At 42.8% G+C, this 288,358-nt stretch overlaps 4 protein-coding genes across 10 annotated transcripts; 1 reads left to right on the plus strand and 3 right to left on the minus strand.

Annotated features, from left to right (window-relative positions):
* Positions 1-19,550: 19,550 nt before the first annotated feature.
* KCNJ8 (potassium inwardly rectifying channel subfamily J member 8) lies at positions 19,551-28,230 on the minus strand. Of its 2 annotated transcripts, none has more exons than XM_030541315.1 (3): positions 28,022-28,230; positions 26,411-26,859; positions 19,551-21,091 (listed from the first exon to the last, which is right to left on the minus strand). In XM_030541315.1, the coding sequence occupies exons 2-3, from the start codon at positions 26,773-26,775 to the stop codon at positions 20,191-20,193; spliced, it is 1,266 nt and encodes a 421-aa protein (XP_030397175.1). In that variant the 5' UTR covers positions 26,776-26,859; positions 28,022-28,230; the 3' UTR covers positions 19,551-20,190. The 2 variants fall into 2 exon arrangements, with proteins under 2 accessions (XP_030397175.1, XP_030397185.1); XM_030541325.1 differs by lacking the exon at positions 28,022-28,230 and adding an exon at positions 27,821-27,896.
* A 41,900-nt stretch (positions 28,231-70,130) lies between these two features.
* On the minus strand, positions 70,131-182,404 carry ABCC9 (ATP binding cassette subfamily C member 9). Of its 6 annotated transcripts, none has more exons than XM_030541355.1 (41): positions 182,305-182,404; positions 179,413-179,639; positions 170,772-170,944; positions 166,819-166,960; positions 164,940-165,061; positions 162,240-162,406; positions 161,184-161,426; positions 146,367-146,564; positions 140,599-140,757; positions 139,585-139,740; positions 134,995-135,129; positions 132,907-133,069; positions 132,136-132,176; positions 131,346-131,488; positions 129,172-129,280; positions 127,966-128,076; positions 126,957-127,029; positions 125,399-125,504; positions 117,416-117,454; positions 115,710-115,808; positions 113,487-113,571; positions 112,211-112,291; positions 109,726-109,863; positions 109,014-109,139; positions 107,888-107,984; positions 105,126-105,373; positions 103,913-104,061; positions 102,995-103,064; positions 100,901-101,058; positions 97,532-97,624; positions 91,125-91,227; positions 88,672-88,773; positions 82,081-82,201; positions 81,227-81,357; positions 79,768-79,846; positions 76,527-76,635; positions 76,179-76,282; positions 75,180-75,313; positions 74,770-74,832; positions 72,260-72,435; positions 70,394-70,481 (listed from the first exon to the last, which is right to left on the minus strand). In XM_030541355.1, exons 3-40 carry the CDS (start codon positions 170,914-170,916, stop codon positions 72,298-72,300), a joined length of 4,680 nt encoding a protein of 1,559 aa, XP_030397215.1. In that variant the 5' UTR covers positions 170,917-170,944; positions 179,413-179,639; positions 182,305-182,404; the 3' UTR covers positions 70,394-70,481; positions 72,260-72,297. The 6 variants fall into 6 exon arrangements, with proteins under 6 accessions (XP_030397206.1, XP_030397215.1, XP_030397199.1 ...); XM_030541339.1 differs by having other exon boundaries at positions 115,710-115,811; XM_030541346.1 differs by lacking the exon at positions 72,260-72,435 and having other exon boundaries at positions 70,131-70,481; positions 115,710-115,811; positions 182,305-182,403.
* Positions 182,405-213,356: 30,952 nt separating this feature from the next.
* Positions 213,357-231,179, plus strand: CMAS (cytidine monophosphate N-acetylneuraminic acid synthetase). Its single transcript, XM_030541393.1, has 8 exons — positions 213,357-213,560; positions 215,731-215,873; positions 216,185-216,340; positions 221,930-222,063; positions 224,242-224,336; positions 225,168-225,327; positions 227,157-227,307; positions 227,865-231,179. The coding sequence occupies exons 1-8, from the start codon at positions 213,367-213,369 to the stop codon at positions 228,062-228,064; spliced, it is 1,233 nt and encodes a 410-aa protein (XP_030397253.1). The 5' UTR covers positions 213,357-213,366; the 3' UTR covers positions 228,065-231,179.
* Positions 231,180-266,443: 35,264 nt separating this feature from the next.
* On the minus strand, positions 266,444-278,295 carry LOC115646942 (sulfotransferase 6B1-like). Its single transcript, XM_030553420.1, has 6 exons — positions 278,151-278,295; positions 277,106-277,290; positions 274,488-274,614; positions 270,385-270,479; positions 268,946-269,132; positions 266,444-266,562 (listed from the first exon to the last, which is right to left on the minus strand). The coding sequence occupies exons 1-6, from the start codon at positions 278,293-278,295 to the stop codon at positions 266,444-266,446; spliced, it is 858 nt and encodes a 285-aa protein (XP_030409280.1).
* Positions 278,296-288,358: the final 10,063 nt, after the last annotated feature.

A 288,358-nucleotide genomic window follows, 5' to 3' on the forward strand; every position in this document is an offset into this window, starting at 1 on the left:
GAGAACACATATATGTAGCAATGATATGTCTGTGCTTAGGGGTCAAGAACTTGTGGCTAATAAGTAGCAGATAGGAAAGCCTATGCAATAAATAAAATATATTTGTCCCCATTTGTGCAGAAATGGTCTTCCATAGTCTACAGGGACAGCTGAGAACTTGGAAAGAATAACTCTACTGTGAAAATAGCTCATTCCTTTGTGTTACTCAGACTTAGAATCTCACTTCAGAAGAAGAAAAAAGACATTAAGCATTTGTTGTGTCCCAAACCTGCACTTACAACATTGTAAAACATTGTCTGATGTGGATAGCATCAGACCAAAGAGTAGTGGTGGAAACATGGCTGGTAGTTTCAAGGAGAATGAAATGCACTGATGCAAGAGACGAGAGATGATAATGCAGGTATAGGAAGTGGCAATAAAAGAAAAGAATCCAAAGCAAAGAGCGTTACAATGATTATATATGTTTATCTAGATGCTTACACTGGTGTCCGTCATTGTTGTGTCAGAGTGCCTGAGGAGATGGAGGTGTGGGTGAAGATTTCAGGTGGAGTTAAAGCACTGGTATTCACAGTCTCCATTAAAGAGGGGATGAGTGACAGTTTTAAATGTAACCCTTCTGCCCCTCTGAGTTGGCAGCAACAAGGGCTGGGTTCAGTATCCAGGGGTTCCATTTCAGTAACACAATGCATAACCGGCTCGAGCCCCCACCCAGTGACCTGGGACACTCACATATCACACACCCCTGGGCGCCTCTAGGAGGCAATACTTCGCCTCTCACAAGCACGGAGTCTGAGTGTGGCAAAATCTTTTTAATAAAGGAAGGAATCAATGCGGCATCCCATTGGAGAAACACCACAAACAGGGTTATAACACAAACCATAAACAAAACCCACCTCCAAGTACGTTTGGCACTGTCCTTTTTCCCCTTAGGGTTTTAAGTCCAATCACCCCAAAGTCCAACAACCCAAAAGTCTCCTGTCAATGCCACCCCAGAGTTCGAGAGTTTATCTGTAGAGTTCCCCCCCCCCCAGCCTGGGTAGAAAGGGGCACCTTAAGTGGTCCAGGGCCAACTACCCTGCCTCTCCGTGGGTTCTGCTTCCGCCTTCTCCACGAACTGCTCCGCTTCACCAGCTGCTCCACTCTGCTCCTCCAGCCATCCTCAGAAACTGCTCCGCTCCACGAGCTGCTCCAGTTATCCCTGCAAACTGCTCGGCTCCGCTCACTCTGTGGGCCACTCCACCCGTCCCACAGCTACTCCGCTCTGCCAGCCGCTCCGCTGCCATCCGCTCCAGCCGTCCCCACAACTGCTCCACTCCACCAGCCGCTCTGTTCCACAGCATATCTTCTGGCTCCCCCAATAGTTAGCACAGTACTCAGTGCTCTCAGCTCAGTAATTTCAGCTCTTTAGTGATTTCAACTCTTAGTGATCTCAGCTCTTAGTAGGGGAGCCCTAGTGCTAGTGCACCATTAGCCCAAAGTGAATTCAGCTCAGTAACCTGTATTTAGATTCTTGAGGGAATTAAAAAAATCAACTCTGACATTCCACAGTGGAGAGAGAAGGGGGTGGAACTGGTGCTTCTGGCTCCACAAGGAGACTGCACCACCAGGCACAGATACCTGCCCCCAACCTCTCTCTCAATTCACTGGGTTTGGAACCCATGTCCCTTGTCTAGCAAGTACCACCCAACTGAGGGTGAGTCATTTGTCACCGAGCAGTCCCACAGCTCAGCAGTCTGGGATAGGGTAGGTGTGCCTATGCAAATACTCTCTCTGAAATTCTTTCCACCAGATGTCAGGGCAGAGCTTATCCTGACTCTGCTTACATAAAGACAGGAGATGTGAAAGAGAAGAGAAGTTCGGGACCAATATTTCTGGAAGCAAATATGAGCTGTGAGTCAAAAAAGGAAACAGAGTGTTTGAGGATTGTCCTCTTTCCTAAGAGAAGAGAGAATTTGCTGAAGGAATTTGAAATGGATATAGCTTGCTTGGCCATGATAAGAGGAGGGTAGGTCAAGTAGGGTCCAAGGAATAATAAAATAAAACTTATCTACTCTAATGCTCACAGTGCTGATAAGAGATTCAATTAATGAGTGTTTGTAATGTGAAACTCAAATGAGATGTGTTATATAGGTGCAAAGCATCTGATTTTTTACCATCAAGGTAAGTAGCAGATGAGAATCAATCCGATTTCTTTCCTTTGTTGAGATCCTTGCCAAAAGTCAAGGAGCCAAATTCTCAACTGATGTCAATGAAACAACACCCATTTACTTCAGATGAGGGCTTGTGGGAACTGCTCAAACTCTCCTAAACTTTAGGGTTAAAGATGCTCCAAGTAATCTGTTTCTTGCCAGCTATAATTGTAAAAATCCTGGATAAGAAGTTGAAGTGTAGGTTACAAGGAAGTGGTTCTGTAAAATGGCATCATGTAGTTTGTCTCTCAGTGTTAAAGATGCTCAAAGGATGCTGTTCTTTAATAATTGCCATCTATGCAAACTTAGCCTGGACTCTCAGAATGAAGCTGCATTCTTTACAGCTCACCTATGGGAAGAGAAAAATGGTGGAAAAAATTAAATATTTGTTATTAATTTGTGGGGTCAAAAATTTCAATGTTTAAAGAAATTTCAGGCAGCTGTGTCACCTTTGTTTTCCCCTCTGTCACCTTCCCTAGGTTTGGGAGGAATAAGATGACTGCTCTCTCTCTCTCTCTCTCTCTCTCTCTCTCTCTCTCTCTCTCTCTCTCTCTCTCCATCAGGGCTTTCAGGGGTCTACCTGGGAGGATCTATGTTGCCTTCCCCCATCCTTAGTGCCTTCTAGAGTCCTGAATCCTTACAGGGTCTTCTAGGTGCAGGAAATTCCAGAAACCCCCAATGGTGCAACAGGAATGCTTGATGGCACTGGTGAAGTATGACCAAGAAAAGTACCTGAAGTGCCTGCGATGTGCCGGAGGTCAAACTAGGTGATTATGATGGTCCCTTCTGGCCTTTAAGTCTATACATTTATGAGAATCCTTAAAGAGCTGTAAGTGTTCCATACCAAAATTGCACTAGGGAGAGATGTCTCCTCATTCCAGGTGATTTATGGTCCCCACTCTAAGGATTATAGGCTTCTTTCAGTCCTAGCTTAATAGAACCAATTGGTGGAAGAAACAGGAATATTTTCCAGTTTTCTGCTCCATGACTGAGGGGGCCAGCACATTTTGAAATCAGAATACCCTTTAAAAACTGGAGGAGGCAGGGTCCATACCAGGTGGCTTCCTGAAGACTCTATTGGGAGGCAGGAATCCAGCACCTCCAGAGAAACTAAAGTAGACAGGAAATGGGGCCAAATGGCCTCATGAGGGAGTGGGAGGGAGGAAGACAATTAGGCCTTCCACAAAGATATGTGAGATAACAGAGAGGTCCCAAGCCATGCTGGAGGAAATGGGTGCTGTTGAGAGACTGAGGGCAGCCAGCTAATAGAAACTGGTTGTTTTTTGGGTTTGCAGCTGTGCAATCTCAGACTATCTTCACAGACTTTCATAAGCCTGGTCTGAGGTTCTAGGATATATCAAATGTTTCATCCAAGGCGTAGTTCACCTGGGTTTGAGAACTAGTACAAAGCATTAAACTAGAATGAATTTAATTTTAATGTCACAGTCTGCATGCTATGTAAGGTCAGATCCTCAGTGGGTGTAAACTGGCATTGCCCATTGACTTAAGTGGACCTACACCATTTTATACCAGCTGAGGATCTAGCCCTTGATACATAGAGATAAAGTCTGGTATCATTGCACTTTTGGATTACTTTTCCTGGGCGCCCACTTTAAAACTGTGCTACTTCTTCTGCATTGGTTAAAAAAATAATGTCAGTTATGAAGCAGAACAGGATTTTATTGTTCATAATGACAGTGATAGAGCCTTTTCTCCCACCTTTGTGAGGAATGGAATGAGGATGAGAAGAATGAACATAATTCCCCATTAGCAGTGCTAGGAGTTACCTTTATAAATCTTATTGTGCTGCATGGGAGAATAAACTGCACTGTGTTGATTATCTTGAGTACAGGAAATGGATGGTTAGAAAGTTAGTGAGATGGATTCTCCTCTCAGTTATGCTCGTATAAATCTCGAGCAACTCTGTAAACTTTACTGGAGTTATTCAGGATACACGCTAATGTGATTGAGTCCAGAATTTGTTATCCTATTTAAAAAAAAAATTAAACAGGAGAATAGAAAATTTAAACATAAATATCCTGAGAAATCCATTTTCCAAAAGTCTTAACTTTGTCTTTGTTGGTGACCCCTTTATTTATTTATTTACTTTTTTTTAGACTGGGGTTTTCATGGTCATTGACATAAATTTTCCAACTTTTCTAATACAGAACATCTGTGTCCACTGTGCAGAGTCCCCATATAGGTCATGGGAAAGCTTTATCTTCCTAATATACTCCAACCCTCTATATATTCTAATCCAATTGACAGAGGCCAAGTGTGTTTATAAATAAATATTGTCTTATAATGACCATTTCCATTTGCCCCAGAGGAATGAATATTTAGTCCTTACAAGCTGGCAGATTGCCTCTTTTGTAGCAGGGAGAACAGTTTTACCATGTCTGCTTGACATTTGATTTGTGTGAAAATGAACTCTCCAAAATGACAGGCTAGTGATACTGAAAAATAAAACGCTTCAAACCACACCAGTTTGTTCATTCATCCCTCATTTTCTGAGAAAAGGAAGGAGCATGTTTAGTAAATATACATAATGTACCTGGTGATATGGATTTGTCACAGACCAAAGCAGAGATGAAGAGAGTTAATAAAGCATGTGAGTCTAATTTAAACCTGTCAACTAATATTTCAGTCAGAGTACCTTACATTACTGGGTTAGAGGATGCTAAACTGAATGAGAAATTCAGGACCAGTGTTGCATTGATGACTTAAGCAGAAGTCCTGGCCACATGTTTTTTGAATGAAATATCCTACAGCTGGTGGAATGTCTGGGAGGGAGCACTTGGCTTTTCTTTTGATCTGAGGCAGCAAGAGCTCTCCATTAGCTGGTTCTAATCACTTAGGGTTGACACACCCTTTAGCGGACATGCTCTGCATCGGAGAAATGTGGCCAGCGTAAGAAAGAGAACATGCTCTGCTCCTGGCATAACTTTTGATGACTTCTGTTCTCTCAGTGCAGCAGAGGACAGGACCCATCCTTGAAACAGTGCACATTCTGAAAGAAATTAATTGCGAACTTTAAAGTGTTAACACTCAGTCCAGGTCTAATGTGATATATTTTATCTATCTGTCTAAATTAAATTTTTTCTATCACATATTCTTTCTCCCAAACTGCATGCGTAGCAATATGTATGCAGCATTATTGTATTGTATTGTTGGTCCCAGGATATTAGAGAGACAAGGTGAGTGTGATAATATCTTTTATTGGACCAGCTTCTGTTGATGAGAGAGACAAGCTATTGAGCTTACACAGAGCTGACACCTGAAGAAGAGCTCTGTGTGAGCTCAAAAGCTTGTCTCACCAACAGAAGTTGATCCAACAAAAGATATTACCTCACCCACCTTGTCTGTCTATGTAACAATATAAAATTCTTATTTTTGTCCTCTGTTCATCAAAAATTATGTAATTTGGGCCAAAAGGAACCTGTGTGTCTTTTCATGACTTGATTTCTTGTAAAACCAGCTCTGATAAATATCCTCTGGTCCTGACCACTAATAGCAATGGAGCTCTACTTTTGGATGTATTCACTTTGCAGCACATCTATCAGACTCCCAGCTGGACTGCACAAGTGATGGACCAACTGCTTCAGATATCATGAGAACCATCTCAAATTTTCAACTAAGACTCAACCAAAGATAGCATTTCATTCACCACCTGTTCATTATGTCTTCAACCTCATCTCTAGTCACATGCTTGCCTTGGGATCATATATAGAACAAGCTGATGCATGAAATTTTTTCCTTTTTGATACTGAACAAGGTTCTATGTTAAAGTTATAAGACAAGCCCGTCTTGTTTTAAAAGACAAATGGAAAAACATGACATCTGGGAAACAGCATCAAAATACATTTTATTATTATTTTTCTTTTAAGGCTTGTGAACTAGATAACAAGGGGGAAAAAACATCCACACACAGAAAGTCCTCATTCATCTATTATTTTTGGGCTCAGTTCAGTTTTCTGTTATGTAAAATGTGTGATGTCCTTGCTTTCTGCTGCTGGGAATTTGTCTGAAGAGAAATGTGTCTCTTTCTTCCTTTGGGAATTGTCAGAGCTCTGGAGCCAATTTTCATCAGAAGCTCTGCTTCTCAAACGACACTTTTGATTCTTAGATACACACTGTGGGTGGACCAACTTCTGTTGAGTGAGAGAGACAAGCTTTTGAGCTTACACAGAGCTCTTCTTTGTGTCATTTGATTCCTGTCTACTCTCTTGTGTCATGCAAATTGTGTTTTGTCTTTCACATTTTGTGGTCTATGTAGGTACATAACTACAAAGCTCTTTCCTCCATCCTTTAGGATAAATTGGGGAGACAGCTAATCTGCTTCCTTTGTTTGATACTGTAGCAGCACCTCCTGCTGGTTGTCTAGGAATTAGCTCTCGTGCAGCTGCGGAGTGTCTTTTGCTGGCCGGTGTCTCGCTTGTCTCAGGCCTCATGTCCCTCCCGCTGCCACTTTACCTCAGGGTTCAGCCCAAGCAGTATCCCTACACTCTGGGTCTCCCTTCCCAGAGGAACCCCCCAACCCTCTACACTCACCTTGCCTCAGTGTCTACTGCCAGACATCATCTACCCACTTTTCATTGGGGAAAACTACAGTCTGTCATGGCCGCTCATCACTGACAAGGGGGTTGGACCAGCTGCCTCTGCCTATTCCCATGCTGCACCTCCCAGCCCCAGTACCCGTGTAGGCCCTTATTAAGGCCTTAGCCTGGGGAGTTGCTAGGCTGAAGATCCCCAGCTCCTCTTGCCCTTTCCCAGCACTGCTCTGTCCAAGGTACCCTTTGCTCCTTCAGGCAGCTAGGTCTCTTTCTCTCCAAAGCCAGAGAGAGATTCCTCTGTCTCCTGGCCCCACAGCCCTGTTATCCTGGCCAGCTGTGGCCTAATTAAGCCAGTTACACCTGGGTACAACTACCTCACCAGCCTTCCTCAGCTGCTCATAATCCCTTTTACCTTGGAGTGGGGCAGACGCCCTACTACAGATACCAAGATGGGTTCTTACAGAGTAAGAAGTATGATCATCTACAGCTTGAGGTAGCTCTGGAGTTAGGAGGCTTTACCTCATGGATTGCACACATTGAGGGAGTCACACACACTGTGCTCTTGTAATTGACTGGTGGTGTTATGTCTCCCTCAATGTGTGCAATCCACAGAGGTTGTGAGTCTGGTAAAGCCTCCTAACTCCAGAGCTACCCCAAGCTGTAGATGATCATACTTCTTACTCTGGGAATACTCCATGTTTCAATCTCTGGTGCATCCTCCAAGATGGTGACCATCATGTATGTGATGGCTGGCCTGAGATTAGAATTGCTATGGGCCTTAGAATCTTGGAGTAAGCATCCTCCATCCAGACGAATTATGTAACCCACTGGCGAGTGTGTGTTTTGTGTCCCCCTCTGTGCCCAATCCACAGCTGATGTATGTTTGTTACAGCTCTCCTCTCAAGAGCTTGAATCTTCAGCTCACACTATGGGATAGACTCATTTTTAGCTTTGGAGGTCCCCAGTTCAGTCCTGGGTATGGGCCACTTGGCAGCTGTCACACTTTCTCCTGGAGAGTCTGGCCCTGATCCTCAGCTCGTCCAAGCCAGGGTAGCAAAGCCAACATCAGTGGAGCTAAGCTGATTTACACCTGAAGGTCTGGCCCTATTTGTTATTTCTTTGAATCTGAAATAAAAGTTATCAGGGCTGAAAATACATGTCTGTTGCTTATCTATGGAAAACATAACATCTTTTCAGTGAATTAGGCAAATTATAGGTGTCAGAACTGTGGCTTTGCAGGCTACACAGAGGGACAAATTGTGCCAGTTTGGGTTGAGGAACTCTGGATTCAAAAAAAGGGTGAGGTTAGGTCAGGGTTAGCTCACACATTTTAGCTAACATGGATCTCTTTCCTAATCTAGACAAACCTACCTTCTCCTCTGTGTTAGATGTGAAAAATTGCTTCTCAAGAGGAACTGCCTGCACTCACTGAGCTAGAAGGAGGCACATAGGAAGGTCACAGAGAAGTCAGACTCTGAAAAGACAGACACTCCAAATAGTAGATACAAATGCACTTTCATTGCACTTAGCAAGCTGTAGGAATAGGCCCCATGTAAGAAATGGCTGCAGGCTAGTAATTGTAAAGTCTAACTCAGTATCGAGTCACTGGTATGATTTTCCAATAAGCCAAGCATTAAAGTAACACAGATGTAGCATTAGAAGGGATCTTAAAAACCAACAACTTCTCAGTAAATGTAAACTTTTCCATGACTAGTTCATCAATAGTGTAATCTTACAGAAAGGGAGTAATTTAAAATACATTTTTAATGGTGCTGTTTTAGAAATCTCTTTTACCTTTTTAACCTGCTGGCAATTTTTCCTTCTCCTTGACAGGATTCTTTTAAATATTATTAAATGGAATTATACATTCCCCTTTTAATTTACTTAGATTCCTTCCAAGTCATTAATAATTCTCCTTCTTTTATTTTTTAAAGGAAGCAGAGGCTTTTGTTAAAAGGTATCCAGCTGTATCAGTGGAGTAGCACATCCATTATGTTATTTCAAACTGTTCCAACCTGTCCTGCAGTGGCCAAAGCACTGTCATTAGCAGATGGGAGACTTAATGGCATGATTTCAAAACCAGCATTGAATCTGGATGTAAAAGGTAGGGAAAAAAAGCACATTTACTTGATTACTCAAAAACTTTCTAATGTTGATTTTGCTCCCACTTCTAAATGAGTTTCCTACCTTTTTTCATAGCCTAACTTCAGTGGAGGGGGGGAAAATTCCACAGTTTCAAACGACATGGTACTTTCAAATTTGGTAATGATTTGCTTGGAAGTTTTGTATGAGATGTTCTCATTTTTTATTGAATACTTTTTTCTTTTGTCAGCATCTGGGTTGTTTTTCTAGATAAGTCCTAAATCTCACAATGAAGTTCGCAGAAAATTTTTTTTCCTAAATAGGGCAAGATTTTACAAACACTCCGAGACTGAACCAAAGCCCATTGAAATCAACGGGAATTCTCCCAATCACTTCAGTGAGCTTTGGATCAAGCTTCTGGTGCTTACTACCACAAATATTTATAACAAATACACAAGAGAGCAGAGGGCCTTTCCTGGACACAAGCATTCCATTGACTTGAAAGGAAACAGCTCAGGTTCTGTGTCTACTCCACATTCCATATAGAATTGAGGGCACCGGCGTATAATAAATATTAGGTAATATAACTGCTAAAGATGTTCTTGCAGTTAAAGCACTGAAGCTAAGGAAATTTCAGTTTAGTTTTCAGCTCTGCCACACCCTTCCTTGAAAAAAAAATTTAATCCTCAATTTTTTAAAATTCCAATCAAAGAATGCTCATCAGGCTGCCCTTGACATACATCTAAAAATACACGCTACAAAGAATTACAATCAAAAATAAATCTCAAAAGCAGCATTTCTCATGTGACCCCCAACCTCCCATCACACTAATCATTGGTAGGTTGGCCTAATGAGTATTAAAAGGCACCCTTCATAGCATGTTTCTCCAACCAAAAATCCCACCTTCCAATTCATTAGCCTCCTCCAATGTCCACTGGAACACATGGGCATTGTAGCCTTCCTAGAAGGTCAACCAGTTTGGGCTGTTTCAGACCAAAGGTGGGAGAGCCCTCCAAAGGGATGGGTAGTTAAAATGGGTATATTTCCCTCTCTAAAGGAATTGAGAAGCTTGATGGGACAAGACAGTTCTCGTTACGTTTATTTTTTCTGACAATACACGGAAACTTATTTGTGGTTGGAGATCAGAACGTTCCCTCAAGCTTTTAATGGAATCTATTGGCCACAGACCCAAAATGAAGTATAAACTGGAGAATCCCTACCAGCAAATCTTGCAGTGCAGTGACTTATCTCTTTTATTTACAGAAATGTGAAATCATATCAGCTTTTCCTCATTGATTTGAAAATATACACAAGGGTTAGTTAAGAGTAAGGAATTTACTGCAGTATTAGTAGTCCTCTGCTGAAAGTGGAATAGGAAAGAATACAATAATATATACAACTATATTATGTTTGAAAGAACCATAGAGAACTATTGCTAGCTTGTAGCTGTGTGATTTTTGGTGAAGTGAAACCAGTTTGTTGGGCACATCTAATCACTTAATGTGCAGAAAATAATAAATAAAAAAAGATTGCATTCACTATGTCTAAGTAAATAGAAACATAGAGGTTGACCTTAGAAATGGGGAAGATCTGTTAAATCACCTAGCCCATCTTCCTACCAAATCAGGATTATTGATATCTCTTGTACCTTTACAATGCTTTGCCCAGTCTAATCTTCAACATCCCCAGCAATGAGGGTTTTTTTTACCAGTCCCACTTTGAAGATTATTCTACAGTTCAGTAGATCTCACTGCCAGAAAATGTTGATGATATTCATCCCAACTTTGCCCTATCTTAGTTTCATCCATTACTTCTAGGAACTGATAATTCTGAATAACATTAATCATGGACCTGATTCAAAGCCCACTGAAGTCAATAGGGAGCAGAACATTTGGTTGTGAACATATACCATTTCAATCTGCTGTTTTCAGTTCTGTAAAACTTTGACAAGGTTAAATTTGAGGGGGGAGATATAATTTTGCTATGCTTTATGTATGACTGAGGTTACACGTTTTGAAAGCCTAATCTAAAGGGGCTCAGTCATTTTCATGAATGAGGACAATAAGAAATCACTGAACACCATCCATACTAGTCCGAATGAGAGATAGTCCTGGAGGAAAAATAATATATGCCTGGGTAATTAAAGATTCTATCAAAATGCATTCATACAAGAGGGTAGCCTTAATTCTGGCATCTGCTTTGCAACTTTAATAATGTTCTTCTTACTATGTTTTTGGATAGATATATAATTTTAATGTACCACATAATTAGTTTTTCTCTATCAACTTTGCATTCATAATTTAGGCCCTGATTCAGCCAAGCACTTAAGCACGGCTTAAAGTCCCATGAGACTTAAATCTTTTCTACACACACCATTTAGCTAAACAAGTGTACGAATGGCCTCACAAGGGTATTGCACTGCTTTAACTAAATTGGGGTGAATTGACTTCAGTGGGTTTCACCCTTGGTTTCTAAACTGATTTAGTTAAACTGTTGCAACTTTTTGTTTGCAGACAGGACCTTAAGCCTAGCCTTGAAATTAAGCACATTCTTAAACACTTTGTAAAGAGGGATTGGATTACTCACATGCTTAAAGTTAAGCGTGTGCTTAAGCATTTTGCTGAATCAGAGCCTCAGTAATGAAAAGTGGCCCTGGCCACCAGTGCAGATGTTTGGGGCCACCGGTCACTACCAATCAGTCACAGGCATTTGATGATCTAATTTATCTATGGAGAATGGACATTATGGAAAAAAAATGACCATAGGAATGCTGTGTATTACAAAACTCCAAAGAACCATGGTGCTATTTCACAAGCAATGGCACTGTCATCATGTAATTCTTGAAAATGTAAACTCTTTCTTCATTTATTGCTTTTCTGTATTATCTTTAATCACAATATCTGAATTGATATTTGAGCAGACTTGTGGTATTATTCTCATGAGAAAAAATGACTGCCAATGAAATATTTAGAACCACACTTAAAAACATAAATGCTCAGAAAAAAAAAGCTGTCATTTGAAAGCTGCTGAGCTTAAAACTTTTTGGTGGTATTTTTGCAGCCATGTTGGTCCAAGGATATGAGAGAGACAAGGTAAGTGAGGTAATATCTTTTATTGGACCAACTTTTGCTGGTGGCAGGTACAAGCTTTCAAGCTACACAGAGCTTAAAACTAATTTTAGTGGCCAAACATTTTCAAAAGGCAGGTTCAGTTTTATATTACTTTTTTCTTGGTGTGCAAATGATGAAAAGTAGCTGGAGTGCAGGAAGGATCTGTCTCAGAGATCTTATTACTTCTTTTCTCTTTCATTGCTTCCATTCATCTAAAATAAAAATAATTTACACTGAGAGAATATGGTTACTCTTTGTGTATGGAAAAAAATAATACTTACAATAAACAATTTAATTTGATCTGCCATGACTACTCTCTGTTTATAACATCTAGAAACACTGGCTAAGACAGAGCATAGAATGTCTCTTCTTATAAAATATAATTCTGGAAATACTATGAAATCTAAAACTGGCCACCCAGACAACTAGCAATTATCAAATGCTCTCAGTACAAATCAAAAAAGTGTCATTTATTAAGATGATATAGCAGACCCTGAGTTTTACTTGGAGTTCTGGAGTTGAATGTTCCTAAAAACTCAAAGAATGAGTTGATGGAAATAGACATATTTTCCAGGTTTTTGGAAACCAAACTTCTAAAACCAATGAGATCACCCCCAAAATCATGCACTGAACAAGAATTACTTAAGGTTTGGTGAAAGAGGGCCAAGTTTGGGGTTTCTAATGAATGTTCATTATTATTACAGGTTAATGTAATGATAGCAATGATACTTAAGGAGAGTGACCATATTTCCCTAAACTGAAAATAAGACACTGTCCGGCGTCACCTCTTGCTTGAGCCCTACCTCGTGGGGCTGGCCAAAGCCCCACCAGCTCCTGGGGCTGGCCTGAGACCTGCCAAGCTCAGGGCGGCCCAAGTCGCCTGGCGTTGCTGATTGCCTGAGCTGGCGTCTCGGACGTCATAATGTTTTTGGCAAAACTGGGCATTTATCCTGTTCATTCTTGCTCAAAGGGATGTGGCGGAATATTCAGGCAAACGGGACAAATACCCAGGTTTGCCAAAAAAGTTGTGCTGTCCGGAATAGAGCTTAAAAGCGATACTATCCTGGCCATAATGGGACATATGGTCACCTTATATTTAAGGAGAGAGATGCAGTCTCTTAGGTAGCTAGGATTCTAGGACCTAAACTGTGACAGGACTTTATAAATCAATTCAGTGTCATTTCTTGCTTACAGTCTGCACAGGATAGTAATAATACAGTTCAAGTACTGTCAAATTATAAACATAGACATAGTACAGTGGCACCTCACTTATCCCTCACTTTGCTGATCCCTATAAAACTTGAATCTCTCTCCCACACGGCTAAGCAAAGATTTCATAGGAGAGGCTGGAGGGAGTTCCCATATTGCTAAGATGTCCTTATTTTTATAAACTATACTACGTGATGTTTAAAAGTACATTATGAAGTATCTGTAATTAATACTGCAGTAAATGTATCAAAATAAATCAACAACTTGTTGATGCATAATCCTGGGGTTATTTTAATTGTGTTTATTGAGTTAGCAATTCAGTAAGAGCCTGATCCAAAACTCATTAAAGTCACTGGGAGTCTTTCCATTGGATAAGGATCAAAAGTCATCAATTCACAATGAGTCTCTCTATAGATAGATTTTAAGGCCAGAAGGAGTCATTAGATCATCTAGTCTGACCTCTTGTATAATACAGGCCATATAATTTCACCTTGTTACCCTTTTATTGAATCCAGTAATCTGTTTGCCTAAAGCATAGCATCTCATCTTGATTTGAAGACTCAAAAGACATAGACTCTACTATTTCCTTTGGTCATTTATTCCAATGGCTAATCACCCTTCCTGTTAAAACTATTATTAGTGTGAATTAAACTGTAGGGGTGGGGGGAGGTTGTTACAAAACCTATTAATGTGATTTTTCTCTTCCCTTAACTCTTATTATGGTCCCCAATTATTTGATCATAATTTCCTCCACTATTAACTGGCAATTCTTCAGTGCTTTAAAAAGGCTCTTCCTCATTAGGAAACTGCTTGAAGATCTCACAAGTTTAAAGCTTTCAAAAGCCGAGGAATAAAGTTTATCAGTCAGAGAGAGGCTCCACCCAGGCATGTTTTAACTACATGTGCCTAAATCTCTATGGTTATTTCTCAAGAGCAGCATTAATCTTACATCTGTAGAGTTAAGTTCTCTGAGTAGGTGGACAAAGGAATATGGAAATTCATCTGATGTTTACAGTGGTCACCTGAAGAGTTGTCATGTAAGAGATCTTCCTCTTCAAGCTTAAAGAAGACTTAAAGGGAAGTGGGAAAACAGTATTTTCTAAAGACAGTTTAAAGACATAGATAGGAGACAGATCATAAGCAGGTTGGGATGGTGGAGAGACTATTGCCTGTCACACTGATTAGTATGGGAGTGGCATGAATATATCTCCTTGTTAAAACCATGCACATCTGAAGTGAGGGCAAATTGGGAAGAAAAAGGGTTTAGCCTCTATTCTGGCTATGCAAACACTATTGATAAAAGGAGACCACCTTTACATACAGGACCATTTTACTCTGGCAGTCGATTCAGCCTTTACACAGAACACACATTTCTAGTAACTGCTATGTAGGATTAATGACAAATTATCAAGATAGGAACTTACTAGACTTCAGATATAAATCCTTCCCAATTCACTTGCTGAAACAATATTTACACTACACTCTCACAAGGTTCCTGGTAATATTGTTAATTACAGGTTCTGGGCTGACACATCAGTCACCCAAGTCTCCAGCTAAATTGCCCTGGCACTGGTTCCTCCCATTCTCCCCAGGAACTCAGAGACACCCCAATCTGCTTGCAGCTCTTCTTAGGTGAACCTTAGTGCAGCCTGGCCTTCCTGGGCCCTTTTGGGACCATTTGTGGTCCTGTATGTCTTCTCCTTATTGGGTGACCCTGGTCTGTTCTAGCTTGTCTCACTTAGAACAACTTTGGTCTAGATTTGGCCAAGAATACATAGCAAGTCAGTAACCAAGTCAGGATTAAAATTTAGAGGCTTCTGACTCTCAGTTTCTCGGTTTCAGATAAAGCATGTGAGCCTTTTTGGAGTTGGTTCATCCTTACCACAGTACTGCTCTTCAAAATGCTGGAAATGGCCATGTCACTGTTATGAAACTGGTATACAGCGATAGCCCAGAACAAAATCAGAACCTAATTGGATAGGATTTATTGCTTGAACTTTCCTTCTAAACCCGCTTCAACTCTGGAAACACCAGACACTCCTCAGAGAATAGCAGAGAACATAATTTGTCAGAAATAATGAAAGTTTTGTTCCTTTTGTCATTTATTAAAAAGTTTTGGTCCAGCCAAAGCTCCACTCTGGTCTCACGCCAACAGCTTTTTCAGTAATCGTTTGCTAATAATAATCACTTAAGAATTTGGAAGCTGGTTTCACAAAATGTCTTATTTTCTCGAGGAAGAAAAGATATCCAAAATTGGTGTTCCAGTCAGCAGTGAATAGTTTGTGAATACCACTGTCCTGATTAAAACACAAAGAAAAACATAATGTTCTGCATGAATCAGCTACACTAATAGAATGAAAGGATTGTGTTCCTCTGAAGTAAGTTAAGAAAGGTGTGAGGTGCATGCTGTCCTATGTCTTGGAAAGGATTCAACTGATGATTCTATGATTCTATGATATATTAAGATTTTGTGTTAAAGTAAAGGCTTATTGAACAAATCAAATGTTGCCTGGAACCAAATATAATTTGTGTCCTAAGATGCATTAGGTGTCATATAAAACCCAGAATGGATTGTTCTGGGTTGGAGTGGGGCCACTACACCAGAGACAGTGATCTGCTCTAGAATAAGGGGCTGGTGCATTGAATGTACGTCCCCACTCCCCACCCCCCAGACCTGTGCATTCAGAGCAGTACTAAGAAGATTAGCTCATAAATACAAAGCTATTTAGGCACCTACATATGCAGATAGGTGCCAAACCTGCTTAGGTACTTTTGAAAACCGCATTAAGGGCCTGTCTGCATCTTCAGGTACCTAAATAGCTTTGTAAATCTGGCCCCTTCTCTCTGCCTGAGGCACAATCTCCATGTTGCTATTATTGAAGAGATTCGGCTCCACCACCATTCTCTGCTCAGGGCAGTGGCACCAAAGCTACCACCTAGCCCTTAGGGTTTTACTTGTAAATATATGCCACCTTAAATGATAATGCCTCTCTCTCAAAATCCACCTGGAGTTCAAAGTGTTCTTTTAACTGCCTTGTTGAGCCTATGGTAACCATTACACTACTTAGGCATTGTTCCTTCATAGTCCAGACAGTCACTGTTGTTGATATTTGAAGAAAATATTCAAGGCAGGAGAAGAGGTGAAGGCAGTAGAAGAGTAGACATATTTCCAAAACATTTGTATTTGATCAGACATTTCTACCAGAGGAGGATCATAGAATTTGCCAGACTGGCAGAGACGCAAGGTCCATCTAGTGTAGTATCTTGTCTCCAACAGTGGCCAGAACCAAATGGTTGAGAGGAAAGTGCAAGAAACCCTGCAGCATGCAGTTATGGAATAACCAGCCATCAGGAAAAATTTTCTCTTGACCGTATTACTCAGAGATTGGTTTATGCCCTGAAGCATGAGGCTTTGGAGCCCTTCCAAACACTTTGGTCTTCTTTTTTTTTTTAAATCCTTGCTTTTGTAACCTTGGATGTTTTTGTTTTCCATGCAGATGACAGACATTGTTCCTTTACATTTCTATTAAAAGAGACGGAGTCAACTTGTAATCCAGTCTATTTTATTGGAGAGAAAAAGTTTAAAGATACTACATCTGCCATTGAATCCCCTGGTTAGTTTTTTTGGATTTGCAATCATATTTCCGTCTCCTAAAATATTTTTCTCTCCCACTGCTTGCTGTGTAAAAGACTTAAAAAAAAATAAAACAGGGAAATTTGACTGACCATTCAGAGTGCACTAGATTTTATTACACACAAAAAGCTGTCAAATGCATAAAATAAATGAGCTGGGAAAGGGAGAGAAATATAGTATTCCTTTAATGTCTTTCACTTATAATAACCTTAGGTATTATGGGTAATAATACTAGGCACAAAAAATTCAGTGAGATAGGTAACTCTATCAGTGGCCAGACTTTCAAAAGCACTGATTTCACTGGGAGCTGCTGGTTGCCCCAAAGTCAGGCTGCTTACTTAGGTCCCTACACGGAATTGGAAGCTAACTTTAAGCAGCCATATTTGAAAAATGTGTCTCTGATTTTTAATTGATGGTGTCCTTTGAACGTGTGTAACCTCAAACTTGATACAGGGCCAAACATCCCCTCTCAGTTGCAAAACCTATGGCAGGAAGAAAAAGAGCTTCAGAAACTCTGGTATATAGAGTGGCCAACTCAATCCCCCTCAGCATCTTGTGGTTTGTAAGGCAGTGCTTCAATCTGTGTGGAGCCCTATGTTCTGTGAGGAATGCTGATCTCTGGTGATGTCACGAACACTGTGTGTGCTATGTCAGCATCTCCACAATGCTCCCTCACCCAAGACTGCATTGCTCACTCAGAAACAGTGCTGTCATCAGTTCACCCTGCTGTGCTGATGGCTCAGTTCACCTGGATTTAGATGGTGACACCCGCAAAGTCACCAGCTGTCACCAACTCACTCTCCCAAATATAGTCTCCATCTACACATGGAGGGGAAGCTGGACCTGGCTGTGGTTCTCATTCCAGAGAGGGCAGAGCCCCCAAGGGGACTGGGTGCTAGAAGTGCAGTGAGAAGAGAATCTGGACGGGATTAAAATGGGACAGTTTTTTTGTTCTGCATGTGTACAATGCCTTGTACAAGGGGGTCCTGGTCCCTGACTGGGGCTCTTTGGTGCTACCACAATACAAAAAATAAATAACAATAAGAAATGATAGTGGTAGAATGATTGGAACTGATGGGAAAGTAGAAGGAGCGAGAATGTACTGGTGTTGAGATTGAGAGAGACCAAATTGGGGGATAGAACTAGACAGCGCGTTATGAAGAAGAAAAAATCTCAGCAGAAATATTTAGAGAGTGAAATAATATGGAAACATTAAACTAAGTGGCCCTGGAAAAGGCTGAAGAAAGGAAGAATCAAGACAAACAGTGAAGAGTTGAGAATAGAATGAGACAAGGGCAAGAAGGGTGGGAAAAAAACCCACAAAGGAGGCAGAGTAAGTCATTATTGCTATTTTTTTTTTTTATTTTATGGAAAATTTGGTTTTATACAACAGCTGATGGAATGGTGCTTTGCCTGTTTCAAACAAATGGGCAAACAAACATCTCTGAACAATTTGATAGCCGTGGCCGTGGATGGAAGGTGGTGAGATACAGATCCCCAGATCTATTTTAAATAGTATTGATCACCCTACTAACAAATGGACAGGCTCATTATCTACACCAGCTCACTAGCCACCAGACATTTTGCCGCCCCAAGCACGGAAGGTCCGCTGGTCCCTCCACAGGCAAGCCGCCAAAGGCACCCTGCCTGCTGCCCTAGCGGTGACTGGCAGAGCGCCTCCCGTGGCTTGCCGCCCCAGGCACATGCTTGGAGCACTGGTGCCTGGAGCTGCCCCTGCTAGCCACACTCCAAGAGAGTTAGCAGGCAGGGGTGGAAGCACTGGCACCAATTAGAGGGTGTAGGGGTGGCAAACATCATCCCTCACCCCCAGGTTTTGGCACTTGCTCAAAGTTCCACAGGCCACAGAGCTGGTGGATTGGGGTCATGGCACGACCACTTTTAAGCTGTGGTCCTGTGATCAATCAGTACTGATGTTTCCAACAGTGGTGCTAAAGAGTGCAGTTTTCATTTCTTTAGCTAGTCTGGCCTTCTGTTGCTAATGACTTTTTCAGAAACCAGTGGAACCAAGTTTTTAAAAACTGCGAGTGAAATCCTGGCCCCATTGAAATCGGGATGGGGTTTGCCATTGACTTTTGTGGAGCCAGGATATTACTCCCCCAAAACAGACTTTATAATGTGCAAACAGAATAAAGTCCAAATTAGTTATCTTTATTCACACACACACACACACACACACACACACACACACACACACACACACACACACACACACACACACACACGGTGCTTTAAAAGGGCCAATTTCACAAAGCTGAAAACAATTCTGAGGCAAATCAGCTGGGACGAAGAATTTAATCAGAATAAATTGAAAGATAATGGGAAATTGTTTATGAACACTTTACTTCCAAAAAACAATGCTGTGAATAACAGGGTTAATGTGATCCTTGGATGCATAAACAGGGAATCTTGATTAGGAGTAGAGAGGTTATTTTATCTCTGTATTTGGCATTGCTGTGACTGCCCCTGCAATACTGTGTCCAGTTCTGGTGCTCACAATTTAAGGAGGATGTTGATAAATTGGTTCAGAGAAGAGCCACAAGAATGATTAAAGGATTAGAAAGCATATCTCATGGTGATAGACTCAAGGAGCTCAATCTATTTAGCTTATCAAGGAGAAGGTTAAGGGGTGATTTGATTAAAGTTTATAATTACCTACAAGGGGAACAAATATATGATAATGGGCTCTTCAGTTTAGCAGACAAAGGTATAACAAGATCCAATGGCTGGAGGTTGAACCTAGACAAATTCAGACGGAAAATAAGGAATATTTTTTTAACAGTCAGGGTAATTAATCATTGGGACAATTTATCAAAGGTCATGGTAGATCCTCCAGGAGTGGCAATTTTTAAATCAAGATCTGATGCGCACTAGGAAATATTTTGGAGAAGTTCTATGGTCTATGATATATAGGAGGACAGACTAGATGATCAGAGAAGTCCTTTCTAGCCTTTGAAATCAATGAATCTACTAACCGTAAATCCATACATCCCACATAAATACTTGGAAGCTACTAGGTGCACAGTGCTATTGAAAATCAGCCCACTGTCTGACAGTGCGTAATCCAGAAATAAAAAGTAAAACACATTTTATGACAGTCTGTAGAAAAGCATCAGATAGATTTCCTTGATAGGAAAAAAATCTAACATGCCACTAAAACACATATTAATACAAAATACATTACATGAGTGAATCATGCTTCCTTTACTCTGAGTGTCATTATTCATTAATTAATATGCCTAGTGCTATAGTGTTTCCTACTGCTGTTATGTGATGCTTTCATTAAGTAAAAGAATAAATAGCTCCAGTACAGTTCTATTTTGCATCTGTTTCTTTAAAAACATTTTTGGCCTCTCAACCTTTATCAGAGACTCTGCCTCATGTGAGGTTGTATATCATGTTTCACACACACTCTGATTCCCCTCGGGCGTTATAAACTGTACTTTGGGCACAATGAGGGAAGAGTTGTTCCTCCTCATGGAGTTGTTCCGCCTCATGGAATTATTCCTCCTCATGGAGTTGCGTTTCCGCAGAGAGTTTTGATGAGACAGCTCACTCTTCTGAAGAGTCTGGATGAGAATGGAAGGCTTTTCATCCAGCTCCCTAGCGCTGCACCGCGGAGCTGCTACCTTGATTGTGTTGCCAAACTTGGAATAATCAACCGCGTACACGCCTTCCTCTTCTGTTACGATGGGCACAAAGCGGTGGCCCCACAGGATCTCCTCTGCTATGTAAGATGTTCTTGCTTGTGTGGTGATGCCAGTGGTTTCTACTACTCCTTCAAGTACCACTATAAGTTCTAAATCTTGGTTGACAAGGTCACTAGCAGAGATATCATAGAGAGGACTCCGTTTGTCTATGACATGGCAAATGATCAAAGGAGCCACCAGGAAAATGTTATTGCTTTCAATAGGGTTATCCACAGGGATGTCTTGCTGATGTATAGGGATGATCTCCCCTTCAGGCGTAGTTGTCTTCTTCACTACCTGTATTCTCACCGAGGCACTGATGATCATGCTTTTCCTCAGGTCTCCCACTCTGAACATGAAGCAAAGTCTGCCATTCCGAACGGCAATCACCGCATGCCGGCTGAAAATCAAGGTCTCTGCCCTTCTGTGAGCCTGGGCAGTTTTCATAAATATGCAGCCCAGCATGACGGCATTGATAATCAAACCTACAATGTTCTGCAAAATCAGGACAGTGATGGCCATAGGACATTCCTCTGTCATCATTCTGCCCCCAAAACCAATGGTCACTTGAACTTCAATGGAGAAGAGGAAAGCAGAAGTGAAAGACCTACGGAGAAAATTGCATACAATTAGTTATCTAAATACCTCAAGGAGAAAAGTTAACAGTGTACACTGAATAGGAAGCAATGAAAGAGTTCATTCTTGCACTTGTTGCATACTTAAAACTCCCATTAACTTCAGTGGCAGTTTTGCATGCTCAACATTTGCAGGAGCAAGAGCCATTGTTTAATGGTCAAAGGACAGACCTGAGAGCCTGGAAATCCTGAATACTGGCATTGACTCTCTCTCTGGCCTTGGACAATTCTCCTAACCTCCCTGCCTAATGTTCTTCTCCATGTTAGCAGGCGGAGAGCTCTAACTCTTGGAGTGTTCTTTTCTTTCCCTCCACTCAATGAAACCTCTGAGTCAGGAGCACACCACCTTCCACTTCTACAGAGCTGGCAGGGCTGTGGAGACAGGAGTGTGGATGAGATGGTTGACTTTTCTAGATTCTCCCACTCTCCAAACCAGAGAGGGGAAGCTGTGCAGTGAGTACAGCCTGAGTTAACTTAGGCCTGGTCTACACTGGAGGGTGTGGGGGGGTTCAGCCTAAGATATGCAACTTCAGCTACAAGGATAGTGTAGCTGAAGTCGACGTATCTTAAGTCAACTTATCTCGCATCCTCATGGCGCAGGGTTGACTGCTGCCACTTCCCCATTGACTCAGCTTCCACCTCTCGCCATGGTGGAGTACAGAAGTCGATGGCAGAGCGATTGGGGATCGATTTATTGCATCTACACTAGACGTGATAAATCGATCCCCGATAGATTGATCACCACCCGCTGATCCGGCGGGTAGTGTAGACGTACCCTTACACTACTTTCCCCTCTGGACTTTTAGCCTGTAGTGGGGAGGCTGTCCCACTCCATGAGAAAAAGGGCTGGAATAGGCCAGAGAGGCTGCGCAGACCGGCAGACAGTCAGCAAAGGCCTGTGGAGAGCCAATCAGGACAAAGAAAGAGGCCACTTGGGCCCTATATGAAGGCTGCCTAGCAAAGGAGAGAGCAGTCTCTCCCTGACTAGCAAGGGAGAAGGACTGGCTCCTGAGGTAAGGAGGTAACACCTTGAACAGAGCAGTGCTGGGCAGGCTCAAGGGAGCAGAGAGAGGGCTCCTGCCTGTGACCTGCAGGCTGCAGCCCCTGACTAGAAGGGCTGAGAAGGTCCAAGGGCCAAAGGAGAAGTGGCCCAGGGAGTGCAAGCAGTAGAGGGGAGAGGAGCGGAGGACATGGCTGCCGCCATAGGGACTCCTGGGCAGGGACACAGAGTAGTGGGCAAGCCTGGGTCCCCCCCTCCTTCCACTTACACTGCAACTGGCCGTGGAGGAGTGTGGCCCGATACAGACTGTCGCTTGCCCCTGAGGCAGAGGGCTAGACTCTGGGGCTGCAGTGGGCCATGAGGGCAGGTGCAGACTGAGGACTCTGGATACCCCCGAGAGGGGAGAGACCTGAGTGGGGCACAGCCGGAGGGCTGCATCCCGAAGAGGACTCTGCAAGCCAGGGAGCAACGCGGGTCCCAAACAGACAAATAGCAGGGCAGACAACGGGCAGGACACTACCCACAGAGGGTGTGCCACAGCTAGGACAGAGCACAACCCATTACATAGCCCCATCAGTGGGCTTTGGGGACAATCACACTAGCGGAAACCCCTAGAAGCATGGCTCCTGCAGCATTCACGAGTGAGAGTAAGCCAGTGGGGCTAGGCAGCTCAGTGAAGTCAATGGGCCTCTACACTCATTCCCTTCATCTCCCAAAGGTAGGGGGTGGTTTGGCCTAGCATTTTGGTTCAACTCACTGTCAAGATAAGGCCAAATTTAAATCTGGATCTAGGTTTGTAATTTATATGTAAATGCTACATAAGTAGCATGTGGATTATTTATTGGACATGCCATACATGGAATCTTATATTGATGCATATGAACAAATATGACAATGGCCCTTTTCATGTATTACAGTCCATGCAGATGTAACATCTACGTACATAATGGAGCTAGTTAATGAAATATATATGGCCTTTCCACAAAGGTAGCTCTGAACCACTCTTTGTTTCAGGTTTGGTTTTGGAAGAACAAAACCTGATCAACTCTTAACTAACTCTTTGGGCAGGTCTACACTACAGCTGGATTGATGCTCTGAGATCAATCCACTGGCGGTTGATTTTGTGGGTCTATGCCCACCAAATTGACAGCAGATCGCTCTCCAGTCGACACCTGTACTCTACCCCCAAAGAGAAGAGTAAGGTAAGTCAATGGGAGAGTTTCTCCTGTCAACCTCCCGCAGTGACTTGACCTAAGGTACTTTGACTCAGATACGTTATTCATGTAGCTGGAGTTGCGTAGTGTAGGTCAACCTCCCATGTAGTTTAGACATAGCATTTGATTATGTCTTCAGATAGGTCGGAACAGTCCTTTGAACTACTAGAGGACGAGGAGTCACAAAGAGAATTCAAAATGTTTTATAGCACATGCAAAATCAGGGAGATTTTTTCCTGTGGAAAGAGAAAACTCATCTTAAAGGAAGTGACTCCCAGTAATGTGACTGCCGAGTTCTCACTGACTCTAATCCAAATTTGATAAGCATGTTTTAAAACCAGGGGCTTTTAAAAGCTTTTCGTTCTTGGAAGTCATCACCAATGTGGTGTTTTTTGTGGGTTTTTTTTATTTTTTTGTTTTTTGTTTTTTGCACATAGTTCTAAAGAATTCAGGAACGAAGGGGTTAATATGGTATTTAATGAAATTAGTGAAAGGGTGACGAATATTCAGCCACATGCAGAGCGAAGTGTATGGCTAAAATTTCAAATACTCCAATTTCCTTTTAAAATGATTCATTTGAAAAAGAATCCACATTTTTTATAGTGTAAACTCAGTCCTTGAAGAAACTATGGTCTAGCAAGCTGAGCACATGAACACAGAAGTAAAAGCCAGGGAGCTCCTAATTGTAATAATCCCAGGTCTGTCACTGATTCCCATTTCAGCTTTGGCAACAATTTGCCTGTCTGGAAAATGGGCAGGATAACAAATATTTACCTACCACAGGGGGGTGTCGTTAATAGTTATGTAGCACTTTGAAAACATAAAGTGCTCTATGAGTTCTAAATGTTGGTTACAAATTTCAAACCGAGGTGTTTTCTAAAGCAGCTGGGATCCTGGGTGCAGCAGCAGAGTCCCCAGGCACTGGGCTAGCAGTCGGGAGCCCTGGGGTGCTGCAGCACCCCTTACACCAATAGTTCCAGCACCTATGTTTCAGTTGGTTATAATAACCCTTCACATTTCCCTTGCAGGAAAATGTAGTGACCTCACTGGAATTGTTGTTTGAATAGGGATTTTGTACCTTAAATCCTGCATGAACTAGGTGGACACTTATCAGTGGTAATGCCAGTGGATGGAATAGAGAGAGGGCCAGAACCTTGTTCTGGACGCAGCCCATTTGCACCACATTGGCAGCAGAAAGCAGCCATAAAACTGCCTGAAGCAGACAGTTAATCAGTCTCCTAGTGTAAGGGATTACTAGGGACATGGCAGCAGGAGGCACGGCTTAAAAGCGGTTGTGCTCATGTGACCCCCAGCTTGCATAAGGCCGATTATCGTTCAGATTCCTCACAAAAAATGAATCAGTGTGAACTTCAGTGCATGTGCATTCCATTGCCTTGAAATGTCCTCTGGGAAGGGGACGTCCTGGGGTAGCAGCCAGCAAGAAAGTCCCATAGGAGAGGCTCCATTGGAGCTGTGCTGCTACTTTGAAGCTGAAAGTCAAGGCAGGGAGTCCCAGACCAAATGTAGAAAGCTCGGTGCCCAATGGTCCTTCCTTCCGGTAGCTCCCTAGAGAGTAGCAGGTTTGTGGGATGGAGCCCTTTCTGCTGCTGCAAACCCTGCCCTGCCTTTCCTTGAACAGAGAGGAGATGCTCTGAAAAAGGAGCCTGACAGAGTTCCCTCACAGAGGTGATCTGAGCCATAATTGCTCATTTCAGAAGCTCTGGCTTGCAGCCAGTTCCCAAGAATAAATAAATGTAAAATCAATCAACATAATGAAGTTTAGTCCAGCTTGGAAGGGGAATAGCCCCACTTAGGAAAGCAGCATAAAAACAAGGGAAGGGATGAAGAACCCGGTCCTATTTAGGCCAGAAATAATGCCACTTGGAATTTTGTGCATGCTACCATGGTGTTTGTGTCACTGAGACAGAGAGGGAGAAAAAAGTGGACACAGCTATTATGAGTCTAATTCTACAGCACCTTGCTCCTTGTGTGGTCCCAACAACAATGCAAAGTGTATGCAAAATGCATGCAAAATGCAACCATTCTGATTCAGTAGCATTTTCCACCCACCTTGCACTGGTGTAAATGACAGGGCAACCGTTAATCAGGCCATTTCTGTTCAAAGAACAAGTACTATAAATAAGGATCTTACTGCACATATCACAGAATGGTCTCATTGCTTGCTCCTATTAATGTTTTCTCTTTGGAGTCTGGAAAAATACTGAAATTCCCTCCTGATCAGTCATTTGGCTGGTGCTCTGGAAAGTGCTAGGGTTCTGGGAGTTTTGTTGGTAGTAAAAGGAAAATAACACACTCCTGTGACACTTATCATAGTACTCTAGTAGTGTTTTAACATCAGTTCTTGTTGTCTGAGATAAATACTGATGCAGTGTGTCAGAGCATTTGTCCTGTAATTAAAATCGATAATCTAAATCTTCATAAGTGACAATGATTTTGGGTACTTCCATTTTTGGCTTCCCAACTAGAGACATCTAAAAGAGGCCTAATATTCAGGTGCTTTCCATTTTCTGGAAATCAAGTCTCACTAAGGTGTCATAAATTGGACAAGCCAGAAAATGTAGCACCCAAATTCAGTAGTCATCTATGAAAGTTTGGACTGATTTTCCAAAGCCAAAATATAGTTCTCAAGATAAGCTATTTCTTGTTGTGTCATGAGGTGAAATTCATTATGGACCACATCATGTTCAAGATAGTGTTATTGATGAAGACAGGACTAAACCATTGACAACACACACCTAAGGGCCACTTTGTTGAAGCAGGCTCTATCTTTACAGGCACGGAAAGTTATCAACATACTGTAGAGACATCTGAAAAGCAGCAGGGTCTCTGTCACTATCAGATTCTAGGAGATCTGGTAAGGATGAAAGAGTTCCGAGGTACAGTATTTCCCAAGTCTGGGGTGTTTGTAGGATTTGGTGGAACCCAGTGGAGAACACTCAACTTTTCAGTTGTCTATACTGTACAGAACAGTTTAAGTAAACCAAAGCCTAGTTTTAGGTTTGGGCAGCATGGCATTCACATCATTGCTATTCCTTATACCTTCTACTGTACTTTACCTGACACATGTCACGCATGGTGTCCACTTAGTACTGCCTGTACAGTTCTCGGTGCTAGCATACATGTCTCCATGGGCAAAAGCCACCAGCCACCACATCATGGCAAAGAGCAACCAGCTGCACAGGAAGGACATGGTAAAGATCACCAGCGTGTGGCGCCACTTGAGGTCCACCAGGGTGGTGAAGATGTCTTGCAAGAAGCGGCCCTGTTCGCGGATGTTCTTGTGAGCCAAATTGCATGCCCCGCTCTTGGCAATGAAACGAGCTTTGCGAGGCTGGTCCCGGATGCGTGGCTTGCGAAGGTTCTCAGCAGCAATCCGTGCCAGCACATATTCTTCCGGGATGATACTCTTCCTGGCCAACATCTTCCTGCCACCATAGTCCACCTAGCAGGACACAATTGCTTTTCCACTAGTCTCTCTTTTGTCCCTTATCTGTCTTCCTACATTCTGAGGAAAGAAAGAACAAGATCTAGTTTGCCATCTATTTCCCATTTTTCCCAGACAATAAAAGTGATAGGCATGTTGAATAGATGGTCCTTGTGGGAACAGCTGTTAAGTTAAATGTCACTGTACGATTATTCTACAGTGCTATTATATGCTCATTTTAGACTGTGATTGTTATAAAAGCAGTTAGGGCCAAATCATAAAATGAATAAAAATAGCGATTTATTTTGGTCACTGGTAGAGTGAGGAAAGCCACAGAAAGGCCTTATAACTGTGCACCAAAGTAAATAACGATCCATGCTCTAAGGCCAGATCCTACCGAGACAGTTAACCATGCAAGCAACTGCAGGCAAGTGATTACTCTGCTGAATGGGAGTACTTATGTGAGTAAGTGTTACTTGCATGCTTACAAATGTGCAGAATCTGACCCTTTTTTAACAAGGGCACGATAGTGGAGCTCACCTAGATGAGCCTTTCCAAATAGCCCTACTGAAGTCAGTAAGACAACCGGTATGTTATTCACTCACGTGAATAAGGGCTGACAGTCTGGTCCCAAAGCATCATGTATTTCAGATTAAAATAAAAATGTGTGGGGAAATATTACATGACCTGGCTGGGAAATTATTGACCACTTGTTGAGCTAGGGAGGGTTCCCCCGGCCCCATCCAAATCAAGCAAATAATAATAATGAACATTAAAACAAATATTTTATTTTGTATAATAAACTATGCATGTGATTAAAATCATAAAAAGCTGGTCTGGCACTGAAAATCGGCATGGTGCTTTGCACCCTCACCCCCCCCGGCAATTACCATCATAATGCATCTAAATTTCACCTAATCTCTTCCAGCTTTTCTTCCCCTCAAATGTTACTAATGAATACGATGCAACGCTAAATTAATAGAATATGTGTAAATTAACAACAACAAAATCCCTTCCGTACCCTCCCCCAGCCCGACCTAACCTGGGAGGAGGGAGGAACCTGACACTTTAAATCGAAATCCTCTCCACTTTCAAGGAGAGAAAACGCCCCACTGTTGATCCTTCCATTTCAAAGGGAGAACGACGCCTGCAGGCACCTGATCTTACTTTGTTCGGCTTGTTTAAGGGGAGGAGATCTCTGACGAGGAAGTGCAAAGACCCCAGAAGGAAAGCTGAAACTTACAAAAATCCCGAGCAGGAGCCGGAATGCTGGCTCAGACCCCCGGAGCTGCCTGGTCACATCCCAGCCGAACGCGCAACACACCGGGGCAGCAGCAGAAGCCAGCAGCGAAGATCCCCTGCGGGGGGGAGGCTGGCTTAGTGCTGCTGTACAGGACAAGTTCAGGAAGCTGATCTCTCTCTCTCTCTGTCTCCCAAGGGCGGTTTCCTTCCTTCCCCGCGGGGCTCCAGGGGGAGGTGATGCTCAGCAAAGCAGCCGGTTGTGCAAGGCTCTATCTATTTCGTGACGGGTCGTCCCGGAGTTGCGGGGCTGCAAGCAGCCCCCGGCGGAAGTGCGGGGGTAAAGGAGAGTGTGTTGAAGTGGTGTGTGGGACAGGGTGGGAGAGTGAAAAAGAGGGGACAGATCACAGCCCCGCACCCCAAACACTTTTAAACAGCTCCCAGCTGTTTTTGTTGTCGTTTTGGAAGGGGGTTATTCTTGAATCCAAAACTCCATTGATACACAGAGGGGTTTGATTTCATTTATTTAAACTGTAAAGGTCAGGATAATAGGGCACTGATCCTGCAGTCCCTACTCCGGCAAATCTCCATTCTACTCAATGGGAGATTTGCCTGTGTAAAGACTATAGAGGTTGACCCTAAATGCTCTTCCCCAAGTCGTATAATAAGGCAGAGACAGGATAACATAGGCTGCAATGTCATGTAGGTGCTTCTGACAAAGCCCCATTTTCAAAAGTGACTTAGGCCTGTTCTACACTACGCGTTTAAACCGAATTTAGCAGCGTTAAACCGATTTAACCCTGCACCCGTCCACACAACGAGGCCCTTTATATCGATATAAAAGGCTCTTTAAACCGATTTCTGTACTCCTCCCCGATGAAAGGAGTAGCGCTGAAATCAGTATTGCCATGTCGGATTAGGGTTAGTGTGGCCGCAAATCAATGGTATTGGCCTCCGGGCGGTATCCCACAGCGCACCATTGTGACCGCTCTGGAAAGCAATCTGAACTCGGATGCACTGGCCAGGTAGACAGGAAAAGCCCTGCGAACTTTTGAATTTCATTTCCTGCTTGCCCAGCGTGGAGCGCTGATCAGCATGGGTGGTGATGCAGTCCCAAATCCAAAAAGAGCTCCAGCATGGACTGTATGGGAGATACTGGATCTGATCGCTGTATGGGGAGACAAATCTGTTCTATCAGAGCTCCGTTACAGAAAATGAAATGACAAAGCATTTGAAAAAATCTCCAGGCTATGACAGACAGAGGCCACAGCACAGTGCTGTGTGACAAGCGTAACGGAAAGCCAAAGTATCAAATGGACGCTCAGGGAGGGAGGGAAGGGGTACTGAGGACTCCAGCTATCCCACAGTCCCCGCAGTCTCCGAAAAGCATTTGCTTTCTTGGCTGAGCTCCCAATGCCTGAAGGGTCAAAAACATTTTCCTGGGTGTTTCAGGGGATATATCGCCTTTTTCTAGTGTAATCATATGTCTACTGCATGCTGCTGGTAGACGGGGTGCTGCAGCGCTGAACACCAGCATCCCCTTCCTGGTGGCAGATGGTACAATATGACTGCTATCCATCAGCAGCAGCAGCCCGTGAGTGCTCCTGGCTGGCCTTGGTGAGGTTGGCTGGGGGCACCTAGGTAAAAATGGAAATGACTCCCGGTCATTCCCGGCAGATGGTACAGAACAGCTGGTAACCGTCTTCATCATAGCAGCTGGAGGCTGAGCTCCATCAGCCCCCCCACCCCTGTCATGTCTAAAGAAAAGATTCTGTACTGCCTGGACTATCATAGCAGCAGGAGGCTGGGTTCCTCTCCCCCGCCACCCTTTAATGTCCTGCCTGGACTATCATAGCAGCTGGAGGCTTCCCCCCTCCCTCATTTTATCTCACTAAAAAGTCAGTGTTTCTTATTCCTGCATTCTTTATTACTTCATCACACAAATGGGGGGACATTGCCACGGTAGCCCAGGAGGGTTGGGGGACGATGGAAGCAACAGGTGGGGTTGTTGCAGGGGCACCCCCTAGAATGGCATGCAGCTCATCATTTCTGCAGGATCTCTGGGGCTCTGACATGGAGTGGCTGTGCTCTCTGGTTCTCTTGTACACTTGCCCCATATTCTAGGCAGGACTGACTCTATTTTTAGACAAAACATAAAGAAGGGAATGACCCGAGGAGTCATTCCCATTTTTGTCTTTGTGCCCCTGGCCAACCTCAGCGAGGCCAGCCAGGAGCACCCATGACAGCAGTGGATGGTACAGAATGACTGATAACCATCATCTCATCACCAATGTACAATGGCATGGCAGACGGTGCAATAGGGATGGTAACCATCTCTGCTACCTTGCAAAGGCAAATTAATGCTGCTGTGTAGCACTGCAGTACCGCATCTGTCAGCAGCATCCAGTATACATAGGGCGACAGTGACAAAAGGCAAAATGGGCTCCATGGTTGCCATGCTATGGCATCTGCCAGGGCAATCCAGGGAAAAAGGGAGCAAAATGATTGTCTGCCGTTGCTTTCACGGAGGAAGCTTTGAGTGACGACATTTACCCAGAATCACCCTCGACACTGTTTTTGCATTGGGATCTCAACCCAGAATTCCAATGGGCGGGGGAGACTGTGGGAACTATGGGATAGCTATGGGATAGCTACCCACAGTGCAACGTTCCGGAAATCGACGCTAGTCTCGGTACATGGACACACACCGCCGAATTAATATGCTTAGTGTGGCTGCGTGCACTCGACTTTATACAATCTGTTTTACAAAACTGGTTTCTGTAAAATCAGAATAATCTCGTAGTGTAGACATATCCTTAGAGACTCAGGAGTCTAAATATCATGAAAAGCTGAACTTTTCTCTGCTTTCAGGTTGAAAAATCTCTCCCAATAACCCTATAGAACCTTCAGTTTCTGTTGAAAGTCAATAGGACTTAAGTTCGTAAGTGCCTATGTCATTTTTGAAAATGAAACATTGGAACCTAAGATACTTTGGCAATAAACCTTTTAAACCTGAAATGAAAAAGTTGAACAGGGATGTTAAAGCTTTGGCTTTAAATATATTAAAAATTATATTTAAAAACAATTTGAAATATAAAAGAATTAAATAACAGAATTATTTAAATTAGATGTTAGATTACTATGATTAGTTTCATTATCTAATTGAAAGACTTCTATTAAAACCAGTAGATCAGCCAAAAACCTGATCAAATGAAACCCCTTGTCTATCCTATATTTTTGTAATCTCCTTTACATTTATTATGTATAGTTTTAATAATGTCTTACATCTTTAAAGACCCTCTCAGGTATTTTTGTTTCTGTGGCAAAGCCCTTAAAATATAATCAAATAATTGAATGATATAGAAGTAGATTTTGCTTTTTAGGCTTGATCCAAAGCCCACTGCATTTGACTGGAGTCTTCTCTGTGCTCTGCAGAACTTTCCTTGAAGTCAGGATTCACTTGAAGGATTGGGTTCTTCAACCGTAGCTCACACGAAAGGTGTGACTCTGGAAAACGTGCAGGTCATAGTGGATGGCTTTGCTGCAATGGGATTCCCTAACTGTGGTGGGGCGATAGATGGAACCCATATCCCTATCTTGGCACCGGAGCACCAGAGCACCCAGTGCGTAAACCGCAAGGGGTATTTTTCCATGATGCGGCAAGCACTGATGGATCACAAGGGACATTTCACCAACATCCATGTGGGATGGCCAGGAAGGGTTCATGACGCTCGCGTCTTCAGGAACACTACTCTGTTTAAATGGCTGCAGCAAGGGAATTACCTCCCAGACCAGAAAAGAACAGTTGGGGATGTTGAAATGCCTGTAGTTATCCTGGGGGACCCAACCTTCCCCTTGATGCCATGGCTTATGAAGCCATACACAGGCAGCCTGGACAGTAGTCAGGAGTTGTTCAACTACAGGCTGAGCAAGTGCAGAATTGTGGTAGAATGTGCATTTGGCCGTTTAAAGGTGAACTGGTGCACATTACAGAGTCTCTCAGACCTCAGCCAAACCAATGTCCCCATTGTTATTGCTGCTTGCTGTGTGCTCCACAATCTCTGTGAGAGTAAGAGGGAGACCTTTATGGCAGGGTGGGAGGCTGAGGCAAATCACCTGGCCGCTGATTACGCGCAGCCAGACACCAGGGTGATTAGAAGAGCACACCAGGAAGCGGTGCGCATCAGAGAAACTTTGAAAACGAGTTTCGTCACTGGCCAGGGAACGATATGACTGCTGTGTTTGTTTCCCCTTGATGAACCCCCCCCCTTAATTGACTCATTACCTGTAAGCAACCACCCTGCCCCTTCAATTACAGCTTGCTTAAGGAAATAAAGTCACTATCGTTTAAAAATCATGTATTCTTTATTAAGTCATTATAAAAAGAGGGAGAGAACTGACAAGGTATCCCGGGTGTGGTTTGGGAGGAGGATAGGAGGGAAGGAAAAGGCCACTAAAAAAATTTCAAAGTAATGACAGCCTTTTGGTTGGGCTGTCCATGGGGGTGGAGTGGGTGGGTGCACGCAGCCTTCCCCCACTTGTTCTTACACGTCTGGGTGAGGAAGATATGGAACGTGATGAGGGGTGAAGGTGGTTACACAGGGGCTGCAGCGGCACTCTGTGACCCTGCTGCTGTTCCTGAAGCTCCACCAGACGTCGGAGGATGTCAGTTTGATCACGCAGCAGCCCCAGCGTTGCATCCCGCCACCTCTGATCGTCCTGCTGCCACCTCTCATCTCGAGCGTCCCTCCTGTCCTCACGTTCGTTCCTCCTATCCTTACGTTGGTCCCTTCTGTCCTCACGTTCACTGGCATCTTTCCTGTAATTTGATACCACATCCTTCCACTCATTCAGATGAGCTCTTTCATTGTGGGTCACTTCCATGATTTCTGAGAACATTTCATCTCACATCTTCTTTTTCCACCACCTTATCTGATATAGCCTTTGGGATGGAGTAGGGAGGCTTGAAAAATGTGCAGCTGCATGAGGGAGGGAAAAAAGGGAGAGAAGTATTTAAAAAGATACATTTTACAGAACAATGCTTATACTCTTTCACGGTGAACAACACTATTCACCTTACATAGCACATGTGATTTCACTACAAGGTCGCATTTTGCATCTTAATATTGAGTGCCTGCGGCTCTGGTGTTAGAGATCTCACTGACGCAGGTCCGGGCAGCAGAATTCAGCTTGCATGCATCCATGGTAAGCCATTGTCTTTCGGCTTCTGCAGCCTTCATATACACTGTGCCCTCCTTTCCCAAATACCAAGCAAATCCTGTTCAGTGCTGCTTCTTGTTAACATGCAGCAGCAGAAACCAGCCCCCTCATCCAATTCTCTGGGATGATTGTTTTACCCCTCCCCCCACCACGTGGCAGGTATCATGGAAGATTACTGCTAAACACTCCCCTTCCCCCACCACTGCATGGCTGGTAGCAGGGAAGATCCCTGCTAGCCAAACGCGAAAAAGCTCAGTGCCATCCCCCCCCCTTCCCTCCCTCTGCTTGGCTACCTGCAAGGAAGGATTTCTTTTAAGCAACAGGCAAGCAGCCCAGTAGGAATGGCCATCTCTGCCCCCTTATTTAAATTCCTGAATTTCAACCAGGTTACAATGAACGATATCACTCTCCTGAGGATAACACAGAGAGATAAAGAACAGATGTTGCTTGAATGCCAGCAATCACCGGGACCATATGCAGCTAGGCTTTGTCATGCAATGATACCAGATTACTTGCTACATGCATGGCGTGGTCAAGTGTCCTACCATGGAGGACGGAATAAGGCTGCTCTGCCCAGAAACTTTCTGCAAAGGCTTTGGGAGTACCTCCAGGAGAGCTTCATGGAGATGTCCCTGGAGGATTTCCGCTCCATCCCCAGACATGTTAACAGACTTTTCCAATACTGTATTGGCCGCGAATGCATCCCAAGTCCTCAGGGCAAATTAATCATTAAAAAACGCTTGCTTTTAAACCATGTTTTATATTTACAAAGGTACACTCACCAGAGGTCGCTTCCATGGCTTCATTGTCTGGGCTACTGGCTTGGGTGGGCTGGAAGGGTAATTCCGTCTGGGTGAGAAAAAGCTCCTGGCTGTTGGGGAGAATGGAGTGCTGTGTGCTCTTTGCAAGCTCGTCCTCCTCTTCCTCCTCCTTATCTTCCCTGTCCGCAGAATCCTCAGCCATGGCTGAGATTACCACCCCCACCTCGGAATCCACGGACAGGGGTGGGGAACTGGTGGTGGATCCCCCGAGAATTGCATGCAGCTCAGCGTAGAAGCGGCAGGTTTTCAGCCCTGCCCTAGACCTTCCGTTTGCTTCTTTGGTTTTCTGGTAGGCTTGTCTGAGCTCCTTAACTTTCACACGGCACTGCACTGAGTCCCTGGTGTGGCCTTTCTCCATTATGGCCTTGGAAATTTTTTCAAATGTTTTCTCATTTCGTCTTTTGGGACGGAGTTCTGTTAGCACGGAATCCTCTCCCCATACAGCGATCAGATCCAGTACCTTCCATGTGGTCCATGCTGGAGCTCTTTTTCGATTCGCAGGAGACTGCATTGTTACCTGTGCTGATGAACTCTGCGTGGTCACCTGTGCTGGTGAGCTCTCCACACTGGCCAAACAGGAAATGAAATTCAAAAGTTCTCGGGGCTTTTCCTGTCTACCTGGCCAGTGCATCCGAGTTCAGATTGCTTTCCAGAGCGGTCACAGTGGTTCACTGTGGGATACCGCCCGGAGGCCAATACCGTCGATTTGCGGCCACACTAACCCTAATCCGACATGGCAATACCGATTTCAGCGCTACACCTCTCGTCGGGGAGGAGTACAGAAACCTGTTTAAAGAGCCCTTTATATCGATATAAAGGGCCTCGTTGTGTGGACGGGTGCAGGGTTAAATCGGTTTAACGCTACTAAAATCGGTTTAAACTCGTAGTGTAGACCAGGCCATATTTACTTGCCTCTCAAATGAGTTAGACTTGCCTACAGTCTCACTGCCTGGAGATATACAACAACTTCCTGATTGCAGCAAAACTGTGAAATGTGGTTTATTTCTCTCTCCAGCTGACAACGGGGTTTTGCTCTTTATAAACTGATGCACTCTTTGTTCTTCCTACTACACACCAGGCTACTGAATTTGATGAAATAACTGACATGCGTAACAATAAGCATGTGCATAAGTGTTTGCAGGAGCAAGGCAAAATCTGTCATGGTTTTTGCTGCCCCTTTGCTACTGACTTCATTACTTTGCCTGCTGCCACAATAGGAGACTTTTTATAGCCCCAAAATCCCATTAAGTTGAATGGGTGCAGAATGGATCTATTTTCATGTTTAGCTGGTGTAACAGGTACTGAAAGATATGAGATGGGCACAGGAGAAAGTGTGCATGGACAGGGATACCTAAAAATACATGGGGATTGGTCCTGCTTTGAGGAGGGGGTTGGACTAGATGACCTCCTGAGGTCCCTTCCAACCCTGATATTCTATGATAAACAATGAAATAAAGCTTCCTTCCCACACACCAGTTAAAGGTTATAATTTTGGCAATTTCTCAGCATCTGATGTTTAATGGAAACTTACTTTCTAGGAAATTTGAGATTTTTCCCCCATCTAGGAAGAATAAACAGAACACTGTGGGAGGGATAGTTCAGTGAGTTGAGCATTGGCCTGCTAAATCCAGAGTTGTGAGCTCAGTCCTTGAGGGGGATTGCTTAGGAAACTGGGGTAGAAATCTGTCTGGGGATTAGTACTGCTTTGAGCAGAAGGTTGGACTAGAACTAGATGACCATTCCTTCCAAACCCTGATATTCTATGATTCATAAAAGGATCTACATTTAGACTTTAATGAAGCAAAGTGTACCATGCTACTCTGCATTGTATCTGCTTATCTCTTTTGTATCCATAGTTCTTGCAGCTCTGCGAGTGCGTGTGTGAGTGTGATGCCTCAAATCAGCAAAAACTTATTCACATGATTAACTTTAAGCAGATAAGCAGACCCAGTTGGGTATTGCTCATATGCTTAAAATCAAGCACATGCATTAATCTTTGCAGCATCAGGGGCTACTGGAAACCAGGTACTTCAGAATTCTAATCCCAGTTTTGCCACTGACTCATTATGTGACTGTGGGCAAGTTACTTAACCTCTTTGATCCCTTTATGGAGAATGGGAATATCATATTGACTCTTTATAAATCCACAGTATGTCTACATCTTAAATACTTCATGCAGATCTGGTCGCCCCTTTTCAAAAAAGATATATTGGAGTTGGAAAAGATACAAAAAAGGGCAACAAAATGATTATGGGTATGGAACTGCTTTTATATGAGGATAGATTAATAAAACTAGGACTTTTCAGCTTGGAAAAGGGACGATTAAGGAGCGATATGATAGAGGTCTATAAAATGATGACTGGTGTGTAGAAAATAAATAAGGAAGTTTTATTTACTCCTTCTCATAACACAAGAACTAGGGGAATGGAATTAATAGGCAGCAGGTTTAAAACAAACAAAAGGAAGTATTGTTGACCCGAATTTGATGGGTCAACAGAGAGTTCTATATTGGGAGAGGACTCTTGATGTGAAGAACACATACACTAAGGGCAATACCAAACTGATAAAACCTTTATTGAGGGTTTTGATGAGGATTAGTAAATTACTATTCATGATGGTTATTTATCTTTGGTGTGGATGGGTATAGTTTGCTCAGGAAGGATAGACAGGGGAAAAAGGGAGGAGGTGTTGCCTTATATATTAAAAATGTACACACTTGGACTGAGGTGGAGACAGACATAGGAGACGGAAGTGTGGAGAGTCTCTGGGTTAGGCTAAAAGGGGTAAAAAACACAGGTGATGTCGTGCTGGGAGTCTACTACAGGCCACCTAATCAGGTGGAAGAGGTGGATGAGGCTTTTTTCAAACAACTAACAAAATCATCCAAAGCCCAAGATTTGGTGGTGATGGGGGACTTCAACTATCCAGATATATGTTGGGAAAATAACACCGCGGGGCACAGACTATCCAATAAGTTCCTGGACTGCATAGCAGACAACTTTTTATTTCAGAAAGTTGAAAAAGCTACTGGGGGGAAGCTGTTCTAGACTTGATTTTAACAAATAGGGAGGAACTTGTTGAGAATTTGAAAGTAGAAGGAAGCTTGGGCGAAAGTGATCATGAAATCATAGAATTTGCAATTCTAAGGAAGGGTAGAAGGGAGTACAGCAGAATAGAGACAATGGATTTCAGGAAGGCGGATTTTGGTAAGCTCAGAGAGCTGATAGGTAAGGTCCCATGGGAATTAAGACTGAGGGGAAAAACAACTGAGGAAAGTTGGCAGTTTTCAAAGGGACACTATTAAGGGCCCAAAAGCAAGTTATTCCGATGGTTAGGAAAGATAGAAAATGTGGCAAAAGACCACCTTGGCTTACCCTTGAGATCTTGCGTGACCTACAAAATAAAAAGGTGTCATATAAAAAATGGAAACTAGGTCAGATCACGAATGATGAATATAGGCAAATAACACAGGAATGCAGAGGCAAGATTAGAAAAGCAAAGGCACAGAATGAACTCAAACTAGCTATGGGAATAAAGGGAAACAAGAAGACTTTTTATCAATACATTAGAAGCAAGAGGAAGACTAAGGACAGGGTAGGCCCATTGCTCAATGAGGAGGGGGAAACAGTAACGGGAGACTTGGAAATGGCAGAGATGCTTAATGACTTCTTTGTTTCGGTCTTCACTGAGAAGTCTGAAGGAATGTCTAGTATAGTGAATGCTTACGGGAAGAGGGTAGGTTTAGAAGATAAAATAAAAAAAGAGCAAGTAAAAAGTCACTTAGAAAAGTTAGATGCCTGCAAGTCACCAGGGCCTGATGAAATGCATCCTAGAATACTCAAGGAGTTAATAGAAGAGGTATCTGAGCCTCTAGCTATTATCTTTGGGAAATCATGGGAGACGGGGGAGATTCCAGAAGACTGGAAGGGGGCAAATATAGTGCCCATCTATAAAAAGGGAAATAAAAACAACCCAGGAAACTACAGACCAGTTAGTTTAACTTCTGTGCCAGGGAAGATAATGGAGCAGGTAATCAAAGAAATCATCTGCAAACACTTGGAAGGTGGTAAGGTGATAGGGAATAGCCAGCATGGATTTGTAAAGAACAAATCGTGTCAAACTAATCTGATAGCGTTCTTTGATAGGATAACGAGCCTTGTGGATAAGGGAGAAGCGGTGGATGTGATATACCTAGACTTTAGCAAGGCATTTGATACGGTCTCGCATGATATTCTTATAGATAAACTAGGAAAGTACAATTTAGATGGGGCTACTATAAGGTGGGTGCATAACTGGCTGGATAACCGTACTCAGAGAGTAGTTGTTAATGGCTCCCAATCCTGCTGCAAAGGTATAACAAGTGGGGTTCCGCAGGGGTCTGTTTTGGGACCGGTTCTGTTCAATATCTTCATCAACGGTTTAGATGTTGGCATAGAAAGTACGCTTATTAAGTTTGCGGACGATACCAAACTGGGAGGGATTGCAACTGCTTTGGAGGACAGGGTCAAAATTCAAAATGATCTGGACAAATTGGAGAAATTGTCTGAGGTAAACAGGATGAAGTTCAATAAAGATGAATGCAAAGTGCTCCACCTAGGAAGGAACAATCAGTTTCACACATACAGAATGGGAAGAGACTGTCTAGGAAGGAGTATGGCAGAAAGAGATCTAGGGGTCATAGTGGACCACAAGCTTAATATGAGTCAACAGTGTGATACTGTTGCAAAAAAAGCAAACATGATTCTGGGATGCATTAACAGGTGTGTTGTAAAGACACGAGAAGTCATTCTTCCGCTTTACTCTGCGCTGGTTAGGCCTCAACTGGAGTATTGTGTCCAGTTCTGGGCACCACATTTCAAGAAAGATGTGGAGAAATTGGACAGGGTCCAGAGAAGAGCAACAAGAATGATTAAAGGTCTTGAGAACATGACCTATGAAGGAAGGCTGAAGGAATTGGGTTTGTTTAGTTTGGAAAAGAGAAGACTGAGAGGGGACATGATAGCAGTTTTCAGGTATCTAAAAGGGTGTCATCAGGAGGAGGGAGAAAACTTATTCACCTTAGCCTCCAATGATAGAACAAGAAGCAATGGGCTTAAACTGCAGCAAGGGAGATTTAGGTTGGACATTAGGAAAAAGTTCCTAACTGTCAGGGTAGTTAAACACTGGAATAGATTGCCTAGGGAAGTTGTGGAATCTCCATCTCTGGAGATATTTAAGAGTAGGTTAGATAAATGTCTATTAGGGATGGTCTAGACAGTATTTGGTCCTGCCATGAGGGCAGGGGACTGGACTCGATGACCTCTCGAGGTCCCTTCCAGTCCTAGAGTCTATGAGTCTATGAGTCTATGACTGTTTGCACTAGTTGCTTCAGTGTTCAAGTGCCTAAAGCTACTTGTGTGTGTAATTAAGTGTTTTCAGGAGCAAGGTCATAGTTTCGAGTCTTGAATTGTTCAAGTTCCTGTAATTGCATAAGACTTTGAGATTCCAACAACAGGAGAGGTAGGTGAGGCTGGGGCTGGCAGTTTTGGTGGGTTGCTTGCGTGGTATGCTCTTTGTAAGGAGCCCTCAACTGGGCAGCTCTGGAACTCACTTGTGTGTAATCAGTGCTATAAGCTCACAAGTTAAACAATATATTTTAAACTAGCTAATGATTTTTTAAGCTTCCGTGAAATGTTTGCACCAGATTGGGGTGGAAGCAGGCTATTATGGTGGCCCGTGTCTTTCCCAAGACATAAAGAACTATATGAAAACTACAAGACAAAATCCCTTATAACTAAGGGATAGCACTCCACAGTACTTTACTTATGTCACAAGACCACCACATTTCCCAGGGTATGATTATCTGCAAGATTGTTGCTGAAATACAAGACTTAATATATGGGATGTGGAAAATTACACACCAAGGCCATATCTTTACATCAGGGACAGGAAGACACATGTCATTTTCTAAGAATGCAAGTTGCTCCATGCATCACCCTCCCAATATTATACTCCCTTCATTTTCCTCAGCTCAGATCTCTAAACCAATCTGACACAAGAAGAGGGACAGGCTATGGGACTACCTTTGGGACTGCCTCACCTCAAACCTCTCCTCCATTTTGCTGATAGTGATAATGCCAGTGCTTCAGGCCATGTGGTACTAATTTCAAGCACAAAGCTCCCCTGGAGATGCAAGTGACAGAATGCTTGTCCATGGACTATTCCAGCTGAAGCAGAAATGGCTTTCGATCTTTCCATACAAGCTGTGCTCATGTTTCACTTCTCATCCTGATTTTCTATAGTTGTTACAGTATAGGTAGGGATCTTATAACCCCAAGCCAATCAAACATGAAAAGTTTTCAGATAACTTACTGTGGCCAGAAGGTGTGGATGCTGCGAGGGAAATTATTGATGTACAGAGCCTGTAGCTTTTTTTCTCTCCAATTCCCCCCACCCCCAATGGAAGGAAAGTCTGCAAGTGCAGAAGCACTTCTATCCATTTTCACCTATTTGATATTTCCTCATAATACAAAGAGGTGCCTTGCTCTCTTTCATACTTGAGATTGGTGAAAGGCCCATCTCCAGTAAGTCCTCAGGCAAATCTTTCAAGGTTATTAATCCGCTGCTGCCACTATAAACACCTCTGTAGCTTTATTAAGAAGAAATACCTCCCTCTTGCAAAGTAAATGAAAGTTAGACAATTTCAGGCAAATCATGTTGTTCCCAATATCAGGAAACAACATTTTATGGAGAAGAACACTTACCAAAAACTTTGCTTTTTCTTCTTTTAAATATTTGCTTATTTGCCACACATGGTTCAAATCACCTAGCAAAATCTCCCAGAAATGTCTCCTTGTGCTTTCTGTAAATAAAGAATTTGATGGGTTAGTTATTATGGCTTGCCATTGATCGCATCGAACCAGATTCTTGTCCAATTTAGACTACAGAGTTCAAGAACTCAGAGAGTTCTATATTGGGAGAGGACTCTTGGGGTGAAGAACACATGCACTGAGGACAATACCAAACTGATAAAACCTTTATTGAAATTAACATAAAAATAAGAAATGTGATGAAACTTGTCACTGCAAAACATTAAAAGAATTCCAAAACTCCTGGTGGTAACATTTCTATTATAAGTACCTTAACCTAACATACTCCCACCCTTTCTTGAGGACCCGATAATAGGACATGAAGGACCAGCCTCACTCCTGGCATGCCCGATTACGCGATAGTGCTGGCTTCTCCACTGATTAGGAATGTTGAGTAGTTATACTATATTGCACAAGCTGAGCTGATAGTGTGATAGAAGATAGAATAGATAGATAGATGAAAAAGTCTATAGAGTATAGGAGAACTGGAAAAAGCACTCCAAGAAACCGAAGCTTCGGGAGTTAGAAGATCCTACAACAGCCCTCTTACAAGATATTTTATAGGGTCTTGACCGATGTAATTCAGGCCCAACCTACTATACCCAAATTTTATTTGCATATCCTAAGAAATGTATGGGTACCCTTCTCCTATAGGTTAGTGGATTATGACACTTACTTTCTAAATATATTAATAAGGATAATCTCACTCCAAAACTGCCAACCCCTTACTGCAGTACAGAAATCAATGGGAATTGGATTGTGCCTTTAGTGAAGTGCATATAAGTGTTCCGACAAAAGACAGCTGCCGTTCATGCCACACAGTCTGCCTGCCACTCCTTACTGCTGTACAGAAAGTGTAATTGATCTTGTGATAATTTGCACGGGAAATACTAACCTTTGCTCAGAGGTACACTCACTTTTCAGGCTTTCAAAGATGTCATGTGGGCAGCACTAGTCTTCCATGAGGACATACTGCTGATAAAAAACATATTCTGATCTCATGAAGTCTCCCGCAACTGAACGGGTAATAGATTAATCACACATGAAAGAACAGACACTATAAACTAAGTGCCTGAATTATCCTGAACCAGCTTCCTTCAGTCTTATTCAGCAGCAGAAGTAGGACAAAAATAGTTCTTATCATTAAGATCATGTGATTAGTATCAAGGCCCTTTAGTTGAGCCAATGTAGGCTGCCAGACAAAGTGTGTAAGTGGACTGCTGTGTTTTGGCAACTCAAAGATTGTTTCTCATTAAAATGATCACAGAGTTTGTTTGAGAATTATGCAAGCTGTGCAGTGATAGCATAGAATCATAGAGGGTTAGGATTGGAAGAGATATCAGGAGGTCATCTAGTCCAACCCCGTGCTCAAAGCAGGACCAACCCCAACTAAATCATCCCAGCCAAGGCTTTGCCAAGCCAGGCCTTAAAAACCTGTAAAGTTGGAGATTCTACCACCTCCCTACGTAATCCATTTCAGGGCTTCATCACTCTCCTAGTGATATAGTTTTTCCTAATATCCAACCTAGACCTCCCCACTGCAACTTGAGACTATTACTCCTTGTTCTGTCATCTGCCACCACTGAGAACAGCCTAGCTCCATCCTCTTTGGAACCCCCCTTCACGTAGTTCAGGGCTGCTCTCAAATCCACCCTGCCCTTTCTCTTCTGCAGACTAAATAGCCCAGTTCCCTCAGCCTCTCCTCACAAGTCATATGCTTCAGGCCCCTAACAATTTTCGTTGCCCTCCACGGAACTCTCTCAAATTTGTCCACATCCTTTCTGTAGTGGGGGGCGCAAAACTGGATGCAATACTCCAGATGTGGCCTCACCAGTGCCAAAGAGAGGGGAATAATCACTTCCCTCGATCTGCTGGCAGCTCTCCTATTAATGCAGCCCAATATGCTATTAGCCTTCTTGGCTGTTGACTCGTATCCAGCTTCTCGTCCATTGTAATCCCCAGGTCCTTTTCTGCAGAACTGGTGCTGAGCCAGTTGGTCCCCAGCCTGTAACAGTGCATGGGATTCTTCTATCCTAAGTGCAGAATTCTGCACTTGTCCTTGTTGAACCTCATCAGGTTTCTTTTGGCCCAATCCTCCAATTTGTCTAGGTCACTCTGGACCCTATCCTTTCCCTCCAGCGTATCTACTTCTGCCCCCAGCTAAGTTATCTGCAAACTTGCTGAGGGTGCAATCCATCCCATCATCCAGATCATTAATAAAGATGTTGAACAAAACCGGCCCCAGGACCGACCCCTGGGGCACTCCACTTGATACCAGCTGCCAACTAGACATTGAGCTGTTGTTCACTACCCGCTGAGCCTGACGATCTAGCCAGCTTTCTATCCACCTTATAGTCCATTCATCCAATCCATACTTTTTAAACTTGCTGGCAAGAATACTGTGGGAAACAGTATCAAAAGCTTTGCTAAGGTCAAGATATATCATGTTCATCACTTTCCCCTTATCCACAGAGTCAGTTATCTCATCATAGAAGACAATCAGGTTGGTCAGGCATGACTTGCCCTTGGTGAATCCATGTTGACTGTTCCTGATCACCTTCCTCTCCTCCAAGTGCTTCAAAATGGATTCCTTGAGGACCTACTTCATGATTTTTCTGGGGCCTGAGGTGAGGCTGACCTGTCTGTAGTTCCCTGGATTCTCTTTCTTCCCTTTTTTAAAGATAGGCACTATATTTGCTTTTTTCCAATTGTCCGTGACCTCCCCTGATCACCACGAGTTTTCAAAAATAATGGCGAATGGCTCTGCAATCACATCAGCCAACTTCTTCAGCACCCTCGGATATATTAGATCCAGCCCCATGGACTTGTACATGTCCAGCTTTTCTAAATAGTCCTTAACCTGTTCTTTCACCACTGAGGCTGTTCACCTCCTGGCCTACTGTGCTGCCCAGTGAAGCAGTCTGGGAGCTGACCTTGTCTGTGAAAACAGAGGCAAAAAAAGCATTGAGTACTTAGCTTTTTCCACATAAACTGTCACTAGGTTGCCTCCTCTATTCAGTAAGAGTCCCACACTTTCCCTGACCTTCTTCTTGTTGCTAACATACCTGTAGAAACCCTTCTTGTTACCCTTCACATTCCTTGCTAGCTGCAACCCCAATTGTCACGTTCTTTATCTGCAGGAAGAGCTACTTACTACAGCTAACTCTGTCTTTGTAGTTGTCTTGAGAGGGTTTTGTGGAATATCTACACATACATGTACATACATATATATAGTGCTTGTGTGTGAGTATGAGTGCACACCGACTTAATGGTTCTAGCATTGAATACAAAGAATCATCACTGCTATTGCAGAAATCTCCCCCAGAGTACAAAGTATTCTTATTGGCACATCTTAAAGAGTTGGAACTCCTTGTTCTAAGACAAAATGTTCTAGGTCTCTGTCACTGTCTAGCTTCCACCGGTGTTTCTTTGATAAATAGCAAATACACCTGGCCCTATTATGCAATACAGCACCACAAAGGGGAAATTCCTTGCTAACTTCACCAAAGGATCAGTTTATGCTCTGAAACATGGGTATTTGAGAGCATTTGTAAAGTAATTTGTAATGCTAGTGTTATTGCTGCTCCAGCAGATCTGGTCCCCTCTGTACAGCTGAAATGCTGCAAATTTACCAGGTTGGGACCAGGAATTGAACTTTATGTCTAATATACAATGTGTATGAACTTCTAATTAATCTAGCGGGAGCAGCAGCAATTGCTGTAGATACAAATCACAAAACAGTTCCCATTTTAACCCCTTATTTTCACTCACAGCATTCTGAAATTCTCATCTTTCAGGCTGAAATTTTCCATGTCCAAAGGTGAATTTTAGTTTACATTTAAGCAAAAGGAGTTCAGACATTGTCAAATGGGAAGATAATTGGGGAGAAAAATCTTTTCCATTATTAAAAACTTCCTGCAGCCATTATTTGAACAGCTCTACGGTTGAAACAGTTTTGAAAGCTGTTTGAAAGCTGAAAGTTGAAAGCTGAAACCTAGCAAGAAAATAACCCTTATTGAGGAGACATGCCTTTGCCCTAGAGAAAATATGTCTGACTGAGCTCTGAAGCTTTGAAGATCACATACAGAGCATGTGGGATGGAATACATTTTAAATTTTCAAATGGATTTTGAAAAGGCTTGTGCTTCATTATTCAATCTGGTGAGCCCCTCTATGATCAGGGTCAGATTATTTATCATAGGCCCCAACTGCAACTGCACTTGTGCTGTACAAACACATAGAGCTTACAATCAAAATTAGAAAAACAAAAACTATGTTTAGTGGCAAGGTTGCATCAGAACTCATCCTATTCACTCAAAGCCTTGAAATTATGGAACTAGCAAGTAAAGGGAAAAAATCTTCAGCATTCCTTGTCATGGTCCTAATGTCTACATACTTCCATCTCCAATACACATACCCCATCTTCATCCAACTTGCCCGGTTACAATACCTTGATGATGATCTCTTACTCTGTTGTTTTAACAGATCTACATGTCTCACTGTCCCACAGTCCATTCATCTGGAAAATTGTGTGGTTGTAACATTGCTAAGGTCACGTGCAATGTTTTGAGAATCTGAGTGTGTTGGCTCATGTTGAGGATGCGGCTATTTGGTGTGTGTTGGAGATGGAAGCAGATCCCTCTTGGATTGTGTTATTGACAGCCTTGTAGGTGATGGGAAGGATCAAAAAGCCATTTTCCACTGAAAAAAAGTTGATGTGACATTTTCAACTAATTCCACTCAAAATATAGACTTTCATCAGCCCTATTAATATGGAAATCCTGGTGCAACCTTAACTATCTTGGTGCTACTGCCCCACTATAATAAACAAGAAAAAGGATGGGAGGGGAAACAGAGAGTGACTTACCCAAGTCACACAGATTAGCGGTAAAGCTAGCAACAGAACTCCAGTCTCTTATTCTGGAGCCCAGTCTCCTGAGATATGTTGAAAGATTTGCTAGTTGGCCTTACGATGTACATACTGTCTGAGTATTCTGAGCCATTTTCCCTACAGCATTGACTTCTTGCAGTTGGTCTTACTAAATGTTCATCATCGTCCTTGCACTGGATCATGTGGTGTTTCATAGGAGGTGGTACAATGGTTTTTATGCTCATCTGGTACCTGAGAAGCAGCAAAGAATCCTGTGGCACCTTATAGACTAACAGACGTTTTGGAGCATGAGCTTTCGTGGGTGAATACCCACTTCGTCAGATGCATGTAGTGGAAATTTCCAGGGGCAGGTATATATATGCAGGCAAGCTAGAGATAATGAGATTAGTTCAATCAGGGAGGATGAGGCCCTGTTCTAGCAGTTGAGGTGTGAAAACCAAGGGAGAAGAAACTGGTTCTGTAGTTGGCAAGCCATTCACAGTCTTTGTTTAATCCTGAGCTGATGGTGTCAAATTTGCAGATGAACTGAAGCTCAGCAGTTTCTCTTTGAAGTCTGGTCCTGAAGTTTTTTTGCTGCAGGATAGCCACCTTAAGATCTGCTATAGTGTGACCAGGGAGGTTGAAGTGTTCTCCTACAAGGTTTTGTATATTGCCATTCCTAATATCTGATTTGTGTCTATTTATCCTTTTCCATACAGACTGTCCAGTTTGGCCGATGTACATAGCAGAGGGGCATTGCTGGCATATGATGGCATATATTACATTGGTGGATGTGCAGGTGAATGAACCGGTGATGGTGTGGCTGATCTGGTTAGGTCCTGTGATGGTGTCGCTGGTGTAGATATGTGGGCAGAGTTGGCACTGAGGTTTGTTGCATGGATTGGTTCCTGAGCTAGAACTATATACTATGGTGCGGTGTGCAGTTACTGGTGAAAATATGTTTCAGGTTGGCAGGTTGTCTGTGGGCGAGGACTGGCCTGCCACCCAAGGCCTGTGAAAGTGTGGGGTCATTGTCCAGGATGGGTTGTAGATAGATTCCTGATGATGCATTGGAGGGGTTTTACCTGGGGACTGTATGTGATGGCCAGTGGAGTCCTGTTGGTTTCTTTCTTGGGTTTGTCTTGCAGTAGGAGGCTTCTGGGTACACGTCTGGCTCTGTTGATCTGTTTCCTTATTTCCTCATGCTGGTATTACAGTTTTGAGAAAGCATGGTGGAGATTTTGTAGGCTTTGGTCTCTGTCTGAGGGGTTAGAGCAGATGCAGTTGTATATCAGTGCTTGGCTATAGACAATGGATCGTGTGATGTGCCCGGGATGGAAGCTGGAGGCATGAAGTAGGCATAGCAGTCGGTAGGTTTTCGGTATAGGGTGATGTCAATGTGACCATCACTTATTTGCACTGTAGTGTCTAGGAAGTGGACCTCCCATGTAGATTGGTCCAGGCTGAGGCTGATGGTAGGGTGGAAGCTGTTGAAATGGTGGTGGAATTTTTCCAGAGTCTCCTTCCCATGGGTCCAGATGATGAAGATATCATCAGTGTAGCGTAGGTAGAGAAGGGGCGTGAGTGGACGAGAGCTGAGGAAGCGTTGTTCCAGGTTGGCCACAAAAATATTCGCATATTGTGGGGCCATGCGGGTGCCCATAGCAGTGCCACTGATCTGGAGATATATATTGTCATCAAATTTGAAATAGTTGTGTGTGAGGATAAAGGCACAGAGCTCAGCAGCCAGTTGTGCTGTGGTATCATCAGGGATACTGTTTCTGACAGCTTGTATTCCATCTGTGTGTGGGATGCTTGTGTAAAGAGCCTCTACATCCATGGTGGCTAAGATGGTGTTTTCTGGAAGGTCACCAATGCATTGTAGTTTCCTCAGGAAATCAGTGGTATCACGGAGATAGCTGGGAGTGCTAGTGGCATAGGGTCTGAGTAGAGAGTCCACATATCCAGACAGTCCTTCTGTGAGAGTGCCAGTGCCCGAGATGATGGGGCATCCAGGATTTCCGGGTTTGTGGATCTTTGGTAGTAGATAGAATAACCCTGGTTGGGGCTCTGAGGGTATGTTGATTTGTTCCGGTGTTAGTGTAGGGAGTGTCCTGAGTAGATGGTGCAGTTTCTTAGTGTATTCCTCAGTGGGATCGAGGGAAGTGGCCTGTAAAATTTGGTATTGGAGAGTTGTCTGGCGGCCTCCTTCTGGTAGTCAGACCTGTTCATGATGACAACAGCACCTCCTTTATCGGTCTCTTTGATGATACAATACCCGCATGAGGAAATAAGGAAACAGATCAACAGAGCCAGACGTGTACCCAGAAGCCTCCTACTGCAAGACAAACCCAAGAAAGAAACCAACAGGACTCCACTGGCTATCACATACAGTCCCCAGGTAAAACCCCTCCAAAGCATCATCAGGGATCTACAATCCATCCTGGACAATGACCCCACACTTTCACAAGCCTTGGTTGGCAGGCCAGTCCTTGCCCACAGACAACTTGCCAACCTGAAACATATTCTCACCAGTAACTGCACACCGCACCATGGTAACTCTAGCTCAGGAACCAATCCATGCAACAAACCTCAATGCCAACTCTGCCCACATATCTACACCAGCGACACCATCACAGGACCTAACCAGATCAGCCACACCATCACCGGTTCATTCACCTGCACATCCACCAATGTAATGTACTCCATCATATGCCAGCAATGCCCCTCTGCTATGTACATCGGCCAAACTGGACAGTCTGTATGGAAAAGGATAAATGGACACAAATCAGATATTAGGAATGGCAATATACAAAAACCTGTAGGAGAACACTTCAACCTCCCTGGCCACACTATAGCAGATCTTAAGGTGGCTATCCTGCAGCAAAAAAACTTCAGGACCAGACTTCAAAGAGAAACTGCTGAGCTTCAGTTCATCTGCAAATTTGACACCATCAGCTCAGGATTAAACAAAGACTGTGAATGGCTTGCCAACTACAGAACCAGTTTCTCCTCCCTTGATTTTCACACCTCAACTGCTAGAACAGGGCCTCATCCTCCCTGATTGAACTAACCTCATTATCTCTAGCTTGCCTGCATATATATACCTGCCCCTGGAAATTTCCACTACATGCATCTGACGAAGTGGGTATTCACTCATGAAAGCTCATGCTCCAAAACGTCTGTTAGTCTATAAGGTGCCACAGGATTCTTTGCTGCTTTTACAGATCCAGGCTAACACGGCTACCCCTCTGATACTGCTACCTGAGAAGGATCCTCAATTGGATAACCAAATCCACTTCAGTGAAAGATGAGAGAGGCAACGAATGAGAGCAGACTCATGATTCTCTCCCTCCACATCAGAAAACTGCCAGAGCTTTTTCAGTTGCAACAGTCTGATCTTTGGCTATTATGTAGGCCAGAGATTCTCCGTCTGTAAGAAAAAAAGATTAATGCACCCAAATCATATAAATTCTGCATTATCTGATTTATGAAATCCAGATCCTGTAGATTCTCATTCCCTAACTCCACCTCTGCTCCAGGGACTTCGATGAGCCAGAAAAGGGGTTAGTTCAAAACTAGAAAGCCCTGTGTTCCAAAAACTACCTTATACTCATTCTCTACATAAACTCTCATTTAATTTCCCTACAGAGATGACTGCATCACACTACGCCCATGACACTCACTCATATGCACACCAGACTCTGACATTTTTAACACCCCACACCCTGTTTGTCCCTTTTATCTCTGTCTTACTGTTTGTTTGTTTTGTTGTTTGTTTGTTCCTAGATCCCCAGTTTGTAATGTTGATTAGAAAGCAAGGTATCAACTTTAATTTCACAAAGAGCCTGTCACAACAACTTCATAATAGGTACATTGGTACTTCTTTTACCCAGCCTGATTTTTCTGTCAAGGTATTGTCTTCCAATAAGGTAGTGTAATCCACTGATCTGTATGCCTTAGGTGTCCCCTTCTGTGTCCAATTCACAGGAGATGTGAACCTGTTACTGCTGTCCACTTGAAAGCCTGGCTCCTTAAGTCAAGCAGTAGTGACTCACGCCCTTGCTCTGGATGTGTCCACTTCAGTCTATGGTATTGGCAAAGATGGTGGAGATCACTGTGACATCATGTTCTTATTCTACCTTGGAAAAAGGGGCATCAGTGTTGTCAGTCTTACATGTCTGGGATGTTACATACTACTCTCTGCAGCAGAGTAGGGTTTCTTCCAAGGCCCTGGGAAGTGGCCAGCTGCAGTTTTGCTCTCCATGGCATCACTTTCCCATATAGGAAGGATCTATATACAATTTCTAGGTAGTTCCAGTATGGTGGGAATTTTCTCCAGTTAGAGTTTTGCTCAGCTAGAATAATTATTTTTTGGTATACTGCAGTCGCTGCTACTTATGGTCATTCACACTGCTGAGTTTGTAGCGGGCTATACACAAGGAGAAGAGCATTGAGCTCTCTGAGTCACAACTGATTCCCAATTTTCTTCCCAGGTTGATGCTGCTAAGTGCTGGCTCTTGCTCAGGGCACTAAGCAAAGGCTCAATAGCCTATACAGAATATTTGGATATAGTGATCAAAAGGGTGGTTTCCCATAATGATCCTCACAACAGGATTCTACTGTAGTCCTTTGTGTTGGTCAGAGATGGACAAACTTGTGGAAAACTAAGATCACCTCTGTAAGTCCTGCCACTGAATCATTGCTCATTTTTAGAATTAAACTCAGTACTTCTGTCTGTCTGGAAACTAAAAGTAGTGGGGATTTCATTGTGACAGGTTTCCGGGGTGCCACCTGCGACTGGGGTACCACTGAGCCTGCTTGACTCACCAGTCCTGGCTCCCCTTCACACTTTGGTGCTGTGATAAGTTGCCAAGCTCTCCAAGCTTGCTTTTTTACCAGCATACACACAGATAGGGACACACTCCACTGCAGAGTCACACACACATGCTGAAATCAGCTCTGCATGGGAAGGCTCAGCTAAGGCACCTTGCAGTTGCTAAGGCACCGCTTCCCCCCCCCCCCGTGGAGTGTGAACCCAAAATTTTACCATCTTGGTATATTAACCAAAGCTTTGTTGCATACACTCACAAAATTCACCCCCTCCGTTAGTGCGGAGAGAGATATGCAACAGATTTTGGCCCCAAGTTATAATTTCTACACACTGGCTTTAGACAAAACAAAACAAGTTTATTAATTACAAAAGATAGATTTTAAGTGATTATAAGAGATAGCAAACAGATCAAAGCAGATTATCTTAAAAAATAAATAAAACTGCAAACTGAGCTAAACACACTAAATAGGATATGAATTAGCAAATTCTCACCCTGTATAATAAACAGGCTGGCAATTCTTAAGGCACAAGCTGCCTTGGCTTTCCCAGATTTTCATACACAGGCTAGAAATCCCTCTAAGATGGGACCATAACTTCTCACAGTTCAGTCCTTACCTCTCAGGTGTTACCAGGTGTTTTATTGTAGGGAGAGTGAGGTCCCCAGGTGATGTCATTGTCCCCATTTTATATCTTCTACTCACTTGCTGGAAAGCTCTTTTGCTGTGACATGGGTCAAACAGTTCCCATTGTGTAGCGCTATCTCTGAGAGGTTTCTATTGTCCACAGTTCCCAGAGTAATTCTTGTGCTTGTGTGCATTTCCTCAATAAGCCATTAACATTGTTTGGCTTTTTTTTACTGTTGTACCTGGGTGTCTTCAACCTCACAACGTGTTTCAGTAACACATACATAGCCAAACTTCATAATTTCACGTACAACGATAGCCCATACAATCCAATGAGATATTACTGTCAAAACTTTTAGAATGATACCTCACAAGGCATATTTTGTACAAAACATAGCCTAATGACATGACAGTGGTAAATATTCAGGTGCCAGGGTGTTACACTCGTGCAGAAACCTGGTCTCCTGAGATCTGCAATCCAATTTCACTTGTGATGTTAAGATAGTTTGGCTAAACATCAGAGGCGAAATTCTGGCTTCATTGAGGTCAATAGGAAAGCTCCCATTGACTTCAATGGAGCCAGTATTTCACCCTTGAACTGTCAGAAGCGTATCCAAAATGAACTCAAATTCTGAATTTTTTGAGATTTGCCATTCAGTTAACTCTAGTTTAGTCATTCTTTCATTCCAGTTACCTAACAGCTTATTCATCATGAATACATTGCATGATGCATTCAGTCCTTTTCCCTCTGATCCCGATTTCTCAATGATCTTGTTATTCATACGAGTTCACCAAATAGTTTGGACTAAGGATTTTCAACCAAACAGTTTTTAATGAACAGTTCAAATTGTACCTGTGTATTTCTTCTTTGTGATGTAGGAGTCATTGTTTAAGTCACATAGTATTATTTCTGTTCCCTGATTGGATGACTGAAACTTTTAAAACAGGAAAACAATAAATAAAGAACAACCACAACTGAATAATGCCCATCAGGGAAGTTCATCATTAAAATCTGGCGAGGACTGTGTAAGAGCTTCACTACAGGAGGCTGCTGAAGGGAGAGGCCATCACCCAGGCCAACCCCACCCTGTGCTGTTTTAGACTCCCTTGTGGAACAGATGTTTCAGGCCAGAGTTCCAAAGCCTGGGCTGTGCCATCCTGTGCAGGAGAAATCCCTGCAGAGAAATTAGCCCATCATCTCTAAATCAGAAATAGGCATAGGCATGGAATTTGGGATGAATGGAATTTAGAGTGCACCCTCCCAATCATACTTGTTGAACTGCTGCATGCTGTTTAAAATCCATCTCCATCTGCCATTGACTGTGTGACTGAATCTTTAAATGTTTTCATTGTACAATGACTTCCCACCACTGTTTCCTGGAATGTAGACAACATGCTGCTCACTGTTGTGTATCAAAGTTCCACTGTGTTGTAATGCCTTTGTTTAAAGTGCTCTGTTGATGATGTCCTTGCTTCCAATTCCTCAGTTTTAAATGAATCTTGGTAGAATACTGACTCTTTCAAAAACAATGTAAGAAGCAAACACTCTGATGACACTTCTAGAGCTTGTCATGCCAACACAGACTCATTGATCTTGAACTGACTTGGGTTCTAATCTATCCCAAATAATAAATAACAATAACAACAAGGGAATGAAAGGCAAAAGATCCTACAAGCAGGGTAAATGTTAAAAAATAAATAATAAAAAAAAATCCATAATAAACCCCCAAATCAAATAAGACATAAAAAAAAATCTCCAGCTTGTTCCAGGAAGATCCAGGAGATTAACCCTGATTTATATTGGGGGTGAGTTTTTCAAAGACACAGTGCAATATGCTGGATTTTTGAGTGATGCTGCTTTCAAGTGGCTGTTCCCCTGAGAGGACAAGAGACTTTTCATTAGCTGAAGGCATTTTTCTTTAGCTCCAGTGATAGAGACATGGATTTCTGCATCGCTGAGAACCTTGTTTCTAGTCCCAGCTCCACATGTGTGGGTGATTTATATAGCAATTAAGTCTGCTGAATAAGAGTTAGTTACAACATGCCTTTGAAAGGAGAAGTCGCTGCCTCCTGTTCTCTCCAGATCATATCATGGAACAGCCAGCAATTCAAAGCCCTCTGATCTCAAATGCGGCGATGGGAAATATTGAAGCAGATGGCCCCTAAACAGAATGATTCATCTGTGAAAATCCATTGTGTTCAAGAATCCTCAAAATGACTTATTCCTTGTCTCTGATAGTGGGCTCAGGGGTCACACATGGAGCTGCAGTAAAAAGATGGGCCAAATTCAGTCAGGTACAATAAAGGCACACGCAACCTTTAATCATAGGAGTGTTTAACCACCAGCACTGTCAAAAAACATGCATCATTTGAGCAAGTGTTAATAGGATAGTGAAGGGGAGGATGATGGTTCTAGACCATGTTGTTTACACCAAACTGCAGTAGTTCATTAGTTGCATAGTTAAATATTTTTCTCTCAGTTTAAGTGATATTTAGGTGTATAAGCTGGTACATTCAGAAAACCAGCAATTAAATTAATACAGGCTAACAACTTCCATATGAATAATGATGAGATGTGCTTCTAGCATACTCTGACTGGCAATACTGAGTATTTAATTTTAGGGCTGTCGATTAATAGCAGTTAACTCATGCAATTAACAAAAAAATAAAGTGCGATTAAAAAAATTAATGTCAAAGAATCACAGTTTTAATTGCACTGTTAAACAATAGACTACCAATTGAAATGTATTAAATATTTTGGATGTTTTTCTACATCAGGGGTCGGCAACCTTTCAGGAGTGGTGTGCCGAATCTTCATTTATTCACTCTAATTTAAGGTTTCACGTGCCAGTAATACATTTTAACATTTTTAGAAGGTCTCTTTCTATAAGTCTATAATATATAACTAAACTATTGTTGTATGTAAAGTAAATAAGGTTTTTAAAATGTTTAAGAAGCTTCATTTAAAATTAAATTAAAATGCAGAGCCCCCTGGACTGGTGGCCAGGACCTGGGCAGTGTGAGTGCCACTGAAAATCAGCTCACGTGCCGCCTTTGGCACCTATGCCATAGGTTGCCTATTCCTCTTCTACATTTTCATATTATTGTATTCTCTGTTGTAAATGAAATCAAAGAGTATATTATTTTTAATTACAAATATTTGCACTGTAAAAATGATAAAAGACATAGTAATTTTCATTTCACCTCATACAAGTACTGTAGTGCATTCTTTGTCCTGAAAGTGAAACTTACTAATGTAGATTTTTTTGTTACACAACTGCACTCAAAAACAAAACAATGTAAAATTTCAGCACCTACAAGTCTACACAGTCTTACTTCTTGTTCAGCCAGTCACTAAGACAAACAAGTTTGTTTACAGTTACAAGAGATAATGCTGCCCTTTTCTTACTTACGAAGTTACCAGAAAGTGAGAACAGGCATTTTCATTGCATTTTTGTAGCCAGCATTGCAAAGTATTTGTGTGCTAGATATGGTAAACATTCATGTGCACCTTCATGCTTCAGCCACCATTCCGGAGGACATGCTTCCATGCTGTTGATGCTTGTAAAAACATAATGTGTTAATTAATTTGTGACTGAACTCCTTGTGTGTCCCCTGCTTTGTTTTACCTGCATTCTGCCATATATTTCATGTTGTAGCAGTCTCGGATGATGACCCAGTACATGTTGTTCATTTTAAGAACACTTTCACTACAGATTTCACAAAACGCAAAGAAAGTACCAGTGTGAGATTTCTAAAAATAGCCACAGCACTCAACCCAATGTTTAAGATCTGAAGTGCCTTCCAAAATCTGAGGGATGAGATGTGGAGCATGCTTTCAGAAGTCTTAAAACAGGGTTTCTCAAATGGGAGTCATCGCTTCTGTAGAGAAAGCCCCTGGCGGGCCGGGCCGGTTTGTTTACCTGCCCCTTCCGCAGGTCCGGCCGATCACAGCTCCCACTGACTCCGGGCCAATGGAAGCTGCTGGAAGTGGCACGGGCTGAGGGACTTACTGGCCGCAGCTTCCAGCAACTCCCATTGGCCCGGAACAGCGATCCGCGGCCAGTGGGAGCCGCAATCAGCCGGACCTGCAGACGGGGCAGGTAAACACACCAGCCTGCCAGGGACTTTCCCTATAGAAGCGGTGACTCCTGTTTGCGAAACTCTGTCTTAAAAGAACAACATTCAGATGCAGAAACTACAGAATCCTGACTACCAAAAAAGAAAATCAACCTGCTGGTGGCATCTGACTCAGATAATGAAAATTAACATGTGTCGGTCCACACTGTTTTGGATTGTTATCAAGCAGAGCCCATGATCAGCATGGACACATGTCCTCTGGAATGGTTGTTGAATATGAAGCGACATATGAATCTTTAGTGCATCTGGCACATAAATATCTTGTGACATCGGCTACACCAGTGCCATGTGAATATCTGTTCTCACTTTCAAGTGACATTGTAAACAAGAAGCAGGCAGCATTATCTCCTGCACATGAAAACAAACTTGTTTGTCTGAGTGATTGGCTGAACCAGAAGTAGGACTGAGTGGACTTGCAGGCTCTAAAATTTTACATTGTTTCATTTTTGAATGCAGTTTTTTTATGTAATTCTACATTTGTAACTTCAGCTTTCATGATAAAGAGCTTGCACAATGTACTTGTATAAGGGGAATTGAAAAATACCATTTATTTTCTTTTTTTTACAGAGCAAATACTTGTAATCAAAAATAAATATAAAGTAGCATTGTACACTTTGTATTCTATGTTGCAATAGAAATCAATATATTTGAAAATGTAGAAAACATTCAAAATATTTAAATAAACGGTATTCTATTATTAACAATGTGTTTAATTTTGGTTAATTTTTTAATTGCATGATTAATTATGATTAATTTTTTTTATCGCTTGACAGATCTATTTAATTTATAGTATCTTTCCTGCCTAAGATTTCCAAACTATATAAAATGCTTTGCTATATAAAATGATTTCATATACACACATAGAAATTACTTTACAGTCATGGGCTGACCGGCCCATTGAGATATGCTGGGCTAAGCCTTGCCCATGATTGAGCAGCCATCCCTCAGCCTCACTGAGGAGCTGACAATTTAAGATCTAATTAGTGACCCCAGCTGTGTGTAATGAGGATTAATTAGAAAGACTGTCCTGAGCTGTGATAGTGAAGCAGGGAGAGCACTACTTAAGTTGTGTGAAGTGTCACCTGATAGAGCTGATGGAAGAGAAGATTCGAGGTTTGGAGATGCAGGTGGAAACTAGAGTTGAGTTTCAAAGGGGATTTGAGCAGATAATGGAGGGAAGGAGAGAGGAGGCTGAAGGGAAAATTCAAAAATTGCAGGTGCAAGCTGGACTGAAGAACATGGAGGGGAGGCTGCTGGGTGAGGGAAGTGGCCAGTGGAAGCATGTGACTATGAGAACCAGACAGAGGAAAAGGCCAGCTAGTTAGGGTGAAACAGGTCGGGAACAGGTTTGCTGAGCTGGAAAATGAAGACTGGGCACAGCAGGCTGTAACTGAAGGAAGGAGGATAAAGAAGAAAAGAAGAGTGGCTAGTCCTATAAGAAGAGGGGACGAGCCAATGGGGATACCCAGAATTCAGAATTAATTTTGAAAGTGAAAGTACTTAAGGCCAAAGAGGTAATTGGGATAAAATACAACGTGGTTTTACAAAAGGTAGATTGTGCCAAACCAATTTGATCTCATTCTTTGGGAAGATAACTGATTTTTTAGATAAAAGAAATCCAGTAGATCTCATCTACCTGGATTTCAGTAAGCCATTTGATACAGTTCTACGTGGGAAATTATTTGTTAAATTGAAGAAAATGAGGATTAAAATGAGAATTGAAAGATGGATAAGGAACTGGTTAAAGGGGATACTACAGCTTGCCAGCCCTCCAGGATTGTCCTGGAATCTCCAGGAATTAACGATTAATCATTAATTAAAGATTATGTCATGATGAAACCTCCAGGAACACATCCAACCAAAATTGGCAATTCTAGGTCATACTGAAAGGTGAATTGTCAGGCTGGAAGGAGGTTACCAGTGGAGTTCCTCAGGGATCAGTCTTGGGACCAATCTTATTTAACATTTTTATTACTGACCTTGGTACAAAAAGTAGGAATGTGTTAAAAAAATTTGTGGATGACTCAAAGTTGGTAGGTATTGGCAATATGGAGGAGGACTGGAATAGCATACAAGAAGATCTGGAGGACCTTGAAAACTGGAATACCAGAAATGGGATGAAATTTAATAGTGCAAAGTGCAAGGTCACACACTTAGGGACTAACAACAAGAATTTTTGCTATAAGCCAGGGACTTATCAGTTGGAAATAATGAGGGAGGAGAATTGTGTGGTGTATTCATTGATCACAGGATGATTGAGCTGCTAATGTGATGTGGCCATGAAAAAGACTAATGCAGTCCTAAAATGCATCAGGCTAGGTATTTCCAGTAAAGACAGAGAAGTGTTAGTACCATTATACAAAGCACTGTGGAGACTTCATCTGGAATAGTGTGTCCAGTTCTGGTCTCCCATGTTTAAGAAAGATGAATTCAAACTGGAACAGGTGCAGAGAAGGGCTACTAGGATGATCTGAGGAATGGAAAACCTACCTTATGAGAGGATACTCAAAGAGCTTGGCTTGTTTACCCTAACCAAAAGAAGGTGGAGGGGTGATATGATTGCTGTCTATAAATACATCAGAGGGATAAGTACCAGGGAGGGAGAGGAGTTATTTAAGTTACGTGCCAATGTGGACACAAGAACAAATGAACATAAACCGGCTATCAGCAAGGTTAGGCTTGAAATTAGATGAAGATTCCTAACCATCAGAAGAGTGAAGTTCTGGAACAGCCTTCCAAGGGGAGCAGTGTGAACAAAAATCTTAACTGGCTTCAAGATTGATCTTGATATGTTGATGCCGGGGATGGTATGATGAGGCTGCCTACAATGGCATGCAGCTGATTGGCAGTTGCTCACAGCAAATATCTCCAATGGCTGGTGATGGGACTCTAGATGGGGAGACTCTTAGTTACTACAGAGAATTCTTTCCCAGGTGTCTGGCTGATGGATCTTGGCCGCATGCTCAGGGTCTAACTGATCACCATATTTGGTGTAGGGAAAGAATTTTTCCCTTGGTCAGACTGGCAGAAACCCTAGGGGGGGTTCGCCTTGCTCTGCAGCATAGGGTGCTTGTGACCTGCTGGTTTAAACTAGTGTAAATGGTGGATTCACTGTAACTTAAAGTCTTTATATCATGAGTTGAGGACTTCAGTAACTCAGTGGTCTATTACAGGAATGAGTGGGTGAGGTTCTGTGGCCTGCAATGTGCAAGAGGTTCGACTAGGTGATCATGATGTTCCCTTGTGGCCTTAAAGTCTATTAGTCTATGAGCTGGAAACTCAGTAGATGAAGGAGGAAGAGCCTGGAGGGAAGAACGAGGAGAGTTCTCCTCTGGGAAGAAACAAAGGAGGAAGTTAGACTGAAGGAGTTGATGTCAAGCCCAGGAAGGGCAAAGGTCTTTTTGTTTAGTGCTGAACCCTGGAAGAGAACTGAACTGTTGGGTGACCTGTTCAGAGGACTGAGCCACAGTAGGCCCAGTGAGAGAGTCCAGGGAAGAAACCAGCTGGGAGTTATCACTGTGGCCAAGACAGTGGCCACCAAAGGGAGTGTGATAGGTAAATTCCCCTGCAGCACCGTGTCTAGGCATAAGGGGTGTCCTAGAGGTGAGGATGCATGTTTATATTTACCTATCACTGAAATGCAGCCACCTCTGGGACAATACACGGCAATAATTTAATTGCACGCTGAATTATTATATAACAATCCATGGCAAGAAGTGAGGGAAAAACACTGTATCTAATTGAAATTATGGAGACACATTTAGGCAAGCTGAATGTAGTGACCCCTAAATGAAATCCAATGTTTTAAAATGATTTCTAATGACAAGTAATTAACAGTTCAGTTTTGTAATCCATTCAAAAGATAATAAGCTTCCATGGGGAAGGGTCCATTATATTTGCATATATATAGTTTAGCATGATGGGACCCCAATACCACAAATATTACTACTACTACTACTAATAAATAAACAAAAAATAAGTATGCAGTAAATAGACTTTTCTAAAAGTCTCTCTTCTTTTGTAGGATTATGTATGGAAACAAATATCAGCGGGTAGCTGTGTTAGTCTGTAGCCACAAAAATAATGAGGAGTCCGGTGGCACATTAAAGACTAACAGATTTATTTGAAGTGAGTATTTTACCCATGAAAGCTTATGCTTTAATTCGGATTAGAGAATTTATATAATATACAGTAGTTTGATTTCAAATGAAATTTTCTAAAGGATCTAATTCAAAATTAAAGCAGCAGATTAGCTCATATGTTTCACACACATCCTGGAATGATTATTGCTTCAGGGAAACTTAGTGGGTAGCAAGGTTATTTCATTAAACATTTTAGGTCTAATTTCTATTATTAATGTGTTTAGGGATCAGGCCTATAGCCCTTGCTTGGAGAAAACTATTGACTTCAATTACTCAGTTATGTATTTTCACAGTTGATTTCAATTTGTCATTTCCATTGTAGATTTCCATTAAACATGGCAGGTGTCATTCAGAAGGCTATTTTCTTCATATGTATAATTTCTCCACATACGGTGGTATGAAAATTGTATCCCACATATGCCCGTATGTCATTATGTTTGTACCACCACTATCATCAGATTCTAGTCTAACCTCCTGTAAAACACAGGGCATAGAACTTCCCCAAAATAGTTCTTAGACTATATCATTTGAGATGTTTTTCTGTCTTGATTTAAAAATTGCCAGTAATGAGTTCACTCCGACCCTTAATAAGTTGTTCCAATAGTTAATGACTTTCTTTGTTAAAAATGTATGCCTTATTTCTGGTCTGAATATGTCTAGCTTCAACTTCCAGCCATTGCATCTTGTTGTACCTTTGTCTGCTAGACTGTAGAACCCATTATTAAATATTTGTTCCCCCTGTAGATACTTATAGACTGTAATCAAGTCAGCCGTTAACCTTTTCTTTGTTAAGATAAGTAGATTTAGCTTTTTGAGTTTGTCACTATAAGGCATGTTTTTTAGTCCTTTAATCATTCTCATGTTTTTTCTCTTAACCCTCTTCAATCAATTAACCCTTTCTTGAATTGTACGCACCAAAATTGGACACAGTATTCCACCACCAGTCACACCAGTACCAAGTATAGAGGTACAATAACTTCTCTACTCCAACTCACAATTCCCCTGTTCATCCATCCAAGGATTGGATTTTCTCTTTTGGCCACAGCACCACACTGAGGTCATGTTCAGCTGACTATCCACCATGACCCCCAAATCTTTTTCAGTCATTGCTTCCCAGGATAGAGTCCCCCATTGTGTAAGTATGGCCTACATGTTCCTAGGTGTTCACATTTACCCCTAGCCATATTAAAAGGCATATTGTCTGCTGGTGTTCAGTTTATCAAGTGATCTGTATCTATATGAATCAGTGATTTTTCCCTTTCATTATTTACCGCTCCCCCAACTTTTGTGTCATTTGCAAACTGTCAGTAATGGTTTTATAGGATAAGAATGCTAAATAACGTAGAGCCAAGAACCAGTCCCTGTGGGACCTGACAGGAAACGCACCTGGTTGACGACTATTCCTCATTTACAATTACATTTTGAGACCTAACAGTTAGCTAGTTTTTAATTCATTTGGTGTGTGCCATATTAATTTTATATTGTTCTAGTTTTTTAATCAAAATGTAGTGTGGTACCAGCTCAAACGCCTTACAGAAATCAAAGTGTATTATGTCATCACTATTACCTTTATCAACCAAACTTGTAATCTCATAAAAAAAAATATCAAGTTAGTTTAACAGGATCTATTGTCCATAAGCCTATGTTGATTTGCATTAATCACATTATCTTTATTATTTATTAGTTGCACCCTGTACCAGGCATTCCATTATTTGGCCCAGGATTGATGTCAGGCTGACAGGCCTATAACTATCCAGATTACCCTTCCCTCACCCTTCTTTTATTTATTTATTTTTAAATTCCTTTCTTCCAGTCTTATGGAACATCCCCAGTGCTTCTAGACTTATAAAAATTAACATTAAAAGCCCAGAAAGCTCCTCAGCCAGCTCTTTTAAAACTCTTGAAAGCAAGTTTCTAGACCTGCTGATTTAAAAATGTCTTTAGTAGCTTCTGTTTAACATCCTCCAGGGAACCTGGTAAAATGTAAAGAGTGTTTTCACCACGTGATGAGACAATATCATCAGTTTCCCCTCTACCCCAATAGTAACACCATATTTCCTCCTATATGTTATCAAGACATAGCAAGAGCATAGTGTGTAAATTTATCATTCACTTTGGGCCAATGATGTACCAGCACTGAGGCTCCCATACTACAAGCTGAAATCAGTAAGTGCTGTGATAAGTAGTGGCAGGGACCTGAAGATCTACTGCTGAGTGGCTGGTGGAGCAGCTGGCAAAGCAGTTTGCGGGGCAGTTGGAGCAGCTCATGAGATGGCAACTGGAGGAGAGCAGAGCGTCTGGTGGAGCAGAGCAGTTTGTGGGGTAGTTGGAGCAGCTCATGGGATGACTGGTGGAGTGGAGCAGCTGGTGGAAAGGCTTGCGGTGAAGTCAGCAGCAGAACTCCACAGAGAGGTGGGGCAGTTGCCCTTGAACCACATAAGGTGCCCCTTAACACCTCCATGTGTTCCCCCCTCTCCCCATTTCCACCCAGGCTGGGAGGTTAAACTCTGCAGATAAACTTTTGAACTCTGAGAATGCGCTGACCAGGGACAGAGACTTTTGGGTTGTTGGACTTTTGGGACTTTGGGAGATTTTTTGGGTTGCTGGACTTAAGATCCTGAGAGGAAAAGGACACTGCCAAACTTACTTGGGTGTGGGTCTTCTGCTCATGGTCTGTGTTATGAATCCTGTTTGTGGTGTTTCCCCAACATAATGCTGCATTGTTTCCTTCCTTTATAAAAAGGATCTTGCTACACTCAGACTCTGTGCTTGCGAGAGGGAAAGTACAGCCTCTTAGAGGCGCCCAGGGGTGGTATGTAATTGTTCCAGGTCACTAGGTTGGAGCTCAAGCTGGTTTTGCATTGCGTTATTGAAACAGAACCCCAACATACTGAACTCAGCCCTTGTTGCTGCCAACTCAGATGGGCAGAAGGGTTAAAACAGGGATTGGCAACCTTTGGCATGCAGCCCGCCAGGGTAAGCACCCTGGCGGGCCAGGCTGGTTTGTTTACCTGTCGCAACTGCAGGTTCGGCCAATTGCAGCTCCCACTGGCCACAGTTTGCCGCTCCAGGCAAATGGGGGTGTCAGGAAGTGGTGGCCAGCACATCCCTCAGCCTGCACAGCTTCCCGCAGCTCCCATTGGCTTGGGACAGCAAACTGCGGCCAGTGGGAGCTGCGATCGGCTGAACCTGTGGACACAGCTGGTAAACAAATTGGCCCAGCCCACCAGGGCTTACCCTGGCAAGCCACATGCCAAAGGTTACTGATCCTTGCTTTATCATATCCCTCCTTAGTCGTTTCTTTTCCAAGATGAAAAGTCCTAGTCTTATTAATCTCTCCTCATAGAGCAGCTGTTCCATACCCCTAAAATTTTTTTTTGACCTTTTTTGAACTTTTCCCAAGTCCAATATATCTTTTTTGAGATGGGGCAACCACATCTGAACACAAGGGCATACCATGGATTTATATTGAGGCAATATGTTATTTTCTGTCTTATTATCTATCCCTTTCTTAATGATTCCCAACATTCTGTTCGCTTTTTTGGCTGCCACTGCACATTGAGGGGACGTTTTCAGAGAACTCTCCACAATGACTCCAAGGTCTCTTTCTTGAGTGGTAACTGCTAATTTAGACCCCATCATTTTATATGTATAGTTGGGATTATGTTTTCCAATGTGCATTACTTTGCATTTATCAACATTGAATTTCATCTGCCATTTTGTTGCGTAGTCACCCAGTTTTGAAAAATTCTTTTGTAGCTCTTCACAGTTTGCCTGGGACTTAATTATCTTGAGTAGTTTTGCATCATCTGAAAAATTTGCCACCTCACTCTTTACCTCTTTTCCCAGATCATTTATGAATATGTTGAATAGGACTGGTCCCAGCACAGACTCCGGGGGGACACCACTGTTTACCTCTCTCTATTCTGAAAACTGACCATTTATTCCTCCCCTTTGTTTCCTATCTTTTAACCAGTTATCAATCCATGAGAGGACCTTCCCTCTTATCCCATGACTGCTTACTTTGCTTAAGAGTCTTTGGTGAGGGACCTTGTCAAAGGCTTTGTGAGATCTAAATACACTATATCCACTGGATCTCCTTTGTCCCTGTGCTTGTTGACCCCCTCAAAGAATTCTAGTAGACTGGTGAGGCATGATTTCCCTTTACAAAAAACATGTTGACTATTCCCCAACAAATTATGTTCATCTATGTATCTGACAATTTTGTTCTTTACTGTAGTTTTAACCAGTTTGCCCATTACTCATATCAGGCTTACTGGCCTTTAATTGCCAGGGTCACCACTGGAGCCTTTTAAAAAAAATATTTTAAGAAATATTTATTTTATTATTTTAAGAAAGCCAGTGGCAGTTTTGAAAGTACTGAGATGGGGAAATCCTTTTGGTCAAACTCTCTGCTAGATTTAAATTGATGCAGAAAACCACTGAAATCAGTGGTGCTCTGCCAACCTACCCTAGCATACATTTGTTCTTTTAAGTGCCCCAAAAGCTCTTGGAAAAAAATTTAGGTAGACCAGTGCCCATCTAAGTGCCTCATACTTTAGACATATGTGTGTTAATTAATGTATGGTATTGCATTAAATAAAGTTTAATGTAGCATTCATATATTTGTTCCTACTAGGATTGAAAAAAAAATTTAACTGTGTTTTTTCCCCTTTCATACTCTTCTATTTTTCCATTTTCAGAAGATAATTATTCCTTTCTGTTGTATAAAATGAAATTAGTAAGGTCACACTAAAATTTATTTACAGAGGACCAGATCCTGAGAGTTTTGCTTGAGTAAGTGTTAAGGACTTGGCTCACTTTGAAAAAAAAATTCTGCTAATCATAAATCAATATATAATAAAATTGTATAAACAAATCTGGCTTCTTATTTGCGGTATCCACACTTCACAAATTCCATTCTTCAAGCACATCAAAATAGTTAATTTTAATAAAGTCACTTCACTGGGAGAGAATTTTAGCAGATGATTTCTAGTTTGTTACTTCAAATGAAACTTACTTTGACTTCACCCAATAATCTTATTACAGTTGGCATTTACTTAGGATAGGAAACTCCATGTCTAATATGTCTAGAAGTATTAAAATACCACTTTTTTATAATTATTATTTTTCTGAGCGTTACAAACTGGAATACCTCCTTGTTCAAAAACTTCAACATCATATACGGAATAGCAAATCCAGGACAAGGGCCGCTAAATTTCAATGACAGATAAATTAATGTTTATTGATGTGACGTGATTCTTAAAGTGAAAACTCTAGTTCTGTAAGCAGTTTCAGAAGTAGATAAACTCTCTGGAGTTGCAATCCAAGCCATATAAACATCTTTATGGCTTTATTTTCAGAATAGATATAAAGAAAATGTGATTGCATGCATAAATACATACTTGGACATGCAGTTTCTGTTTTGTTCAGGCAGCCACCTGTTTTGCGCATGGAATGTATCAGTCTGTCTCATAAAAACTGACTTTTACTATTTTTTCCTTTCAGGAGGCCAGCAATACACAGTCAAAATTTCTTCTAGGACAAAAGGTAATGGTGAAAAAATATATGATCCCACTTTATAAATAAGGCTAAGATTTAGTCACGGATATTTATTGGTAAAAGTCATGGACAGGTCATGGGCAATAAATAAAAATTCATGGCACGTGACCTGTCCATGACTTTTTTTACCAAAAATATCCCTGATTAAATCTCTACTTCTGGGACCTCGCTTCTCCAGGGACCCCTGCTGGGGAGGGCCCTGCTCCAGTGTTGGGAATTGACTGCCCCCAAGCTGGTGCTCCTGGGGACCGCTCTCTGGATGGTCTCCGGGCACCCTTGGGGCTGCTGCTCCAGCCACCCCAGGACAGCTGCTGCTTGGGCAGTCCCAGGGCACCCCCAAGACCTCTGCTTGGGTGGTCCCCAGAACTAGCTTCCCAGGGACCGCTGTGCAGATGCTGCTGCTTGAATGATCCCCGGAGCCAGCTGCCCAGGGCCACCCAAGCAGCGGAGAGTGCGGCTGGCCCTGGGCACTGCTGGAGCACCTGGCCCTGGGTCATTCCAGCAGTGGTTGGTGCAGCTGGCCCTGGGGCTAGCTGCTCAGATGGCCCTGAAATCAGCTGCACCAGCCACTGCGGAAGTCATGGAGGTTGCGGAAAGTCATGGAATGTGTGACTTCTGCAACCTCCATGAAAGAATTGCAGCCTTATTTACAATATACTAATAATATGGAGCTTTCATTGGTAGATCTCACAGCATTTTACAAAGGAGGTCAGTATCAAAATTTCCATTGACAAGTGGTTTATAAAGCAATAATAAGCAGTTAATAGATGCTATACACAAGTTATAGATAGTAGTAGTATGGGTTATAGATAAGTATAAGCACATGAATAGAAGGAGTGTTAGATAGTTACAAATCATGTTTATATACGCAACTTGTTGAATCCTACAACAATTGATTTACACTTTATTAAAACATCTGTTAAACATTTTGTAACCTTGTATTTATAAATGAAGTCTTTCTATACAGTGTGACCAAATGTCTTCTGCAATATTCATTTCCTCATGGCCCGATGGTGAACCTCTAACACCTTGCACCAGTAGCCTCATTGTATTCAGTTGAGTACTTCTGTGAGTTGCTGCTCACCAGTAAGTATAAGGGGTTCACAGTCTTACCCTTATACCCTAATCCTATGACCATATTTTAAAAATCTAGTTTTTGAGAAACTGACCAAAACACTGCAGATCCTCAGCTAGTGTAATTGAGTATAGCTCCAATCAGTGGAGTCTAATCAATTAACTGTAGTTACACTTAGACCAGCTGAGGCTCTGTGGCCAGACTTATAAAGGTACCTAACGCTGCAGATAGGGCACTAATGGGATTGCAAAAGTGCCTAAGCAGGTTAGATACCCTATCCACTAACTTCAATGAGAGTTAGGCTCTAATCTGCTTTTTAGGTGCTTTTGAAAATCCCACTACATGTTATTTGCATATTTAGGTGCCCAAATACCTTTCAAAATCTGGCCTTTGGCCTATAGTGATTTGGCTCTGTTAACCCTTGTGTGTGTGTGTGTGTACATATAATCTTGGTTTTAGACACTCAACAAATTCTCCCTAGCTGGAAAGAACTAAACTTCTGACTTTTCTGGATCCTAGGCTGAGGTTGATTTATAAGGACTTCTAACACATTCTACAAATGTTAATGCAGTGGTTCCTAGTTCACTGCTGTGTGTACTATGCAGTATACTGCTGTTCTGATCAAAGAAGACTACAGGAGTGCACTAAACAAACAGGGTGAAGAAAACAAAAGACATTTCTCCTTCCCTTCCCTCACCCCATCACACAGGTATAAAATATATAATGTTTAAGGAAGAGAGAGGGTGACGGGCTGCAGACAGGGACTGCTGGGACATTGCATACAGTTCGTACCTAGCTTTATTGGAGACTTGATTTTCTGTGGCACTGGTACAGTATTTAACACAGATGATATATTGGGCCAGCCTGAACTTTATCCATCCACAGAGGTGTATCCCTGCACAGAGGTGACTGAGCAAGGATCTTCTGCCTATCCATGTCGAAGAGGTGACTCTGCTGGCTTCATATCATCCTCCCTCATTCAGAATTTGCAGTGGTTCTGTGTAGTCCGGATTCTGTGCTGGGGTGAGGTTTGAGGGGGGGAACTGTGAAGGATGGACAGGTATGCACATTGTCCCTCGCCTGGGCCTATGGCAACTAGGTGAATGAACGTTCTATTTCTATGTAGCCCCACTCCTTCCATGACATCACCCCAGTGATCCTGGGAGATGCCACTTCCTCAGGGAGCTAGAAGTGGGATCCTGCTTGGGAGGCCAGGCCTCTACACAGGATCCACAGGGATATGCATTGTTTGAGAAAGGCCATTTACCTGAGAATAAACCTCACCCATGCCAAGACATGTTTGGGGGTCTACAGAGGAAGACTTGGGAGGTCTCGAGAAGGGGATCCTCATGAAGATTTCCATCCCAAGAGCGCTCTCTTTTCAGTTCTTTCATTGGAGGAGAGAAACTACCATTTGCCAATGGCACAGTTATGGAAACTTGATAGATACTTCTGTGTTACACAACAAACCTATCCAAGCTTTTATAATGGTCTTTCCTAACAAAATAAGGAAAGCAAGAGTGCGGGTAATTAGGCAGAGAACCCTTTCAAACAGTGTATATTTGAAATTAGTATAAGGCAAAGGGAAAAAATCAGCCAGTTCAGCTAGGAATTAGAAAACCTCAGCTCCACTGGCTTGATTTATTTTCTTTCAAAAAAAAGTGACCTTCCCATTCACAAACAATATTTTTTGAAATGTCAAGTCCAGGTAATTATCAGGTTCCCCACTCCCCAAAAGAACAACCAACAACTAGCAGCATACAGGCAGTCCCAGCTATAATTATGGCTGCATTAGGCAAAACAAAAATTGGTTTTACTTATTAAGCCTGAATAAATATGGAGAGATGGAGTGGGGAGCTATGTCTGGCAGCCAGAAGGAAGGCTGGAGAAAGAGGGGAAGACGTAGAGCTGTCAGGAAGGGGAGGGAGGCCAGAGAGCGCATGCAGGGATATATTAGTGAGTCTCAAGCTGGGGGCAGTATAAGGAGATAGGAAGGAAGGGAAGGAGGATGAAGGGAGATAGTAGGCACCCCACAGCAGAGAAGGAAAAGTACTGAAAACAGAGAAAATAAATCTTTATAGAGCTAGACATGTTTACTCTGAAGTTTATGGGAACTTCTCCCTAAACGGGGACACATTTAAGACCTTAAAAGAAAATTGGAACAATTCATTTTAAATACTTCATACCTTCTGTACCATTCTTAATACAGCAATCCAGAAAAATAAAACAGCACCATGCAAACAATGGGGAATGCTAGTGCAAAGGCATCCTTCTCCGTCAGTGGAAAACACAAAAAAGCAAAGTTCAACATATGTCCCTGGTGAGTATATATAAGATAATATGCACGGCAGCTATAACACAATGAGATCTGGTAGATCTGTAGCAATTTATGTGAAGCTTGTCATCTCTCTCTTGCGATATAAGAAGAATCTAATTTCTTAACTTCCAAGTGACTGCTTAGCTCCTCATGCATGTCAACTCCCTGAACATCAGGGGTTTCCACCCACGAGAGAGAGAATATAAAATCTCTAAGGGTGAGATTTACCTGTATGCAGTTTCTCAATGTTTTAGGCTTAGACTTGCGTGTTTTGCTTTGTTTTGCTTGGTAACATACTTTGTTCTGTCTGTTATTACTGTGAACCAGTTAAATCCTACTTTTTATACTTAATAAAATTGCTTTTGTGTATTTATTAACTCAGAGTAAGTGATTAATACAGCTGTGCATATCTCTCTATCAGTGTTATAGAGGATGGACAATTTATGAGTTTATCCTGTATAAGCTTTATACAGAGAAAAACAGATTTATTTGGGATTTAGGCTCCCAGAAAGACTGAATAGTGGGTCCTGGGAAAGTCCCTGTTAACTGAGAAGCCCCTGGGCTAAGTGAATCTTAGTTTCTGTGAACCGTAGGGGAGGCATGGCTCAGCCTCTTGGTCTGTGCTGGAGCCGACTAGTGTGTCTAGCTCAGCAAGACAGGAGTGGACAGAAGTCTTTTCTGACAGGGGGGTTTATTCTTAGTGGTATCCCAGCACATCTATTGACAGTCCTGAGGGAGTTTCTGTGACGCAACCCATCACAGGGCCATGATAAGAGAATACCACAAGAAGGTTAAGATTGATGCCTAGCTCCTAATGATTGTCTAATTGCAAGGTCAAAGCCTTACATATTAACAAGACTATTTCAGCCAGGCTTCCAAGTCCGTATTCACCTTAATACAGAGTCTTTAACATACTGAATAAAATTCATCCCCAGTGTAACCCTATTGAAGCAAATATAATTATACCAGGGATGAGTTTGACCTTTTGACTTTCAAGAGTCCATAGAACAAACATGGATTTAGGAGCCTAACATGAGGCTTTGAAAATACTGAGTTTCATTTTTTGCTTTATAACGTCCTAGCTCTTCCATTTGACATTGTCTTGCCATCGCAATTAGGAAGAGCAGATTCCTGCCTCATCCCGACAGTACTCCAGCATGTCATGAAAAAACGCACGTGCATAGGAAAGAGAGCAAGAGCCATTCTAACATAAGGGAAGGTTGCTAACGGCTAAGCATCTCTGATAGGTTTGTGGATGGTAACCACCGCAGCACTTGAAAGATGGCATTCTAACTTGCACATATGAATTAAAGCTGGGGGAGGGGGGAGAGGAGGATTTCCATTTTTGGATGCTGCTACATTACGCTTTCAAGGGATGATGTTTATCCTTGGCTTACAAAGATACTTTGGCAGGCAAAGCTTGTCTTTGGAATGCATCAGATCACACCAAATGTCATGTAGTTATTTTTTTCCTAGAGGAGGATACCCTGGAGGCCCTTTAGCTCTTTTGATAAACTAAACCATGTGACCACTGGCTTCACTGTAACATATGCCATTCCTAAAAGCAGCAAATGCTTTTGCTCATTACAAGAAAGAAAAATGCCAACAATGACTCCCAAGGAAAGTGCCAAACTCCCAAGAAATCAAACTGTTGTAAATGTGTGTGTGGGAGTTTAATGGTATTTGATACAGTGACACTTTTATTGCTTTGAGGAATACACGGATTGCAATGGGTTTTATTATTTAAAGATAGAAACATGAAGGAAAAAAAACCTTCAAAAAGGCTAATGTGATGCTACATTGAATAGAAAATATTTGGATTTCATTTGTTTAAAAATCAGCTATTAAAAATACAGCACGTGATTTAGTGACTCTTCACATGTCAGCCCGGACGAAAGAAGCAAAGAGGCCGTCTTCCCGCGACAACAAGTTCTCTGGTGTGTCATTCTCCAAAATATTCCCTCGTTTCATCACAATGACCAGGTCAGCGGTCAGAATGGTGTGAACCCGATGCTGTGATAAAACAAAAGCATGCAGAAATTCTCATTTTAATAATAACCTTCGTTTAGGACCTGATCCAATGCCTGGTAAAGTCAATGGTAGGAGTTCTATTGTCTTCTGTGAGTTTTGGATAAGGGCCTATTCAGCAACTTTAATCCCAAGAGATCTCAAAGTGCTTTACAACCATGGCCCTGAGCCTGAAAACACATATGCAAATGCTTAACTTTCTGTTTGTGACATGCCCCTTGGAACTCAATGGGACTGCTCAAATGTGTAAAGTTAAGCATGTTTATGAGTGTCCGCAAGATTGAGCCCCATAGTGCATGGTGTTGAACAGCTCCTAAGAGATTCAGAATATACTCAATGCTCATTGACTCAGTAAATTCTCAGCACTCGCCATGATTGGGCCCTATGGAACTGGCCATTTGGAACTAAACTCATGGATATGGTTCCAGGAATAACCTCTTCTATATATAGGTACAAGATCACTGATATACACTTTCCTCTTTGGGATGCCTTTTGTACCATTTGTTTTTTCTGTGATTAGATTAGATGAGGCTTTGAGTTTTATGTTTGTATTAAAACCACACACACTGCATGGAATCCAATTGTTGTGCCAGAGAGAGAATTGCGGCCTGGGTTGATGCGGGTGTGATTTGGACTTGTCATTTCAGGCAAGGCTGAATCTTACACCAGTGGGTCTCAACCAGGGGTACATGTATCCCTGGGGTTATGCAGAGATCTTCCAGGAGGTACATCAACTCATCTAGATATTTGCCTAGTTTTACAACAGGCTACATAAAAAGCACCAGTGAAGTCAATACACATTAAAATTTCATACGGACAATGATGTGTTTATACTGCTCTATGTACTATGCATTGACATGTAGGTACAGTATTTACATTCCAATTGATTTATTATAATTATATGGTAATAATGAGAAAGTCAGCAATTTTTCAGTAATAGTGTGCTGGGACACCTTTGTATTTTTATGTCTGATTTTGAAGCAAGTAGTTTTTAAGTGAGGTGTAACTTGGGGGTACACAAGAAAAATCAGACTCCTGAAAGGGGGACAGTAGTCTGGAAGGGGTTGAGAGCCACTGATTTATACCACTAATCTGTGTCATCTAGCCATTCCCAAGGGAACAGTTCACTTACACTTGGGCTGACTCATGTGTCCTGCACGAAGTCCAAGAGGCAACAATAGCATTAAGGGAATAAAGAGTATATGCTTCTTTACTTTGAATGCATTTTTTTGTTTTGTTTTTGTGAATTTAGCACTGGTGCACGTGTGACAGTGCTGGAGAATGAATGAACTCTACCATTTAACCACAGAACACTAAAAATGGTAGTGCAAGTTCTTCCCCATGCTGCCCTACCAGTATATCTCAACCCCAGTCTGGAAGGGCATCCTTAGGGACGAGATGGTAGTTCAGTTTCCAGGCTAATTCAGTCCTTGGTCTCTCTTCTGAGATTGTCACCAAAAGTGTCATTTGTGATGTGGACTCATGTCCATCAAGATCTGGACAGACGTATGTAACTCATTTCTGATATTATTTTCAAAAGCAATTATTTATTAAGTAGTTAATTATAATTTGTATTACTATGTTATTAGACTAATTACTCTATTAAAGATAATTAGTGCATTCATTAAAGCAGGATTTTGGACTTAAAAAACACAAACAACATTTGAAAGTACTAGAATGCAATGAATGGCTTTTTGTACTGTCATCTGAGAGCCGTAGAATGGTAGCAGAGCTAAGATCATTAAAGAGCTAAAGGTAACTACCAGAGAGCCAGAAGTCTTGCGAGCAGTGTGGACTGAGGCTACTTGTTAGTCTTCACCAAAGTGGTGAACAGGCCATCCTCTTTGAGGAGCAAGTTTGAAGCAGAATCACACTCAGCTAGAACACCATCGGAAAGGACTAACACAATGTCTCCATCCAAGATCTGAGACACTCGGTGCTGAAAAGAAGAACAGGTAGATGGGGAGAAAAAATAGGAGGAAGGAAGAAAGAACGTGAAGCCAACTGAATTAAAATGCTCTGTGAAGAACAGGAAAGCCAAATAAGCAAATGCTATTTTTCTCCAAACAGCGATGTGGAAAACAGAAGGCCAGAGACAAGCAGTATTTTAGTGAGAGAAACAGTACAAATCAGACATGAATTGAAATGACAGTTTTATGAATGGGAATTTATTTGTTACTAGTGTGTTATGCTTTTATAGATCTGAGGTTCTTAAAGTACGTTATACATGAACTAGATTAAGCGATTTTCCTATGATATCACAATGAGTCACTGCTACAACTGGAAACAGAACGCAGTAGACTCCAATCTCACGGGCTAACCAATCTATCGTACCCCAGACAACACAAGTGAAACAGCTGTTGAAGCAAAAATTTATTTCACACACAAAACATCTGACTGCCAACTAAGCACATCACAGGGTGGAATTACTTTAAGGTCTCTTTTATATGTATATTTTAGAGTCACAGAGTTTATGGCCAAAAGGAAGCACCAGATCAAGTAGGACATGTCTACACAATCACTTAATGTGTGATAAACTGAGGTGTAAATCTACAGCATTCCAGCATACCACACACTAACTGTCCATATGGGCTCTGCTGCTGCACACTGTATGTTCCCTAGTGAGCACTAATGTGCAGGAGTTTATAGCAGTATGTCAAAGTGTACTAGGGAACTTTTAGTGCTCATCAACAGGGTTCACATGGACAGTTAGTGCATAATTGTGATGAAGCAGAGAAACCACCCACTAGCACGGAAAGAGTTAAAGAGAGCCTTTGAGCCCAGCTAGCCCCGCCCAATTATACCTGCAGCCAGTGCCAGACCTGGAAGGGGAAGAAAAGGAGGGAGCCTGACTCAGTTTGGGGCTAACTGGCAAAGAGGCAGGAGCTAACTGCCTCCCTACCTTACGGGAAGGATCACTATCTTGGCAGCCAAGGCAGCCACCAGGAACCAAGCACTGTCTTCCTGGCCAAAGGAGAGGAGAAAGAGGCTTAGGAGCACCTGGCCTGAGAGGAACCGGTTGACCAAAGTGCAGAGATCTTGGGGGGGTTCTGACCCCACCAAACTTATGGCTGCCCTGCCCGGAGGAACCTGGGACCGCAGCAGGACTCTGCCCAGGGTCCACAAAGGGGTGCTACTGGAGATAAGCCACTACTGCAACTTGGGGTATAGGCCATGCACCACACCGAAGGGGCAACAATAGGAAGTGCCCAGAGCAGTGAATGCAGGCTCCCTACTGGGAGATCCCCTACTTAGGGGTTGACTACACAGGGCTCTTGGCTGGGACCCAGAGAAGTGGAAGGACACAGGTCTCCCTACCCTGTCCTACCTTAAAGACTGAGGCACCTTGATCACAGAAGGAGAGTGCTGAAAGTCTAGTACTCCAACCACTAGGCTGCCTGGCCTTCCAAGCCCCCTGTTACAATGGCACACTGGTGTGCTGTAGATTTACACCCCAGATTGCTGCACAGAAAGTGTGTGTGTGTAGACATGCCCATAGTCTGGCTTTCTCTACATCACAGGGCACTAAACAGTGCCCTGCCACCTCCACACAAAGCCCAACAAACAAAATTAGACCAAAGTATTACAGCCCAGAAGAGTTACAGGCAGAGAACAGGAGGAACCAAGGTACAAGAGTGCCTGAGGCTCCTGCAGTGGCAGTGGTCTTACATATGTACAGAAGCCCTGGCCTATACATTGGCACCTAGAGCTGACTGAAAAACAAGAGCGGAAGTTACAATTAGCTGAAAACATTTTCTTGTTTTTTTGTTGAAATTTGAATATTTTCCACCTCTTCAATTTTTAAAAACATGATAATAAAACAAAGGCGTATGGGGAGAGAACAATCCAATTTGAGACACTATACTGAAAAGCCTTTAAAGTCACAATTCATGTTACAGTTGTAGAAACTAACGATGGGTCTAAGCAGCAAATTTCAAATCCGGATTTTGAACTAGCCCCATACTTCGGTGGTGGTAGGATCCAGTGTTTTAATTTGAGTTGAGTAGCGAGATTAAGCTCAATGGGAAAATTTGTAATGGGATCCAGATTCCGATGCCAAACTCCACTGCAAAGTTCTGGTTGTTCAGATCTGAGAGTTTTCACTTGGCCCACTTACAGATAGAAACTATTTGCAAAACTGTGGAACCAGATGCAGGTTTGAGCCTGTGTCTTAGTTTTATTTTCATAACAATAATTAACTGATGAAAAGCAAATATAGCGGCTGCAAGAATGAGGAAAGTGGGGCGGGGCTTCTGCTGGAGTTGATACTTACTGCTATCGTTACAACTGTGCGGTCCACAAAGGCAGTCATCACAACCTTCTGCAAAATGTTTTCCTATCAAGAAAAAGGTTCAACAGTTATTCAGTTCTCTTACACACTATGTGCCCTTCACAGTCAAAGACTCAAAACCGTACAGTATATTGCATTCTGTCTATGTGGCAGACGCTTACTGACGTGATGCAACATAGCTTGGTAATAGGATTATTCTTTAACCCTCTCCCCTCACCACAGAAATCAAAATTAAAAACAAAATAACTGAAAAATAACTGAAAGATAAAAAAAACAAGTTATCATGAATGACAGCTAGGGAAGACAGTACCAACTTCTTGTTCTCAACTTCCAGTTTCTTTTTGCCTCTTAAAAGGCAAAGCAAGTAGCAGCAATGTAACTGATATACTCACTGTGGCCATGTCAATGGAAGCCGTGGCTTCATCCATGATGAGAATGCTGCTCTTGCGAACAAAGGCTCTGGCCAGACAAAAGAGTTGTCTCTGCCCCACACTGAAGTTCTCTCCCCCTTCTGTTACCACGGCATCTGTAACACAGTTAGTTTTAAGTATTATGCCATCTAAATGCTGTTGTCTCAGGGTTTTTTTTAGTTGCCCATACAAATGAAAGAGCAAATCAATATCACAAATGACTTTCAATTTACACAATAAAATCTCCGTGTAAGAGCTGTTCAAACATCAGTAATACCCCTGAAAAATACAATGAATATCATCTCTGATGAGTGTTGGAATGAAGTGGTATTGAGGAAACTGAACGCAGCTGTTGGGACCATCACTATGAGGACAACAGACCATCTCACATGATCACGGGGTAAGGAGTTAACATATTTGGGAAGGCCTAGTGTTATGTTTTAATAATATGGAATGTGTATAATTGGTTTTCCTTCATGAACCAGACCTGGAATGCAAAGGGAAATGCTCAGTCAGTGAGACAATTAGGAGATACAGCTGTTGGAGCTTCATTTGGCAATCAGAGAGTTGCTGCTGCAAGATTAAAAGCTTTTAATCCTTTGACAACTGGTTCCCCCGCCCCACCTGTTGATGTGCCACATCAATATATCACTGAAATAAGCAGAAAGCTAAAACATCATTCAGCAGCACAGCATGTACATTCTCTCTCGTATACTGTTGGACCATTCATCAGGGCCCAGATCCTGAAAGGTATTTAGGTATCTAACGTTAAGCATCTAAATACGTCTTAGGATCTGGGCCCAAGTGCCTGACATCCATTACAGGGAGGCTCAAAGTATGGAATGCATTGTACAGTTCGCTCCCCTTGTCCTACAGAGATACATCAATAAGTCAAACTGTTTCTTTTTAGCTATATATAGATATGGCTCTGTTTTATGGATTGGCATAGATTCATGGGTACTTGGCCTTGTTCAAACATACCAAGACCTCCTGGCAATGATTTGACCATGTTCTTCAGCTGAGCAATCTCCAGAGCTTCCCAAAGCCTATCATCAGTGCACTTGCACTCTGGATCCAAATTAAAGCTGCAGGGGAAAGAGTGACAAAGATCCAGAAATTATTGTCATATTCCAGCATCCTGGCCTATTCCCAGGCCACATTGCAGTATTATGTTACTAGAGCTCTCTGAGAAGATTGTGGAACCACCAATAGGAATTTAAGGTCCCCACCCTTGCATATCACCCCATCCCATAGCTACTTCTGTGGTATCATCTCCTATGCACACCCCTATGAAACCCTAAAGGTCGTACAATGAGAATGGATACCTACCGAATGGAACCACTGAACAATATGGGGTCTTGGAGAATAATTGAGAGTCTGGAACGGAGGGTATGCAGGGGCAGTTTACAAATGTCTATTCCATCAATCACAATCTTCCCTGTTTGAAATGACACACAAAGTGAGGACATCACAAGCATCATACTATTTGTAAGAAGCATACAAAAAGATTAAACATAACTGCCTGAGACTGACTGCATTCCTTCAGCTGTTTATGGCTCTATAAACACGTGGAAGGTGCTCATATATAATAACACAACCCAGAGGAAAACAGGCGTATTGATGCCCAGGCACTGTTGTCTCTCTCTCTCTCTCTTTCTTTCTTCTTTTCTTGTTTTTTTTTCCTTCTTCCCTTAAAGGACATATTTTGCTTCCACGCTGCATGATTGATGATGCCATTACAAAGATAATTTAGTGTGAGCACTCTCAGATCTACAGCCAAATAGAGGAAGAGAGAACAAGAGGAGGTAATGTAGTTTCCTATTTTGGCCTCTTGTGGACCCCTTGACTTCAGTCAGAGTAGGACTGGGTCCTTTGTTTCAAATTTATGCCAGGTTATTTTGTGCAGTGCACTCAAGTAGCCATAATATGAAATATCAATGCACACCTAGAACTTTAGAAAGATTTATCTAAACTGAGTGACTTTTTCACAAGAGGTGGCTGAGTAAATTAAGAACATGTCCAGCTTTCAGGCATTTTAATCCCATTAGTGTCAGTTTCCATAGATCAGTGTCATCTAAGGATAGGGTAAGAGATGAATTACAAAGCATATTGTTCAGCTACCATAAGAGTAATGGGAACAATTGTATTAATCACCCTGCAGCCCCAGCAAGTCATTCCAATAAAGAAAGCTGCATGTAACAGCTGGAATACTCACTAACGTAAAGGGGATTTCATCACCACATCAAGTCAGTGAGCGTATGGGTTTCACCTGGAAAATTGTCATGTTGTGTGTGAGGTGTGGCAACATTTGGCATTTAGAGAAAAAAAAATACAGGCTAGATTGTGACTTGCTGCTCTGCAAGTAGGAAAGGATGAGATGAACATAAGAAGTCTCTCCCCTTAAGTCCATGCACAGGAGCCAGGTACAAGCTTCCCAGAGCACAGGAACTGTGGGGGGCAGGTGTATATAAGGGACTAAGATGAGGGATGTAGCCATCAGGCTCAGTCTGCATTTGCACTGGGAAGTCCCAGCAGGGACACTGCCTCTGTGCTGTACAATTTCTCCTAGAGCTCCTGTGTAGCTCCATGGTGTTCCCAACATGGGGATGTGCCTAAACTGAACTTGTCAGCCCTATTGCTAATAGTTAGAAAAACCAGATCTCACCCAGGCCATGAAAAATGAATGGAAATTCCAAGCGGCCCATCTGTCATTGCCATTTTTCCTCATCTTGTAGTTTGTAAGCCATAAAAGGCTATATCCTGCAAGGTGCCGCATGCTCTAGCCCTGACCCAGAGAAGCATATAAGCACATGCTTAACTTGACTGCAGCAGGATCACCCACATCCTTGAAGTTCAATGGGGCCAGGATTTCTTCCATACTGTTTAAAATATGATTATCTTACATTTTCACTGGGGCAAAATTAGATCACTGACCTTCAGCTGTGACAGCATAAACTTAACCACCTCTGCCTCCCCACATGCAAAGTGGAGAGTCTGGGAAGGAGGAGACAGGCTCTTGGGGCCGGGGGGAGCGGGGAAAGAGGATTTGGTTTGACTGATGAATGGGGGAACATAATCTGGCGGGGAAAACAAGATGATCTGGGGAGGTCTGGGAAGAAAACAGAGGAAATGGGGATGCCTGAGGCCATGTTTACACTACCAGGGATCGATGCTGCTGTGATCGATGCAGCAGGGGTCAATTTAGTGTATCCAGTGAAGACCTGCTAAATCAGCGGCAAAGCGCTCGCTGGTACTCCACCGGAATGTGAAGGGTAAGGTAAGGCGATGGGAGAGTGTCTCCCATCAATCCAACATGAGACACCACAGTAAGCTGACCTGAGCTACGTGAATAACATAGGTGGAGTAGTGTAACTTAAGTTGACTTACCCTGGTAGTGTAGACAAGGTCTGAGCTGGACAGGCAGGGAAGAGCAGAGAGGAAATATGGGAACTAGGGAGAGGAAGAAGAGGACATTAGGGCAGGATGCCAGAGAAAAGAGAGAGGGTGGGTGAAAAAAGAGTAAAAGAAGTGAACTCCCAAAGAGGAACAGAAAACTGGTGATCCTTGGTGGGGAGGAGCCACCATGGAATACAGGTGAGTGCAAAGAACTAACAGAATGAGGAAGCAAGATGGACACAGAAGATGAAATCCAGGTGAAATCCAGGCTCCACTGAAGTCAATGGGAGCTTTGCTGATGAGTTTAATGAAGCCAGGATTGCAGACAGAGAATAGAAGAGATGGGAGCAAAGTGACTAGAGACAGTCTAATGTGGGAGAGAGGAAGAGAGAGGGACAATGGAGAGTTAAAGGGAGACTATGAAAGAGTCGAACAAATATGAGAAGAAAGTCAATGCTTTCCAAAGAAAGAAAAATCAGAGATACTGGAAGAGTTGAGAAATAAAAGAGAAAGACAGGCAGAAAGGAGATATACGAGAGATGGAGAGGAAAAGATGGGCATAAACCTGTGATTTAAACTAAGAGCATCTGATGTATTTATCCTCTCATATCTGACTAGATTTCACGGGCAGACATTCCGGATATATAATCAGTTCTGGGTGGAAATGATGGAATGCCTTCAGAATAAGAGTACTGCAGGGGCCTCCAAAATCATCGGCATCCTTAGACAGCTTGTATTGTAACAGTGGGGAGCCACAATAAAAGAAAAATATCAAGAAACTGCATTTATTGAACACCTGTTTCTATTTTACTCACACTGAACCACGTTCAGTTATGGCAGATGTCTAGTTTGTGGGGGGAAAATCTATGGGCATCAGAGAGTAACATATTTTCTCTGCCCATCTAGACTCAGTACATTATTCTTTCAGACCATAGTACCAGATCCTAGGATGAGCTGAGCACTTCCTGCAGAACTGAATGCTGCTGCCAGAAGGTGCTCTGAACTTTGAAGAATTGAGTGTAATACACCTGATCCAAAACAAGTGTTTTGAGAGGACAATAAGCCTAGAAATAAGCCTTACATCTGCTTACTTGCTTCTGAAGAACTGGAGTAGGGAACAGAGTAGCAGTTTTACAGCTATAATAGGTGCTAATGAGGATCCTTAGCAACTAACCATCAAATATGTCCACCATTCGGAAGAAAGCCAAAGACAATGATGATTTTCCACTGCCAGTGCGACCACAGATCCCAACCTGCAAAGCAGAGGAAATTGTCATTGCTCTGAAGTCAGTCTTGGGGAGAAGGGAATTATAAACCAAACTCACAGACCCAGTAAGGAAATGTAAAATTTAATCCTTATTGATAAAAACCCCAAACCAACTTAAAAACAAAGGAACAAACATATGGCTGCACAGGATTTGGGAGAGGGTTCCGTAGTGTGCACTCCCGCAAGGAGCATTTGTATGAGGGCTGCTACTGATGCTGGGGAGCACAATGATGGGATAGTTATGACTGCCTACATTGCTAACAGATCCATTGGTGATGGGGGCATGTATGTAAACATGGTCTCATGCTCTATTCACCAGTGCATTTCTTAAGGGGACATCAGGAGTGAATGTCTGCTTCAAGGTCCATGGGTTTAAGGTGCTAGATATGAGCAAAATATTGAGCACTCGGTATAAATTGGATCAGATGCTTGGTCATGGTGACTCTTGTTCCCACACATACAGGTTAGCCTGCCCACCAAGGCCTTGATTTAGCAAGGCCCTTAAACATGCGACTCACATTATGCATGCAAGTAGTCCCATTGATTACTTATGTGCTTAAATTTAGAAACATGCCTCAGTTCCTTGCTGCATCAGGGCCCGAGGGACTCCTCTTCTACCCACCAAAGGCAATTGAAAAAGGCAGTATTAAATATTTTATAGCCAATATAAAAGTGAAATATCTAATATCACAATAATTGCTGATGATGATGCTTCCGGCACTTATAATAATGATTATTATAATAATATAATTAATAGTTTTAAATATATTATATGGCATTATAATACCATATACACCGCTACCTTAATATAACGCCACTGATATAACACGAATTTGGATATAATGCGGTAAAGCAGTGCTCCAGGGGGTGGGACTGCGCACTCCGGTGGATCAAAGCAAGTTCAATATAACACGGTTTCACCTATAACGTAGTAAGATTTTTTGGCTCCCAAGGACAGCATTATATCGAGGTAGAGATGTATATAATACATTCCACTTCAGGATTTCCAAGTGCTTTACAAATGATCAATAATATTAACATTTGCAAGGTAGGTAAGTCTTACTCATCCTCATTTTACAGATGGGATAGAATGTAGTATAGATATGTTAAATGAGTTGCCCAGTGCCACACAAGAAATCTGTGAGGAAGGTGGAAATACATAGGTTCCCAACTTAGCCCTTTGCTTTAGCCACAAGGCCATCCTTTGGGTGCAGCAAAAAATGTTGGCTCTGTTTGCACATCTATATGTTCAAGTATTTTAGATGCTGTTCTTACTAATGGGCTATCTTTAGCGAGGAGTCCTTGTTTCCACAAATGACAAAAGTTGCTACAAAGGTATCAGCCTGAAGTGAGGACGGCACATTACCTTCTGTCCTGGTTTGATGTAAGCCTTGACATGCTTCAGAACAGGCTTCAGGTTATTTTCATATCGGACACACAAATCTTCAATCTTGATTTCCCCCTCTTGTGGCCAGTCTTTCGGGACTTGAGAAGGGTCTTAAATATTGACAGTGGACAAAGGCAAATGCTACAGCTAGGTCACCCTCATTGCGCTTTCCCCTTTGCCATGCATCCATTTGTAAGCACATTAGGAATCCTCTCTTTATTCTGCTCCAAAGGAGCTAGGCAGGACGGGCACCTGCTGAGACTGCACCCTCCGTCAGTGCTGGAATGCAGCTGAGAACTGCAGCACAGGACCATTAGCACCGAGCTTCCCGATCTCAACACATAGGATGAGCGGGTTCGCTTGTGCGGTACTCTCGATGTCATTGAGAGTACACGCAGGTAAACAGTGGCGGATTAGCCACTGGGCCAGCGGGGCTGGTGCCCAGAGGCCCCAGCCAATTGAGGCACCCTCACACCCTGATCCACTCCAACTGCCCAGCACTCCTTCTGGGGAGCAGGGGAAGCCCCCATGCCCTGACCCAGCTCCCCGACAGGAGCACCGGGCAGGTGTGGGAAGGCCCTGTGCCATGACTCCATTTCCCTGGCAGGAGTGCTGAGGTGGGGTGGGGGGAGAATGCAGGTGGAAGAGGTGGGGAGAAGCCCCTACTTAGTCTGGCCCAGGGCCCCACAAACCCCTAATCTGCCTCTGTATGTAAATAAGAATGGAATTTGGCCCAAGGTCTCTGTGTTTTTTGCATGATCATGAATGGAAGAAATGAAATGGGCTTGCTTTTATGGTACCTACAGAAAATAAAAAGGATGATAGTACAATACCCATAGTGCCTTCGTAGTTCTCAGACTCCATAGTCAGGAAACTGTTCACTTTTTTCACTGCGCCCATCTGCACCTCCAAGTCAGCTAAATTTCTTACAACCCAGTTCAAATAGTTGGTTATCTGCATCACAGAGTGAGAAAGGGAAAAGATGTCAAACATGATTTGTCTGGTAAATTGTTACGCTGTTGGATACGGGTTTGATATGTTTATAGAAGCCTTGGGCCTGATTTACCGCAGTGGGCTTGATTTCAGTGGAGTTACTCCAGGTTAAAATTAGTACAGCGGCACGCTAAATCAGGCTTTTTGTCTCCATTTTCCCCCATCCCACCCTCCACATTAATGTATCGTGTCCCAATAATGTAGTGTTCTGCACTGTTATCCCCATTTCGAGATACAGAAGCATTTTACCTCCAGCGAACTGGCCATTGATTTGAAGTACCTTGAGTTGTGGGTCCCCACCTTACAGTACCTAAGGCACCTTAAATTGGACAGCTAACATTTGATTTCATGAAAATTTCCTTACCGTTGAAAAGCCATTTTTTTGTCAAAAATAAGTTTAATTCTTTTTTTTTAAAACCAGCTCTGTTCTTTTTCCATACCATAATGCCTGCCTGCAAGAGAAAACTGTTTCAGACCCTTGCTGCCATAAATTATGGGACCCCTCCATCATCCAGCCATAAAGAAAGGGAATGTGGTTGTGAGCTGAGCCCCTGAGAGCTGTTCATGACCCCCAACCCATTCATTAGACCATTTTCCCTCTCTTTACTTAAAGCAATGTAAGGACTGCAGCTCCCTGATTTGTTTAAGTTATGGAAGAAAAATATAGAAAGCTGAGGACCATAGAAAATAAAAAGCTTTTCAGTTGGAAATAATGGGATTGCTGCAGTTTCAAGTGGCTATAGGCAATTCTCCAAAAAGGGCCATATTTTAGGAGTTTAATCAACCAACACTACACCCATCCACCTCACATATCATTTGAAGGCTTATTTTATGTACATTTACATGTGATATGACGTGGAGATGTCAAGTGGTTGCACAAGCCTGCAAATGAAGTGAAACAATGGTACCCAAAATGAGTGAGTCACTTTCTGCTACTCTGCAACATGCCTGTGACTACAGTTTTTACTGTTAAAGTTAATTTCAACACCTTAATGTGGTTATTATTGGTCAAAGCTACCACATATTGGTTTACCATTGCAACATGGATGGAAAAATGTGAATGATGAACTACTTCCTATAGTCTTCAAGGGCCCAAGAGCATCTGAGCTTCTACGACTCCTTAGCTGTGCCTGTACCAGAAGAGGTTGCTGCACAATTAACTGTGTCTGTTGTCTGCATAGAACTGTGCATATACCAAGGCAATGAAGACTGTGGTAACTCATGCACTCTCAGCAGAAATTATATGATGAACAAGATGATGATAATGATGTTGACTAGAAATGTCACCAGTGCTATTACATTTCAATGAGACCTGTACCTATTTATTATTAGATTTTGCTTTACCCTGGTGATTGTTGTTGTGATGCTTTGACATCACAAAGAAATCTAATTTTATCCCTTGAAATAATACACAGCTATATTAAACTAACAGAGAAATACAAATATTTCAAAGTGGTCATTTTAATATTGCTTTTTCTTGTTTCTATGGTAATAGCACCATTTGACAGCTCTAGGTCATACCTCATCTTAAAGAAAACATAGTAAGGTTTCAAATGATGTATGTGTGTGTGTGTAGAGAGAATACATTTAACCAATCAAATCTGTGGAGTCTGCCAATCACCTGCTATAGGAACAGACTGTTGGCGCTGCACCACTATCTATAATATACCTGCTGTGACAGACCCAGGTCAGTGGGGTATAGGAATCTGGTAGAAGGCAAATATACTGGTCACTGGATGAACAATTTTCTGTTCCCTGAGTGATCAGAGCAGGGCCAGCCCTAGAGCAATCAAGAACCTGCCAGAACCAATTAAAACAGGTAAGCTAATCAAGACACCTGGAGCCAATTAAGAACTTTCTAGAATCACTTATGGCAGGCAGGCTAATCCGGACATCTGGTTTAAAAAAGGACCTCCCCCTGACTTAGTAGGGTGTGTGCGTGCATGCAAGGAGCAGGGAGTGAGAAGGGCTGCTGCTGGAGGAGGAGTGAAGAGTTCAAGTATGATTAGGCTTCAGGAGGAAGATCCTGCAGTGAGGATAAAGAAGGTGCTGGGGAAGGCCATGGGGAAATAGCCCAGGGAGTTGTAGCTATCATGCAGCTGATATCCACAGGGCCCTGGGCTGGAACCTGGTGTAGAGGGTGGCCTGGGTTCCCCCCATCCCCCTAACTCCTGATCGGACACAGGAGGTGTTGACCTGGTCTACACCAGAAAGGAAGGTCTAAATTGGTTGGGGACAGGCCAGATCCCTTTCCCACTGTGGGGATTGTTCTGTTTCCCCCATGCTGGCCAGTGATGAGGTTAGCTGAGTGGATGGCAGGTTTGAGTCAGTAGCAAAAGTGGCCAAACTGAGGGCTGCCGTGAATCTGTGAGGTGAGCAAATCTGCCTATAAGTGCAGGACCCACCAAGGCAGATGAGGAACTTTGTCACTCTGTGTATAGGGCTGGTTTTTTTTTTTTTTTAGCAATACTACATATCGTTTTGTATAGCTACAATACTACATATAGTCTTATTTTCTGCAAAGAATGCCAGTAGCATACTGATATTGTTTTGTGATGCATCATGTTCAGGTAAGTTTGTAAATGCAAAAAATAAAAACCAGCAACAGAAATTACAGTTATAAAAGGGGAATAAAACAATGTTAAAACTTTCTATTCAATAACACAGCTCTGGAAAATAAAACAAAAATACCAAATCCCTCCAAGGTCATCTGTTTGTTTTGTTTTTTTTGGGGGGGGAGGGTTAAACTAGTTTTTAGAGCTACTCAAATAAGAAGATGTATTGTTCATAGATTTGTTTTCAAAAATCTGACATGCAGTTTGGATTGGTGATATTCAAGCCCTTTGTGTTTGTTTTTTCCATCACTGTTTAGACAACTAGTTTTTGTTTATGGAGGTGCTATGATTTGTCTGAATGCCTGCATTCATGCATGAGCAAAGAGATTCATTGTTGGCTACATGTTTATGAAGAGAGTCTGGGCAACAGCAGCTGAGCTAGTGCTCTGGTCACTGCAACTCTAATTATTCTAGAGTAGACTTCATTAAGAAGAGCTGTGCCTAACTGATGGGCTGAGGAGAACTAAGAGGCTAATTAGCCCGTTTGGAAGATGATGCAAAAGGCACAGGAAGGAAGTGAGAGAGGAGAAGCAGAAAGAGTGAGTGTGTATGCACCCATGCATCTATGCTCTCCCTCAGAAGCTCAGGCCACTGTAGGGGTAAGGCTGTACAGTGTATAAGGGTGGTGGAAACAAATATTGCAAATAAATTGCAGGAGGTGTTTTACTGGCAAAAGGTCTCTGAGCTGTATGTGGGCTTGAACAGAGGTAGGAGCAAGCGAGCCATGCCACAAAGTTATTTGCAGGCTGATTTTGTAAATGTGAGAATTAAAAAAAAAAAAAAAAAAAAAAAAAGTCAATCATCCAGCAAAGAGTGAGAAAAAAAAAATAACATAAGTTAGGTGAATTTATTCTTAACCAAGAATGACTAAATCACAGCTTGAGGTTTATAAAATGGCTGTGTAAAGTTAGGGGGCTAGATCCACACTGAAGTGCTTAAATAAGTAGCTTGACCTCGGTGGGAGCTGCTGGATGCTAAGTATGTTTGTTTGAAAATTAGGCCATTTATTGAGAAGCCTCAATACAGTTTTAGGAACTGAACTTTAGGTGTTCATTTCTATAGTGCTAAATTCACAGACAATCCATAGGCTGTGAAATAGATCCTATGAACCCAGAAAAGTGAGGAAATACCTTGCAGTTTGTTCGCAAAAATGAAAGCGGGATTAATCTGCCAAATAAAAAGTTTGTTATGAAAAACAAAATTCCTAATTCCACTCACTTTCCACTGAACAAACACTGCTACAAATAATCAATAGATAGAGTTTTATAGTAAATAGTTTGCACTGAAATAAGTTTTAGTGTCAATCAAGAGTCTTCAGCAGTAGTCAAGAATATCAGAGTAATCCTAGGAAGAGCATGAAGGAATTCTCTTGCCATTTAGACACGTAACTTTGTTCAGCTTTCTAGGCTGGAGGTTTACTGTGTTTATGGAAAAACCTGCTGCTTGGGGAATTGCAAACAGATTTGATATAAAAGCCTGGCATTCAGAGAGCTTGGCATTTCATTTAAATCTGCATCAAGGTTGTGTAACTGCCAGGAACTTGGATGCTTTTATGCACTGGGGAGGGACTGGCTCTATGATTATGAGCTATGAAGGGAGCAGCAGTATAAGCGCTTTGCTCTCATCCAGTTCCAAACATCATCACATTTGGGCTCCCAAAGAGAAACGATTGAAAACCTGTCAAGTGGGGTAGGCAATGATTGAACCACAGCCAAAGTTTTGCAAGTGATGTGCTGGGGACTAAAGAGGGGGTAACAATGTAGAGATTATTTAAGAGGGTTTTTTTAAGTGTTGTCTCAAACTTCAGTTAACAGCTGACTCTTTTTTTCTCATTTGTTTGCATGCATAGTGCAAATACAAAGTAGTTACAAACCTTGAATGGACATCTCAGAATTTCCAGATATCTTTGCTAACTAAACAGCATTAGAAGGAATTTTCTGAATGTGCTGTTAACATATTGGAGCAGTTCCTGGGCCACAGATAAGCCCTCTTTGTGCTGATACAGCAATAAAAAGGGATTTAAAGCCACCTTTAAGGCTGCCACTGAGAATTCGCTTGCTGATGCTTCAGGTAGCCTACCACCAAGCCCAGCCTTGGTGCTAGACCTACACCCAATTGCTCCCACTCTAGTTGGCTCCCAGCCACCCTCCCTAGCACGAGTGCTACATAAATGACACACTGCAGCCTGCTTTCTACCTAGGGTTGGCTCTAGGTTTTTTGCTGCCCCAAGCAAAAAAAATGTTGGCTGCCCTCACTCTAGCTCTGGGCTCTGCCCTGCACCTCCCTGCTGCCCCAGCCCCGAGCTCTTCCTCCCCCACTACTCACACCACCCTGCCATCCCAGCTCTGGCCCTTCCCTGCCATCCCAGGCCTGGGCTCTCCCCCACCCCATGCTGCCCCAGCCCTGGGCTCCCCTCCCCCCCCCCAGTACTGCCCCCCCCTCACACACATCCTGCTGCCCCAGCCCTGGGCTTCCTCCCCACCTGCACCCTCCTGCCCCAGCATGGGTCACCGGTAACTTGCTCCCAGGGTGGGTCATTCAGTAGGAGTTTTGGATGTGCACACAACACAGACAGCATTGGTTCCCATATGGTTACAGAACTGCAGTAAAGTGGAACAATTTTCAGCTTGTGTGATTGGAGGATATCTGGATGCATATTATAAGACTGCTCCATAAATGAGGAAAAGTTGAGGTATCTTTATTATTCTTTTGTTCCACTCTTTCTTCCTATGGGGAATTTGCCAATGCAGTATCATTGTCTTCCTTTTAAACAAAAAACTAAAACCAAGGAACTACAGCTCCCAGGGCCTCCTGTTGGTTCTCAGTTCCGAGGCTGGATTCCTGCCAGCTGCCGGCCCTGCAAATGGGCTGCCTCGAGCATCTGCTTGCTTTGCTGGTGCCTAGAGCCACCCTTGTTTCTACCACCCCATCCATGAGACTCTTCCTCCTCCTCCTGTGGCTTATTTCCTATCACTTCCATTAATTTATTCAATTATTTTTCTCTCAACAACATAAGAGCACCCATCCTAAGCTCTTGACATACCGTGGGCATCTTTGACAATCTTTTAAAAATACACCTATCAACGGAACCATCTGTCACCCAGATCGAATTAAATAACTTTTGCTAAAACAGGAATTAACCAACCTCCTCCTATGCAGCCCATCAAAATCCCACCCTTTTCTTACCCATTTCCAGCCATCTCTTACCAAGCAAGGAATAAAAGATGGACCTTGTAGTGTGTATTGAAGGCTAACAAACTTTGGTGTCTATGGACCTGCACAAACCCGCAGCCTTAATCTCCTTCACCAGTACACTTCACATCTAACCACTCCATTCCCAACCCTCGAGACTCCAACCCCAATCCTGTGTCTCAGTGTCAGGACTCACCTATCCAATTCTGAATATAACAGTACTTAGCATCTGATTGATCCCAAAAATGTGGAGACATCACCACTGATTTTGCAAGATCTGTTGGATCGTCATTTACAACAGATTTCATGTTACGCAGCCTTAACAATATTGTACAGTGCAAAACAAAGTGTACACGAGGGCTAGTATGCACTTCTAATTTTCTTTCTATCCTTGGGAACACACGGGTCCTGGGAATCTTTTTGGTTTTTAAATTGGCTCACAAAACCTGAAGCAAGTCCAAGTTGTCCTGAACTCACTCAGCTTTGGCCTGAATCCATTATTTTCAAGATTGTTTCTTTCGAGATTAAGAAAGTTGGAAGATAACCATGTATCTATATTTTTAAAACCACCTTAAATCTAGTAGATTGGTCTCAAGTTTCTTGATGTTTGTTTTTGGTACGTACCGTCAGTGCGTACAGGAGACCCAGGCCCAGAAGACCAGAATTGGACCCATAGGTGATGGACGTAACTGCTGCAGTGAGAACTATGCAAGCACCCAGATAGTCCTAAAAAGGAAGGAAGGAAAAGAAAAGATAGATCCTATAACACAAGTTGGACGAAAAGTCCAGTGACAAAATAAAGCCTTATGATATCAGAAAACATCTTCTTCTGTACTTCCCTTGCCCTCCGTTCAGACATTTAAGTTTTCAGACGGAACCAGTCATTTTTAGTGCCCAACATGAGACACTTTGAAGGAGCCTGATATTCAAAGGACAAGTGCTTTCTGGAAATCAGACCCATTTAAGTGCCTCAAATAAAGCACCAAAAAGCAGGCATCCAAAATGACAAGTCACTAAAACAACCTTCTTCTTTGAAAAATCCATTCCATCATAAAAACGACACTGATACCCCCTTTTGTCCCAACCCCAAGCAGAGTTTTGATCCCAAACAGGAAGAAGTGCCAGAAACTCCATGAAGTAGACTAGGGACTTCACTATTGCTATTTATTGTATGTGGAAGTTCCTCAGTTACTAGAGTGATGGGGACCAGTGTAAAACTCATGGACGGATGGATGATGGAAAAAAAGGAGGTATTTTATATTCATCATTTTAGCTGAAAATTTTACTTGTCCCATTTGGAGTGAGAATACTTCACCCAAAAGGTGCAGCCTGCTTTCTGTTTTGTAGAACTCTAGATATTTAAAGATGGATAAAAACCTGATTCCTCACATTTTTAAAGAAGCTTCAATCCATCCTCTAAATTGATTATCCAAATTTTGCAGCTCGTGTCAGGACTTCAGATAAAAATGATCAACTGTAGATTTCTAGGTACCTGATGTGATTTGTGGACACAGTCAGGTCATTTGATACCTAAATTCTATCATCGCCACTGCAATTCTAACATGCCATTTCAGAGTCAGCATTTTTTTTTTTTTATTTTTCTCCTCTTTCTAGCCAAGCATCTTTCCCTCTACGATTTGCAATGAATGCTTCTCAATTAATCTGCTTGTTGGAATGCTAACGTGAAGATGATAGTAGCCGCTAACCCAATCTCCGTAGCAAGAAAGTGCATTTTCTGTACAGTACACTTGGGTCTCCATCAGCTATTGGAATAGGAGCTGTCCAGTCACTCTGAAACCCATATGGCTCTGTGTGATAACAATACCAATGCATATAGCCAAATTAGCTATTTCTTGGCAACACTGCATTCTTCCACACAGTATTTTAAAAATCCCAAAGAGCTGATAGAAGAGAGATGTATTTTTGAAGAATATTGATATTCAGCAAATCCAACATTAGGAGATTTTAATGGAAATTACGACATCTTATACCAGGGCTGGATTTTGTCCTTTAACTTCATCTTTCTTTTACTGGGTACAAATGAGGCATCACTGAAGTTCATTGATACTGTACAGAGCTGAACCCTGAGATCTTACTTAGAGCCAGATCCTGTCCAAAGTGAGAAATGGAGCAGAACTGTGCTGCCTCAAGGGAGTCCAAGGAGGCAGAATGCCACATGGAGATATCAATACGCAGGTGAAGTGTACCTGACACTAAACCATTCCAAGGATGAAGCTTAGGCCACAGTCTCTGGCACAGAGGGGAATGACATGGGCCTGCCTACTCCTTGGCCCTTCTTTGGAATGCTAGGTGAGTAGGGAGGGAGCAATAATTCTGTCTGACCCTTATGGAGACTATGAACATGGAGTGAGGCTTATGTCCCCAGTCACTGAGAACTTACATCCGGGCCAAGCATCTGACCCTGTGTTTGGGGGCTTATTGCTGCCAAATCCCCAGCTCTTACTGAACCTCAGAACTGGGCCCTTACTCATGGCCCACTTCTGCCATCTTTACTCAAGTCAAACGGTATTTTACTCCACAAATGGCTCTATGGACTTTGAAGGGTATCCTGGCAGAATCAGGCTATGAGTGAGGTCCTCAGGCCTTGGCCCATCATTTGGGAAGTGCTTTGGGGTCCTGAGAGATGAAAGGTGGCATAAAAACCAAAAACAGAATTTTTGCAAAGTTGGCAAAACTACCAAAGCCCCTTTGAAAACAGTTTCCACTTGGACAGGGCTTCAGATGTTGCACAGTAGTAGAACTTATTTCTGTGAACAGATAGTCTTATTTCAAAATTATGTAGAGATTTTCTGTTTCACTCTTTTCAGAACAATCAAGATCCCAACACTGAAGTATGAAGGAGCCTTGTATTTTCTTACCTCAAGCCAAGAAAGCCGAAAAAAAAAACAAAACCCTTGTTGCTATAATATAAACAACTCTGAGCTATTTTAAGGATCACTGTACACAAAACTGTTATATCTCATTGTGAGATTAATTTCAACTATTATCTCGCCTTGTGCATCAGGCAAAGTCTCTGTTTGCTTTCAAAACCATAGCAGGGACTAAACTGTACATACCGTCCTGACCTCCAGCCATCTGTTGGCAGCTGACAGAAACAAGTAGGCAATGTTGTTTGTGTCCGTCAGTTCCAGCATATGTTGTTTAAACCTGGCTTCATGCCTGCAAACAGCAAAGTGGTTACATTATAACACACATGCACAAAACGTTCAATTGTTCTAAAAAACCCAACAGCTTCCTGAACTTGTTATGTCTTTTACCAAACTTAGGACAAAATTCTCCCCTCAGAAGCACACCTTACTCACACTAGGCAGTACCTTGTTCTACAAATGGTGTCACTGGGTGGGTTGTGGGTCAGAGTGCATGTCCATAAAGCATAGTAAGAACCCCTTGTACATCCCTGCACTGGTTAATCAGACCGGATGTGCAGCAGTAAGCAGGCATTATTTACCCACAACTGTCCACAAAATCAGGTGGATGGGGAAGGGAATAGGCAGAGCCTTGGCTTCCCTCTTCCTCCCAAAATGCTAATCAACTGAGATAACCCAACAGCGAATTACTACACCCTGGAGCAAGGGTGGAGCAGAGATTTCACATTTCAGCCAAAATCTGACTGAGAAGCCAACTGCATGAATCCTTCAACACAACCAGTGCCTTTCATGTATTAGGCCGATTGACACACCACCGCCATTCAACCCTTTACCTCAGCCATTTCCTCAGAAAGCCACAAAATGTCCGAAAAACTGAATAATAAATCATTTCTAAATTACAAAAGCGAATGGGATGTTTCAGCTTCCAATTGATTTTCCCTCCTCTGTAATAGCAATGGTATTTAGAAATCAGTAAAATACTCAATAAAAGACAGGTAGATTATGTAAGCCTCACAATTACTCTTTGGGGGCATGTCCCCACTTGGTGTAAATTGGTCTAGTTCCACTGAATTCAAGGGATTTATTGTGATTTACCACAGCTCATCTGGCCTTTGGTGCTTGCCCAACCTGGCAGCCATTTCTTGCTTCACATACTACTTATTCAAGTCCTAAGCACTATCACTTAAAGAAATAGCCAAATTTCACTCTACAGCTCATAAACTGTTTTACCACTGCAATCCCTCCATTTTCAAAATAATTGGCATTTAAAAGTTCAGGACCTTGCAGTGAGAAGATCATAACACTGATGATTGAAGGCCATCTTTGCTGTTTCCCAGTTGTCCCAGTTTTTTTCTTGGTTATATTTCATATTTTGTAACTGTGGTAGGCAAAGAACTTTCTGTCATAGCAGTGAGTGGGAGGGGTGAAAATACAGTGAATATTCTGCTAGTGTCTTTCTATTTGGCAGCAACCCCCATTTTCCTAATGGAAACTCTGACACACTCAATCTGTGTATTTTCATCCAAATTCAACTCATCTTCTGAACATTCCTAGACTTTTATCCTGTCAGACGACAAACAGGAAAGGTCACTGAAATCTCAATCTAATTTAACTGCGGTGCTTTGTGGTAAACTACTTGAAGGAGTTCATTATTTCATCCCGGTACATAATGAACTCAGAAAGTAGGGGGTGACTAATGGAGTAATAGGTAAACATTAGCTTGCTGAGAAAGCCCCAAGACGCTGGAAATGGAAGGCTGGTTTGACAGGGAGAAACAGATGAATGAAATGGAATGGCTTTGATTCTCACCAGGGGCTGTGGAAAATTCAAGTGACCAGATGTGATCCTTCCAACCTGATGCTTCCAGCTTCTCAAGGGCTGCCCCTTGCTCCCTGCCATCCCCAGCCTACTTTTGGTTTTTTAAAATAAAAGGACTGATTCTGCGAGGTGCTGAACTCCTCTTGAAAGACACTAAGCACACTTACCCTCCATTGAAGATAACATGAGGCGAGGGTACTGTACTCAGAAGGCACTCAGCATATTGCAACAATAGGTCTAAATTTCGATCTACTGTGTTAGCAGGTCATCCGGATGGATAAAACTTAGCACTTCATTTTGAACGTAGGGCTTTGGTCGCACTACCTAACATCTCTTCTGCTGCCAAAGCAACAAGACTTTTGCCAGTCCTGTAGCATCCCTCCCCATTTTTCTCCCAATCCACTGTCACGGGAGCAAGAACCTTCACTGAATGATGGAATAGAGTGAGAAAACACCCCCCATTTACTGTGGTGGTTAGCAAATCACTGGTCTCTCACTGGCTGTGTGCTTGCTTGCTTGCCGTGTGCCTGCTCACTTGAAGTTTATAGTGTGGTCTGGTTGGGGGCTATGTAAACCTAGTGGTCTGCTAGGCAAGGCTGAGAGCTTTCTAAGGAGGCCCTGGCCTGCTATCCTTTGATCTCTAATCCCTTTAAGCTCTGTTGATGATGGGGTGGGCTTAACTCAAGGGAAACGTATCTGCTCAATGCAGAGCGGCAGTCAAAAAAAGCTAACAGAATGTCAGGAACCATTAGGAAAGGGATAGATAATAAGATAGAAAATATAATGTTACTATATAAACCCATGGTATGCCCACACCTTGAATACTGAGTGCGGTTCTGGTCATCCCATCTCAAATAAAGATATATTAGAATTGGAAAAAAGTACAAAAAGGGGCAAAAAATGATTAGGGGTATGGAACAGCTTCCATATGAGGAGATATTATTACAAAGATTGGGGCTGTTCAGTCTGGACAGGAGGCTGAAGGGAGACATGATAGAGGTTGATAAAAGATGTGGAGAAAGTGAATAAGGAAGTGTTATTTACCTCTTCACATAACACACAAACCAATGGTCACCCAATGGAATTTATAGACAGCAGTTGTAAAACAAACATAAAGAAGTACTTCTTCACACAATGTAGAGTCAACCAGTGGAACTTATTGCCAGGGGATGTTGTGAAATATAACTGGTTAAAAGATGAGGATAAGTCCGTCATCTCGTGCCGACAAGCTCCTGCTGACAAAATAAAACCACCCCCAACAAAGGGCGATAGCTTTGTCAGCGGGAAAGCGCAGTCCACATTGTTGCTTGTGCACACCATCGCTTGTCCACACCATTGCTTGTCATTGGTAATTTTTTTGTCCATCTGGGGTGTGTTTTTTCAGACCCCCAAGCGACAAAAGTTTTACCAACGAAAGTGCAGCATAGACATAGCCTTAGTCAAGATGGCCAGGGACACAATCCCATGTTCTGTGTATCCCTATATCTCTGACTGCTGCAAGTTGCAACCAGATGACAAAGGGTGGATCACTCAATAAACTGCCCTGTTCTGTTCACTCCTTCTGAAACATCTGGCACCAATCATTGTCAGAAGCCAGGATACTGGGCTAGATGGACCATTGGTCTGATCCAGTATGGCCGTTCTCATGTTCACGTAGGTTGGATATCATGGTATTCTGAATCCCACCTACCCAAGTCAGTATTTTGGATGGAGCTCTCCTTAGCTTATCACCTTACTTGACGGAAACAGATATACTGGGCCAAATTCTGCCTAAAGAATCTTAACTACAATGAAAGTATCTGGACCAAATTCAGCAGTGATGGAAAAGGTGGTCTGAGTCAGTAGCTCTCAACTTTTGCAGACTGCTTTACCCCTTTCAGGAGTCTGATTTGTCTGGCGTATCCCCAAGTTTCACTGCACTTAAAAATTACTTGTTTACAAAATCGGACTTAAAAATACAAAAGTGTCACAGCACACTTTTACTGAAAAATGCTGACTTTCTCTTTTTACCATATAATTATAAAATAAATCAATTGGACTATGAATATTGTACTTACATTTCAGTGTATGGTATTTAGAGTGGTATAAACAAGTCATTATGTAGATGAAATTTTAGTTTGTACTGACTTCACTACTGCATTTTATGTAGCCTGCTGTAAAACTAGGCAAATATCTAGATAAGTTGATGTACCCCCTGGAAGACCTCTACATACTGCCAGGACTATGGGACCCTCTTGTTAAGAACCACTGGTCTAGGTTCCATATTGGGTCTAATTTGGTCAAAAAGCATGTTTAAGTAGCAACATAGTGCAATTGACATTAATTTGGAATTCCATGGCTGTGCAAAATGAGTACAAATTACACTAATTTTAGTATTCGGTGGTAATCAAGTTAGGATTATGATGGGGCCACTCTGGATTTACACTAGGGCGTTTCAGAGTAGAATTTAGCCAAGCATGTTTAATGGAAATTGGAAAACATATATATGCCTTGGGAAGTCTGAAGAGTCCTCTTGAAATGAGGTTACATAGTCACTCGTTTTCTGTACCTCTTGTGTATATATTACATTTATCTACCTTAAAAAGAAAAGAGGTCACGTTTCAAACAAAATGACGACATTTTTCTATTTTCCATTGATAAGACCAGTGGCAGTTTCTGTCAATGTCTTGTGCATAGGAATAACTGCTAATATCATTCAGCTCCTCAAAGTGGCTGTATCTTTTTTGATTCTGTGGCTTAATCTCATATAGTAATTTAATAATCGTTTCATTATCCAGTCCAGCAGTGACCTTTTCTGCTTTCACGCACGTTCTTGATCCTCCAGTGACCCATCCTTTCTTTTATGATTTAACATCTGCTGTTTGTTCTCTTATGATATGACTCATTTCTGGAGCACATTTGAAGTAAATCTAATTGCAGAGACAGTATGCAAAGAAATAACTATCATAAATGTAAGACTTCCTGCCAAGAAGGTCTACAAACCCATAAAATTATCCGAGAGGAGTGATGGTCCAGTGGATAGGATACTAGTCTAGGACTTAGAAGACTTGGCTTCAGTCCCCTGCACTACTACATACTTCCTTACAAGACATCTTGTCTCTCTCTGTCTCTATTCCCCATCTGTAAAATGGGTATAATAATGCTTCCCTACCTTGCAGGGTGTTTAATACATTAAAGAGCGTGAGGCACTCAGATAATGGGAATGACATAAATACCTAAGGGCTTGTCTACACAGGGACACTCAGAAAAATTAATTTTCAACATTTTTAGTTTAATTCAATTTCAAAGTGAATTAAGCTAAATTGAATTAAGGCCACTTTAATTCTGAGTAAGTGTGTCCACACAAAGTTTTATTTAAGTTTAACTAATCCTCTTTAAATTCACTTCTTTTGTTAATTCAGATTAATTTTCCTGAGTGTCCCTGTGTAAAGAAGCCTGTAAGTATCTAAATGGATAGCTCATTCCTTAAAGGGCATGATCCTGCAATGGGAGTTCTGGCTGTACATATAATGCAGGATCAGGCCCCAAATGGTGAGCATTCCACTGAAATCTTGGCTATACATGATTTTTTGTTTAAACAAAACCTCTGAAACTTTAAGTGCCACACACTGAAAAAGCTGTCATTCCTAATTTCACAGAAGTTGCACAAGGACTGATACTGCAAATTAGATGGTGTTTTTAAAAATCTGTCCAGGGCACCGAGAGCCATGGATAGTGCCATTTCATTAGCTGTGTGAATAAAAATAAACAAATAAAATAATACAAATGCTCAGTCCTCCTTTTGCAAGATGATTTAATTATGGCACAGCAAAGACAAATGACTTGTCCAAGATCAACACTGAATTAACAGTAGAGCTCAGCTTGCTCCTCACTTATCATGTTAGGCCTGTGGTGTTGCCAATCCTCCTGGTTTCACTGGGAGTCTCCTGGAATTGGGCTCTATCTCTCGGAGGCTACTGATGCCAAAGCAGGATATTTTAGGTGCTAAAAGTCCAGTGGTGCAGTGGGGCTAAGGCAGGCTCTCTGATTGCTCTGGCTCCACGCTGATCCCAGAAGCAGATAGGACATCCCTGCAGCCCCTGGGGGCTGGGACTTGTGGCCAATGGGAGCTGCAGTGCCTGCAGTCAGGGGCAGCGCATGGATCCCCCTGTTCCCCAAAGGGGCTGCAGGGATGTGCTGGACGGGACCAGCATGGGGCCAGGGCAGGTAGGGCGCCTGCTTTAGCCTTAGTCCCATTGCACTGGTGACTGGAAGCCGCCTGAGGTAAGCAACACCCAGCCAGAACATACACCCCTCACCCCCTCCTGCACCCCAGCCCCCTGCCCCGGCCCTGAGCTCCCTCCTGCACTGAAACTCACTTCCAGAGCTTGCACCCTGCATCTGCTCCTGCACCCCAACCTCCTGCTCCAAGCTCAGCCTGGAGCCCCCTCCCACACTCTGAATCCTCGGCCCTAGCCCAGAGCCTGCACCCCCTCCCACACCCCAACCCCTTGCCACACCCCAGTGAAAGTGAGTGAGGGTGGGGGAAAGTGAGCTACAGAGGGAGGGGGGATGGAATGAGTGGGGCAGGGCCTCGGAGAAGGGTCTGGTGGGGCGGGGCCTTGGGGAAGGGGGCGGGGCCAGGGTATTTGGGTTTGTGTAGGCCTGGTGGTTTTATAAGATGCCAAATAAACCAAGATGGGCTGCTCATTTAAAAACCAAACATCCTGATTTATTTGCAAGACTTGTGCACTGCTCTGAAGGATTAGGCACTGAAGAGTAAACGCATGTTTACAAACCTAAATGCTCTGATGGTGGTGAGGCCTTCAGCTGTTTCTGAGAAATGACAGAGTAAAGGTAGTTGGGTGCTGTCATCAAGCTCCTGAAGGTCCCTGTGATCAAGAGAAACAAAACAAGAGGTGTATAAGAAGCAAGAACAGGTCAGGACCAAGAAGCAAATGAAATGCAAACATTTTTAATGGATATTTTACTGTAGTTTTTTACAGTACACATTTTTATCAGGACTATACAACAATATATTTATATTAAAGGAGAGCTAGCACAGCAATCTCACATCTGTTAGAATTTTGAAGAAATCCTGAATTGAAGCCATCTTTACTATTCTGACTTGAGGTCAAATCCAAACCTGGAAGGGATCTGTTTTCCAGTCCTATCTTGTTTCAGCCAAAATTTCACTGGAATGGCAAGTGTCACGATAGTTCCATCGTTCAAGATGGTAGAAATCTTGGAGATTCATGGAATTCTCATGAGAGAAGTTTGTGAGATTCAGATGCTGTTGAATCTGAATCCAAACTCTTGCCCTAAGTCTGATTCATCATTGAACCTGAGCCATGAAGCCTTTAGCCTAGCCTAAAATTAAGCCAGATGTGAATACCACAGGTAAAGTACATGTGGCTGTTTATCTGAAAGAATCCACATCCATTGGCCAATAATTCTTCAGAAATGCCTTATAATGTTTGTTATTACTGCTATATATTGAATAAGAAAAACAATGCAAGAGTATAGACTTTTTGTTCTAGCACTGATGCTGCCATTTCAGTTGGGAGGTATAGAGCATTTCTATAGAATTAATGCCCTCTTTATTAGTCAGTCAGATTTCCTCAATCAGTCATTGAGTAATAACCCACTCAGATAATCCATTTGAGGGTATAGGCCTACAAATCCACTTTCTTGCAACTAGAATGTTTGCTCCAACATAGAGACAAATTTTGTCCTCAGATAGACATAAAACTCCCACTGTAGTAATTGGGAATAGCACATGTATGTTTGACTATGGGTCAAAGCATTTGATATGTACCCTCCTTAATAAAATTCTACTGTGTTGGTGTATTTTGATAGATAATCTATCAACAGCTTACTCTTCGGTACTGAATGTTATTCCATAGAGAGGCAAATTTGATGCCTGTGTTTGGATAATAAATACGCTGCAGTGTGACCAATTTATAATGGAAAATATAAAGTAATTTTGGGGGAATGTAGTGGGAAACATTATAAGGGGTGAAAGCGTTACAGGAAATACCACAAATATTTGTGTTCCTAAAACTTAATGGAGATCATGTGCCTAGATAGGACGCCAGGGTAAGTGCTGTTTGAATACACGCTCAAGCTATTCTTTCGCAGTTTGTTTCACATGAATGACTTTTATCGATATAATAGTATTCCTCCAGCCTCATTTCTATTGTAAAGCACAAGAAAACAGATCTTCTAACTAGGGATTAAATGGAGTTCAAAATATATAATAAAAGATGTCTCTTGCTGACCCAAAGTTTCAGAACTGTGCACGAAAAAGAATGTGTAGTTACACGAATGCTCACCATCTGCACCTGCAATGCCCAGTGAATATGCATGGGTCAAGAGACTTGGGCACATAGTGCGTGTAACATCTCCCCTGCTTGTGCACAGGAACTAGTAGTGCATGTGGGAAAATTGGGTGTACTCAATATTGAAAATCTGGGCCAGCATGTGCTCCCTTATATAAAACTATGGGAAGAAACCAGAGCTTTGAATTAGACATGCACCATCCCACTTAATCCATTGCTTTATTTCTTTGAGGTAGGAATGGCCGAGTCATATCTTTCTATACTACAATGTTATATATTAATTTGAAACCACTATTACCACTAATTTGCTTGTGATTCTCAGTTAAGAATGCCATTTGAATTTACTGGAATCTTTAAAGAGGCTGGGGCATATAAAGGAAAAGCAGTAGCCTCTCTGTAGCTAAGGTTGCTACCAAGTTCCATTATAAATTATTATGGGGGCCTAGTATAAAAACACAGTGAGTGACAGCCCTGTCTCTGAAAAGTTTAAATAAGACAAGACAGACAAAGGGAAAAATGGACACAGAGAGCTCAAGAGACTCACACGAGACACACTCACACAGCAGGTCAGTGAAAGAGTTAGGAATGGAAGCCAGATCTCCTGTCGCCCAGTCAAGTGCACTACCCACTAGAAAACACTATCTCCACACTACCTATTTTAGTGCCCTTTACAACTTTGGTTTGGAAAATTGGCAGGGGAAGGAGAACGTTTCTGCAGCATGTAATGGAAATTCATCAAATTGCTTTTGAATTACAGATCATTATAAATTTATCCTGATTCAAAAATTTGCTATCAACATTTTCATATTGATAATTCTCTTTGAAAACTCATGTGCTGCCTAAAGCTGAAGAAAATAGGTTACAATTAATCAAAGCTTTTATCAGTTTTTGTTGTGGATAATTTTGAGGCTTGGTCCTGCTCCACTGATTTTAGCGGGTGCTATTGGCTCTAAATTATGTCAATAAGAGTGTTTTGCCATTGAAAGAGACTGTTCCAGGTCTCAGTCTGAAATGCCTATGATTATCAGCAGGACAGGTACAGTAAGCACAGTGACAGTTCCAACTTCCCCCTACACTGCCCCACTGAGGTGCATAAATCTTGACCTGAAGTGACCGTCTCTAAGGATGGAAGCGTGTTTAAGTCTTCATTTCTGTTCAGCCATTAGCCATTTTGCTATGACTGACATCAAGAGCTGGAGCCAATCTGTGATTATGGTTTTTGTGACATAGATATCTAGCCACTAAGAAATAGAGTAAGACAACCACCAAGCACCTGCGCCCTGATTCAAAAAAATACCGAAGCACATGCTTAAAATTAAAGTGTTTTCTTGAGTAAGAATGTTTTCCTAAAATGGGGTAGTAGTCTACAATTGAAGCAAAAACCCTAGTGTGAAAAAGTTTCACATTTTATTAAATGTGAAAGCTTACGCTCAAATAAATTTGTTAGTCTCTAAGGTGCCACAAGTACTCCTGTTCTTTTTGAACAATTTATTAACAATCTCCTGAGCAATTCAATTCTCCAAGCAAGTGTAATTTTAGAAAATTCTCAAAAAGCATAATCTTTAGAGACAGTCAGCATTTTCTGAAATGTATGAAATGTAGTTGAAAAGTGGACAAGGTTTTCTGTGGAAAGTTTTTCCTTTTTTCAATTATCTCTATCTCAGGTTGAAAAATTTCAAACTTTTCAATAAAAAACAGAAAAATTTGTCAGTGGAGTTTACCAAAGAAATTATTTTCTGTTCTTGACTAGATCCAGTTATATTCCAGGATAAACCATAAATACAAGGGTTTTAAAAGAAATGTACATGGCAGCTTGCAAATACCTACTTGGAAGCCACTCTGAAGTATTTCTGGATGAAATAAAAGGCTATCCCAAGCGGTACAAGAGCAACAAGGAACCATGGAGTGGCATATGAGATCATTCCGATCGCTGACAGGCAGAGCAAAGTGGACCGGGTAAGAGACTCCAGAGTAGGGGGAATGTGCTATTCCAAAAATAAGATAAAAATATGTATTAGACAGACATCAGGAATACGGCAACTATATACCTTACATGCGTGGGGTGATGACAGGGGCTGGTCTATGGCCATTCTGCTGGCCCTTCACCACTGGGAATCCCCTTGATGCCAGAGGAATTCCCAAGAGCTTTTCTGTTTCTATGAACTCAGAGCCAGTCTACAGGGCCTTCAGTGGAGGTCAGAATTAGGGCCATTGGGACTTGCCGATGCTCAGCATCTCCAAGGATCAAGGAGAAACAGGCAGTCTCTTCCCTTCATTATGAGACATGAAAGGGAATCTTCTCTGTGAGATCTCAAATAACTTAGTAGTGCTCTTGAGTCCCCTATTGTCCCATAAATGGTGTCCTGCTCTGAGAGCCCTGCAATCACTCTCCTTTGTACGTATGCCTATAGATAAAGCATTCACAATCACCTATCATCCAAGCATCTTGGTTCTCAGAAGTAGTGGAAGCTCTGCAAACAACTCTTCTGTTGAAATTTGTGCTTAGTTCACTATTATACACTATAACTTTACATAGACTCATACAGCTTAAGGCCAGAAGGGACCGTTAGGTCTAGTCTGACCTTCTGTATATCACAGGCCATTAAATTTCACCCAGTTACCCCTGTATTGAGCCCAATGATTTGAGTTTGGCTAAAGCATAACTTCCAGAAGGCATCCAGTCTTGATTTGAAACACCAAGAGATGGAGAATCCATCACTTTCCTTGTTAGATTATTCCAGCAGTTAATAATCGTCATTGTTAAAAACTTGTGCCTAATCTCTCATTTGAATTTGTCTGGCTTCAGCTTCCAACCATTGGTTCTTTTTGTGCCCTTCTCTGCTAGTATTACAGTGTTGCTTGCCATTGCCGTACATAGAAGCAAAATCACCTCCCCACTGCTTACTTCTCACTTCTCCCCTATTTATGCATCCAAACATCATATTAGCTGTTTTTGCCACAGAAACACATTGGCAGCTCACGCTGAGTTGCTTATCCACCATGGGGCTGAGGACCCTGAGCCACAGCACCCCACCCCCTGTGGGACTAAAGACCTTAGACATCCTGCGGCTGAAGCCTGGACCCCTGAATCAGGGGTGGGGTGGGGGGAGAACTCCAGGAAATAATCTCTGAGAATTTAAGCACTGCTTGACTTTCCTACCAGTTTTTCCATTATTTAGTCCAACATTAATGTCAGGCTAACCAGCCTATATTTACTCAAGTTGTACTGCTAGCCCTTTTTGAATATTAGCACAAAATTAGCAGTATTCCATTCTTCTGGAATTCCCTTGGTATTCCAACATTTATTGAAATTAATATAATCAGACTAGAAATCTCTTCAGCCAGCTCTTTTAGGACTTTTGACTGCAAGTTACTTGGGGCTGCAGATTGTAAAATGTTTATGCCTAGTATATGTTGCTTAGTTAGTAGTGGACTGGAAAGTAGTTAATCATCCTCATGTGATATGAGTCCTTCTTTCCAAATACAGAAAAGAAGTACGGATTGAACACTTCTGCCTTTTCTGCATCATTATTAACAATTTTACCAGCTCCAACTAGTAATGGACCTACATCATTGCTAGGATTTCTTTTGTTCCTAATTTACTTAAATACAACTCCTTTCTAATATAGTATACTTAACATGTGAACCTGTAATTCTAAAGAGCCAGGGGAGTTTTCCAGTAGCTCTATCTTTGTATCCCTGAATATATTTAGGTCTCGGTAAGCTTCAACGAAAATAATCTCCATAAAAGTTGTTTTGCCTGGAAGCTCTTTTACAGTTCAGAGTTTGTCACGCCATCTTGTTCTGTATGTAAAAGTGATAACCTATATGGCTCCCTGTTAACAAAAGGTGTATTTCTTCTCCAAACTACTGGCATTAATTGGGCAAGATATTATGGAATAAATGGACCGATGTGCTCACCTGATCAATGATATTCGTATCAGCGGAGAAGCGATTTAGAATTAGCCCCAGGGGAGTTGTGTCAAAGAATCTATTGAACAAAACAGAAGAAAAAGACTATGTGAAGAGAACATCTGATTCTGGATGAAATATCAATATCAGTCAGAACTTAGGGCTACTGTCTAACTAGTCTCATAGAACCAGTTAGGAAACACGAAAACTATCATTAAGTCTTATCCCTGCATTTGGAATGCCATCTAAATCTTATTTTAACCCAAAACTTTTAGCTCTCTTCTCCCACAGCCCCCGGAAAAACTGTCAGCTCCCTTCTCTCAACTCCTCTATCCATCCTCTGGCTCCCTCAACCTGAAAGATCCATTGTAAAGTCCACCTTGCTGTCCTGGGTTACGATTCAAACTCATGGGCTGGACAGGACAGCGTGTTACCTCTTCACCCTTCATATGGGAACTGCAGCCAATGCATGCATACAATCACACCCTAGGCCAACCCACACGCCCACTCCGTGCTGGGCTATATCAAGCTCATCCAGACTCTGTTTCTTTATAGCATAAGAAATGTGGTGTGTCCCCCACACTCCTACCTCGGTGCATTGGAACTGCTGCATTTCCACTACAATGGGAACCTTCTGTGGCCCCAAAACCTCTAGATGAATTTCACACTGTCTGAAAACTTTATACCTTGAAACTACTTTCAGATGAAAACCACTGGGTATGAAAAGCAGGAAGAATCTGAAATTATATGTTTTCCAGCCTGAAAGAGGGTAATTTCCTGAGCATCTCAGCTGGCACTTTCAGATTCTACAGGACTTGAGGGCTATAGGAGAATGAGCCATGCTCTTTACAGCACTAGCCACCGTGTTATACAGTAGGTGTTCTTTGGTAGATTGGCCTTTCGGGAGGAAAATCACTCTTGCTGTACCTGATTGGTCCAAGGATGATCTTATTGAGGAGATTGTGGTGAAGGTTCTTGGCTGCTGTGAGGCCCATCCACTCCACGGTCAGGGATGTGATGAGGCAAAGGACGATCCCTGCTCCACAAAGCATGCTGAACACAGCTACATGATAAGACTAATAAAAGGAGAAAAACATTAACCTTGGAAATACCCAAGGCAATGTTCTTCAAAGCTAGCAGCACCGACCAGCTGGTGTGTCAGACTCCAAAAGACTTCAATAATAACGGAACATGTGCTGCATCTTTAAATTAGCGTGATTCTTTCTTTCTTTCTTTACATTATAAAAGGAGTTTTCAACCTATGGTCCCAATCCTGCAATTCACAATATTTGAGTGCAGCAGATTTTTAGACAGGGGATTAATTTGGGAGTCTAATTTGTCTCAGGAAGATGCACAATGTATCCAGTCACTGCAGCTACTAAAGGTGAGTATGCTGCAAGGTCTTGAGCTGAGAATGTTCAGCACTTTGCAGGACTGGGCCCAAGGCTTGTGAATTAGATAGGTGAACTAGTTTGGATAAATACAAAGATCCCCAAAACTCAGACTGAAGTAGAACAGAACTTTTCAGGAATTAAGTTTGGATAACTTCAGAAAGGAAAAAAAAACAATGTTAATTTCAAGCTCCACTGGAGATCAGAGAGGCAGCTCCTCAGATGGCCTAATGGGGCTATAATAACTTAGACCATCTAAGGGTCTGCTCTCTGGATTCTGGCTGGATATGGAAATCTCGTGAGAAAACTTTTACTATGTTTTCATGAGCATCTGAACTTTGGGATAGTTCTCTAAACCAAATCACTGCCAGATCCTATTTAAATGGAAAATCTTTGGGTTAATTTCTCTGTTAGTATTAATGGGAACTGCTGGGTGAGCAGCACTTTGGAAAATCTGGGTATTCATTTAAGTTGCTAAATGTGGATTTAGGAGCATATTAGGCTCCAATTTTTGAAAATTTGGGTCCAAAGTTCTTCTAACCTCAAACAAGTTTTAGTTTCAGTTTGAGATTAAGGTTCAGATTGTTTTTTAAATTATATTAACCAATTCACCCATTTTATTTAACAATTGATGTTATAGTACCTATATTAGCTACATTCTCAATCTAACTGGTTACTAGGTTAACAGAGGGGTATTTTTCAATCATTTGAGAACATTTTTGTCTGACAAGCTTTAAGTTATGGCCAACCTTGTTTAGATGTTTAAAGTTTAAGGAATCCCTGGTTTTATTTCCATTGTCCATGGATGTCCATCTTGCCAGCCAGTAATCTATGGCTACAATGACTGAGTGTTTCAAGAGCTTGGAGAAAATCATGAGAAACAGTAAGAAAAATCCTCCAGAGGTAAGATATCGCCAGCAAGTTCTCCACGGCATCTTTGTTCTAAGCCGCATTACTGTTGACATGTTATCATCATCATCTTCCTCCTCTTCTTCCTCTGTGATTCAGAAATTTAACCAAATCAGTTAGATTTTATTCAGTACCACACTGACAATCATTCATGTTTTGACTGGAGATGGTTGACATTTTTTGAATGTTGACATTCAGATGATAATTTGACATTTTTAATTTTAAAAAGCAACACTTTTTGATATGTTTTATGACTTTTCCTTCTTTTCTCCCACCAGCTCAACATTTTTTGAATTTTTGAAAATTGGAAAAGGGGAAATGCCCTCACAAAATCATGATTTTTCCTTCCTTTTTAGTTGTCCAGCTCTAGTTTTGTTAATAATCCTTAAGGGCAGGATGACCTAAGTTATGCAACTCCAGCTATGTGAATAACGTAGCTGGAGTCAACATAGCCTAGATCAACTCATTGCGGTGTCTACACCACACTGGGTCAACAGAAAAAACTCTCCTGTTGACTTAACTTACACTTCTCGTTTCGGTGGAGTGCCAGAGTCAATGGGAGAGCGATCTGCGGTCTATTTAGCGGCACTTCACTACACCTGCTAAATTGATGCCCGCTGGATAGATCGCCACAGCATCAATCCATGGAAAGTGTAGACATGCCCTCAGTAAATCATATCTTCAGTATGGAATGCATTCATAGATATCAGACTAGTTTTAAGATTTCCAAAAGCTTTTCTGGTGTGTTCAGCTTGTCTTTACATTATCAGATGGGGAGCAAGGCTCTTATGAGTTGTTTGGGAAGCTACAGACAATTTTGCCAAGCATTCCATACAGAAGAGTTGTCTCGTGTTGCTTAACAGGGCTCTGCCTTAACACTACCTGCAATCATTACAAGCTTTATCTTCATAGAAAAGGACACTATCATTGCAACATAAGGTGATGGTTGTGCTCTCTTGTAACATGCTTATGTATCATAATATGCTGCTGTGAAAATATTGCATTGTGGAGATTTAACTCTGAGACGCAACAAGAGTATTGAAGCTCACAGTACTACTATGCACACTTGAGGGGAATGTAGACCTGGAGTCTTCTATCAGAACTTTCCTTTGACTTGACAGCCCTGAACTGACAGTCTCCAAAGTACTTTAGTAATTCTGAATATTATGGAGAGTCATTAATTTATCTGAAGTTGAAATTTCATGTGTGCTGAGGCACAAAGAGTTTAAATACTTTCCTAAGATCACACAATGAGTGACTGTCAGAACGAGGATAACAAGGAACTAGAGCACAGTGTCCTGTTAAATGTTGCCCTTGAAGTTACTGATATGTATTTTACCACCTTAACCAAGTGTTTTGTCTAAGAACTTTGGAACTGTTGGATGCTGGTGTTCTGCTGGAATATATAGTCATGTTCCCACAGGGCCTTCAATCCCCATTCTTTTTAACTTACTGAAGGAAGAAGATATCTGTACCCAGGTTATGGGACTGGCCTACTGACATGGCATTACTGCTATATCCCAGAACTAGAAGTGTGGGAAGACCTGGGTTTTTCTGCCCTCAAGACCACTGGAGACTGTACATATTAAAGAAGTGCCATGTTCAGCCTCTGGAGCAAAGCAGTGGAGGGTATCACTAAACCACCAAGTCATACTGCCATCATGAGCCTTAGAAAATACCCTGTATCCCTCAAGTAGCATAGCCAGATGAAACACTCTACAGGCATTAACAGCCCGACAAACAGAACTTATTAATTAGATAGTCAATCCGGTCAATAACTCTGCCAGTCAATGAGAATCCTTGGGGTAAATCAGTACTCCACTAAGCTTATGAAGCATTCAGTTAGTCCCTTTATCTCTCTGACACCATCTCACTGGCTGCCAGAACTGAATATTCTCCTGAGGGACTCCCCAACATCCCAGGAGTGTTCTTGATAGGTCCTGTTGCCAGTAGCCTATAGCCACCCAGGTAACTTTACAAGTGATTCAGATCTGGATTCCTGCCTCCAAAAATGTAGAAATTTGTGGAGACAAAAAGGTAACTTGGATGATGGGGCCACAAATACCTAGAAAGATCCAGATCCAAAAATAGAAGCCTAGGCTCCATCTCTAATTTAAACAAAAAATTTTGTATTGAGGTATCTCAATTGGCAGAATCAGTGGGGGCATTCATAACTATGTGACATAACTGGAACTAGAAGGCTAGATTCTCAGCTGGTATAAAACAGCATAACATCAATGACTTCCATGGAGCTACTTTGATTAACACTAGCTGAGGCTGTGGCCCAGAATTTCTTAATATATCTTTTTTTTCCATTTCTCTTTTACTATCTCCAGAAAATTCAGCATAGTAAATCTCTAACTAGCTCTCCTCTATCCTTATTCCTGCACATTGTTTGCAAAACTCCATTAAGAATCCATTCAAAAGCTCTAATTTTAAATAGCTTAAAGTATTGGACTTTTACTCTTATTGCCCAAAGGAGTAAATGTCATCAACATCTTCATATCTTGTTGCCAAGAACAGTTAGCAATATATTAAAAATGTGGATACATGCAAATGATGCATGTTTATAGTCTACCCAGTATGAAAAGATATAATGTACCTTCATCCTCATCCTCCAGTTGTGCTTTGGATTCTCTTGGGTACATTGCTCTTCTGAGAGTTTTTCTTTCCAAAGTAGTTTGGTCAGTTTCCATATCCTGTAACATTACATTAACTTGAGAGCCCAAGCTACTGTGAGTGCCATCATTTTAATCTAAGAAAGGTGATGCCAGAGACAATGGAAGCTTATTTGCATCTGAATCCACCAGAAAAGCAAATTGAGGGGAGAATGAGGAAAACAGGATGGCATCAGCTTCCTGGAGCACAAGCAGCAGGGGAGAAAACATTACCTGGAGATACACTTCAAAAGAATATATTTCAAAGGTTTAGTGGACAATAAAAAGAAGGGGAGAGAACCTTTTATAACTTTAGGGACAAAAGAGGACAACGCTCTTGAAATCTGTGAAAGGTGGATCCTTCAACCATATGGGTTGAAGATGCTATGAAATTGCCTGAGACCAGTATTGTAATCTGTTAAATTTGAGACTCTAGAAAGCATGTTTTACTTTCATGTTATTTGTAACCATTTCTGCCTCTATTACTCTTGCTTAGTATCACTTAAATTTATGTTCTTTATTAATAAACATATGCTTACTTTTATTATAAACATCTCAGCGCTGTGTATTAAGGTGAAGAATGTGTCCTCAGCTGGGCTAACATGTTAGTGTGTGTGAAGTGTCTCTTTGGAGATAGCGGACTTAATAATTTGTGTGAGAGTCCACTGAGAGCACTGGACACTGCAAGGAGATGTCTCTGGGGAACTCGGGTTCACTAAATGTTACTTACGAGGCAAGGATTAAACTGGCAGAACCTTGAGGAGTTTGCTGGTGAGGTGGACAGACTGGTATGGCAGGGAGCTAATACAGTTTAAGCTCCAGCAAAGTTCTCTCTTGCTAAGGCAGAGAGGTAACACAGAAGCCTGTGTTTCTGGTCTCCTTGAAAAGCCCAGACCACTAAGTCACTGAGCTTAAAATCCTCCCATGAGGTCTACTGATGTGCAGAATTCCACCCATCAATCAACTTGAGAGGAGAATTTCACCCTAAATCCATTAGAATGGACACAAACATGGATCAACATTCAAGATGCAATACTTTGCTACAATGCACCCTGGTCCCACTGTCATTACCTTTTCTAATTCTTGGTCTTGGCGATTCATCAGAGTTTTCCAGTGCTCATACAGTTCAACATCTTTGGTCTGGATGTCCTTCAATGTCCCTTCTCTGAGCACATAACCGTCCTTCATAGCTATGATCTAGAAAGGAGGATTATCAATAGGCCAACTCAACAATGTGACATAATCACTGCATTTGGAACTATGCAGCAGATCTCAATGTGAATGAGCTATAACTCAAAAGTGGGCTAATTTCAGTGTTCATTGTACCCAATGGCTGCACATTTTATCAATAGCTTTTAAAAGTTATCTTGTCAACATATATCTTACAATGAAACTATTTCAGGAAATAGTTATTTGTGGACATAAAGAAAGAGGACAAGGTATAATTATTAATAATAGAATAATTGTTTGTATAGCACATTTCAATCAAAGATCTTAAGCAGCTCTGATTTATAAGCTATGTGCCAATTACTTGTCCATGATTAAGTGGAAGTAAAGTTCAAATAAAATGCTTTTCACTCCATGTCACTCAGTGTTGCAGACCTACATGTGGAATATAGAGGTAGGAGCTTCATGCCCACTTCAAGAACAGATGGTGGGATGGCTCTTAGCAGAACAATTTTTTAAGCACTATAGATTTGCCTTTAACTATATCCCCACCAAGGGATATCAGACCCTTGTCCTTACAATGTGACAAACTAGCAAGTGGTGGCTCCCCGCTTACCCAGTCCGCATGTGGCAGATATTGCAATTTATGTGTCACCAGAATAAGTGTTCTTTTGTCTTCCTGAAGGAACTTCAAGATACCTTCCTGCATCAAGTGATCACTTAAGTGAATGTCCAGTGCAGAGAATGGATCATCCTGCAATTGGATAAAAGAAAAAATGGGGCAGAGGGATATGTGTGACATTACACCCCATATTTTTCATAGAAATATGGTTATGAAAAGAATATGGCATAACTAAGATATACTTTATGCAAGATGGCTCATGAAAGGTATCATTGGAAAGGTTATAATTTACTGAATGTGACTATCCAATTTATATGTATGTATCATTTCTGTATCTAAAGTTAGGAATATTGACTATGAACAATTACAACTGCATATGTACTTGGGGGGAACGCCTACCAGACAGCCCGCAATCCTCCTGAATGACCCATTTAAGAAGGACAATAGAACTCTGATTATGCCAATCTTCCACATTCCTAAGGTGCTTCCCTGGATGCTGCATTGACACTACAACATAAGGTGATAATGTCACCTGATGAAAAATACTCCCTTGAACACTGCTGGTACTTTTCCACTGTAGGGAGTAGGGATAAAACAAATCCTTTTTAAGGGCTGGGAAGGGGGCTGATCTGGGTTCTCTCCTCCATTGCCTACCCAAGAAGAACTGCTGAAAAAACCTGAAGGGATAAAGGAACTAACCTGAAGGGAAAGGCAGGGGTGAGTCCAGACTGAGACAGGGGTCCAGTCTATAAGAAGAAATAACTGGAACTTTGAGCTACAGAAACTCTGCATCCTGCCTAATTCAACATTTAGGGTGAGAAATTGCATTATGTAACCTGTTTCTTTAGTGAATCCAGCTTAGTTTGTGTGTTTTGTTTTATTTGCTTAGTAATCTGTTTTGTTCTGTTTAATATCCCTTATAATCACTTAAAATCTGCCTTTTGTAGTTAATAAACTTATTTCTTGTTTATAACATTACCCAATTTGTGCAATTCAAATCTTGCTGGTGGGGAGCAAGAAGGTGTGCATATATCTCTTTATATTGAGGGACAGGGCAAATTTTTATGAGCTTGCGCTGTGCAGATTTTTCTATACAGCGCAAGACAATATACCTTTGGGCCTGCACTCCAAGGGAGTGGGGTACCTGAGTGCTGGGGCAAGTCCCTTGAGCTGAGTCTTCCTAGAGCTGATCTCAGTGTCTGTGTCTTTCTGCGGGTGGGTGTGGTCCTGCCTGTGTGTGTGCTAGAGGAGGTTTAAGAGCCTGGCTCAGCAAGACAGGGCAAAGGGGGCCCAGGTTGGCGGAACAGGCGGGCTCAGTGGTATCCCAGTACATTAGGTGGCATCTTACAAGGGGGCAACCCATCACAGTATGTACCAGAGTTTGTTTATTTTGTTCTTTTAAACATTTAACCTATTCTAAAAAAGCAAACAGCTGTAATTACTAAAGTACCATCTGTTGCCCTAAGAAAGATAAAACCTTTACTCGTAAGCCTGTAGGAAATCTCTCAGATTTTCCTTGTGACTTTTTAGTTTCCCCTCTGAAACACCTGGCATTGGCTACTGTCAGAAGACAGGATACTGGGCTAGATGGATCTTTGGTCTGACCCAGTATGACCATTGTGTGCTTATTTTCTATTTCTGAGTCAATTTAGTGCTGATCCTGGACTGACAGTCAGGGAAACTAGAGATGGATCTGACCTGGAACACCAGATTTGGAACCCTCCCCCAAAATTTGTGGAAATTCAGATCCAGCTTCAAACTTTAGACCCGAGCCATCTCAAGAGATAACTGATGTCATCTGTTGTTCTATAGAACAGATACAGCAGAGTCACTGCCAATGCAAGCTTCCTCTAAACCTGACTCATTAATATGCCTGTACTTCCACCTGGAGAGAGTACCTGCAAGGATGAGAGAGTAGTTCAGACTTCAGTCCTTGTCCTCTCTCCACTGACTCTACCAGCAAGGATGACAATTGTGTTGACAAGTTTTTTATGTGAACACTTGTCCTCTAAGAACTAAGATGAGTCCACCAATTTATTTTGCCCAGGACTCAAACAGCCATCACATGGGTGATGACTTTCAGAAATCGTCAATATAGACTGAATTGGGAGTAGAAACAGAGATGTGAAAGGCCATGTATTCCATTGCGAAACCCCAAGTCCATTTATTCCCCACAAAAGGTTAAATTGTGATACCCTGGACTCTTGAAAAAGACTCTTCAGTGGGATGATGTGCGGTACTCAGTGTGAGTTTGGGCATAAGAATCCTGTCCCAATCTTTTTATACTGAACTATAGGACCCTCTTTCACCAACTTCCTAATGTGTTGTGCTACTGCTTCTGGTCATTATTTATTTGTTCTTTTTCCTGTCTTTGCCTTATGGATTCAAAAGTAGATATGGGTCCCTGTAGGCAAGCTAAATATAGGGGCAACATTTTATTATGAAGTTTGCATACTTCGTATTTAAAAAAAAATCTTACCAAGAAAACCATGTTGGTGTTTTGATAGAGTGCTCGAGCTACGCAGATTCTCTGTCGTTGGCCACCACTTAAATTAATCCCCTAGTGAATATAACAGGTCATAAAAATGTGTCTTTTGAATAAACAAAATGATTTGTATATGACAAGACATTGAAAAATGGCAAGTTTTTATTAAACCACCCAAAGAAGTTTCCTTAGAATTTTTCAAAGTGTTGGATATAAGTTACTCCTGTTGGTAAACGAATACAGTCAGTGTATAACCTCCTGAGAAAGAAACTGTTATTATTAGTGCAATTTCATATAAACTAATCACAAATAACTTAGAATGTATAAAGTTATTCTACTAGCAGACTAGGACTGTCTTTGGCTGGGAAAACATGGAAGACTGTGTACAAAAGAGCCTTCTCAATAGCTGCAGGGGACAACAGCCCCTGTCCACTCCACCCTCTCTACCCCGGTAGATTTAATAGAATTAAAAAATAAAAATCATGATGGAGCTATTTAAAAGGTGTTTTATAGGAAAACTGATTTTTTTCAGTTAGTCAGTTTAATAATACTTAAGTTTACTGTATCAATATAAGAGCTTGGAAGCAAAACTCCCACTGGATTAAGGTAAGTGGCACAGATCTTGACTTTTTTTCTGTACTCCTGAGTACAATGTAGACACAGGACTTCATTCTTGTTTACACTAAGAGCCACTTGGCCCCATTCGAGCAGTGTGAAGGGGCTTAGATTGTGTGTACATTACATTTACACCCATTTTAAAACCCCTTTACCCTTCCAGAGTGGTGTAGAGTGGCCACAGTATAAATGAGAATCAGGGTCACAGTGTAAAATGAACACAGTGGAGTCATATCAGGAGTGAATCCTTCCCCTTGTTTTTCTTGAGTCTCCTAAATGACTTCATTTTCCATGATGTATCATAAAAAGAATGCAGGGGCTCCACAGCACTTACGGAAAGAATAAACGAACAGGGCTAGATTCTGGTCTGAGAAGCCAACAGAGTTACTCAGATTTATACCTGGATACCTAAGATTTGATTCTAGGCTAAGGTGCCTTAAGGAGTACATGATAATGCTGACTAGCTTAGAGTAGCTGGATTCTTAGATTGCTAGGTTTCATGAATATCTATGATGGCGTACAAGTTAATGTGGAATTACAATAAATATTAATAAATACAACTATTATGAATGTTTAACAGGCTTGTAGCTCAATGCAAGCTAGAAATGTGATACCCAAACCAGGCTGTCATACAAACTACCATCTCTTTATTTACCCTTTCTCCAATTTCTGTCTGATCGCCAAATGGTAATAGGTCAATGTCCGGCTGCAGAGAGCATGCATCCGTAACAGCTTTGTATCTGCAGAGAAAAAAAAGATTATTCTTATGGAAAGACAACCAAACTGGATAAAACTAAAACCTCCTTCCAAAACTCAGACTTAATCTATTGGTGAAGTTCAAACGAGTTTAGCTAACTTTAAAAGGGACCCAAATGAAGCTTTTATAAAAAGCCATCTTTATTAGTGACTTCAAGGAAGCTAGGCTAATTTGCACCAGCTGAGATTCTGGTCCCTGAATTTGTGGATGCTTATCTGTATTTTGTGAGATCTGCCCATTATTAATTGCTATCAAGTGAACTGGTGGCATATCATAGGAAAGCATACACTGAAAGGAATATAATTTATTTTTAATAACTTAAAGCAAAGTGCGTGTTGCCAGTAAAAATGCCTAGATTTTAGCAATTTGTTTTCCTAAAATCAAGTCACTTCTCCCACTGCATTTGTTGGTTGACTATTTAAATGAACATAAAAAGTAAGTGTTGGACAAGAGTAGTCAGAACCAGGTACAAAAGAGCTCTGTTTTGACCTTCAGTACCCTGTATTTCCAGTGAGGTCCCAATTATCACTGACTTGAGGTAGGCACACAGCAGGTAGGCCTGTCTTCAGCACAATAATATCAAATTGTATTGTGTTTTGTAATGTGGTGCTCTGATATCCACTAGACCAGGACTGGATTAAGGCTTGGATGCAATAGGACCATACCTAGGTCCCCTTCTCCAGAGTCATATGATGACATCAGAACCTCAGCTTAATTTCAAAAATAGAAAACACAGTTCTGGTCTCCACAGTTTCCAAGAAAAGCTTGTAAACATGCCCCAAGTGTAACAGATGCCATGATATTTGTCTAAGGCCTGGTCTATTTACAGACTTATGTCAGTATAACTGCATTTCTCAGGTATCAGAGGGGTAGCTGTGTTAGTCTGGATCTGTAAAAGCAGCAAAGAATCCTGTGGCACCTTATAGACTAACAGACGTTTTGGAGCATGAGCTTTCGTGGGTGAATACCCACTTCGTCTTTGCTGCTTTTGCATTTCTCGGGAGTGTGGAAAGTCCACACCCCTGAGCAATGTAGTTATACTGACCTAACCCCTGGTGTAGTCAACTCTATATTGACCAGAGAGCTTCTCCCGCTGATATAGCTACCACCTCTTGGGGAGGTGAAATACCTATGCTGACCAGAGAAGCTCTCCCACCAGCGTCGGTAGCATCTTCACAAAGTGCTACAGCAGTGCAGCTGCACCACTGCAGTGCTGTATGTGTAGACAAGCTTTGAGTCTGCAGACAGCCCCCAACAGGCAAAAGGAGCAACAGCCAGCTAGAACCAAGGAGAAAGCCCCAGACCTGCTGCCAGCGCAGAGTAGTCCTGCTGTTCAGGGAGGGGATACCCTTCCTCTTCTTGGTTGGGGGAAGAGGTCCTGTTGCTTTTCCCACTACTGCTCCATGTCTACTCACTGCTGGGATGGTGGCTGTGGGGAGCATCCAGGTTGGGTGTGCCTCAAAATTGGGTTAATCTGGCCCCGCACAAGGCAGTAACCTCAGAGCATTAAGCTACTTTCTCTCAAGACCCAGATGAATAAGCAGCTGCTTCTCTGAAGCAGGAACCCTCTACACCTAACAGCCAGACTATGGCTTTCACCCACTAGTCCACACTGAGGGCAGTGCTGAACTGCAGTGCCCTGTAAGGAGCAATGGAGGCACAATTCCTCCCTGATCTCCTCAGTACACAGTGGGAGCACATAAGCTGCAATGTGCCTTTGGCCAGCCAACTCCAGAAAAAGTTACAAAGGGAGCACTTCCTGTGTCCTCAGAACAGGAACTGCCATTCTCCCTGGTCCTTACAAGGGGTGACCTCCCTGCTATGCAAGACCCAGGAACAATAATATATAATAATGGACTTAGAAGCCGAGAGCCCATTCTATCTCCCTTTGTTTCCCACCCACCTCCCTATACTTCTTGCTAGCTCTATACCTCAGCAGTTCCCATTGTTTACAGTCCACTCTTGGGAGTGAAAATGTCAGTAATTGCTTCCTATGGCCTATCCCTTCAGTAACTTTAGGGTCTTTTACACCTCGTTCTCCACCTCTTTGCTTCCCTCCTCATCTGGCATGGAGGGAATCTAGTCCTTGGGTTTTATAACACTAAGGAAATTGATAATTACCTCTGTTTGTTAAAAGGACTCCCAAAGATAATGTTTTCCTCCACTGTAGCATTCAACAGCCATGGCTTCTGTGCTGCATAAGCCACAGAGTATCTGTTTCTGCTGGAAAAATTAAAACATCACCAATAAAATAATTATCTTGAATTGTCTTATGAACAGAGTTAACAATATGCATTAAAAAAGAACAAAGGTGAAGGCAAGGTACTATAAAAGGAACTGTAACAAAAGAAAAGACAAAAGTTTTAAAGGAAGAGGTTACATCAGAGAAGCATCCACTCTCTGTCCTGAAGTTAAAGGTCTGTGTACCAGGTTGTACTACTTAGACACTGCTTTAAATGGTTTGTTACTGGGCCAGAGATGGTATATGGAATTTAAGTCCAACAGCAAATTGCAAATGTCTAAAACCACCATTCCATCCATTGTTAAATTATGAGTAAATTAAAAGAATAGAAAATGTACCAGGGTGGAATAGTGTTTTCTAACATCAAAACCAGCTACTTGGAAAATAGTGTATAAAATGGATGTTTTCAGCCCATTTGCCTCATTGCCTTTTAGTATGTTTTTTATTTTAAACTACCATGTGTTTGCATTACAATTTTTCAGCAGATGCTATTTTTCTTATATGTAGGTCCATGTTAACATTGTAATGGATTGAAATTATACACTAAAGTAGAGCACCTCTGTACCAATTCAGAAGGTATCACTATGGTCTGTTAAATAAATATAATGCATATTTTGAAATGTGCCTCAATATATAGTGAATTATATAGTATGTGACTACTTTGCTCTTTACTCTAACTGTTTTGTTTGTGTATTCTGGCAGATAACGATTATGTGATATCAGCCACCTTTCTGAGACTGCAATACTGTCATGTGAACTGAGTGATAAAATGTCAATCTTAATTATCATTGTCTTCATGTATGTTGCTTCAGATTACATCCTTACCATTAATTTAACATAGTAGGTGTGTGTGGTTTTTTATAGAGAGAGAGGGTGCTCTGGTATTGGTTAGAAATATTGGTTAGAAGCATTCAGCATCATCCCATAACCTGTAGAAGACCCAGAAATCTACTCAACTATGTTAAGATTTCTCCTTGGGTTATCAGGCGTCAGATAACACAGTGGTTCCCAACCACAAGTATGTGTGCAACTACTGGTATAGTACTTCTGCCATTTGTGATAGGTATTTTTGGCTGCATCTCCAAAGTGACTTAAATAGGAACAACACTGGACCCTTAATGATGAGCTTCCACTTAGTGTTGCCATCCATCCCACATTTACTGTGCACGCAACTGTGAGACTAGGATATGGGGCAGCACAGGATTCACTGCTGGTTACAGAACATACAAGCAAATGGCAGGCTGCAGGCTTCAGCATCACAACTTGACATCTGTGGGCCCCATCCTGCAGGATGCTGAGTGCCCTAAACTCCCAGTGATGTCAATGAAAGTTGAAAGCACGTAACACTGCAGGAAAGGCTTGGCACCTCTCATGGGCAGGCATTTAAACAGGTGTACTGGCATAATTGCCTGAAAAAGATTGGGAACCACTGCATTTAACAAAACTGCCAGTTAATCTTCCAGAAAGTTATCACCCACATGGTGAGGAGATAAGAAAATGACTGAAAAATACAAAGATGGAGATTCAAGGAGATTCCGAGGAAGCAAATGATTCTGATCAAATACACTGCAAATGGAAATAATACCTTCTGGTTGCGTCACAAGAAGGATCAGTTTCATTTATGCTGTAAGTTATAGTAAATGATGTTTAGTATTCAGGAAATAGAATAACTTTTTATGTGCACATTTCACATATGGGAAAAATAGATTAGGTACACATTTGAATGGCTGAATTCATCCAGTTGTTTCTTCTTTTAAAGGGCAAATAGGCAAAATCTAATTAGTGTAGTCAATGATTTCATTTAATGGCTACATTAGTGACGTTTAGGAGGGAACTGTGGCTTTCCTATTGTGCCTTTATTACATACCTAGATAGGATAATCACTGAATTCATGCAGTTACGTGTAATTAGAACATTACTTTAAAAATGTTCATTGTCATTTAATGCCTATTAAAGTAAAGAACTAATATCCCTCACTTGGAACACAGAGAAGGTTGGCGAGCACTACATAGGCGCATAGTTTCTAATCTGCCACGGGGTGCTCCCCCGGTTCCGGCCAAGCCCCGCCCACACTCCACCCCTTCCCCCAAGTCCCCACCATGCCCTGCTTCTTCCCACTTCCGCTCCGTCCCTGCCCCACCTCTTCCTCACCCAGTCCCACCCCCTTCCCCGAGCACGCTACACCCTCACTCCTCCCCCCCAAGCACCTCCTGACACCACGAAACAGCTGATCTGTGGAAGGCAGTAGGTGCTGATCTGTGGTGCCTGCCAGCAAGCAGGAGGTGCTGGGGAGAGGGGAAGGTTCTGGTAAAGGGGCTGCCAGTGGGTGCTCAGCATTCATCATGTTTTCCCCGCAGGTGCTCCAACCCCAGAGCACCCATGGAGTCAGTGCCTAGGGAGCACTGTGTAAGCTTCCCCGCACAGGTTGGTCAATGTACTGCAAAACCCTCGCTGCTCTTCCAGCCCTGAGAGTCCCATGAGCAAATGGCAAACTATGTTAGATTGCGTGTGTGGTTCTGAGGCATGCACAAATGGGCTGTGTGCCAAACTCACTAAACTCATTTTCAGTCGTGAGCCAGGTTAGGTTCTGAACACACCTCAGTAGAGATAAAATGCTGCTGCATTAGCCCACTGGCTCCACTACCACCTATCCCCTTCTGCACAGCCCAAATTCTCTAATAGGGCGATCAGATGCCCTGATTTTATACAGATGGTCATGATTTTTGGGTCTTTTTCTTGTATAGGCTCCTATTACCCCCCAACCCCATCACGATTTTTCACACTTGCTGTCTGGTCACTCTATTCTCTAATGAACATTTTTATGTGGTAGGTTTTCAAGGGCATCCAACAGCAATCATGAGGTATACGACTTAATGGCTCTCCCCTTATATTAATAGCATTAACAGGGTTGATGTTATGGGGTAGTAGTCAAATGAGGTCAGGAATGGCAGTGCCAATCATTGTGAGGAATGGTGATGCTTCACTGGAAACACTGGCTTGTACAACCTAAAAGAGGAAGATTATGCCTGGGGCTAAGTTAGGCTCCCTTCAGCTCCTGGAAGCAGCCATCTGGTCCCTGTGCATGGGCAGCCAGGGAGGTTCCACACACTGCCTGCACCCCAGTGCCGGCTAAGCAGCTCCCATTGGCCGCTCCCGCGGCCAGTGATATTAACAGGAACAGGAAGCAGGGAGAGAAGAAACCAGGCAGAGTGCACTAGAGAAGCCAGGCGGGCTGCATTAAGTAGGAGCAGTTGCTCCCTGAGTACAAGCCTAAACTGATAAAGAGACTTCAGTGAGGACAGTAAACTTGGGAGCCTGAGTCTGGGGCCTGATAAAATTATTATTGTAGTGATTCCTGGAATGAGGACTGTTTGTTGTAATGATCCCTGGGCTGAAGCCTTATTAAGAGGGATATAGCCTCTAGTTAATGTATTTCAGAGTAGCAGCTGTGTTAGTCTGTATCCGCAAAAAGAACAGGAGTACTTGTGGCACCTTAGAGACTAACTAATTTATTTCAGCATGAGCTTTCGTGGGCTACAGCTCACCTCTTCTGTCTGTGTGTTCCATTCTACGCATCCGGAAAAGTGAGCTGTAGCCCACAAAAGCTTATGCTGAAATAAATTTGTTAGTCTCTAAGGTGCCACAAGTACTCCTGTTCTTTTTAGTTAATGTGTGTTGACTTCTCCTGGCCCTAGGCTGTTAAACTGACAGCTATTGCTGCTCCACTTGGGGAAATTAAGTTGTGACACACTTGTAGTGCCACACTCGACTGCAAAGGGGGTGATCTGGGATTGCCTGCACATTTACAGGACCAACAACTAGAGGGTGTTCTGAGGTCATAGATGAATAACCACTGTTCCCTTTTTGGAAGGGTGGAAGAGCCAGAGTTGCTATCTTGGGACCTTGTCTAACCAGAGCTGTCTCTTTATTCAGAAACAGATTCCTATCTCCACTACCATGGAAAGATATTTCCAAGGTACAAGAGAGAGGGAGATAGAGGCCTTTGAGATTAAAAAGAGGGAAGAAGTTAGTCCCACAGAAAAAAGAGAGACTAGAATCTCTCATTTAAAACCAACAAACAAAAACCAAAAACAACTCAGATCTTCTTCCTTAACAAATAGCAATGAGTTAAAGTGGTGGGAGAAGGACTGACGAAATATATCTACCATATAGCTCTGGAACTGCCAACAGTAGAATAATTTTTAAAACTTTGGGACCAATGCAATGGTGCTTCCTACTAGAGTGAACAGACTGTAGTAACTAAATTTTCCCTTATAATCAATGAGAGCAGTTGTATGAGTAATGAGACTTTTAAGCCCCCTGTTCAGCAAACCATCCCTCTTCAACTAGGTGCATAAGCACATGCTTAAATTCTACTGACTTCAGTTTGACAAAAGCACACGTTTAAAGTTAAGCATATACTCATGTGCTATGCTGAATCACGGATTCAGTAAAGAAGAGTTGTAGAGTTTGATCCTTTACTTTTATACTAGTAGAAAGTTTACTTTTCAAACGACATACTTTAAGTACAACAACGAAACAAGTACAGTGCGTGGCAGTAGTCCAAAGCTCAGGATCTGGAGTGTATGATATTGCCATGAAAAGGGTGCAGGTATTTGTAATCCTTATCTAGTTTTGTTCATTTATTATTTTTTACTCTGTATTTGAAAAAATATCCACATTTCCCCAGACTGGATCACTGCTAGTTACACCAGAGTTAAGCCTGAAATTATGAAAAGCACTGAACTGATTAGATTGATCATATGATGATTTTGACTTTGTATGCTAGTCTGTTAGCCAAATTTATTTAAAATCAAGATTTAAAGGGAAAGTTAAAAATAGACTTAGCTGCAGCCTGGACTACTGTCAATGTATCCTTGACTTGACCTTTTAAAATGCTAACATATCTCTAACTCTGCCCTTGTTCTCCAGCAAAACAAATACAGAGGGAAGCAAATTAATACTAGAGTTTTATGACTGCAGTGGAACTATAGAGTTCCCACTTAATCTACAGGATCAACAGGGCAATGAAGATTCAGGGCCCCAATCAAATGGATACCCTCCAGCTGCATAAGAAACTTCCACTGAGGACTACCTTCCAGCCTCTCCACATAGCCAGGGCAGAACTAGTAGCCATGCTGACATTGGCCATCTACCTATTTATCCCTCTAGGAGGTCTTTATAACACCCATCACTGTGTTATCTAACCTTCTGTGATAGCAACCATGGTCCAGAGCTGTACTTGTTGCATGGCTGAGAGAAGGCACAGCTAATGCTGACTTCTGACAACACTTACTTTCCATCACTTTCCTTGCAGTCTGTCACAGCATTGGGTCAAAGAACATCATTAGTAAGGGTTTGTGCCAACTCTTGTTTTGTTCATGTTTTACATCTGGTTTCTGGGCCCTCACATATACTTTGCATAGGAGAGCCTTACATACCCTCTACTCTCTGCAGAGTACATCCAGAGGGCAAGGAGCATTCTGCTTAGCTGCTCTCCCCCTTTGCTTGACTCCCCCAAGGCATTTTCTGAGAATTTGGTTCTCTCCACACCACACATCTGTGTGTGGTATGCAATTAGATATGCCTCTGTAAAGTCTGGATTGGAACTTTCCAACTCAGCTCTACACAAAGGGCTGAACTCTAACAATGATTCTGGATAGCCGCATGCCACATTATATGGGAAGCCTGCCCAGCCAGTTACTTATCAGAACAGCTGGAAGCCAACCTCACATCTAAGGCTTTTGATTACTGCAAACCACAGCACATGCAGTGGGAAAGAGCACCTGTCCCTGGCTTACAACCCCAGAATGACGTGGAAGCTGGGCCCCGGAGAGAACCTGGCCCATAACTGGGCCCTACCAAATTCACAGCCACAAAAAACATGTCACAGACTGTGAAATCTTGTGTGTTCCCCCCAGTGAAATCTGGTCTTTTATGTGCTTTTACCCTATACTATACAGATTTCACAGGGACGACCAGCGTTTCTCAAACTGGGGGTCCTGACCCAAAAGAGAGTTGCTGGGGGTGTGTGTGTGTCACAAGGTTATTTTAGGGTGGTCACGGTATTGCCACCCTTATTTTTGCGCTGCCTTCAGAGCTGGGTGACCGGAAAGTGACGGCTGTTGGCTGGGCGCCCAGCTCTGAAGGCAGCGTCCCACCAGCACAGAAGTAATGGTGGCAATACCATACCAGACCATCCTTACTTCTGCCCTGCTGCTGGCAGCGGCTCTGCCTTCAGAGGTGGGCTCCCGGCCAGCAGCCATCACTCTCCAGCTGCCCAGCTCTGAAGGCAGCGTTGTCACCAGCACCAGCACAGAAGTACCACAACCCCCCTACAATAACCTTGAGACCCTCCCCAACACACATATAACTCCTTTTTGGGTCAGGATCCCTACAATTACAACACCATGAAATTTCAGATTTAAATAGCTGAAATAATGAAATTTACAATTTTTAAAATCCTATGACCGTGAAATTTACCAAAATGGACTCTGAATTTGGTAGCGCTCTATCCATAAAGCCTATCTGGGGAAAGTTCTCTAAAGGGAAGGTGCACTGAAACGCTTTCTCTTTTTTCCCCTAACATACAAGCCCAGTTTCATCCCTGGAGGAAGTAGGTACAGCTCTCACTGCCATCAGAGTTGTGCTAGTATCCAAGGGCTGATTTTGGCCACAATGGGCCAAAATCTACTCTCACTTGCACCAATATAAATCCAGATGAATTACTTCAGATTTACATCAGTGTAATTGAGCGCAGAATTCAGCCCAGTGGTACTGTACCTACATTACTATTGCTGAGGTTTCTATATCTCATCCCTTTGCATATTCCTGAATCAGCAGATATGGTAACTCATGTATACAGAATTACATGGGAAGGGCATTAAGAAAGTAATTAGAACTTTTATTATGATTTTGTAAAATACAGCAACAGGATTCATTTAGTCAATACTTGAGGTATTCTCCTGTATTCACCTCTCTATTAGGAAGTCTGAAATTATCAGCAAAACACTTCCATGTTTGTAAGCTGTCACACAGCACCACATTACAGGTTGCAGTGAACAAAGAAGTCAGTCAATAAAGCTTCAGATACTCTGTAATGGCAGAGTTACCTGTTTGGTTTCACAGACAGAACAGTTTTGGGTTTTGTCAACATTGGAACTTCATCAGCAAAACTTGTGTTGTTCAGAGGTGTTAACTCCCCTCCCCTCTGCCCCTGAGCGACAAAAGTTTTATCGACGAAAAGCGCTGGTGTGACCAGTGTTTTGTTGGCAGGAGAGCCCTCCCGCCAACAAAGCCACTGCTGCTCGTTAGGGGTAGAAGATTTTTGTCAGTGTGAGAGCTCCCTCCTGCCAACAAACAGCAGCTACACTGTGTGCCTTTTAGTGGCACGGCTGTAAGAGCACGGCTGTGTCACTAAAAGGTGGGTAGTGTAGACAAAGCCTTAATCGCATTCCTAAATACCACGGTGACAGAGCATTATTACGCAGTGTCTTGGAAAGTGTATTTTACAAGACACAAAGGTGATGTGTGCTTGAGTGTCTGCATGTATCATTGATTGTGCATATCTTCATAAGAACATAAGAACGGCCATCCTGGGTCAGACCAAAGGTCCATCCAGCCCAGTATCCTGTCTACCGATAGTGGCCAATGCCAGGTGCCCCAGAGGGAGTGAACCTAACAGGTAATGATCAAATGATCTCTCTCCTCCCATCCATCTCCACCCTCTGACAAACAGAGGCTAGGGACACCATTCCTTACCCATCCTGGCTAATAGCCATTAATGGACTTAACCTCCATGAATTTATCTAGTTCTATTCTAAACCCTGTTATAGTTCTAGCCTTCACAACTTCCTCAGGTAAGGAGTTCCACAGGTTGACTGTGCACTGTGTGAAGAAGAACTTCCTTTTATTTGTTTTGAACCTGCTGCCCATTAATTTCATTTGGTGGCCCCTAGTTTTTATATTATGGGAATAAGTAAATAACTTTTCCTTATTCACTTTCTCCACTCCACTCATGATTTTATATACCTCTATCATATCCCCCTTTAGTCTCTTCTTTTCCAAGCTGAAAAGTCCTAGCCTCTTTAATCTCTCCTCATATGGGACCCATTCCAAACCCCTAATCATTTTAGTTGTCCTTTTCTGATTTTTTTTCTTTTTCTTCCCCCTGGGCAAAATGTATTGGTGATGGCTTACTTGTCCATTCATCTTCACAGCTATTTCAAAAGTTACAACTCTTGGAAAGAGTAATAACTGTAGGGACCAATCCTAAAAAGAACTGAGCATCTGCATTCCAAGTCAGCAGCATCAAAGGGAAGTTACAGGTGCTCAGCACCTCTCAGGAGTGGGCACAAAGACGAAATAACAACTTCTTTAAGATTGCCAAACCTAGATTAAAGTTGGCTTTTAATCCAAAACTAGAATATGGCTTTGTCCTTTATCTTTGTGCCAGGATTTCACTCCAGATGCATTACACTGTACGGCATAGCATATGTTTTACACTTAGAGTCATGGGCCGTGGGTGAACCTCTCATTCACAGAGGCTAGCCCTCTGCCCCCTCTACCTGAGCCCCAGGCTTACTCCCCACCAAATACTTGAACCCTAAACTCTAACCCACTCCCCCTTGCCCAGAGCCAGAATAGCCCTGAGATTCCGACTGTGGCCTGAACCGCCCCTGAGTTGCTGGCCAGCCCGAGCCTCAAGCTTCAGGTCACTGGCCCAAGCTGAGCCCCCACCGGCTTCTGGGGAGAGGTGGAGCAAGGACAGGGACTTGGGGTGGAGTGTGGGCAGGGCCACGGCTTTGGTTTGGGGAGGCTTAGCATCCCCTGGACTACTATAACTGCCGCCCATGCACAGAATGATCGATTCTTTCTATTTAGGTCATAAAATAAGGTTAGCGTATTTGAGACTAACTACTCAACTGGTTTTAACTATATTCAGATTGCCTTTCCATCCCTTCCTTCAAGCACCATGCTGTAAATCTACTACTGGGGCGGGGTGAATTTTTTCAGACTAAGAGCTTATTTGATGAAAAATAAAGTTTTGATCAGCCCAAGACTATTTGTGAATCTGACATGAATAGTTTCAGCCATTCACAAAATGGTTGGAGGAGGAAGAGGAGTAGTGATAGAGGTGCTGACGATGGTGCTGGTTGCTGTCTCTCCTTCACTTCTCTCCCTAGTCCCTTAATAATGTTTAGCCCAGTGGTGAGGGCACTCAGGTAGGATACAGGAGACCTAGGTTCAAATTCACACCTTGAAACAGACTTTCTTGATTCACCAAAAATGCTGAAATATTTCAGATTTGGTTCAACCCAAAGCATTTTTAAAAAAAAAATTCAGAACTGCCATTGAACTGAAATATCAATTATTTGCCCAGCTCAAGCTCTCACTTTCTGTCACAAACGAAACATCACGAGCTGCATCACAATAGATCTGGTGTGAACGTACTGGTAAAGGCTTGCAGGGAGGATTTTGGATGATGATTTAACATGCTCTACATTTCTTATTATGAGCTGTTGGTGCTTAAAATTAAAATAGCAATTAGAAGCTATTGGAAACTTACTTATTCCAGTGAACTTTTCCTTCCAGAGTCTGCATCTCACCAAGTATAGCCAGAAGAAGTGAAGACTTCCCACAGCCAACTTGACCCACAATCATTGTCATCTGACCTATAATAATCATAAACCAAATAAAGAGAGGAGAACCAAATGATAGAACACTAATCCAGTAAAAATTAAAAATAGCTTCCTGCCATTGTTACTACCCTTTATATTCTGTGAATGGCAATTTCGCGTGTATCCACCTTTGAACTAATTTTGAAAGAAAAGGTTCAGGCTTTCAGTATCTCCATGGTGTAAGTGTACTGTATAAAACTGCTGGAATATATATATTAAAAAAAAACAACAATATTGAGTGATTTATTGAGAGACCAATCTTGGGAACCAAAGTTTTATAGTAATAATTATTAAAATTAATAACAATACCTCAAGTTTCCTATGTGGGTTTGCCGTGCCAAATTGTGTGTGTGTGTCTGGAGGGGGGTATTTAAAAACCTCTGGCACTTTTTAATAACTACCATTTTGTGTGATTAGCCTGTTTAAAATTCCTCTCAGTACTGGCCTTATTTATGCTGTTGTCTGTTTTATTTATATACACATGCACAGATGGCCAAGTAGACCTATTGTTTTGAAACTGGCAATTTTTTTCATTATTAGCCATATGTTTAAAACAAACACGAGGAAGTGCTTGTTCACATAATGAACAGTCAACCTGTGGAATTCGTTGTCAGCAGATATTGTGAAGGCCCAAAATAATAACTGAGTTAAAAAAGGAATTAGGTAAGTTCATGGAGGGTAGGTCCATCAATGTCTATTAACCAAGACGATCAGAGATGCAATCCCATGCTCTGGGTGTCCCAATGTCTCTGACTGTCAGATGCTTGGACTGGACATCAGTGGATGGATCACTTGATGATTGCCCTGATCTATTCATTCTCTTTGAATCATCTGGCATTGACCACTGTTAGAAGACAAGATACTGGGCTGGATGGATCATTGGTCTGACCCAGTGTGGACATTTTTATTTCTATCCATCATTTATTCATTTTTTGGAGTTATAATATAGTTCCATGAACTAGATTTCTTAATCTTTTACATCTTTCTCTTTATATTTTTTGATGTAACCCACACACCTTCTAGGTGTGGAGTTCTGTCCCATCTAGTGGCACCAAGACCACTTAGAGAGCAATTATGTTAGCTAACAAGTAGTTGGCTTTTAGCTCATACAGTACAGGCTCATGCACCAAGGTCCTAGGTTCAATCCTGCATGCTGACAACAAGGGGTTGTTGGTGTTACATTGACACCAATTCCTTCACATTTATTTTTTGGGTGGAGTAGTAGGGGCACACAACCTAACTTGTTCCAAGATGGATCTTGATAAATTTATTCATGTGATCATATGACAAAGTTGCCTGTGATAGCAGGAGACTGGACTCAATGACCCACGAGGTCCCTTCCAATCCTATGTTTCTTTGTGCTTTGGACTATATATGCAAGGAATGGTCATTACAGCAAACATACAGTTTCATATGTTTAGCATTTATGGTGCACATTAATCCTACCTGTTGGAATTCTGATGTTTATATTGGATAATGTGGCTAAGCCGCTTCCCCATGAAAAATATCCATTGGTAACCTACAAAATAATTTCATATATTAGAAGTGCAAACACCTCAATAAATAATTTACAATTGTCAGTTCTGGATAAAAAGGAAAAGAACACTTTTAAAAATGTGATAAAACACATTCAAGTATGGTCACATGAAAAAGTGCAAGTCAAATAAGGGGAGATGGCAAAACAACACAAAGATTGTGAAGGAAAAATAACTCGTGCATATATTGTATGAACATCCCTTTATTAAAAGGGCAGTCTCCATGTAAAACTCATGGGCCCCATCACTTCTTGCAGAGAAAAATCCATGCAACATTATATCAAGGGAAGAGATGGAGCACACAGAGTATAAACAGGATACTCATGAGGTTCACAGAGGACAAAAAAAAGTAGACACTGGGGCCATATTTTGCCTTTGGATTTGTACACTCCCTTTGAAGTTAACAGGGCTATGGGCTATTCTCCCTCACACAAGAAGGGCATCCATAGGCAGAACTTGGACCAAAGGGCGTGTTTGAAACCTGTGCATCTATTTAGCATGAATCTAGTCAGAACCTGTGGGAACAGTTAGTGCACGTTCAGACAAAAGCTTTACCCACACAATGAATGTGAAAAATGACCTTACGGTACAAAAACTTTGAGTTTGGGAGTGGGCTAGCAAGGGGAACTCAAAGAAGAACCTATAGTATATTTGATCATGTGGTTCTTGTTCTTTCCGAATCACAGTATCGCTTGCTACAGAGAAAAAATAAAGGCATTAAAGGGAATGGATGATTTCCAGCAAGTAGTCTGGTGTAAATGTATTTTGAGCACACTTTTATCCAAGTATTTTACACCTTCTTCTTGCAGTGAAAGATTTGCTTTTGGAAGGACTGCAGGATCTGGGCACTTTGTTACCAGTTTACTCCAGAACATGAGGTTCCCCTCCATGTGAAGAATGAATCCATGAATTCAAACTACCTTGATTGCAATATCATCTATCTCAAAGGGACGTGGCTGTCTCCTCGGTGGCTGCTCATAGCTATCCAGCTGATGCCGTAAGGGCTGTTTCCTGTTTATGGCTTTGGTATGCTACATGAAAAAGCACAGAAAGATGAAAGTTGAAATTCTCATAAGATGACAACATTCAGGTTCCTTTGAAAGAAAATAGCCTGTTCCCTTCCCTCCTACCAATCTCGGTCAAGAGAAGAACATGTGAATAGTAACAGGGCATTTCAATATGTGTTGTAACGAAGGCACAACACTGTGAGGAGCTAAGCGCCTCTCACAAGGGCCTGAATGCCCTCAACTGCCTCTGAAGTCAGTGGAGTCTCTTCAAATCCCCCCATCTTTTATACTATCTAATTTAAACTTCTTGTCAGCATCTGCAGTGCTCTACATAATTCTGCCCCATCCTCCTTATCCTTCTTTGTTAAGTTCAGTGTTGCTCCCAGTCTTCTTCAAATCTACCCGGCCTCATCCTCCCATGTGTCAGCTTAGCTTCGCAGACAGTCAGCTCTGTAACTTCTTCCACATGACCATTTAGGCATGGTACAACCTTCCTGAGTTTGTCTGCAAAGCTCCTACTCTGTTTCAGTCCCTCTTAAAGACTCACTTTTGCTGGGTTGCTTACAGAGAATCAATCTGACTTCTACATACATAGCTTATTCTTTCCTCTCCCTCCCCCCATAATTTTTGTCTGTCTTTAGATTGTGAGCTCCTCGAAGCAGTAACTGACCCTACTTGAATGTCTGGAAAGAATCTGGCACATCACAGGCGGTAAAGTAAAGAAAGAATTCAATCCTTGTAACAACAACATGAAGGCTACATGAGATATTTAGAACAATAAACTAAAACTGAGAGGGCCAAGTCTGAAAACTACATTAGTCAAGTCATTTAGTAAAGTTTTTCTTTTTTACTAATGCTTAAGTAAGAGCAGGGGCCTGCCCTGCTGTAAAAACACATAGTGTGAGCCCCTCTCCTGAGGAGCTCACACCCTAAGCAGGCAGGATAGGCAAAGGATAGAAAAAAACTGGAAGCACAGAGAGACTTCCCCAAGTCAGATAGTTGGTGAGTGGCAAAGCCAGGCTCAGAAGCCAAGTCTCCTGAGTCCCAGGTCAGCATCTACTCCACTTGGCCATGCTATCTCCCCCTTTTTGAGCTGCCATGTCAGAAAAGAGAACTTACAAGTCCTGTATGCTTCTTACAGGATTCATAGGTCACAGAGCTTTCTGCACTTCTCCAGCTGTCATCTCCAATCTCATCACTTATGAGAAATTCATTCAGCTTCTGTACGCTTTAAAAAGAAAAGACAATGAGTGAATGCCAGATTTCCATGGGTAAACTTGTAATGATCTGTGCTCCGATCACCAGATCAGAATACTCAAATTTTATGATTGCATGGACTACCTCCACTCCCTTTTGGATTGCATAGCATCCTTGTGGCAATTATTTGCACGGGAAAAAGAACAGTATAAAAGTAGTTAATGCATTTTAAAACTTTATTGTACTGCAATAAGAGCAACTGGAAATGAGGAGAAGAGCTGACACCATATGACTAACCAGCTCTCTGCAATCAACCAGCAAAAGCTCTGTGGCTTGCAGAACACATGCTATTCTTGCTATGTTATTCTTTTAAAAAAATAATCTGGACAGTTACTCATTAACCTTATTGGGCTGCCTCAGTCCTCACTTCACCCCAGGGGCATGTAGCAAAGGGGAAAGCCCAACCAACTGGTGAGAGAAGTGTGGCTATGAAAAGCCCTTTACAGTATATACAAATCCAGAGTTTATCACCAAACAGTGTGACAGGAACCTCTTCAACAGGCAGTTGGAGGAAGCTGAGCCAACTCCATAAGGAACGGACACACTAATTGATGTAACTCTTATTATGTGAATGCATTGAAGGAACATGCAATGACATTGACCTACTGCCTTAGAAGGCATGGGTCAAACATTTATTTCAGCCACAGGCAAAAACTCTTCTGCCACCAGAGCTATGATAATTCTTAAAGTGAAATAACTGGTCTGGCCAAAGTATAAGCACTTATTCATATCAGGGACAAGCACTTGATCCTATCAATTTTGTATGATTGATGATGGGGGCCATGAAGCGGCCAAGCACACATTCCTTATACCTCTGCACTTGGGAGTTTCTAGGTTCCTGGGAGAAAGATGACAAGAAATAAATTTTCCAATGCGTGAGATTTGTTTTGGCAAATAGGGTCTTTCAATAATGTCCTTTGGGGTGGCTAAGGATAGTAAGTGAAACACACACACCACAGGGATATTAGGAGAGCACTAAACATAGCACAGAGGAATGAGGAGTGAAGGATAGAGTGATTTATAAAGAGGCATGAGATTTTCCATGAGTGCGAAATCATTTTAAACCCAAGAAAAATCTCTAATGTGCCCCTGCTCCCCCTTCAACAAAACGCTTATTATTTAATTCGTTAGTGAATGGCGAGTGTGGATTCAGAACACTAATGTCCTGGGGGTTGTTGTTTGTTATTATTGTTATCCACCAAACAGAGGCAGCAGCAACAATACAATATTTTGCCAGAGTGCCTCAACCTGTACTTGGAGGGACTATGACTGAGGGTGGGAAGTTTAGCTCAGTTTTCAGATCCTGTCAGTGCATGGCATCTCTGTCAGCGAGGGTGCCAATCTGTGCCAGCTGTGGTGGTAGTTTTGTGATACGTACACCTGTGTAACTACACTGAGACAGCAATTCCTTTCACATAGGCCACTACAGAATCAACAGAGGACAATACATTTCAGTCTCTTAACCAGCTAACTAGAGAGGAATTGCTCAGTCACCCACCACTAGGAGAGCTGCTTTGTCAGGCTATATATTTTGGGAAATGTCATACTTGAATTATGGCAAAGTTTGATAAAATCACAGATTTTGTGACACCTATGATTTTCCACTAGTGCTTCTCCCTGTAGCATATATGGCAAATTCCTGTTATAGCCTGGACAAACCTCATTGAATTAAGTTAAACATATCCCCACAGTATGCCAACATTTGTATTGAGTTAAGTTTAACTATTTTAGGAGTTCTTTGAATTAAAAATGTGAATGTTTATGTATTCTTGTGGGATTGTATGTAATGTCTCTAGGGGAAAGACATGGCTAATATAATGAGGAGTGTTATGAGCGTCAAAGGACTATCTGAAAGTCCAAGTATACTACATCCACTGGATCACCCTTGTCCACACGCTTGTTGAACTCTCCAAAGAATTTAAATAGATTGGTGAGGCATGATTTCCCTTTACTAAAGCCATGTTGCCTCTTCCCCAACAAATCATGTTCATTTATATGTCCGATAATTCTGTTCTTTATTATAGTTTCACTCATACCTTATGACAGCCTTGACTGCAAATCTAACCACTGTGGAGAGCAGGAACAGTGGTGTGACCAGGATGTGAAACAATGACAGTGATGCAAAGGCCTGTGCTGGCTTCAGTGTCTCCTCATTTTGATATTCATAGGTCACAAAGGTCTGTCACATGAAAACAAGGGAAGATTAGTGAAAATGATGTCAAGCTACACAGGCTGGCTCAAAACAGTGGGGGAAATACCTATTGAAATATTTTGCCTGAGTAGAGGCTGAGTACAAACTGAATAAGGACCTCAGTGTTTGGTACATAAACATTTCTTACTGTCCAGCATGAAGGGGAAAGGTATTTCCCCAGTGCATTAGTCATGAGATTCATTTTTGTGCAAAGGGCTAGTGCAAACTTATGTCCCACTTAAGTCCAACCATGACTTATTTTGATTATTTAAATTGTCTAGGCCTTGTACTGGGCCCAGAGTAAATTTCACTCATAGACAATGGAACAGCAACACCTCAAAACAAGATATTCTCAAACATAGTCTGTCCCCTTCCAGTTTAGCCACATTTTGATATTCTGTTTGGTTTCTGCGGAAGACTGAAATTAATGTTGCTTTTTGTTTGCTTCCCTTTTCACATGTCCAAATCTCAGGTGTTGTAAATTCATGTTTGGGAATTGAGTTTGTTAGTGTAATACAGATAGGCAGCCAGCAGAGACATACTAATTCACATATTGTTTCTGTAAAAAATAGGTCCTATATAAACAGTGACAGTTTTTAATTTCTTTTCAGATAAAGGAGAAAATATTGTCTTACTGCAAGAACAGCTGCTATTGGGATGGCTGCATTCATGAAAACTGTGGAAAGAAATAAAATATACATTGGACTATTTGAACTGTACAAAAATCATCTTAATAGTAATTTGTAATACTTTATACCAAATCCAAGCATAGTCAGTTAAATATGTTAGCTTAGGAATTTAAACTCAAATGTTGTTTCCTAGCCATTAAATCTCCCAAAGGAAAACTCCTTAGCAGGAAGAAATTTCCTTCCATGTCTGACTTAGATCTTATATACACAAACAAACCAACCAAGAAATGTTATAGTTTCTAAATTTTAATGAATTGAAATAAAATATTTTCATATGAACTGCAGAATTATAATGTATCACAGCCAAAAATTGCTTTGAAAGAACAATTTACTACAAATATTGGGGCTATTTCCTTCAACTCTACCTCATTACAAGGAATGGAATTTATTTTAGTTCCTAACTTAGGTCTGTCCCAATCACACCTGCTGATGTTATTTCAGTATTTATTAATGTAAAATCTCATAACTAAGGTTGCAAAAAACTTTTTGAAGTTAAATAATAACAGTAACAAAGTCTACCAAACGATGTCAAGCTTCCTGTTGTGTTATTTATCTTGTCTTTTATTTTCCATCATGTTTCATAACAAAATAGCCACTACCATAAGTACAGGTATCTTGCTTCAACTGAAGTCTCAAAAGAAATTTACTATTGAGAGACAAATCCATATCTAAGTGTTATGTTACAAACGATACTGCCCCTAGAACAGAATTACTTACTGGAAAGAGATGTGTAAAGCGCAAAGGTTTTGAGACTTATGAGCTCCTTGGTTCTTGTTTCCTCTACGCTAGTGCAAAATATGTGCTCCCAGGCATACAACTTTAACAACTTAATGCCTTTCAAGATCTCATTGGTCTTCTTTAATCTCTCGGTAGAATAATCCTTTACATTAAAAAAGAAATTACAAATTACAAAATTAATATTTTTAAATTATTTTTATTAAAAATGCTTTTTTCTCTCACATTTGTTCTAAAATTAGCCAAACTGGGATTATTCATGACCTGGTATATACTTAAGTACTATACACAATGAAATATATAATTTCATGTTCCTTGACGATTTTAGAGACTTTAAAGTCATGAGAAGAAAATAAAAGTGATTTTGCATTGAAAAAATCAAAACTAATATATCTTGGGGAAAATAACCTGAAACCTATGTATCTAAATAGAGAACTAAACCTGGGAAGTGATAATACTGAAGAAGAAAAATGATGGACAATTGGTAATGAAAAAAAATTACATTTGAGGTTGTAATGTGGTATTGCCTCAAAAAGACCGGTTTTGGACAGCGTACAGAAGATTCACATAATATGTGCTAATTTTATTGATTTATTTAAGTAATAGCCTCTCATCTGCAATATTGTGTTCATCTGTTTTGGGCACATTACTACCAAAATACATTAACAAGTTGGGAGGAATTCGGAGAAGAACAAGAAAGATCAAAGGGGTGGAGGGGTTTATGTCTGAAAAAAGTATAAAAGATAGGTCCTCAGCCAGTGTAAATTGGCATACATCCATTGGGGTCAATCAAACTGAGGATCAGACCCAGATATGTTTAGCTTGGCTAACTGACAGTTAAGATATGGGGGGGAGATGGTAACAGTCTAGGTATTAAGGAAATTTAAAATTAGGATACATTTCCAATTAATGAGCTTATTCACATGATTTAATATTTCATTTCTATATTTTATCATTTTCATTAATTGCTGACATTCCATACAGTACATCATTTGAATTAGAAAACAATAGGCTCCATGGTATCTAAAGCATAGATAGTCATAACGTGATCAAGTTACTCAGCTGGGGTGAAATTCACCTCTGTAAAAAGGGTCAGCACAAGGTGCATATACCACTTTAAGGCCCAAGTTTAGTACAGTATTTAAGCATGTGCTTAAATGTTTTGCTGACAAGGGTTGAACTACTGAATCAGGACCTAGCCCCAGATCCTCAGAAGGTATTTAGGCTCCTAACTTCCACTGATTTTCATACAAGTTAAGATCCTAAATACATTTGAGGACCAGGGCCTAAGTCCTTACTTTCCAGGCTTAAGAAGGACCTGAGTAGTTCATAAGCTTTGTGCTGGCCCACAGCGCAGGAGTGAATTTCTTCCATGCAAATTTAATTGAGCAATAAATGGTCTCATGAATGTCTATCTTGTTAAGGAACTCCCCATTCAGTAGAACTTCAATCACAATACAGAAATATTATACTAAAAGTCAGATATTTCTTTCTCCTTCCTTCCCTCAACATACTCACTGAACATGCACAGTGGGGTATCTTTGATGTCATTGTCACAGGTGAATATTGGAGGAGAGGGTATTCAAATGATCAGAACTCAAATGATCAAGAATGTCAGTGAGAATGTAATATATATTGTATTTAATGCACCTCTGAAAAAAGAGTTGAAAATGTGACCATTGTAGTTTCCACTGTATTACACTGAAACTATTTGTTGGCAGCCCAAAAATAAATAAAAATTGAAAAATCAAATTTAATTATGTGGTTTATTTCATTAATAATAAACATTCCCAAAAGATAGTTTAGTTTTCTATAAGTAATAATACTTTGTTCTTCAATAGCACCTTTCATCTCTGGATCACAAATAACTTTGCAAACAACTTGTGAAGTGGCAAATATTACTATCCTTATTTTACAGATCTGAAAACTGAGGGACAAAAAAGTTAAATGGCTTACCCAAATTTACACAGCAAATTATTTGAAAAACTAGGAATAGAATCCAGAACTCTCGATTCCAGGGTCTCTGCTTTAACTACTGAACCATAGGCATCACTAAAATAAATTACTTACAAGAGTGCTCTTCTGCGCCTCAGCCAACTTTGTAGCTATGAAATACTGTATTGGAGCCAGCAATACAATAACAGCAGCACCAACCAAGGCACTTACTCGAAGTAAGTTATAGAGCAGGATCACGCCCATTATGATCTAAGGAGGAAAAAGACACACAGGAAAAGGAATACATTTCAGGATGCCTACAAGACAGCCATTCGAAAAAAAAATCCTCTCAGACTATATAGTCTAATAATACATAGAATTTGCATAAATTAAATAAAACCTCACTTCTAATTTACTTCAGAAGTTAAGTTTTGAAATTCTAGGGAAAGTTTCTACAAACTTTTATTATCGTTATTTATTTGTATTGTGGTAGCACCTAGCTACTCAAGTCATGGACAAGGACTCCAATGTGATAGGTGCTGTACAAACACAGAATGAAAAGATAGTGCCTGCCCCAAAAAGTCAAGCATGCAGTGACATATTAGCTGTTAAGCCAGTAGTGCTCTGGAGTCAGTGGGCTTGATTCTCATTTGTACAAAAGCCTCTTTACACCACTTACAGGGGTCTTAAAGTGGGTATAAATTACATTTACATTCAACTTAAGGTACCTTTCCACTGCCAGAGTGAGTCCTATTGTAAAACAGAATCAGGGCCAGGGGAGGTACTGATATGAATAAGTGCTACTCATGTCAGAAAGGGCATGCAGGATTGAGTCCCTACTTTTATTTGTTTCACCTTTTCAGTTAACTAATGAATTCAGTTAAACGTCTTTCCATTGCATAGTTAAACCACTAATATCCAGTCATGTTTAAGATTTTGCAGAGTATTATTTACATACATAAAAATCCTTTCCTTAGCAGAAAGATGGCCGAGGTGTCTAGTGGCAATTTGGGCCTGAGGCAAATCCTGCTGTCCTTACTCAGGTGCCTTTGAGGGTGCTCAGCACCTTGTTGGATACACTCAGCAACTTGTAGGATCAACCCTCAATCTTTATTCCAGACCAGCAGGATATAGTTTGATGACGTTATATTTAGGATTAGATTGTAACATCAGCTTCAGCCATAAACTGCTTCACCCCAGGAGTAGCATTGGAAGTCACTGTTCCGCACGGTACGTTATACCACTCGCCGGATAGGCGGGTAGTAATCGATCTATCGGGGATCGATTTATCGTGTCTCATCTAGACACGATAAATCGATCTGCAAATCAATGCCCGTACTTCACCTCGGCTGGAGTAAGCAGCATCGATGGGGGAGCCGTGGCAGTTGACTCACTGCCATGAGGATGGCCAGGTAAGTTGAACTAAGACACTTCGACTTCAGTTACATGAATAGCATATCTTAGACTGATCTCCACCCCCCAGTGTAGACCAGCCCTCAGAAACATCCTTCAGAGATCCAATTCCTCTGCTTCACGATGAGACAGCACCCACATTTCTCTGCCTGACTGCATTAGGGGGATTCACACTCTAGCCTATAGTTAGCAAATGTTAATTCCTTGTCTTTTTTTCAGAGAAAGAAAGAAGCTAATTGAACTGCTGATTTAGAAATATCTGTTACCCTAACATGTGAATTGTTGATACCAGCAGCTGCCCAATGCTTTGACAATGAAAAAAAACTTAAAAAATATAACAGACATACTTGATCACTTTTACTTTTGGGGTTTTTTTAAGTGCTAGTGTCAGCTACTGGCTTGACAACAGTTCACAGATTTTTAAGGCCAGAAAGGACCATTATGATAAATTAATTTGACTTCCTGCATAACACAGGCCATAGAAGATCACCCAGTAAACTCTGCATCAAACCCATAACTTCTGTACCAGCAACAGCAGATCTTTGAGAAAGTTATCCATATCCCAAGGGCATTAATTCACAGTCTACTGAAGTCAATTAAAATACTGCCAATTAATTTCAGTGAGGGTATGGCTACACTTGAAATTTCAAAGCAAGTGTGAGTGTAGTTGGAGTGCCAGCACTGGGAGAGAGCTCTCCCAGCGCTGCACATAAACCAAATCCCTTACGGGTGTAGCTTGCAGCGCAGGGAGCCGCACTCCCAGCGCTGCAGCACTGATTACATTGAGGCTTTACAGCGCTGTATCTTACAGCACTCAGGGGGGTGTTTTTTCACACTCCGAGTGCGAAAGTTGCAGCGCTGTAAAGTGCCAGTGTAGCCATGGCCTGAGTTGTCATTTAGGTCCCATTGCTCCCTAAGCTGGAGGAAAAGCAAAGGAAGTGGCAATAGAAACTTCCTCAGACTGTCCTTTCACTTTCCTGGTAGGATCACCTCCATGGATTAAGAAGATATTTCACTTTCTATATCTGTTCAGTCCTTGTCATTTTCCTGAGACTGATAAAAAGTTGACCATTCTGCTACACACAATTTAAGCTACATACAATTAGCCTGAAAGCGACCAGCAGTTCAGTTAACAAAGACCAACTGAAAAAACCTTCATATGGTAATCCCTTTTGGACAATTCTAAACCAGCCTGGATTTGAAGCAGTGATTTATAGGTGAAAATGTCTTTATTGTTACTAATCCCTTATGCCAGGGATTGGCAACCTTTGGCATGTGGCCCACCAGGCAGGTTTGTTTACCTGCTACGTCCACAGGTTCAGCTGATTGCAGCTCCCACTGGCCGCGGTTCGCCATCCCAGTCCAATGGGAGCTGCGGGAAGTGACGTGGGCCGAGGGATGTGCTGGCCACCGCTTCCTGCAGCCCCCATTGGCCTGGAGCGGGGAACCGTGGCCAGTGGGAGCCGCGATCGGTCAAACATGCGGATGTGGCAAGTGAACAAACTGGCCCGGCCCACTAGGGTGCTTACCCTGGCGGGCCGCAGGCCAAAAGTTGCCGATCCCTGCCTTATGCCATCCAGGCCCTTTATTGTCTGGTTTTTCATCATACATTCTCTTTGATGACCCTGCTAAAAATAAACAAATGACAAAAGTGGATGTCCCCTTTATTATGGATGATTTATATAGTGCCATGAATTTACATAGTGTAGATCTAATTTACCAAAGCTTTCATTCCTGTTATTTTTCCTTGACAGCTGTTAAAAATACCTATAAGTTAGGACCTACTCATCCCCACTCAGAAGCCCAAGAGTAATTTTTTCAAAAATATCTTAGGAGCCTAAGTCTTGTTGAAAGTCAATGGGACTTACGCTCCTAAATTGCTTTCTCACATTTGAAAATTCAGCTACCCCAACTCTAATATTGTCTTCCTTCCTTTTGATTCATCTGTTCTTCTGCTGTACACAACCCAGATTGGATTAGAACCAGATGTTTAGAACTAGAAGTTTATGATAACTAGTGCACCTGTTTAGTTCTGTAGTGGGGTGCACCTGTTTAGTTCTGTAGTGGGGTGATCACCTGCTCCTGCCCGGGAGAGGTTAAAAGTAGCCCTGGGGAGGGCTGTGGCTGGGAGAAAGCAGCTACTAGGCTGACTGGGGAAGCAGCTGCAGCTGGGCCATGCCCCAGTCAGGCCACAGCTAGCCTGTATAAAAAGGACAGTGAGCCAAGAGCTGACACAATCTCTCTCTGCTTTCCGAGAGAGTGAGAAGGGCCTGGTTGCTGGGAAGCTCAGGGTGCCTAGAGTGAGGCAGGGCTGGGGAAAGGCCAGAGGGGCTGGGGAGCTCCAGGCTGGCAACTCCCCAGGCTGCAGGGCCTGGTCCAAGGCCCATAGTGGTACTGGAAGGCAGAGGAAGGCAGCAGGTCCGAACCCCCTTGCCTATGATGAGTGGATTTTACACTGCAGTCTGCCCCAGTGAGCAGGGGCTAGATGATGATTGGCAGTAGCCCAGACTGAGGCAAGGTGGGGATTAGAGGGTTGGGGGTTTCCCAGAGAGAGAAGACCCATACAGACTGGTGGGTATTGCCAGGGGGCAGCCCCAGGCTAAAGGGGCATCAGGGTCCAGGAGGGACACGAGGTCAGCAACAAGCGGGACACGGGCCTGCAGAGGGTGCCAAGGCTGGAAAAGAGCTAATTCCCTGAGATGACCAGCAGGAGGCGCCACAGGGGTGAGTCCTGCACCTTTACAAGTTTTCAACACTCAAATCAGTGTTCCTTTCTGTGGATCACTAACCACACTTTCTGACAATATAACACTTGACATACCATACCTTCTTTGCAATACAGGATCACAGAATTAAGGGCCAAGTTCTGACACTCTTCACGCTTGCCCCATGAAACAGCTGCAAATGAATTCTGCAAAACCAGCAATATTTTGGTCCACCATGGCTGCCTGCACAGATTACTTGTGGCAGCTGCGGAACAAATATGAGCAGAGGAAGGTGTATAGGGCTGTGGGAAAGACAGGTAATCCATTCTAAAATTCACAGACCTGGCTTGTAATTATTACCCAGAAAAATCTCTCCCCACTGGCCTGCAGCAATACTACTTCATAGCCTTTGGAGGAGACAGCAGTTCTACCCTTTAGTCCTCCTCCTGGTCACAGCTCTTCATTTGTAACTACAGTCCAATATTATAATTACCAGGTGGTTTTTTTTCTGAAATAGTCTCAAAGATGTACATTGTGTTAAAAATATCTTCTGTTTTCGGGGGGGGGGGGGTCTTCTAAAAAATAGGCCCTTACTTTGATGCTCTACCTGAATGGGCATAGCCCAGAGATTGGGACACAGAAACAAGAACCACATCAGCTGATTTGTTTCTATGGCAACCAAGTTATTGATCTGTCCCAAGGTCATCTCTCCCATGGACAAGTTGGATGTGGAAAGCCTCAGGATCTTATTGTATATCATTGCCTGGAGAGAGGGATAAAGTACAGTATATAAAGTTACAACAGCAAACAGACATTGCAAATGTCAGTATCAGAGATTGTCCATTCCCCCAGTTCCCAAACAGAGAGAGAGATTTTTGAAAATAGAGGTTAAATAGTAGAATTATTGCCTCAATTTTTTTGTTATTCCTACAGCCATTACAAGCAGTCCCACTGGACCAAATGTCTCCATGGCGTGACTACACAGACCTCATTCAGCAGCAATGAATTTGACCTGATGGAACTGTTCTTCCAAGCAAGGGCTGCAGGAGTGATGCTCATATGAGATCAATAACATAACAAAAATGACAACAGAGTGTAGAGAATAGAGATATGGGACAAGAAGGAATACAGCTTATTTTTGATGAAAAAATATAAATAAAGCTTAACAGAAGTTCAGATAAATCTAAAATTAAGAGCAATTACAGTAACTGGCAGGTAGAAACCCTGTAATTATAAAATGAGTTTCTATCATGTTTTCTATTAAGTTTTCAGCAGTAAACAGTAAATAAAGGCAAGCTAGGCTGAAAGTGACCTGGTGGAGAGCATTTTGTATAGCCAAAAAGGAGACCTGAGTTCAGGAGAGATCTTAGGGCTACACTCCCAGAGCAGAATATAGGGTTTGGAGTAAAACAAAGGTTTTCAGTCTACAGCAGCGGCAGTTTAAAACTAGCAGGGCTCAGATCTGCAAAAGCTTTAAGCTCCAGAAGATATTGTGGTACCAGTCCTCAGCTGTGGTTAAACATCACACAGATAAAGGACAAGATAAGCTAATGAATAAAATGTGGAGCCACTACTAGGGCATTTTACAGCATACTGATCTCAGAAACAACGTCTTACTCACCAGTAAGGCACCTCGCAGGTTGATGCCAGTTTCTATGGTAACATAATAGGAAGCCTGCAGAAACGTCCTCTGCAGGATAAGGGCCAGGAAGAGAAGAACTGCTAAGACATAAGCATTTCCAAGAAAATCCTGTGATGAGAGGTATGAAGTTGATGTCTCCTTAGATTGAAAAGAAAAGTTTTTTAGACAACTCTATGTTGGGAAGATGCACTGTTATTTGGACATTGGAAATCAGAAAATTGTTTTCACAATGGCACAATAGGATTAATAATATTGTAGCAAAGCCATGACTACCTATAAAACCACAGTTCTGACTATATTGCATACTAGGACCACTTGGAACTTCGTTGCAACCATGGGGATAGAACCCAGATGTTCCTGTTTCAAAAGTATCCAGGCATTTAACACAGGTGCTGAAGGAGGACTGCTCTTAGCAGAGCAGAGACTATGAAAGGCAGTTCTGATTCCAAACTGAGGGCAGCAGTTCAATTACACATTCAGGCAGTTTATTACAATGCCTAGCCCTAGTGATGAATAAAGCCAGAATACTGAGGTCCAAGATTCTGGCACTCAGGGTCTGGGAGAAACAGTTCAGACCTGCCTTTATGCTGAGTGAATTGGTTGTTGATCTGCTCTTTGGGCCAGAGAACAGGTATAGGGAGATGAGCACCAACTCAGCATGCTCAACACAAAGGCAGTGTTGTCAGCTCTTGAAATTTTATCATGAGTCTCATGACATTTGGTGCTTTTCTTAGGTTCTTCAAATTCTCCAGGTCTTCAAAATTTTGTGCTAAAATATGCCTGTATTTTTCACTGAAAAATCAAAACATTTGAAATGTTTTCAACTAGCTCTAGCGGCTCCCTTTTTTCCCCTTCCTCCAGAGCAGAGATAATTTGCACCAGCCTTAGTCCTGGCATGGATCATGTCCCCCTGTGCACCTCCCCAGCTGCATTGGCTGGTGCACTGGGGAAAGGAAGAGCCCAACCTGCTTGCCTCCAGCCTGCTTCCCTCCTCCTTTACACTGTGATCCACAATGTAGGTAGGCCATGCCAGGGAGTAAGGGGGTGCCTTACACCACCTTTTGCCTTCCATGAGCAAGTATGTACCACAGAACACACTATGGTCCTACTAGAGGGATTTATTGCGGGGGTGAGACTGAGACTGAGTCTGGCAGCTGGAGTCACAGTGAAAGAATCTGTAGGGCTGGAGCTGAAAAGGAACTTATTCCTCTGTTTAAGAGCTAAAGGTTATCACTTATGGGGCCCAACACTCTGCCCACTGGATGAACGTTTCAGGCACAGATGACATATTTAAATTTGGCAGATTGCAAGCTTTCCTTTTATAAACACATCAGTGGATCACAGAACCATGCAGTGGCACAAAAAAAGATGGCTGAATGATATTATTCACCCAATTTTCTTCAAACCATTAGCAACACAACTTCACTTTAAAAACAAGCACTAAGGTCTCTGATGTCTGCTGGATGTGAAACACAGGCCTTTGTCTTCTGGCAGCAATGGGGAAGTCAGGATTGATAACATACAGCAGAGAATCAATAACTGCACAACAGGTACTGACAGGGTTTTATTTTTCTTCTAAGCCCTTGGTTTCATTAAGTGAATAACATTGTTCATAGGGGTTGGGCTGACAGTCCTGCTGACTCAGGCCTTTTAATTATCCATATCCCAGATACAGCACAGGGAAACAGCAGTGAAAGCTTTCTTGAACTATCCCACCAATGCACATCCTAGGAGGTAACAGAGTAGTTTATTCACCAGGCCCATTTTGCTCTTGACATCTCAGCTGCGTGTGGATGATATTTTCTTGGCTGAAGACACCTACCCACTAGAAATAGGAACTCATTTCACATACACCACATAGCAGCCGACAGAAGATAACTTTTATTGTCTTGGGATGGTTATTGATATTTTATGTGTATTTTATGTAATTAATTTCCTTCCAGGAATATAAAACAAGCAAATAAACTCTATACCATGTGGCTAATTGCCAGTACTGTTATGCTGGGTCTCACTCTCTCTCTTCTTTGGGGAAGGTTCAGGGCGCAATTGCTTGCCTCTGAATCGGTATTTTAATTACCCCACTAGTGTCCTTGAGGAGGGGAGTGGAGAGGGAGGGACCTGGGCCCGCCCTCTTCTCCAGGTCCCAACCCAGGGGCCCTGAGGTTTGTGGTGAACCACTTGAACTAGCGGTTCCCTCCCCTGGGCTACTTCCCTCTCCTGCCCTTCAGCTTGTGAAGGGGCTTCTTGCCCTCCTTTTACACAAGCCAGGTGCCCCTTACCTAGGGTTTCTTTTGGATTTCTCAGCCCACCACAGTACTCCTCCAAACTTTCCTTTTGGTCTCTCTTCAAAACTGTTCTCTGCTCCAACTCCCTCAAACTGCTCTCTGCTCCAGCCAAACCTTCCTGCTCCAACTCCCACACTGTCTGACTGAAGCAGGGGTTTTTATCACATGACTGACTGCTGGTGCTCTAATTGGATTAATCTAAAGCAAACCTTCCTCCCCTTGCAGGGAATAAGGCTCCCTGCTAACACTCTCCTACTGCCCTCTGGCCATGCTGTATCACAACCTACAATCTGACTGTTAGAGTTGGAGGAACCATTCTGAATAATAAAAGAATAGGTCTGCTGAGCCTTCATCATGCATGGGACGTGAATGCCTCATGAGGATGAAAAGCCTTTTCTTTAACTCGTTTTGTTTGCATTTTCCCATTTTTATGCTTTTCTGTCCTGGTCGGTTTCAGCCAGGAAGGGAAGTGAATGTATCAAAATACTGCGAGAAAAGCAGTTCTTGTGGTATTTCTGATCCACTGGAAGCAGGATGTACTGGAACTGTTACAAAAAGCCTGTTCTCATGAAATTTCCATCCTGATTTCCAGATGAATGAGGTTTGGAAAAGTATGAATCCAGACTGTATCTCCAGACCCTTTAAGGTTCTCTCGTCACTCATGATTATTGTGCTCTGCTATTTCATTGCAGGCAAGAAGTACTCTGCTCTGCCCATGTACCACAGAACACACTATGTTCCTACTAGAGGGATTTATTGCGGGGGTGAGACTGAGACTGAGTCTGGCAGTCCAGTCCCCCCTAGCCCCACACCATCGCATACCCATTCTCTTGACATATGCAGTCTTTCATCAAAAGGGAAGAGGATTTTGTGGTTACAGCACTGACTGAACCCCGAGAGATGAGGGGGTTCAATTCCCAACTCTACCATAGGCTTCTTGTATGACCTTGACCAATCTATTTAGGGCCAGATTTTCAAATGTATTTAGACATCGAAAGATGCATATAGATGCCTCATGATATTTTCAGAACTGCCTAAGCACATTTGGCACCTAAGTCCCATTGAAGTCAATGGGAGGTAGGCACCTAACCTGCTTATACACTTTTGAGAATTCCACTAAGTGTCTATTTGCATCTTTAGGAACCTAAATACCTTTGAAAAGTTAGCTCTTAATTTCTGTCTGTGCCTCAGTTCTCTATATGCACAATGGAGATATAATATTGTCCTACCTCAAGGGGGGATGTGTAGATAAATGAATTAATGTTGGGGATGTTCTTAAATAAGAGGATGATGGGAGGGATAGGAATAAGAGCTTAATTAAAATTGTAGAGAATTTAAAAGAGAAACAAAATGGCAAGGGCAACGGGGAGTAAGTTTATCAAAATCCATTAATTAAAAGTAACTGTGTTTTGAAAGCAGGCCAAGGGTCACTGCGCCAATTTGACTCTCTGGCAGAGATTTCAAGTTCTCCATTTATTCTGAGTTACCCTTAAATCTTCCCAAGCTTCAAAAGATGTTTGCCACAGCCAGTATTAATTAAAATGACAGAAAATGAATACATTGAAAAGAGCACAGAGAATGAAAATGAGTAAAGACCTGTGATTTCCCAAATTCAGGAGCTAAAGGTTATCACTTATGAAGGGAAATATCCCATTCTTTGATTGTGCAATAAAACCAGAATTTAAGGTTCTGAGGAAGAAAATGAACTTTGACTTTTGACCCTGTGGCTCTGATCATTTAGGTTCAGTGAGGACAAAGAGCTTTATTTAATAGCTCTTATAGTGACTAAATGACAGTCTGATGCAAAACACAAAGTACCAGTCAAAAGATATCATCACGGTTATACAGCCCAGGAGCAAATGTTTGAGACAAAGTGATGACAATCAAGGGGTATGTTTTAAAAGGAAAATATTATTCCATTACACCTCCATTTTGCCCATCCAAATTCTAAACACAGACTGTGCAAAGTCTTCCTTCCGTCCCTTCCACTATCAGTTAATAAGTAATTCTTTTCTTAAAGAAATCTATACTTACCTTTCACTAGTTTTCTGGTAGTTGCTGTCTGACAGACACTTGCTACATGATAGGAATTGTCCTATAGAATACATTCACACAGCACTCACAGTGACAATTGAAATTAGATGGGAGCTACCAGGTAAATAGACATTTGCCTTTCTATAGCTTTTCAGTGGGTATAATAAAGTACTTTGCACCACCATAGTCTTCCATCCAAGGATCTCATAATATACACAACAATTAATGAATTATGCCTCAAGCTAATATGAGATGAATAAGTATGATTATCCCCATTTTACCTGTGGGGGAATTAAGGCACAGAAGTGTTAAGGGACTGGTTTTTAAATCAGCCACCTCTGAAAATCAGACCCTAAATAGCTTGCCCAAAGTGACAGAGTGAGTCAGTGGCAAAGCCAGGCTTAGAACCAAAATTCAAAGCCCATTAAACTATCTGCTATAACATTCATGCAAAGCAGGCACAAAAGAGGCACAAAGGCCCAGACAGAGTGAATTTGTTTTTAAAATGTGATAGAATATTTGTGTGTAATTCTTTGCAATGTTTGTCTGTCTCTAGTAATCATCCTTATCTTACCTGTGCTTTCCTAAAATTATTGTTTGAGGGCTTGATGTGGATGGGAGCTTGATAGCTACTGAGCGTGGTAAAGCCCTTATCATTTATTGAGATTCATGGAACAGCGTAGCACTGGATATGCACCAGCCCTTAACAGGAGTACTGGTTTACCAAGTCAATAGTTACAAAGTGCCTCATTTCCACAGTCTGGACAATGGCTCAACACCATTGCACCAGGCTCCATCGACCAATACACCTCCTTTTGAGTGCCACACATTTGTGCAGAAAGGGTATGGACACTGGTGCCAGCTGAACATGCTGAGCTCTGAGTGCCTTTCATTAAATGATTTGATTGCTTCCTGAACACCTGCTCAGCATGTTTGCACACATCATCAGGTGCATCTCCCCTCTACAACATGTAAAGGTTTGTATAATCAAGTCCTTCCACTCCCTTTAACTTTCTGTCTCATGCAGAATTCAAGTCATGTAGTCGAACTCTGTGGGTATAGCAGGAATTTCCTCTCCTAGTCCCACAAGAATTTTATCTAACCTACTCTTACAAGCCTCTAGTAGCTGCCCCTCAGCTACTTATCCAGGAGGTTGGACAGAGCCAGACATTAGCAGAGCAGTATAAGGAACCTTGCGTTGCCACTACCTATGCTGTGTTCATACTGTGACAACAGAGCACTTCAACTTCCAAGGCTGATAATCTAGCAGTGCCTTCAACAGACCGCCGTTTCACTTGAAAGAAATAATGAAAGAAACAAAATGGTAATCATGCACCAATAAGAATGCATAGTCAAAAATACAGAAAGTGTCACATATATCAAAAACTGAAACCAAACAAATTCTTTTAATCAATGTTGTCAACTTACTTTTTCAGTTGTGTTTGTATCATTCTGGTTAATATTTTGGAAGCTGTCGACTATGCCAGAAATGCATAGTGGCCCAGCAAAACCCAACAAGTCAGCCAAGTAACGGAAGGTGCTGCTGAGAAGGATTGGCCGTCCAAAAGCCCTGTACATTGCTAACCATATAGAGGGAATCTTATTCCGCTGGTTTGCCACCTCTTTCTGGAAAACAAAGGAATCAATGCACCAAAAATTAGTCTCACTAGCGGTTTAGGGCAGCTTCCATTTTATTGCCCTCATGCCTTGTTGGATGCCCAAGTGTTTCATGGAGGGGTTATAAATTAGATTAGGTAGACAGACAAGATAGACAGTTTAATAGATTTTCAAATTATCTTCACAACAAACTCACCCCAAAACACATCTATCTTGCTTATTATGTTTTCCCCCCAAAGTCATAACACTTCTGCTTTTATGAATAGTCAGATGTAAACACAGACTGCTATTGAACATTGTCATTTGTACAATTCATCAAAGGCCTGATCCATCAAACCCTTGCTCATGTGAGGTCAATGGTACTTGAAAGAGTAGGGATTACTGACATGAATAAGGAGTTGCAGGATCAGACCCAGAAAAATACGGACAACCATCTCCAGTATGTAACACACTGAATTGTCCATCTCTTGATGTCTTCAACTCAAGAATGGATGCATTTCTCAAAGATGTTCTTTAGCCAAACATAAATTATGCTTTAGTCATATACAAGTTACTGGGCTCAATACAGGGGTAACTGCATGAAATTTAATGGCCTGTGATATACAAGAGGTCTGATTCGATGATCTGATGGTCTCTTCTGACATCAAACACTATAAAACTATGAATCATCATTCTAAAGCACCAATCTTCAGATATATTCATGTGGCCAGATTGAGGCTATATGATAGATTTGAAAATATTTTGATCTATGGAGGAAAGAATTTGATTCAGTGGATCTGTATCCCACAGAGCATTTCTGTGTGGTCCAGGCAGTTGCTTCTCACAAACTACAAAAGCTTATTATAACAATCTATACCCCACTAACAACTCCAACACACACTCCTCAAACTGCTTCCCCACTTCCTTTCCTCCCTATGACTGGAGGGATGTTAACGGGCCACTTCACCTTGAATTGTCCCTTCAAACATCTGTTAACTAATTATGCTAAACAATCTGTTCCACCTTGTATGTAGCTGTGACAATCTGAGTAAGTTTCTGAGGGTATGGCTACACTTGTACTTCAAAGCGCTGCCGCGGCAGCGCTCTGAAGTTTCAAGTGTGGTCACAGTGCCAGCGCTGGGAGAGAGCTCTCCCAGCGCTGCACGTACTCCACATCTTCTACGGGTGTAGCTTGCAGCGCTGGGAGCAGCACTCCCAGCGCTGCGGCACTGATTACACTGAGGCTTTACAGCGCTGTATCTTGCAGCGCTCAGGGGGATGTTTTTTTCACACCCCTGAGCGCGAAAGTTGCAGCGCTGTAAAGTGCCAGCGTAGCCATGGCCCCAGACTTGAAGAAGAGCTCAGTGTAAGCTCGAAAGCTTGTCTCTCTCACCAACAGAAGTTGATCCACTAAAAAATATTATCTCACCCGCCTTGTCTTTCTAAAAATGTATCTATCATTCTTCAAGAAGCACTGATGCCTGCATGTTGCAACCCTGGCCAGGCCTTTTGTGAGTGTTCCTACAGACACTTTTAGCTAACTAGTAAATAAACAAAAACAAGTATGTCTCAGCACTCTGCACGGCCACTTCATGTATTTTTTCCTCTAGCTTTTTCTTTGGCACAAATTCAGCAGTGATATAATATGTGGACAATGTCAAAAAAGAAGAGGTAGCAAACATATGGGAGGGTAGAACCTAACTGGAAAGTGACCTAAGGAGATTAGAGGGGGCAGCCACAGGCAACAAGGAGAAATTCAGTACTGATAGCACAGGGAAGGGGCATAACCAAGTAGTTATGCTTATTACATTAGGGCTAGTTTATTTCTAGGTCCTCTTATTAATAATTATATTTTGACGCAGGAAAGGATAGTAGCTTTAGCAGAGAAGCTGTTCGGCATTCATCTGCTAGAGGCCAGATTTTTAAAGGTATTTAGGCATTAAAGATACAAAGAAGTACCTAGTGGGATTTTCAAAAGTGTCTAACTTCCACTGAGGTCAATGGGAATCAGCCACCTACGGCCTTTGGCAAATCCCTTTTAGGTGCCTCTCTGCATCTTTAAACATCTAAGGGCATGTCTACACTACAAAATTAAGTCGCCATCCAGACACTGCAGTAATTAAGTCAGGCGGGTGTGTCCCCACCATGCTCATGCTCACCATGCCAATGCTTGGATCAGTGCACAGAGCAGGACACCACAGGTAGCTATCCCACAGTGCACCCAGCTGCGGGGGATTTTGGGATGCCTTGCAATGGGATTAAAACAGTGTCGTGGGGGGAATGGGAACATGGCTTCGACCGCCCATGATGCAGTTTTATACCCCCCCATGATATCAATGGCAAACAATCCATGTTTTTCGTTCCTCTTTTTGAAAGCCTGGTTTAGCCACACATACACCATAGCCCTCTAAGCAGGGACCCCGCTCAGCTGTGTACTCTTGTTGGGGGCATTACAAACACCTCATGCTTTATCCTGCAGTATTTCCGGAGCCAAGACAGGAGCCACCACGCAGAACATTGCGATGTCATTCAAGCAGCCTTGCTACAAGCCATAGAATGAAACAATTCTCAGTTGCTGCTGAACACGGTGGCAGCTGAACACGGTGGAGCGCCGTTTCTGGTCCCAGGAAACAAGCACTGACAGGCGGGATTGCATTGTTTATGCAGCTATGGGATGATGAGGAGTGGCTGCAGAACTTTCAAATGCAGAAGGCCATTTTCCAGGAAATTTGTGCAGAGCTTTCCCCAGCTCTGAATTACAGCAACATTAAAATGAAGCCTTTTCTGACAGTGGTGAAGTGAGCGGCAATTGCTCTGTGGAAGCTTGCAACACCAGACTACTACCAGTCAGTTGGGAATCAGTTTAGAGTTGGTAAATCCACCGGGAGACCTGTTGTGATCCAAATATGCAGGGCCATTGACTGACCTCTGCTTTAAAAGGTAGTAACTCTGGGCAACGTGCAGGACATAGTGGATGGTTTTGCCACGATGGGGTTCCCTAACTGCGGTGGAGCAATAGATGGCATGCATACCCCAATCTTTGCACCAGACCATCTTGCCAAAGAGTACATTAACCGAAAGGGATACTTTTCAATGGTGTTGCAAGTGTTGGTAAATCATAGGGGGGGGTTCACCAACATAAATGTGGGATGGTCAGGAAAGGTGCAATAAGAGACTTTCTTTCCAGATTTCAAAATAACCACTGATGATGTTGAAATGCCAATAGGATCCTGGGAAACCCAGCCTATCCCTTGCTCACATAGCTCATGAAGCTGTATATCAGCCACCTCAACAGCAGTAAGGAGCGGTTCAACAATAGGCTAAGCAAGTGCAGAATGGTGGTGGAATGTGCCTTTGGATGTTTAAAGGGTCACTGGTGTAGTTTGCTTACTAGATTAGACTTCATTAGATCTAGATATTTCTCTAGATCTAGATAATTAGATATCCCCATTGTTATCACTGTGTGCTGGGTGCTCCATAACATCTCTGAGGCAAAGGAAGAGAAGTTTCTGCAGGGGTGGGATGTGGAGGTGGGTAGGCTGGAAGCTAATTTTGAGCAGATAGATACTAGGGCAATAAGAAAAGCCCAGACAGGAGCTCTGCATCTCCAGGAGGCTTTGAAAACCTGTTTCAGTAATGTGCGACAGTAAGGTGTGCTGCTTATCTGCATTGTGCCTTCCCATACCATCCCCTTCATTGCACCAGTTACCCTGAACTTCTCCTTCCCCTCATCTCCCAAACCCCTATTCTTGGAATAAACAAAGAATACTTCATTCTTGAAATGTTGACTTTTATTGCACAAACATAAAGAATCTGAAAGACAAGGAAAATAATTTAACCTTGGGCAAATGGTGTGATAAAATTGGGAGGAGAGAAACCAAGTCAGTTTGTCTGTGAAAGCAAAGAAGTCTTGCTCCTCAAAGGTCTTCAAATGGCCACTTTTTGTTCTTCATACCTGCCCCTGGTGCTGAGTGGAAGGGATACTGTATCTTCTTTCCCCCACCGCCATCACCACCTCCGGGAACGATTAGTGGAGGGGGATTGGGAACAGGTTGATGTTTGCAGGCTGTTGTGTTGGGACTGCATAGGGAGTCTAGCCTCAAGCTGTTTTTCTTGAAGCTCAACCAGACACCTCAACATGGCTGATTGGTCCTTCATAAATGCAGAATCCCATCCTGCGTGGCATGCTCATGCTTCTGGGATGCTCTCCGGCTCTCCATGTCCATGTCCAATTTTTCAGACAGTGAAATCCTCCAGGCTCTGAGCTCCATACCAGCTGTTCTGGAAGCGGTGATCAGATGTTCAGCTGCATGTGTGTGTTCTCCCTGTGTGCTGCCCCAGTTCTGTGCAGACAGCTGGCACAGCAGACCTCAGGTGAACTGCCCAATGACCACAAGATCTGTTAAGGTATGAAGGCGCCAGGCCAGGTTTATTGTCGACAAAGCACAGTAATAGCACCTGGAGACTCTATGAGGATACTAAGACATGTATGCCCATGACAATGGACACAACTCAGTGAATGGTGGGACTTTCCATTCCCCCTTCGGCTGGACAAAGATACTTCCTTTGAGATATATCTTTATATCTTGATACAAACAAGTTAGTATTGCCTCTGATATAGTTAGTTACCGCCCCCTGACGTGGCTAGTTATCACCTTGTACATGTTGGTTCCATCAAAACATCTCTATTACATACTGTCATCCTGACCTTATCTTTTAGGAGGGGTCAGTGTGTTTCTGTTATCCTTAGGGAATGTTTTTGTACCATCCTTGATATTGAGATGTTCTGGTACCACTTGACTGCGTTGTATTCTGTGACAGCACTCCTTAGGAATGTGTATTTCTGCAATATCAGCCCTGTTCTTGCCAGATTCTGTGAGCAGGTCCTGCCTCAAACCATGCCTCTGATACAAGGGCTTATGTCTCAGGATCTCTTTCGACTACAGAAGCCTTCATTATCTCGTTAAACATGATACCACCCGTTCTCTTTTTCCATCTTCTAATGTGCCCCCTTTCCCTAGCAACACAGACATTGCTTTGAGACCAGGAACCAGAATTAAGCCTCTCAAATTGTGGTGTTTGTCCTCAGTGGCTCCAGGGGAGGGGTTGGAGGGGGCTTGCAGCGATGAAAGAGCACAGGAAGCCCGCCACCACTTCCCTTAACGCTGCTGGTAGCAGTCACCTTGGGCATGCAGATTCTGAAGTCAATGACAATCTCTGCCACCCAAACCACCAGCATACTAGGGAAACTGTGACTGAGGGACCGAGAAGTCATCATGTGTGGGGGAATCACATGATCTATTGTTTGTGGTATGAACATTTGTAATGAAAACTTCCCCCATTTCTCCTAGGTGACCCTAAGTGAAATCAATTTCCTGAAGGTAACAGATGTGGCATGGGAACAGATGCTGCAAGTGTCTGGATACAGACCTGGTCTTTATGCTGCTGTGCTGTATACTACAATGATGCCAGCAGAATTAATACAGGAGTGGTGTGGGAAACTGTCCTACCATGGTGGAAGAAATAAGGCAGCCTTCCCCAGAAACCTTCTGCAAAGGATTGCAGAGCACCTTCATGAAAGCTTCCTGGAGATCTCCATGGAGGATTCCCGGGCCATCCCTGTGCACCCTCTGCATAGCTGGAGTGGCCATTGGGAAGCAGATAGTCACTGTACCTCACTTTTTCTTCATAGTAAATATAAAATATAAGAGTATGTAACCCCTACAATTTGATTGTGCTGCTTGCCTGGAGCTAGAATCCAGGATGTGATGGAGTGTCTGCCGAGACTGATCAAGACCTCGGACTGCTACCCCTTCCTACTTCTCCACGTGGGCACCAATGATACTGCCAAAAATGACCTTGAGCACATCAGTGAAGTCTACATGGCTCTGGGAAGGTTAAAGGAGTTTGAGGCGCAAGTCATGTTCTTGTCCATCCTCCCTGTTGAAGGCAAAGGCCCAGGTAGGGACCATCGAATTGTGGAAGTAAAAACATGGTCATGCAGGTGATGTTGGAGAGAGGCTTTGGATTCTTCAACCATGGGATGTTATTCCGGGAAGAAGGATTGCTAGGAAGAGATGGGATCCACCTAACCAAGAGAGGGAAGAACATCTTCACAGGCAGGCTTGCTAACCTAGTGAGGAGGGCTTTAAACTAGGATCACCAGGGGATGGTGACCTAAGCCCAGAGGTAAGTGGGGAAGTGGGATACTGGGAGGAAACACAGGGAGGAGGATACAAGATGGGAAGCCTCCTGATTCATACTAAGAAAGTAGAGCAATCGGCTAGTTATCTTAGGTGCATGTACATGAATGCAAGAAACCTGAGAAACAAGCAGGAAGAACTGGAAGTCTTGGCACAATCAAGGAACTATGATGTGATTGGAATAACAGAAACTTGGTGGGGCAGTTCACATGATTTGAGCACTGTCATGGATGGGTGTAAACTGTTCAGGAAGGACAGGTATGGGAGGAAAGGTGGAGGAGTTGCACTGTATGTAAGAAAGTGATATGATTGCTGAAAGCTCCAGTATGAAACTGGAGAAAAGCCTGTTGAGAGTCTTTGGGTTAAGTTTAGAGGCAAGAGCAACAAGAGTGATTTTGTGGTGGGTGTGTGCTATAGACCATGGGATCACAAGGATGAGGTAGACGAGGCTTTCTTCGGACAACTAACTGACGTTTCCAAATCACAGGCCCTGGTTCTAATGGGGTACTTCAATCACCTTGACATCTGCTGGGAGAGCAATACAGCAATGCACAGACAATCCAGGAAGTTTTTGGAGAGTGTTGGGGACAGCTTCCTGGTATAGGTGCTGGAGGAACCAAACAGAGGCTGTGCTCCTTTTGACCTGCTGCTTACAAACAGGGAAGAATTGGTAGGGGAAGTAGAAGTTGCCTCTTCCCCGAGCAGACTGGATTTCCCCTCCTCCCTCCCAGCGCTTGCCACCACAAAACAGCTGTTTTTTCCCCATGGGTGCTCCAGCCCCGGAGCACCCGTGGAGTTGGCGCCTATGCTGGTTGGGATGATTTTGTTGGTGTTGGTCCTGCTTTGAACAGGGGGATTGGACGAGATGACCTCCTGAGGTCTCTTCCAATCCTAATATTCTATGATTCTATGACTGGAATTGCATACTCACCAGAGGTGCCTTCCCCGGCATCAGGCTCAACCATATTGTCCTGCAAATAGCTGGACTGCTCTAGGGTTAAAAATGGCTCCTGGCTCTTGGGGAGAATGGATCCCATGCTCGCCTGTCTCCGATTCTCCTCCTCCTCCTCCTCTTCCTTGTCCAGCATGTTCTCCGTGTTGATGCCTAAGGTGGCCTGGGACTCAGACTCCTGGGCAGTATCTACGCTGTGTTTGAGGGTAGTGGTGGGATCGCCGCTGAGAATTTCATGCAGCTCATTGTAGAAGTTGTATGTCTATGGTGCAGAACCAGAATGACTGTTCACCTTCCTTGCCTTCTGATACACCTGCCGAAGTTATTTCATTTTCACATGGCACAGCTGTGTGTCCCTGGTGTAGCCCTTCTCCCCCATGCCCTGCATGATCTTTTCATAGATGTCTATGTTTCTTCAGCTGTATTAGAATTGTTCTTGCACAGACTCTTCTCCCCATAGACCAATAAGATGTACCATTTTCTGTGTACTCCCAGCTGGAGCACGTTTGGGGCATTGAGTCACCATGATCAGCTGGGCTGGTGAGCACTCCATGCTGACCAAATTGGAAGTGGAAATTCACAAGTTCCCGGGGCTTTAACAGGGAAGGGGCTGTTTCCTGTGTACCCAGCTGCTATGCAGTGAAGTTGAAAACAATCTCCAGATTGGTCACAGAGGAGCATTGTGGGACACCTCCTGGAGGCCAAGTCTGTCGACTTACACAATGCTGCATCTTCACTGCCTCTCTGTCAATCTATCAACAACAAATTAAGCACTACGCCTCTTGCTGAAGTGTGGTAATTAAGTCAGTGTTACAAGTGAGTTAGGTCAGTAGAAGAGACCTGATAGTGTAGACACATACATTATTAGGTCGGCGTAAGGCAGCTTCTATCCATCTAAATTTGTAGTGTAAACTGGGCCTAAATGTTGTTAATAAAATCTGGCCCTAGGAGGTTTGGAAGTTCACAGAATGCTGTCTAAGGGTGAAACTCTCCCCTGTGAAGAGGTACAGAACAAGGACTATACACTATTTGAGTGACACTTAAGGACTCAAAATAGGTCTTCATGATAAGTAATGGGCTGGACCCTGTACTGGAGCTAATTTCACCCTATCGTAAGAAGTGGTTCACTATGTAAAAAACTTGGAGAACCACTGTTTGAATGTATTCTATATCAGCAGGCAAGCATTGCTGCTGTCTTTTAGCAATAGTACCACATACTATTCTGTACATTAAAGTATTCATTAAAAACCCAACATGGTTTTTGCTGGAATACATCATTTATTGCCCAAAGAGCAAGTGTAGAATGGCAATTTTGTAAATGTTAGTCATTTTTTAAAGAATTCACATTTTCAGCATACTAGTAACTATTGCCAGTAATCCTACAAAATTCATATCACTGTCATCACTACTTGAAATTCATTCATTTGTACTAGGGCTCAACCCATGATACTAAATCAAATTAATATTCCAAGTAAAAGTGACTAATTGTCTTCCTTTCTTTGTCCAGTCTAAGCATTTTAAAGTGATTTTAAAAGACAAAGAGAACTCTTCTCAGACTTATTTCTTCCTCTATTTTATCAGCTTGAACTTTAGGTATTACCCAAAGTAAAGCAGGCATCATTCATGCCTTCAGTTTGGTTTCTAGAAAAAATATTTAGAATGAGGTTATTAATTTACAGTATTACAGTGTACTATTAAGTCAGGGATTTTGAACTTTACTAGTTATGGATTTTTTTATGTAATTATGATGTCCAAAGTATTAAAGCTCTGTGCTGTTTGGAGCCTAGCTACCTGAGAAACTTCCTCCTTTCTCTATGCTCTGCTACAACAGCTAAGGTCCATAGTGGCACGTAAGCTAACAGCTCCTGAATTCAAACATCTGAGAGATGCTCGAAGGGCCCTTGACTCTAAAATTTCCTTTCCCAGTTGGTCCATCGGAGTAAGAGTCTGTTGACACTCAGGGATGTTATAAAGCAGTGGTTTTCAACCTGTATTCTGCGGACTATGTCTAAACTAGGGTCAGTGAAATTTTCAATCTGTGGTCCGTGGATCCCTGGGGGTCCACAGACTAAGTCTAAGATTTCCAATGGTGTCTGCACTCCCATTCAAAATTTTTTAGGGGTCCGCAAATGAAAAAAGGTTGAAAACCACTGTTATAAAGGCCTTTGGCTGAGGGAATGATCCTGATTTAATCCCTATGTCTTCATTATGAACTGAATGATACATGAGGCATGCATAGCTTGAAAAAATTGATCACATGTGCAAAAAAGAACAGCAGCAAAATTTTGTCAAGATATGTGATAATGAGTTCCCACATGGAGGATCTCAGATCAAAAAGGTAGCTGTGAGATTTTGGCTGCATTTCAACATTATAAACTAGGCTATTCTTAATCTGCAGTGAAATCCCCACTGACATCAATGGGAGTTGGGAGAACTCATCAAGGGGAATATAGAGCCCTAAAGACATAATTCTAATACCAGATGTATGATGTGCGTCACGACTTGTCTTACAGTACCCAGGGTTAGAATTTGGTGTGGAATATTTTATCTTTTAAACACATTTTAAACATGGCTTTAAGATAATGTATTTGAGTTTAAATATCATGCTAGCCAAAAAGTAACAAAAGATATACCAGAGTGAGTATCTTTATTAGAGCTGATTGAAAATTTTTGGAATTTTTTTTCCATCCAAAAATATTTATTCATCTGAATCTAAATGTTCCACTAAAATATGTCAGTTATGACAACATTTCATTGTAGAAAAAAAAATCAGTATGAAGTGTTTTGATTAAGTGGATCTTATCAAAACAGAACATTCTAATTTTTCATTTTGAAACAACTTTTCACATTTATTTTATTTTATACAAATTACTGAACTAATTACTAATTTCAATAGTAATTACCAATTACCCTTAGAATGCCAGTCACCAGTGACCAATTATGATATTACTTTTTTATTTTATTTTATTTTATAATTTAAACATTATTATTAAACCCCAGTTATAATATAATATAATATACAAATAAAACAAAACATAAAACATAAAAATAATATAAAATAAAACTGTCAAATTGAACCTTAACTTTTCAGTTGATCTCAATAGAACAAAGCACTTTACAAAGCAGAAAATCTCTATTCCCATTTTCTCATATTTCTCACTATTCTCATAGTGGGTTGAAAAAATAAATTCTTCCCATTTGTGCATCATCCAACCTGAAGAATTGAGTCTGCAAACAGGCTGATGGGCAAGTTAGTTTCTGCTACCTCACAATATTTATAAACTCAGACAACTGCTGCATATTCAAACGGGATGCAGCCAGAGCCACAGCTTTGTGTTCTGTTAGCTATTTTAGTAACATATCATCCAGTAACTTCAGTTTGGAAGTTTTATAATCAGGAAATTCAAAATAATATCGTGCCCAACTACACAACTCAAATATTGAATTACAAATAGTGCGTACTCATAGCAACTGTGGTGAATGACCCTTAGCCAGAAATATGTTTGCATAAACTATTTATTAATTATTCTTGAACAGTTAACAAATTCATAAAAAATGAAATCTGTTCCAGGCTAATTTGTGAACACAAAAAGGGCCTACATTTGTGAATTTAAATTCTTTACTGAGTATAGCTATCCCAGTCCTTAATTAGGCAAAATTACCCATTACAGGGTAATTCAGTGAGAATTTTATCTGAGTAAAAGATTGAGTAAGAACTTCAAGAATTGGCCCACTGATCTCAATGGGAATAAGAAAACACTCCAAGTTCACAGACACGATTCATCATTGTGTCACTGCAGTTTTACACTGGTGTAATTCTATTGAGGTCAGTGTAAAACAGGAAAAACATAATGGTCAGTCAGACCCCACAAGTCCATACTCCTGTAGTCCTTGAGATATGGGTTGTGAGGCCAGAGCTTTTCAGGAAATGGACATTTAAAATTCAACCTGCATCAGCTCTCTAGTTTTATCCTTGGAAAGAGTAACTCACTGCTGGTTTTAATTCTTGTCTTGAACAAAAGGAATAGAAATAAAGATTCATGTAGCTGGCTATTTCAAATACACTTTACAACAAGGAACATTGCTAGCCTTATGTTCAGTGTCTTTCATCAAGGTGTGATAAAATGCTTCAGGAAAGAACAGACTCCTTCATTCTGCATAGGTTTGGAATGCACTCAAGCTCAGCTATATCCAGTTTTAGTAAGGGGCAGCTCAGATTAATCCAATAGATCTCAGGGGTTCTTCCCACCAGCTGGGAAAGATTAATAGCCAACTTCATCCAGTAAAGTATACAGCATAAACAATGACATAACATATTTTTTTAGCTCACAGGCCACGATGTATTTTAACCTGAAATTTTTTCTTAAATCTGCTGCTGTTTTCTAAACCAAGTCTGCACAGAGGCAAACCATTTCCTTTGTGAAAGCGAAGCTTCACGAAGCACCACTGGATTGTCATAAGCCATTTCTCAGATTATATCCATCTGGTTTACTTTAGTGTTATCTATGGAGTATCTGTTTATTTTAGGGCGAAGAAGCACCAGTCACAGCCTGGTTTGGAATTGTAGCATGACTGTGGTTGAATCTATGGCAGTATATAGATTATAAACAATTCTGGAAACCAAGAGGAGGAAAAGCTAAGTGAAGTAGGTCAAATTTTTAAAATGAAGCTCATTTAATTGTATGCATATATTTGTGAATACTTAATTTATGAATACAGATATTAAATGTGTGCCACAAATCTGGTGCTTGTGTGTGCAGATAGCCAGTAAGGCATCTGACTGGCTACCTGGCATCCAAATACCTGTTTGTGCATGCATATCAGGTATCTGTGTACATCAGTCCGGCACACTATGACAGGGTGTAAATTCTGCACAGACACCAGAAAGGTTAAGGGAACCCAAGAGTGCTAGTAACATCACTGATTGCACCTGGGGAAGGTAGGGGATCTACTTAAAAGAGGAGAGAGCAGGTGAGTTGGGGAACAGACCAGGGGATAGGGTGCAGTGAGTTTTCTGTCTGGAAATGGGGCTGATAGACAGGGTTGGATTAACTCTCCTGTGGGCCCGGGGCTATTAGATTTTGTGGGGCCCCTGTACACAAGTCTTTTTCCTGGGAGGGAGTATGATACAGAAGGGGGCTGGGGCAGGGGATTGGGGTGCAGGGTCTGGGAGGGAGTTTGGTGCAGAGGCGGGCTGGGGCAGGGGAGTGGGGTACAGGGAGTGTGGGCTCTGGGAGGGAGTTTGGTGCAGGAGGGGGTTCTGACCCAGGGCAGGGGGTTGAGGTGCAGGAGGGAGTGCAGGATGTAGGCTGCAGCCAGGATGCGCTTACCATAGGTGGCTCCCAGCCGGTGGCATAGCAGGCTGCCTGCTTGCCACAGCCTCATATGACTCCCGGAAGCGGCTGGCTATTGGCACATCTCTGAGCGCTCTTGGGGGGAGGGGAACAGTGTGTCTCTGTGTGCTGCCCACACCCGCAGGTGCCACCCTCAGCTCCCATTGGCCAGGAACCGGCCAATGGGACCTGCTGGGATGGTGCTGGGGATGGGTGACAGTGCATGGAGCCGTCTCCCCCATCTACCAGGGGCTGCAGAGATGTGACAGCAGCCAGCCACTTCTGGGAGTGACGTGGTGTCAGGGCAGGCAGCCTGAGCGCCCCGGATATCGCTGCCTGTGATTTATTTTTGCGGGGCCCCCCTTGAGCCAGGGCCCCGGGCTGCAGCCTCTAAAGACTCTGCCTTAATCCGGCCCTGCTGATAGAAGGCTGCAGGGGGAGAGAAGCAGCCAGTCTGCTCCTCAGGTGAGCCTGAAGACTGAAGGAAGATCAGGAGTCACTGAGGAATAAAGGCCTACCTGAAACCCTAGGAAGGTGGACAACTGTGCCAGACTGAGTCAGTGGGGTGGAGTGAGGCACAGGAGCCTGTGGACAATTGCAAAAGTATCTAAGCAAAGCACAGGCTCATCTGTGAGGGAGACCGTAGCCAGCTGAGACCAGCTGGGTCTGAAGATTTAGTGGTCTTTATAGTTCTGTTGCACTAGTTCTAGGATATGGACCCCAGAAGAGGTTATACTCTTGAAGGTAATTTGCCCAGATGGTCAGGCCACTCGTAAGGCCGGATTTGGCCGAAGAACACAAGAGGCAAACTGACGTCTTGCTGCTGCTGTGTCGCAGCCAGACATTACAGGGCACACTGAAGCCACAACTTTTCTAGACAGACAAATGTATGTGCACAGTTATTCCCATTATACAGTCTGGCACTAAAGGACAACTTTCTCAGCTGATACAAATGGGCAGCATTCATTGATGCAGTGCAGTTTTATCCATTTACACAAGCAGAGAATTTGGCTCTCTGGCTCACTATAAATCAGATACAATATGCAAATTACTGAAGAAAAGCAGTCTCAAATATATTAAACGCAAGCTATTGTACTAAATAAGAACCCATGGGAAAAATATCCATATTTTCTTAAGGCAACTTCTACTACAGGGGGAGCACAGCTCTTCTGCTGCTATCTAACTTGTTCATGCATTTCCATTCTAAACTGCTGCATTGCATGCAAACCAATTTACATTGTGAGTTTAGGAAAGTGATCAAAACTGATTAACACATGATTTCTATGGGCTAAATTTTCCAAACTGGCTCTAAATATGTGTGTTGTCCCCTTTGTATATGCACATGTGTGCACCTGTGTGTACAAACTGGTGAGACTCACAATCACCTTATCTGCACATGGAAACGCCCATCCGTGGGCAGAAATGACTAGGCATTGGAGTAAGCAGAAGGGTGCACGTGCAACTTGGACTGAGCAAAGTTAGAGGCTACTTTGGGAGTGCTGCTCTCAGGCCACCCTTGGGCAAAGAGTTTCTGTCCAAAACATCTCTGGTCCTTTCCGCTCAGTGCATCTCTGAATGGAAAAGCCAGAATTTAGCCCAAAGTTTCTGAAATCAGTTTATATAACATACAAATACTTTAGTAGGTAAATAATCCATTCAATTATGCCCATATCTATGGAAAGGTTAATACGTAGTCCTGCCTTAGTGCAGGGAACTGTACTAGATGACCTACTGAGGCCCCTCCCAGTCCAAAATTACTATGATGCTATGAAAGGGACAGTAACTATTTAACAGTGCACAGTAATACTCTAAAGAAGTTCAGAAGATGTGAAGAAGAGTGTTTCCAGTTGAAACTGGAGAGGATATCTGTTAATTTAAAACACTGTCATGAGCCCTTCAGACTTAAAGAAAGCTTTGACTTCTAAAATGAAAACTAGCGAGTGATTTGTGCATTAGGGCTTCAGTTCCCAAGGCTTTCAATCTGGCAACTATCCCAAGTCGAGAATTCACTTTAAAACAAAACAGTACTTTTGGACTGACACACTCACCCTGGAACACAATCTTTTGTCATAAATTCCTAAAAAAAGGGTTTCCTAGTGGAAGTGAAGATACCACTTTAACAGTATAAAGGCTGTACGGTGATATGGATATCATTGCTTACCTTTTGCTCTTCATATGCTTCTTTCAAACAAACATAGTTTGTAAGTGCTCGCATTGCTATTGGCAGCTTCCCAATTGCCTTCAGGTCAATCGGCTTCTTGTGGGCTGATATAATAAGTGTATTCATCCACCAGTAAGTTGCCTTTGAGAGCAAATTGACAAATGGCTGAAGAAATCTCACACCCAGATCCTGTAGGTCTTCAGGTGGCTTTACTTTCTGAGGGTTCATAAAAAATACATACCGCTGCAGAGGAAAAAAACATAATATGTTCAGCAATTATATTCTTTCACCGCAATTTTTAGTTAAAGTAATAATATATTGTGTAAATTCTTGGGCTGTTGATTAATTGCCGTTAACTCACACAATTAACTAAAAAAAATTAATCACGATTAAAAAATTAATTACAATTAATGGCAGTTTTAATCGCACTGTTAAACAATAGAATACCAATTGATATTTATTAAATATTTTGGATGTTTATCTACATTTTCATAAATATTGTATTCTGTGTTGTAATTTAAATCAAAGTATATATTGTTTTTGGTTACAAATATTTGCACTATGAAAATGATAAACAAAAGAAATAGTATTTTTCAATTCACCTCATACAAGTTCTGTAGTGCAATCTCTTTGCCAAGCTTACCTTCCCAATGGGCTAAGGACGTGAGAAGAAACAAAGAAGAGTAAAAACAATAAATGGGGAAAAGAACAAGGCGCTCACGGGCTTCCCAATACATTTGGCCCCCTAAATCCTAACCAATGTAGCAGAGGAAGGAGAAGAAAACACAAAGTGTTACCCAATGACAATGGGTGAGAGGGCAATTCCTTCCTGACACTAAGGCCCTGATCCAGCAAACATGTTTAATTTTAATCATGTGAGTGGCCCCATTAACTCCAGTGGAACTACTAACATACTTAAAGTTAAACATGTGCTCAGCTGGAGTGGAGGCTAAATTTGGCAATCCGGGCACGTGAGAAGGAGTCACGTCTATTTCTATGTTTACTCCAAATACCACTGACGTCTGTCCTGCCAAAGCCTAGTAAAGTGACACATACCCTAACTCGAATGACATTGATCTCCACAGCCATCAGCAGCCCATAGAGAATGACCATAATTCCAGTGATGCAGAAGCGCAGCTGTGAGAGCGGCACACCATCCTCGCAATATCTGACCAGCTTGATGGTTTTTGTGACAAAGGCCATTATCCAGTAAACAAAAAGAGCTGTGAAACAAACAAACCAACCCACATCATTTTAAGGAAGTACTTTTTAACTACACCAGTATTACAAGAGTATCAGATCAATATCCAAATTAAGATTACTCTGAGTGTTGCTTCTATGCAACTGTAGTTGCCATGTCGCAGGGCCCAATCCAGTAGTCCCATGGGTTGTTAGCCTCCCTAACGGGGGGCTAGGCTTGTGAGGCTTTTCAGGATGGAAGATCTTGGAGAGTGAGAGACTTGCCCTGCACTGTTTCATTGAGATATTTTTTTCTTTCTTTGGCCTTGATCTTGCAATTGGATCTGCTTGGGCAGATCTCTGCACCCAGGCACAGCCAACCTGAAGTCCATGGGGCTTCACACGAGCGCAAAGGTCCAGCCGAATAGATCTAATTTCAGGTCTGGGACCTTTATTTGTTATTTTCTTTGAGGAAAATAAAAAATACCTAGCCTGACGAATACATAGTGACCCTTTGGGTATGAAAACCACCAGGGTACAAAATTGCAGATGTGCTCTTAGAGGGCATTTTTGAAAATGTGGTCTGTAAAGTTAAAACTATAACCTGCCTCTCAGTCTGTGCGAATAGTCAGCCAGTTCAAACTGTTAAGCAACAGGTAGTATTGGGTGTACACATCCCTTTTGCAGTCTCCAGCAACTCCTACCCAATTCCTATGTTTCGACACTGTAATAAAAACCTCCTTTGGCTGCAAGTTTCAGAGCCCAGTGTACAGACTCAGGCTTGTGGCACTTACATTACAGCACTAAAATAGCAGGGCTGACATTCCCACTCAGGCTGGAGCTCACTCACCTCACCAGGTCTCAGAACCTGAGCTCTAGCCCAAATGGGAACAGCTACACTTCTATTTTTAGCCCTGTAGTGCGAGCCCACCTCAGTTGACCTAGGCTCTGAGACTCAGAGCCGTGAGATTTCTTTCAGTGTCTCCTGACTGGGAAAAACATGGTAAATAGTTGGCAGCCATATTCCTTGAAAGCCACTTGACTTCAATCCTGCTGGAAACAATGGGAGATAGAAGCCATCTTTAGTATGAGAAAACTCACTGTGACCTGCAAAGGATGCAGGGAAATGGTTGTCAGCTTATCTGAGGGCAATATGTAGCCTGAGACCAACTGCAAGTACTGAGAGATAGTAACCATTTTGAATAAGGGTCAAATTTTTCCCAGAAATCATGAGCAGTGTTAAAAAGACACATTGTAAAACTCATGATAAAATCACAGGAATTAGCGATTTTCCATTATACTCCAGTCCACCTAGTCAAGTGTCAGGGTCAGCATCAGGGTTTCTGCAGCCCCAAGTGGTGGAGGAAAAAAAAAAAAAGCCAATCGGCAGCACTTTGGCAGCAGCTGAATATCACCACTCCATTCTTCGGTGGGAATTCGGTGGCGGGGCCTTCACTCCCTCTCTTCCTCTTCAGCGACAGCTCAAAGAGGAAAAGAGGAACTGAGGGAGTTGCTGCCGAATTACTGCCGAAGACCCAGATGGGTCGCCCCAATAGTGCATGGAGTACTGCCCCTTTGTATTGGCTGCCCCAAGCACCTGCTTCCTTAGCTGGTGCCTGGAGCTGGCCCTGTCAAGTGTGCAATAATGTATCTCAGAGAGAAAAAAAGTAAGCAGAAAATTTCTCCCTGGCTTTTCATGAGTTTCATAAACCTTCTCAGGGTCAGAAAGTTTATTCTGAAAAATTATGGAACAAACCAGTGGCTTTTTGAAAACCAGCATGTCATAAACAGATGGTTAAGGGTTAATGCCTCTTTTACCTGTAAAGGGTTAAAAAGTTCACCTAGCCTAGCTAACACCTGACCAGAGGGACCAATGGGGGAACAAGATGTTTCGAAAGGAAGTAGGGAAGTTTTTCCTTTGTTTAGAGTTTCAGTTTCAGCCGGAGTGAAAAAGATCAAGGAACCAGCCTCTTATCAGAGTAGTAAATTTTAGAAAGGAATAAAAAGATTTATGTTTATTTCTTTGTAACTTGTCTTATGCAATTAGAGGTAGAATCAAATTGGATATTTGGGTATTATTTTTTTTTTGTGTAACTAGATTTGTGCCCAGGAGAACATCCTCTGTGTTTGAAATCTGTTGTCTGTGAGAGTAGCTGGTATGCTAATCTCTCCCAGACAGTTTTCTTTTACCTTTCTTTTCTTTAATTAAAAGTATTTTTCTTAATACCTGATTGATTTTGCCTCATTTTTAGATCCAAGGGGATTGGATCGGACTCACCAGGGATTGGTGGGAGAAAGGAGGGGGGATGTTTAATTTCTCCTTGTGTTAAGATCCAAGGGATTGGATCTGGACTCACCAGGGAATTGGTGAAGTCCCTCAAGGCTACCCAGGGAGGGGAAAGTTTTGGGGGGGACAGGGAGTGATCCAGACACTGAAAATTCTGGATGGTGGCAGCAATACCAGATCTAAGCTAGTAATTAAGCTTAGAAGTGTCCATGCAGGTCCCCACATCTGTACCCTAAAGTTCGGATTGGGGAAGGAACCTTGACACAGCAAAAATAAGATAAGCAACTTACCTAGCAGTAACTTTGGAAAGTTAGAAGTTTCAATATTATGGTAATAGACAATAGCTGTGGTGGCAGCCACAAATCCCATCATAGCTGGCAGGAAGAGATGCAGGTGGCAAGATTTCATATTTCTGAAAAGAAACCAGAAATACAGTATAAATGCAACTGGATTTGGTGTCTTTTTTCACTTTCATAATTTTATGAATACATATGAATTGAGTGTTCATGATGGATTGAAGTCCCTCATTCACAGCCTGGAGACACTATGGGTGGATGTCATGCAAACTTCCATAACAGTCAGTGACATTTTTTGAATGTCAATTTTCCAATGAAACTTTTTGTTGAAAAAAATTGAATTAAAAAGATTGGATGAATGTTATCATTTTTGTTCTGATTTTTGTTTGATTGTTTGTTTAGTTTTGGCAGGGGGCTGTACCAGTTATGGACTGTTTTTTTTTAAAAAGTAGAAAAGTTTGAAAAAATGGTATGAAGTTTTGTATTAGTTTTTTACCATCTCCAATAAAAAATCAATCATCATCATCTCCTCTTCTGGGTCAAAACTGCATGGCTTGTGTGATGGGGTCTACCAAATCTCTGGCTAGACAAGAAAGAGTTAAAGAGCAGCTGTGGGTTCAGGTCGCTCCACCTCACGGCCCCTCTGAAGCATGCCAGACTTGGAGATGGAGCCTTAAAAGGGAGAAGCCCCCAGCTCAGAGACCCCCAAGGTGGGGAGGTGGAACGACCACTCATTCTCAGGTTTCAGAGAGAAGCATAGCAGAGAACCAGCTGACTTAGGTGTCTGTGAGCACAGAACAGTAGGATGGCTGGCTGAAGGATTCTGGCAGGACAGAAGGGCGGGTGCTGGTCTTTATTTCTGATAATTAAGTGTCCTTTTCTTCATTACATGAGGGAACTGGGACTAGGACCTTGACCCAAAGCAGACCCGTGCTGGGGAAGTAGGGTGACCAGATGTACCGATTTTATAGGGACAGTTCCAATTTTTAAGTCTTTTTCTTATATAGTTTCCTATTACCCCCCACCCCCGTCCCGATTTTTCATATTTGCTGTCTGGTCACCCTACGGGGAAGTGAGCCTCCCAAGGAGAAGGCAGGCTAATGTGGGAAGTAGCACAGGGAAGAAGAAAGTGGTCTGGCAAGACAGATCTTAACTGCTTGCTACAAGAGTCCCTGGGCTGGAACCCATGGCAGGGGAAGGGACTGAGTTCCCCTACAGCCTTATTAAGGAAACTAGTGTGAAGACCCCAGACACAATGGATTGGAAAGACTATTGTGCCTTGACCTGATGCGAGGTTCTAGGACTATTGGTTTAAAACCCTCGTTTACCCTGGAAAGGCTGAGACTAAAGTCACAAAGTGAAGAGGACCCCCAGTGGATTGGATGGCTAGTTGGCTGGACTACGAAGAGAATAAACAATGCCATGCTGCACCTAGCCACAAAGCAGTGCATCGGTTGGTGAGTCACTTAGTCAGAGAGGTACAAAGGTTCTAGAATATATATCTCAGATAAATCTAAAAAGTGGATTGTAAAAGAGCAGGGGACACAATCATTGGCGATGCCTAAAAGAGAAGAAAGAGCATTCCTGTATCCCTTCAAAATGCTTTACTACTCTAGTTGAGAGCACAGTGATGACTTCTTAAGAGACAGAATATTCTGTATCCATGTGCAATACATTCAGCTGTGTCAGCATTTTCATGCTATAGTAGCTCAAAGGGGGGCAATAAAGTGCTAATAAAACCGTTTCACCTTTATCCCTTTAAAAACTGGGAAGCTTGTTAAGCAGAGCCCCTTCTCTTTAGGAAACTTCTCTAACAGACTTGCCACACTATTAATGCAACTAGCTAGACTCTGTAGCAGACACAGTCACTTACGCATCTGAAACTATGCCCTCTGCTATTTCACAGACATGTACGAACAGGAGAGTGAATGTCAGAATCCACCGCAGATTGTGTCCAGGGAAATGCAGCCATGTGTTGTGATGGATCTGGACTTTCGAACTTTGGCTACCCCAGCCTGCAAAATAAAAGAAGAAAACAAGATCACACAGTAAGTCAGTGGTAGAACTCAGGAGTTCTGGCTCCTAGTCCCCATGCCTTGGGGAACAGAGTGGGCAGTACACTAAAGTGCAGTGGGAGGCTGTGATGGAATGCACCCCTGTATTCACACCCTACACACCATTGTAATAATCTTTGTACAGAATATACCTTGTGAGGTATCATTTGAAAACTAATAACTTGCTGGTCAATCATATCATGATGAAATGTACATAGCAACATTACATTTAAAGTTATAAACAGAAGCTGAAATTATGACTGAAATGTGTTTACCAGACAAGTCTCGGGATTGGGTAAATCTGTTTTTTAAAGACTAACGACAAGCTGATGCCCCTAACCAGGTGCCATCAAAGTTGATGTGTAATCACCTATAAAGTGGTCATTCTTTGGCAAGGAAGGGGGCAGGAACAAACAGAGCTGCATCTTAGCAAACCACAGCATGGAACCTCTTTCACCATCACACTTTTTGTCTCCATCCTCACAGCAGGTATGTACTTTATCTAGGGGTAAATCTTGGGAAAATGCAATTTCAAAGGGTGACTGAACTATAAAAGTGAGGGGCAAAAACACCCAGTTATCTTGGCCTATCCATCTCTGTCTTTTCCACCTAAGAAGACAGAAGAAACAGCCTATGGACTTTGGGAGCATGTGGTAAGAGTTTCATCTTGAACCTAGTTTGTTAAGTTTAGAAAGGGTTTTATCTTTATTTCTCTTGTAACCATTTCTGATTTTAATGTGTTATACCTGTACGCACTTAAAATCTATCTCTTTGTCATTAAATAAACCAATTTTATTCTTTAATTAAAACTAATGCAAGGAACTGTGTGGGTAACTCCTTTTATGGCAGCAAACTGTTGTATACTGATGCACTTAGAGGGGCAATGGACCTAATATATCTGGACTGTTCAGGAGAAGGCTGGACAGTGCAGAACACACGTTTCTGGGGGGAAATCCAGGATTGGGAGTGTGTTGGAGTCACTCTGCAGGTAGTAACCAAGGCTGCTGGAAGCCAGGCTGTGGCTGGTGTGTTGCTGAGTGGCTGCTGGGATCAGAGTTGCTGGACCAGGGCTGTGGCTATACACAGACACTCAGGCTGTGACCTGCATGCTGTTTGTGAGGAGCCCAGGTTAGGAGCTACAGAAGCAAAGCATTGTGAGGTACCCCAAGTTGCACAGCAGACATGACACAGTCCCACACTGCTCTGGATTGCACACCAGAATGTCACGAAGACTGAGATGGATTCATAGATTCTAAGGCCAGAAGGACCACTGTGGTCATCTAGTCTTACTTCTTGTTTAACACAGACCATAGAACTTCCCCAAAATAATTCCTAGAGCAAATCTTGTAGAAAAACATCCACTCTTGATTTAAAAATTGTCATTGAGGAGAATCACCACGACCTTTGGTAAATTGTTGCAATGGTTAATTACCCTCACAGTCAAAAATTTATACTTTATTTCCAGTCTGAATTTGTCTAGCTTCAACTTCCAGCCACTGGATTGTGTTGTATCTTTGTCTGTTGGACTGAAGAGCCCATTATCAAATATTTGATCCCCATGTAGGTACTTATAGACTGTAATCAAGTCACCTCTTAACCTTCTCTTTGTTAAGATTAACAGACTGAGCTCCTTGAGTCTATCCCAATAAGGCATGTTTTCTAATCCTTTAATCATTCTTGTGGCTCTTCTCTTAACCCTCTCCAATTTATCAACATTCTCCATGAACTGTGGGCACCAGAACTGGACACAGTATTCCAGTACCAGGCACGCCAGTGCCAAATTCAGAAGTAAAATAACCTTTTTATTACTAGAGATTCACCTATTTATGCATTCCAGGATCACATTAGCTTTTTTGGCCACAACTCATGTTCAGCAGATTATCCACCACGACCCCCCAAATCTTTTCCATTCAGTGAATAGACTGACAAGTCCTGAATGACCATATCATCTTGTTCCTACTAATCAAAGAATGGGAATGGCAGGAAAGGCAAGAGCAAAGGGACAATAAGAAGACATTCAGTAAATTCTCCAAATGCTATAAAATTGTTATCTCCCTCCCTTCACCCTCAAGACCTGGGAAGGACATAATTACCTTAGTCAGACAAAGCTTATTATCCTCATCCCAGGCTGGGGGATCAGTCTCATCCCCCAACAGAAGAGTCCAAAGACCAGGGGACTAGGACTAGGAGAAAGCTGGGCCATCCTGAAGGCCACTGTGTCTGAATATGAGGCTATCCACATGCCCACCTCAATGAAATGACAGTGAATGTAATCTGCACACAGTATACACCCGAGTAGGGCATGGAGGTCAGAAATAATTGCTGCAGGTAGTTCATCTGACATTGCACATCTGCTTTATTGCCATTTAGGGTGACCAGATGTCCCAATTTTATAGGGACAGTCCCGATTTTGGGGTCTTTTTCTTATATAGGCTCCTATTACCCCTCACCCCCATCCCGATTTTTCACACCTGCTGTCTGGTCACCTTATTGCCATTGCAAATACACTCCTCTCTGCAAATGGAGTGATCAGACCTGGAAAGTCTAGTCTTTGTCTCTCACTTCCTTCCTTTGTAAATTAGAGATACTCATCTATCTAGAAACATTCTTAGGCTTACCTTATTTATGTATGTTAAAGAGATTTGAGATCCTCAGATGGAAGATGCTATAGAAGTGTGGAGAATTATTATGGTTAAACAGTGCTGTCTGTTTCACAGCAATATCCACTTTTGATAACTTTGTGCAAGACCCTTTTAAATGAAACTGCTTTTAGAAAGAGAGATTTAAAAAAATGAATGACCTTCAGTCACCCTCTCAGGCCTAAGAAGGAATGAATGAGATGAAAAGAACTGTTGTACTCCCTTTTGTTACTCAGGGTCTCTGGAAGACTGTGTCATTGCAAAGTCCATTATATATAAAAAACTTGAGCAATGTTGCCGGAAGGTATCGGGAGTTCTGCATTGTTTCTGTAGTGGTGAGGAACATGGAGTTGTGTGTATTAGAACAAAAGATGAGCAAACAGGTTCTGATTAAATAAGAACTAAATTGAAACTGTGGAACTAAGAGCAAGTCTACATTACGGGGTTAAATCAACTTAAGTTACACAACTCCAGCTATGTGAATAATGTAGCTTAGGTTGACTTATTGTGGTGTCAACATCGCGCTGGGTCGATGGGAGAAATTGTTCTAAGGATGAATTTATCATCTCTGATTCGTGTTTCCAAACATTGGCATGAGAATGAATTATCCTTTCTACAGTGCTTCACATAATTATCATACAGACAGACCCAAGATATAAATTTTGGAACAGCTCTAAACTCCATCAAAGTTCAAGGACAGATCTCATGTCCTAACTCTTATAATCTAAAAATAGAGACAGTTGCCAAGTTCGAACCTGGAGACAAACTTCTCCAAAGTTTGAAAGAATTTGGATCTGATTTTCTGGTTAGATTCCATCTTTTAAAGGTGGGCCCATGTTGTAAAATTCAGATTGTGTACCGAAAATTCCCATAAATGAAAGAGGGTTGACATTAACTCTTCTGGTTCAGGCCCATCTTGGCATTAACCTCTCTTCAACATGCCCCCTCTTGACTGGATATCCATTCCATCTCTTCCTCATGACACCTAAAGTAATGAAAATATCTAAACTGAATGGATTGCACCAATCCTATAACATAATAAGGCCCCAGTTCTGCAAACATCTATGCGTGCTTGACTTGAAACATATGCAGGATTATTTTCAGGATTGGGGGCCTATGGCTGGATTACTCACCAATAAACAAAATTGGAAAGGTGATAAATAACAGGAAGACATGGGGAACCAGGTTAAGGGCATCCACGAAGCAGACATTTTTTAGGACTCCAGCACTGATGTCATAGGCAGAAGCATTGTCATTACCACAAAATGCGACTTTCATTGCTTCCAAACAGCCTGATTATTACAAACTAGAGACAAAACACAAGAGAAACAAAAAAAAGTAAAACATCCAAAATGATCACCAAAGTTTTTTACATTTCTTTTAGCTAAACACAAAATTAAAACGCATCATTGAGGCTTTTTTAGTTATGAGCAGACTAAATAATTCAAAGAGAATAATTTATTAGACATACGTAAACTCTGATCCTGCAAACTCTTATGCACATGCTGAAAGTTAACCTAAAGTGTCCATAAGTGTTTCCATGATCAGGGCTTTATTAAAAGTATTCACTGAATACATACTGCAAATAAATGTTGATCTCCATCAAATTCATGAACAGCTCACTGCACATATTCAATATTCCAAATGCAAAATGGAGATGGTCAGGAAACCAAAACATGTTTTAAAACCTTGTTTCCATTTTTCATCAAAAATTTCAATGTGCCTAAAGCTAAGAACATGTGTAATTGTTGGTTGGATTAGAGCTATGGAGTCTCAAAAATACCACAGTATGTCTTCTGCAGTCTCCCTTCTTCAGATTTGTTGTTCCAGGGCTACAGTGCAAGCCCTCTACCTTAGTACTCATTATCGTTTATAAGAGAATCAAGCAGGATTGAAAGTGAACTGCCTCCTTAGAGATATCTTTCCCTCCAGCATATGCACACTAATTTGTTACGGTAGGATTATTCATGAATGCTTGGCTGGTGACATTGTTAATTCTTTTAAAATATATTTTTAAAAAAAATTAAAGACATTGGGAGGAATAAACCACAAAGTTCCTGATTCAGCCAAGCATATTTGCTTGCACATAAGTACTTCACTATTCAGCAAAGCACATGCCGAGTTCCCATTCAAGTCAATGGGACATAAATACGTGCTCATGTGTCTTGCTGAATCAGGATAATAAAAAATTACTCGGACTACACAAAATGTAAGAAAAAACAAGGTTAGCTGAGTTTGGTGTCTTAGCAACAGGCCAAATCCCGCTTGCCTTACTCACACACATAGGGCTGTTGACTTCCAATGGCATTATTTGTGCAAATAAGGCAAGTATGATTTGGCTCAAGAATCTCCTTAGAATGAACACAAACATAGCGTTTTTAAAAAGAGTACATGCAAGTTTAAAGAGACATTGTGAGCCTCAGTGAGACCCGCATTTCAGTTCATTTAATAAAAGCAAACAAGGAGCTAAAAGGGCTTTCAAAATTTAATTTGAATAGAAATGCCTTCATTAAACAGGTCTTCTGAAAAGTGTTTAATAAATTGAATCATTTTTCAAACACAGTAGCAATGTACTGGTTGAGGAAAACCAGCAATTGAATAACTGCGGGTCACATTAAGACCCAGATCAAACTCAAATGCATGGGTTTAACTTTGTGCACATGAGTAATCTTTTCAAAATCAATGATATTATTTGCATTGTTAAAGTTAAGCATGTGCCTAAATGTTTGCAAGACCAAAGCCTAAATGCTGATTTACACCCATGTGATCAGTGAGATTTCACTGAAGAATTTGGCACAGCATCTACATTCAACAATGTACTATGACCATTAGAGATTTTCTGCCAACAAGGAATAAAGTGCAAATAATTCTCCAACTGGTTAATAATGAAAACCAAATATAATGTTAAAAATATGTTCTGTTTCAATAATCTACTGAGTTATTAGCAGGATACAAAAGGAATTTTTTAAAAACGTATGGAGGTTGTTTATTTATTTATTTTTAATCCTGACATGTTTCCCTTTAAAAGAAACATAATGGTAATCTGCAGAAAAGCTTAAATGCTGTTGCCTAATCTTTATGGAGGGTCAGAAGTTCCATGGGAGTTCTGCTGGGAATTTTCTTCCCTTTCCCACAAGCAATATGACTACATTCTCACACAGCTGAGTAGGCTATCATGCTCTGGTTGTTAGACTGAGATTAGAAGGCAGGCGGATCTGGGTTCTAATGCGTATTCAATCACTAACACTTTGTGGCCAGTGAGATCCAATTAGTCAGCTCTAAAACTGAGTAAAAGGATTGTGACATGAGAAACCATGTCTCAGTGATCAAATGGAGGAGGGGATGTTTGGACTGTTCCTTCACTGGGAGAGAGATGGATCGTTGGGACCAGAAGTTTCCGTAAGAGAGTGAAATGTTAATTGTGTGAAGTGAGTGCCCTCAGCTAGCCTGTTCTATCCACCAGTAGTCTGTATACTGTCATATCTGATCTCTGACAGTGGCTAATCTTGGATGTTTCCAAAAAATATTCAAAACAATCGTAATATACATATGTCACACTTCAGGGCAACTGCGTCCATATTTCTCCCTTGTGCTCCACCAAGGGCCCCCAATCTAGCCTCCATGCTCCTCAGGCATCACCTCTCTTGGGTAGAGACCTGTGTCTCTCTCCCTCCTCACTGGAGTTTTCCAGGCTGCACAGGCCCCTGTGTTATTCCAGCAAGCCAGACTGTCTATGCAGGGCACCATCTGCACTTTGCTTTCTCTTTGAAGGCTTACGCACAGCATAATTGCAGAGGTCGCAAGTCACCACACAGCTCTAAGCAAGTACATTTATTCCTAAGGTGGAAGCACTATAGAGAAATCATATAAAACACCATAAAGGTTGCTATACGCATGCTAAAGGCTTATCAGATGTCACCCATCAGTCTCATGGACCTTAGTAGGCCAAAGTCATTCCAATCCTTTCCAGTAAGTATTGCCCCCCGTCACCACCCTTGGACAGACCGTCCTGTCCATTTCCTGGATCAGAAAGCAGGCTCTGTGTAATCTCAGTGTAAACTCAGGCTATTTATCCAAAAGGCCTTTCTTTGTCTGTTGGTCTCTGGAGAATACAGTCTGAACTAGTATATGCGAGCCTCTCCAAGCAGCGTTATTTCTCTGGAGGTGTTACAACCTGAGCAAATTTGCCCCATTGTTCTTAGTTCTTGAAGGAGCTGTGGCCCCCCAGCCCCATGGAATTACATACAAACCCTGGCTCACAATGATACATACATTTAGTGAGATCTCCCAAAAATATTGCAGGAAATTGCATAGCTGTCTCAGCCTAATTTTGCAACTCTATTATAGCAAACCTACAGCCATCTAATACCTTCCTTGGCGTTGTTGCTGCAAACCACAGCCACTTGGCTATCTGTGGTGAGAGCAAAGATAGAACTCAGATTCTCCTGCTCCAAAAACACAGACACATAAAGCCTGAGACTTTCTGTTATTGTCTAAGGCCTGTGTCACTCAGCTGAGCAGTTCAGGCTCCACCCAGGAAATGGCAATAGCATAAACAGATGTTAGTAGAGCTAGTCAAAATATTTACTGAAAAATCTGAAAGATTTTTTTTTGTTTCCATTATATTTTGGAGTTTTTCAAGGAATATGTTTAATTTTTTTTTAATGTTCAATTTTTTCATTTTTTTTGGAAAGTGAGAAAAATGTAAAAAAGCCACTTTCTCACACTTCCCTCCCCTTTGAAACAAGGGGAATTTTTAACAAGTCAGATCAGTGGGCATTTTCCCACCTTCTCTCACTTTTTTGCTTTTTGTTCCTTTTTTCAGTGAAAAAGTGTTGGGGTTTTTTTTTTAAGAAAAAGTTCAAGAAGTGTTCTGTTACCCATTGAAATGAAACAACTTTTTGAAAAATATTTTTGTTGAAAACAATAATGTTTTTGACCAAAACAAAAATGTTCCAGAAAAAAATTCTCTTTGGTCAAAAAAGGGCATTTTCTATTTGAAAAGAAGTTTTGACAGCAAATTTGCAACCAGCTGTAGCACTACCGAATGCACATCACTCTTTTATAAACTCTATATTTGTGGGGTCATGAAAGAAAAAGGCCATGCTGAGAGAGAATTAATCTTATAGGAAATTTCGAGAGTACTCACTTGCAAAAGTTTGTTCAAACAATTGACTCACAGTGTGAACTATATAGACGAGTTTACTGTTCCAAATAAGGAAGTGGAACTTCTCTTAGGAAGTGGCAGAGAAAATCTGCAGTTACAGATTGGGTATTATAGGTACTAAAAAGGCTGAATAATAAAAAAGGAACTGTAACATTTGAGTTTGATGTTCTCAGTCCAGTTCTCAAGTGTTTATTTCACAAAACCCACTGTTTGGCATACATTAGCACACTTTGTGACTTCAAAGACACATGGTTGTGGTGTTCAAATGATCACACAGCATATACTATTTAAATCTTCCCCAGTTGTCTTCCACATTTCCAGAGTTTCAGCTCTGGTGGGGGTTTTAACTGCTTCTATTCAGGTTATTTTCTTAATTTGTTTTACTCCTGGTAACATGTGGTGTTCAGTTCAGCATTTTCTTTTAAATATAGGCTGTAACAAATCTGTCCTTTTAGGCCTATAGTAAACTGTTTTATTTAACTTTTGTTCCTGTGATGCGGTGTCCACCCAACACAAGGTCTGAACAGGCAAAATAGGCCAATTAACAGAATAAGCTGCACCTGGAAGAGAGCCAGGGATTGATAAGGGACTGAGGAAGTCCAGCTGGGGAAGGCTTTTAAAGAGAGAAAGTTGGTGATAGGAGGAGGGCTGCATGTAGGAGCTCTGCAGTACTCCCTAGAGTGGAGGGGAGCTGGTTAGGTAGAAAGAGGAGTTCTATGGGGAGAGTAGGCCATGGGATCCTGCCTTGGACTAGACTCTAGTAAGAAGATGAGAGGGAGCAGAGGAAGCTCCAGTGGTAAACCCAGAGGTAGGCCAAGAGACAGAGAAGTGAGGTAGGACAGAGCCCAAGAAAACAGCAACAGAATCAGAGCTTGAGCAGACTGGTTGCTGGGCACAGGTTTCCTGGGATGGAACCTGTACTAATGGGTGTGCCTGGGTTCTCCTACCAGCCAGTCGGAAAGTGGCACTGGCTTGGAAGTAGATCAGAAGGCTGCCTGGGACTGCAGATAGACAGTTTTTCTAGTGAGACTGATATCCCAGAAGGAGAGGATTGTAGTGACCTGATTGGAGGGCAGAATCACAAAGAGACAGCCCCGTGAGCCCAGAGAGAGACCATGGGGTGAGCGATTGGGTGCCTGACTGGGCGAGAGCTAATGCCGAGATGTAGCCACAAAGTGGTGACTGAGTCCATGACAGGTCTTCACAAAAATCTAGAGCTGGCCAAAAATTTTCAAGTGAAATTATTTTCATTGAAAATTAGCCTTTATCAAGCCCTGAAACTGCTCTACATACATGGTGTGCCCTGGGATCCAAAGGAATCAAAGAGCAAAAAAGTGGATTAAAGTTACCTTTGCCCCAGTTCCATCAACTGTGTCAAGCAGAGTTAGAATATAGCTGAAGATACAGATCTAAAACTGAATTCAAAGTTGACTGAAGATGCAAACAAAATAATAATTGAAGTGCAATGTCATTAATTTAGCAAGCCCATATTAAAGGGAGATAGCTATAGAAACACAACAGAAGTAGACATGTGTGACTCTTTGAAGAGCTAGGTAGAGAGGTAAAGCTGGTCAAAAATTTTCCATCAAAACATTTTTGATGGAAAGGGGCTTTTTAGTTACATGGAATTGAACTCTTGCGGGGTGTGGGGGAATCAGATTTTCATTAAAAAAAATGAATGCCCCCCAAATGGAAAACATTTAGGATTTTGGCAACTAGAAATTGCAATTAGTGGGTGGCATGGGGGGGGAGGGCTGTTTTTGAGTTTTATTTTGTTTTTATTTTGTTTTAATTGAATTTTTTTGCAGGAATATCATTTCCTGCCATAGACTGTGTGCTTGAAGTGATGAAGACAAAAGGGATGAACATAAATGCTTGTTTGTCGTTTGGTCTGAAAAGTTTATGTATGATTTTTTTCTTCAAGCAGCATTAACTGCTGCCCTGTACTTCTGCTAACCCTTTTGGCTCCTGAGAAAGCCATGCAGGGTGAGGGACCCACCCATCAGGAGGGCTCTCTGTAGGGTTACAGAGTCCAGGCCTCAACAATCCCCATTATTTGAGATGTCAAGCCCACTGACTCCTCAGTAATATCCTCCCTTTCAACTGAGGGGAACATTCCATGGAAACTCTGAGTCTCCTTATTGAGTTTTCTGGACTCTATATCTCCACACGATGTTTTACCAGAGGAGACCTCTCAGCATGTTTCGTTATTGCTCATGTTTCTGACTGCAAGCTAAATCAGACCAATAATCTTTGAAACTTGGTTCCGTTTTATGTCCCTGTCTTAGTCAAGTACTCAGACTTAAGCAAACAACTGTTAGCTGACCAGATGGGCAATACTTCAAAAGACAAAAGGAAATAAGGCTGGAGAGAGGGGTGGAGGCTGGCAGGATGAAAAGGGTGGACCCAAGCCGGTTTCAGGGACGATATGCTTTCAGCTCTCCTTTTATTCATTCTGAAAATCTGACGCCTTGTTGGTTTACTTTGATGAAAATTATCTGGAAGGTAGAGAGATCCTGCAATACCTAAAAATAAACCTGCAGCCACTAAACATTCGAGATTTTGTTGTAAAACTCCCACTAGTTAGCAAGATGGGCCTCTCTGGTTTTGGACGGAGGTACAAAGCTTGATAGTATTGTAGTTAACAGCAATTGCTACAAATGTGGTTCAGGATTAAATAGTTGCCATGGATCAGAAGAAGGCTGAGGGGGAAGAAAAGCCAGTTCATTACAGAGACATGATAATGAAAACATGTCACTCTTATCCTAAACTTTGTAACATACCAAGGAACTTGGTGACTCTGAAAAGAGGCTCCATTTAAGGATCATCAAATGGTGATTCTCAAGGAATGAGCCAGACATTGAGATACCTTTTTTATAAAGGATTGTGAAGATGACAATGAGGAAATGGTGGATAATATTTAAGACCCCACACATCAAACCAAGATCAGTGCCAAAGCCCTGGGAATTCTAACTGGGCAGCACTTTACTTTATACAATGTTTATGAAATCTAAAACTTTTTCAAAGTAGGGGGAAACTTGTTTTAAAGTAGCACTTAAATGTTGAATATAGTTCTCCATAGACATAGGTCTTATTTTAACTGGGTTATGATTCTGTTCTCTATGCACTGCAAGGCATTTGTGACTATTAAGAAAAGAGAGTAAAATGTGGGCCTAAAGCACTCCTTGTTCCTTGGAGCACGAATCCTTTGAACTTCTATGTCAAAAGTTATTTTTCCTTTGATCTTTAACCAAATAACCAATATGTCTTTACCCCAGAATCAAAATATATCCATGTATTTATTGCTTTTTCAGGGTTTTTTTAACCTCTGTTTTCTTCCTTGTCTTGCATGTGATGTACATTTTCTGTTTTTTATTATATATACAGGATGGATAGATTAAACAGGCAGATATTTACAAAAGTACTCAATGGTTGACTCTGCTAACCAGTGGATTCATTATAAAAGGCCATACCTTTGCTTGTCGTTGTAGCATTTCTCAATATTAAGGTGATGGAGAAGCAGAAGAAAAGTCTACAGTGATCTCTAACAAAGAAAGGCAAATCCTGAAATCAACCCGGTTTCATGGGTGTAACTGTCAGCCTGATCCTGAGTTTTACCATTGATTTCAGCGTGCACAGGATCAATGTGTAGAGAGCAGAGTATTTCCCAGAATTCTTTTCCTTTTCTAACGTAAACTTTTTTTTGTTTGAATTTTTTTTCACCCTAACGCTGCCTGACTCTGCATAACACAGTCTGAGCTATTCAGAACTTAGATTATCTGTTATCAGTCTGGTCAGATCGGAAGTAAAGTTCTTACAGTTCGAGATGTGTTTGTTTTATCAAAAATGATCCTATATATTATATTTTTCTTATTATTATTTCAACCAGGAGCAAATAATTTAAAGATATTTGCTAGCCTGATAACCACTGTTCAGATGATGTTGGGCCCTGAGGTGATAAATTAATTATTCTAGCTACTCTACTGTTTTCAAAGCACTTAGCAATATATACAAAGAGCCTGATTCAAAGTCAATGGAAGATTTTCATTGACTTTAAGGGGGTTTTGATCAGACCGCAAATGCACGGAAAATACATTTTTGAACACATTAATGAATGTTCAGGAAAATATAGGATTAGAGCTGAAGCCGAGCTAAACATAAAACTGACACTGAAAAGCAATTCACATAAATATTTACAGCTGTCTCTCAGATACAATTCTCCTGCTTGCTTCTTTTTTTGGAAACTTCTTAATACAGCAATTTGTGCAGTTTCAAATGGTAGCATGCTACACCGGCTGCTGTGAAACAAGCTGGGATTTAGACTTCAGACATTAGGACGGGACAATTGTAAAATCAATTTAAAAAAAGAAACATAACCCTATGAACAACAGTGAAAGCATCAGCAGTTGGGAATATTAAAGTCTGAGCATATTGGTTTGAAAAGGAAAAGTTAAACAGATTTGAACTGTAATCCCCAGGAAAATGCAAAGAGAAGTCTTGTCCCACAGACATAAGGGGAAAGAGAAGGTTAGTGGGAGATAACAGTGGGGGGTCTTGTTGCATGCCCCGTTTCTTTGCTGAATGTTAGATCAAACTCTGTAGCTTACCTTTACATATATATACACAAAATATCAAACCCAGTTTTCCCTTGGTTGTGCTATATGATCAATATCATTCCGATGGCAGGATTCTCCTCCACTTTGTGAAGCAGCTCCAAACCCTGGAGTGGATTATTTTTAGGCTGGTGAGGGGAAAATCAGCTGCTGCCTCCTATCGAGTTTCCAAAGTGAACAAACTTTCCTTGTCTTTCTCACACACTCAAGAGGGCAGGAAACTGGGAAGAGACAAGCAAGCAAAAGGCACCAATTTTTAGACTCCTGAAGCTCCAATCCCAGGGCACCCAGGATTCCTCCAGATTGCATTTATTTTCATTTTCCTGGGCTGAAGTGCTATGATACAAAGGGGTTGCATCATTCTGCACAGATGATCATCAGGTGATTATTCTAGAATAATCAATATGCCCCAAGATGGTCAAAATTCAAAAGGGCGTGAGTGATGCAGCTTTGTAAAACAGTATTAGTAAAAAACATAGCTCTACGTTTGAGACTGCAATTTTGCACATCATCATGAGGATATGGGAAAAACTGGATCTACTTGGATCCTACCAAATTTTGGCTTAGAGCTTCCAAATTCTATTGTTAAAATACAGAATAAGTCTAGTCACTTTTAATGCACATAAAAAAAATGAATTGGAGCAGCTGCACTTCTTTGCAGGATTTTTTTTTAAGTGGGTAGAATTTTTAATTTTGGGACAAAAAAGAAAAACTAACTGTGCCAAGTGCCAGAAAGAAGTTTTTGTGGTGCTGCTGCACCCATTTACTACAGTCTCTGGATTGTTTGGTGGCCTAGGAGCTACTGCATATTTGTTTTCTATTTAGAAAGTAGAATTAGTATACGGAAATTTAAAATAGCAGAATCCAGGCATGAGATATCTATTTTTTCCAATGCTGTTGAGTGGAATGCATCAGGGTTCAGACTTTTCCATCAAAGCAAGAGCAACTATCCTTATTTTCTATTTAGATTGTAGAGTTTAGGGCCAAAATTTGGAAAGATCCAGCTGAATCCAGATGCCAGATCCAGGATCTTGCAGTACTATTGTACCACTATTCATTATGGTTGAGAATATTTTGGTGCAGTAGGAGTGGTTACACTTGTTCTTGATTCAGAAATGAGAATTTGGGAGCTTGTAGCCAAAATTTGGTTAGATCCTGAAGAATCCAGATGTTGAATCTAGGTTTTTGCAGTGCACATTTTTCAAGATTCGAAAGGTTTTGATTTTCTAAAAGGGATTAGACTTGTGCTCTGATTTAATTGTATAATTTGAAGGCTTGGGGGAAAAAGTTGACAGGATTCAGATATAAGCAGTTTTTACCTTTTTCCATTATTTTGTTACCCTGTCAGTCTGGAAAGAGATAGTGGAAACCTCAGATTCATAGAAGAATACCATGCTTAGTTTCCCTCCATCTACTTATGTACATCAAACCTTCAGCTACCTTGAGTTACTATGACAATTTTCCACCAGGCATTTCCTTGGCATTTCACTTTTTATTTTTTTTAAATTCAGAGAAAGTTTTACAAGAAAAATCGTAACATGGGCTTCTGAATTTATATATATATATATATATATATATATATATATATATATATATATATATATATAAAAATCCTTTAACAGGATCAAAATAAAATCTCAAAATGTTCTCATTAGTGTTTAAAATAGTATTGTGATCATGACATTTCCTGGGAGGGCAGATTCTGAGCTAATTTGATATGGAGACACACACGTTAATGCACAACAAAAAATTGCTTAAATCTTTCGTTTCCTATGTCACACTCTATTTAAATGGGAGTCCTTCAGATCTGTTCTTATTGCCCTGTCCACTTATTTGCCATTTTGAGATTATGAGAGGGGATATACAATGGGTGGAGAAATTAGGTTGTAGCTCCTCTAATGTAATATTTTTAATAGCTCCTTTGAAATGCTTTGGTCAACACCCTCCAGAGTCTTCAAAAGGTGAAGTATAGTGCTGGTATGGAATTTTTTGATGAAACATTTTTTTCATTGGAAAAAGCCAACTTGTTGAAACCAAACCTTTTTTTCCAAAATTGTCAAAATATTTTGTTTTGGCCTTTTTTAAATTAAAAATTTCAGTTTTCTATTTGAAACATCTTTTTGTTTTGAAATTTAAGCTAATTATTAGGGGAGGGGGTCAATAGTCAGAACTGAAAAGAAACATTTCAAATGTATTGAAACAAAATAGTTTAGTTGACCTGAACCCCATTTTGTTCCTGATTTTTTTTTCCAGTTTGTGAAAATTTCCAAGATGTTGACTTTTCATCCCAATTTGGGATGGGGAAATATTTTGATATCCCAAATATTTTTGTGGGATGGGAAAGCAGTTTCCTGCCCAGGTTTAGTAAAGTGTTCTGTTCTCAACCATTGCCAAAGTCTGTGCTCCTTGTTTTATACTCAGGAATGGGGGATTGGTTTCAAAGCCATGCAGTAATTGTCATTTTATTATCATAATCAGCAATCTAAAGAAAAACTCTCTCACGATCAATACAAGGCTCTCCCCCTCCCATGCCTGCATGTATCAGAACAATAATCTCCATATCAGAACACTCTCCCACGTGGAGACACACATCATTCATGCAGTGAAAATTATTTGAGGTTTTTTCTTATTTGTGGAGCAGTTTAAAACATGAGTGGAATTTAGGATGGGGGAGGGAGCTGGAATCAGGAAACTAGCATAAAGCTGCCTAAATCCAGGGGTTATTTTTAGGGGCAGGCATAATAAAAATTGCCTTATGTAACACTGTTCTGAAAAAGAAGGAAAAAGCTGCCATTTTCCCATCTCTTGTGGGCAGGTTCCCTGTCTCCCCTCTCCCCAGCCAATCTGATTCCCCATCCACCTTCCCCCTCAGCAGAAGGGACTTACCCGGAGGTAAGGCAGGAGTGTTGGCAGGCGCCTGGCTCCTGGGGATTAATCTTTGGGATGCCAGGTATTTACTACTGCAGTTTGCTAGTGACTCGATAAGGATCAGCCCAGCCAGCAACCCCGGGGAAGAGAGAGACCCAGCAGAGCGAGCGGACTGCTGCTGACTCCAGGGCGAGGGAGAAGGAGGAGGATGAGAAGCACACAGACCCTTTGTTTTCATTTTTAATGAGCAACGTTACAGCCCGTTTGTGCCCCAGCCCCATTCACCAGCCAGCTACCCTCCTGGAGGGGCGGCATGGGGGCACTCCGGAATGCAGCTGCAGGGGCTGCTCCCTGATTGGAGCGCACAGAGCGGAGGGAGCCCAGCCATCAGGCACTCCGTGTGGCATCCCCAAAAGGGGAGTGTAGTCTGGTAGGATCCCCTCTACTCCCTCCCCCCGCTGCCCCCAGCAGTGACTTAGTACGAACTCCTGCTGATATTATACCCAGTTGTAAACTCCCTCGTTAGAAGCCACTGGAGCAAGTTGTGTTCATTTTCCACTTCGTGCTCACTTACATCCCCTCTAGCCATATGTGCGAGAGTCTGTGCTGATGTGAATTAGGCACTGAGGAGCTGGAAGAAGATGTAGGTTAAAGAGGGAAGCTACTATAATTGGCCCCTTCCTAGACTTCTTTAGACATTGGCCGAGGGGTGGACATAGGTTTACATTCAAAAGCCTCTGACTTTTGCCCTGTGAATTAGGAGAGCCCAAGGCTTTGTCTACACACTACATCATTTACAGCGGCGCAGCTGCACCGCTGTAGTGCTTCTGGTGAAGATGCCCTAAGCAAGGGGTAGCTAGGGTTACCAGACATCCCAATAAAATCAGGACGGTCCCTATTTTGAGGAGTCTATCCCGCATCCCGACCAGAGTATGGTCAGGATGCCATTTGTCCCGATATTTTGTTTCCTGGTCTTCGGCAGCAATTCGGCAGAGAGTCCTTCAGTTGCAGATGGTCTTCAGTGGTATTTCAGTGGCGGGTGCTTCTATCTTTGGTGGCAAGGTTTATTACCCACCACTGAAATACCGCCGAAGACCGTCCGCAACTTGAGCACTCTCCGCCGAATTGCCCCCAAACTCCCGGATGGGTGAGTGTAAAAAAAAAAAAGAAACAACCCCCTCTGCGGCGGTCCCAATATTTTCCCCTTAACATCTGTTCACCCTAGGGGAGGCCAACCAGTGGCTCTAAAGCCACATGCAGCTCTTCAGAAGTTAATATGTGGCTCCTTGTATAGGCACCAACTTCAGGGCTGGAAGTTTACAGGTGCCAACTTTCCAACATGCCAGGGAGTGCTCACTGCTCAACCCCTGGCTCTGCCCCCACTCCACCTCTTCCCACCCCCTCCCCTGAGTCTGCCATGCCCTTGCTCCTCCTACCTTTCCTCCTCACACTGAGACTCCTGCATGCCACGAAGCAGCTGATCAGGAGGTGTGGGGAGAGAGGGGGAGGCTCTTATCAGTGGGACTGCTGGTGGGTGGGAGGCATTGGGAGCGGGGCGGGGGGAGCTGATGGGGGGGCTGCTTACTATGGCTTTTTGTCAATGTACATTGGTAAATTCTGGCTTCTTCTCAGGCTCAGGTTGGCCACTCCTGCCCTAAGCTGATGGGAGAGAGCTCTCCTGTTGGTTTAATAACTCCTGCCTGCGTGAGAGTGGTAGCTGTGTTGGCAGGAGAATGTAGCACTGTCTACACTGGTGCTTAGGTCAGTATAACTTATGTCATACCCCTGAGCACCGTAAGTTATGCCAAAGTATTTTGTAATGTAGAAGTGGCTTAAAATCCTCATCCAAACCCATTAAAATCAATGGAAAGATTACCATTCACTTGAATGGGCTTTGGATCCATTCCTAAATGAGAGCCTAAGAGTAAGGCCTGGTCTACACTACAGAGGTCAGCATAAAGTAGGTTACATCAATACAACTCTATAAGCATCTATACAAATGTAGCTCTAACCACTACGCCGACTTAATAACTCTATCTCCGTGAGAAGCGTGGCACTTAGATCAATGTAATTAGGTCAATGCAGTGTTCATGTAAACATGGCATTGCTTACATCGCTGGCTGCTGCCTTTCAGAAGCCATCCCACAATGCCCCACACTGACAGTTAAATTGGTGCAAACGCTCCTAGGGAGGACACACACCATCGACACAAGGAGATAGTGTGGACATGCAAAAGCAATATAATTACTGTGGTGGCTACATGTCAATGTAATTTTGGTCGACTTAATTTTGTAGTGTAGGCTTGCTCTTTGTCTACACTATGGGGCAGAGCCATAGTGTAGCCAGCCTAAACGAAGAAGTTTATTCATTGCTGTAGGAACACCTCCCCAAATGACACTAGCTAGGCTGACAGCAACGTTCTTCCATTGACATAGCTCTCTCTACACTGGGAGTTAGTTCAGCATAGCTACATGGGTATGGATTTTTGATAACCCTGACCAACACAGTGGCCCACCCACTTAGCATCCAGGCCCACCCCACCCTGAACCCTGGCTCTGCTTTGGCCCTAGAGCTTGCCCCACTCCGCTCACCTGCTCAGCACTCCTCCAATGGATGGGTCAGGGCCCTTGCCCCCCCGCCACTTTTGGCAAGGTTCTGTCACCCCTTGCTCCACCCCCTGTGGTCACTGCTTCCTGAGCTGGCCCTGGAGCCAGGTCCCCCCACCCAGGTGGCTCTTCCTGGCTGTGAAAGCTGTCTCACCTGCCCAAAGGTGCTGGTAGCTGAGGAGTAGCCACACTCGCGGGCACCAGCAGCAGCGGGAGGAGATGGGGAAGTGCCATAGCTGCCCGCTCCATGGCACCAGCCAGAGCAGCAGCCACACTGCACTGCTCGGCTCCAGCTTCCCACCTCTGATCTGGCTGGGGGCGGAGCCTCGGGGGGAGGAGTGGAAGAGGAGGAGGTGGGGGTGTGGAGCTGCCCCTGGAGCTGCCCCCCTCTGATTAAGGCACTGCAGTGCCCATCCAACTGTGCCCATGGACTTGGGACTTCTGCCCCCTGGGGCGCTAGGACTCACAAATCCCCTGCAACCAGCTCGTGGCCCCCTGGCAGGCCATGGAACCCCAGTTGAAAACTGCTATTTTAAGTATTTGTTGGGACTGATCTTGGCCAGAAAAAAAAAAAAGGAGAGAGAGCATTAGAGACAAAATCCAATAGCATTTTTTTTAAATTTGTTGTTTCTATGGAGAAAATATTATGGGAAATATGCTATATTCAACAAAAGGCACAGAGCAATCTAAATAGAGAGGAACTGAATATGGAGAGAATCATGAGAAAATCCCAATCCTCAGAAATCGCCAAAGGAAGTGGTAGTGACCAAGAAATAAGACTATATTTACATTGGGGATTTGTCCCAATTCCAGCCATGAATGGACAGCTAATGGTATAGCTGCACCAACGATACACCAAATGTAACCAATAAAGCTACTATTTGCATTGTTAAATCTTAGCCCCACTTGAAGATGGGTGCAAAAACTGTGGCTTAGAGCAGTTTGCCCTATCTACACTAGTAGTTTGCATTGGTGCGGCAACACTGGTGGATTTCTATTGATGACTGAAATCAGGGCAAATCTGAGCCAAGGCCTAATATCCCTGAAAACCCTTCCCTTCCTCTTCATCCTTCACTATGGTTTACAAATCCTAAAATCAATATAAATGGTTCTATTAATATGAAGATACAATTATTCCAATAAAACAGTTTTTAAAAAAAATTTCCTGCAGTATTTGCAAATGAAACATTACAGTATCTGAAATTTACTAGAAAGTAACTGCAAACAAAAGTGAAATTGAGCAATCTGGTTTCAGTATCCAAGATCACAGAAGTACAAAAAATAAACAAAATGCATAAATACTGAAAAATAAATTAGATGTTTAAAATTCTTTCAAAATCAAAGGCGCTAGGCAAAGACATACTGTATATTTGATTTTTAACATGAGAGGAGTTCCTTTAATATTGCAAATTTTTCCAGTTATAAATGTTAAGAAGAGTTAAAGGTTTTTAAATCAATCATGTATCCTTTAAGCAATAGAATGTTCATCCAAAATAGCATGTATTACCTTTTTTATCCTTTTAAATCTAAACCCCACCAAATGCAATCCACCCAACATCTTTTAAATGCATCTATAGCATAAATGACATTGCTTTTTCCATCTCTGCTGTATTTATGTCTTGCCTTTTAGACTGTGCTTGGACAATGTTCGGTGTAGGTCCATGCAACCTCATTGTCCTCTTTTTACACTAGCAAATCAATAGCCCTTTCTAGTTCAATTTTGCCCTTATCTGGAAAGACAATAGGTAATAACCTTTCAGGGACAGAACTAAGGCCTGATTTTGTTTCCATTGATGTAAATGAATAAAAAAATCACAATGGGGAAAATTTTCAAAATCACCTAAATTACTTAGTAGCTTAAGTCCCATTTTCAGATTTAGGCTCCCAGGTCACTTTGGGGCTTTTCAGAATTTTACTTTATATCTTTTTGATTTTTAAGGCATAAAAATAAAATGAACAACATGAGATAATATTACAAGTGCCAGCTGCTGTTACTGTGTAAAGTGACACAGCCTGTATGACTATGATGAAAAATGGAAACAATTTCAAGAATGTAATTGAGATTAGACTTCGTGTTTCCATTAGAACTGGCAGAACACAGCCAAACCATGCTCCACTGCACTCTACCATTCTAATAACTGTAACTTTACAACTTGTTTAGAATTTCAACAATGTCATATTTTATTACAGAATAAAGTTAAGGAAAGTTGAACCACTAAAACTTGAGGGAATTTCCTTTATTGGAAATGTAGAAATTTGTTGGCATACATCAGCCCCGAAATTCAACATTGTAGTGTCCAAAAGGTCGTGCTTTGGTTTGGTATTTCCATGAGTTGTGACTTATCCTTCAAACAGACAATATTAATGAGGAGACCTTAAGAGAATTTATTGATGTCTTATCTTTCTTCATACAAGCCATCTTGTACAATTGTCATACTTTTTAACAAAACCAAGTTAACCATATAAGGGCCCAGTACTGTCCTATTGAAGTCAAAGATCCAGATCATCAGCTGGTGTAAATCGGCATAATTTTGCTTAGGTCAGTTGAGCTACGTTGACTAACACCCAAAAAGGAACAAGTGCAGTGGGAGTATTTCTTGAAGTCACGATGCCCAGGCTACCTGCACTCAGGCTGTGTACCTCCATAATGGTGCTGGGAGCTGCTGCCCTTTACTCCAGTGGCAATGGCAATCCATTCCTTCTTCAGTGGAGTCACGCTGCCAGACTTCCACCACTAATGGAATCTCTTCATTCCTGAAAGGGGTTTCCATGCTGGGTCACAAAACTCTCTGACAGTCTAGGGCCCACATACTCAGCTCTTGCCTTATCCCATATCCTGTGGAGAGGTGGACCATTTTCCCATCCTCTTTCACCTCTTAAAGCCCACACTTTCCCTCCATGCTATAGAAAGCCCTTCTGTGACAAAGGGATTCCATGGGCAGTCACTGATGGATCCAAGCACCCATGGGAGGATAGTCACCAAAGAGTACAGGAGTAGCTAATGGGTGTGAGCAACAGGAGGTAGCATTGTCAGGAAACCAGCAGTGCCATGAGTTGTTGTGGGGTACCCTGTGGTTGGAATGGATATGGATCTCATTTAGGTTTTAATTTTCCAGTGACCTCAGGTCCACTCCAAGCCCATCTCCTCCCAAGCTGTAGATGCGTGACCTTACAAGGGCTTTTGAGAGTGGGGAGGGAGGGGGAGGACAATACCAAAGAGTTAGCTGAACAATCAAAGGGCAAGATCCACATGCAGAGAGTCACTAGGAGATGACTGGACTTAAGGAATGGAACCCAGAAGTCCTCACTCCTAGTTGCCAACTATTGCTAGAAAACATTGCCTCTCATTATATCTTTGTATTGACGACTGTAGTTGAATAGAACTTTCCAAGTGATTCCTGATGTCAACTATAATGCAAAACTGAATTTACACTTACTGTGTGTTTTCTTCTACAATCCTTGGTGCCTTCTAGTGTTGAGCTTTGCATTCAGGGCCACAGTGTTCCTCTATGGAGGAAGTTCTCTAGGTGCTATTTCATTTCAGGTTTCAGGACACAAAAAGGAGTTTCCATTAAAATGAACTGTATAAAAAAGACAGAATGGAAATATTTTAAAATACATTTGGGTATCCATCACTGTGTAATTCAGTTAATGCCAGATATGCATCATGAGTAATTTAATTGCCACAGTCACAAAATCATATAAATGTAGGACTGGAAGGAATGTTGATAGGTCCTCTAGCTCTTTCCCCTGCACTGTGGCAGGACTAAGTATTATCTAGACCATCCAGGACAGGTGTTTGTCTATGCAACTTGAGTAAATTATGGGGTCTGATTCTCCACTGCCCTGCACCTTGTGTCACCAGTTACATCTGCGCCTGCTGAGTGTAAAATGTTCTGATATGTAGCATCCTACACTCACTTTGTATTCACTCTGCACAGGTGCCAATGATGAGTCAATATGAAAACCAGTGGAGAGTGAGACACAGAGGACCAAAATCTATCCTTTCTTGAAACTGCATTGAATCCAGCAGGGTTCCATGAGCTGAAAACTAGCACAGAATTTAACCCAAAGTTGAAGATTATTCTCCACTTTGTTACATGAGGCTCACACCAGTGTAATGCCAATTGAGTCTTACCTCATCTGTTCTTACAAACGGTGTCATAGCTTCTTTAATTACTACAACTGGGCAACACCTCAGTATTGCATCTCATCTGAAAGACAGCACTTTGCCCCCGACACCATGCAGAAACCTTGACTCGAAGGGAAAGGTACCATCTACAGAATGTCCAGGACCACTTCCTGAAGCACCTTGGTTTCCCTTGGCTGTCTCTTACCCAAGTATTGCTTAATCCTGATGGTACTATTGGCACTAAGGACTCTGTATCAGGGGATATCTCAAGGTAATAAATTACTTCAGGGAGCTATCTTCTCTGAGATCCTTCCTGTCCCATGAGTGAAGGAAGACAGATGATTCTGGAATTTAACAGCTGGTTAGGTAAGTGGTGTAGGGATGAAGGGTTTTGTGCAACACTGGTCCACTTCCTATGCGGACATTGAGGGGGAAAGCTGTGTCTAATTGATGGATTGGGATGGGCTGAGGAAAGCCCCAAAGGCTAATTAGTCCAGAAAGTAAAAAGGCACAGGAAGGAAGTGCTCAGGGTGAGTGTCTGTCTGTCTGATAGGCTTTTTGAGAGTCAAATGAGATCTCTCAGAGGCAAGAGACCTTCTGTCTCCCTCCTCCTTAGCTGAGTGAGCTAAGGACTATATACTTGTAAATACAGAGATGCACAAGTTTGTAAAGGTAGTGTGGGCAACACTGTAAATAAATTGCATGAGGTGTTTGACTACAAGATGTCCTCTGAGCAGTTTGGGTCTAGAAAGGAGACAGGAGCAGGAAAGGGCCCCTGTCACAAGTCACAAGCAATGAAGAGGACGGGCCACTGAGTCAGAGCTATCTGGATCGCTTGGTAAACTGGGCACAAACTTGGTAAACTGGTCACAAGCAAACAATATGTGTATTAATACGGCTCAATGTAAATGTTTACATCTAGGAACAAAGAATGTAGGCTAGGCTTTCAGAATGGGGGACTCTATCCTGGGAAGCAGTGACTCTGAAAAAGATTTGTGGCTTGGTGTGGATAATCAGCTGAACATGAGCTCCCACTGCAATGCTGTGGTAAAAAGGATGATGCATAAACAAGGGAATCTCAAGCAGCCGCAGAGAGATTATTTTACCTCTGTATTTGGCATTGATGTGACTGCTGCTGGAATATTGTGTCCAGTTCTGGTGGTCCACAATTCAAGAAGGATGTTGATAGACTGGAGAGAGTTCAAAGAAGAGCTACAAGAATTATTAAAGGATTAGAAAACATGCTTTATAGTGATAAATTGAGTCTATTTAGCTTAACAAATATAAGTTAAGCGATGACTTGGTTATAGTCTATAAGTACCTACATGGGAAATAAATATTTGATAATGGGCTCTTCAGTCTAGCAGAGAAAGGTATTATATGATCCAATGGCTGGAAATTGAAGCTAGACAAATTTAGACTGGAAATAAGGCCTACATTTTAACAGTGAGGGTAACTAATCATTGGAACAATTTACCAACCATTGTGATTTTCTATCACTGGCAATTTTAAAATTAAGTTTGGATGTTTTTTCTAAAAGATCTGCTCTAGGAATTATTTGGAGGAAGTTCTATTGCCTGTGTTGTATTGGAGGTCAGACTAATCAGTGGTTCTCAAACTATGGGTCAGGACCCCAAAGTGGGGGTCCAGGGCTGGTGTTAGACTAGCTGGGGCCCAGGGCCAAAGCCAAAGCCCGAGCCCCACTTCCCAGGGCCGAAGCCTGAGCCCCACCACCCGGGACTCAGGCTTTGGCCTCAGCCCGGGGCAGTGGGGCTCAGGTTACAGGCTCCCTGCCCAGGTATGAAGCCCTTGGGCTTTGGCTTTGGGCCCCCCTGCCCAGGATTGTGGGGCTTGGGCTTTGAACCCGCCACCACCAGGAGCAGCAGGGCTTGGGTGGGCTCAGGCTTCTTGGGGCCATTGTGTAGTAATTTTTGTTGTTAGAACGGGGTCGTGGTGCAATGAAGTTTGAGAATCCCTGGACTAGATTATCACATTTGTCCCTTCTGGCCTTGGAATCTATGAATCTACTTACCTTGTGAGAGCAGTCAGACCATATCATTATGGGGTTCATAGAGATACAGAGAGAATGAGGGCTGGATTACGGTACAGATGGTACAATTCCAAGTCCTCTTAATGTGATACTTACTGTTCAATATAAGTGTTTAGAAAACAAACATACGCATTGAGTTAGGAGAAAATAATTGTTCCTATAGTGCAATGGTGGGAGGTGATGAGGGGGGGACATAACAGCATAAATTGTACAGTGCTCCAAGGCAGACTCTTGGCAGTCATCAAAGATTTAATAATACAACTTGAGGGAGACTGACATCATTTTCACCATAATAAAGCAAAGGTTATAAGAAATGTAATGGGAAATTAAGTATACTCTCGTCAGTGCTGATCTTCTGTCTTACATCTTGTTCCATTAGTGTCATTCTGGGTTGGACTGATGAGACTATCTCATCACTAAGGGAGTGAACAGAAAAATGGAATCAACTCTTCATTACATATGAAACACTGTCATGCTGAGTAAGAAGCAGTCTGGAGATCATTGAACAAACACATTTGGCCCCATTTTCTGTATGTGAGCCAATTCACAAAATGATTGCATGTAAGGCTGCGTCAGTCTATTAGAACAAATTAGTAGATGTCTCCTCCTAACAGTCTCAGAAGAGCCAGGAGCAGCTTAGCGCATGCGTAGTGTGAGGTCAGCCACTTATCTTCTACCAGTTCTATTGCCTGTGTTAAACCGGAGCTGGAATTAAAGATGGATTCATTCTGTAAATTTCCCATCCAGATCCGGATTTGAAACAAGCCATTGTTCAGTGGGTGGTCAGAACTGGAGGTTTGGTTCCCACCTATCTCTACCTTGCTTACAATGTGCCTACTAATACATCCCAGAACAATGTTAATTATTTTGCATCAGTATTACATTGTTGACTCATGTTTAGTTTGTGATCCACTAAACACTCAGATCCTTTTCTGCAGTACTCCTTTCTAGGTAGTCATTTCATATTTTGTATTTGTGCAACTGATTATTTCTTCCAAAGAATAGTATTTTGCATTTGGACTTACTGAATTTCACCCTATTTATTTCAGACCATTTCTCCAGTTTATCAAGACCATCTTAAATTCTAATCCTATCCATCAAAGTGCTTGCAATCCCTCCCAGCTTGGTATCGTCCACAAACTTTATAAGGGTACTCTTTATGCCATTATCAAAATCATTTATGAAGATATTGAATAGATGTGACAGTATTAAAAGCCTTACTAAAGTCAAGATATATCATATATACTGCTTCCTCCCATCCGCAAGATTTGTTACCCTATCAAAGAAGGATGTTAGGTTAGTTTGACCTGATTTGTTGCTAACAAATCCATGTTGACTATTACTTATCACTTCATTATCTAGGTGCTTACAACTGATTGTTCGATTATTTGCTCCATTATCTTTCCCGGGACTGAAGTTAAGCTAACTGGTCTGTACACCCTTTGATGGTTCTTATTGCCGTTTCTATTGGTAGGTACTGCATTTGCCCTTTTTCTAGTCCTGTGGGATCTTTTCCATTCTCCACAAATTCTAATGATAATTGCTAATGGCTCAGAGAACTCTTCAACCAGTGCTTTCCTGTGTCACAAAATGATTACTCCATATCTGACCTTTCAGTCCTCTTCCTCAAAGGAAACCTGCACTACATAGGAGCTTAAATTTATAATCTTGCTAGACAATAAAAATCATGGACTCAGTACAGATACAGTTTTATGTTTCTTTACAACAATCTGTAATCCACTAACCCTATTTTGTTGTATGACTGCAGAGGTGTAAATGGCCCACTTCATTCTGAATGGTACCTAGCAACATGGGTAAACTGTTATGCTTAATAATCTGTTCCAACTTGTATTTAGCTGTGACATTCCGATTACCTTTCCCAGACCTGAAGAAGAGCTCTGTGTAAGCTTCAAAGCTTGTCTTTTGCACCAACAGAAGTTGGTCCAATAAAAGATATTACCTCACCCAAGTGACCCACCTTGTCTCACTCATACAGCTACTACCACACTGCAAAAAACAGTGTGAATCATACTGAAAAGCAGCTCCTTTCCCCTGTGACTAATCCCAAATCTCTCTCTAACTCTATCAATTCTAGTGTGAGAACCACTTTTGCTAAATTTCCCTTGTAATGAAATGGGAAGATTGTGTGTGCAGATGTGAGCTCTGTATCCCTTTTATTGACACTCAACAGCTGTCTCAACGCAAGTGACCCCTCAGCAAACTGATACAAAACATCTTTGAGGCTGAGAAAGCTAAACATTGGAGCAGAAGAGAACAGGGAACATTCTGCTGTTATTGACCTTTGCCTAAGCCAGGGGTTGGCAACCTTTCAGAACTGGTGTGCCGAGTCTTCATTTATGCACTCTAATTTAAGGTTTCATGTGCCAATAATACATTTTAGCATTTTTAGACGGTCTCTTTCTATAAGTCTATAATATATAACTAAACTTTGTTGTATGTAAAGTAAATAAGGTTTTTAAAATGTTTATGAAGCTTCATTTAAAATTAAATTAAAATGCAGAGCCCCCCGGACCAGTGGCCAGGACCCAGGCAGTGTGAGTGCCACTGAAAATCAGCTTGTGTGCCGACTTTGGCACGTGTGCCATAGGTTGCCTACCCTGGCCTAAGCAATTGGGGGATGGGAGGGGGGGAGAGGAGAAAATAGATTTCCCAACAGTGTGCTTTATAAAGGTAGTATCAGGAGAATATAATTCCCTTCTGATCTCTTGCATAGCCTGCAGGAATTCACATGTTCATGGCAAAGCGATGAAGAGGGCTATTGATATGACCCAGCAAAACTATACTCTATCTGTGAATGTGCTTTTTATCTAGGGCTTGCTCTGTGGGTCATCAGGCAGGGATGAGATGGGAAATAGGAACCAGTCCAAACAACAGCCCTTTATTGTATTCTTTTCCCATCCATCTTGAGGCCTAAACGAAGGGAGTGTGGTTACGTGGAAAAGGAGCAGAACAATGTGTGCGCACAACTGAATCATTTCACTTAAAGGGACACTGCTAGCCAGATTATGCCCTTAAATTACCTTACTTAAATGATGAGAAATCACATGCAGCCTAACCAGAAAAGAGAAAATACAGCTATGGAAGCATAACAAATTAATGAGCTCTGCAGATACTTCTCCATAGGTGGTGACTGCAGATGACTGCTTGGCAACCTGTATATGGGTATGAGTCGATGATTTTAGTTTAGTTCCTAGCAGCCAGATTTCCACATTACAGCTGAGACAAAGGGTCTGTCTACATTGCTGTCACTGCTGTGATGGCAGCACATGTAGACCAGTCTGAGCTAGCTCAGTGGTTCTCAACCTATTTATCATGGTGGGCTGCATATGCAGCCCACAAAGTGTTACCTGGGCCACAGTGCCCCTCACCTAACACCCCTCAACACCCCTATCCCCAGAGCCCTCTGCCCAGAGACTGCTCCACAGAATGGAGTCAGGAGTGGAGATACAGGGAGGGGGTAGGGACCCTGACCCTGGACTCCAACCCCGAACCCTGCTGTGTTGGGCCAGGTGGCAGCTGAGACCCTGGACCCTGACCCTGTCATGCAGGGCCATGTGGCAGCCGGCAGCCTGGACCCTGAGCCCACTGTGTGGGGCCAGGCGGCAGCTTGCAGCCCGGACCCCAAACCCCTCTGTGTGGAGCCAGCAGCAGCCAGCACCCCGGGCCCCAGATCCCGCCGCATGGCAGGGCAGCTGTGAACCCGGAGCCTGCCCTGCGGCAAGACAGCCAGTCCTGGTCCCTGCATCCTATGGCACACAGCTGAGCTAGGCCGTAGCTGTATGCTAATTGGGCCATGGGTTGAGAACTGCTGGGCTAGCTCCTCGAGTACAAATCAAGTGGGCTCTTACAGCACATGCTGCTGAGTGCTATTGTTATTTGAACTAGCTAGATCTATACATGCTGCAGTAGCTTCTCTGATTGCTGAATAGACATACCCTAAGAAGTGTGGCCTAAGCAAAGGACCGGTGGCCATGAACTCCTGAGTTCTTATTCCACTTTGACAGTGATTCCATCAGTAACTTCTCTGCCTTGGTTAATATAATAGTGATAATATGGTTATGGTAGGCATCATCAGGTAGCAGTTTCTTTACTTAGGCTACATCTACCCTGCACACCACTGGTGGCAGTGTGTCGTGTACATGTAGCTACATACATGCCATAGTGAAAGGCAGGCTGTGTCCATGCTGCAGTGTGTAGCTACATGTGGCAGTGAAAGGCTTTGGTGGGGGAAGGCAGTGGGGAAAGGCTCTGGCAGCAAGAATTGTTGGATCCTTTTCCCACTACAGAGTCTTTCCCTGTGGCGAGGAAAGGCTGTGGCAGTTCCCTGTGGCTGGGAAAGGCTCTAGCAGCGGGGAAGCAGCAGGACACTTCATTGCTAAAAATATTAGTATAGACATGGGAGGCACTGCTTGGTCATGTAGAGAGCCACATAGGGTACTTACCCATTTGGTTCAGACATGTCTTTATTTTTATTGCCTAAGCAGCGCCTCACTGTCTACACTGGTATTTATATCTGTTCTAGGGGGGGAAGGGGGAATGTACTCTACAAGCCACTATAAAAAATGTGCAGTGTGGACATACCTTTAGTGTGTGAGCATGTTTTGATGTCTAGAAAGTTTTGGATTATGCAAGGTTTTGGTGGCAGCTGTGGGAAGAGGGAAAAGTGTGAGCAGCAGGAGAGTTTGTTCTTCACCCTGGGCTCTGATTGGAGTCAATTCTTGAGGCAGAGTTGCTCCTTAGGTCCCTGACATTAGGCATTGGGCTGAGATTCCTGGAACAAGGAGTTGCCCTGAATGCTGTTTGATCTTCTCATTTGACGACTGGTGTGAGTGTGTGTAAATAAAGCAATTTAAAGTAAATCCCAACCACACTTCTCTGCTCCTCCACCAGAAAGCTGATCTGCAAGGCCCTACCACTTGGCTCAGGGGGTGATGCTACTGTCAGAAGGAGAGACAGGAATATATGCTCTCAGATAGTTGAACTGCAGATTAATTTGTTAATGTAGAAAATACATGTGTATTTCATAAATTCGAATTTGTCATATGTATTTTCAGTGGATGATGAAAAAAGTTAGGTGAGTCCTAGTCTTCAGTCCAGTTCAGGCATTCTGCTTCAGGCTAAATCCACCTCAGTCCTACAGATGAAGATAAAGGGACAAACTCTACTTTCAGGTCTACTGGTAAGGCTCTGGAGGGCATCAACACAGTTACTCTACTTGTTCATCGATATAGAATCTGGCCCTTATGTTTTATGGAAATTGTGACAGAAAAACTCACTGAGCTTCATCCCTGATGCATTGTAACCAAAAGTCATGAGGGACATCTCAGAACCAGACTATTAGCTCTAGTAAGACTGTAATATCATTTCAAAAGCAGACCTTTTTATAGTTCAAAGTTAACCCACCAAGAAGAAGAGAGGCAATTCACACTTCTCAGAACTATTGTTCAGGGTGTGTATACACTTGGGAAGACAACACTGTACTGGTTTACATTCTGAAGGACAGGAAATGCTGCATCTAATCAATGATCTCTCCCCTACACAAAGACCCAGGAATTGGCAAACACATACCATTTTGAAGGTAATAGACCTTTCCCCACTTCAATTTAACAGTCCATCTTTCAGCTACAGTTAATAACATTTTTCTTACAGAGGGTATGGCTACACTTACAGTTGTACAGCGCTGAGAGTTACAGCTGTCTTCGTACAGCTGTGTAGGGAAAGCGCTGCAGTGTGGCCACACTGACAGCTACTAGCGCTGCACTGTGGCCGTATTTGCAGCATTTGCACCGCTGTTGGGAGTGGTGCATTGTGGGCAGCTATCCCAGTGTTCAAGTGGCTGCAACGTGCTTTTCAAAACAGGGGGGTGAGGGGGAACGTGGGGGAGAGAGTGGATTTTTGGATCTGTCAGCTCCCTGCCTTGCAAGTTCTGAGGACTGGAACATACACATCACCAACCTGCAATCAATTTAAAAGTTTCGAGCCCTTCCCCCACCCCTCTCTTATTCACTAAATGCAAATTATGCACTCCTAAATAGCCTTCAGACCACATAAGCAGCTGCTCAACACGGACTCCACTCTCCCCCTCTGCCGTGTGACTTCTCTCTTCAAGCAAGCAGCTGTGAACCTTCTAAAGCAATTCCCCTGCCTGTCTCTGCTCGCTCCAGCAAACAGGAGCTGTGTTTGTTTTTTAGATAAGCAGCTCGGGGGAGCTCGGAGTTCAGCCATTCTTCCTGTTTTGTGAGCAGGCATTCTGGGATACCTCCTAATACCCTGGAGGCCAATAATAGCGCTTTTGGTGGCCACACTTGATGAGCAGCGCTGCATCACTAGTGCTGCAATCGTTACACCCCAAGCAGACCAGGTGTACAGCCAGCGCTGCAGCCAGGGAGTTGCAGCACTGGATGTGCCTTGCAGGTGTGGACAGTTACTAAGTTGCAGTGCTCTAAACCCACCACCAGCGCTGCAACTCTCCAGTGTAGCCAAGCCCAGAGTCTGCTAGTAAAAATTCTTTAGAACTCTGGAGCCTAGAAAAAAACTGAAAGATTAAGGAATGAGTCACACTATTGGAGTATTCATGCTACCAATTGTTTGAAAAAGCTAGAATAGAAAGGTAAGTTATATTATAGGCCAAAAAGGCAATGTCGGAGATGTGTAAAATCATTACTTGCTTAAATAACTTAGCCCTATTAGAAAACCTGGCCAAGATTTGGAAAGTGATAGTGGAAATTAATACTGGGCACTTGACTGAAGTTTAGCTTCTTGGTTAATATGGTCTACAAGAATGAAATTAACAGTTATATAATAATGATAATGTTAATAAATATAAATAATTAAAAATACTGCATCTAGAGGGCCAGACTCTCAAGAACAGGCAGAGGAGGTTATAATTTACACTTCATTATGCACATTTATCTCCTTCACATCCCAGGGCAGATTTAGCAGGAAACCTGCTAAACAACCAGTGTGGCCACTGTACAATTGAGATGCTAAAGGAGCACTCAAGGATGAGAAGGCCATTGCAGAGAAACTAAATGAATTCTTTGCATTGGTCTTCATGGCTGAGGATAGGAGGGAGGTTCCCAAACCTGAGCCATACTTTTGGAACAAATTGATAAACTAAACAGTAATAAGTCACTAGGCCCAGATGGTATTCACCCAAGAGTTCTGAAGGAACTCAAATCTGATATTACAGAACTACTAACTGTAGTCTGTAACCTATCATTTAAATCAGCTTCTGTACCAAGTGACTGGATGATAACTAATGTGACACCAATTTTTAAAAAGGGGTCCAGAGGTGATCCTGGCAATTACAGGCCAGTAAGCCTGACTTCAGTACTGGGTAAACTGGTTGAAACTATAGTCAAGAACAAAATTGTCAGACACATAGATGAACATAATTTGTTGGGGAAGAGTGAACATGGTTTTTGTAAAGGGAAATCATGCCTCATCAATTTACTAGAACTCTTTGATGGGGTCAACAAGCATGTGGACAACGGGGATCCAGTGGATATAGTGTACATAGATTTTCAGAAAACCTTTGACAAGGTCCCTCACCAAAGGCTCTTAAGCAAAGTAAGCTGTCATGGGATAAGAGGAAAGGTCCTCTCATGGAATGGTAACTTGTTAAAAGATAGGAAACAAAGGGTAGTAATAAATAGTCAGTTTTCAGAATGGGGAGAGGTAAATAGTGATGTCTCCCAGGGGTCTGTACTGGGATCTGTCCTATTCAACATATTCATAAATGATCTTGAAAAAGGGGTAAACAGTGAGGTGGCAAAATTTGCAGTTGATACTAAACTACTCAAGATAGTTAAGTCCCAGGCAGACTTCAAAGAGCTACAAAAGGATCTCTCAAAACTGGATAACTGGGCAACAAAATGGCAGATGAAATTCAATGTTGATAAATGCAAAGTATTGCACATTAGAAAACATAATCCCAACTATACATATAAAACATCTACATTAGCTGTTACCACGCAAGAAAGAGATCTTGGAGTCATGGCCAACATCTCATACTTTGGGGTTTCAGCTGGCCTGACGGGTAGGAGGATATATCAACTTTCTGATTCTCTTGTCCCCTCAGTTCCCCGGACTGCTCAACTTCCTGCCACTAGGGCCCTATACTTAGGTATAATCCTGAGAAACACAACCTGACTCTCATCGTTAGGCCCCAGTCATGAAAATATTTATGCATCTGCTTAAATTGTCTGAGCAGACCCATAAAAGTCAAAGTGTGTAAAGTTAAGCATGTGAGTTAGTATTTTCAGGATTGAGGCTTTAGTATGTAAAGTGATTTGGGACCCTTCAGGGTGAAAACTGCAATTTAAATATAAGGTCATTGTTATTATCATTATATAACACCTATATGTGAAATAGTATAATAGCCTCAATAATGGTATTGAAGGCTATAGGTCAGTTGCTTTAAATAAATTGCTTTTAAACACACGCATTTCAGTGCTCTCTGGTTCCTACTGTATCCATCAGATGACCAAAAGAACATAAACACAAACTATCTCCAACTAATTGAATTAATCACACTGACAGTGCATTTCTATACAGTGCCGCAAAGTAGCTAGTGCCATTGCATATTGGTTAGACGTAGTCAGTAATACACTGAGAAAGTGTATGTGTGAGTTTGAATGCTATAAACCTTCTAACCTGGCCTTTTTCGGGGGAGGGTACTTCTTGTAAACTGAATATAGAATCTCTCTTGCCTCTTTGTCTGAAATGATGAGAAAACTGCACTCAGTCATTCTATCTTGGTAAGTTTTTATACATATCTGTGACTGTCTAGACTTCCTTGTGGAATTATCAGTTTAACTCAGTTTATCCTTAAAATTGTGTCCCATAAAATGTGAAAGACCGTCACCACACTAGCTTTTCTTGGACTATGGGGATTGAAACCATGGCAGGGAGGACCAGGTTCATGAGACAGGAAAAAAGAGACACAGAAATCTTTAGTCAGATAAAGCTTCCATTGATTTCAGTGGGAGGTTTGCCTCAGTGTAGACTGAGGGTGTGGTTCTCCTCTCACTTACAACAGTTTTACTCCAGTGTAACTCCACTGACGTCATTGGTGTTACTCCTGATTCATACCAGTGAAAGTGAGATCAGAATCTGGCCTTGTTGATTAATACTGTTTTATGATTTATTACTGTAGTGATGTCTACAGGCCAGGGCCTCATTGTTTGATAAATTGGGGCTATATCTATACATCTTATGAATTCTGATTGATTTTGTGAAGTTGTATTATGAAAAAATGCTTTGCCATTAGTGTCTGTATGTATGTGGATCCACCACATCTGACAGAGCGTCTAGCAAGTACGCACCAGACAGACACAATGGGAAACACTTGAGGTTAATGACAGTACTTAGCCTTCACACAGGTTATGCTAAAAAGCAGTTCAAGCCTTGGAAATCCAAGGTTTGGCTACACTTGCAGCTGTACAGCGCTGGGAGTATCTTTGTACAACTGTGTAGGGAAAGCGCTGCAGTGTGGCCACACTGACAGCTACCAGCGCTGCAGTGTGGCCACATTTGCAGCATTTGCAGTGGTGTTAAGAGTGGTGCATTATGGGCAGCTATCCCACAGAGCACCTCTTCCCATTCTGGCACTGTGGGCTGTGGGAAGGGTGCGGAGGGTGCGGGTCATTCTGCTTCCTGTCCCAACGCCCCGTGATGCATCGCTTCACATCCCAGCAATCCCTATGTTTCCATCCACATTTGGCGCCATCTTTCCACGGTTTCTGTGCAACGTGATTCTGTGTTCCGTTTCGGTCTGCGGGAAATGGAGCCCGAACTGCTGAGGAGTATGCTGATGAGTCTTGCCAGCACATCACATTTGGCAGTTGAGCTATTCCTTAAGATCCAAAGTGACAGTGAGGAGTCCGACAATGATAGTGAGTCGTGTAATGCATACGACACGAAATTGCTTTTGGCATTCACAGACATGCTCAGCACCCATGGAACGCTGCTTTTGGGCTCGGGAAACAAGCAGTAAGTGGTGGGAATCACATCGTCATGGAAGTCTGGGATGACGAGCAATGGCTGCAGAACTTTCGGATGAGAAAAACCACTTTCATGGGACTGTGTGAGGAGCTCGCCGAACCCTGCGGCACAAGGAAACGAGATTGAGAGCTGCCCTGCCAGTGGAGAAGCGGGTGGCTATTGCAATCTGGAAGCTGGCAACTCCAGACAGCTACCGATCAGTTGGGAACCAGTTTGGAGTGGGAATGTTGACCGTTGGAATTGTGTTGATGCAAGTTTGCAGGGCCATTAATCGCATCCTGCTAAGAAGAACCATGACTCTGGGGAACATGTAGGACATAATGGATGGCTTTGCACTAATGGTTTTCCCTAACTGTGTAGGGGCAATAGATGGGACACATATTTCTATTCTGGCACTACCCCACCTAGCATCTGAGTACGTTAATCGGAAGGGATATTTCTCTATGGTTCTCCAGGCGCTTGTGGATTGCCGTGGGCGTTTCATTGACATTAACACAGACTGGCCCAGAAAGATGCATGATGCACGACTCTTTCGGAACACTGGCCTCTTCAGCAAGCTGCAGGCTGGGCCTCTTTTCCCAGAATGGAAAACAGTAGGGGATGTCAAAGTACCCATTGTGACCCCGCTTACCAGTTAATGCCGTGGCTCATGAAACTGTACACAGGGAGCCTTGACAGCAGCAAAGAAGGGTTCAACTAGAGGCTAAGCCAATGCCAAATGACTGTGGAGTGTACTTTTGGCCATTTAAAGGGGCGCTGGCAATCTCTGTATGGAAAGCTGGACTTGGGGGAAAGCAGCATCCCTGCAATTATATCCACGTGCTGTACCCTCCATAATATTTGTGAAGGGAAGGTGAAAGATTCAGTCAGGCATGGACCTCTGAGTTTCAACGTCTGGAGGCTGAATTTGCACAGCCAGAGGGCAGGGCTACTAGAGACGCTCAGCCCAGGGCTGCAAGGGTTAGGGATGCCTTGAGGGAGGAATTTGAGGCTGAAAACCAACAGCAATGTTTGGTGCCTTGCACAGGAGTGAAGTGCAGTGGTTACAATGTTAGTAGGAATCTGTGTTTGCTAAGCTGATTTGCAGTGCCTGTTTCTTTCCTGGGCTAAGGTATCTTTAACTTTATGCAATAATAAAGACTGTTTTCAAAGCCAAAAATTCATTTATTGAAAAGAAAATTACTTTACTGAAAGAAACACAACTCTTTTGGAATATGAAAGGGCAAGGGGGTGAGGTGGGGGACTGTACAATCACAGATTTGCATATGTCCTGTCTGGAGTGCTGTGCAATGACTGCTGCACTTCAGGATGGCTATACTGCTTGGTAATGGAGGTTGAGTGCAGAGGGTAAGAGTCGTAGTTCTCAGGGCTGGATGGTGAATGTACAGGTGTTGGAGGCAGCTGGTGGTGGTAAGAACCCAGATGTTGGGAAAGGGGGTTTGGAGCTGACATGGAGGCACAAGGAGAAGAGCTTTGGGACAAGGGGTGCAGGAGGGGGCGGGAGTGGTAATGTTCTGCCTGCATGGCTACGAGTGCCTGGATAGAGTCTGCTTGACGCACCAGATACTTATCAGCCGCTCCATGCTTTACTTCCTGTGCGCTGCGTTTTCCTTGCGGATCCTGCTTCCCCTCTCCCTCCACTCCTGCGCTTTTTGATTCTGTTTGAGAGATTGGTGCATCACTTCTTGCAGCATGTCGTCTTTGCTTTTTCACAGTCTCTTCCGGAGGTTTTGTAGTCTCTCAGCCGGTGATAACACAGACAGCCGAGATCTCAAGGTTGCATCTGTAAAGGCAAAATGCAACACTTAACAGAGGCAGCATTGTTTATACCAGACAGAGTAATTCCCCTGCACTTAAGGAGGTCACATACAGTCTTCACAATAGTATAATTTTCCCATCCCAAAGAGAGCACACATAACCCATGAGAGCTCCGAAATAGTGAATAAGGGGAACTGATTGGTTCAGGGCTGTACTGTCCTCTGGGTTTCTGTGCGTTGGGGAGAGTAAACAGCTGCAGGGGGGAACCTACACTGAACACTATCCCAACATTTTCCACGAGTTGATCCTGGAAGATATCTCACTGCTGCGGGTCACCTGGGAAGCACAGGAGGGTCTTCTACTGCAATGCGGATTCCGCCCTGGCCCCTATGCATCTTGCCTGTGTCTTGCAATGGTCCCCCCGCCTCTCGCAGCACAGTGGCATGGACGTGTTAGCCTGACTGGGACAAGTACCACAGTGGCTCTCCTAACAAACCTGCGCAAGCGCATTGCCCACGCTCTGGATGAGACTTTTGAAAAGATTACCCAAGCTGATTACCGCGATGTGATAGACCACATCAATGTGCTATTCCGCATCTAGGCATGCATGCATGCAGCTCTAAACCTCCCTCCTCTCCCGAAAAATTTCCATCATGATAAAAAAAGCTGCTTACCAGGAACCCGCTCCTCTATTTGTCCTGCACCAAGTACCAGCTGCTGCGACTGGCTACTTTCCTCCTGGCTTGAGAAGAGCTCCTGGCTGCATTCCTCCAGGGACTCCGGGTTGTCTCCCCCCACCCCAGTACCCTCACTCTCGCTTTCCTCCTCCTCCTCCTCCTCCCCCCCCCCACTCTGAAGTGTCCATGGTGGTCCTCGGAGTGGAGGTGGGATCACCCCCAAGTATTGCGTCCAGTTCTTTGTAGAAACGGCAGGTCGTGGGGGCAGCACCGGAGCAGCGGTTTCCCTTGTGGGCTTTGCAGTAGGCACTCCGCAGCTCCTTCACTTTAACCCTGCACTGCAGCACATCCCGGTCATGGCCACTTTCTGTCATGGCCCTTGATATCTGCCCATAGGTATCATAATTCCTACAGCTGGAGTGCAGCTGGGACTGCACAGTTTCCTCCCCACAGACACTGATGAGGTCCAGCAACTCGCCATTGCTCCATGCTGGGGCTCATTTGGCGTGTGGAGGCATGGTGACCTGGAAAGATTCACTGATTGCACTCCACACCTGGCTGAGCAAACAGGAAGGGGATTTTTAAAATGCCCGGGGCATTTAAAGGGCGGGTCACCTGAGGCCAGGGCAGTAGAGTTCAAACTGATGAGCAGAGTGGCTAGAACAGGCATTCTGGGATACCTCCGAATACCTCTGGAGGCCAATAACAGCGCTTTTGGTGCCACACTGGCTGCTGCAGTCGTTATTCCCCAGGCCAAGGTGGAGTACCGCCAGCACTTTAGCCAGGGAGATACAGCGTTGTATGTGCCTTGCCAGTGTGGACGGTGAGTGAGTTGCAGTGCTGTAAAGCCACCACCAGCTCTGCAACTCTCAAGTGTAGCCAAGCCCCCAGTCTAGTTTACCCTTCCAAAAGGAGAAGGGAAGTAGGAGCAATGGAAAGTTACTCAAATCACAGAATAATGGAAGCTACATGGGTTTAAATAGTGAGCCACAGCTAAACAGGGGAAGCCAGACAGGAAGAACAAACATAGGGCAGGAGAGAGCAAGACCACAGAAGATGGATAATGATACATTTTCTGCAGTTCATGAGTGAGAGATCACCCATCATATAACAGCCTGCATGAAGCAAGGAATACACCACCTGCCTTCCTGGACAGCGATAATACCTAAGCAGTCACACAGGAAGGGTGAGGTAGAAAGTGAGCGATACTGCAGTTTAAGATGTTAATTGTTTTGTATAGCTGCCCCTTTCCCACCCCAGCAGCTAGTCAAAATCTGGAGCCCTGGAGCTGTTGCAGCTAGGAGTAGAAATGGGTGATAGGTATTTCTTTGACACATTTTGTTTATTTACAAGGAACGTACAAAGTCATGTGGCTCTGATTGCAGAAGGAATCAAATAGCAGGAAACAGCTTCTTTCGCTCAAACCACCAAGAAAATTCTTTTCAGTGAGCACGTATGACACAAAACACTCTCCCAGGTTTTTTCAAGGGTCAGTACTGTGTTTTCATGCTCATTCTGGCTATCTCTGTCTCTTCTGCTTTTTGTCTGTTTTGTCTTTCTCCCCCACCCCTCCCCACACATACTCTTACCCAAAACAATATTCAGCAAAAGCTCCAGGATGAGTTCACATATTCCTTTTGTCTTAGCTGGGGGCTTAGCCTTAAGTTATGTTCACTGAAGGGTGAGTTCACATGTATCATTTAGATTTTAACAAGGATTCACCCATCTCATCACAATCTGCACTATATTCTCTTGTACTTCACATGATTAAGTCTAAAAGAGCATAAAGGTGTTTGCCTGAAAAATATGTGTGTGTGTGTGTGTGTGTGTGTGTGTGTGTGTGTGCGTGTGCATGTGCATGTGCATGCACTTCACAACTACTCTGTGCCCCTGAGAGACAGAAACTAAACCAGAAGCTTCACATCTTTTGGGTGGAGTTCTGGGAAAGGAATATGTTTAAGAAATGCGGCATCTCAGAGATCTGCACTTGTCCTGGGGTCCTAGGCCCACATGGGCTGAGACCCATTTCTGAGAAGGGGTAAGAGACTGTCAATGCCCAGGAAATGTGCTAGAGAGGCCAAAGGAGAAACCAGTTCTGTAGCCTCCTGAGGCACCAGGAGCTTGAAACACCCATGGATCCAGAGCAGCAGAAGTATGGATTCCCTTCACAGTGGGCCCAGAGAGCAGGGAGTGCTTGCTAGGCTCTGTGACAGCTTGAGCTTGGCACTGTACAACAGCTAACAAAGAGTTTACAATCTAAGTAGAAGTACAATTCCAGACAGAACTTGTTCTACATTTGAGGATCGTCTATAGAATATTTCTCTAGGTCCCTGGCTCAAATCCAGCCCAGGTTCGGAATGTGTGTGACCAAAAGTCATAACCATGGATGAATCGATGCTCTCAGTCAAGTCCCTTGGGGACAGCTGTCCATTAAAAAGCAGAATCTTTATGATGATGCACTGGAAGTGTTTCACATTTAGGTGAGAGAGGAACCCATTTTCACCCATGTATATCCAGGGGACAGGGCTGGGGGGCTGCAGAGACATGCTAGTAGCCAGACGCTTCCGGGAGTGGCATGGGGCTATGAAAGGCAGCCTGAGAGCCCCTTTTTGTGGACTGGAGATCTCTGCCTGTGATTTATTTTTGTGGGGCTCCCCTTGAGCTGGGGCCCTGGGCTGCAGCCTCTTAAGCCCCTTCCTTAATCCAGCCCTGTGTACACAGAAGCACTGCAGCGATACAGCTGCAGCTGTGCCACTGTAGCAGTTTGAGTATGGACATAGCCTAAGGCACATCAACAAGCTCTTCTGAGGCAGGCTTGCAGTGCTACTGCTTGTGCTGCTCCAGCTCTGTGGTTAGAGGACTTAAGTCTCCAGGACTGACCTTCTAGCCCATCTCAGGGTTTGACTACACTGGAGAGTTGCAGCGCTGGTGGTGGCTTTACAGCACTGCAACTCACTCACTGTCCACACTTGCAAGGCACATACAACGCTGTATCTCCCTGGCTAAAGCGCTGGCGGTACTCCACCTTGGCCTGGGGAATAATGACTGCAGCAGCCAGTGTGGCCACCAAAAGCGCTGTTATTGGCCTCCAGAGGTATTCGGAGGTATCCCAGAATGCCTGTTCTAGCCACTCTGCTCAGCAGTTCGAACTCTACTGCCCTGGCCTCAGGTGACCCGCCCTTTAAATGCCCCAGGCATTTTAAAAATCCCTTTCCTGTTTGCTCAGCCAGGTGTGGAGTGCAATCAGTGAATCTTTCCAGGTCACCATGCCTCCATGTGCCAAACGAGCCCCAGCATGGAGCAATGGCGATTTGCTGGACCTCATCAGTGTTTGTGGGGAGGAAGCTGTGCAGTCCCAGCTGCACTCCAGCTGTAGGAATTATGATACCTATGGGCAGATATCAAGGGCCATGACAGAAAGTGGCCATGACCGGGACGTGCTGCAGTGCAGGGTTAAAGTGAAGGAGCTGCGAAGTGCTTATTGCAAAGCCCGCGAGGGAAACCGCCGTTCCGGCGCTGCCCCCACGATGTGCCCTTTTTACAAAGAGCTGGACACGATACTTGGGGGTGACCCCACCGCCAATCCGAGGACCACCATGGACACTTCAGAGCGGGGAGGAGGAGGAGAAGGGGTGGAAAAGGAGAAAAGTGAGACTGAGGGTACTGAGGTTGGAGGAGACACCCCGGAATCCCTGGAGGCATGCAGCCAGGAGCTCTTCTCAAGCCAGGAGGAAGGTAGCCAGTCGCAGCAGCCGCTACTTGGTGGAGGACAAACAGAGAAGCGGGTTCCCTGTAAGCAGCTTTTATTTTCAGGATGGATAGTTTTCGGGAGAGGAGGAAGGGTTAGGGCTGCATGCATGCCTAGATGTGGAATAGCATGGGCAATGCGCTTGCGCAAGTTTATTGGGAGAGCCACTGTGGTCCTTGTCCCAGTCAGGCTAAACGTCTGCGCCACTGTGCCACGAGGGGTGGGGGGACCATTGCAAGACACAGGCAAGATGCATAGGGGCCAGGGTGGAATCCGCATTGCTGTAGAAGACCTTCCCGCTCTTCCCAGGTGACCTGCAGCAGCGAGTTATCTTCCAGGATCAACTCCTGTGGAAAATGTTGAGAGAGTGTTCAGTGTAGGTGCCCCCTGCCGCTGTTTGCTTTCCCCAATGGGTGGAAACCTCGAAGACAGTACAGCCCTGAAGCAATCAGTTCCCCTTACTCATCATTTCAGGGCTCCTGTTGGTTATGTGCGTTCTCTTTGGTATGGGAAAATTATGCTATTGTGAAGACTGTAAACTGCTTCACTGTGTGGGAATAACTGTCTGATATAAACAATGCTGCCTCTGTTAAGTGTTACCTTTTTTGCCTTTCCACAAGCAACCTTGAGATCTCGGCTGCCCATGTTACCAACAGCTCAAAGACTCCAAAACCTCCGGAAGAAGCTGTGAAAAAGCAAAGAAGACATGCTGCAAGCAGTTATGGATCACTCTGTCACAGAGAATCAAAAAGTGCAGGACTGGAAGGAAAGGGAAAGCAGGATCCGCCAGAAAAACGCAGCGGCCAGGAAGAAAAGCACAAAGCAGTTGATAAGCATCCTGGCGCGCCAAGCAGACTCTAGCTAGGCGCTCGTAGCCATGCAGGCAGAGCACTAACGCATCAGGGCCCCACCCCCCATCCCAAAGCACTTTTCCTCGTGCCCCAATGTCAGCTCAAAACCCCCTTCCCCAGCATCCAGGTTCTTACCACCACCAGCTGCCTCCAACACCTGTACATTCACCAACCAGCCCTGAGAACTACGACCCTTACCCTCTGCACTCAACCCCCATCACCATGCAGTATAGGCATCCTGAAGTGCAGCAGTCATTGCACAGCACTCCAGACAGGACATATTCAATGTGACTGTACAGTTCCCCAGCCCACCCCCCTGCCCTTTTAGGTTCCCAAAATGTTGTGTGTCTGTCAATAAAGTTATTTTCTTTTCAATAAATGAATTCTTGGCTTTGAAAACAGTATTTATTATTGCAGAAAGTCAAAGATACCTTAGCCCAGGAAAGAAACAGGCACTGCAAATCAGCTTAGCAAAAACAGATTCCTACTGACATTGTAACCACTGCACTTCACTCCCATGCAAGACACCAAACATTACTGTTGGTTTTCAGCCTCAAATTCCTCCCTCAAGGCATCCCTAATCATTGCAGCCCTGTTCTGGACCTCTCTAGTAGCCCTGCTCTCTGGCTGTGCAAATTCAGCCTCCAGGCATTGAACCTCAGAGGTCCATGCCTGACTGAATGTTTCACCCTTCCCTTCACAAATATTATGGAGGGTACAGCACGCGGATATAACCGCAGGGATGCTGCTTTCCCCCAAGTCTAGCTTCCCATACAGAGATCGCCAGCACCCCTTTAAATGGCCAAAAGCGCACTCCACAGTCATTCGGCACCGGCTCAGCCTGTAGTTGAACTGGTCCTTGCTCCTGTCAAGCTTCCCTGTGTATGGTTTCATGAACCAAGGCATTAATGGGTAAGTGGGGTCTCCAAGGATCACAATGGGCATTTCGATGTCCCCTACTGTGATCTTCTGGTCTGGGAAAAAAGTCCCTGCCTGCAGCTTCCTGAACAGGCCAATGTTCTGAAAGGTGCATGCATCATGCACCTTTCCAGGCCAGCCTGTGTTAATGTCAGTGAAACGTCCATGGTGATCCACAAGCACCTGGAGAACCATAGAGAAATACCCCTTCCGATTAACGTACTCGGATGGTAGGTGGGGTGGTGCCAGAATAGGAATATGCGTACCATCTATCGCCCCTCCACAGTTAGGGAAACCCATTTGTGCAAAGCCATCCACAATGTCCTGCACATTCCCAGGGCCGCCCAGAGGATTCCGGAGGCCTGGGGCCGTCGGCTGCAGGTGGCTCCGGTGGACCTCCTGCAGGCGTGCCTGCGGAGGGTCCGCTGGTCCCACAGATCCGGTGGAGCATCCGCAGGTGTGCCTGCAGGAGGTCCACTGGAGCCGCGGGACCAGCAAGCGGCAGTGCCCTGAAGACCCACAGCAGGGGCCACCCGCCGGTGAATTACCGCTGAAGTAGGACCCGCCGCCAAAGTGCAGCCCACTCTTCGGCGGTAATTCGGTCGCCGGGGGCCCCCGCCTCGGGTCTTCAGGGCATTTCGACGGGGGGTCCCGGAACAGAAGGGCCCCCCGCCACCGAATTACCACTGAAGACCGAGTTGCACTTCGGCGGCAGGTCCCGCTTTGGCAGTAATTTGCTGGCAGGGGGTCCTTCCGCCCTGGAGCAGAAGGACCCCCCCACTGGCGAAGACCGGGAGTGGAAGAAGCTCTAGGGCCCTGACCCGCAAGAGTTTTCCGGGCCCCCCGGCGCGAGTGAAGGACACCGCTCCAGGGGCCTGGAAAAACTCTTGTGGGGGCCCCTGCAGAGCCCGGGGCCTGGGGCAAATTGCCCCTCTTGCCCCCCCCTCTGGGCAGCCCTGCACTTTCCCCAGAGTCATGATTCTTCTTAGCAGGATGCGATTAATGGCCCTGCAAACTTGCATCAACACAATTCCAACGGTCGACTTTCCCACTCCAAACTGGTTCCCGACCGATCGGTAGCTGTCTGGAGTTTCCAGCTTCCAGATTGCAATAGCCACCTGCTTCTCCACCGGCGGGGCAACTCTCAATCTTGTGTCCTTGTGCCGCAGGGTGGGGTGAGCTCCTCACACAGTCCCATGAAAGTGGTTTTTCTCATCCGAAAGTTCTGCAGCCACTGCTCGTCATGCCAGACTTCCATGACGATGTGATCCCACCACTCAGTGCTTGTTTCCTGAGCCCAAAAGCGGCGTTCCACGGTGCTGAGCATGTCTGTGAATGCCACAAGCAATTTAGTGTCATATGGGTCATAGGCGACTCGCTATCATCGTCGAACTCCTCATCACTTTGGATCTTAAGGAATAGCTCAACTGCCAGACATGATGTGCTGGCGAGACTCGTCAGCATACTCCTCAACAATTCGGGCTCCATTTCCCACAGAAATCACGCTGCACAGAAACCATTGAGAAAGTCAAGATGGCACCAAACGTGAACGGAAAAACAGGGATTGCTAGGATGTGAAGCGATGCATCACGTGCATCATGAGGCGTTGGGACAGGAAGCAGAATGACCCGCACCCTCCACACCCTTCCCACAACCCACGGCGCCAAAATGGGATGAGGTGCTCTGTGGGATAGCTGCCCATAATGCACCACTCCCAACACCCCTGCAAATGCTGCAAATGTGGCCACACTGCAGCGCTGGCAGCTGTCAGTGTGGCCACACTGCAGCGTTTTCCCTACACAGCTGTATGAAGACAGCTTTAACTCCCAGCGCTGCACACCTGCAAGTGTAACCAAACCCTCAGTAGCACCGAGTATCACTTAAATGATAAAATAAAATAAAATGTACACAGCTAATAGGGAATGCAAATAAATTAATTGTGCTCATGAAATGGGATATTGCTGGTACCCATGATCATAGGTTGGTATCTTACTTTGTTTTTGCTAGGTGCATTTGGGGGAAATAAGTTCCCTAGGTCCTCTTTCTGTTTCCTAACTCACCAGTGCAGACTGAGGCAGAATTTGTCTTAATTAGAACTTCTCAAAAAGGATTTAGCAGTGTATAGCCTACGGGTAGAGTTTTGCCCCATTTAAGTCAATAGAAGTTTTGTCATTCCAAACTAAGTCCCTAACCCCTAACTCAGGGGTTCTCAAACTTTTCTAGGTTGGCCCAGAGCTTAATAAAGAGATCATCTTATGGAGACTCCCATTCCTGACAATATAACATGCCTGTGGCATATAAAGCCATTGCTTGCATGGGAAAAATAATACTAGGAAATTAGTTTTTTTCCCTCCATATCTTTTAAAGCAGTTGAGCAAATGGAAAAAGGAGGAGAGCTACCCTTATGACCAGCCAGCTCTCAATAGACCACAACCAAGTGACCCATGGACTAATAGTTCTCATAGACCACAGCCTGGGAACCTCTGCTCTAACTTAAATGAAATGGAAGGCTCAAGGGTCTTTCCTTTCACTGAAGGATATTTTATTCATCATAAAATGATTCCTGTGTGATTAGTCTGCACTCTACTGGTATTCAAAACAAATGCAGGAAATAATGAACATGCACAAAGGAATACAAAAGGCAACTGCAAGCAAAATACAGAACAATGTTTGTAAGGGATACAAAGTGCTTTTATTCAAGATATGCAAACATATATTTGTATCGCACTGCAAATGCTCTTAAGCAGTTCTTTCTTGGATGCAGGTTTGTGGGATGTTATCCCTTAAAATGCCGGAAAAGTTGTCATGGCATGTGGGAGAGAAGGATTTACTCAGACCCATTCTGTGGTGCTCCCCCCTTAATGCTAAGCCAACAGGCATGGGATTGGTGCAGTTTAATGTTCCCCCAACATTTGCCCCTTCTACAACAAGAGGAACAACTTGCTACACATCTATGTACAAGAAGTCAGACTTCTCCCCTCCCAGTTCTAGAACCTCCTGCTGACATTCTGGCTGCATTTTTCCCCACACGTCCTTATCTGCACACCCCATCTGTGTCCCCATCAGTTCACGAGACCTCCTTGTCAGCCTCCTCCTGTTGCTGGCCAAGAAGGCCATCCACTGACCGAGAGGAAGAACCTTGATGGGGATGGGAAAACTCGGTACCTGTGGGGCCTATTTCTGTTCCCTCATTATATGATGTCTCTGGGCAAAGTGCCTATAGGCAGCATCCACTGACTCCTTTGAGGAGCGGTGGGCACTGTCTGGGGTTCGATTACTGTCCCCTCTGGATTTCTCATTTTGGCCCTATGACCTTCACACATGGCCCCTTTCCTCATTTGTTGTCCCCTGTAATCATTTGCTAGCAGGGCTTAATCGTTCCTCCTCCACAATTGCAAAGGGGGGACTTTGGTTTGGGGCAGGCCTACCTGTGCATCTCCCAGGATCCATAGCCGGATTAACACTAAGCCAGGCTTCAGAGGGGTAGCTGTGTTAGTCTGGATCTGTAAAAGCATCAAAGAGTCCTGTGGCACCTTATAGACTAACAGACGTTTTGGAGAATGAGCTTTAGTGGGTGAATACCCACTTCGTCGGATGCATGTAGTGGAAATTTCCAGGGGCAGGTATAAATATGCAAGCAAGAAGCAGGCTAGAGATAACGAGGTTAGTTCAGTCAGGGAGGATGAGGCCCTTTTCTAGCAGTTGAGGTGTGAAAACCAAGGGAGGAGAAACTGGTTTTGTAGTTGGCAAGCCATTCACAGTAGACCTCCCTTGGTTTTCACACCTCAACTGCTAGAAAAGGGCCTCATCCTCCCTGACTGAACTAACCTCGTTATCTCTAGCCTGCTTCTTGCTTGCATATTTATACCTGGCCTTGGAAATTTCCACTACATGCATCCGACGAAGTGGGTATTCACCCACGAAAGCTCATGCTCCAAAACGTCTGTTAGTCTAAAAGGTGCCACAGGACTCTTTGCTGCTTTTACTAAGCCAGGCTGGCTCTGAAACTCAGTCCCAAAAGCCACCACTGATGAGTGTGTTCTTCCTTGTACTCTTCTGAGCTGTATTCCACCTATCTACCTTGTATTGGACAGGGCACCCCCTGCTCTCCCACTCCACCCTGTGCTGGGCACCAACCCCAAATAGCACAGCGCTTCACTGCACTCTGCCCCCTCATCCTCTGCAAGGCTTAATTGCCCCTCCCCTCTGCAGCCCCAGAACTACATTTCCCGGCAAGCTCCTGGCTGCGGGCGGGGTTGACGCGTGGCACCAGGGGAGGCGGGGCCGAGGCCGAGGCTCGCGCAGGGGAAGATGGATTCCGCCGCTGCTGCAGGTGGCCCTGTCCCGGCGGCCGAGGCCGAGCAGCGCCCCCCGCACATGGCCGCGCTGGTGCTGGCGCGCGGCGGCAGCAAGGGGATCCCGCTGAAGAACATCAAGCCCCTGGCCGGGCTGCCGCTCATCGGCTGGGTGCTGCGCGCGGCAATCGACTCCGGCGTCTTCCAGAGGTGCGCATGCGCGGGGAGCCCCACTGCACCCCCCTCCCATCCCCTCAGAGGGGTAATTAGCGACGTGTTTTGCTTTTAGGTTAATTAAATAATGTACTTTGAGCGTTGTGATTAATATCGTAATATTAATTATTACTATTACTATAGGGTCGAATTCTGTGTTATTAATATATGCATGGTTACAGTTACAATACATTAATTAACATACTGTGATTTTCGAAGTTAAATGAAGCCAGCACCTCATGTCCCATCTGCTGCACCTGAGTGCCAGGGACCTGAGTTAGCTTCCATTGACCAGGAAGTACCCTGAGCCTTGGCTCTCAGTCTGTATTTGAACCTATGTCTAATGTGGAGATTCTAGATGTGCCATGACTGGAGTGACCTGCTGATTTTCTTCCTGCTGGCTGCATTTATGAACAGGGCAGACACGCCCATTTCATCTTGTAACCACCGGAGGTACAGAACTGTTAGACAGAAATGGGATACGTTTTCCAGGTCCCTTTAAATAACTTTGAATGGGAAATGTAAATACACCTGTATCCTGATATAACGTGACCCAATATAACATGAATTCAGATATAACGCAGTAAGCAGCGCTCCCAGGGGGATCAAAGAGAGTTCGATATAACACTGTTTCACCTATAATGTAGTATAAGATTTTTTTGACTCCCGAGGACAGCATTATATCGGGGTAGAGATGTATGTACAAGAGTAATAGCTCTTTGTTTAATATAAAGAGCTGTGGGTTTTTTTAAACTGTTCACTTTGAGATATTTTTATTCCAGAACACATGGATGAATCTGGAAACTAATATTCACTGCTGTGTAGTGGCTCATGTGAGAGTTGTAATTTGTGACCTGGAGCTGCTGTCATTGTCATTATATATATTCTGATGAATCCCATCTTCAGATGGAAAAATTTATAAGAGATGAGCACCAGTTATTGTGTGTGGTACAGTGAGAAAGATAGTAGTATCCCTAGGATGAAACAAAGTGTTTTTTTCTTTCACGTTTTATTGCATTTGTTACATTTTGGGGTTCTTTAAATTGTAATTCTGATGGCATTGTTTTCACACACTGTTTGCCTGCATTCTGCTATAGTACACACAATCGACCCAATCCCTCCTTTTGTAAATATTTCTCATTCCTGATAATCCTGCTAGACTGGTATTACTGGTATTGGGTCTTATTGTGCCAGAATCTCTGTGGCTGTCATTTGATTAGCTGTCACTCTGGGGTTGGATTGAACCTATTGCATTTATTTTTCTGTAATTACAGAATAAGTTAATTTATAACTGAATCCATGCAAACAGATATGAATGGTCATTGTATTAACATCAGCATAGCTTCTGAACTATGCAACTATTTCAAATTCATCAGAATGGACTGTTACAATGTGTCAAACAAATTAGAACATTCTGAAATAATTTATTTCCTACAGGTATGGAAGCTCAGACATCATAAAGTGTTAGATTACAGTACCACTCAGCTTTTCAGGAGAATGGATTTTAATCTAATTTAACTTGGTTGGTTTCTTATCCTGCTGTTGAAAGCAGTAGTTTTACTAACAGAAAATACTTGAATTAGTTCTTTTTCCAGATGCGGACAATATTAAGATGTGATGATTCTTAATAGGTTAGTGAGCATTTGGACACCAGTTACCGGCCTTCAGAGCAAGAATAAAAATTGACCCTCACTTTTCATCTTAAAAGAAATGGACATAAACTATTTCTTGGTATTCTGTGACAGGTGGTCACAGTTTGATGGCTTCAATTTGAAGTCCTTGTACTTCAAAACCAAGCCTAACACTTTTGTGGCTGTATGTGAGCCAGTGAAAGTGAGTAGGCTTGTAATTAGTTTGGCTGTCTAATTCAATCAGTGCTTAACCAGTAAAGAGTTGATCTTGCAAAGTGCATTGTTATAAGGCATCTACTAAAATGCAGCATTGACTTTAACTCCCATGATTGTAGTTGCTCCACTGACAATCTAGAAATGAGATGCAGACATCCAGTTTAAACGTTTGTCTCATTTGGTGACCAGATTTCTGCTGTCATGAATAAGACTAGTAATCAGCCCATTCATGTTATACAGTGCATTTAGAGATTAGTGTTAATTCTTCTCTTGAGTTCTCTCTATATTCATTCATGCGGTGTGTCTTTGTCTGCCAACAGTGTGTGGGTTTCTACAGACCATGATGAAATTGAGAAAGTGGCAAAGAAATTTGGTGTAAAAGTCCATCGCAGAAGTGCTCAAGTATCTAAAGACACTTCTTCTTCTTTGGAGACCATCCAGGAGTTTCTTCGTCATCATAATGGTATATTTGTTGCTACTGATTTAAGTCTCAATGCATCAACGTGCTGAATGCCCTTAACTCCCATTGAAATCAGTGAGAAGGAGGGCTCTTTAATATTTTTTTCTTAATTAGTATTGCTGTAGCAACAATTTTTTTAATGGCTAAAGTGAATCACTTAACTGTATAATTTATGTATCTGCTCATGGGATTTCTTTGAAATTGTGTGTGTGTAAATAATGTTAATCATCAAGTGGAAGTATCTTATTATTTATATTTATTGAATATTTCATACAAAGTTTCTCATTATATATTTTACTTTTTTCATTCTTTAGAGGTTGATATTATAGGACATATTCAGGCAACATCTCCCTGTTTACATCCTGATGATCTTATTAAAGTGTCAAAAATGATCCGAGAGGATGGCTATGATTCTGTATTCTCCGTTGTGAGACGGCATCTGTTCAGATGGAGTGAGATAAAAAAAGGAGGTAATATTCTGAAGTTTCTGATTTATTACTATGGTTCATAAAGCATGCTAGATTGAAAGCTTTATGTTCACTACACTTGGAAGTGGCATCAGGGGCATACATTTCATAATCAGAGAAACCCAAATAGCTTTGTCTTTTTTAAATAGTGATGTTTGAATGTAGCTGTTAATGTACACTTATTTCTTATAGATGACCTGAAGCTCATAGTACAAGTGTCACTAACAGATTTAAACATAAAATTACTCTGTCAAAAAGCGCTCAGTTCATGTCCCCCCAATGGATTACATGTTGTATATCGATCTGACAGCAAAGGCGTGCGTCTTCACTAGGAGAAATAGTAGGTTCTTATCTCATGTTAGCTAGCACATGATGATTAACTTGAGGTAAAATTGTAGGGAAGACTTAGGCCTGGTCTACACTACGTGTTTAAACCGATTTTAACAGTGTCTGCACCCGTCCACACAGCGAGGCCCTTTATATCGATATAAAGGGCTCTTTAAACCGGTTTCTGTACTCCTCCGTGATGAGAGGAGTAGCGCTGAAATCGGTATTACCATATCGGATTAGGGTTAGTGTGGCCGCAAATCAACAGTATTGGCCTCCGGGCGGTATCCCACAGTCCACCATTGTGACCGCTCTGGACAGCAATCTGAACTCGGATGCACTGGCCAGGTAGACAGGAAAAGCCCCGCGAACTTTTAAATTTCATTTCCTGTTTGCCCAGCGTGGAGCTCTGATCAGCACGGGTGGCCATGCAGTCCCAAATCGAAGAAGAGCTCCAGCATGGACTGTACGGGAGATACTGGATCTGATTGCTGTATGGGGAGGCAAATCTGTTATACCACAGCTCTGTTCCAGAAGACGAAATGCCAAAGCATTTGAAAAAATCTCCAGACAGAGGCCACAGTAGGGACTCGGCACAGTGCTGCGTGATAAGCGTAACGGAAAGCCAAAGAATCAAATGGACGCTCATGGAGGGAGGGAGGGGGTACTGAGGACTCCAGCTATCCCACAGTTCCCGCAGTCTCCGAAAAGCATTTGCATTCTTGGCTGAGCTCCCAATGCCTGTAGGGTTAAACACACTGTCCGGGGTGGTTCAGGGTATAGCTCGTCAATTTACCCCCACTTACCCCCGTGAAAGAAAAGGGAAAAAAATTGTTTGACTTTTTTCAATGTCACCCTATGTCTACTGCATGCTGCTGGTAGACGCGATGTTGCGGCACTGAACAGCAGCATCCTCTCCCCTCCCCTCCCCGGTGGCAGATGGTACAATATGACTGCTATCCATCGTCATCATCAGCCCGTGAGTGCTCCTGGCTGGCCTCAGGTGAGGTCGGCCGGGGGTGTCTGGGTAAAAATAGGAATGATTCCCGGTCATTCCCAGTAGATGGTACAGAACGGGTGGTAACCGTCTTCATCATAGCAACTGGGGGCTGAGCTCCATCAGCCCCCCCCTCCTTTCATGTCTAAAGAAAAGATTCTGTAGTGCCTGGACTATCATAGCAACGGGATGCTGGGCTCCTCTTCCCCGCACCGTTAATGTCCTGCCTAGACTATCAGAGCAGCTGGAGGCTTCCTCCCCCTCATTTTATCTCACTGAAAAGTCAGTGTTTCTTATTCCTGCATTGTTTATTACTTCATCACACAAATGAGGGGACACTGCAACGGTAGCCCAGGAGGGTTGGGGGAGCAGGGAAGCAACAGGTGGGGTTGTTGCAGGGGCACCCCCTAGAATGGCATGTAGCTCATCATTTCTGCGGGATCTGACACGGAGCGGCTGTGCTCTCTGGTACACTGGTTCTCTAGCACACTTACCCCATATTCTAGACAGGACTGACTCTATTTTTGGATACAACATAAAGGAGGGAATGACCCGGGGAGTCATTCCCATTTTTGTCTTTGCGCCCCCGGCCGTCCTCAGCCAGGAGCACCCATGACAGCAGCAGACGGTACAGAACGACAGATAACAGTCATCTCATCGCCAATTTACAATGGCATGGCAGATGGTACAGAACAGCTGATAACTGTCTCTGCTGTCTTGCAAAGGCAAATGAATGCTGCTGTGTAGCACTGCAGTACCACCTCTGTCAGCGGCATCCAGTACACATATGGTGACAGTGACAAAAGGCAAAACGGGCTCCATGGTTGCCATGGTATGGCATCTGCCAGGACAACCCAGGGAAAAAGGACACAAAATGATTGTCTGCCATTGCTTTCATGGAGGAAGGAATGAGTGACGACTTTTACCCAGAATCACCTGCGACACTATTTTTGCACCATCATGCATTGGGCTCTCAACCCAGAATTCCAGTGGGTGGGGGAGACTGCGGGAACTATGGGATAGCTACGGGATAGCTACCCACAGTGCAACGCTCCAGAAATCGATGCTAGCCTCGGACCATGGATGCACACCGCTGAATTAATGTGCTTAGTGTGGCCACGTGCACTCGACTTTATGCAATCTGTTTTACAAAACCGGTTTATGTAAAATCGGAATAATCCCGTAGTGTAGACATACCCTTAGTTGACAAAACAAAGGAAACCCTAGGCTGCCCCGTAGTCTTTATCTTAACATGCTAACTTGTATTAAAGCAACAAACTGCCTTGTCTTCGCTGCAATTTTACCTGTTTTAGTTGCCACATGTTAGCTAACATGAGATAAGAACACACCATCTTTCCAGGTGAAGATGCAGCTGTAGCAGAGAGGCCAACCAATAAATGAACTAAGATGGAACTAACATCTCACCTTTGGAAGAAGTTCCTGCATCTGAGGGTGAGACACATTAGTGCATATTTGGATACTTATACTGCTGCTATCCATATTTTACTAGTTTCATAAATAAAATGGAAGCCTTCATCCTCCAAGGAGTTCAAGTCAGTGCCTTTTACAGTGCTAAGTCCATTTCATAAAAATTACCCAAGAACTCTAATTCTTGTCCAGTGTCATAATATGGGATGTTTTGGGTGTGGTTTTTACAGTTTACCGAGCACTGCTCTCTGAGAACGAATATAAAAAACACTAGTTTACCACAAAAAAAAAGTTAACAAAGTATTGTGCTGAAAATAAGTTGACATGAAAAGCAAAGACTTCTTAGAATTAGGGCCGTCAAGCAGTTTAAAAGATTAATTGCACGATTAATTGCGCTGTTAACAATAATAGACTACTATTTATTTAAAAAATATTTTTCAGTTTTCTACATTTTCAAATATATTGATTTCTATTAGAGCACGGAATACAAAGTGTACAGTGCTCACTGTATGTTTATTTTTGATTATAAATATTTGCACTGTAAAAAACAAAAGAATAGTATTTTTCAATTCACCCAGTAAAAGTATTGTAGTGTAATCTTTTTATCATGGAACTTGCACTTATAAATGTAGAATTATACAAAAAAACCTAAGTTCAAAAATAAAACAATGTAAAACTTTAGAGCTACAAGTCCAATCAGTCCTACTTCTTGTTCAGCCAGTAGTTCAAACAAGTTTGTTTACAGTTGCAGAAGATAATGCTGCCTGCTTCTTGTTTACAATGTCACCTCAAAGTGAGAACAGGTGTTTGCATGGCACTGTTGTAGCTGGCGTCGCAAGATATCTTACATGCCAGATGCACTAAAGATTCATATGTCCCTTGATGCTTCAACCACCATTCCAGAGGACGTGCGTCCGTGCTGATGATGAGTTCTGCCTGAAAACGATCAAAAGTAGTGTGGACCGATTCATGTTCATTTTCATCATCTTAGTTATATGCCACCAGTAGAAAGTTGATTTTCTTTTTTAGTGGTTTAGGTTCTGTAATTTCCGAATCAATGTGTTGCTCTTTTAAGACTTCTGAAAGCATGCTCCACACCCCATCCCTCTCAGATTTTGGAAGGCACTTCAGATTCTTAAATCTTGGGTTGAGTGTTGTAGCTATTTTTAGAAGTTTCACATTGATATCTTTTTTGCATTTTTGTCAAATTTGCAGTGAAAGTGTTCTTAAAATGAACAACATGCTGGGTCATCATGCGAGCCTGATGTAGCATGAAATATATGGCAGAATGTGAGTAAAACAGAGCAGGAGACATACTGTTCTCCCCCAAGGAGTTCAGTCACAAATTTAATGTATTATTTTTTTTAAATGAGTGTCATCAGCATGGAAGCATGTCCTCTGGAACAGTGGCTGAAGCATGAAAAGGTATATAAATCTTTAGTGCAGCTCGCACGTAAATATCTTGTGGTGCCAGCTACAACAGTGCCATGCGAACACGTGTTCTCACTTTGAGGTTCATTATAATTAAGAAGTGGACAGCATTATCCCCCATAAATGTAAACAAACTTGTTTCTCTTAGTGGTTGGCTGAATAAGAAGAACGACAGAGTGGACTTGTAGACTGTAAAGTTTTACATTGTTTTGTTTTTGAGTGCAGTTATGTAATCAAAAAAACTACATTTGTAAATTGCACTTTCATAATAAAGAGATTGCACTACAGTGCTTGTATAAGGTGAATTGAAAAATACTATTTCTTTTGTTTACAGATATCTGCACTGTAAAAATTATAATAAAAATAATATAAAGTGAGCACTGTACACTTGTATTCTGTGCTTATAATTGAAATAGATAGATTTGAAAATGTAGGAAAACAGCCAAAAATATTTATTAAATTTCAATTGGTATTCTAGTAACAGAGTGATTAATTTTTTTGAATTAATCACATGATTTAACTGCAATTAATTGATAGCCCTACTTAGAATAAAACAAATGATTAGTGAAAAATCTTGATCAGAACAGGAGCTGTTGAGTGACGTTTCCAAATTGCTTTGAAAATGAAAATTTACTTGTAGCTTTTAGTGTACAAGAGGCATAATACTGTCATTTAGTGTACAAATATCATTGTCCAGTCAGCTTTGTGTGCTTAATACATGTTCTCAAGCTTTCAGAGCTAATGTGCCATCTCTGTTTTGAGATGCCAGTCCTGCACTATGCTGAGCACTCTCAACTCTCATTGCCTTCAATGGGAGACAAGATTACTCAACATCCTTCCAAGATAGTATCCTGAGTGCTCCTAAAACTATACCCCCTTTCCCTCCCCTCCTCCCCCACCCCGTGGTGCAGGGAGTTACTACAGAAGGAATAACGTGACGTATGGGCGTATAGTGGACATATAAGAAAAAAATATTGTTTTAAGGTATATAGATAACTTTATTATTTTTTTTAATTTCCCTAAAAAAGCAGAAAAAAATTTCCATACAAGGTACTAGAAATGGTAATGGGAGAAGAGCTATTTTTCTTTCACAAAGGCAGGAACGCTTTTTAACAGGGCCATGGGGCAGTTTTGGTCTGAAGATTGAGATAGATGTGTTCTCTGCAAGTTTGAATGGGGATCTTTCCATTTTCTGTACAAGAAACATAGGGCATTCCTACGCCTTGGGATCCAAAGTTACCAGGAGAGAGACAACAGTTCAATGTTTCTTAGGTACCTACCTTTTCTGAGACAGGAATCAAAGAAGCTGGTGACTATGTTGTACCCTTAATTTCCCAGCAGCAAGATATTTGAACAAGAAAGTGAACAAAAGCTTTTTTTTGTTCATTTTGTCACACTTTTGTTTACAGTTAACAAAGTGACAACGCCCCAAAACCTGGATCCAGCAAAGCGGCCCCGGCGTCAGGATTGGGATGGAGAACTGTATGAAAATGGGTCATTTTACTTTGCTAAAAAGGACTTGATTGAAAAAAACTACTTACAAGTTAGTGCTTCTATTTTGCGGGGCTTTTTTAGAGTAGCATCTCTAGTACTCTTTCATTATGGAGCTCAGAGCTGGCAATTGTGATGCATGTAATTGGCTATAGTAAGTTGAGTGTTGAAGGAAAAAACAGATGCCAGGCAGCAATTATTGAAGCCAGCTATGTTGTAACCCTTAACTACTGCTAACCTTCTGAAACTAGTAGGTACAGTTCTTACAACATAGCTTTCTTAAAGAATTTGTGCATGAAGAATGTATATCCTTAGGCCTATAAAAATGCAGTGTTAGAATTCCCACTGGAACTCCAGGATTCGATTCTATGACTCTTAATTCAGCTGAGTATTCCTCATAGTATTCCTCTTAAGTAAGGATTTTAGAATCAGGCCTCCAGTGTGGCATGTAGATAAAGAGAGCTGTGGCTGTATTACCAACTTTCTTGTGACTTTTAGCAAGTACTTAATCTCTCTGTACCTCAGTTTCCCCATTGTGAAGCTTATCTCACATGGGTGTTGAGGCTTAATTGACTTAACTTTTGCAGAGTGCTTGGAATCCTTTAGTTCAGTGGCTCTCAACCTTTTTTTACTGGTGACCCCTTTCACATAGCAAACCTCTGAGTGTGCCCCCCCCCTTATAAATTAAAAACACTTTTTTTTATATATTTAACACCATTATAAATGCTGGAGGCAAAGCAGGGTTTGGGATGGAGGTTGACAGCTTGTGACCCCCCCCCGCCCATGTAATAATCTCGTGACCCCCCTGGGGTCCCAATCCCCAGTTTGAGCATCCCTGCTTTAGTTTTAGAAGTGCAGAATATTTCTTAAAAACTTACAGGATTCAGTCCTGAGTTGTGTTCCGCTTCATTTGGAACAGAAAGCAGATGAATCTCCATGCTGGGGGGATCCTTTGAAGTGAGGTAGTTATCGGAGGGTGCAGAAGTGGTGTACTGACTCCTACACACCACTCTCCTGTAGCCTGCAACATAAGTGATATATCAGGGAAGGGGTGTGCTGCACTCCCACACCCTTGGAGCTCATGGCTAACTAACACACATTAGTAAAGCCCCAAGTCTAGCATAGACCTGGCTCCACTATGAAGTAGCTGTAATTGGCTCCCCTTTCACAGAAAGTTGTCCAGCTGAGAATGTTAACCATGCTGTATAACTTTTATCTTGCAGCCACCTTCATGCAGCCACCTTCATCAGTGTTGTACTATTATCATGCTAGCTGCAGAGGAAGCAATTAAACATAATAGGCCTTTGGCTTCTTACTGAAGAGATAGTTGAGCCTACTTATTGTCAGCATTCACTTACTACAGTAACATTTTGATATTATCTGAGGTTTCCACTAAGAGCTGGTCCTTCTGACGCTGAAAATGAAAGGCAGGCCTTTTTTTTTTTTCTCATCTTGGTTCTTTGATGCTAAGGTGCAATTAGTCCACTCTGCCCATCAGAGTTGTCCACAGCAGCTATTACTCAGGGCATGGTTCCTATGTACTAAACTGGAAATGTACTCTGCATGAAATTGAAAAGCTGTTTAGAGCCTTGTGTTGAATTGTGCAACAGAAAAATCAGTGACTTTTTTCACTTAACATTAATAACTTGCTACTTCCAGAGAGTGCGTTCCATCAGAGGAAGTCAAAATGATTTACAAACATGAAGTATTTCTCATAACAGCTCTCTGAGAGACCAGTAGTCTGAACTCCATTTTACAGCTGGGGATACCGAGTCCCAAAAAGACTAAGTGACTTGCCCATAATGATATAAGAGATCCCAGAAATCCTGAGATAAGAAAGAGTCTTTCGGGCCAGTAAATAGTTGTACTGAGTCGGAGCTAAATGTGCTGTTGTCTCTTTTCCCACTAAATGACCTAGTGAAGTCAGTAGGGTTTAGTGATGAAAGTCTTTGTGTCTCAGTTTCCTTGGCTGTAAAATAAGGGTAATAAAGTCCTTTACAAAAATGAGTCTGTAAAAGTCTAGGATGAAAAGCACTGTGCAAATGGAAAGTAATAGTAACAAATGTGGTTTTTTTTTTTTTTTCCAGCTTAGTAATTTGGTCACTACTGTATATGGGGTTAAACATATTTAGTCGTGAAGGCTACACACTTCTGTCTTTAAGTTGCTGTTGTGTTAGCTACGGATTATGAAATATGGGGAATAATACTACTGAAATCTAATTTTGTTTAGGGTGGAAAAGTGATCTACTATGAAATGTGTGCTGAATGCAGCGTGGATATAGACATAGATATCGATTGGCCTATTGCAGAGCAAAGAGTGCTGAGGTAAAAAGGAAGGTTTTGAAAGTTCAGTATTATTTATCATAATTGTGATGTATTTTGTCCCTTGATCTTGAATATCAGCTTTGAAGGGTTCGTATGACCAAACTTTGATCAGTCTGTTTTTTTCAGTGTTGGTTGTTTAAAGAAACAATTGCTCAAATGTCTTTGACCTAAGCTATCTTTCTCCCCATCCCTGTACCATCTCTTAAGACTGTTGAGATCAGCTGAATTGGCCTTGTTCTCGGTTCTGCGGTTTCAGCCTGGGGGTAGGTGATTCAAAAACCCAATCTTAACATAGCACTTCTTTAGTATGTCCACTCTGGCTCTGTGTAAGATCTTAAGCTCCTGCACGCAGACGCCATGCCTAATTCTGTGTTTGTAGGACTACATTAGGATTGGGCACCGCAGGCACTGCTGTAGGTCAAGTAATGCTTTAGTCATTGTATCTGTGACCTGTTTTTCCACATTTCTTTATTAAAGTGCTATAGAACATAACTCGCTCTTCTAAAGAAAATTAAAAAACTTTATTGCTATTTTTAAAAACAAATAAAAATGGACAACATGGGCAACTTGTCTTTCACCATAGTGCTGCATTTATTAGTAAGTTTTAAGTTTTGTTTTTTCATGTTTTGAGAAATACAGATTCATTTATTCTGCATTTATCTTTTGGGGTATATTTTGAAAGTTAAAGATGTTGGGGAGTCATTCTTGTGAAAGTAACCAAGAATCACAAACCAAGATCCTTTGCTTTGCATGAATGGGTTACTTTTTATTTTAATTTTTTTAAAATGTAATTCTGAAGCCTTCCATCCTGAAATGATAGCTTTTCTCTAGATATGGCTATTTGGGTAAAGAGATAAAGCTACTGGTTTGCAGCATTGATGGATGGCTTACCAATGGTCACAGTTGTTTGTCAGAAGATCAAAAAGAAAAAAGCTCTGGTGATGATAGAGGTGCTGATGGGATTTCCTTATTAAAGAAAAGAGGAGTTGAGGTAAGCACCTTTTTTTGAATCATGAGACTTTCTTTACCTTGTTTAACTTCTACACCGTGAACTTTTAAAAATTAAAATGGAGGTAGGGCAGGGCGCTTCTGAGAACAATTTTGACTAAGCCATCTTAGCACCTCAGTACACTCAGATGGTGGCTACTGTAGGATCTCTAGTTCCTATGTGGTTATGACAAGTTTCTAGATCTCATTCATACTTCTGTTGGCATTTGCTCTAGTTGTCCCAAGGTGATGGGAAGGAATTTGTATGGTATGGTGTTGGCACTGCTCATGTTGCATGTGCTGCTGATCTGGCACGCACACTGAGCAGTAGTTCTTTATCTCAGTAGTTGTGTGACTCTTACTCGCCTTAGTATCTTAGTTCCTCATGAATCTTAATGAATTTGTCATCACAAAAGCCCTCTGAGATACAGAAGCACTGTTATCCCCTGGAGATAGATGGGACGTTGAGACACAAGATTAACTGACTTGCCCAAGGTTACACAAGCACTGTGGTAGAGAGAGGAAATTAAGCACAGATCATTGGAGTCCCGGTCTAGTGCTTTTAACCCCAAGATCATCCATCCTTCATCTCAGAAGTCCTAAGAGTTCAAGATAAGTGAAAAAACCAAAACCACATTGTTTTAAGTTGCTTTCCTTAATCGTTAAAGCCAAATTCTACCTCAGTGAAGATCTTACACTTGTGTAAGATCTTAAATTGGTGCAGGATCAGCCCTATAAGTCAAACTTACATTTACCGTACAGCCTGATTGATTCAGTCAGGGAGAACTTCCCAGTGCAGGAACTGAGTAAGGTAGCTGCATGCTGTCTTACAAGGCCCCCGCTGCAGCTCTCAAGAACACAACAAAGCTAGGAATGGGATGGGGCAGAGACCTAGCAGTTTCTGCTATGGTGATTCTGTGGAGCACTGTTGCCTACAGACTGCTTATCTTGAGCTGCCAAAGTATGTCTGAGCCCATTTCTATACCTTAGTACTGGGAATTGGGGGATCTAAAGGTGTCATAAAACCCCTGGGGCTGTGAGTTTTGTTCTGCACCTCCATGTATACTGCAAACGTGTGGTATCTTGCGCTGCACACAACTCCCCTTGATTCTAAATATGAAGTGAGTGCAAAATATTCGCTGACAATTCACTGACAGACTGGAGAGGAGAATTTTGCCTATACTTATTATTTTTTTAACAAAAATATAAGTGGTTTTAACTTTTGTTTTACCCTACAAAGTGCTTTGTTCCTAGCTTTCAAATACAAAGTGTACTTCCAACATTTACTTGCAGTGTCATGTAGCTCTTTCTTTTAGAATTTTGCTGAAACTCCAGAACCCTGAGTGCAAATCACAAGAATGTTGCTAGACGGAGAAATCATGGAAAATAGTTTGAATACATGTGTACATCTAGAAATATTGTGGAAACCTTCATCAAGATATTTGTATTGCCAAGTGTGGTTTAGATTAGGTGTTGAGACCTTGGGACATTTGATAGCCAGCACACCACGGTTGTATTGTGACAATCTCAATATTTCATTTAACAATCTTGGCATGTGTTGTGTTTAAAAAGAAAAATGAGAATTCCTGATTCGTGAATTAGAAGGAAACCTACGTATGGATAAATCACTCTTCCTTAATGACTAGAAATGCAAGGTCAGTAATGTGTTCTTGCATCCTAATCAGCTCTGCTTTGAGTCCAAAAGAGAAACTTCAGCTATGGAATGCTAGTGCCTTTATCAGAGATTTTCTAAAAGCAATTTCCATTATGGTCATTCAAAAGTCACTTTGTGTCTGTATATGGAGTTTATTCTAATTTGACTTGATTTAATAGGTATGGCTAATCTCTGAAGAAGAGTGTTCAAAGACGATTTCTGCTTTGAAATTGGATTGTGAGGTGAAAGTCAGTGTGACCCATAAACGACAAGTTATAGAAGACCGGAGAAATAAAATGAGTTTATCCTGGAAAGAAGTGGCTTACTTAGGTTAGTTTCTTTCTTTCTTTCTTTTTTTTTTTTTTTTTTTAAATAATGGAAACTTCATGCAACATACACAAGTCCAGTTAAATAATACATAGCCTGGCTTATCTTCAAAGCACTTTGCCCTTAGTTTAATAGGCAAGATTAATAACCAGATTGCTGAAAGCTCTGATTCTATTGTGCAAAGGATTTTTCAATTAACAGTTAAGGGCCCAATCCTCCAAATACTTGTGTAAAGCTAAATGAGTGCTTGAATAGTTCCATATACTTTAAAGGCACTATTCTTATGTATAAAGTTATGCATGGTCTTAAGTATCTGCAAGATCTGGCCCTTAATATTTTTATCATTTTGTAGCCACCACCTGTACATTTTACATCTCTTCAGGTTTTGTAAGGATTGATTGATTCCAGTTTGTGAAGTTCTTTTGAGATCCTCAGGTGAAAAATGCTGTAAAAATACAAATTATTTCTTTAATTTATTAACCAAAGCTGCAATTCATCACATTCAGGAGAAAATGCTTTATTTATCTCACTTCAACGTATCTAAATTTCCCCTTTGATAGGATATGAAGAATCCGATGTGGACTGCTTGAGGGAAGCTGGCATGAGCGGTGTTCCTGCAGATGCATGTGCCGCTGCTCAGAAGGCTGCCGGTTATATTTGTAAAAGTAATGGTGGCCATGGTGCCATTCAGGAGTTTGCAGAATACGTATGTCTGCTAATGAAAACAGTGAATTTGGCATTAGGAAAGAAAACTAAATGAACTGAAGAACTAATGAGGAAAAACCCAATTCCCTCCCCCAGGATAAATCCACAGAGTTAAAAGGGTATTGTCAAAAAGTTCAGGTCCCTATATTGATTTAATTTTAATATAATTATTAATATAAATGCTTTCAGACATATAAGCGAAAAAAGACATATAAAGAAAAGGTTTTTGTGTGTGTTTTCATGAAACAAAATTGCAGCATTGTGTTACAGCTTGAGAACCACAAACTAAAACCTGTTATTCTATACTGACTGTCCAAACTGAGTGAAATGCAAAACATCAGTGGCTTAAATGGTGAAAGAGATGTAATTTTAAAACTCTAGATCCTCTTTATGAGCTGGAATTTTGTTAATAAGACAGAGAAGGAAATTTGTAGTTGGAAATCTCTTCTTCATGTCTTTGCTACCTGGGTATAAAATGCTGCTATTCTGAAAGGGCCTGATCTAATGTTGTTTAAGCATTAGAGTGGGCTTTTAGTGACTTCACAAGGTGCAAGGCAATAGAAAATCAGTCCCATAGGGTTTGTTTTGTTCTTAATCTGCTACGAGTGAGCTTATTTTATCTTACAACCATATCTCTTCCAGCATATTCACAGACTCGTGCTTATTAGAACTGTGATTTACAAAATCATAACTGCTGCTTTCTCATACTATTAAGTAGTGCCTAATATACTGTAAAATGAGTTAATACGGTAAAAGCTCTTTTATCTAGCACTTCACCAGCCAGCAAGCTCTATAAATTGGCATTTCTGATATGCACTGAAAGTCTGGTGTATAGTGTGGTTGGTGCAGGGCCAGCAGGGGGATGGGGTGTGGGAGAGGTTGCGGGGTACACTCTAGGGGGGAGTTTGGGGCAGGAGGTTGTGGTGTGGGAGGGGCTCATGGTGCTGGATGCGGGGGGAGGAGGGCGCTCCCCTCCGGCAGCTCCCCAAAAGCAGCTCCCCATCCCTGCTGTGCTGGCGGAGGTGCAGCCAGATGGCTCTGCAGGCACACTAGCTCCATTCCCCCTCCCCGAGTGTTGACTGCGCAGCTCCCAGCCCATTGGCCAGGAACCATGGCTGGTGGGAGCTGCGGGGGGTGGGGGAGGGGTAGCGCCTGCAGACAGAGGTAGCGTACCTGCTTGGAGAGCCGTCTGGCTGCACCTCCACTGGGAGCATCAGGGACGGGGAGCTGCCGGAGGTGAGCCCCCCCCCATCCAGCACCTCGAGTCCCTCCCAAGCTCCCTTCTGGACCTAAACTCCCTCCCTGAACCCGGGCCCTGCAGCCATCCCCCTACGCTACAAACCCCTACCTCTGAGTTAAGCAGCATTTTTAATTTGCCAGCACCCTCCGTTTCCCGAGCATGCCAGTTAAAAAAGCTTTTATTGTAATGACATAAAAATCTTGTGTGATAGGTTGTATGTTGCTTAATACAGACTTTTTGTTGCTTTTGGCTGAATCCACTAACATGGCTTATGATGTCAGATGGGTGACCGCAAAAAAAAATTTTTTTTTTTTTTTTTAAATCCACTAGACAATGAAATAATGCCTTCTGTGAAGTCTACTCATTTTACACTATTTGGGCCTAATCCAATTTGGTATTGTACACCTCCTGCAAGGTATTGGTTACTCTTGACTCCTATTGAATTTTATTGAGGGTCGATGCTTTTTACCTCGTGCAGATCTGGCACTATGGCTTTGGTCCAGCAAAGCACTTAGATAATGCTTAGTTTTAAGCATGTGAGTAGTTCTATTGATTTCGGGATCATGCCTTATATTGTAAAGCTGATCTAACTGGGACTACTTACATGCTTAAAATTAATCATGTTTTCCAATGCTTTTTGAGCAGGAGGCTAAATTTGCAGGTAGCTGGAATGTTTAAGACAGTTCTGTTGCAGAAACTCTGTTTCTTTCTCCAAAGGCTGCACTTTCTCATTGTGAATATTTGTGTCAGATCACTGAAAGGAGATGTGTCACAACCTAAGATTTTCAGTATATGAATGTAATTGCTGGAAAAACTATAATTGGTATCTTTATCTCCATTGGTATGAATCGTGGCTTTTTTTATATCATGTTAATTTATGGATGATTTATAAATTGGTTTCTTTTTTTGGGGGGCGGGTTGGGTTTTTTTGTTTTGTTTTATTTGCCTTAAAAATGTCTTTGGTATTGTATTCATACCTCCATGGATTTGTAAATGTAAGGAGTTCTTCAAGAACAGCACTTAAAAATGCAAATCTGTTTCTGATCTTCTGTTTATCAGTGGGTCAAAATTGACCATAGATTATGCTTAAAAAAAATCCCACTAATTTTTAATAGGAGCTGTGTGTATATAACTGAAGGCCATATCTGAACTGTAAATAGTTATTATTATAACTGTCAAACAACATGTTAAATTATAGTGGTGTCAGTTTTGGGAGTTCAGTACGGATGTATTGCCTATCACCTTCTTTTACTGTTGTTCAGTTAATATGGTATATCTAATTATTTGTTACTCTTATTATTTATTTACTTTGTTATAACTGCATAATGCTTAAAACTGACTTCCCTCCCCCAATTTATTTGTTGTAGGGTTCCTTGTGATTTTTTTTTTCCTTATTGCACTAATCACTACAAAATGATCATTGAAGTATTTCTTTGTGGAAAACGTAGAGGTTTTGTATAAGATGAGTTACAGGGATTCTGTCAACAGGTATAGGAAAAGCTTGACATATTTTGGACTATGCAACAGTCCCTTTGACAGTGTCCCTTTTAACTCGTGTAGTCCCAATAGTGGTAAAACTGCAGAAGTTGTACCATTTATGGTTACGACTCAGCAAGGTACTTAAGATGATGCCTCAGTTAAATTAGTCATGTGTTTAATTACCTTGCTTAGTCAGGGCCTATATAGTCATGTTTGAATAAATGTTTATTATTGATGGGTAATTTAAAGCAGGGTGACAGTCACTGTACTAAATTTGCTTCCTTTCTCCTCTACATTAGAGACAGCAGACTTTATATATGAAATGTTTGAATACTTGGAGTTACAAAAAATTAGTACTATGTATACACAAGAAATCTGGTGTCTCTTTTTGTCTAATGGGCAGAAAGAATTGGTAGCTGTTAAATAAAATGTTCACACTTCTGCCAAAATACTTTTATTTTTGTTGAAAATGTTTTAATATGAGCATCTTGTGTACAACATACATAGGACGTTTACAGCAGCAAGGGTTTTCAAAGAAGGTACTTCTAGGGGTAATTTTAAAAAGCATTATGGCTACTTGGGTGTCTGATTTAGGCTCTTACTCAGAAAATACTTAAGCACATGCTTAAAGTTGATGGGACTGCTCCTAGTGCATAAAGTTAAGCATGTATGTAAGTTGGACTTTAGGTGACCTGGGTTCAAATGCTTGCTCTGCCACAGGCTTCTTGTGACCTTGGGCAAGTCACTAAGCCTCTGTGTGCCTCCATTCCTCATCTACAGTTTTCTAAGTAAGAGTATGTTGTGAGGACAAATACATTAAGGATTGTGAGACACTTAGGTATCACAGTAATGGCAGCCATGGAAGTATGTTAGATTAATAATGTTGAGAGATTTTGTATAGCCATTGAACTTTAAATTAAATGAGGAAAATCCCTGAGCAGTTGTTTCTTGTCATGGAAATTCTCCAAGGTTTTTATTGCAAAGTTTCTTTGGGTAGTAGGGTGTAAAGATGTTTAAAGAATCTTTGACAATGTAGACATCTCAGGTTTCACCAAACAAATAAAAGATAAGAAACCTCATGTAATCTATTCATGTATAGATAAAATATGCATGAATATACATTAATTGGTCAACCGGCAGTTACATAGGCAGGTTTCTTTAACCTTTTAGTATAAAATTATTTATGGGGTTCCATATATGTGAAGGATGACATTTCCATGCAAATACTGTAGTCTTTCGAATTTGATTATCACAACAATGGATATATCCAGTGAAGGTGGACATTCTTAATGCACAAATTAGTGTGGTGGTTTTTTTGTTTAATACAAATCTAATAATTTTCCCTAAGCCTGGGCCTTCATCATTTGTTTCTAAAAGTGGTTCTGCACTGCTGAGTGTCCTCCTAACTCAGCTGCTGCCGCTCTTACATCAGTTTCAGCAATCTGTGCTTGGTTGTGTGAAGGTAAGATTGAACCCTCTGATTTTACTGTGCTTTAAAGGCCAGCCCAATGGTTCAGTGTTGGCATAACTTCTACATTGCGAGGAACAGGTCCAGGAATCTGTGGACAAGACACCATTTTCAAATAGTATTCCAACAGTAGATTGGCTTGCAAGAGCAGCACAGAGAAATCCATCAACGAATAATGGTATACCTGTGTGTGTATGGTATAAATTGCAGTATACTATAGCCTACAAGCGAGCCACTTTTAAAGCAGTACATGTTGTCATCCACCATTTATTTATACTGAATCTGATCTCTGATCCATCCAGAGCCATTTCCTGTAGTGCGATCCTAAGAGTTTTTTGTACAGACCTGTTATATATACATTGAAACCTGTTTTAGGTGCCCATTCAAGTGATTGACAAAAATGGGTTGCTAAGGGCAGTGTTTTAACATGGGGGGAGAGAATTATAACCGCTACAGGAAGTCTGTAGCAGAGTATAGTATTGAACCCTTCTGTGTTTCAGTGCACTGTTTTCCGCACAAGATTGACCTTTCCATCTTGAATTTTGTTGCCATCAATCCTAGATGCTGATTTGGCTAGTAAGTTTTTCAAAATTTTTTAAGATGAAGAATTACATTGAATAACGAATCGTTGTGTCCCCCTGTGTGGTAGGTAAAGTTAATCCCCAGTTTATGGATGAAGAAACTGAAGCAGGGCAGTTATAACTTTCTCATGGCTACAGAGGGAGTTGTATCACAGCTAGAATTAGAATTCAGAAGTTCCTGACTCCCAGTCCTCTGCTCAGCCCACAAGACTACACCTCTTCCAGTAGCTGCTTCCTGCATTCGCATAGTACAGGAATACTTCTAAAGTATTCAAAATGGCACGCGAGATTGAGAATCTTAGAAATATAGGGCTGGAAGGGAACTCAAGAGGTCATCTAGTCCAGTCCCCCCCATGTTATAAATAGACCCTCCCTGTTTGGTGTTTGTATCACCTGTTCTTAGGGTACGTCTACACTACAGCATAATTTCGAATTAACTTAAACCGGTTTTATAAAACATATTATAAAGTCGATTTTATGCATCCATACTAGGCACATTAATTCAGTGGTGTGTATCCATGGTCCTAGGCTACCATCGATTTCTGGAGCGTTGCACTGTGGGTAGCTATCCTGTAGCTATCCCATAGTTCCCGCAGTCTTCCCTGACCCTTGGAATTCTGGGTTACTACCCCAGTGCCTGATGGGGCAAAAATCATTGTTGCGGGTGGTTCTGGGTACAGCCTCACCCCTCCCTTCCTGAAAGCAGCAGACAGCCATTTCGCACCTTTTTTACTGGGTGAACTGAGCAAACACCATAGCACAGCAAGCATGGACCCAGCTCAGCTCAGTAGCGCGATCGTAGACGTTGTAAACACCCACGCATTCTCGTGCTGTCTATGGTGAACCATGAACTGCAAACGCAGGAGAGGAGGAGGCAGCTACGGCAGCGCTACGACGAGAGTGATGAGGACCTGGACACTGATTTCTCTCTAACCGCGGGCCCCCGCGCTTTGGAGCTCCTGATGGTATTGGGGGAGGTTCTACCCATTGAACGCTGATTTTGGGCCCAGGAAACAAGCACAGACTGGTGGGACCGCATAGTTTTGCAGGTGTGGGACGATTCGCAGTGGCTGCGGAACTTTCGCATGCGTAAGAGCACTTTCTTTGAACTTTGTGACTTGCTTTCCCCTGCCCTGAAACGCCATAATACCAGGATGAGAGCAGCCCTCACAGTGGAGAAGCGAGTGGCAATAGCTCTCTGGAAGCTTGCAACGCCAGACAGCTACTGGTCAGTCGGGAATCAATTTGGAGTGGGAAAATCTACTGAGGGGGCTGCTGTGTTGCAAGTAGCCAGAGCAATCATTAAGCTGCTGCTACGAAAGGTTGTGACTGGGAAACGTGCAGGTCATAGTGGATGGCTTTGCTGCAATGGGATTCCCTAACTGTGGGGGGGCGATAGATGGAACCCATATCCCTATCTTGGCACCAGGGCATCCAGTACATAAACCGCAAGGGTTACTTTTCAGTGGTGCTGCAAGCACTGGTGGATCACAAGGGACGTTTCACCAACATCCACGTGGGATGACCAGGAAAGGTTCATGACGCTCGCGTCTTCAGAAGCACTGTTCTGTTTAAACGGCTGCAGCAAGGTACTTCCTGGACCAGAAAATAACAGTTGGGGATGTTGAAATGCCTGTAGTTAGCCTGGGGGACCAAGCCTACCCCTTGATGCCATGGCTCATGAAGCCATACGCAGGCAGCCTGGACAGTGGTCAGGAGCTGTTCAACTACAGGCTGAGCAAGTGCAGAATGGTGGTAGAATGTGCATTTGGCTGTTTAAAAGCCCGCTGGAGAACGTTACTCACTCGCTCAGACCTCAGCCAAACCAATGTCCCCTTTGTTATTGCGGCTTGCTGTGTGCTCCACAATCTCGGGGTGGGAGGCTGAGGCAAATCACCTGCCTGCTGATTACACGCAGCCAGACACCAGGGTGATTAGAAGAGCTCACCAGGAAGCGGTGCGCATTAGAGAAGCCTTGAAAATGAGTTTCATCGTGGGCCAGGGTACGGTGTGACTGTTGTTTGTTTCCCCTTCATGAACCTCCCCCACTTTATTGACTCCTCCTGTAAGCAACCCACCCTCCCCCTTTGATTACAGCTTGCTTCTGGAAATGAAGTTACTATCTTTTAAAAAGCACGTATTCTTTATTAAAAGTCATTCCCTGTAAGCAACCCACACTCCCCCTTCGATTACAGCTTGCTTATGGAAATAAAGTTACTATTGTTTAAGAAGCATGTAATTATAGAAAGAGGCAGAGAATTAACAAGGTATCCCGGGTGTGGTTTGGGAGGAGGATAGGAAGGAAGAAAAAGGCCATTAAGGACATTTCAATGTAATGACAGCCTTTTGGTTGGACTGTCCACGGGGGTGGAGTGGGCGGGTGCAGAAAGCCTTCCCCCATGCATTCTTACACGTCTAGGTGTGGAAGATATGGAACAGGGTGAGTACTGAGGGTGGTTACACATGGGCTGGAGTGGCACTCTGTGACCCCGCTGATCTTCCTGAAGATCGACCAGACGTCGGAGGACGTCAGTTTGATCACGCAGCAGCTCCAGTGTTGCCTGCCGCCACCTCTCATCTTGAGCGTCCCTCCTATCCTCACGTTGATCCCTCCTGTCCTCACGTTCACTGGCATCTTTCCTGTACTTTGCTACCATGTCCTTCCACTCCCCCAGATGAGCTCTTTCATTGCAGGTTACTGCCATGATTTCTGTGAACATTTCATCTCATGTCCTCTTCTTCCTCCGCCTTATCTGAGCTAGCCTTCGGGATGGAGTAGAGAGGCTTGAAAAATGTGCAGCTGCATGAGTGGGGGAAAATAGTGATAGAAGGATTATAAAAGATACATTTCACAGAACAACGGTTATACTCTTTCACAGTGAACAAAACTATTCACCTTACATAGCACATGTGATTTCACTACAAGGTCGCATTTGGATTCTTTTAGTATTGAGTGCCTGCGGCTGTGGTGTAACAGATCAACACAGACGCAGGTCTGGGTATCACAATTCAGCTTGCATGCAGTCATGGTAAGGCATACAGCTTCTCCCTGTGCTGCTGCTTTTACAAGGAGCAGCAGACGCCTAAACCTAACCCTAACACTGGAATTGCTTTACCCCTCCCCCCACCGCATGGCTGGTATAATGGCAGATCACTGCTAATCACCCCCTCTTTCTCCTCCCACCCCCACCCCCCACCACGTGGCTGGTAGCTAGGAAGATTCCTACTGGCCAAATGCTAAAAAGCTCAGCGCCATTAAGGCTCCTCCCCTCCCCCTGCTTGGCTACCTGCAAGGAAGGATTTCTTTTAAGCAACAGGCAAGCAGCCCGGTAGGAATGGCCAGCTCTGTCCCCTTAATAAAATACCTTAATTTCAACCAGGTTACCATGAACGATATCACTCTGCTGAGGATAACAGAGCGAGATGAAGAACGGATGTTTCTTGAATGCCTGCAATCACCGGAACCATACGCAGCTAAGCTTTGTCATGCAATGATACCAGATTACTTGCTACATGCATGGCGTGGTAAAGTGTCCTACCATGGTGGACGGAGCAAGGCTGCCTTGCCCAGAAACCTTCTGCAAAGGCTTTTGGAGTATCTCCAGGAGCGCTTCATGGAGATGCCCTGGAGGATTTCCGCTCCATCCCCAGACATGTTAACCAACTGTTCCAGTAACTTTAATGCCTGCTAATGCATGCCAAGCCCTCATGGCAAATCAATCATTAAAAACTGCTTGCTTTTAAACTATGTTTTATATTTACAAAGGTACACTCACCAGAGGTCGCTTCTATGGCTTCACTGTCTGGGCTAGTGGCTTGGGAGGGCAGGGACGGTAATTCCGTCTGGGTCACAAAAAGCTCCTGGCTGTTGGGGAGAATGGAGTGCTGTGTGCTCTCTGCAAGCGCATCCTCCTCGTCATCTTCCCCCTCCGCTGAATCCTCATCCATGGTTGAGATTATAACCCCCACCTCGGACTCCACGGACAAGGGGGGGGGGTAGTGGTGGCGCAGCCCCCTAAAATTGTATGCAGCTCAGCGTAGAAGCGGCATGTTTTTGGCCCTGATCCGGATCTGCCATTTGCTGCTTTGGTTTTCTGGTAGGCTTGTCTGAGCTCCTTCACTTCCACTCTGCACTGCACTGAGTCCCTGGTGTGGTCTCTCTCCCTCATGGTATTGGAAATTTTTTCAAAAGTTTTTTCATTTCCTCTTTTGGAACGCAGTTCTGATAGCACTGAATCCTCTCCTCATACAGCAATAAGATCCAGTACCTCTCTTGCGGTCCATGCTGGAGCTCTTTTTCTATTCTCAGGAGACTGCATTGTTACCTGTGCTGATGAGCTCTGCATGGTCACCTGTGCTGATGAGAGCTCCATGCTAGCCAAACAGGAAATGCAATTCAAAAGTTCGCGGGACTTTTCCTATATACCTGGCCAGTGCATTAGAGTTCAGTTACCTGTCCAGAGCGGCCACTGGTGCACTGTGGGATACTGCCCGGAGGCAAATAACTTCGATTTGCGGCCACACTAACCCTAAATCGATATGCTAATATTGATGTTAGCGTTATTCCTCTCGTTAGGGAGGAGTACAGAAATCGATTTTAAGAGCCCTTTAAATCGATTTAAAGTGCATTGTAGTGTGGATGGATACAGCATTACATTGATTTAACGCTGTTAAATCGATTTAACTGCGTAGTGTGGACCAGGCCTTAGAAACCTTCAAGGATGGGGATTCCACAGCTTCTCTAGGTAATATGTTTCAGAGCTCAACTACCTTTCTAGTGAAGGTTTTCCTGATAAGTAACCTGAATCTCCTGTGCTGCAAATTAAGCCAGTTGATTCTAGTTGTATCCTCCGTGGACATGGAGCACAATTGATCACTGTCCTCTTTATAACAACTTTTTATATATTTGAAAACTGTCATCAAGGTCCTCCACCCCACTCCCCAGAAGTCTCTGCAGCAGACTAAATATACCCAATTCTTTCAGCCTTTCCTCATAGGTCACGTTCGCTCAGGAATCTTCAGTTCAAATCTTTCTTAAAGTGGACTGCCCCAAACTGGATACAGTAATCCCACTGAGGTTCACTGGAGCAAAAGAATTACTACCTAAAATCTCTGCATGATTTTTGCTGAGCCTAAGATAAAATATCAGCTAACAAAACAGTGGGTTTGGATGTTTAACCCAGTGATTCTCAACCAGGGGTATGTGTACTTCCTGGGGGTATGCTGAGGTCTTCCAGCGTGTATATCAACTTGTCTAGATAGTTGCCTAGTTTTACAACAGGCTACATAAAAAGCACTAGTGAAGTCAGTACAAACTAGAATTTCCTACAGACAATGACTTGTTTACACTGCTCTATGTACTATACACTGAAATAAAAGTACAATATTTATATTTTGATTTTATAATTATAGTAAAAATGAGAGAGTCAGCAAGTTTTTAGTAATGGTGTGCTGCCACCAGGGGTGGCTCCAGGCCCCGGCATGTCAAGCACGTGCTTGGGGCGGCAAGCCGCGGTGGGGCACTCTGCCCTCAGCAGCTTGCCTGTGGAGGGTCCGGTGGTCCTGCAGCTTTGAAGCGAACCATCCGCAGGCAAGCTGCAAAATTCCTAGAGCCGCCCCTGGCTGCCACACTTCTGTATTTTTATGTCTGATTTTGTAAGCAGGTAGTTTTTAAGTGAGATTAAACTTGGGGTACACAAGACAAATCAGACTCCTGAAAGGATACAGCAGTCTGGAAAAGTTGAGAGCTGCTGGTTTAACCAGTGTTACACATGCTTTCAGATTTTTTCTAGTTTGACCACTAGGTGCCATAACTTAGCCACATAACATAGTTAAGCATCTTCCTGTGAAGAGCGTTCGCATTTAATGCAGTACATGGTCTGACAGAAATTGGCTGACCAGCAGGGATCCTAGAAATCCGTTTGCCATAGAAAAATGTGGAATTTACTAAATTTTATTAAAAGTACCAGTGTCACTTATTCAATGCACACAACCTCTTCCTCTTATGGTTGATTTTTTAATGCAATTTAAATTTACATTGCTAAACATACACCAATAAACTGCTTCCAGCATAGAGAGATTACTCAGTGGTGTATGAGAATTCATGGTTTAATGCAGAGTGGCCAACCTGCACCTGAGAAGGAGCCAGAATTTACCTATGTTCGTTGCCAAAGAGCCACAGTAATATGTCAGCAGCCTCCCATCAGCTCTCCCTTGCCTGCCAGCAGCCCTGCTGATCAGCACCTCCCTCTCCTTCTCCTGGGAGGGGGAAGGGGGAACAAGGGCATGGCAGGCTCCAGCAAGGGGGCAGGAAGGAGCGGGGGCCTTGGGGGAACGGGTGAAGTAGGGGCAGGGCCTGTGGCAGAGTCGGGTTGAGCAGTGAGCACCCCTGTCCCCCCCAGCACATTGAAAAGTTTGTACCTGTAGCTCCAGCCCCAGAGTTGGTGCCTATGCAAGGAGCCTCATATTAACTTCTGAAGAGCCGCATGCAGCTCTGGAGCCACAGGTTGGCCCCCCTTGGTTTAATGAATCTCAAATTTCAATTCAATCTCCAGACGGGAGTAATTAAAGTTATGAAAAGATGCTGAAAACTTTAAAAATCACCCCTAAAGACCATGTCATTGAGTTTGGCAAGGACAAATTTCATGTTGAGGGTAGGTTTCAAACTTGCTTAAAAATTGTAAATACATCATGTTCAACTGATACCTATATATAAGGATAAGATTTTTTCACAGTGGTAATGGATTCTGTGACTTTCAGAGACCTCTGTGACATGTTCTGCTCCAAGTTCAGCCCATGCCCTCGGACTGCAGGAGCACCCCAGCTCTGATCCACCGAGGGTGGCGGGGGCCAGAGCTGTTAGTGCCCACACCGTCAGACCCCTCCCTTTATTTTTAGTAAAAGTCACAAAGAGGTTATGAGCATCTGTGATTTTTTTTGTTTTGTTTTGTTTATTGCTCACAACCTGCCTGTTACTTTTACTAAAAATAATCGAGACAAAATCTTAACCTTATATATATTGTGGCTAGAGAAGCTAAAGTTCAGAATTTCATTTTAATCATGGAAAACGAACGACTTTGTTTTTGGGTTTTTTAAATTGGAGAATTGGTGGCGGGGAGTTATCATGGACCACCAGGATCCATGCTGATCGGGCATATGTGATATCATGTAATAATATTATATTTTCAGTATCCCTTCTGATACAACTTGTCCTATGTGCTATTAGTGGCATAAAGAATGAATTTCAATGCACCAAGGAGCAGCACCCTCTGCTGCTAAAATTAATTGAACTGTCATTGCAGACTTTTCAAGCTTTATCCTCCTGATTCACACTGAACACAGTGCTCTGAATGTGTTAAAAGCAATGTTTGAATTCTATATTTTGAGAGAAGGATCTTAGTTAACATAAGTATGGTCTCATTTTGATGCATTAGGATCATGCATGTGGCTCCTATTTTATCAAACTGAGTATATCAACATACAGATAATTTACATTGTACGGTAGAAGTCATAGCCAAAATCTTAAAAATAGGTCCCTAAAGTTAAGCGCTCATATCCATGCTTAGGTTACCTACGTAAATAGCTTGATTTTTCAAAAGTGCAGGATGTTTACCATCTCTCATTGAAGTCTAGGGAAACAACCAGGTGCTCAGCACTCTTGAAAATCAGGCCACTTATTTAGGAACCTAAACACAGATTTAGGAACATAGCTGTTAGCCCTGTTTGTGTGTGTGTGTGTGTATAAAAATGTTGGTGCACACATTACTCTCAAGCTGTAGGACTCTCATGTATGTGAGTGAAGTGATAGTCATGGTGCACATCTACTTTTTTTTTTTACTGAGCCATCCATTCTTGGTAGCATGGCAGATTTTGTACTACTGTAAAGAAAAACAGTCCCTCTTCTCGAGATCTTACAAGACATCAAAGCTTAGCCATTTTGTAGGTAATGTGACAGGGTCAGGTCAGATGGATACAGGAGAGTGTTAGAAGGCAGATATACTAGTCCCAGATTAAGTAGATCCCTTTTCACTGGGTAAGGTAGCGGGCAGTTCCAGAACAAGCAGGAACTTGCTGGAACCAATTAAGGCAGGCAGGCTAACTAGGACACCTGGAGCCAATTAAGAAGAAACTGCTAGAATCAATTAGGACAGGCTGGATAATCAGGGCACCTGAGTTTAAAAAGGACCTCACTTCAGTTTGTAGTGTGCATGTGAAGAGCTGGGAGCTAGAGGTACTAGGAGTTGAGAGTGGGAAGGTGTACGGCTGGAGGATGGAAGAGTACAAGCATTATCAGACACCAGGAGAAAGATCCTGTGGTGAGGATAAAGAAAGTGTTTGGAGGAGGCCATGGGGAAGTAGCCCAGTGTGATGGGGCAAGACCAGATGGCTACAGTGAAGTACTGAGAAACAGGTATGTTAGCCCCAGGCTAAACAAATCCCTAGGACCCTGGTAACCAAATGGCAGTTGCTCCAGGTTAATCAAGGCACCTGGGGCCAATTAAGATCTTTCTAGAAGGCAGTGGAGATAGCTACTTTAATTAGATCATCTGCAGCCAATCAAGGCAGGCTAATCAGGGCACCTGGGTTTAAAAAGGAGCTCACTCCAGTCAGGCAGGGAGGAGCCAGAGGAGAAGGAGCATGTGTGAGGAGCTGGGAGCAAGAGGTGTGAGGAGCTGAGAGTGTACTGCTGGAGGATTGAGGAATACAAGCATTATCAGACAGCAGGAGGAAGGTCCTGTCGTGAGGATGAAGGAGTTTGGAGGAGGCCATGGGAAAGTAGCCCAGGGAGTTGTAGCTGTCATGCAGCTGTTACAGGAGTCACTATAGACAGCTGCAATCCACAGGGCCCTGGGCTGGAACCCGAAATAGAGGGCAGGCCCGGGTTCCCCCCAAACCTCACAACTCCTGATCCAACACAGGAGGAGTTGACCCAGACTGGGTTCCACAAGAGGGGAAGATCACTGAGGTGAGCAAATCTGCCATTAAGCGCAGGACCACCAAGGTAGAGGAGGAACTTTGTCACACCAGGGAGTTGTAGCTGTTGAGTGTCTATACTAGGAGGCATTCTAGACTGCTGGAGTTCACAGGGCCCTGGGCTGGAACCAAGAGTAGACCGTGGGCCTGGGTTCCACCCAACTCCTGATCAGACACAGGAGGAATTGACCTGGACTGTGGGTTTTACCAGATGGGAAGGTCTCTGGGCTGTTCCCTGACCCACATGTTGAATCTCTGAGGCGAACAAATCTGTCAATAAGCACAGGACCCACCAAGATAAAGGAGAAACTTTGTCACAGTAACCAGCATTATGGCACACTAGCTAATATGCTATTCCACGTAAGAAAAACAGGTCATGGATAATTAAGGTATATGTAACAAAATATTACACCCATTATGGCATACTGTGTTTTTGATCCGCAGCTGTATTGGTGTTTAGATGCGTCTTAGTTATCCTGTGTTAATTACAATTAAGAAGCACTAGATTAGTGTATGAACAAGTCTTGTATAAGTCTCTTATAACCATAGCCCACGTCCAGACTACAGCCTAAAATCGATATGCTTAAAATCGATTTTATAAAGCAGGGTTTATAAAATCGATTTAGTGCATCCACACTAGAGGTACTTACATCGATGTTGAGTGTCCATTTTCCCTGGCGTCCATCTTTTGCTTGAGCGTTGCACTCTGGGTACCTATCCCACAGTTCCTGCACGGGTCCCTGCCCTTTGGAATTATGGGTTACTAGCCCAGTGCATGATGGGATCAAAGTCCCCATCGTGGGTGGTTCTGGGTACAGCCTCACCCCCTCCCCTTCCTGTTAGCGGCACACAGTCAGTTCACGCGGTTTTTACTGGCTGCAGTGAGGAAAACGCCATTTTGCAGCAAGCATGGATCCAGGTCTGCTCTTGTCCTTGATCGCGAATACTGTAAATACTTCACGCATTCTCGTTCTATCAATGCTGACCCATGATGCAGAAATGCAAGAGAGAATGCTTGAATGCGAGGACGACAGCGATGACGAACTGGAGAACGAGTTTTCCGACACCCCGGGCCCCTGCACGTTGGAGCTCCTGACGGTTATGGGGGAGGTTCTACCCGTTCCGCGCCGCTTTTGGGCACGGGAAACAAGCACTGACTGGTGGGACCGCATAGTCCTGCAGGTGTGGGACGATTCGCAGTGGCTGCGGAACTTTTGCATGCGTAAGACCACTTTCTTTGAACTTTGTGACTCGCTTTCTCCTGTTCTGAAGCGGCATAATACCAGGATGAGACCAGCCCTCACAGTGGAAAAGCGAGTGGCAATAGCCATATGGAAGCTTGCAACGCCAGACAGCTACCGGTCAGTCGGTAATCAATTTGGAGTGGGCAAATCTACTGTGGGGGCTGCTGTGCTGGAAGTATCCAAAGCAATCATTAAGCTGCTGCTTCGAAAGGTTGTGACTCTGGGAAACGTGCAGGCCATTGTGGATGGCTTTGCTGCAATGGGATTCCCTAACTGTGGGGGGGCCATAGATGGAACCTATATCCCTATTTTGGCACTGGAACACCAGGGTGCCCAGTACATAAACCGGAAGGGGTACTTTTCGATGGTTCTGCAAGCCCTGGTGGATCACAAGGGACGTTTCACCAACATCCACGTGGGATTGCCAGGAAGGGTTCACGACGCACGTGTCTTCAGGAGCACTACACTGTTTAAACGGCTGCAGCAAGGGACCTACTTCCCTGACCAGAGAATAACAGTTGGAGATGTCCAAATGCCTATAGTTATCCTTGGGGACCCAGCCTATCCCTTGATGCCTTGGCTAATGAAGCCATACACAGGCAGCCTTGACAATGCTCAGGAGTTGTTTAATTACAGGCTGAGCAAGTGCAGAATGGTGGTAGAATGTGCATTTGGCAGGCTTAAGGCAAGATGGCGAACGCTTCTTACTCGCTCAGATCTTAGCCAAACCAATATCCCCTTTGTCATTGCTGCTTGCTGTGTGCTCCACAATCTCTGTGAGAGCAAGGGGGAGGTCTTTATAGCGGGATGGGAGACTGAGGTAAACCACCTGGCCGCTGATTATGCGCAGCCAGACACCAGGGCAATTAGAAGATCACACCAGGATGCTGTGCGCATCAGAGAAGCACTGAAAAGTAGCTTCCTCATGGGCCAGGGTACAGTTTGAATGCTGATTTTCCTTTCAATTGATTGCTGCCCTCCCCGTCTATGCAGTCTTGCTGCTGCAAGATACCTTCCCTGCAGCATTCCTCAACTGCTTGCTTAGGTTACTTGCAAGAGCTGTCCATTGAAAAACATATAATTCTGTATTTCCCAATTATTACCTACCTCCACCATTAGCTGCTTCCGTCTGCTGCAAGGCACCGTACCTGCAACCTTCCTTAACTGCTTTTTTATTGAAAATAAAGTTACTATTATTTGTTAAAAGAATTGTGTTCTTTATTTAAAATCAGACCCTTTCAGCAATCAAGCATCATGCTTGTTGTTACAATACTGTGCATGAAATTTCATAACTCAGCGTTCTATGGGGACGGAGCGAGGGAGGTTTGGAGGAAGGGGGAGGGAGGTTGGAAAGAAGAAAGTGCATCAGAGAAGACAGAACAAGAATTCTCATGGACCAGGGTACGGTATGGCTGCTTTCTTTGTTTTCCCTTTATTACCCATATCCCCAGTTGTCAAATCCTGATGCTGATAACTAGCTTCCGTGCAGCTTTCCAAAGCTGCTTGCTTTACTTCATTATCAAACTACACTCACACTGCCTTAATAGCATGACCTGAGAGTAAAAATAGGCAAAGGTGCCATGGGAGAAGTTTGGAGCATTAGAGGAGGGAAAAAACAAGACACAAAGGGCTTTCCAATTTAATGAAAGCCTTCTGGTTGGAGTGTCCGCAGCGGTGGAGGGGGCTGGTGCAGAGAGCCTTCCCCCACGCGTTCTTACACGCCTGGTTCTGGAAGGTGTGGGACAGGGTGAGTACTGAGGGAGGTTATACACGGGCTGTAGGGGCATTCTGATACCATGGAGCTCTTGCAGCATATCGCGGAGGATGTCAGTCTGATCACGAAGAAGATCCACCGTTGCTGCTCGCCAGCGCTGATCTTCCTGCCACCTGACATCATTTTTGGCGTCCCTCCTGTCTTCGCGTTGGTCCCTCCTGTCTTCGCGTTGACTGGTAGCCTCCCTGTACTTTGCAACCAATTGTTTCCAGTCCCCCTGCTGAGCTCTCTCTGTACGGGTTACTGCCATAATTTCGGTGAACATGTCCTCACGCGTCCTCCTTTTCCTCAGTCTTCTTATGATACCCCCCCTACGTACAGGAGAAGGGAGAGGGAGGCTGGAGAAATGTGCAGCTGTGTGTGGGGGGGTGGGGATAGGAAAGAGTGATAAAAGAATCATAAGAGACACATTTCACACAACAATGCATACAGTCTTTCTCCTCACTGACCTGTGCCTGTTACCGAACCTTGAACATGTTACTTTACCACAAGGTCGCCTTAGGATTCCTTTAATACTTATTGCTTGTGGCTGAGGACAGAGATTTCTGCTCAGACGCAGGTCAGGGGAGCACACAGACCGTGTCCAGAGAAAATGGTAAGTTAATGGCTAGTAATCCCTGTAGTCGATTGTACTGTCAAGTAGAATGAATGGAGCAAAGTGCCTTAAGGAACAACAGTGCTTTCTTTTCTTAAGCCATGGACAGGGACATGCTACCACTTCCCTCCCACTTGTGCTGCACTTCACAGCATGCATGAAATCCATGTACCTCACACCATCCCCCCTCTACTATGGCAACAAATTGCCGTGATTCATGATGGCCAAGTGCAGGAGGAATCCGCCCTGTTACAATGGAGACTTTTCTAAAAACCACCTCATGGGTCACTGTTTTAGGAAAGGTTTTTAATCTATTTGGTCAGCACAGAAGGACCGACTGTATGCGCATCTCTGTTCCCTTTTACTAAAAGTATGTTAATCTGTAACAGGTGACCATGGAGGATATCACTCTCCTGAGGATAACAGACAGAGAAAGAGAAATCATGCTTCTTGAATGTCAGCAGTCACCAGGGCAATTCGCAGCTAGAATTTGTCATGCGATGATTCCTGAGTATGTGCTGCAGGCATGGCGTGGTAAAGTTTCCTTTTATGGCGGACGGAACAAGGCCGCCCTACCCAGAAACCTTCTGCAAAGGCTTTTGGGGTACCTCCAGGATTGCTTCATAGAGATGTCCCTGGAGGATTTTCGCTCCATCCCCAGACATGTTAACAGGCTGTTCCAGTGACTCTAACTACAGGTAGTGATTTGAAGCACCCAGTAAAAACGGCTTACATTAAACCGAAGCTTTTATTAAAAGAAATTACACTCACCAGAGGACGGTTCCTCAGCTTCATTTTCTGGAGTACTGGCTTGAGATGGCTGGCAGGGAACCTCAGTAAGGGTGAGGAAAAGATCCTGGCTGTTTGGGGGGATAAAATGCTCTGTGCTCTCTGCTGGAGCCTCCTCCTCTTGGTCCTCCTCATACTGATAATCGCCGTCAAATAAATCTTCCGTAGTGGCAGGAATCACGACGCCCACCTCTGAATCCACAGACAAGGGGGGGTTCGTCGTTGCGCTGTTCCCCAATATTGCGTTAAGCTCGTCGTAGAACCGGCATGTTTTGGGGGCAGAGCCTGACCTGCCGTTTGCTGCTTTGGTCTTCTGATATGCCTGTCTGAGCTCTTTCACTTTCACTCGGCACTGTAACGAGTCCCTGATATGCCCTCTCTCCCGCATGGCATTAGAAATTTTTTCAAAGGTTTTCTCATTTCGTCTGCTCGAGCGCAGTTCTGAAAGCACTGACTCTTCTCCCCATACAGCTATCAGATCGAGTAACTCCTGTGTGTTCCATGCTGGAGCTCTTTTCCTATTTTCAGGAGACTGCATTGTTCTCTCTGCTGCTGAGAGCTCCACGCTGTGCAATCAGGAAATGGAATTTCAAAGTTCCTGGGGCTTTTCCTGTTTACCTGGCCAGCAGTAGAGTTCCTTTACCTGTGTAGAGCGGCCACTAGAGCGGCCACTAGAGCACTGTGGGATACGTCCCGGAGGCCATTAACTTCGATGTCTGTCCACACTAGCATAAAATCAATTTTAAAAAAATTGATTTTGGGGTTACTCCTCTCGTTTAGATGGAGTTCCAAAATCGATTTTAGGGACCCTTAAAATTGATTTTATGCACTCTGTAGTGTGGACGGTTACAGCTTTAAATCGATTTAGAGCTCTTAAAATCAATTTAAAGCTCTAGTCTGGACCTGGCCATAGAGTCACATAATGAAACCCCTAGTCTTCCACAGGAAGATTTATCTTACTCACTGTTGGCTTATTCAGTGGTATGAAGTTTATCTTGTTGTCTTGAACAAAGGAATTTAACAGATATTTGTGTCAAACAAGGATGACTTCTCTCACCTCTCCTGTTTTGCACTGACTTTATTCTGAGAAAAATTGTAGATAGATACAGTACTGTCAAAACATGGTTTAACAAAAGTACGCTAGAAAATTTAGTTCTAAGTGACAGCTTAACGTGCAAGCAAGGATAGATTCTTCCAGTATTGCAAAAAAGACAGAGTCAAAAATTAAACAGAGCTAATGAGAGCCAGGGCCGGATCTGGGTATTTTGGTACCCCAAGCAAGTGTTGCCCCCAAAGGGCCAGATACTGCCTCTTGAAAAGGGACACCCCAAGCACATACTTGGAACACTGGTGCCTAGAGCCGGCTCTGATGAGAACCCCAACTCAAATACTGTCAGAAGGCAAAGAAATGGAAGAGGTGAATCAATTCACATACTATGGCAGTAACATACCAGCCCCTGGGGATATCCTACATTCTCTAGGTTCAAAGAGATTTGCTTAGTGAAAGTGTACAACGTAAAGATGAAACTATGGCTCTTCAAATGTTATTTCCACCTTAAACGTAAGTGTAAGTGGGGGAAGGGTCCTGTTAGTGCGGGGAACTTTCCTGGCTTCTGCACTACGCCAGTGAAATAGGCGAGCGCAGAGGTGGGCAAACTATACCCCGCAGGACCATTCTGCCCAGCCCCTGAGCTCCTGGCCCAGGAGGTTAGCCCCCAGCCTCTCCCACACTGTCCTCCCCCACAGCCTCAGTTCACTGCATCACAAGTGCAATTCTCTGGGTGGCAGGGTTGCAAGCTCCTGGGGTAGCGCAGCTGCAGAGCCCAGCCTGACCTGGTGCTCTGTGCAACGCGGCTGGCTTTGGCCAGGCAGCGTGGCTGCCTGTCCTGGTGCAGCTGTGCCACCAGCCAACACTGCACTGTCTGGAGCACTAAGGGGGCAGAGAGTGCAGGAGGGGGGGGTTGAATAGAGGGCAGGGGAGTTCGGGGGTGGATAGAGGTGGGAGTTCTAGGGGCGATCAGGGAGAAGAGGGGGTTGGATGGGGTAGGAGTCCTAGGGGAAAGTCAGGAAGGAGAGGGGGTGTTGGATGGAGTGGTAGGGGGCAGTTGGGGCAGAGGATCCGGGGATGGGGGGGTGGATGGAGCAGGGGTGGGGCTGTCAGGGAGTAAGAAGTAGGAGGGGGTTGGATAGGAGGTGGGGCAGGGCTGGGCCACACCTGGCTGTTTGGGGAGGCACAGCTGCCCCTAACCAGCCCTCCATGCAATTTCTGAAACCTGATGCAGCCCTCAGGCCAAAAAGTTTGCCTGCCCCTGGGTTAGCAGAAGGATCTGAGTCCTCGCTCCGACTTCCTTTACCCAGAGATCTCCCTGCCCTTGAGGACTCCCGTTCCACTCTTCTATCTGGCAGAGTCCTCGTAACCCCAACAAGACACGGCCCAGGATTCCTGGGGGGCTTGACCCCCAACCTTCCTGTGGTCGCCTAGGACAGGGGCTAGGGTGTCCCCACTCTGGCGTGCTCTCTCTGCACTGGACACTTCCCTGACCCACTGATCATTACATACAATTTAAAGCAAATACAATTTATTTAATCAGCAATTTAAAAAAGAATAGGAAAAATGGGAAAAATTAAAGAAAAACCCATCATCTCACTCTGTGGCTGGGAACATCACAAACAATGTCTCTGGAATGTCCGGGCAGTTCAGTCTGCTCCTTGTAGGTCCAGGGCCTCCTTCTCAGGCCCTGGCTGTGCTGCAGGGATGCTGTGAGTTGGGACACTTGCTCTGGTGGTAGCCACACACCCCTGGCTTTCCCTTCTCCCTTGCATCAGCCCCCCATCGGGTTAAGATCCCCCTCCCGGTCTGGCCTGAAAGGACCCTTGGTTGGGGTGTCTCTCTGTGCTGGGCCCTTTGCTCAGGGTCCCCCCTTGGCTGGCCCTAGTTGCTCGCTACACCCAGCTGCAGACTGCTCCTGCCCCAGCCCCACTCCCACTGTTCTAGCTCCGATTCCACTCTGTCTCAGCACTGATGCTGCTCTGCCTCCAATCCCTTGGGCTGCTGCTCTGATCCCTCTGGCTCTGTGACTGCAGCCCTGCTCCCAGCATAGGATCTGCTCTCCCTGGGCTGCTTTTCTGGCCCCTCTGGATCTGGCACAGCTCTGCTCCCCAGCTCAGCTTGGGCCCCTGCTTTCTCCTTAGCTTGGCCCCACTCTGTCTGACCCAGGCAATTCCAGCTCATACGGACAGGACCCTCCTGACCCACTAACTCCCTGATTAGCCTGCCCGTCCTGTCAATCAGACTGACCTGAAGCATTGACCTCTTCCCCATTGTTCCTGGGGACTGTCAGTCTCAAGGTCTTGATTTTCCATTGATCCTTCCCCTTTCTTTTGGTACTGGGAGCCATAGGCACCAACTTTCCCCCGGGGAGATCGTGCTCCCACCGTGTCTGGCCGGGCCCTGCCCTGACTCCACCCTTTCCCTGTCCCTGCCCTGTCCCCCTTCCAACCCCTTCCCCAAAGTCTCTGCCCCAACTATGCCTCCTCCCTGCCCCTATTGGACCCCTTCCCCAAATCCCTGCTTCAGCCCCACCTCTTCCCTGAGTGTGCCATATTCCCCCATCTCCCCCCTCCCTCCCTCCCTGTGCTTGCTGTGCAAATCAGCTGTTTCGCAGTGGGAGCCAGAAGGGAAAAGTGGGCACGCGGTGTGCCCAGGGGAGGAGGCAGAGGCAGAGTGGAGTTGAGCTGGGATGGTAGGCAGGGGGACGGAGAGCTGCTAGCACCCACCAATTTTTCCCCGTGAGTGCTCCAGCCCTGGAGCACCCACGGAGTCGGTGCCTATGTTGGGAGCTAGCCAACCAAAACACGCCCACTGAGTTTTAGTAAGGGGACAACTATTCCCTTGCATAAGAATGAGAGAACTGGAAATTCACCGAAGCTATGAACAGACATCTAACTGCCTTCAAAAGCATGTGCCTCAGGAAAATACTATAAATTAAATGGAATGATTTTATAACAAATGTCAAGATTCACCAGAGCGTTCAACAACTTATCTTCAGTTATCCTGGAAAAAAGATAGGAATGAAGCCAGAGTGTCTGCCATAGCAGGCTTGCCACTGGCAGCTAGAGGAACTTGTGAAAGGGGCTGAACCAAAATAATTCTTCTAGGTGTAACCCTTCTGCCCCTCTGAGTTGGCAGCAACAAGGGCTGGGTTCAGTATCCAGGGGTTCCGTTTCAGTAACACAATGCATAACCGGCTTGAGCCCCCACCCAGTGACCTGGGACACTCACATACCACACACCCCTGGGCGCCTCTAGGAGGCAATACTTCCCCTCTCGCAAGCACGGAGTCTGAGTGTAGAAAATCTTTTTAATAAAGGAAAGAATCAATGCGGCATCTCATTGGAGAAACACCACAAACAGGGTTATAACACAAACCATAAACAAAAACCCACCTCCAAGTACGTCTGGCACTGTCCTTTTTCCCCTTATGGTTTTAAGTCCAATCACCCCAAAGTCCAACAACCCAAAAGTCTCTGGTCAATGCCACCCCAGAATTCGAGAGTTTATCTGTAGAGGTCCCTCCCCCCAGCCTGGGTAGAAAGGGGCACCTTACGTGGTCCGGGGCCAACTGCCCTGCCTCTCCGTGGGTGCCTCTTCCGCCTTCTCCATGAACTGCTCCGCTTTACCAGCCGCTCCACTCTGCTCCTCCAGCCGTCCTCAGAAACTGCTCCGCTCCACCAGCTGCTCTGCTCCATGAGCTGCTCCAGTTCTCTCTGCAAACTGCTCGGCTCTGCTCGCTCTGTGGGCCGCTCCACCCGTCCCACAGCTACTCCGCTCTGCCAGCCACTCTGCTGCCACCAGCTGTCCCGTGATCCGCTCCAGCCATCCTCACAACTGCTCCACTCTACCAGCTACTCCGTTCCACAGTATAGCTTCAGGCTCCCCTACTAGTTAGCACAGTACTCAGTGCTCTCAGCTCAGTAATTTCAGCTCTTTAGTGATTTCAACTCTTAGTGATCTCAGCTCTTAGTAGGGGAGCCCCAGTGCTAGTGCACCATTAGCCCAAAGTTCAGCTCAGTAACCTGTATTTAGATTCTTGAGGGAATAAAAAACCAACTCTGACATTCCACAATGGAGAGAGGAGGGGGTGGAACTGGTGCTTCTGGCTCCACAAGGAGACTGCACCACCAGGCACAGATACCTGCCCCCGCCCCCAACCCCAACCCCAGCCCCAACCTCTCTCTCCCTCTCTCTCTCTCTCTCTCTATTCACTGGGTTTTGGAACCCATGTCCCTTGTCTAGCAAGTACCACCCAACTGAGGGTGAGTCATTTGTCACCAAGCAGTCCCACAGCTCGGCAGTCTGGGATAGGGTAGGCGTGCCTATGCAAATACACTCTCTGAAATTCTTTCCACCAGATGTCAGGGTAGAGCTTGTCCTGACTCTGCTTACATCCTCCCCCCAGCCGAGAATTTGTCATCCCGACAAATCACATTCCCTACTATACCAACTTATTGGTCCCCTCCAAAGGGCCTCAGATAGCCCACTTTAGCTTCCACAAACCTGTGTGCTAAATGTATAGGCTCCTCACTAATCACCCCAGGTGCATCGTACGTTAACCGTTTCACTGGCTTTATTATCCTGTCTCGCCTATTGAGAATCTCTGTTGCTGTGGTAGGGGGAACATCCTCTTGAGTGACGGATGGGGAGGTTTCCTGTGAGTTCCCCTTGGATACTGGCATAGACCCCTGCATTTCTAGGTTGAAGGTGCTCAGGTCATCTTCCATCTGTGTGTCACCACTGTCCAAGAACCTATGTATGTCATCACACAGGGGTTCCACCAGTGGTTCAGGAGTGTCAGGAATGGGCCTAAATACTTCTGCCAAAAGGTTTAGGGTGGAAGAGGAGGTGCTCTCTTTTGATTCAGCTGATTGAGACTGGAATCTTGTCTTCATCCCAGGATACACCCTGGTTGTGTCTTCCTCCTCAGACTCACTGTCAGATGTGCTGAGTAGGGGTAGGTTAGCTGCTGGAGGCCGGCTGTCCACGTTGGAAGATGGCTTTGGTACAGCACCCTCGTTCTGCCCAGTTGCCCTGTTGTGGCCCATCTCATAAGGGCTGCCTACCAATTCTCCCACAGGGAGCAAAAGGTTCTATGCACGGTTTTGGTCTGCCCTGGACCCTCTTCAGGTTTGATCTTGTAGACCGGCAGGTCTCCTAGCTTTTCCATCACTAAGTAAGGTATTGCCTTCCATCTGTCAGCTATCTTGTGTTTGCCAGCAATACCCAAATTTCGCAGCAGGACTCTGTCCCCTGGCTGGAGCTCTTGCAGACGCACCCTAGCATCATATCGCTGTTTGTTGCGGTCTGCATTCTTCCGAGCTGCAGACGTAGCTAAGTGATAAGCATCCCGTAGCTTTTCTCGTAGTTGGGATACATATTGCTGATGGGTTTCATAGCTATCGCCATCCTCTGATACACCAAAGCACAAATCTATGGGTAGTCTTGGTTCTCGCCCAAACATCAAGAGATATGGGGTGACCCCCGTAGCATCGTTCTTTGTGGCGTTGTAGGCATGCACCAGAAATGCAACATGTTGGCTCCAGGTTGCCTTCTGCTCTGGCCGCAAAGTCCCTAACATATCCAATAGGGTTCGGTTGAACCTCTCTGGCTGAGGGTCACCTTGCGGGTGGTAAGGTGTTGTCCTCGACTTTTTAATACCTGCTATCCTCAGCACCTCCTTCAGAAGGTGACTCTCAAAATCTCGTCCCTGATCCGAGTGTATCCGGGCTGGGAATCCATAAACTGAGAAATATTTTTCCCACAGTACTCGAGCGACAGTGGTGGCCCTCTGATCACGTGTGGGATATGCCTATGCATATCGCGTGTAATGGTCGGTCACTACTAGGATGTTCCCAATATTCCTCTTGTCCACTTCTAACAACAAGAAATCAATGCAAACCAGCTCCAGAGGTTTGTTGCTGGTGATGTTCTTCAGATATGCAGCCCTCGTGGGCAGAGTTTTCCTTTGAACACATCGCGTGCAGGTCTCACATTTCCTGCGAACATCTTCAGCCATCCGTGGCCAATGGAATCTACTGCGGATAAGTTCCAGGGTCCTCTCCATCCCTAAATGTCCAAAGTCATCATGCAGGGCCCTCGTGGCCAGGGCTCTGTAATCTTTTGGCAGCACTAGTTGATTCCATTGCTTTTGTAGAGGGTCTGTGGTCGTGCGGTGTAGCACTCCCTGAATCAGTTTTAGTTTGGTCCATTCTCTCAATAGTAGTTTGCCCTCTGGGGTAGGTTGGACAACCTCAGCTGGGCCTCGCCCCTCTCTTTTGGCAAGTAGTGTATCACGAATGTCAGTATCTTGCAGCTGGGCCTCCTGCCAGTCAGCCGTATTGAGCATGGACAAGGGAGATTGGTCCAAAGCAATATAGTTTACTGAAGCATCAGGCACGCATTCAGGGGGTAGGCCCAAAGTTTCAGCAACGCATCCATGAAGGCTCTCGTGGGCCTCCGGCTCTCGGCGACTCACACTGCAAATAGCTCTCACTCCATCCGTGAGTATCACAGCAAGTCGTGGTGCCTGTGGATGCCTGGACAATGCATCTGCATCTACATTGCTTCTCCCTGATCGGTAGTGAATGCTGAAGTCATAGCTAGCCAAATCGGCCACCCATCTTTGCCCTGTAGCATCCAGTTTAGCACTTGTTAACACATAAGTCAGTGGGTTGTTGTCTGTCCATACCTGGAACTGAGCCCCATACAAGTAGTCTCGAAATTTCTCAGTGATGGCCCATTTCAAGGCCAAGAACTCCAGCTTGTGGGTGGGATAGCGGGTTTCACTATCAGACAGTCCTCGGCTGGAAAAGGCTACAGGTTTATGCTTGCCTTCCACCTCCTGGTACAGTACTGCCCCCAGACCCTCCCAACTGGCATCAGTATGCAGGATAAATGGCCTGCTTGGGTCAGCAAATACTAGGACTGGGGCATGAGTTAGGCAAGTAATGATTTCTCGAAAAGCCCTTTCACATCTCTCATCCCACCGTGGCCCAAAGGGTTCGAAGGGGCCATAGTGTCTCTGCACGGAAGGCCCTTTTTTCTTGGTCTTAGATTTGTCCTTGCTGGACTGATATCCCCTGGTAAGATCATTGAGGGGTTTTACAATTGTAGCATAGTTTTTCACAAATCTGCGGTAATAACCACTAAACCCAAGGAAGGTCTTGAGTTCTCTGTAGTTGCTTGGACGTGGCCATGTAGTGAGTGCTTCTATTTTATCAGGATCAGTACTCACACCCTCTTGGGACACGATGTGCCCCACATACTTCACCGAGGTCCTGCAGAACTGGCATTTGTCAATTGAAAGCTTCAAACCATAATCCTCCAGCCTATCAAGAACTTTAAGAAGTCTTTCTTCATGCTCCTCCAAAGTTCTTCCAAACACAATCAGGTCATCCAAATAAACTAACACTTGCAGTAAATTCATGTCTCCCACAACTTTCTCCATAAGACGTTGAAATGTGGCAGGTGCTCCAGAAATCCCTTGGGGCATGCGTTCGAACTAATAAAACCCTAATGGGCAGATGAAGGCTGTCTTCTCCTTATCTTCTTCACCCAGAGGGATCTGGTAGTATCCACTCCGAAGATCCAACACAGAGAACCACTGGCTTCCCAGCAAACAGTCTAAGGCATCTTGAACTCGAGGCATTGTGTACTGGTCAACCACAGTACGGCGGTTTAGGGTGCGGTAGTCAATACACATCCAGATTTTCCCATTCTTTTTACGGACCACCACAATGGGTGAGGCGTATGAGCTGCGGGACTCTGTAATGATGCCATTTGCAGCCAGCTCTTGAAGATGTTGTCGCACATCTTCCATCTTGGAGAGAGCAAGCCTCCTAGATCTCTCTCTGAAAGGTTGAGAGTCATGTAGTCTGATGTTGTGCTCTACTCCTTTTGCACATCCCACATCCCACTCATGCAATGAGAACACCTTGTATCTTTCACAAAGTTTCCTTCTTAGGCGATCTTTCCACTCCTCGGATAATGGTGAATCTCCAAAGTCAAACTTTGCTGGGTCTATTGTTGGCACTTGAGTCTCACGCTGGGGTTTTACAATTGATTCAGGCTCAAAGAGGTTTGCTATCTTTTGTCCTTGCCTCACAACAACATCTCTACTTGTTTCATTAGTAATCAGTATAGTCACCTTTTCCTGGGCTTCAGCGGGTAGGGTTATGACTCCACTGGGGACCAGCACTCCTTCCGGGAGCTCTCCTTCCGGCTGCTCTATCATTGCTAATGCCCCTTTACTGCCTTTCAGCCTGGTACTCATAACAAGTACTTCTTGCTCCGTCCTTGCAGGCACTACTAAGGGGGTTGTACCCATGTACTTCAGTGCCCCAATCGGTAGCTCAGATGTCTCCTTTTTAGCGCTCTCAATTTTCCTATAGGCTTCAGCACAGAGCATATGGATCATCAGGGACTCAGGTACTGGTCCCCAGCCCATTGTCGACAATAATCCGCGAGCACCTTGAAGAGGCTGGAGTTGGTCCCTATCAGCACAGATACATCAGAGGTCCCTTTCGGGTCAGGGCATATTAAGGCAGCGGTGTCTACCTCTTGCTTTACCCCAGCAACCTCCTCTGGGAATTCCAGGTGCACTATGACATACCCTTGATAGGGGTATTCATCCATGCTGAGGCCACACAGACCAATGCCAGTCAGTGGCTGTATGGGCAGGTGCCTAAGCATCTGTTGGTAGAATGACTGAAATATAATAGTCACTTGAGATCCAGTGTCAAGCACGGCTTTACACTCCGCCCCTTCAATCCTCACCATGACCTCTGCTCGAGGCCCTATTAGTCCTGCAGGGATCCCAGCTGGATGGTCTCTTCTGGGGGAATCTTCAAATCCTCTAGGCCTAGGTGGTCTCCGTCCCCGGACCTTCCGGCAGCTACTGGATCTCTTCCAACTAATCCTCAGCTTTTCATACACTAAGGAGGGGTTCTCTTCCTTATGGCAGTTAGCAGCACTGTGCCCATCCTGACCACACCGGTAGCAAAAGAATTGTCCTTTCCCCATTCGGCGAGGTGGGACGGTGACTCTAGATACTGACTTCTCTATCGTCACAGTCTGAGGCTCCTTATTCCTGGAAATCTTAGCTCGGTCAATGATGCTTTGCAGCTCAGCTATCCGTTCTGTCAGGACCTGCATTTGTTGGGCAAGTTCCTCTGTGGTGCTCACCATCAATACACTGGCCATTGGCGGTGGCGTCGTGCTGGCTGGTTCCAATGTCTGGGCTTCCCAACACTCCCTGGCTGCCTGCCTTTCTTCTTCGTCCCTGACCTCCTTTATCAGCTGGGAGTAACTTGGGGGATGTTCCTGCCGTTCTCTTAGTCGGAGATGAAGTAGGATCGGGTTCTGATACTGAGTCCCTCTTACAACTTGAGCCAGTCTAGTCTGATCCATCTGCTCAGCAGTCACTGCTCCCCTCATAACAGCTCTCTGAAGTAGTCTCTCCAGCCTCTGTATATAGGCTGAAATTTTCTCACCCCTTTGCTGTCAGGAATTAATGAATTTACAGTAACTGTCCTCAGGGCCCTCTACGCTCCCAAAGGTATTATCAAGGGCCTCTAGGCAGTCCTTCACACTGACCTCAGGGTCAGTGAGCTTCAAGGTGTGAATTACATCTAATGCTGGGCCACTAAGGCTCTCTATTAGACATCGTCGCTTTTCTACATCGGTACGGCCCACTCCCGCAGCATTTCAGTAGTATGCTACGACCAGAGTTCAAACTCCTCTTCCCCATCAAATAACCTTAACTTACGACAAGAGTTCGATGTAGCATAGGCCAACACAATCTTTTCCAGTATTTGCCCCAGTGCTTTTGCCCAATCATAGGCTGAGTCTGCCGCCCCTGAGCTAGAGGCTTCAGGACTGGGGCCCAACAAACCCGACATATTAGCCATTATACAAACAGTAGTTCCCTCAAAATATAAATACAATTATTTCCCAATACAGTGGAACACTCAACAGGTGCTTGCAAGGGGTACTGACCCAGGGATCCCGGACGAGCCCCCAAAAATGTAACCCTTCTGCCCCTCTGAGTTGGCAGCAACCAGGGCTGGGTTCAGTATCCAGGGGTTCCGTTTCAGTAACACAATGCATAACCGGCTCGAGCCCCCACCCAGTGATCTGGGACACTCACATACCACACACCCCTGGGCGCCTCTAGGAGGCAGTACTTCCCCTCTCGCAAGCACGGAGTCCAAGTGTAGCAAAATCTTTTTAATAAAGGAAGGAATCAATGCGGCATCTCATTGGAGAAACACCACAAACAGGGTTATAACACAAACCATAAACAAAAACCCACCTCCAAGTACGTTTGGCACTGTCCTTTTTCCCCTTAGGGTTTTAAGTCCAATCACCCCAAAGTCCAACAACCCAAAAGTCTCTGGTCAATGCCACCCCAGAATTCGAGAGTTTATCTGTAGAGGTCCCTCCCCCCAGCCTGGGTAGAAAGGGGCACCGTACGTGGTCTGGGGCCAACTGCCCTGCCTCTCCGTGGGTGCCTCTTCCGCCTTCTCCACGAACTGCTCCACTTTACCAGCCGCTCCACTCTGCTCCTCCAGCCGTCCTCAGAAACTGCTCCGCTCCACCAGCTGCTCTGCTCCATGAGCTGCTCCAGTTCTCTCTGCAAACTGCTCGGCTCTGCGGGCCGCTCCACCCGTCCCACAACTACTCCGCTCTGCTGCCACCAGCTGTCCTGTGATCCGCTCCAGCCGTCCCCACAACTGCTCCATTCCGCCAGCTGCTCTGTTCCACAGTATAGCTTCAGGCTCCCCTACTAGTTAACACAGTACTCAGTGTTCTCAGCTCAGTAATTTCAGCTCTTTAGTGATTTCAACTCTTAGTGATCTCAGCTCTTAGTAGGGGAGCCCCAGTGCTAGTGCACCATTAGCCTAAAGTTCAGCTCAGTAACCTGTATTTAGATTCTTGAGGGAATAAAAAACCAACTCTGACATTCCACAGTGGAGAGAGGAGGGGGTGGAACTGGTGCTTCTGGCTCCACAAGGAGACTGCACCACCAGGCACAGATACCTGCCTCCAACTCCAACCTCAACCTCAACCTCAACCTCAACCTCAACCTCAACCTCTCTCTCTCTATTCACTGGGTTTTGGAACCCATGTCCCTTGTCTAGCAAGTACCACCCAACTGAGGGTGTCATTTGTCACCAAGCAGTCCCACAGCTCAGCAGTCTGGGATAGGGTAGGCGTGCCTATGCAAATACACTCTCTGAAATTCTTTCCACCAGATGTCAGGGTAGAGCTTATCCTGAGTTGCTTGCATAGGAAACTGTACTTAGAGGGGGGAAACTTATGGAATTCTACATGTCCTCTGCTAAGAGCAGCTTAGGATAGACAGGGATGGTGCAGCCTTGTTCATGCCCTGCGCAACCTTTGATAGCATGGGAAGGATTCAGATTATCTGTATGTCTGATTATCAGTGGAGAATGGCTAACATGAGGAACAGACAGTAAGTGAAGATCATGGCCACTTTGTGCAGTGGGTGGCTCCTTTAACATTCTTACCCCTGCTGACTGATGTGCTGTCAGGTAGTGAAATGGTTGCCTCCTATTGAAATAGACACATGACTACCAGAGCATATATCCTCTGTAGTTCCCTCAGTGCCATTCTCTGACCTAAACTCAACCAAGCTCAATGTGGTTACAGGTTCTTCTCTGGAAAAGGGACAGAGTATATTGGAGGAGATGTAAAATCAGGGTTAACCACAATGGGTTGTATTAGAAATCCCACAGAACTTTTTATAAAGCAAGTGTGCTAACCTCACCCCCACCCTGGCCTAATCAGCCCCATGAGCCAATGGCTCAGAGAAACTTTTGTCTTTGACAGCCAGGCCCAACCCCAACGTGGATAATTATTTGGCACTTGCAAGAGTTGGTCAAAAAATGCAGAGAAATTTTCACTGAAATTTTAAAATTTTCCAAAAGTTTTGATCAGTCTGAGTTGAATGAAAAACAGCAAAATATCTGTACATTTTACAAATCTTTAATTGAAATCTTGAAAATTTTCATCGTGCTGTAGTGCTTACCTAAATTGCTCTAGTAATTTCAACTTGAGTGATTGGTTCACTTCCTATCTTAAACTTTTGTACACTACCAGCTGCTGCATTCAACCTCAGAGGTGGCTGCAGTTCCCTGGTGAGAAAAATTATAGCTTTTCTATAGTTCTTAAGGCATATGCAGATGGAAGGTGGAGTATAAATGCAAGATATTAATGACTCTCAGAGGAACAGAGATTTTGCTTCCAAGAATAAATTAGCTCTGCAGCAGTGGAGTTCGGGAAGGTAGCAAATCATTAACTTTTTTGTTCTTAATGTTCACCAGCAGCCCATGGTCCAAATTCAGAACTAGACAATTGATGCAATGCCATTAATACTAATGGAATTACAACCACTTACACCAGGTCTGAATTTAGTCCCATAGCTTTAAATACTGTCCTGGGTTTGGGGGGGGTTGTTTTTGTTTTTTGCTTTTTTTAAAAGTCACCACTTTTCCAGTGTAACTATATAACCATATAGAATGCTTCAAAAATAACCTCAAAATAGTGTGCTTTCTGCTAGTTTATATAAAGATTTATCGAACTACGCTTTTTGTGATTGACATTTATGTACATTCCCTCAGCAATTAATTAGTTTTTCTTTCTGACAATAGACAGACAGATGCTGGTTTTCAAATCATCATGGGGGCGATGGAGAGGGAAACCATTTCTCTGCATACTTTGACTTTGCCAATCAGTGATCCTAACGGTTGTCATTTCCAGCTAGTCCATATATTTGAATATTAAGTAGTATCCTCTAGCTATGTTCAATTGACATTTTTGCACTCTTTTGTTTGCCCAGTTACACTCTACCCCCTCCTAAAAAGTAGTGAGTTTAGAAAAATTAAAAATCTCTAAGCAAAACGCTCCAGCCTCTTCATTATCTGATCTCTCTTTACTTACTATGGAGCAAGCCTGTGGTTAGAGAAGGAACAAAAGGCATCCAAGGTCACAAGTGTTTCGGGGCTCGCTTCCACCCGCCTGCCCCAGGAGCGTTTAGCAAACCAAAGCATAGCAGACAATTTTTGAAATATTATTTGCATACAAACAATGCTCAGTCTGCGTTTGTTAAATGTATTGGTTGTACATGTACAAAGTAAGCAATGCTGAACAATTGCCTGTCACATCAGCCATGCCATTTGTCATTTTTTAATCATTTTAGCAGAAGCAAAATAAATGGATATCAACATCTGTCTGTATAAGTCTGCTGTGAAATGAAATGGCTGATGGGAGGCAGGGGACGTTCCTTTTCACTGTAAATAAGGACAGAAGAGTTCTTTCAGAATTACTTTATACAAAACATATGCTTAGGCTACAGATATGTTCACCCCCTGGAGCACAAGAATCAAAGCAGAGTTAAGGTGCTTGTCTGCACTAGTTTCTGTTTAGAAAACTTACAATATGGCTCTGTTTTCCAAATAGGAGTCAGGACTGGTTGAATTTTTCATGAAAGGCATCTGCTTGAATGAAGTCAGAGACTGAACTATTAACACCTCTCTGCAACGTTTCCCTATAGACTAGGGTGCAGGCTGGAGGCACATTGCTTGCATTGTCACTATCAGTGCTGTACATAGATTTGTGCAGTTGATTGTCCTGGTTACAGCTTTGGCCCCTCGCTAGAGTGCATGCCCCCTCCATTATTAGGTCTCTTGCCTTCACCTGGCCTGAGGTGGAATCCTGTGATTCTCCCTCTCTTAGGCCTGGTCTACACTACAAGTTTGTCGAATTTAGCAACATTAAATCAAATTAACCTTGCACTCGTCCACACAACGAAGCCCTTTACTTCGATATAAAGGGCTCTTAAAATCTATTTCTGTACTCCTCCCCAACGAGGGGAGTAGCGCCGAAATCAACATTGCCATTTCAAATTAGGGTTAGTGTGGCTGCAATTTGACAGTATTGGCCTCCGGGAGCTATCCCACAGTGCACTATTGTGACCACTCTGGACAGCAATCTGAACTTGGATGCACTGGCCAGGTAAACAGGAAAAACCCCATGAATTTTTGAATTTCATTTTCTGTTTGCCCAGGGTGGAGAGCTGATCAGCACAAGTGACCATGCAGAACTCATCAGCTTATCATCTGGGCAGTGCAGCCTTATTCCGTTCTCCATGGTAAGACACTTTACCATGCCATGCATGTAGCAAGTAATCTTATATCATTGCATGACAAAGCCTGGCAGCATATGGTCCCGGTGTTTGCTGGCATTCAAGCAACATCCATTCTTTATCTCGCTGTGTTATCCTCAGAGTGATATCGTTCATGGTAACCTGGTTGAAATATGAGAATTTAATTAAGGGGACAGAGGTGGCCATTCCAACTGAGCTGTTTGCCAGTGGCTGAAAAGAAATCCTTCCCTGCAGTTAGCCAAGCTGGGGTGGAGGGGACATTGGTGCTGAGCTTTTCATGTTTGGATAGCTGGGATCTTCCCTGATATCAGCCACGTGGTGGAAGGAGGGATAAAGCAATCATGCCAGAGAATTGGATGGGGTGGGGGCAGGGGTTAGTTTGGTTTCTGCTGCTGCATGTTAACAAGAAAATTGCAGCACTCAACGGGCTTTGCTTGGTATGTGGGAAAGGAGGGTGCTGCTTTTATGAAGGCTGCAGAAGCCAAAAGACAATGGCTTAACATGGCTGCATGCAAGCTGAATTCTGTTGCCCAGACCTGTGTCTGTGATCTCTAACACCAAAGCTGCAGGCTCTCAATATTAAGAGGCAAAATGCAACGTTGTACCAAAATCACATGTGCTAAGTAATGTGAATAGTGTTGTTCACCGTGAAAGAGTATAACCATTGTTCTGTAAAATGTATCCTTTAAAATAGTTCTCTCTTTTTTTTTCCCTCCCTCCCACAGCTGCAAATTTTTCAAGCCTTTCTCCTCCATCCCAAAGGCTATCTCAGATAAGGCGGTGGAAAAGAAACAGATGCGAAACTAAATGTTCTCTGAAATCATGGAACTACCTGCAATGAAAGAGCTCATCTGAATGAGTGGAAGGACACAGTATCACAGTACAGGAAAGATGCCAGTGAACGTGAGGACATGAGGTACCAACGTGAAGAGAGGAGAGACACTGGAGATGAAAGGTGGTGGCAGAAAGATCAGAGGAGGCAGGATGCAATGCTGGGGCTGCTGCATGAGCAGGCAGACATGCTCTGGCGTCTGGTGGAGCTTCAGGAATGGCACCAGGATCACAGGGTGCCACTGCAACCTCTGTATAACCACACTTCTCCCTCACCATGTTCCATAGCCTCCTCACCCAGACGTGTAAGAACGCAGGGAGGGGAGACTCCATGCGCCCTCCCATTCCACCCCAGTGGACAGCCCAAGCAAAAGGTTGTTATTTTGAAATTTATTAGTGGCCTTTTCCTTCCCTCCTATCCTCCTCCCAAACCCCACCTGGGCTACCTTGTCAGTTCTCTCCCTCTTTTTATAATCAATTAATAAAGAATACATGATTTTTAAATTATAGTGACTTTATTTCCTTTGAAAGCAAGCTGTGATCAAAGGGAGAGGGTGGGTTGCTTGCAGAGAATGAGTCAATCAAGGAAGGGTAGGTTTTCATCAAGGAGAAACAAACAGAACTTTCACGCCATAGCCTGGCCAGTCATGAAACTGGTTCTCAGCTTCTCTGATGCGCAGCGCTTCCTGGTGTGCTCTTCTAATCGCCCTGGTGTCTGGCTGTGCATAATCAGCACAAATGTTCAAATGCACATTCTACCACCATTCTGCACTTGTTCAGCCTGTAGTTGAACAGCTCCTGACTACTGTCAGGCTGCCTGTGTATGGCTTCATGAGCCATAGCATTAAGAGGTAGGCTGGGTTCCCAAGGATAACTATAGGCATTTGAACATCCCCAGCTGTTATTTTCTGGTCTGGGAAGTAAATCCCTTGCTGCAGCCATTTAAACAGAGTAGTGTTCCTGAAGACACAAGCGTCATGAACCCTTCCTGGTTATCCCAGTTGATGTTGGTGAAATGTCCCTTGTGATCCACCAGTGCTTGCAGCACCATTGAAAAGTACCCCTTGCCATTTATGTACTGGCTGCTTTGGTGCTCTGGTGCCAAGATAGGAGTATGGGTTCCATCTATCGCCCCACCACAGTTAGGGAATCGCATTGCAGCAAAGCCATCCACTATGACCTGCATGTTTCCCAGAGTCACAACCTTTCGTAGCAGCAGCTTAATGATTGCTTTGGCTACTTGCATCACAGCAGCCCCCACCGTAGATTTGCCTATTCCAAATTGATTCCTGACTGACTGGTAGCTGTCTGGTGTTGCAAGCTTCCAGAGGGCTATTGCCACTCACTTCTCAACTGTGAGGGCTGCTCTCATCTTGGTACTTTGGTGGTTCGGGGCAGGGGAAAGCAAGTCACAAAGTTCAATGAAAGTGCCCTTATGCATGCAAAGTTTCGCAGCCACTGGGAATCATCCCAGACTTGCAACAGTATATGATCCCACCAGTCTGTACTTGTTTTCTGGGCCCAGAATCGGTGTTCCACGGCTATAACCTGCCCCATTACCAGCATGATCTCCAAAGCGCCAGGGCCTGCCATTTGAGAGAATTCTGTGTCCATGTCCTCATCACTCTTGTCGCCGTGTTGCCGTAGCTGCTGCCTCCTCGTCTGATTTTTCAGGTCCTGGTTCAGCATAAACTGCACAATAACGCGTGAGGTGTTTACAATGTTCATGACTGCTGTCTTGAGCTGAGTGGGCTCCATGCTTGCTGTGGTATGGTGTCTGCACAGTTCACCCAGGAAAAAAGGCATGAAACTGTTATCTGTTTTGCTTTCACAGAGGGAGGGGGAGAATATATCCAGAACCACCAGCAACAATGTTTTTTGCCCCATCAGGCACCAGGATCTTACTGTTAAGATTAAACAATACTCTGTTTTAAGAAATCTGTCTGGTCACTAAATTAACCACTGGTCACTGCTACTGAAGGGAAGATTTTCGGAGGCTGAGCACACACAGGCTTTCTGAGTATTCATGATTGGTATAAAAGGAGCAGTAGCCTGAGGCTCATCTTAAGGGTATGTCTACACTACGGGATTACTCTGATTTTACAGAAATCGATTTTTGGAAACAGATTGTATAAAGTCGAGTGCATGCGGCCACACTAAGCACATTAATTCGGCGGTGTGCGTCCATGTACCAAGACTAGCGTTGACTTCTGGAGCATTGCACTGTGGGTAGCTATCCCATAGCTTTCCCACAGCCTCCCCCACCCATTGGCCTAGATGCTGTTCTGTCTTACCTAAAGTTTACCCTCTCCCTGGAAGTTAGGAAGGCTCATCTCCTTTAAACCCATCCCATGCTGTTTGGGTCAATGTGTTTCCCTGCAAACAGGTCCTACAACTCTCTACTCACTGTCTCCAGAGAGTCACTTTTTAACTGTTTCTGTCCTTTTGATCTGTCTGTTCCCAGCCTAGGCAAAACAGCTTGTAACTTTTTGGCTGCTGCTTGTAAGTAGCATGTTGGCATAGGCTTTATTTCTAAAACTCAGCCCTGTTTACTTGGAGGGGTTTTATCTAGGCCCATTGTGTTACCTTCCTGCTATTAAACTAACATCCATATGCATACAGTAAGTATTTTAATCATGTCCATCACATTGACCATCCTCTGTGAGCACCACACAAACATAATAATTGATATAAAACTGCTATTTTAATGAAGAAGAAAGGATGGGAAAACAATGAAGACTGAAGAAAACTCTAATCTATTCTTCCCCTTCTGTGCTAAGGGAAACATGATAATGGAACTGCAAGGACTGTAAGTGGAAGGGAGAAATGAGACTGTGTGAAATATGCCAATACTTAACTATTAACTCTGTCTGTTAAAGTACATAACTGAAGCAATTTAGAAGGTTAAAATATTGTCACAGCAATAAGTGGCTGTATTATTCAAATGTTTTTGAAGACTTTGGACTAAGACTTAGCAAAATAGCTGGTAAAGCAAACAGTCATAAAGCTGACGTCAGAAAAGCGATAATAGACTGAACCAAAAGGAAGAGCTGCTCCTTTTTCCCAAGGTGGTCCAATGTACTAGGAGGTTGACAGGTGACTCATAGAAAAAGAGTCTCATGGGGGAATAAAATGTTCCACGTTTACTTCATCACTATGCAATGGTTTATTTATACAGATAGAACTGCTGAGTTCTAGTGCACAAAAATTATAAATTAACACAATGGAACAAAACATTTTTCATAAGTAATGTAACAGAAAACATTTTAAAGTTTCCAGAATAGGTCATGTAAATGTACAAATTGGCATACATTTGACTTGCATTTATGACACAATCTTTGACCACTGTTCAGTACTTAATTCAGAATAAATTATTTTTAAGAACTATGTTTTTGAAACTTTCTACAATATACAAATCTAAAGTGGTGCAATTTACAAACAGGAGGGGCTAAATAGGCACTATTCAGATCAAGAATCCATTAAGGTTTTGCTAAGTTTTTGCTTTGACGCCAACTCAGTGCTAGGGTTCAGTTTCAATACATCAAAATTCTGCAAGCTGTTCTTCGGTGAGTCTCATCATAATGACGGAAGTTTCACAAGATCACGTCTTGTGAGTTTCTGCCATCTGGGGTTGAAATCTTAACTGCATTTAAACCAGAACTAGAAAACCAGCCACTTCCTATTCTGAATATGATCTAAAGGTTTTGGACATGGAAATTTGAATCTGAAACCTAGCACTTTTAAACTAGACACTTCTTTATGCTACTAATTCATCTGCAGGTTTTTGTTTTGTTTAAATTGTGTTAGGGTCTGGAGATAGGATGTTTCTATCTTCAAAATTCCAAGGAGTTTGGGACCATTTCTAACAATTAAGAAAGACTTTATTTTTGACTCCTAAAACTACAATTTATTATTCCCCTTTCTTTTTTCTCACACAGTAAAAAAAAAAAATTAGAAACATGTCTATTGATGTCTAAAGTAAACTTTTACAGAAACATTCCTGAGTACCTTTTGGTGTTCAATCAGCACTGTTCCCAAACTTAGCCCATAATGTTATAATCAGATTTTCTCCTAATATTTTATTAGGAATTATTACACAGGATCTGTTTTTCAGTAAAGTAACTTCAAAAGTACAAACATTGTTTTAACACTATATTAACACATCTCTGGGTTTTTCCGCTCAGTTGTCAGCTGGCTAGCACTCTTCATTTGATGTCAGCATTCATATATGATACGTTTTGCCAGTTCACTCAATTTCATCTTCTTATTAAACATTTCCTCAAACATTTTGTTTTGTTTTGGAGTGAAGTGGTTTTTCCAGTCACCAACAGCGCCTAGGAGAGTGAGAAATGGGAAATGAACAGCTGAGGCTGCTTTGCCATTGGACGGAGAATGATTTATTGTGTGCTCTTAAACCATCTGGCTTTGTTCATGCAAAAATTTGCCCACATTGTTTTATTATTATTAGTTTTCTACCTTGTCTTAGCATAAAGGTCATGCAAATGAGTAACACTTAGGTTTCGGTGAAGTTCCTGGTGGAAAGAGGCTGGCTTATCAGCTGCCATATCATAATAACCATTATATCCTCAGACTACTTTATCTTGCTCTACCTAATTTCCAGTTTAAAGTTACATGCCTACAAAACTCATTTTTCTCTGGGCCATCTTCCACATTTCCATGCATACCTATAATACAGTGGAAATAGTAAATAAAAATCTCAAAGGACTGTCTGAATAGGAGTAGAAGAGAAGCTGGATCAGTAGCCAGCATTGCCAGCTCTCATAATATCTGTGTTTTTCTAAATGCTACAGCTTCTGGAGGCATGCAACATGGGAGGATCTCAGCTTTCATTTAAAAACCAACAACCCTATATTTTCTAGCCTTCAAGACTGCAAAGCAAAGCTTGAAAATGTGATTCAGGCATCTCTTAAAGCCTCAGACAATACAGAAGACCATTATAAAGAACCCAAATGTGCTGTTTTTTTTATCTCATTAATTTAAGCCAGTCTTTTGATCCTTCAGGGGCCTGACTCATGATTTTTGAATGCTCAGGGTTGGCAGTGCTGAGTGGAGGAACTGGAAGAACATATTACTGGCAATGTAACACACTTAACTACTTTTTGCCCTATAGAAGCCACACATACATACATCACTGACCTCTGACTAAACAGTAGCAAGACAGGCCTGTGCTCTTGGTGGGAATCAGAGCCCCTGCTCCTCCAGGACCTTATGCTGAGTGAAACCACCCCCATCCACCTGGGTAGTAAACTAGTCTCATTTGAACCACCACTCACTCCTGCTCAGTGGAAAGACCTGGCAGTGCTGTCCCCTTGAGGCACCTCAGCTTCTCAGCTGGCTGGAAGTTTACAAAAAATTGAGGTTTTGACCAACTCCCCACCCATGCATCCATCTGTAGGGTGACCAGATGTCCCATTTTTAAAGGGACAGTCCTGTTTTTTGGGACTTTTTCTTATATAGGCACCTATTACCATCCTCCCCCTGTCCTGTTTTTTCACAGTTGCTATCTGGTCACCTTATCCATCTGCAAAGCATTCACAGTTTTCTCTATCTCCCTACTCATTCACCCATTTTTTGACCAGTTCTATTAGGCCTCAATCCTGCAATGAGCTCCATGTAGACAGACTTCTGACTAAAATGAGGTAATGAACACGGAGCTCTTTGCCCATTGTGTTTGCATGCATCTTTTACACACAAACAGGGAGGAGAAAAAATATTTGTAAAAGCAAGGAAAAACACAACTCGCAAAAATTGGCCAATAGATTCAGAGGAGGGTATAACATCTGAACTTTTAAGTTAAGCTAGTCAGGAAATTTTAATGATTTTTTTTTTATTTCATTCATTTCTAGTTCAAAATGACTTTGTTTTGCAAGGTAAGTGAATTATAGTACAAAAAATAAAAACAAAGTAGTCAAAATCCCCCCCCCCCTCAATTTCCAGTTTGCAAAAGACTTTGAGATTTTGAATTTCTGTCTGGATTCAGGATGGGGAATAAAATTCCAAAATCTGAACAAATTTTACAGGACAGGAAAAGTTTCTGACGTAGCTGTACTTTTGTTTTAAAACGACTAGGGATAACATTTTCAGGAGTGCTTAAAGACCTGGGAATCTAAGTCACTTAAGTGCTTTTGAAAATTTGTCCCTAGATTTAGAATTGCATAAGCATTTTAAGGTAATTCATCTCTTTACACTATCTACGGATTCCCACTCATCCATTTTTATTGTGTCAGCATATCCTTTAACATATCCACTTCAATAAGACAACAGGTAATATATAAGATAAACACTAATGCAACCACTCTCAAAAGGAATGTGTTTGTGTGGTTCCTGATAAACTGAATGACCTTGCCATGCAGTAATGAGGGTACACGTTAGCGTCTCTGAAGGACAGAGGTAGAGAAATATAGATAAAGAAAGAGACAGTTAAGCCGCATGAATCTTTCCTTTCAGTTCTAAATGATCATGTGAACCAATATTAGACTTGTAATTTAGATGCTTCCCTGTGTCTAGTGTGGCCAGTAATTCCCAATCAAAGAAACCGGAAAGAAAGCATACTAGAAATGGATTCAAGAAGAATTCCTTCGTCACTCTGTAGGCATGATCCAAAGCACAAAAAGTCATTGAAAATACTAGTGTCCTCAATGAGATTTGGATCAGGCCTTATATGAGATTTTGTTGGGCCAGTTCCATCCAACGTACCTTTTCGGAATATCAGCTTCCTATTGGATGTAAGTGCACAAACGGTGTGATTTGGGTCACTGTTCTCTTTTTCTACATTGCTTTTCATCTCAGTGAATGACGACTTCTCACAAATCTCTTTGATTTCACTGTCACTGATGTTTACTCCCAGAAATACACTCATTTTCTTCACAACCGTAGGAAGATCCTGAGATATTTGAAGAGTATTTGTTTTCTAAGCAGAATATCAGATTTTATTTCTAAATCAAATAAATGACAAAGATTTTTCCTTCCAAAAGACATTGTTCAAGCAAAACTGTCAGACTGGTGTGTACACATGGTATCTATATGGTAGGCCTGATTCATCTCTTGCCTGCACCTATGTAAATCAGGCGTAATTCTATTGAAGTCACTGGAGTTACATGTGTGCAAATGATACAATGAGAAGATAATCAGGCTCAATGTATATACATTCTTATTTAAATGTATTGAAAAAAATTGCATAGCCAATTTTGGTATCAGTTCAGCAAGGCAGTCAAGCATTTCTCTAACTTTCAGCAGGAGTAATTCTCATTGCCTTCAAGAGAAATATTAATGAGCTGAAGGTTAGGCATATAGCTGAGTATCTTGCAGAACTGGTGTATGTGGGTGAAATTTTCAGAAGACTGTAAGAGGTTTTGGAGCTAGAATGGGTTCAGTATCTATTTCTTCTCCTCTTCCCAAGAAAAATATTGCTAAAGATGAAAAAATACATTTTTATAGAAATTTTCAGTGGAAAAGTGGGACTTTTCATCAAAATATCCCAAACCTGACAATCAAAGCTTGTTGTCTTTGGTGGAGGGGTTGTTTTTTAATTCAAAACTGGAAATTTTTGAGGAGAGCAGACATTTCCCACAACATTTTTTTTTGGTCAAAACCCCAATTTTCTGGTGTAAAAAATAGTACAATGGAAAAAATTTTGACCAGTCTTGTTAGGAGTTCAAGTTCCATAGGCCCTAAATGGGACATATGCTCCTAAAATCCCTTCGCTCTTTGAAAATTCTGTTCTGTATTACTAGAAACAGACAAAAGATTCTGGTACAAGAGAAGTTTTTCACCAGCTTGGCAGTGTGATCTAGCTGTCTGTGCACAGAAATAGCAGGTAGGGACTTCTGAATGTTAGTCCTGGTTCTACACTGATTGTGCTGTGGCTTTGTGCAAGTTAATCACTCTGTACCTCAATTTGTCCATATGTGAAATAGGATTTACTACCTACCTTCTTTGTTATAAAATTAAGAGGCTAACGTTCGTGTAACCCTTTCAAGATGAAAAGTGCAATACAAATACTAAGTATGTCTGTGTTATGAACTTGTTCTGCCTTGTACCTCTCATTTTAATTTGCTCTTTAAACTCCAGTGATGTAATTTTACAACAGCTTTGTTTTGTTTTGTTCTGCTGCATGAGATGGGAAATAAGTTTACCTTCTTCATGTCTTCATAGAATAAAAATAAGATGTTTCTGTCATTTTTATGCTCTTCCCAGCTTAAGAAATGATCAAACCAGGATCCACAGACAACTGTGAGGAAAACAAAATGGGATTTATATAAACTTCATTGACAAATAATTCTAACTATATAACATACACTAAAAGAAATGTTCTTTTCCTGCCATGCAGTGAGCATGCACTATATCCCCGTCACTGGTTCAATTTCTTCTGTTTACTGGATCAAACCAAATGTATAAAGTTGTTCAATTTCTTTTTTTGCATGTGCTTCTGGTTATGGAATGCTGGTGTTCTTTTGAGAAACGCATTTGAAGCTGAACGTTGAATCCAAAGGCAAGGAAATGTGAGTTGTCCCATTGAAATCTATGGCATTATACACTTACAAAAGCATGCGAATAAGCGTTTGCAGTATTAATGCCATTATTTGGGAAGACAGTAATCACTTCACCACAAAATGCAGCCACCTCTGGAGTGAAACACAGTAGCTGTTAATAAGTGCACAGCAATGTTTCAAAAATTTTAGGAGAGGAAGTGAAGAATACCGTATCAATTTAAACTATCAGGGGAAACTGAGGTAGAGTGGATATTAGCCCCCAAACTGGTACTCAGCCACTGCCATATTGCCAACTCCTATGACTTTATAACGAGTCTCATGATATTTGCTGTTTTTCTTAAATTGCACCATCACTTTTTGAAATCAAGAGATTGCAAGAGCTCCTCAGCTTTCACTTAAAAAAAAAGTTTCTGGCCTTTCTGTTTGTAAAGAGAAGATTGAAAATATTGAGTGAGGTCATCCTAAAGGGTTCAGAAACCAGGGCCACCCAGAGGATTCAGAGGGCCTGGGGTCTTCGGCAGTGGGGGTCCTTCCACTCTGGGTCTTTGGGGCATTTCAGCTGTGGGTCCCGGAGTGGAAGTAGCCCCCACCACTGAATTGCTGCCGAAGACCCAGAGCGGAAGAAGCTCCAGGTCTTTGGCAGCAGGTCCGTCACTTTCGTGGGAAGGGCCTGAAAACTCGTGGGAGCCCCTATGAGGCACAGATCCTGGGCAAATTGCCCCCACTTCCCCCCCCCATCAGAAACCAGATGGCAAAAAAAAGAAGATCCAACCTTTACTATTTTTTTTTAAATTTACGATTTTTAACCACCTCTTGATTTTTGAGGGGCCAGACTCATGATGTTTGAGCACTTGGGGTTGGCAATACTGCAATCCGCACTCCCTTTGGTGTGTCTAATGCTGGTGGTGGTGCTGAATGAAGTTCTATGGCTTATGTAAAGTAGGAGGTTAGACTAATAAACATATTGTTCCCTTCTGACCTTAAAGGTCTATGAACTGTTACTCCCTTGGGGCTTCTGATCAGCAGGTACAAATTTGCTTCCAATAACAAGTGGCCAAATTAGCTTCAGTAGTGCAGGACCCAGCCTAGGGGCACAAGCAACAAAACTATGGCTAACCCCTGTGTATGTGCAGCAGGACAGGGAAAGGACTCCGTTTGCCTTCACCCTTGTCCTGAAGTCAATGGCAGGGCCGGCTCCAGGCCCTAGCATGCCAAACACGTGCTTGGGGTGGCATGCTGCAGGGGGCGCTCTGCTGGTTGCCGGGAGGGCGGCAGGCGGCTCGGGTGGACTTCCCACAGGCATCTCTGCGGAGGGTCCGCTGGTCCTGCAGCTCAGGTGGAGCATCCGCAGGCACCTGCAGGAGGTCCACTGGAGCCGCGGGACCAGCGGACCCTCCGCAGCCACATCTGCGGGATATCCACCGGAGCCGTGAGACCAGCGAGCAGCAGAGCGCCCCTCGTGGCGTGCCTCCGTGCTTGGGGTGGCGAAATGGCTAGAGCCGGCCCTGGTCAATGGGACTCTTCACAGGTGCCAGAAGATCCCATAGCATGTATCTGTAGAAAAACTGATTTGTGGTTGAACTAATGTTTTTATCCCCGCTCCAGGAACACATACAAAGTACTACAAGACAATAGTCCACGCTATCGACAAGTGATGGGCCACATTGATTTTTTTTTTTAATTCCGTCAGCATTAGGTGCTCAAAACAGATAGTGATAAGGCCCCAAACCCTGCAAATCACTTAAGCATGTCCCCTACCCTGCTTTTGCTGGGCAGGGAACACAGGAAAGCCTGATGTTGTCAATGGAAAACTACGGACTTCAGTGAGCTTTGGATCAGGCCCCAAATGAGTAGCATTTTGTGTTTCTTTTGATCTTCCTACAGCTGTTTGTTGCTGTATTGATTCTTGTGTAGCATGTGTCCAGCAGTAACAAGCTGGTATAAATGAGTAATAATACACTGAAAATGAGGATGGATAATGGGAACACCACCACGTCACAATCTTAACTTCCACATCAGAATCAAAATGGCTACTCAGAAAGAACTCATCCACGTCCTTGGGGTTTGGAACTGGCAGCTCAAGATAACCTGCCCTGTCACAGGGCAAAGTAGAGTCTGGGGAGTGATGGAGACTTCAATAGGTCAAGGCTTACAAATAAAACCTTTGTTTAGATCCAGCCATGCAAAACTATCTACCGGTATGGGCTGGCAGAGTGGGTTGAAATCAGGATTTGAATTTTGCTGTTTGAACCCATCTCTGGCACAAACATTCCAAAAAGAAGCATCCACATTTATAAAAGACCCCAGGGAAAAATACAGGTCATGCAGGCAAAATAATAAAAAAATACACTGATAAATGAAAAACAAAGATAAAATAATTTGTAATGAATAAACAGGCTTGATAGTTATAGGGCTCAGAATAACAGTCACCTAGCTTCATCCAGCTCAATAAAGGGAAATGTGCTTTATGTGATCTCTGATATGTCAGTTTAAACACTCAATTCTTTTCTGGTGTGCTCTCAGAAACCAGGGAAAGCTCTGCTGAGCATGCTCAGAAGAATACCCACCACTTTAGGGTGGGAGCTTATAAGCACTTTTTCTCCTTTCTCAGGTTTAAAATGGAGGATCTTGTTGCAAATTACCTTATAAGCTGATTTGTAGTCAGGGGGATATCAATATCTTCAGGTAAGTTGTTATGTGATAGACCCTTTCTTTGCCATTTGGTGAGAAAACACTAGATTAACTGTCTCTCCAGATTTTTTTTTTTTTTTAATCCTAAACCTGAAGGGGAAGCTGGATATCGAAACTCAGCTGTCGCTAGTTAAAGTGGCTGGTCTTCTGGGGGTTGCAAAAACAGGGATAAAATATTTTTCTGTCATACCAGCAGGGACATCCCTGTTTAGGGGAGACATGTAGCTACCTATGTTTTTGTAAAAGCTTGGATAGTGTTAAATTGCTTTAATATAGAGGGAGGATAAGAATCAGCAGGTCAGTTTTATTTTGCTTGCTTGTTTTTGTGGATGGAGCAAGGGTCAGTAACTTGTTTGGGAAAGGGTTTGTGGCAAAATGTTTTTTCTGGCATGGGGGGAAAAATGCTAAAGCCAGTTCTAGTAGAATTTATGGCCTATGGACTGTTAACTTGTCTGTATGGAGTGCTGATGTACAGGATTGTGCTATTTGTGCTTGTTGAACTTTGATGGCAGAATTCATCCTGAAACTAATCTAAGGCCCTGCTTCTGCATAGTGGCAGCTTGCTGAGGCCATGAGCAGACCCACTGAAGTCAGTGGGAATCATAAAAGCACAGCAATCAATCCACTATCCAAGACTGGTGCCTAAAAAAAGCTTCGCTGACTAAATCATTTACTGTTGTCCAGAAGTACATGATGTTTCTGATGTTGCAATAAGGCCATTAAAGAATAGCGCCATTTAAAGAGGAACACATATCTCTGGCAGTAATTAAATTTAAGGGGGCACATGTGGTGTTTCTAATTCCAACTATAGGAAATACTGTAAATACCACACTGAAGGGATAGTAACTACAGTGGTTAAGTAAACAAATTGTTTTCTTTGCTCTCGTTTGTACAAAATGTACTGCTGATGTAAAGGTACATGGATGATTTGTAAAAAGAGGGGGAAATGCCCTGTAAATAAGGAATTTTCACACTTATTTATATTCCTCACTTCTTGCCATGTGTTATAAGTTTGTAGGCTAGAAAGAGAGAGAAAAGATAACACTTATCCTTACCATCTCCCCTTAAGAACAGCTGGAGGAAAACAGTCCATGAATCTATGGTGGGGAGATTTGGGTTATCTCTGTAGTAGTGATACATGGAAACTGCAGTATCTTTTGGATTTCTGATAATGTAGAAGGCCTGTAAAAGAAGACACTATGATTACTAAGGATAACTTCCTTATTTTAGAGGATCCACTTGTGTAGGTGTGAGGTTTTTTTACACGCCTTTTAGCTAATATCAGCCCCCATGTGGTTATGGGTCAGGGTTCTTTTACTGATCATCTTCCAGCTAACAGTCAAATGTCCTTTATAGTTAAAACAGCATTAAGATAGAGGAGGGTATTTGTGGGGGAAAATCACTAATTGATGGATTAACAGGCAGTAATGAACCAGTGACAGAAGCTAGAAGTATGTGTGCCTCCGCTAATACAGTTTTAGTGGTTGGTTCACAATTGCATATGGGTTTCCTATACGTGTGTGGACTGGAACATATGCAAGAGATGGATTTCATATTAGTTCATGAGTTAATATATGATCTCAATAAATCCCATGAGTAAAACATTAATTACTTGTCATTCTCATGTAAGCTGCATATGATCTGTTCTATGAGAACGGTTCCAACTAGAACTGGGCCTGAACCAAAAGCCGGCATCTGAATAACCACGAAGTTTGTGAGTTTGAAATCAAAACTTGGATGCAGAGCTGAATTTTTCCAGTAGCCTCCAATATTGCTATGGAGAAAAGCAAAAACTGTGGGTGAGTGTGTGAGAGACCTATCAGGACTTGGATTTGTGGCTGAAACTTTAGTTTTAGCCCTTACTTAAGTACGTGCTTTTGGTTTGTATAATTGGTATCATTGCCTATAACGTTCTTTTGCAAACAATCTATACATGTCTGAAATTCCACAGTCCTACCAAGCAGCTAATTCTTAAGAACATTCCTGAGGAATCATGACCATTACAGTCAACTTCATATTTCTGAGAGCAGGGAAAAACTATGAATCTTAAGTAGAAATAAAACTCCAGTGTTTTGCAATACACTAGCTTCAAGAAGATAATTGGAGGCATAGGTTAATAAAACATTTTAGCAGATAAGCATGAGAAATGAGTGATGAAACACTGTTAGATTAATTTTAAAGTGACTCATTAAAAGAAGTGTGATTGTGATAGTAGGGTAGTCATTGCATGGCTTTCTTTCACGTGCATGTATCCCTTACACTTAATTATGTAATTCTAGTTCCATTGATCATTGCACTGAACAAAAATGGTATACATTGTAAGGCCTTTCACTCTTGGTGTATATTTGTGCGTTTCCATGACTAAAACTGAGCCACCAATTAGATGTATGCAGTGTAGTCATGGCCATGTGGATCCCAGGATATTAGACACAAGGTGGGTGAGGTAATATCTTTTATTGGACTAACTTCTGTTGGTGAAGAAGAGCCACACAGAGCTCTTCTTCAGGCTCAAAAACTTGTCTCTCTCACCCACAGAAGTTCGTGCAATAAAATATATTACCTCACCCACCTTGTCCCACAAAGTAGATGTCCTTCTATGATAAAGTCTCATCTGCAAACCCAGAAATTTAAGTTCAAGTTAAGGGGCATATATCACCCCCATCTGGATATGCAGCATCCACTGATGTCACTGGGAGTTGAGCACATGGTTTAAAGGCAGAATGTAGGTCACAGTATACTTAAAGATTAGGAAACTTTTAATTGCATGTAGTTAAGCTGTTTGCTACTAATGTTGTTTGAGGATGCTCAGGCTCCTGTATGTTTTGTCTTTTAAATCAAATTATTTGTAGCTGATGCTCAAAGATATCTAAGTTCATTTCCAAGGTAGTATATAAGGAAATTTGGCACTTTGATAACTATGGCCATTTCAAATCCAGTCTCACAAATGTCTGAAACATTGTAGTCTGAAGACTATTTTGCAGGACAACTGATGTCAGGCAGGTTGTAATGCAAGCAGGGGAGGCATGCTTCAGACCTTTCATTGTTTAATTTACATCTTGAATTAGATCTTTGTTGGAGGTCTGATGGCAAGGTGTTGGCCATATGTTATCTCGTTATATTTTAAAAGATGACAATGCTAAAATAGTACCTGTTTACTGACATGCTATTTTGGAATAAATCTAATTATGGTGGAGCAAGTAGAGATGAGTTATTGGCTTTTGATTAATTGCTGGGAAGTCACTTCCATCATGTACACCCAGTGCCTTTGCCATTATGAATCTGTATGATTCTATCATAGGTTATCTGTATCAGTGAAACTTATATATATGTTAATATGTTCTAGCTCAACCAACAAATTGTGATTTGAGAATTACTGCATGAAATTTTAACGCGACAAGATTATAATGAATATTGTAAACAAATCAGATTCAATAAATATTTTACACTATGAAATTTTAAATAACATAGGGCCAACACCAGAAAGCTACTCTGGTTAAATTCAGAGTAACCCACTGAAGCCAGAGAGTTATTCCAGATTTACACGGGAGCGGCTGAGAGAAGAATTTGCCACTTTAACGTGATACTGTAAGCACCGTCTGTTTAAAAATGGCTAGATCCAGACAAGATAAAATATATACTTTATTTGAGAGAGTTGTAATACAACTTATTTTACCTTGCATTGTTTGACCTTAAAATTTGATGGTAACATGTTGTAGTCCAAGTGCGTTGGGATGATTCTCTTGGATGAAAGATTGTTAAGTTCTTCCACTTTGGAGATGTCTCCAAACTCAATAGGTGATGTTAGGGTGACTTTGGGAGTGTAAATCTGCTTTATAATTTGTGCAAGCCAGTGAGTGCCTTCAGACAATTATTTTTAAGAAAAAAAAAGGGAGAGAGGAGAAAAGGATTTATTACTAGAAAAATATACTGATACAGGAAAAGTTTGAGTTTGGAAGTAGTTCACTTGTTTGCAAACTAAAGCTCTGATCCTGCAACACTTAGGCATGTAAGAAATTTTACACCTATGAGCAGTTCTGTTGAGTTCACATGTGTAAATGCTTATAGAATTAGAGCTGTAGCTGATGCATGATATAATTCCACTAGGAAAAGTGCCGAGTAACACTAATACTAAAATAAACCTTTTCAGAAGATGTGCATATTATTCAGATAGCTTTATAGAAACTAAAATGTAGCACTATGGCTAAATTTTCCTCATAAAACTTGAGCATAAAACTTATATACCCACCATCTAACTAGCAAACTAACTAACACACTGGTTTGCATATTTTCAAAAGTAACAATGACTTAATTTTTTTGTGGGGGGGAAATGAATATACAGAAAAACACCATAAAATTACTTAATACAGTTCTGACTAGTTAATGAAAATAGTGTAGTAAGTCTTTAGCCAAATCTTTACGGTATGGATTTTATTACAAGCAAATTACCTATTGATTTCTAGTAATAAAGGGAACCCATAGGCAGGTGCCAACTATTTAAAATTACAAAATCAAAATACACTACACAAATATAGTTGATTTTTTACAATTTCACATTTTACATCTCAATACAGCTTCTTATTTCGAATCTGAACTTAAACATCATCCACTTTCTGTCTCGCTCTCTCACATACATACAAGGTTTTTCAGTGAGCTTACACCCAGAACATTCAGCAAACAATTAAAATTCCCCGCAATAAATTTTTAAAGCAGAACTTTACCAGACTTTGGATAGGAAACCAAAAGGATGTCATCTTCTCTAGCATCAAAGGCATCCAAGGATTTTAGAAGATCTGGTGATGACCTAGTTGTAAAGGGAATCCCATTGAATCTGTGAATGAGAGCTGTCTGACTCTGGGTTGACATATTTGCTAATGTCTTGGATTTCTGTACGTCAGATAACAGCTCAGTGACCAGGGGATTTAGAAGTCACTTGTAAGTCAGATGATTTGCATTGACTAATGAAAATTTAGAATTGAAAACTGCACATTTATATACTTTGTAAAATTCTGCAGAGTCACTCCAGACCTTTACCTCATCAGAAAATTAATTACAGCAACTGTAAATTCTACAGAAGTTATCTTGGTTAATCATACAGATACCCCAAGGCCTAATTTGATAATGAGCATATTAGGGATATTTTGTAAGCGTATTCACTTGTCATTCTAGTTATTTTCCACTGTTAAAATACTTTGTCTCTCATTTGTTTATCTGGAAACCTTTACAACCTTTGCAACATAGTGAAACAGCGTAAATTGCTTCAATATCTAAGAATGTTTCCAGATAAGGAGTGTGTATCTTTAAAATATGCTTTTACATATCTTTAAAAAATTCGATATTCCTTTAACTTGTGTGAACACAAATAATGATTTTGTTTAACATGTATACAAGGGACTGAATTTTCAAAAGTGACTAAAGGGTTCCCATTTTCGGAAAGTGCTGAGCGCCCTCTCAAAGAAAACCTCCCCTCTCAGGTGGTGTCCCAACTTAGACATCTTAAGAGCATAGGGACTTGTAGGGCAATTTTCAAAATGACTTATGAAGCTATCTCTACTTATAGGCATTCCCAAGGTGCACGTCACCAAAACTGGGGAACATCAGGCTCATGTTAAATATTCCCTTGAATATCACATTTCATAACACATCATTTTTCAGAATTCTGTTGGGTCAAATTTAACCCCCATTGAAGCCAATGGAAGCTTTGCCATTGACTTCGGTGAATCTGATTTCATCTATGACATTTAATTACGTTTTGGTTCTGTGATCTTTGTGTACCCAAAGCTCCCTTTACAGTAGGACCTCAGAGTTATGAACACCAGAGTTACGAACTGACCAGTCAACCACACACTTCATTTGGAACTGGAAGTACACAATCAGGCAACAGCAGAGATGGGGCAGGGGTGGCGGGGAAAGGCAGCAAATACAGTACAGTACTGCACTAAATGTAAACTACTAAAAGAATAAAGTGAAAGCAGCATTTTTCTTCTGTATAGTAAAGTTTCAAAGCTCTATTAAGTCAATGTTCAGTTGTAAGCTTTTTGAAAGAACAACTATAACATTTTGTTCAACGTTACGAACATTTCAGAGTTATGAACAACTTCCATTTCCAAGGTTTTCCTAAATCTGAGGTTCTACTGTAATTTGAATGGCAGTTATTGGTGCTCAGTGAATGTTGCACCAGTCCCCTCATGTGACTTTCCCATATAATTTTCCTTGGTCTTATTTTTAGTGAGTTTTATTTCTTTCCTGCATAACCTGTCAAAGATATCTATTCAAAACTGCCTGATACAAGTTTTCAGTACTTAGATAGTTGATAGATACTTAGATAGTGTTTACAGAGTGAATTCCATAGTGTTTAAAGGAATAGATTTGATCCCTGGTGGATTTCATCTGTCAAATTATATATTTTTAAAAAGTGTATAAACATAAATAAAGCAGTTTAGGAAAAATTGTTTGAGTTAAATTTGACAGTCTATAATTCTTTGAGTTCATTGTGAGGCTTAAGGAAATGGGAATTTACCAGGAAGAAGTTCTTTGTCCTTCTCTGCATGAGGACTTCTGATTTCTTTTCTCTAGGGAGACCTGGGAAAAGTTTAGTCAGCTGTCAATTCTTCTCTTCTGTTCTTCCCCTACATCTGCTCAAGTCCCACATGCTCTTTTCACAAAGGGAATGGGGAGGCCAAACAACATGATTCTTTGGCTGTCCTTCTGCAGGCTCTGACAGCAGTTCCATCATGCTGGAGTGTGGGGAGGGAAGGTGTATGTGCAGGTGTCAAAGGGCTGCCATTTTTTCCTTGTCAGAGTCTCTGCGTGAGAGGACCCCATGCAGTCATTTATGCAAAACAAAAACAATCATTTTCCAGTGCAATTATCAGGTCATGTGTAGGCTGTGCCTTTCTCAATTCTGCTGTATTCTAGACTGTCCAACAAAGAATGCAGTGATTATATACTACCAGAGGCTATGCAAATGTTTCAGTTTGCCACAGTATTGTGTGTGATTTTTTTTTCTCCTTTTAATTCTGCAATTCTATGCCATTCTTACTAAGAGTAGCAACTGAGCAAAATGGAAAAACAAAGTATTTGTTTTCAAGGTGCTAAAATGAAATCACTTAAAACATGGCTGATTAAACAGGAAGAAATTAAACTTCTAACAGAAGTGGATCAACTACTGCTGGTTGTAGTACTGAGCTGTATCCGCCATTGCCTGCAACAGGAATCCATGACCAGTTGCCTGATACTGTTAGCATACCTCATGATTTAAGTTTGCCCTGTGTGTAATTTTGGAAAGCAAGGCTGTTCTGTCTGCTCATTGGTTTGGTGTTTTTCAATGGCTCCATTATTCTGACGCTAGCGAGAGTGTATTTTTTGTTTCTATAACTGTGCAGCTTTTAGGCAGAAGCTACTTTTACGGAAACTTTCACACAGTCTGGATTCTGCAACTGGAAAGAGGCTTGAGACAAATTTGAAAGGCACTAAGCTTCTTTGTGTTACCAGGAAGCAGCTGATATTTCTCAAAAGACCACAAGGAGCATCGGTGGCATGCTAGATTCACAGTACTCTCAGAAAAAAGTCAAAAGCAGGAAGATCCTAAAGAAAAAACTAAGTAGCATCTTTTCATATGTTGTATATTTATACCTATGTACTATATTATTCATTCCATGCATCTGATGAAGTGGGTTATAGCCCACGAAAGCTTATGCCCAAATATATGTGTTAATCTCTAAAGTGCCACAAGGACTCCTCGTTGTTTAAGTAGCATATGTTGCCAGACAAGGACTTATGCTGCAAGACCATTATGCTGAGCAAGCTGAAAATATGCCCTGAAGGGGAGAGGTGGACTGCAATCCTGATATTTCAAAGTGACTGAAAAAGGGTCAAGACAAATTCACAAGTCCAGGTTTTCAAAAATGACATAATGGAAATAATGGGTCTTAAAATGGTGAGGGATATTTCTGAGATTTTGGATAAGTGGTATACAGTTATGGAAGATGAAGCATCAGACTTTTCCAAGAAAGAGCAAGTGGTTTTATGTTTGCAGTATGTGGATGATCAGTTAAATGGATTGCACAATATAGCCTGTAACATCTCCAGATATAAGCATATGTAATTAAAGTTGTTGCATGTAAATGTGAAGATCCACAGCTGTCCCAGACAATGCTACGATAGTGCTGTTAGTATAGGAGGCTTATATCAGGTGTAGCAACCAGACTGCAACACGAGGAACCATGAGCTACTATACTCATTGCTATGAGCCTGCTTTGAATTTGGGATGCCAGGACAATTACAAATAGCATTCTCCTAAGAGACACTCTTGAAATTGTTTGGGAAATCACAAAATTAATTTTAAAATTCACCTCGATGAGATACTATATTTTGGACATAAAACATCAAGTGTTAAGTACATCACCATGTCCTCTGTCCAGCAAGACTGACTCTGTACAGAAACAGTGGCTTTAGTTTCTGAGAACTACCTTGCACTGTGTGCAGCTTGGGAAGCTGCAAATCACATAATGAAAGACCCTATAATGAGAACTTGAATTGGTGGCGTAACAGCATACATGGGGAAAATTAACGTCCTCTTTGGTATTGAACTAGCTCAAAAAATTCTAAACATGGCAGACAATCTCTTCAAAACTCTGCAAGGCTTGGACATTTCAGCAACAGAAGACTCATAGATTCAAGGCTACAAGGGACCACTGTGATCATCTAATCTGATCTCCTGTATAAGCCAGGCCATAGAACTTCCCTGAAATAATTCCTAGAACAGATCTTTTTGGAAAAACTTCCAGTCTTGATTTTAAAATTGCCAGTTAACAAAGAATCCATCATGACTCATGGTAAATTGTTCCAATGGTTAATTACCCTCATTGGTAAAAAATTGTACCTTTTATTTTCTCATCTGAATTTGTCTAGCTTCAGTTTCCATCCACAGGATCATGTTATACCTTTGTGTGCTGGATTGCAGAACCCATATATTATTCAAATGTAAATTTAGTATAATTTTCATAATGTGAGGAAAATAAATGAGCTTCTGTTCCAAACTCGGTGGTTCCTTTTTATCAGTGCAATCCCTAACTTTTTTTTTGGGGGGGGGGGGGTGGAGCACTAAAGCACCCTCCCAAGCCCCTAATTTTCTACAACCAACCATGTATAAAAGGTAAATTGTGAGGAATTAGGTAAAACAATATTCCAGTTATATCTTATCAAAATGTGGTAGGCAATTTAACTGACTACACAGAAAGTGATTGTTGTTGTAAATGGTTTATTTCCAAACACAAAATCTTAGCCTGTTAGAGTAAAGCTGTAATCTATTTATAATATTTAAATAGTGTATAAATAGCAAAATTAATGGTTTCCAACCTTTTGGGGCAACTCTACCAGATTGCTGACTTAGACTTCAGTTGTTCCAGTGCGTCCTATTTACTACCCACTTCATCTGGGTATGCTCTAACTCACGAAGGATCTTGGGCTGTTTTGAAACCCTGTCTAGGGTGACCAGATGTCTCGATTTTATAGGGACAGTCCCAATTTTTGGGTCTTTTTCTTATATAGGCTCCTATTCCCCCCCACCCCCATCCCGATTTTTCATACTTGCTATCTGGTCACCCTAACCCTATCTCATAATTGCAAAACTGGGGGGTAGAAGAGCTTGAGTTATACTGTGGTTTGGAAGGCAGAAGACTGAATGTAAAGCAGTCAGCAGTGAGTCAGAAGAAATAAACATAGTTTGGCGTCATTTACATATCAGAGGCTACAGCACATACTCCTATGTTTGCTGCCAGCTTCATCAATATGAAGAAAGGGTTGGGAGTGAGGACCAAAGGGAACTCTACTGGGAACCCCACCTCCTGGGGAAGAAGAACAATTATCCTATACTGCCTTCTGAGGTCTCTCCTAGAAGAAAGAGCAAATCCACTTGAAGGTAACCCCTTCCACTTGTGCTGAGGTTGTCACCTGTATCTGAGGTATCCAAGACAGCTGATAATTGTCCATACTGATATCATTAAAACTGACCCTCATTCATGTCCAGGAAGTAGGTCAACTAGTGCAATCTCTGTGCCACACCCAAGGTAGTATCTGAATTCACAAAGGTTAGAGAACTACTTTTTTTAAAATAAGTAGGTAACATTTCCCCCTTACTCACCCTATCTAGTATAGGGAATTTCTGGGAAATACTGCAGTGATATTTTTGTTATAAAGGCCAGATTTTTTTAAATGATTTGATTTTTGCATATCTCACTTTTTGGGTGCCCAATGTGATACCTTATAGAGAACTGATTTTTCACAGAGAGTGCTGAGCATCCATCCTTGGAAATCAGGCTCCTTTAAGATGTCTCAAGTTGGGCACCCAAATCATTTGTCATTTTTAAAAATCTTGGCCAAAGGTAATGGCAAAGTTTAAGGATACTTTTGAAAGACACCCAGCACTTTTAGTATCTTGGCTCTCTTTCAGAACTTAGCATACACTCCTGAAGCAGGAGTAGAAAATATGAATGCTGATCCAGAATCAGATCATTTCACCTGAATGTCTCATACTCATTTAGCAGTGGTTCTCCTCTTACATCACATATATTGAATTGTCCAGTGTACTACAGTGTGACTGCAATAGGGCATATTGCTTTTCTCTCCTTATTAATGTTTCTTGTCAATTTCTAGTGCCTCTTAGGCTCTCTCCTCCTTTTCAGTTCTCTTTTCCTTTCCTACCTTCCCCCTAAGGTCTGATTAACATTAGACTAATTCTGCCATTTGATGTGTGGATGAGACTCCTGAAGGAAATTGATGGGAGCTCTGCCTGTACATCAAATGGAAGAATTTCACCCCATGGTTTATGCATAAAATCATTTTTTAAATGTTCTAAAGGAATTCTTATATTGCAAATTACTATTTCTGTAATAACATACGGTCAAATTCTGGTGAAAGGCTGTCATAAACAGATAGCTAAGGGTTAATATCTCTTTCACCTGTAAAGGGTTAACCAACAGTGACCTGCAACACCTGACCAGAGGACCAATCAGGAGACAAGATACTTTCAAATCCCAGTGGAGGGAAGCCTTTGTTTGTAGTTTTTGGGGTTTGCTTTGTTCTCTCTAGGCTCTGAGAGTGACCACACGTACCTACAGGCTCTCTAATCTTCTGTTCCAATTTTGTAAGTACAAAAGTAGAAAGACAGTTTAGTCTTTTTAATTGTTTTTCTGTATTTGCAACTGTGTATCTGGCTGGTAGACTTTTAATGTATATTTGGGTGAAAGTACTTTAAATTGTATTTCTGCTGGAGAAAGCTTTCTTTCTATTGTCTATAAGCTAAAAAACCCTGTATATTTACCATCTTGCTTACAGAGACAAGTTTTATGTTTTTTCTTCTTTTATTAAAGTTTTCCTCTTTTTTTAGAATCTAATTGATTTTTTTGGTTATCTTTTGTAAAACTCCAGGGAAGGGAGTCTGCACTCACCAGGGAATTGATGGGAGAAAGGAAAGGGAGGAGGGAAGAAAAACCTGCTCTCTGCGTTTAACTCTGTATCTCTCTCCGGGGAAGAAGAGAGGGGGAAGGGGTGATTCAAAGAGTTGAATCACGGTGGTCTCCTAGTGTACCCAGGGTGGGAAAGAGCTGGGAGGAAGAAAGGAGGGGGGAAGGGAAATGGTTTATTCCCCTTTGTTGTGAGACTCAGGGAATCTGGGTCTTGGGGGTCCCCCGGGAAGGGTTTGGGGAGACCAGAGTCTATCAGGCGCTCTACCTAAGTCCTGATTGGTGGCAGCCTATCAGATCTAAGCGGGTAATTAAGCTTAGGAAAATTCATGCTAGTACCCATATTTTGGACACTAAGGTTCAGATTTGGGAATTATACTGTGACAAAGGCACTGGTAGTCCAGAATCTAGGAAGAACTGTGCAGTTAGGTTCTGCCTCATGACAGTCCTAGTAGTATCTTGAGGCAGGAGAATAGAACAGACGCAGGGGCTTTGGAGCCCTCCCCATTCATGGCTCCCAGAGCTTGTTCTCTAGCCTGAGCCCGAATGTATACACTGCAGTTTTGTCAGGGCTGGTGCAAGGATCTTTCGCTCCCTAGGCGAAACTTCCACATTGCACCCTCCCTCGTCCCCGAGCCCCCGCCCTGAGGCGCCCCCCTGTGGCAGCTCCTCCCCTCTGCCCTGAGGCGCCCCCCCAATGGCAGCTCCCCACCCTCCACCCTGAGGCACTCCCTGCCCCAGATCACCCCTGCTCTGCCTCCACCCCGAGCACACCGTTGCTGCTTCTCTTCTCCTGCCTTCCAGGCTTGCGGCGCCAATTGCGCTGCAAGTCTGGGAGGCGGGAGAAGTGAAGCAGCTCACCCTTGCTCCACCTCCTCCCTAAGGACACCAGTGGCCCTCTCCATGCTCCCCTGCCCTAGCTCCCTCCCCCTAAATGCTGGAGGCCACCAGGGCAGCCGAAGATCCGGCCACCGCGGTCGCTGCCGAAGAAAATGCTACCCCCCAAATCCTAGCTCCCTAGGCAACCGCCTAGGTCACCTAAATGGTTGCACTGGCCCTGAGTTTTGTAGCCTCCACAGCCTGAGCCCCACGATCCTGAGTCAGCTGACATGTGCCAGCAGTGGGTGTTTTATTGACATGTAGACATACCCTTAGTCTGGCCATCTGTATATCACAGGCTATAAAACATAATCCAGTTGTAACCCTTCTGCCCCTCTGAGTTGGCAGCAACAAGGGCCGGGTTCAGTATCCAGGGGTTCCGTTTCAATAACACAATGCCAAACCAGCTCGAGCCCCCACCCAGTGACCTGGGAAAATCTTACACACATCCCTAGGCGCCTCCAAGAGGCAATACTTCCCCTCTCGCAAGCACAGAGTCTCGGTGTAGCAGAAAAGGTTTAATTACATGAGATAAACAACAAGCATTAAATTGGGAAAACAACTCGAGTTCATAGACCAACCGGTGAGCAAAGACCCACCCCAGGAAATTGGGCCATGTCCTTTTCCCTGGGCTCTTGAGTCCAGCAACCCCAAAATCACCCACAGTCCCAAAAGTCCCACAATCCAAAAGTCTCTGTCCTGGGTCAGTGCAGCCCCAAAGTTCGAGAGTCTATCTGCAGAGGTCCCTCCCCCCAGCCTGGGTAGAAATGGGCACCTTACGTGATCCGGGGCCAACTGCCCTGCCTCTGCATGGGGTTCTGCTTCCGCCTTCTCCACGAACTGCTTCGCTTTACCAGCCACTCCACTCTGCTCCTCCAGCCGTTCTCACAAACTGCTCCACTCAGCTCCGCCAGCCGCTCTGCTCCACCAGCTGTCCCGTGAGCAGCTCCAGCTGTCCCCACAAACTTCTCAGCTCCACACGCTCCATGGGCCGCTCCACCCGTCCCACAGCTACTCCGCTGTACCAGCTGCTCTGCTCCTCCAGCTGTCCCATGATCCACTCCACTCTGCCAGCTGCTCTATTCCGCAGTATAGCTTCAGGCTCCCCCACTAGTTAGCACAGTACTCAGTGCTCTCAGCTCAGTAATTCCAGCTCTTTAGTGATTTCAACTCTTAGTGATCTCAGCTCATAGTAGGGTAGCCCCAGTGCTAGTGCACCATCAGCCCAAAGTGAGTTCAGCTCTGCAACCTGTGTTTAGATTCTTAAGGGAATAAAAAAATCAACTCTGACATTCCACAGTGGAGAGAGGAGTGGGTGGAACTGGTGCTTCTGGCTCCACAAGGTACCTACACCACCAGGCACAGATACCTGTCCCCGTCCCCGTCCCCGTCCCCGTCCCCGTCCCTAGCCCCACCCACTCTCTCTCTCTCTCTCTTTCAATTCACTGGGTTTTGGAACTGATGACCCTTGTCTAGCAAGTACCACCCAACTGAGGTTGAGTCATTTCTGTCACAAAGCAGTCCCACAGCTCCCCATTCACACAATCAGGTGACAACTCCACTCCTCCCACCCCAACAGCAAAGAAACTGGGGATCCCAAAGCTGTCAAAACAGCCATCCCAGGCTGCTGTGGGCCATGCCAGATGGGATAGGTGTGCCTATGCAAATACACTCTCTGAAATTCTTTCCACCAGATGTCAGGGTAGAGCTCATCCTGACTCTGCTTACACAGGTATTCCTCTACTGAGCCTCAAAACTTGTCTGACTAAAGCATGTCTTCCAGCAAGACATTCAGTCTTGATCTGAAGACTCCAAGAGATGGAGAATTCACAATTTCCGTTGATAGTTAATTCCAAAGCATAAGCACCCTCACTGTTAAAAAGGTACGCTTTATTTCTAATTTGAATGGTCAGCCTGCCACAGAGGAACCTTAAACCCCCATGGCTGCATGGCACACACGCAACTGGCAGCTATGAAAATGAGCTGTCAGCCAGGAATATGAATTGGGAGACTGTGAGCAGTGGTAGTGGTAGCTGCCCAGGCTCTGCTAGTGCTGTATCTGTTGTGTGGATAAGAAAACAGCTTCCATTTCTGAGGCCTGTCTTTCTGGCATCCTTTATAAACACTAAAGTCACTTGATCAGAAATAAAAATAAAGGTTGACAGATGCCAAGAATTTCACTTTAACATAGCTTTACGGTGGGAGAGTGACACCTCAGCCTTAATTATAGCCATGCAAATGTGGTGCTATTATAGGCGATGTCCTACTTAAGTTCAAATTGTTCTATCTTCCACTTGCTGTATAATTGAATTCAAAAGTTTCAGACCATATAATTTTCAATAAAGATCATCACCTCAAGAGGAAATCCTGCTGAACTGAGTTTTAGAACATACCATATGGTGTGATTCTATGACTTTTGTTTTACAGTATAGCAAATGCACAAAGGAGGGAATGAAAGGGGCTATGCTTTCTGAGATGAAGAAGCAGACTTTTTTTTTTTTTTACAGGCAGGAAATATTTTCTATTCGTTTATTATTATGACATTATATGTGTTGTGGTAGTGCCTCAGAGTCACGGATCAGGAC

The sequence above is a fragment of the Gopherus evgoodei genome, chromosome 1 (genome assembly GCF_007399415.2).
Source record: "Gopherus evgoodei ecotype Sinaloan lineage chromosome 1, rGopEvg1_v1.p, whole genome shotgun sequence".
Lineage (NCBI taxonomy): Eukaryota > Metazoa > Chordata > Testudines > Testudinidae > Gopherus > Gopherus evgoodei.

Bases quoted from the DNA above. Each gene is read 5' to 3' on its own strand.
- KCNJ8 (XM_030541315.1), bottom strand. From the start codon at position 26,775: ATGTTGGCCAGGAAGAGTATCATCCCGGAAGAATATGTGCTGGCACGG. The intron at 21,092-26,410 runs GTAAAGTACAGT...TTTTCTCCGTAG, and splicing joins CCATGCGTGACATGTGTCAG to GTCTTTCACTTCTGCTTTCC.
- CMAS (XM_030541393.1), top strand. From the start codon at position 213,367: ATGGATTCCGCCGCTGCTGCAGGTGGCCCTGTCCCGGCGGCCGAGGCC. The intron at 215,874-216,184 runs GTATATTTGTTG...TTCATTCTTTAG, and splicing joins GTTTCTTCGTCATCATAATG to AGGTTGATATTATAGGACAT. The intron at 224,337-225,167 runs GTAAAAAGGAAG...GCTTTTCTCTAG, and splicing joins GCAGAGCAAAGAGTGCTGAG to ATATGGCTATTTGGGTAAAG.
- ABCC9 (XM_030541346.1), bottom strand. From the start codon at position 170,916: ATGAAAGTCGCATTTTGTGGTAATGACAATGCTTCTGCCTATGACATC. The intron at 135,130-139,584 runs GTAGAGCATCAA...TTTCCTCCTTAG, and splicing joins TCTGGGCTATGCCCATTCAG to ATCATAATGGGCGTGATCCT. The intron at 129,281-131,345 runs GTATGAGTGAAA...TTCTTTTTAAAG, and splicing joins GCAGTCAAGGCTGTCATAAG to CGTACAGAAGCTGAATGAAT.
- LOC115646942 (XM_030553420.1), bottom strand. From the start codon at position 278,295: ATGTCAACCCAGAGTCAGACAGCTCTCATTCACAGATTCAATGGGATT. The intron at 269,133-270,384 runs GTAAACTTATTT...CAAATATCTCAG, and splicing joins TCTATGAAGACATGAAGAAG to GATCTTCCTACGGTTGTGAA. The intron at 266,563-268,945 runs GTACGTTGGATG...TCACTCTCCTAG, and splicing joins GAAGCTGATATTCCGAAAAG to GCGCTGTTGGTGACTGGAAA.